The 282,934-nt window shown below is 42.8% G+C and overlaps 21 protein-coding genes and 1 pseudogene across 37 annotated transcripts; 7 read left to right on the top strand and 15 right to left on the bottom strand.

Moving 5' to 3' along the window:
- Positions 1-13,956: 13,956 nt before the first annotated feature.
- plcb2 (phospholipase C, beta 2) lies at positions 13,957-33,530 on the top strand. The gene is made up of 32 exons (XM_034111748.2): positions 13,957-14,040; positions 14,270-14,347; positions 15,028-15,096; positions 16,526-16,666; positions 17,057-17,136; positions 17,250-17,303; positions 17,380-17,455; positions 17,680-17,780; positions 18,191-18,351; positions 18,451-18,597; positions 18,698-18,855; positions 20,422-20,504; positions 20,682-20,766; positions 21,314-21,521; positions 21,609-21,691; positions 21,771-21,867; positions 21,970-22,054; positions 22,204-22,328; positions 22,626-22,777; positions 23,667-23,831; positions 24,761-24,860; positions 25,037-25,141; positions 25,307-25,371; positions 25,537-25,627; positions 25,753-26,187; positions 27,108-27,291; positions 27,791-27,932; positions 29,230-29,294; positions 29,830-29,883; positions 30,060-30,117; positions 31,495-31,578; positions 32,740-33,530. The coding sequence occupies exons 1-32, from the start codon at positions 13,957-13,959 to the stop codon at positions 32,908-32,910; spliced, it is 3,786 nt and encodes a 1,261-aa protein (XP_033967639.1). The 3' UTR covers positions 32,911-33,530.
- Positions 33,531-51,547: 18,017 nt separating this feature from the next.
- Positions 51,548-53,624, top strand: LOC117468047 (uncharacterized). Its single transcript, XM_034112002.1, has one exon. It carries the CDS (start codon positions 51,660-51,662, stop codon positions 53,235-53,237), a length of 1,578 nt encoding a protein of 525 aa, XP_033967893.1. The 5' UTR covers positions 51,548-51,659; the 3' UTR covers positions 53,238-53,624.
- Positions 53,625-53,747: 123 nt separating this feature from the next.
- LOC117467363 (serine/threonine-protein kinase PAK 6) lies at positions 53,748-78,588 on the bottom strand. Of its 2 annotated transcripts, none has more exons than XM_034110934.1 (10): positions 78,445-78,588; positions 75,494-75,813; positions 61,481-61,728; positions 59,465-60,124; positions 58,376-58,909; positions 57,528-57,661; positions 56,417-56,543; positions 56,205-56,330; positions 55,935-56,069; positions 53,748-55,195 (listed from the first exon to the last, which is right to left on the bottom strand). In XM_034110934.1, exons 3-10 carry the CDS (start codon positions 61,682-61,684, stop codon positions 55,028-55,030), a joined length of 2,088 nt encoding a protein of 695 aa, XP_033966825.1. In that variant the 5' UTR covers positions 61,685-61,728; positions 75,494-75,813; positions 78,445-78,588; the 3' UTR covers positions 53,748-55,027. The 2 variants fall into 2 exon arrangements, with proteins under 2 accessions (XP_033966825.1, XP_033966826.1); XM_034110935.1 differs by lacking the exon at positions 78,445-78,588 and adding an exon at positions 76,113-76,174.
- A 506-nt stretch (positions 78,589-79,094) lies between these two features.
- bub1bb (BUB1 mitotic checkpoint serine/threonine kinase Bb) lies at positions 79,095-82,954 on the bottom strand. The gene is made up of 9 exons (XM_034111223.2): positions 82,849-82,954; positions 81,951-82,119; positions 81,795-81,854; positions 81,561-81,705; positions 81,266-81,462; positions 81,027-81,190; positions 80,714-80,904; positions 80,528-80,628; positions 79,095-80,009 (listed from the first exon to the last, which is right to left on the bottom strand). Exons 2-9 carry the CDS (start codon positions 82,091-82,093, stop codon positions 79,730-79,732), a joined length of 1,281 nt encoding a protein of 426 aa, XP_033967114.1. The 5' UTR covers positions 82,094-82,119; positions 82,849-82,954; the 3' UTR covers positions 79,095-79,729.
- Positions 82,955-83,036: 82 nt separating this feature from the next.
- Positions 83,037-87,699, top strand: zfyve19 (zinc finger, FYVE domain containing 19). Its single transcript, XM_034111222.2, has 11 exons — positions 83,037-83,232; positions 83,329-83,450; positions 83,534-83,587; positions 83,671-83,837; positions 83,940-84,082; positions 84,229-84,337; positions 84,481-84,699; positions 84,847-84,923; positions 85,141-85,242; positions 85,542-85,699; positions 85,927-87,699. Exons 1-11 carry the CDS (start codon positions 83,179-83,181, stop codon positions 86,003-86,005), a joined length of 1,284 nt encoding a protein of 427 aa, XP_033967113.1. The 5' UTR covers positions 83,037-83,178; the 3' UTR covers positions 86,006-87,699.
- Positions 87,468-93,385, bottom strand: ppp1r14d (protein phosphatase 1 regulatory inhibitor subunit 14D). 2 transcript variants are annotated; one of them, XM_071207146.1, is made up of 4 exons: positions 93,112-93,385; positions 88,363-88,443; positions 88,020-88,061; positions 87,468-87,896 (listed from the first exon to the last, which is right to left on the bottom strand). In XM_071207146.1, exons 1-4 carry the CDS (start codon positions 93,289-93,291, stop codon positions 87,828-87,830), a joined length of 372 nt encoding a protein of 123 aa, XP_071063247.1. In that variant the 5' UTR covers positions 93,292-93,385; the 3' UTR covers positions 87,468-87,827. The 2 variants fall into 2 exon arrangements, with proteins under 2 accessions (XP_071063247.1, XP_033967115.1); XM_034111224.2 differs by having other exon boundaries at positions 88,029-88,061.
- A 2,635-nt stretch (positions 93,386-96,020) lies between these two features.
- Positions 96,021-104,899, top strand: spint1a (serine peptidase inhibitor, Kunitz type 1 a). Of its 3 annotated transcripts, none has more exons than XM_034112135.2 (10): positions 96,022-96,802; positions 97,371-97,528; positions 97,879-98,020; positions 99,626-99,793; positions 100,436-100,477; positions 100,578-100,712; positions 100,837-100,887; positions 101,033-101,203; positions 103,746-103,805; positions 103,928-104,899. In XM_034112135.2, the coding sequence occupies exons 1-10, from the start codon at positions 96,394-96,396 to the stop codon at positions 104,110-104,112; spliced, it is 1,521 nt and encodes a 506-aa protein (XP_033968026.1). In that variant the 5' UTR covers positions 96,022-96,393; the 3' UTR covers positions 104,113-104,899. The 3 variants fall into 3 exon arrangements, with proteins under 3 accessions (XP_033968027.1, XP_033968026.1, XP_033968024.1); XM_034112133.2 differs by having other exon boundaries at positions 96,024-96,802; positions 100,430-100,477; XM_034112136.2 differs by lacking the exon at positions 100,837-100,887 and having other exon boundaries at positions 96,021-96,802; positions 100,430-100,477.
- A 1,895-nt stretch (positions 104,900-106,794) lies between these two features.
- Positions 106,795-140,605, top strand: LOC117467677 (pleckstrin homology domain-containing family G member 3-like). The gene is given in 24 exon segments (XM_034111481.2): positions 106,795-106,811; positions 112,640-112,707; positions 125,323-125,852; positions 129,187-129,287; positions 131,526-131,595; positions 131,694-131,740; positions 131,832-131,982; positions 132,275-132,406; positions 132,831-133,013; positions 133,149-133,241; positions 133,464-133,550; positions 133,638-133,668; positions 133,839-133,940; positions 134,039-134,071; positions 134,767-134,777; positions 135,115-135,450; positions 136,218-136,334; positions 137,631-138,033; positions 138,036-139,079; positions 139,185-139,272; positions 139,274-139,442; positions 139,444-139,513; positions 139,516-139,710; positions 139,713-140,605. Coding segments are annotated over 23 exon segments (4,158 nt in total). The 5' UTR covers positions 106,795-106,811; positions 112,640-112,658; the 3' UTR covers positions 139,829-140,605.
- An 875-nt stretch (positions 140,606-141,480) lies between these two features.
- xgb (x globin) lies at positions 141,481-157,491 on the top strand. The gene is made up of 5 exons (XM_034112190.2): positions 141,481-141,766; positions 145,419-145,526; positions 147,352-147,472; positions 147,671-147,751; positions 157,340-157,491. The coding sequence occupies exons 1-5, from the start codon at positions 141,603-141,605 to the stop codon at positions 157,457-157,459; spliced, it is 594 nt and encodes a 197-aa protein (XP_033968081.1). The 5' UTR covers positions 141,481-141,602; the 3' UTR covers positions 157,460-157,491.
- Positions 157,492-157,589: 98 nt separating this feature from the next.
- Positions 157,590-160,384, bottom strand: srp14 (signal recognition particle 14). The gene is made up of 5 exons (XM_034112191.1): positions 160,275-160,384; positions 159,350-159,422; positions 159,137-159,249; positions 159,005-159,037; positions 157,590-158,588 (listed from the first exon to the last, which is right to left on the bottom strand). The coding sequence occupies exons 1-5, from the start codon at positions 160,296-160,298 to the stop codon at positions 158,502-158,504; spliced, it is 330 nt and encodes a 109-aa protein (XP_033968082.1). The 5' UTR covers positions 160,299-160,384; the 3' UTR covers positions 157,590-158,501.
- Positions 160,385-161,954: 1,570 nt separating this feature from the next.
- On the bottom strand, positions 161,955-163,848 carry LOC139432921 (uncharacterized). The gene is made up of 3 exons (XM_071201676.1): positions 163,839-163,848; positions 163,096-163,226; positions 161,955-162,900 (listed from the first exon to the last, which is right to left on the bottom strand). The coding sequence occupies exons 1-3, from the start codon at positions 163,846-163,848 to the stop codon at positions 162,100-162,102; spliced, it is 942 nt and encodes a 313-aa protein (XP_071057777.1). The 3' UTR covers positions 161,955-162,099.
- On the bottom strand, positions 163,649-167,461 carry LOC117467781 (5'-3' exonuclease PLD4). Its single transcript, XM_034111633.2, has 11 exons — positions 167,389-167,461; positions 167,223-167,293; positions 166,978-167,138; positions 166,294-166,477; positions 166,067-166,187; positions 165,846-165,973; positions 165,314-165,514; positions 164,631-164,770; positions 164,379-164,544; positions 164,202-164,298; positions 163,649-164,124 (listed from the first exon to the last, which is right to left on the bottom strand). Exons 2-11 carry the CDS (start codon positions 167,271-167,273, stop codon positions 163,919-163,921), a joined length of 1,455 nt encoding a protein of 484 aa, XP_033967524.1. The 5' UTR covers positions 167,274-167,293; positions 167,389-167,461; the 3' UTR covers positions 163,649-163,918.
- A 110-nt stretch (positions 167,462-167,571) lies between these two features.
- cep170ba (centrosomal protein 170Ba) lies at positions 167,572-190,773 on the bottom strand. Of its 5 annotated transcripts, none has more exons than XM_034111362.2 (19): positions 190,598-190,773; positions 189,762-189,899; positions 187,879-187,968; positions 186,983-187,061; positions 186,234-186,292; positions 185,553-185,703; positions 181,713-181,841; positions 180,538-181,023; positions 179,533-180,461; positions 179,257-179,376; positions 178,458-178,596; positions 176,751-178,340; positions 175,714-175,960; positions 175,381-175,513; positions 171,086-171,220; positions 170,918-171,006; positions 170,372-170,465; positions 170,227-170,278; positions 167,572-169,606 (listed from the first exon to the last, which is right to left on the bottom strand). In XM_034111362.2, the coding sequence occupies exons 2-19, from the start codon at positions 189,864-189,866 to the stop codon at positions 169,389-169,391; spliced, it is 4,845 nt and encodes a 1,614-aa protein (XP_033967253.1). In that variant the 5' UTR covers positions 189,867-189,899; positions 190,598-190,773; the 3' UTR covers positions 167,572-169,388. The 5 variants fall into 5 exon arrangements, with proteins under 5 accessions (XP_033967253.1, XP_033967255.1, XP_033967256.1 ...); XM_034111364.2 differs by having other exon boundaries at positions 171,122-171,220; XM_034111365.2 differs by having other exon boundaries at positions 175,714-175,855.
- Positions 190,774-195,697: 4,924 nt separating this feature from the next.
- Positions 195,698-225,580, bottom strand: akt1 (v-akt murine thymoma viral oncogene homolog 1). 3 transcript variants are annotated; one of them, XM_034111220.1, is made up of 14 exons: positions 225,339-225,580; positions 220,426-220,602; positions 207,612-207,740; positions 205,135-205,246; positions 204,714-204,840; positions 204,049-204,180; positions 203,850-203,915; positions 203,232-203,300; positions 202,990-203,115; positions 201,391-201,519; positions 198,212-198,426; positions 197,960-198,047; positions 197,681-197,783; positions 195,698-196,338 (listed from the first exon to the last, which is right to left on the bottom strand). In XM_034111220.1, the coding sequence occupies exons 2-14, from the start codon at positions 220,469-220,471 to the stop codon at positions 196,259-196,261; spliced, it is 1,422 nt and encodes a 473-aa protein (XP_033967111.1). In that variant the 5' UTR covers positions 220,472-220,602; positions 225,339-225,580; the 3' UTR covers positions 195,698-196,258. The 3 variants fall into 3 exon arrangements, with proteins under 3 accessions (XP_033967111.1, XP_033967110.1, XP_033967112.1); XM_034111219.1 differs by having other exon boundaries at positions 225,396-225,580; XM_034111221.1 differs by lacking the exons at positions 195,698-196,338; positions 197,681-197,783; positions 197,960-198,047 and having other exon boundaries at positions 198,208-198,426; positions 225,396-225,580.
- A 6,773-nt stretch (positions 225,581-232,353) lies between these two features.
- Positions 232,354-236,721, top strand: zbtb42 (zinc finger and BTB domain containing 42). Of its 2 annotated transcripts, none has more exons than XM_034112245.2 (2): positions 232,354-232,506; positions 233,714-236,721. In XM_034112245.2, exon 2 carries the CDS (start codon positions 233,728-233,730, stop codon positions 235,321-235,323), a length of 1,596 nt encoding a protein of 531 aa, XP_033968136.1. In that variant the 5' UTR covers positions 232,354-232,506; positions 233,714-233,727; the 3' UTR covers positions 235,324-236,721. The 2 variants fall into 2 exon arrangements, with proteins under 2 accessions (XP_033968136.1, XP_033968135.1); XM_034112244.2 differs by lacking the exon at positions 232,354-232,506 and adding an exon at positions 233,211-233,395.
- Positions 236,722-243,324: 6,603 nt separating this feature from the next.
- On the bottom strand, positions 243,325-246,860 carry siva1 (SIVA1, apoptosis-inducing factor). Its single transcript, XM_034111852.2, has 4 exons — positions 246,647-246,860; positions 246,154-246,342; positions 244,071-244,224; positions 243,325-243,536 (listed from the first exon to the last, which is right to left on the bottom strand). The coding sequence occupies exons 1-4, from the start codon at positions 246,765-246,767 to the stop codon at positions 243,488-243,490; spliced, it is 513 nt and encodes a 170-aa protein (XP_033967743.1). The 5' UTR covers positions 246,768-246,860; the 3' UTR covers positions 243,325-243,487.
- A 539-nt stretch (positions 246,861-247,399) lies between these two features.
- Positions 247,400-251,657, bottom strand: LOC117467920 (adenylosuccinate synthetase isozyme 1 C). Its single transcript, XM_034111850.2, has 13 exons — positions 251,392-251,657; positions 250,338-250,440; positions 250,192-250,254; positions 250,046-250,096; positions 249,882-249,948; positions 249,654-249,761; positions 249,491-249,572; positions 249,274-249,400; positions 249,010-249,164; positions 248,345-248,469; positions 248,069-248,166; positions 247,805-247,954; positions 247,400-247,557 (listed from the first exon to the last, which is right to left on the bottom strand). Exons 1-13 carry the CDS (start codon positions 251,578-251,580, stop codon positions 247,505-247,507), a joined length of 1,371 nt encoding a protein of 456 aa, XP_033967741.1. The 5' UTR covers positions 251,581-251,657; the 3' UTR covers positions 247,400-247,504.
- An 821-nt stretch (positions 251,658-252,478) lies between these two features.
- Positions 252,479-262,919, bottom strand: inf2 (inverted formin 2). Of its 6 annotated transcripts, none has more exons than XM_034111845.2 (22): positions 262,478-262,899; positions 261,823-261,938; positions 261,461-261,620; positions 259,861-259,894; positions 259,506-259,647; positions 259,209-259,341; positions 258,371-258,964; positions 257,582-257,727; positions 257,417-257,478; positions 257,231-257,333; positions 257,050-257,135; positions 256,844-256,944; positions 256,663-256,733; positions 256,469-256,576; positions 256,309-256,379; positions 256,098-256,218; positions 255,838-256,002; positions 255,468-255,570; positions 255,230-255,382; positions 254,113-254,931; positions 253,714-253,795; positions 252,479-253,029 (listed from the first exon to the last, which is right to left on the bottom strand). In XM_034111845.2, exons 1-21 carry the CDS (start codon positions 262,872-262,874, stop codon positions 253,743-253,745), a joined length of 3,738 nt encoding a protein of 1,245 aa, XP_033967736.1. In that variant the 5' UTR covers positions 262,875-262,899; the 3' UTR covers positions 252,479-253,029; positions 253,714-253,742. The 6 variants fall into 6 exon arrangements, with proteins under 6 accessions (XP_033967736.1, XP_033967738.1, XP_033967735.1 ...); XM_034111847.2 differs by having other exon boundaries at positions 253,714-253,745; XM_034111844.2 differs by having other exon boundaries at positions 253,742-253,795; positions 262,478-262,898.
- Positions 262,920-264,089: 1,170 nt separating this feature from the next.
- LOC117468031 (adenylosuccinate synthetase isozyme 1 C-like) lies at positions 264,090-266,728 on the bottom strand. The gene is made up of 9 exons (XM_034111985.2): positions 266,467-266,728; positions 265,415-265,517; positions 265,269-265,331; positions 265,123-265,173; positions 264,959-265,025; positions 264,731-264,838; positions 264,570-264,651; positions 264,353-264,479; positions 264,090-264,244 (listed from the first exon to the last, which is right to left on the bottom strand). Exons 1-9 carry the CDS (start codon positions 266,653-266,655, stop codon positions 264,090-264,092), a joined length of 945 nt encoding a protein of 314 aa, XP_033967876.1. The 5' UTR covers positions 266,656-266,728.
- An 827-nt stretch (positions 266,729-267,555) lies between these two features.
- On the bottom strand, positions 267,556-272,402 carry LOC117468030 (inverted formin-2-like; annotated as a pseudogene).
- Positions 272,403-272,883: 481 nt separating this feature from the next.
- On the bottom strand, positions 272,884-274,663 carry LOC139432920 (inverted formin-2-like). The gene is made up of 3 exons (XM_071201675.1): positions 274,596-274,663; positions 274,277-274,409; positions 272,884-274,033 (listed from the first exon to the last, which is right to left on the bottom strand). Exons 1-3 carry the CDS (start codon positions 274,661-274,663, stop codon positions 273,386-273,388), a joined length of 849 nt encoding a protein of 282 aa, XP_071057776.1. The 3' UTR covers positions 272,884-273,385.
- A 265-nt stretch (positions 274,664-274,928) lies between these two features.
- LOC117467821 (inverted formin-2-like) lies at positions 274,929-282,544 on the bottom strand. The gene is made up of 5 exons (XM_034111686.1): positions 282,323-282,544; positions 277,549-277,950; positions 276,895-277,010; positions 276,533-276,692; positions 274,929-274,966 (listed from the first exon to the last, which is right to left on the bottom strand). Exons 2-5 carry the CDS (start codon positions 277,943-277,945, stop codon positions 274,929-274,931), a joined length of 711 nt encoding a protein of 236 aa, XP_033967577.1. The 5' UTR covers positions 277,946-277,950; positions 282,323-282,544.
- Between the last annotated feature and the right edge of the window lie 390 nt (positions 282,545-282,934).

Below are 282,934 nucleotides of genomic sequence, written 5' to 3'. Positions count from 1 at the left end.
TAAGGTGAAAACCACCCAAGGGCCGGAAGTACAGACCGCCCAGTAACTGAGCTGCTGCTGGGAAAGCAGCCGACGACCGCCCCCGGGATTTCAGGGCCCAGCCCCCCGGCCCCTGGAGCCTCTTGGGGGGCGCCGGTGAGGCTCTGGGGCACGAGGCCGCCTGGAAAGTCATTGGGAGTCGGTTGAGTGGGCCGCTAAGACCTCTGCAGACCACCGCTGTAATCCGGCGGCTGAGTGCGGCTGCTAGAGCGGCCCCTGGGCCTGCTGGGAGTGGGCACAGGTCTGCGAAGACCCGAGAGCTGCTGCCTGGTCTGCCTAGCTTGGGCAGCACGCTCCAGTGCCTCCATGGCAGCTGACCTAAACAGCTCCCATGGCTCAACTGGTACGCTACGGAGGGCTCTCCTACATGCCTCCGTTAGTGGTGACTGGGCCAGCCAAACCTGGCGACGAGTCTGTACCAGTGACAAGGCGTCCTCATACAGAGGTGCGTCAACCGAAGGAGGCGCGTCAGCCGAAGGAGGTGCGCCAACCGAAGGAGGTGCGCCAACCGAAGGAGGTGCGCCAACCGAAGGAGGGGCGTCAACCGAAGGGGGGGGGGGGACAGGCGGCCCGCTAGCAGCCCCTACACCAGGCCCAGGCTGAAGGGCCAAGAGGCGACTTCATCATGCCCCTATCGGCAGCTAGCCGATCCACTTTAGAGGACAGCCTGTTTCTAGTCCTTCTATTGGGGGGAGCACACATAGCCATCGCTCCCTCAAGTCACCGGGAACGGCCGAATTGATCTGGAGGAGGATGTGACAAGGAGAGGTGTCTGTTGGCTGCTGCCAGACGTTCCACTTCAGTGATTCTAGCCACTCTGACCGCCCGAGGCATGCAGCTACAGCTCATGCAGGCGTTTACCGTGAGAACCTCCCTCAGATGCTCGAATTTTGTCCACACTGACCGCCAGAGGCGGCCGAGGCAGGAGGGGCAGCGGTCGTGGCCGTCCTCGGGCTCAAGAGAAGCCATACAGGCGCTACATGAATGAGCCATTCTGTAGGTAGCCAGATGCAGTGTAGCCGGGAGCGAGTGCGGGAACACAGCCATCACCAGCTACCTGCTTAATGGAAAGAGTAGAGCGTTGCTGCTACTCGCCGAACAGAAAGAGGGATGTAATTACACCCATGTTACCGGTAGAGGGAGCGGTAGCGAGAGCACTGCCTTCACCTGGCTGGATTAATAAACACGGCAGTTCAGCGTCTCCAGGAGCGGGGGCGAGAACACTGCCGGCTGAGTTAGAGACGAATGCCAGATGCAGCATAACCGGGAGCGGGTACGGGAACACAGCCTTCACCAGCTACTTGCTTAACGTAAAAACAGGGCAGTTCAGCACCTACCAGGAGCGGGGGCGAGAACACTGCCTTCACTGGTTGAGTTAGAGATGAATGCCAGATGCAGCATAACCGGGAGCGGGTGCGGGAACACAGCCTTCACCAGCTACCTGCTTAACGGAGAAACAAGGCAGTTCCGCGTCTACCAGGAGCGGGGGCGAGAACACTGCCTTCACTGGTTGAGTTAGAGACGAATGCCAGATGCAGCGTAACCGGGAGCGGTTGCGGGAACACAGCCTTCACCAGCTACCTGCTTAACAGAAAAACAAGGCAGTTCAGCGTCTACCAGGAGCGGGGACGAAAACACTGCCTTCACTGGTTGAGTTAGAGACGAATGCCAGATGCAGCATAACCGGGAGCGGGTGCGGGAACACAGCCTTCACTAGCTACCTGCTTAACGGAAAAACTAGGCAGTTTGGCATCTACCAGGAGCGGGGGCGAGAACTGCCTTCACTGGTTGAGTTAGAGGCGAACGCCAGATGCAGCGTAACCGGGAGCGGGAACACAGCCTTCACCGGCTACCTGCTTAACGGAAAGACGAGGCCGTTCAGCGTCTACCAGGAGCGGGGGAGAGAACACTGCCTTCACTGGTTGAGTTAGAGACGAATGCCAGATGCAGCGTAACCGGGAGTGGGAGCGAGAGCACTGCCTTCACCTAGCTGGGTAAAATAAAGAAGCTTAACAGTACACGCAAGACGTTAGCCGAGCGGCTGCTGCTAACGATCAAGCGAGATCAAGTCAAATAACACACATGTTTAAGACCAGATAACTAGCTTCTCAAGAAGAGAACAGCACAGAGCCGTAGTTACAGCAGTAACCATGGCCAGTGCTCACACGGCATATAACCGTAGTTACGGTATTGACTATGGCCAGTACTTGCACGGCTTGGAACCGTAGTTACATTAGTAACTATGGCCAGTACTTACACAGCATAGAGCCATAGTTACGGTATTGACTATGGCCAGTACTTGCACGGCTTGGACCCGTAGTTACAGTAGTAACTATGGCCAGTACTTACATGGCTTAGAACCGTAGTTACAGTAGTAACTATGGCCAGTACTTACACAGCATAGAGCCATAAGCCACTTTCACACCGCAGGACTTGCGGTACTTTAGTGCCGGCACTAAAGTACCGGCACTAAAGTACCACTAAAGTACCACGGCACTAAATCCGCCAGGGGGCTAGTGCCAATCGCATTCACACAGCAGTACTTTCCCTGAGGCACGATTACGCTGACGTCACTTCGTCTTCTTCTTCTCTGGGTTTACTGGCAGGCCGCAAAACCACTTCACGGCGAGTACAAAAAAAAAACAAGAGAAGAAGAACTACACGGGGGATGGGGTATAAAGCTCACCCGCTGTATGAGGCGTTTGTTTACTTTCAGACCTCAGACATGATGGAGTTCAATGAGCTTGTTGTCTTTGTGCTCATGTTATACAGCTTTGTAACTGGGTTATTGCAGCCAACTAGGGATTTGACCCACGCGTCGGATGCTGTAAGTGCAATGCTGGTTCGGAATCGAAGGCGTACCATAACGAGTATTTCAACCGCAAAGGCTGGCACTCGCTCGTCCTGCAGGGTGTTGTGGATGCTAGGGGCCTCTTTTGGAGTGTTTTTGTTGGCTTACCAGGTAGCATGCATGATAGCAGAGTGTTCAGCATGTCCTCACTGGTTAGTTTTGTGGATAGGGGTGGTCTACTTCCTCATGTAACAAGGAATATTGGGGGAAATGATGTGGGTTACTATATCCTTGGGGACTCAGCCTACCCCCTGCAAAGATGGCTGATGAAACCTTTCCAGGACAATGGAAGGCTTTGTACAGTGCATTTGGTTCTCTCTTTTATTTACCACATTCAAGACAGGCACAATTACAATAGTGCAGACACACCTTTGTGCAAAGACAATATGTCAGTATCAAAACAGTGTGGCAATATAATAACAAACTGCCAGGTGTCATATGCACATTAAATAGGCTCAGCAGTTAACACACCTTTATTATATATCCTCCTAAGATGTTCCCTTACTATAATTAATTAAAATATTGAACTCACAACACTGGTAATTACAAACTTAACCATTTCTCTTTCAATAAATAAATAGTGCTTGTGTTGATGGACGCCGTTTTGAAATACAATGAAATTATCTATTTCAAAGCCACATTGTGGGTGGGACACAACTAAAGCTTCGCCAGTTTATAACCGATGAAACATGATGGTATCAGAATAATCACTTAAATGTGATTTATAGGATGCTACACAGGTCACTGTAAAGATAGTGTCAGAGGAGAAATAAGCAAGATACATTATCTGTTAAATCGCCATGGAGGTTATCTTTTATTTATCAGCAGCAGATCAATAAGTGTCAGTATCAAAACATAACACTGGCAAATACAATAGGTAGGCTCAGCAGACAGACCGTAGTGCAAAGTTAAAGTGTCACATGATTATCTACTAAATAGTGAATTCAGCATCAACTTCACCAAGATGAAGTTCAAAACAATGTAACAGACACACCTTAGTGCAAGTTAGGTGTCAGTATTAAAAAACAGTGGCAATATATATATAATAACAATAGAAAATCAACTTCAATCAAATGTACCCAAAACAAATATATAAAAATAGCACTGTAAGAGTTTAACTATGGGCTAAGCCCTAAATGTTTCCATGTCCAGGAAACACCGCTGTGTGTCAATATTTAAAACAATACTACAAGGAGGAAGGCCTGTTTGACTTCACTAGCTCTGAAAGCACTCCCAGAAACCCCTGCTGAAAAGCCTTTTGTTGCTCCATTTGCTGTGCCAAGACTGCGTCCCGTTCATCCTGGCGCTCCATCATCGCAATCACCCTGTCCTCTGTTTCCTGGGCCTTGTGTAAAAGCATCATCTGGTCCTCGTGCATCGCCTTGCTGGCCATGGCACGCCTGTCCTCCATAGTCTCGATGGTGGCAAAGAACTTCTCATCATGTGTGTCCTGTGCGCGCTTTCCTAAGAGGAAACATTATTTAATCACCATGTAGTTTTACAGGCAGAAGGGACACGGTCAGGCTGTTAGGGCTATTCCGACTGATAGGGTTAGGCACACACACACACACACACACACACACACACACACACACACACACACACACACACACACACACACACACACACACACACACACACACACACACACACACACGTTACGTTTTCTTACCGGAAGTCATCTGACCTAGCCCGGATGTTTACAATTTTGTGAGCGTAAAATGGGCGCGAAAAGTGTAAACGCCTGCCTAGGCAAACACGTTTTCCACGGTGTTTCATAATTCATAATTGTACCATGAAGGAAGTAAATGTGATTGTGAAGCTACACTGTGTGTGTGAACGTACTTTTGCGTTTGGTTGATGGAAAGGGAGACGAGCAACGGCTGCTGTTGCGATCGGGAAAGGAAAGTCCACTCGTTTCCAATCCAGCGAGTTGTCCCGCCTCGCCTGAAACAAACAAATGTAGTGCCATGAGTTAGTGAAGCACATTACAGAAAACACTGCCCACTTATTCACAAGACAAAACGTTTTCATGGCGGCCGAGAATAGCTAGTTAGATGTTATGTTATTAGCCAGCTCAGGGCCGGCTAACAGTGTTAGCCAGTTCAGCCTGCTCATGGCTACCTCGATCTACTGAGCAAATAAAAGTACATCTGAGACCAGTAATGTGCATATTAAAAACCCCAGTAGCGTGCCCGAGTCGATGGTCATTTCAAGTAGCTTTTGCGAACATCGCTCAAAACATTTAGAGTTGGGAACTGCTTGTTGTAGAAGCTGCTACATACCTGCATCTGAGTAAATTGACAGAAGCGCCGACACTTCCTCATCATTCCGGTGCTGTACGTGTTGTCATAACTGCTTTCAAGTACAAACAACATACTCGCTCAGGTGTGGATGTGGTTTTGTAGCGAGGGAAAAAATGGCTGCCTAACAAAACAAATTCAGAGTCTAACGGGGCGTGGTTTGCAATTCGCCCAGCCAATAGAAATAGAATAGAAATTGGCACTCTTTTGTCACCAGGTTCGTACCACCTCTCTAGCAGGGACTAAAAAGTACCAAAAGAGTTCCCGGCACTGAGTAGTCCCGGCGGTGTGAACGCGACATTATTGGTACTAACGGAACTAAAGAACTAAAGTACCAGGGAAAGTCCTGCGGTGTGAACGCGGCTATTGTTACGGTATTGACTATGGCCAGTACTTGCACGGCTTGGAACCGTAGTTACAGTAGTAACTATGGCCAGTACTTACATGGCTTAGAACCTTAGTTACAGTAGTAACTATGGCCAGTACTTGCACAGCATAGAGCCGTAGTTACAGTATTGACTATGGCCAGTACTTGCACGGCTTGGAACCGTAGTTACAGTAGTAACTATGGCCAGTACTTACACAGCACAGAGCCGTAGTTACAGTATTGACTAGCCAAACGGCTGCCCACTAGATAATATAATATTGGGAGGATGAAATCGTCCTTATTGGCCACATATGCAGAGCACACATCACACACAGTGAAGATTGTTCTCTGCATATCGTCCTAGTGCTAGGAGTCTAGTACTAGGAGCAGTAAATACAACAATATAGCGCTACTGCAACCATACCCTGCGTTTACCGGGAGCGGGAGCGAGAGCACTGCCCTCACCGGCTGAGTTAAATAATGAAGCTTAACAGTACATGCAAGGTGTTAGCCAAACAGCTGCTGCTAACAATCAAGCAACCAAGTCAGAACACAATGTTAAGACCAGATAATTAGCTTCCCTCTCTTCTCTGTGTTCCTCTGCAGGGCTGGCGTGTGACAGGGAGTTGGCTGGCTCCTCCCAGTAGTAGACGAGGCACACCTGTTTCCACTCACCTCTTCACCTGTAGATATAAAAGCCCGGTCCTCATGCCACTTCCCTGCCAGATAATTCCTCTGTGTTTCGACCCTCCGGTGTGTCTCGCTGCTCTCCTCGTTGTTTGGATTATTGTTTGGATTTTTGCCAGCCAACTTCCTGACTCCACTGCCATATGTTTTGTTTTCTGCTTGAATAAAGCTTTTTGTTTATTGACCATCTCTCTCCAGTCTTTTGCTTTGGGGTCCAAAATTCTATAGGCCGTAACAGATTTAGCGCTACTGCAATCAAACCCTATGTTACCGCGAGCGGGAGCACTGCCCTCACCGGCTGAGTTAATAATTAAGCTTAACAGCAAGGTGTTAGCCAAGCGGCTGCTGCTAACAATCAAGCGACCAAGTCAGAACACAAATGTTAAGACCAGATAATAGCTTCTAAGAAATAGAAAGTACTTACCTTACTCTCTGCATCTAAACGAAAAACGGGTTTAAAATATGACACTGGGCTTTCCATACTAAATTGAATGAAGGACGCAGCCAAAGCTGGGACTCAAATGCTAATGATAGCTCGGGCACAACGCCACAAGAAGAACAAGGGCAACTTTATGGGAGAGGAAGCGGGAACACTGTCGTCACCAGAAAGTCTAAGCCAAACAAAAAATAAGACGGCAATCAGGACAACTTGGCTGGGAGAGGGTGCTGGGACACAGCCATCACCAGCAACAAGCTGACACAAACCTGTCTGTCGAGGCTCTGCACAGCGCACAGCCGGCCACAGCTCCTGGAGGACGCGTTAACGACCCGTAGCTCCGACTGTCAGTCGCGAAGCTGCACGCGGCCAGCTGCTTGCAGAGCAATCCCTCAGATTAAACGTTCAAACCTGAACGCTGTAGGGCCTACAGAGTACCGTGGCTACATTTTTGTAGCCTACAGTGTAGGCTACAAAAATGTAGCCACGGTACTCTCGTGCAGCGAGAAGATGAAAGGAACAGATCCTCTGACGACACCGGCTGATATAGCCGGTGTCACGTGGGTCATAGGTGACTTTGTTGTTATTGGTACTCGAGCTGCATGCGCGCGATGGACATATCCAATGCTTAAAGCACCGCCTCTGGCGGTCAGTAGGGACGAAATAGAACTGCTGTACGCATTGATTCAAACACTCTGTAGTTTATTTATTATTTAACAAGTTGTTATATATTCACCTTGCAGGTACAACTATGTGGCTTGTATCCTGGATTATATGTTTAAGTCATGGATGTTTAAAGTTCATATTTGTCTAATATTAGTTTACTTTTCATTAATGAAGTATGACGCTTGTCCCTGTTTGTGATTGGTCAAATGTAGCTAACCCCGCCCTTTTCACGTGAACGCGCTCTCAGCTGGAGAGAGAAACCCTGGCTTGATTTACTGAGTTGATAACCAGCTTCGTAGGACCGCTTAGCGAGATCTCGTTTGTTAGGGTTAGTTAAGATAACTCAAACATATCCAGGGTCTGTTGAACTGGCTTCGTAGTACAGGGCACAGGTGGCTGCATAGCAGCGCTAATGTCAAAGACACAAACATTATAGGCTACATTATATTTTTTATTTTACCAGGATGCAGTGTCACAAATATTTGGGAAGGCTTAGCCTTCCCTAGCCTACAGTACCTGCCACCCCTGAACATAGACCAGCATGTACTTGGCATAATTGGTTCTTCCAGCAGCTCTGAACCAAGGCATGACTTCACACATGCTATTCAGGTGAAGTTGAAAGTTTGCTTCACGTTCTGAACGAAGGATCCTTAGCAACAGATCAGCACCCTTGAGGAACATTAACCAATATCCAAAAGTTGCTGATTGCTTAGCCCCTTCAACTATGAAAGTCTGGATAATGTTCTGGATCCCAGTAAGTTCCGTCTCCACCTCACCGATAAGCTGTTGAGCAGTGGCCTTGACATTACCATGAAATGCATGCTGTACATCTCGTAGGAGTTGCTCTTGTGCTCCAGTTATTGCACATTTGCCTTTCTTTTCAAGCCATGATTGCATGGCTTTCCAGAAGAGCCTGAACAGAGCCTCAGAGGCTAGCTTTATGCTCCTTATTCCTCTTGCCAGCTGCTTCCCCTGAAGCAACTGTCGGGCTGTGCCCTCTGCATACACGTCTGACTCAGTGAGTATGTCAAACAGTCCGCCATCACCATAGAGCTTTCTAATGCTTGCAAGGTAAGCCATTGTGATATGCATACCTCCTAGTCTCATTGTGATCTGCCCTTTTAAGAGCTCTGGTTTGTTCCACAATATCTGTTGCGCTTTGCTATAAATTGCAAGGTCTGCAGTCACAAGCACATGGTGTTGTCCCAGTTCTTCAGCTAGCTGTACAAGCTGTATCATAGCTGTATAGATGGTGGACAAATCTGAGGGCGATTCTCTTATGAAGGGCATGTATAGTACACTGGCTACTGGACAAGGTGTGTCTGATGTGAAGGTATTGAATGCAGACCACGCAGGAATATGCTGTTGATTCTCACTCTGGTTTCGGGCCAGCTTCCATACCAGGTCTCTGCCTTCTGCTGCTTTGGAGACTGCTGTGTTTATGTGTAGTATCTCAGGTTTGGGAAGTTCGGGCGGTTCTGGTCACTTTGGAGGTTTGATATATCTGTAACCAGAAATAATAAGATAAGCTTGTTATCATATGCATTAAATATCAACTCAGGACACTAAACCTCACCAAGTATTATATTGAACACCCCCACCAATTAATTTGTACTGTGACTATACACATGAAAACGGAATGAATACAAATTCAAATAATCCAAACATACCTGTGAAGTTTCTCTCCATTCAAGTCAGCTGTGTTCAAGGTTGAGAGAGACCTCTCTGGGACTGACATATGCAGGCATGACGTGGCCGGAGGTTTTGCGCGCGTACTGCGAGAGCGACCGGGAGTACCATCACGTTCTTCCCTATCAGGAAGTGGATGAGTATCCTTATGGTCCTCTTGAGAGTAAAATCAAGGTGTTGCAGTTCTTAGTGGATCAGTTTCTGACCACCAACATCGCCCGCGACGAGCTGATGTCCAACTCGTTAGTAGTTCTATTGCATTGTAGGCCTGCATTTTCTCTGCACTAATGTTGAAGTTGCAATATTTTACTTAAAATAACAATTATGGGTTATTATTATTATTATTATTATTATTAACAATTCTCAAGTTGTCATACCTTTTAGGGACTTCTACTCAAGATAATTTGTTAATATTTTCCACCCCTGATAAGTGAAGTCAAAATAAAACTAATTGGTGATACTATAGATTTAATTAGGACTATTTAATATTTTCCCCATTTGGGACACCTTATACGTTTAGTGACATAACTCCATGAGTATGTAAGCTACCTTTACAATTATTATTGCTGGATTCAGTAGAACCACACCTTTCCAACAAGCCCTCATATGTGTTGCTATGGCAATCCATGTCAGAGTCACTACAAAGTAAAGAGAACATTCTACATAGATTTACATTTCCGCCTATTGCAGGTATGTGTTCAAATGACTGTATCTCCAATTTACAGTAAGATATTGACATTCAGTCTTTTCTATAATGCAGAGGGATGGCCTGACCTCAGGTATGCCAAGTTTTAAACCTATCAGACTTTCCATTGTGAATCTACATGAGTTTATATGCCTCAACCCCCAGACGGCCAGGCTTTATTTTTAGTTTGGGGTGTATAACTTTATATATCAATTTCACCACTTTTGCAGTAAATTATTTTTATACAACAATCCATTTCATGCCTTAGAGATGAGGAAAAAGTAAGTTTTGTTTTGTCCTAACTCCGGGAGCGGTATCTCGAAAACTACAGCCCTTTTTGGCTGTTTGTCACAGGCCTATTATCGCTACCCGTAGTTGTAGCGGAGCTCGGTACATTTGCTGATTTTGACTATAAAAAGTGATTGGAATCATACATAAATCACATTTACAACACAGATCAGTGGAGACATTTTATTATTATTACTATTTAGTTTTTCTTTAGTTGTTTTTCCGTTACATTGGAGTATGACAGGTGAGGCTCTGCCTCCCCTGCCTCCCCTGCCTCCCCTGACTGCACGTCGCTGATAGACATGCACCCCTGCGTACATTTAGAGTAAAGGGACGAGACAATCCTTGGTTTTCTTCTGGTTTTCTTCTGAACTGATCTAGTCTCCTGCATGAGAGAAACAAGGCCTGGGCAAAGGCCACATTTTTTACTCACTATATCAACAGCCCCACCAAAAATATTTTCCACCAGCCGCCACTGCTCTACCGTATGGTTGCAACATAAACGGTGACACAATCACACTAGAAATGGAGGAACCAGTATGTATATACTGTACAGTCTAAGGGCAGGCTTTTCTTCAAATAAATTCTGCAAACATAACCTGTTTTGACCTTTTATTTAATTGTTTGCTCAATGTAAATAAATGGCTGCTGTGGAAAGCCCCAGCTTTATAGTATGACAGCAAATCACCTGGATTTTATTTACGTATCAGCTTATTATTTTATCAAATCATACCACCACCAGCTCTACAGGGTCATAACGCAGTGTCATTTATAGCTGGAGGCAGGACTCTGCCTGCTGTTTCAACCATAGACTGTATATATAAAGGTTTCAACAAAGGATTCCTGGTCATTTGGATATCATTCAAATAAACCTCAAGACAGTCCAATATCTAATGCAAATGTTCAGACCGCCAGGGACCAAGGGAGTGTCATTTGATAAAACAAAGCAGACTCAGTTTTTGTCATTTTGTTAAAAAAAAGGCTGATATGCTGACAGCAAATGGCAACTTAAAGTGACTGTGGAAGTGTGAAAATCACTTATTAAAGGGTGGGTTCACCCTAACTACACCAAAAACATTTTCTCACTTATCCCCAGTGGTGCCTAGCCCTACCCATGCTTTTTATTGATATGTCTGCCAGGTTTTAAGACATGTGTGAGAAATCTGCTTCCACCTCAATACAACAGAGGCATCTCTTTCCATAAAAAGTCTCGGTTACTCAAGCCACAGTATAAATGGTAAATGGACTGTACTTATATAGCGCTTTATCCAGTCTTTAAGACCCCTCAAAGCGCTTTACATACTACATGTCATTCACCCATTCACACCCATTCATACAGAGCAGTGTACCTTACTCTAGGACCTAACATTCACATACCGTTGGCCATGCCATCGGGAGCAACTCAGGGTTAAGTACACTGAACAAAAATATAAATGCAACACCTTTGTTTTTGCTCCCATTTTTTATGAGATGAACTCAAAGATCTAAAACATTTTCTATATACACAAAATAACCATTTCTCTCATTTCTTAGGCTGGCCACAATAAAAGGCCACTCTGAAACGTGCAGTTTTGCTTTATTGGGGGGGTCCGAAAACCAGTCAGTATCTGGTGTGACCACCATTTGCCTCACGCAGTGCAACACATCTCCTTCGCATAGAGTTGATCAGGTTGTTGATTGTGGTCTGTGGAATGTTGGTCCACTCCTCTTCAATGGCTGTGCCAAGTTGCTGGATATTGGCAGGAACTGGAACACGCTGTCGTATACGCCAATCCAGAGCATCCCATACATGCTCAATGGGTGACATGTCCGGTGAGTATGCTGGCCATGCAAGAACTGGGATGTTTTCAGCCTCCAGGAATTGTGTACAGATCCTTGCAACATGGGGCCGTGCATTACCATGCTGCAACATGAGGTGATGGTCGTGGATGAATGGCACAACAATGGGCCTCAGGATCTCGTCACGGTATCTCTGATTCACAATGCCATCAATAAAATGCCCCTGTGTTCGTCGTCCATAACATACGCCTGCCCATACCATAACCCCACCACCACCATGGGCCACTCGATTCACAACATTGACATCAGAAAACCGCTCACCCACACGACGCCACACACGCTGTCTGCCATCTGCCCTGAACAGTGAAAACCGGGATTCATCCGTGAAGAGAACACCTCTCCAACGTGCCAGACGCCATCGAATGTGAGCTTTTGCCCACTCAAGTCGGTTACGACGACGAACCGGAGTCAGGTCGAGACCCCGATGAGGACGACGAGCATGCAGATGAGCTTCCCTGAGACAGTTTGTGCAGAAATTCTTTGGTTATGCAAACCGATTGTTGCAGCAGCTGTCCGAGTGGCTGGTCTCAGACGATCTTGGAGGTGAACATGCTGGATGTGGAGGTCCTGGGCTGGTGTGGTTACACGTGGTCTGCGGTTGTGAGGCCGGTTGGATGTACTGGCAAATTCTCTGAAACGCCTTTGGAGACGGCTTATGGTAGAGAAATGAACATTCAATTCACGGGCAACAGCTCTGGTGGACATTCCTGCTGTCAGCATGCCAATTGCACGCTCCCTCAAAACCTGCGACATCTGTGGCATTGTGCTGTGTGATAAAACTGAACATTTTAGAGTGGCCTTTTATTGTGGCCAGCATAAGGCACACATAATAATAATAATAATAATGTCTAATCATGCTGTCTAATCAGCATCTTGATATGCCACACTTGTGAGGTGGGATGGATTATCTCGGCAAAGGAGAAGTGCTCACTATCACAGATTTGTTCAGATTTGTGAACAATATTTGAGAGAAATGGTTATTTTGTGTATATAGAAAATGTTTTAGATCTTTGAGTTCATCTCATGAAAAATGGGAGCAAAAACAAAAGTGTTGCATTTATATTTTTGTTCAGTGTATCTTGCCCAAGGAATCGACATGTTGACTGCCTGGGCTGGGAAGTTGTTGTGGCGATTTAGCACTCACAACAGGAAATAATGAAACAGAGAGGAATCAATAAAACACAAACACAGATATAGCTGATCAGTAATTATTATTTAGTTGTTGCAACAAACCAAACAATAATGAGAAGTACATCACCTGCTGCCACAGCAGCCAATCGCGGAAATGCCCACCAACAGTAGCAACAATCATACAGCATATATAGCCACTGCAATGAACACACACACATTTTCCCTAAGCATGTTTAATGCACACACATTTTATCATGCAGCCTACCACACAAATGTCACATGTTTTTTTCTCTGAAAGCTATATGTTAAAAAGTCATCATCTCATGACATCCTTAGGAGTAGTTAACTAACAAAGGTTAACTGTTTTTATAACCTGAGGCCTTCTCTGAACTTTTTCTGAACTTGGCATCAGCTCAATAACACGCATTATATAGCTTACCATGAGGCATAAGACTGATACAACAAAGTGTATTGACACTTTTTTATGTGAACTATTATGAAATGATGCCTTACCACTTTATAAATGGCTATTTTATCATTTCATCATAACTCTAATAATAACTATGTTTACATATGGCTATAAGCAACACATGCAAAAATACATTCTCCCTTGCCATAGCGAAAAATAGAAATATCAAACAAAATACATACAATGAGATGGTTTCTTTTTGTAATTCAGGTGAATTTACTATTTATGATTAGCTTTTTTTCAAATACTGTCAACAGATACTGCTCAATCTATAGGGTTTGACATTCGGCACTTTCACCTTTAGTTGGGTTACGTGTTTTTTGCAAACCTAATTTGCAATGCATATTTCTCAGGGTGTGCCCCGGGTGCTCTCGGAGGCTGTGCACTAAACTCCACTATAGTTTATCTTTTGAATGCCGACGGAGGGATACGCTAGTCAATGGTTAAGACCATGGTGGATCAGTTGTAGCATTGAGCTGTCATAAGACTCACAGTAGAACGACAAAATGAATAAGAAAAGACACTTTCTGGAGCATCCAGAGGTCAAAAACTACTTGGTGAAAGGAGAGAGATTCACCAAGTGGTCTGAGGTGAGTTAAAATTTCAAAAAAATCTTATAATCTTTGCTGTATAATTTGATACCAGCTAAAAGTATCATGCTAATATGTGCCTTTTTATTTTCCATTACCTATTGAGTGATGTGAGTTTAATTTAAATCCTACAATAACTTTATACACTGATTATGAAAATTGGTTAGTCCTACATCAAATCAATAAATGTCCAAAATGTTGGAACGCTAATGGCCTTGCCTCCATCCAGGACTCCACAAAGACCTTTCCTGTCACCATGAAGATGGATCCGAAAGGTTTTTATGTCTACTGGGTCAACCAAAGCAAGGTAATCAATATCCAGGGTCTACAAAAAAGAACAAAAATGCCCTTGCACAAAATGTCAAAGTGTTGACTCCAATTCCGTGGCTAATATAAATGAATTTATGTGTATCATGCAAACCCAACCTGACAGATTAAAACACGTGATCAATAGAGGTGGTCATGTTTCAAATAATCCACATCTGTGTAATGTGTATTTGATTGCGTCTGCCAAAGCTGTGAGATAGCTAAGAGCTGCAATCAGGTCCAAGCTTCTTGTGGAGATTATTGATCGGTGCTGATGTGGGCTCACCATTCTGCAACTGCACTTTGATGCATTTGATGAAGAGGAAAGCTTCATCTCTCTCCTTGTCTCTATCATTCCTGTCTTTCTTTCTGTCTCTCTCTCATTTAGGCCCCGTCTGGTTTCTACCACATTACTAAACCAGTGAAGCCAATTAAATAAATGTCTCCTGTGTGCCTGTTTGGGCCCAATTGTGTTCTGTTGTTGACTTAAAAGCATTTGTTGGAAATGTGTATGAAAAGGCAGTAACGTATACGTAATGTTTTGACAATGCAGTCTTAATATTCTCCGCACAAAAAAAGCCAATCGCATATTTGTTGCATTTTGACAAAACATGAGTTGTATCTGAATCCATATTTGGACTTGTGTTGAATGAAAATACTTCTTCTTCTTCTTGTTTCTAGGAGACGACGTTCCTGGATGTTGCTACTGTCAGAGATACCAGAACAGGAAAATATGCAAAACTTCCCAAAGTGAGTGCATTATTATTTTTTAATGTAATATCTCTGCTGTGGGCCTTATGTAAGAATCTGTGCAGGCATGTAAATGGTGTCAAGCCCTTAATTTGCCCATTAGTATTAATGGAATATTTGCATTGCAAAAACAGCAATGGACTTCGGCGCCCATGCTTCCCCCCTTCTACAGAAACACACACACATATACAAACAAATAAAGACACACACACACACACACACACACACACACACACACACACACACACACACACACACACACACACACACACACACACACACACACACACACACACACACACACACACACACACACACACACACACACACACACACACACACACACACACACACACACACACACACACACACACACACACACACACACACACACACACACACACACACAGTCATGATCTGAGATTTCTCTGAGTGAGGTTTTTCTTTTTTGGAAATCTAACAGCTGTATTATTTGTTCCGCTCCTCGCTGGTCTCCACAGAGAGTAGCATCATGCAGCCATCGTCATCCCTCACTGAGGGTTCAGAGGTGACATTTGTCAAATGTTCCCCTCAGGGAGAGCACACACAGAACACTGCATCATCCCATTCAGGTTGCTATTGAAAGCACATATTTCCCCCCGGGGCCCCTGAGCAGATGTTTTGGGGACAGCGGCTGCAGCGCTGACGTTAGCTCTGAACTTCTGAAAGTACCAAAGAAGTGTTTGATTGTAAAGTTGCAGAAACAGGAAGGTAGCACCTACAGCAATGCTCTGGTGTTCTTCCTCCTGTTTGTGTTGTACATGAGTGTGTGTCTCTTTGTGTCGTGTGCATATGTTTGCATGTCTTGGCCAGCAAATTTGCCTGCAAACAAACTTACCAGAGAACAAATGCTGCAGACACGATTTTACTTCTTAAAGCAAACAGGGCTTTACAACACAAACATGAGGAATAACCAGATCAAAGTATTTATCACCCACATTATGAGCCTTTTGCATATCAATTGCTCATGAAATGTATGTCATGCCTCCATGAAGTAAAATCCGAGAAGATTATGAATGAATTGAAGTGAATGGAGGTTGCGTTTATCACAGGAAAACGTATTAACAAAATCTTATACAACTCATGCTGTATAATCCAAATGTATTTCCAAACACATACATGTCACTATAACATTTACACACTCATATTGTCCAAGTGTATACAATAGTAGGATGTTAAACATGGCCACCATTTACTTCAATTCTTCAAGAGTATTCTCCCTACACCATGGCATGTGAAATAAAAAAGTGTTCTTAAAACCTTAACAAGGTAAGCAATTGATATGCAAATAATTGTTTGTGGGTGTTGTGTTTCTTTAGGAATTTCACTATGTATTTTGAGCCAATGTGATGTATTGGTTATGATCTTCTCTGTTGTTTGCCTTTCAAAGCACAGCAAGGTTCGCAATGTGTTCAACATGGACTTCCCCGACAGCAACCACCTCGCCAAAACTCTGACCCTGGTCTCTGGTCCTGACACGGTGAATCTGACCTATCATAACTTCTTTGCCTCTAAGGAGAAGGTGACACAGGTAATAAGCCCCTGACAGTGGGTGTGTCCTGTCCATCCTCCAGCTGTTCACAATTCTCTCTTTCTCTGATTGTTCAAACACAGCTACAGGCCATTACTTGTTACACATTGAGCCTTTACTTCCTCCAAATACGGCGCCTTCTGTCTCCCCTTAAGTCTTTATTGGACTTTATGACTCCAATGACCGGATTTCCTCAACTGTAATGAAATAACAATTGAGATTAGATGCATCATGCATCTCTCTCATTTCCTGTGTTGTTATTATATTAATGCCCTCTAGTGGTGATATGTTTGTCCATTTAAAAATCATTTATAATGAAATTTCAAGCACATTTCATCTTGATATCGGATGTAATATGCCTGTTTGTATTTGTAATTAAATGCACATCAGAACTGGGCAAATGAGATACTTGCGATAGCCTACAACGCTGCAAGAAACAATTCCTGCAGACTAGTCTTCCTGGAGAAAATGTAAGTGAACTTCCCAACAGTTCTGCGTGTATAATTTACTGCGAACACAGCATCAATTCATTTCACCATGTATGACAGTCATGTGTTAATGGTATGTCTGTGCTGTATCTTAGATACGTCCGCATTTCCCTTCACACCAACAAGGATGGCAAGATCCCAGTGAAAAAGTAGGTTACAGTTCGACAGACAGAAGTAGTTTGTACTGTAGATTTCCTACTCAATGTTTCACTGTGGTTTTTTCAGTGTATACAAGATGTTCCCTGCAGATAAGAAGAGGGTGGAAAGTGCATTAGCAGCAGCGCACCTCCCTAAGGGAAAGGTTAGAAAATGTTGACATTCTTGTGGGTTAGTTCAGTCTGTGAAGTTTTACTGCACTTTTTGTCACTTCTCCTGATAATGCCTTGTGTTTGTTGTGGATTTGGACTGTTATTTATGTGACAAACTCAGGCTTCTGCATTAGTATTGAAAGTGTGGTTTAGATATTTTGATGAAGAAATTACCATCTTTTGAAATGATGTAGGTAACATGCTTTTTTTATTTCAGTATGACAGCATGAAGCCTGACGTCTTTACTGAGACTACCTTCAGGGCCTTTCTGACAAACCTCTGCCCTCGGCCTGAGATCTATGAGATCTTCACTTGTTAGTGAGTCAACCTCTTCCTTGCTTCGCTGATTATCTGCTGATATTGCTGAATAATCCTCTATTTATCATCATATATCCAAACGTTTTTATTAATACACACCTACTGTAGCTCAAATAATACATATTAATTTTATAATTAGTTAAAAAAGATTTGAGACTTTCGCAAGTTTTCAACAAAACAAATTACTACATTTTGTCATGATTGTCTTTATCATCATCATTTTGCTTTTTTTTGTAAAGCCTTTTGGGTTGCATCTAAATAATCCTATTCGAAAAGGCTCAGTTAGTTATGAAGCCAGATTCTTGCTTTTCTACATATGCTAATATGGCAGCATAAAGCAAAAATAACGGCTTATGTTAAAATGACATGCAGCACTCATGTGATTGTTACACCTTCACTGTGCCCCGCAGCTCCAACAAGCCCATCATGACGAAGGAGAACTTCACCAAGTTCCTCAACGAGAAGCAGAGGGACTCCCGGCTCAACGAGGAGCTGTTTCCACGTCTGAGACCGGACCAGGTCAAGGTTCTGATGGACAAATACGAACCCGTCGCCACTAATTCAAACAGAAGTGAGATTGATTAATGGTATTTTTGATGCATGCAGGCTTGATGAAGCATTTGTCATTTTGTTTTGAATCCTTGAATGCATCTCTCTTGTTTATCTGCAGGTCTGATTACCCCCGAGGGTCTCCTATTCTTCCTGATGGGGCCAGAGACAACTGTCGTCATGCAGGACAAGTTGGCCAAGAATCAGGACATGACCCAACCCATACCGCACTACTTCGTCAAGTCCTCCCACAACACGTACCTCACAGGTCAAATACACCACTTTTGTTCAAGCTAAACACAACATTTTGTGCACCTGAGGATTATTTAGGAGATGTTTCCTAAGACTTCCTGTCCGTCCCCCTGCAGCCGGTCAGTTCTCTGGCCTCTCCTCTCCAGAGATGTACCGTCAGTGTCTGCTGTCCGGCTGCCGCTGTCTGGAGCTGGACTGCTGGAAGGGCAAACCTCCAGATGAAGAGCCCATCATTACTCACGGTTTCACCATGACAACTGAGATCCTCTTCAAGGTGATGACTCATCATTTTGGGGCATCTCCAGTGGGGTCTTTTACAATTCATTCTAATATTTGACATATTGGCAATTTTTTGTCTCCCTTTCAAACATTAGTTTAAACTTTATTTGTATAGCACATTTCATGCAAAGTTGCAGGCCAAAGTGCTTAACAAGGAGAAGATGAAAATAAACAAAAACAATCAAAAGCAATTATATGAGAAAAATAAATACAACTTTATTCCGCAAAAAAAAAGCCTTACAAATTATACTGATAAAACAGGAAAGAAAAAGCCAGATAAAAAAACACATGATAACAACAAGAAGCCTTACCAGATTTCTTGTGGGACTAAATGTATGTTTCTTTTGAACTACCGAAGCCTGGATCTTCTTTTCATTGCATAAACTTAAAGAAATGCAATAAACAAATAATTATTATGACTATAAATGTTTATCATAGACTCGAGTTAAAATGCATCGTTCCATATAGACAACCCTTGCTCTTTAAGTACAAATCATGGAATATTGCCATTTGTATCATAAACAAATTATTTTTAAATAACATTATATATTTTATGGAAAACTTTGATGTACATTGGAGCAGTTTATTTTATTTTTTATTTATCCTTTATTTATCCAGGAATGTCCCATTGAGATACAAGATCTCTTCTTCCAGGGAGTCCTGACAGCAGTGTCTACTTTTGAAACAGAAAATGAAGAACTGTAGACTTTTTCAGGGCAGAAAGCTTTTTGTGTGAGCCCTCCCCACTTCCACTTCCTTTCTGCTATCTATCATACATCTTGGAATTGTTCTCGTAAGTGGCCAACTCCCAGTTTCCTGTGAGCACAATTTGCATTACTCAATATTACATCTCCGTGTAAACACTCATCAGAAGCATGTCTGGACCTAAGTGCAGCAATGTGTCATGGATATCATAAAAGCCTTTAAAGTATCCTTATATTCATGCACATGAAAGAGCAATATAGTTTGAAGGTGCACACACACACACACACACACACACACACACACACACACACACACACACACACACACACACACACACACACACACACACACACACACACACACACACACACACACACACACACACACACACACACACACACACACACACACACACACACACACACACACACACACACACACACACACACACACACACACACACCGTCCTGTCATCCTCTTACTCTCAACACTTCCATTTAAGGGCAGTCCGAGCTCGACATTCCCAGGGGCCGGGACACAACACCTCAGTTTAGTTTACCGTCAGCCTGTAGATGTGAAGGTTTGGAGCTGACTTTAGGGCCTCTTCACAGAAGCGGACGCTCTGCAGTCTGTCATGTCTTCTCTCTTCATGTTTGGGAAGAATAGTCATCATGAGCTCAGTCTGCTTGTCTCACGCTTTTTTCATGATTTGTACCATTCTATAAAGGCTGTTTGCTGCTATGCTTTAGCTTATTTTTGTACGTTTTTTAAAGCTCTTTCCCAGTGTGACTTTAATCATGTTCTAATTGAAATACAATTCAAGTTACATGCATTATAAATATCTCTTTAATGGCAGGATGTGATTGAGGCCATCGCTGAAAGTGCCTTCAAGACCTCACCGTATCCCATAATCCTCTCATTCGAGAACCACGTCGACTCGTAAGACCTGAGTTTTTCTATGAATTCATGCCCTTTAATGTTATTAACTCAATGTAATAGTATTATAATGCCATTATCCCAAATGGAATATTAATGGTGCATATTGAGGATGTACTTGAGCTTTTAGTTCTGGCAGTAGAACAGCAGATCTCACCAAGTGTTGTTACTTTGTTCCAGGGTGAAACAGCAGGAGACGATGGCAGACTATTGCAAAACCATATTTGGTGATGCCCTGCTTACAGATCCGCTGGACAAATACCCCGTGAGTGCACTGCTGACACAGATCTCTGTCAAAATAATACAGCTAGATAACATTTATAAATATAGAGGGGTTTGTTAAACAGAAGAGTTTGGTGATAAATTAGATAAAGTGTTATTCCGGTACACTGAGTGTTTTTGTCATGAAGGCCATAAAGTTCAAGTTTCATGTTTTTCTTCTTTCTTGACTCTGCTAGACATGTCCCCCTCAGGCTCCTGTACTCATCCAGCTGAGTTATTGTACAAGATAATCCATTATTGTGATTTGAATGTTTTTCTGCCTAAAAACAGTTTGATAAGTGTAAAGAAAAGTTGATGTTCTTCATTCGGCACCCTCTTCAAGTAGGCTTTTGAGTGTACAAGATAATAAATCCACATGTTTGTGTGTGATTGTACAATTGTAATGCCTTCCCTGGTCATGAAATAAATAGTTTTTTTCCAAAGAGTGAGAGGTGAATATCGATGTAAGGTCTTTTTCCTGCACACACCCAAACACAGTACCCTGAACCAGCATTTTACCCGCCTTCTTTCTGTTTGTCCGCACTATGCAGCTGATGCCAGGCCAACAGATCCCCAGCCCCTCTGAGCTCATGGGTAAAGTCCTCATCAAGAACAAGAAGGGAAGTCATGAAAAGCCAACGCAGGCTAAGAAACCCAGCACAACAGCTACTGACCAAACTGCAGCTGCACCCACCCAGGACCCAAACACCACTTCCCAGGATCCCACCAACGCAGCACCCACCACCCAGGAGAACCAAGGTTGACCTCAAGCCAAATCAGATAGCCCTAAAAAAAAAAGGCCTGTTTGGTTTTACTCACTGACATTGTGTTTATATGTTTCACCAGAGGGGGACGCAGCTGTGGAGGACGCAGAGGAGCAAGAAGAGACAGAGGAACAGGATGAGGAGAAAATGAAGACATCAGATGAGGTACAGTGTGGTTGCAATGATAGTTTATAGATCTTCCATTAAAAGAAGCTCATAATGACTTTCTGTCCATCCCCCACAGGGCACAGCTGGACAGGAAGTCACAGCATATGAGGCGATGTCATCCATCGTCAACTACATCCAGCCCACCAAATTCATCTCCTTTGACAATGCCAGAAGTACGTCTGTCTTTGGTCTATAAATCTCATCCAAAATAGATTTGACAACACATACTTCACACATCAAAATCAGAGTTATGTAATTATTTTCTCCCTTGGCAGAGAAAAACAAGAGTTACGTCATCTCATCTTTTGTCGAGACCAGAGGGGAGGCGATGATTTCCAAGACTAGTACGGAATTTGTCGAGTATCCTTTAGAGTGCTGTAGATGCTCTAAATTATGACAACCTGTGTTAAAAAAGGCTGAATTATATTCAAATGAACACAAATGTTGACCAAATATGCTATCCTGGTACAAATACACAGACATAAAACTTCCTGAACCATCTTTCGCAGATACAACAAGAGGCAGATGAGCAGGATTTACCCCAAAGGAACGAGAATGGACTCATCCAATTACAGCCCGCAGCCTTTTTGGAATGTAGGCTGCCAGATGGTGGCGCTCAACTACCAGACAATGGGTAGAAATGCACACTTTTGCAATGAAAACCACCAATGACATAAATGTGTTGCCCTACATGAGGGGACTTAACCATTCACAGTCTCTTTAATCCCCACTTCAGTCTGACATGTAAAAAAAACGTTTGTTATATTTCTTTTGAACCTGAGCTTCTGTTTTCCACCACAGCAGGTCAGTGTTGCACCTCTTTGTGCTGCACTAGCCTCAGATCTGCGTTGCATCCCGAATGCTCTCTGCTCCTCCTTGCACTGATGAGAGAGGGCATGAATTGGCTGTTGTGTTTGTGTCTTACTTTCAGATTTCCCAATGCAGCTGAACATGGCTCTGTTTGAATTCAACGGCAGAACAGGCTACCTGCTCAAGCACGATGTTCTTCGTCGCAGTGACAAGAAGTTTGACCCTTTCTGTGACAGAATTGACACGGTTGTGGCGAGCACACTAACCATAAAGGCAGGTTCACAGTACTCACTTTTACAATCCCTGTGCTGTGAATGGCATACCGATCTTAAAGGTCTCCTATTATACTCTTTTTCATATTACAGTTCTCAGATATATATACAAAACATGTCTCTGAAGTGTTTGGCTCGAAATACCAAACAGATCATGCATTGCAACATCCCATAATCGCCTCTGTTTCAGCCCTGTTTCAAAAGTGCTGATTCTCTGTCTGTTACTTTAGATGAAAATAAGGAGCCCCTCCCCACGCCCCTCTGACAGATATGTGGTTTAAAAGAACACAATGGTGCTCTAGGAGGAGATTCAGGTGATAAGGTGGGAGCCAAAAAATCATTATGACATCATAAAGTGGCCACAATCTGATCATCATCAAAAAGTGAGCGAATCTTTGTTCCTGAAACGTTCAGAATCTCTTTTAGTGGACACATGTTTATGTATAAAAGACATGAAAAAGGGGATTTTGCATAATAGGTGACCTTTAATATCTGTGCAAACTATCTGCTACTTTAAAAAAAAAAATCAACATTTTCACACATTTATGCATCATTTGTGGTGCCGTGTTGCATGGAAACTGGTGCGATGTGTGCATAGCTCTGAGCTGTTATTGCACTTCTAAATGGAGCTCTAAATTAGCCTTAATAGCCTTGGGAAGCCTGCGTCTGTTTCTGTGTTTCTGTGTAGATAAATAGTCTGTAATAATACAAGCTTCCTGCTGAGGCTGATATATGGTTCCTGGTATTCAGCAGACTCTGCATGGGTGAAAAAGCTGTGCTATATTTATACCCACAGTGTCCTGAACACGGGTCCACACAACAGGACACATCCACATATATTCTTACATGTCTTTCATCAAATAACTTATTAAACTCACCTGCCTCACTAGATCTACTCGGGCCAGTTTCTGTCTGACAAGAGCGTGAAAACGGGAGTGGAGGTGGAGGTGATCGGGCTGCCCGGAGACCCCAAGAAGAAATATCGCACCAAGTGGACCACCACACCCAACGCCATCAACCCAGTGTGGAATGAGGAGCCTTTTGTTTTTGAGAAGGTGTGTCAAGCATTTTAAAATATGCACCTAACGATGTGCTTTAATGTGTTTATCTAAGCTCAGCTATTATACCATAAAGAAGACGAGGTCACTCTCTGAAATAAATCATTCAATAAAGTTGCTTGATGATCTTTTTGGCAATACACAACATTTTGGATCATCCGGCCATTCATCATTACGCACAGATGATACAAGCTCTTCCTAAGGAGCCTTGAGTCAACAACTCAATGCAATGTGACTTCAACCAGCAGGAAATCACAATGAAACACCTGTCAGACATTGAGAATGATCATTAAACACATCTTAATGTACACCAATGATAGAAACAGCAACATATTCAAACGGGATCAAAAGGAAGGGATCTGTACATCTTAAAAGAGACACCCGTTTGTATTCAAGTCACATGTAATATCCAACGAAATATAGATTTGAAAACATTTTGGTAAATATATCCTAGCATTGACGTAGAAACAGCAAAATTGTAAATGTTTTGTTTTTGGATGTAAGGAATAGTTTATGTTCTGGAGGATATACCATTGACAGAAAAGGGATCGAGCTATTCCCGTGTGAAAAACAGTAGGACAAATATTCATAGATAAAGAAAACACTATGCTATTTCCTTTAGATTAGAAGATTACTCGCTCTGTTGTTGAGCCACTATTTTTTAATTCAATACAATTTACATCCTCAGTTTTGTGTCCATGTTCACAGATATGTCATGATATATCATATTGGACTGTCTAATATTGTGAGGTCATTAATTAATCTTTTTAATTATCGACAAGTTTGATTTGTAGTATTTATTGCATTACAGAATTATATTACATGGGCATTAGCACAGGTATGATTTTGTATCTTCCTCAGCCATTACGTCCCTGTGTTTTTTCAGCTGTTGGTTTTAATATATGTGTTGTTGTTATTATGCACAGATCCTTCTCCCAGAAATGGCCTCTCTAAGAATTGTGGTCCACGAGGAGAACGGTAAATTCTTGGGACACAGGATCATCCCACTGGATGCCATCCAATCAGGTGAGAGAAACTGAGAATAGAAAAACCTCACTTCGTGCTCCCTCTGATCTACATAAGTTAATACTCAAATGAGTCATATGAGCCCTCAGAACACGTTTAGACAGCTTCTGGAACAGAGGAGCTGCGGTTTTTTTCTTGTTGTATAAATTCACAGAGGTTTGTTTTATGACCTGCAGGTTTCCATCACATCTGCCTGCGCAGTGAGAGCAACATGCCGCTCACTCTGCCTGCTCTCTTTGTGTACATTGAGGTCAAAGACTACATCCCTGCTGCCTTCGCAGGTGCTTGGCCTTTTGCTTTGGGCATCTGCAAAAGAAAATCCTACGCTGCTGTTGAATACATGTTGTTAGTGACAAGACTTATTTAGTTTGGTTGTGTGAAGCTTCATAGCATTTAGGTAGTTTTGGTTTAAATGTAAATTATTGACACATCTTATCTTACCTCAGATTTCACAGACGCCTTGTTTAACCCAACAAAGGGAACAGAGAAGACAACTAAGACCCCTAAAGAGGTAACGAAAAAACGAGCTAATGGAAACTTTGAACCATCATTTAGTGAAATATACCTATCAGTAATGTCCCCAGTTCTCCCTTAAATCATTAACATTAATACTCTTCTTGGAAGATGACCAGCCTTGTTACATTTTGATATTCCTGACATGTTCTCGCCCATGCAGTCTTCTTCCACCTTCATTTCTCCCTATGAAATGCCTCTTGCGGTCCAAACCCCCACAGATAAAGCTAAGGAAAATGAGACTCCCGCTGCAGGTAATAACGCTTGTGATTGTGACGCAGCTCAGAGTTTATTTATAAAAACTATACTAAGCTTTAAAAATGATTTCATAGTTGGTCTTCAGTGCTTAATTAAGGAGCTGTACTTGAACGCTTTCCAGAAAAGGCAACGCCCGAACCAACCCCTCCAGTTGAAGCCAATGACGAATCATCTCAGTCCCCCCCGGAGGCAAAGACAGAAGCGGTTTCTAAAGAAGAAGCTGAGATCAAGTCAGAAACTCCACAACCCGAAGCAGAACCTCTTCAAACTCCTGAGACCCCTCCTGCTGAAGCTGCAGCCCCGGACGCGGTGATCCTTCCTGAAGCCGCTCCTTCCCCTGAGGAGGAAGCCGTTCCAGAGCCAGAGGCCTGCCCTGAAACCACAGAGGTGAATGACTCCAGTACGAACCCTGAGCCCGCTTCAGACGATAAAACAGCCACAGAATCAGCCAGTGTTGCTGTCGAGCTGGCTGCTGTGGCCTTGCGCTCTCCAGCCAGTGCATCCCTGGAGTCTGCCGGGTCAGGTGACTCATCTCTGCTCCCGACATGCAGTGAAGGTAACACCAAAGTGCTTAATTGACTGCACTCACCGTAGTTCCCATTGTATGAGTGCACTGTAGATACAGATCCATTAGAGAAGGGGTGTCCAAACTTTTTCACTGAGGGCCACATGCAGAAAAATATACGAAGGGCTGGGCCGCTCACTAGAGGTGAGGTATGTTGCCTCATAAGTTAAGATATAAGTTAGCAAAATCAATCAAATAAATGATGCTTGATACTTGAAAATGCTTTCACAAACACAACAGCCTACATTTCATTTCATTTTTATTTGTCCCGCTCATGGTACGCAAAACTCAATGTACAATAATTGCCAACAAAACATGTCTCTACAAACACACCATTGAGCGAAAAGGAGCAGGGAGAAGACATCTTATATGACCTGCCCCTTTCTAAAAAATAAATAAATAAATAGAAATAGATGGTCTGCCCTTCATAATCATTTTTGTTTACATCACAGCTTACATCAGGGTATCATTTATTTTGTTGGCAGCTCATTGTTTAAAACAGAATCTTCAGATACTTATGAAGAGGAAATATGAAGGGCAGATGTCAAGCTTGTTATGTACTTAAGTTATTGGGCTTTTTTTTACCAACTAAGATTTGTTTGAAATGTTTTCAACTTAAATTGACTGCATTTATTTGAAAAGTGGGCTTATTAACACATGAATATGGTGTTATATATGTTTGTGTTACATATATATTTAAGAAGTACTATATATTACAAGCACAAGTTTCATTTGTGGGCCATATTTCATTATACTTTTTGAATTAGCTGAGGGCCGTAGTTTGGACACCCCTGCATTAGAGGAAGTATTTAGACGTTTTTTGTTTGATAAATCTATTACAAAAATGCATATCCACTGCCGACAGTAGAAGGAGGATTATCACAACAGAGCCCTGTTTGTTTATACTGCAGAGCCGTCGACTGTGACTACTGAGGAACTGACACAACACAAGAACTATCTGAAGGTCGTCAAGCGGCAGGAGAAAGACTTGAAAGATGCAGAAAAGAAATATCAGAAGAAAGGAGATGAACTGATTCAGAAATACTCTGACTCCTTCAAGGCCATCAAGAAGAAGGCCTCAGTGAAGAAGAACGAGTAAGGGGATTCATTCTTTACTGAAATAATGTGTGAGGTAAAAGGTTTGCAAAGAAGATTATAGCGTTGGTTTACGGATCCATGTGTCCAATTGTGGATGTTTACCGAAGACTGTTCTGTTTTTCACAAAGTAGCCGGGCCTTCAACAGCATATTAACAGACTGACCTACTAATGAAGTTGTTGTTGTTTTGGTCAATGATATAAATGAGATTAGATTTAGAAGCACAGAGAATATTCCTCGGCTAATGTGTTTTTTCCAGCTGAAGCAGAATATTAGAGGAGGAAGAGAACGATAAATGAATATGGGCCATAGTGCTTTTTGTGCACCGCCCTACACACTAACCTTTCAAGGCCAAATGTGCTTTGCTGGACAGGATTTGCAGTAACCACTCTTTTGTACATTCAATTTCCGTACTTGGAGGGATAGTGGCTGTTAGCCGATAATCTATTCCCATTCCATATGTGTTGTTATGTTGCATCATGTTGTGTTTCCTCCAGGGGAGGGGGAAACACCTCTGACTCCAGCGTGAAGACGGAGCGCGTGCAGGAGCAGAAGGACAAAATGCAAGTGGAGCTGCAAGCACTGTGGACGGAGCAGAGCGATCAGCTGAAGAAGAAGAAAGAGCAGTATGCTACAGAGGTAAGTAAAACAAGCGGTCAATGTATACTATGAAAGGCCTCACTCATAATAGCAACACATCAGATAATAATAAACTCCTTTTGTTGACTCCGCTGCTCCTCTGTGCTCTACAAAGCGATTTATAATCTTTCAGCTCATTGTTTTGATTTTACGGCCTACTGTTTTGGTTCGGTGTTCAATGAAAAAGCTGTAGAAACAAACAAGCGAACCCCAACAGTTAGCTTCTATTGTGGTGGAGCTCTTAGCAGATGAAAAGCCTGATAGGTTCATCTGTTAATGGTCGACATGTAAATAAGCAAAGTTAGACAAACAACTTTGCCATATCACTTTTAATAGTTAATTACCAAGATAAGAGTTTCCCCTTCAAAAATATATGATGCATATAAAGATTACAATTCCCTACAGTATATCTATTTGTTTTCATGCACAAGCGCCACCTTAGCTAAATGGCTACCAAATACTGTATATAGGCTTGACAGGATTTTGTCTTATGGTTGAACGCATTTAATTTAATTCAAGATAATGATGCAAATCATTTTTATCATCCCTAATAATGTAGAAAAAACCTTCATGTTGGATTCTATTAGGAGAAAACTTTAGCTATTTGTCAAGTTATGTTCACATTTCTTGCAATAATGTATGGCATTTTTTTCACAGTTAGAGAGTAAAACACAATGTGATCTACTATAATCTTGGACAGATCAACAATGTCTTTTGTTTTTTACATTTCATCCATGTATGAAGATTTTTAAATGGGTCCCTGAAAGTCAAGATCTGCTTCCCTTTTCTCATGTGCTCCTTATCCAACCATCCTTATAATCATCTCCTGACTGTCTTTATGATTCATCCCAAAAATAGGATTTATTTACACCACTGAGGAGGATGCATTCCAATCTCTCCCGAAGCACCTCATCTTACCTCTATCTACCTGTTGTGTGCCTGAGATAACGGGCAAGCAGCCAGTACTTCAGATACTCTATTGATTATATACCAGTCCCAGGATCTGCATTAACCAAAGGGTCATTCAGGTGCTTTTCTTAAGGGTCGCCACCTCATTAAACCGAGTGTAGAACGTACTGTAGCGGTGCTGTGAAACAATGTTAGAGTCGCCATCCCGCATACAGGTCACAGCAAAGTGCTCTCATTAAACTTCAAGCCAAAGTTCATCGAAATGAACAGAGGGGGATGAACTTTAGTTCAAACACAGCATGGACGTTGTTATTTAGAGCTACTGAAGCCTCATTTTCTAGCTTTCTCTCGACTGTCATTGTGTCACTTCCTTCTTCTTTTGTGACAGAGACTGGCCAAACTGTTGGAGATGGCCACAGAGAGACACGACATTGAACTGACGACCCTGGAGAGGTGTGAGCACACATACAACACATTTGGGACATGCTGTACACACAGAGAGTGCAGAGGGCTTTGCTGAGTCTGTCCAATCTGTGCCTTGAGATGTTAGTGTGACAGTGTGTGTTTGAGTCATCTGAGGTAAAATATTTGACATTTTGCAAAATAAAAGACCATTGAATAATGAATAGATCACCTCAAGGCGTGGGTCTTCCAAAGTCCTCGGCCGGCTTATTATGTTCTGGGTGTGTGTGTGTTATCCCCAGTCTCCAGCCGGCAGATGGTTATCTCAGGACGCATTATTATTAGAAGCATTGTCCAACAGGTGTTTAAACAGCAGTAGGGAATCTCAGGCAGCCTTCATAATCTACCTGTCAACAAACACTATAACCTTACATTCAAGCCCTCCCCTCACTGTAAGGAAAAGGTCACCTCAGAGACTCACAGCCTGGGAACTTGTGTATGAAGGGAAAAGGTTGTTTAGGGGCACATTCTTTTAGAATTGCAATCAACCAGGAGTTCTCATTTCTCTCTTTGCCTTTTTTTGCAGTGACACCAAAGAGAATAAGAAGAAATCACTCTCCAAATCTCTGTCCAAATCAAAGTGAGTGCAGAGCATGACCTTGCCTTCAGTTACTTTGTGTATTTGCATTAATTGCTATTCCTCTAACCATGTTACCATGTTACTTCTTACCATTCCTCTTGCTACATCTTTTTGTACATACATATTTACAATATGTGCAATAGGTTTAATTGAAATGATTGATTATTTTCCCTAAGGCTGAAAAGGGCAATGAGCGTGGAGGTGTTGGATGAGCCTAGTCCGTCTGATTCTGCAGTAAGTCACCTTTTAAATTGAGTTTAAATGAGCAGATTAAGATGTTTTGAGCATGTATACTTTAATGATTTATTTAAAGTTTAAAAAGACTGGAAACAGAGGAAAACAACTAGCCTTGATCTGTCCAGAGGTACAAAGAAATCTACCTACCAGCTTACCAAGTTACTTACAGGACAGGAGTACTAATGCCAGAGCAAGAAAGGCCCACCTAAGACAATCTAAATCATTTTAAGGATCACTATATTTAGAATAGTTCCCATCAAACAGCCTTCTCTAACAGGACTCTGAAGCTGTTATCTAGGCTCTCTTCAGATCCAGTAAACTCTTCTGTCATTATGTTACCTCAGATGACACCAGAGATGCTAGTCTACTGTCAGTTCATTTGTGTTATTGTATGACTTTGATGAATCCAAACTAACCCTTTAAAAATCCAGTCACAAAATTCAACAAACTAATTAATAAAAGGGGCCTTTCTTTGAGATGGCATTAATATGTTTTGCCGCTGCCTCAGTCCAAAGCAGGTCATTGGCTTGGTGAGCGCCATCTTTTCTAGGTAGGTCATTAACTATGGTTGAGCACCGAAAACAACCCTTTTCTACTATCTATTTAACAGTATAACTATGGTTATAAAGAGACAGAATGCGTCTAACAATACATGGATGTATTGCGCTTTCTCTTCACACATCTTCACATATCACACTTGTGTTTGTTATGCTTGTGAGCAGGCACACCTTTTCACCCACACCGTGACACACAAACACACACTATTGTACACACCGAGTAAAGTGCAGCGGGCCTTTTCCATAGGCCAGGCTTGTCCATTACTCACAAGCTGTTTTCAGGGAGCAGGCTAATCCATGTGTGGTCGATGACTCACTGGGATCTGCTCTTGTTCCTCTGTTGTCTCATCAACATTCAGACTGGCTGTATCTGGGTTAAAGACCTGGCCCTTTCACTCTGGTCTTCTCTGATCGACTCAATCTGGACCTTACCTGCACCTCGGGCAGCTCATTTTGATTAACTTAATCAGCATTAGCCCATTAATTACAGCAACTATTTATTAAACAATCACTTAGTTAACCAACACTGCCTCTGTATTGAGTTGCCCTGCGCAATAATGGCTGTTACCAAACTGGACAAGTCCAACCTCTTGAGATCTAACTGTATTGATTCTGTTGCTCAGGTTGCATCCCATGGGTGCATTCACATCTACATATACACACAGACACACACAAAGGGAAACATGAGCAGAACTGCTTATAGACATGTCTTGATCTCTCCCTCGATGCACACACAGTCACACAGACTCACACGCCACAGATCGATCGTGTTTTTCAGGAGCTTTATGTTGTGTTGTACTTTATTGTATTGTTACAGTCTTCAGATTTCAGCCCGCAACAACTGGCTCTGATGAAGAAACAAGCGGCCACACTGGAGGAGATCAAGACCCCGACTAACCAGGTATAAACATTGCAATATTATGATATAACTTAATTCCTCTCTGTTACTTTTAGATAACGTAAATATCAAATGTGCAAATAAAGACAAGACACAAGAAAAATGCAGACATTATTTTGTGTGTAGCTGTAAAGGTGAACAGCATCACATCACAGTACAGTCGCTTCCTCTGTGGAAATGCTATCATCATACAAGGAATTGAATCATTCGGCACATTGGTTGAATTAATTTGAACATTGAGCAACAGCAGTACCAATTTAAATATAATTAAGGTAACTTATATGCACAGTTCTAGGTATATTTTTTATTTAAAACCCTTTGTGAACAAGTCACAAATCATAAAACATTACAACCTAACCAAGAAATAACCATCACAGTTTATTCGATTTAGTCACTGACTCTTCCATTCAAAAATAATATTTCATTCCTGAGTTTCTGGTGGAATACTCCTTTCAAAGGGGAGGAGTGTCCCCACAATGTTATTAATACAAGCAAAGTAAAAAATATGAAAACAACAAATCCTTTTTTTTCAAATTCATTGTCATCCTTGGCCATCTGTACACTTCGTGATCATTCGTAACGTTTCACCGTGACGCATTCGTTTAAGGCGATTGAGAAAGTGAAGAGTGAGCCACCGCTGTAAATTATGTCAAAGCGCAAAGGGAAATCCTGGCAGTCACTTTTGAGAAAAGAGGTGTTAGATAGTTCAGACATTGACGTGCGTGCACCAGATGGATGCTGTGTTCTTATGTCTCACCAATAGTATTAGCTTACAAATAGAGTTTTTTTATATTGAGAGGAGTAGGAGGAGGAATTAAAAAACGCGTTTCGAGATAAAGGGACTAATGGGGATACCGCTTTTCTTCAACATTTAAGATGATATTTGTATAAGTATCAACATCCTTGATTGTGAGTTTTTCGTAAATGCAATTTCCACAATGCTTCAATATTAGATACCGCAACTATAGCTTATCGTCACTCATTTGTTTTAAATCAATCCACTGGGTTAAATCAAGTTTCTTAGTCCGAGGTTGAGCATTGATCTTTACTCTCACTGGTGCCAACACACAAATCCATACTCTCAGGATTATCATGCGCACCTGTCAGAGAAAAGATACTATGAACCTGTCATCAGTCAAACTAACCTTTGGCCCCTGTGTGCAGCTCAATCAGGAGGCCCTGAAGGAGCACGATCAGAAACTGAGGTCTCTGCCTGCAGAGGTCAAGGAGGCTGTCAATGTCTGCGTGGGGGGCCACTTCCCTGAGCTGGTGGACCAGGATGGAAACAAGAAGGTGGAGGGAGAGGGCTTCTATGGAGACGTTTTCCTGGGTTAGATGTGCCTTTTGATCCCTGACCCTTTAGTGTAACCCTCTCCTCACTGTTATTTTGTACATCTACTTGAAACCTGTTACATAACCTACAGTCTAGAAGATTAAATTAGCTCTGTGTGAACTTTCTATTTAGAGGTACTAATCATAGAGGGCTCTTTTAACAGTCATTTGGCCATAATGATGTTTTTGTGCTTCAATTGGAGAAAAAAACAACTTTCTTCTCAAGCTCTTTATTTGTGTTGCTCTTAACCAATGGAAAATAACCTACTGAAGAGACGGATATCTTCCAGATGAAAGCCCATAAATAAAAGCATTATCTTTGGCTCACATCATCTCCTCAATGTTCTCTAAATTAGTTCAAAAATAGAAATTAATGTAGCGAGAAGTGGGTTATCAAAGTCTGTAGGCTGAATTGAGACAATGAGTCTGTCACGCTTCAGCACATGGTGTGTGATACTTCATGAAGCAACAGCTAAGCAATCATTCTGAGATGTTGGTACATTGCAGTTGTTAAACAGGATTTGCAGAAAAAAGCTACATTTACTTTTTAACTGGGAGACAAAGTGCTGCAGTAGTCATGGAAATTGAAACAGGCAGCATTACATCAATGTTCCCTCTGCACTAAACATTTGAATATTTATTATTTATTGTGATGAATAGTTCTTAATAAACTCTACTTTGCACTGTACAAGTGTGTTTTTCATTTATTTATTTAATTAATTATTATTGGTCATATACATATGATGTTGAAATAAGTTAAAGTATTTCTAGAACTGTTTTTAATGATTTTAACAGCATCCAGGTTTTGTTCATCTGCATTGGAGCATCTCTGTTCACTGCCTGGATACAATTCAATTCCCTTGTTGTTAATAATATTCATATTGTCTTGTTATTGGCAATTCTGTGAATTGAGTTGAAGATGCCGCAGCATTTAATTTGATATCAGAGCACTCCAGCTAGCTATTCAGGTGTCTGAAACAGACATTAGATTTACATGTACAACATTTTAATTATGTATACATCAAGTAATAGGCAGTTTCAGCAATATTTCAGCTCAATCCACTTTCTCTAAATGTTTACACACATGCATGCATTTTATTAATGAGCAGCTTTTATCTGACTCAATGCCCAAAGCATTCTGTCAGGGTGGAGGGTCTGGACAAACCACGTCTGGGAGACACAGCCTGTGCCTGAGAGTCCTGCCACCTCATACACAGCACAGATGAACTGTGAGCTTTAGAGTGTGAAACCAGTCAGTCGTGAATCACCGGGCTGATAATCTTACATAAGACCAAGAACGCTCCGGCAGCTTGGTCTCATACCAGCTGGAGAGGGGTGGCCTGAGCAGGATCTTTGCCACCAGGCAACACTTGGCTGCTCACTGACACTGAACGGAGAGCCACGGAAGTGCTTCTCAATCACACACACTGACCGAAACGCTCATGATAAAACATTTACAGAGGAGCAGATGTTTGGTTGGACAATTTTACATCGGTTACTAAAATTCCCAGAGCATGCGACCGTAGCTCAGTCTGTTGGGACGTGGCTTTTTGAACCATAGGGTTGCAAGTTTAAGCCCCAAATTGGACCAGGTACTGACAGTGGGCTGGTACCTGGAGGGGTGCCAGAGCAGGCACTGGACCCACTCTGTTCCCTTTACGCTGCATAGTAGTTGCCAACTGCTCCTAATACTAGAATGGGTAAATATTAAGTCTCAATTTCACTCTCTGTGCTGTGCATATGTGACTTTAAGAGTTGATTTGATAACTCTATTTCCCTTATTTCTGAAATAAATATGTTCATGTATTTTGGGATGTACACTGAACAAAAATATAAATGCAACACTTTTGTTTTTGCTCCCATTTTTCATGAGATGAACTCAAAGATCTAAAACATTTTCTATATACACAAAATAACCATTTCTCTCAAATATTGTTCACAAATCTGAACAAATCTGTGATAGTGAGCACTTCTCCTTTGCCGAGATAATCCATCCCCCCTCACAGGTGTGGCATATCAAGATGCTGATTAGACAGCAGGATTATTGCACAGGTGTGCCTTAGGCTGGCCACAATAAAAGGCACAAGGAGAGGTTTGTGTGCCCTGATGAACCTGGGGGCTGTGTTGTCTGGAACCTTGTGTTCCTGGTAGGGTCTCCCATGGCAAATTGGTCTCAGGCAAGGGGCCAGACTAAGATTGGTTCAAAAGACCTCATGAAAGACGACACAGGAAGTGAGGATACCCGGCCCGGAGGAAGCCCGGGGTCCCCTTCTGGAGCCAGGCCCAGAAGGAGGACTCGTCGGCGAGCGTCTGGTGGCCGGGCTTGCCACGGAGCCCGGCCGGGCCCAGCCCGAAAAGGCAACGTGGGCAACACCTCCGCTTCTCCGTCCCGCGGGCCCACCACCTACGGGAAACATCGATGGGGTCGGGTGCGCTGCCAGAAGGGTGGCAGTGAAAGCGGAGGGTCTCGACGGACCAGACCCGGGCGGCAGAAGCTGGCTTTGGGGACGTGGAACGTCACCTCTCTGGGGGGGAAGGAGCCGGAGCTTGTGCGGGAGGTGGAGCGGTACCAGTTGGATCTGGTTGGGCTCACCTCTACGCACAGCGTCGGCTCTGGAACCTTACTTCTGGATAGGGGTTGGACTCTATTCTTCTCCGGAGTTGCTCAAGGTGTGAGGCGCCGGGCGGGTGTGGGGATACTCACAAGTCCCCGGTTAGGTGCTTCGTTGTTGGAGTTTACCCCAGTGGACGAGAGGGTCGCCTCCCTACGCCTGCGGGTTATGTTAAAAAACATCAGCAAAGATGTTTTATTGAGAAAAAAAAAATTCAAAACCGTTTATGGTCTCCGGGCGGTACTTCCAGTCCAACGCCTACTGCATGCGCAGCGTTAGAAAATATGGCCTTCAAAATAAAATATTGATTTTTTTCCCAAAAAAAAAAGATAGGCTATATATATTTTCAACTTTTCTTTTTCTTCACTCACACATCTGCGACCCACTCGAAACGGGTCTGCGACCCACAAGTTGATAACCACTGCTCTAAAGTACAAAAAACACTATGTTCTGAAATGCTCTGTTTTTGTATTGCTCCAGTCAGAAATGGAATAGAATGTGGTGCATATTTTGAGTGTTGCTCAAGCTCAAACAAGGGCTTTTTTGGTATTTTACTTAAAGGTCCCATGTCATGCTTTTCCAGTTATGACCCGTCCCCTTGTGTGTTATGTAGATTTTTCTGCATGTAAACGGTCTGAAAAGTCACAAACCCTCAAAGTACACCCTGTAGCCTGTAAAACTCTAACACAGAAAATACCTGTCTATGCTGCCCCAGAACGCCTCGTTGGAGAATTGTCTTTTTCCATTTTTTTCTTCCGGGAACCAAGTGAGGTGGACCCAATGGACCAATTGGTCCAAATGGACCAATACGTGGAGCTCCTCACACACCAGGATCCCTTGGCGCATGGCCGTCGCCTCCCTACAGGCCGATCATGCAGGCTGCATGGGGCCTCACATTGCGCAGGGGGCCTCTTGCACGGGGCCTCTTGCACGGGGCCTCGCGCAGGGGGCCTCGCGCAGGGGGCCTCGCGCAGGGGGCCTCGGCTTATGAGCTCGGCTTGTGCGCAGTTCTCAGCGCAGTTCTCCCTTTGTCTTGACTATATTACAACTATATTATAATAAAATAATATAGTATTTATATTATTGAATTGATTATGATTATTATTATTAGTAGAAGTAGTTTATTTGCATTAATATATTTTAATCTGTTTGAGGCTAGTTTTTTTTGGCAGGAAATGCAGACGTATTCACCTGCCTTGGCGTTACTATCAAACGCAACTATCAGCATAGAGCTTTTCTCAGCCGCAGCTGCGTGGATCTCCAGTCACAGTTCGCCACAGACTCACGTGTGTTTGCTCAGGCTGAGTTCAGGCTGAGTTTCGCCGTGTCTCGCTGTCTCGCAGACCCCACGCAGCAACCAGTAAAGTAACCTCTATTTTATATACTGCTTGAATAAGTGCCTTGATATGATAAACATGTATAAGAAACCACTAGTAAAGCTGGTTTCGGCCCGACATGTCCAATAGTCTGTACATCTGCAGCTTATGAAAGAACGTTGCGCTTCAAGGCCACAGAGCTGATTTGGCAGACTAGGTTGAAACTACTCCTCTTCACACAAAGTTTGAACTTTTTACTTCCATATACCGTTGTACTTTCTACAGCTCAAGGACACAGGAGTCTGATAACAATAACGTTAGGAAAACCTTGAATAACCGTCATATCAGGAACACAGTGTATTCACGAGACGCTCCAGCGCATCTGAAACTACAGCTCCTCTTTGTTGGAAAAGAACACCCTGCAAGAAGGCACAGCAACAGATAACGCACTCTGACTCACTGCCAAGGGCTCGCCCAGGAGTGAAACCGGCCAATGGAGAACTACCAACTCACTGTCTAGGGCCCGCCCAGAAGTGAAATCGCCAATAACAAATAGCTAGGGAAGAGCAACCGGCACAACTCCTCCCACTTGTGTGTATAAATATTGTGATATTCTTATACTCGAGGCCTCTTCTGACTGACCGTCCCTATACGTATATCGCATGGTAGAACTGAGCCCGAAGTACTTCGCCTGAAATTGTATTGTTGCTTTTACCATTAAAACAGATTATTGTTTTATCCTTTATCCCGGTGTTTGAATCCTTCTTCCTTTAACTGACCACTCATCAACGGACGGCGCGGAGCAGAGGTGAACCTTCCACCACCGCTATTGGGTGGCGCTCCAACACCAGGAAACGACACCAGTAATACACACTGTTGGCTCCAGGAGTCTCAAAGGGCGGAGCAGCGAGTCCCGCAACGTCCCGCCAACACGGCACCCAGACCCCACGCAACATTCTTATCTGTTTGTCATTACTGGTGTCCTTTTCTGGTTGCTAACACATTTGAACACATACACACACACATCAGAGCACAGTGGGCTCATAGGGAGGTGGGGGCAGGAGCTCCAACAAGCCGTTTAGGACAGAGAGTGATTACACATAGCCTACTATAAAGAGATGCTGTATGAGGAACCCATGTGATGTTGGAACATTGAACAATGTAAATATATTCTAGTAGACCTCAACAATGGAAATATGATCAATAGAAATTGCCATGACATGGGACCTTTAAATTGGAGTTGAATGAATTTCCCCCGAATTAATGCAATTAGAGAAAAATTAAAATCAGTCATACAAAAATCTTGGCAGTGGCTGAAAACAGAAGCTTTTCTGATTTGCTGTTCTAATCTGTTCCAGATTAAAACAACAGAGCACATAATAAAAATTGAATCAGTACACAGTGAACGGTGAACTATTTTGTTGTCCTCTTTGTTGTTTCCTGAGGAAGCAGGCCTGACCCACAGGAGGCGGAGATTCATGATCTATAGTCCGTCTTGGCTTGAAGTTGATGCCATCCTGGCTGAATATCCCACACCACCCACATACTGCATACACCACCTGCTGAGGCTGCACTGTGACAGGCTTCATGGGTCTGTGTGTGTTGGATAAAGCTGTGGGCTGCATACGGTACAGTACTAAAAGATGTAAAAGCCTTTGCCAGGATAAGAGATTGCGATAAAATATGAATTCCTCTAAACATGATTTGCATGTATGCTTTCGCCAAGATGCAGGAAGTTGTTTTTTTGTTCCAAAATACTTAACACAAATCCCATTCAAATCATGGTTATGGAATGGGATTAGCAGGCTAATGAGTATTCCAGGATGCTCATCTCCCTGCAGTCAGTAAGCCTCTTCTGTGTTTCACATGAGCTTCAAGGGCCTGTGAGAGGCGCCTCCACCTTCTCATTGATGCAAATGTTATAACCTCCTACCGTACGTGTGTTAAGGAGTCGATGCTTGCATTTACACACACTGACACCCACATACCGTAAGCGAGACAGCACACTCATGGCTACTTGAATTCTGATACTCTCAAACTCCCTAGGCCCAAGTCAGGTGATTTATTCTGCTCTTGTTTTGGCTTTTTGCTCCGTTTGGATACCCCGTTGCCTGGTAATATCTCCATTACGGTGACGGTCCCAACCTCTCTGGGATGAGAGCATCTGTCTCACTGTGAGTAAAGAGGACTCATAAGTCATATCAGAAGCCTGGCAGCTGGCTGCACTGTTATGTAAGTGTCAAGAAGCCTGATTTGAACTGCAAATGACTGTAGCCTGCATAATGATACACAGTCCACCTGTTACTGCAATGTTGATCAGTAAAAGTGATGTGATTTAAATCCAGACACAAATAAATCTATAAATGTAATAGTTTAATCTTGTCAAACGTTTTTATTTGGAAGTAGCAGTTGCACAGCCAGCAGCAAGTTAGCTTCGATTAGTACAGACTGGAAACATCTAGCTGGCATGACCCTATTCAAACCAGACACAATTAATCTTCCACTCCAGCACTTTAAGAGATCACTAATGAACATAGTTTTTTTAAATATTGGCATAACACAACTAGAGTTCTAAAATAATGTAGGCCCACGCCAGGCTGATCATTTCCAGCGTTCTTGCTCAGCTAAACTAACAGTATGGATCTAGCTTAATATTGGCCAAATATGAGAACATTTATATTCGAAATTATATAATCTAACATACTTAGTACTGTCGTCCTAAACTGTTTAAGGAGTGTGTTGCCGATGCTTTTGTGTTTTTGATACTAACTTTAAAGCGTACATATATTAACACACTCACTAAAGTTATGCTAGCGGGCTAGCAGTTTGATGGACCTTTTTTTCCTCTTCGACAGTTCCCTACCGTGGTTGGACTATTTCTCAGCGCCCTCGGACTGAGAGAGGGTTTGGTTCTACCTTTCTCACCACTGGGACTGAAAGTGGACATAAAGAGACTGTTGAACTGTTTGTCTTGGGTGAGTAAACCTGTATTATTGCACTACATGTGATGAGAGTCAAGAGGCCATAGATAACGCTTGAGTTACCACTTTCACTGTCTTACAGTATGAACCCAATCTGCACTCAGGCTGATAATATGAGTTTGTTTAATGTGTCTATTGCCGGTTTTGTTTTAAATTGTTATTTGTTCATTTGAAAATATAGTGTCTGATAAGGTTTTTTCCACAAATAGAGGTTCTAGTTAATCATAAAATGATGTTGCTACATTCTAGATTTACAGGAGAGTTTAGGAAATATTTCCCCTTCAAAAGCTGTGAAAACCGTTTTTTTTGTCAAACTGCAATACATAATTTAGCATAGCGAAGGTCAAACATGAAAGTGAAGTACCAATAAGCAAAACACGTTGTTGAGTGCACAGACTTTAATACAAGTCGGAGAGTCAGTTAACTGTGTTTCGTTTCTTGAGCCTATATATGTGGTGACCTTTTAAATCTGTTTGAAGTTGTGCATCGAACACATCATGTCTGTTCAAGCATGTCAAAAATCATCTGTTCATTTGGCCACTTTTTGTATTCGCCTTCTCCTTCATAGAGCAGCATCAGACAGGAATAGTGGGTGAGGGAAATTGCAGTAACACCCACCATGTCATGACAACATGCATTTTATGTTATGCACTTAAGGCAGGTGAGTCACAAAGTGGTGGCTCATTTGATGTGAAACGTATGCTTTACTCAAAGCTACATTTACTGTATACTGCGTGCTGCTAAAGAAGGACACAGCAGCCAGTGTGAGCAGTTTGAAGGTGAACACTGATAAACATGAGCAGCAGAGCATGTGGGGACCAGAAAGGACAGTCGTGGGCTCAGAGGCCATTCTTTTATTTGTAAAGAAATTAAGTTGCTTCAGAGAGCATGGAAGGTCAACATTCACAGAGCTGGTGGGTCTTCAGGTGAAGTCTGACTCATATGGTCTTTCTCTGTTGTTAATGCTGCCATGTGTCACTGTCAGATGTAACTAATTAAAATGTGTATTGAATAAAAGATTGATCACAAAACAAAAAGGATTGGCTTGATTTTAACCCCAAGGCAATAAAGTGATGGATTAAGAGAACTACATAAAAGATTCGGCAGTGGAGACACTGGGTAAAATGATACTTGGCATTTTGTATTTTCTTAAAGCCTCCAGGTGCTTTATTTCCTGTTTCAATTTCTGACCCAGCCAAACCTGCCATTTGCTGCTCCTCTTTGGATGTAACTGTGTGGCAGACCTGTACTCCAGGGGCAGCTAAGTGTTTCCCATCTCTGCACAACGTGGCCATCAAACAAATACATTTGTTATCCGTTTGTACAATTTATTGAGCTGTCAGAGGTGAGCGGGCCCACAAGGCCACAAATAGGGCCTGTCAGGTGGGAGATGGAGAGGGAGCACTCTGGCGCTTCATCTCTTGTGCATCATGGCAGGAAAGGAATTTCCATCAGTCCTGACGGATTAAGGAGGGGGTACAGATGGCTCAAGGGGAAACGGCAACTAAGTGTGGCAAAACGTATTATTGACATTGATTCAATTGCTCTTGGAAAGTTTGATTACTGCGACATCTGAGATAATCTATGTTGTGTTTTTTAGATCAACACCAAGAAGGGAAGCATTGCTGACCAATATGCTTTATCTTTGAATTTGTTACTGCATATAGGTTCAAGGTTGTTTATTTGTCATACGAACATAGCTACAGAGTAGTTATGTCGATGACAATCTTAGGTCACAGGCTTCTCCAACAGTGCAACACAATAATACAGAAAACAGAAACATATAGTGCAAGTAAATATTAAAAAGTAAATACAAAAAGAAAAATAGTTTTAAAAAAGTGAAGTAGGGAAATAAGAGTCTAGCTATTGGAATGATATATTAGATACATAGATAAATAATTACTAAGTAGCAGATGAATGTTATGGATGTTGTTACAACAGTTCAGGTGTTTAACAGTCTTATTGCCTGTGTAGTTAATAAACCTGGTTTTTAATATAAATAGAAACCCCAATATAATACACTTTTAAAAAAAACATTTGATCCAAGCAGGGTTTGTGGCAGTCAGAACATGCGGTAGCTAATGTGCTAAGCAAAAAAGCCAATGTAAGCTTGCTAAGAGGTGCCCAATGAAAGTGATTTTTTACTTTCAGAGTTTAGTCTGACCCCTGCCTACAGATGTTGTGTTAACAGTGGCGTTTCTATATGTACAAAAGTGGTGGGGCACAACAAACTTAGATGTCTATATATAAGCTTCTGCAGAGAGGTTCATGGCTGGCGAGGCACTGACTCTTCAGGTTTACAAATATTATATTTTGACCTAAATCAAAATATAATATTATTTTCAAAAGCCTCTTTAGTCTGATGCTTCAATTAATTTTAAACAGACAGTTCAACAGAAGGATACCCAAAAAATGTAATTTTATCATTTAAATATTGAATTGTTCTCTCTTAGTAAGACCCATTTTCAATAAAATTGTGGTCTTACCTTGACTTGAAGATGAAGTCCATTTGTCTATCCTTCTGGACAAAAATCTCTATTACTTTTTTGTAAAAGTCCTCCTTATCTTCTTGTAGTTTCAAAAGTCTATCATAAATCTAAATGATGGATTTATGATTTGAAAATTATAAAAGTAGGGTAGACATGTGGATATTATCTGGCTGAACAAAACGTACATTTATCTAACAGCTACGTTTCCCACAGACCTTATTTTGAGCTATTTTCTAAAATCCTATGGAGAAATCTCATTGCTTTTTTGTGGAGGGAAGCCATGCACAGCTTACTTCCTGGTTTTAGGACGCGTCTCTCTCCTCCTCTTCACCTGCTCTTCACACACCACACTTTTCGCGGCCCACGTACTTACAGCCAATCAGCTCTGAATGATGTGAGATGACGTATGATGGGGATGGCAGCACTTTGCCCCTATGGTCATTATTTGTTGCCACACACATTAAATAGGAAAATACTCTGAGCATGCGCAGTGTCGTTTTTACAGTCACCGTTCACTTAGACAGTGAGAGGGAGGGGCAGGATCGGGTTTTGTCCCACATGGCTCTAAACAGCTCAATAGGCACACACTGTAGACACTAATTAGAAGAACACATACTAAAACAGCAATTTAAAGACGAATCAGATGATTAAACATGATCTTAAAATATATTTTATATATATTTTAATTTTTTTTTTGCATTTTGTTGTAATCATTATTTTAATACTTTCTGCTGACACTAGGTGGGGCTGTGCAGACATCACAACACGTAACTTTACGGAGCTTCGAGGGAGATCGTCTCACCGTAGCTGTCAATCTGATCAAAAGACGTGTTCAATGGCATTAAAACGAGAAAAAACGCGGCTGAATCGGTTAATCCATAGGTTTTTACGGAGCCCCCTAGGGGACATGGAGAAGAAAAATACAAATAAAATGTTTTGCGAGATCTCGCAAAACCTTTGCGAAATCTCGCAAAACCCCGTTGCAGTTTGTAGACGGTCCCTAAGCACTCCTCTCCCTCCTCCAGCTGCAGATTGTGACCAATTATTGATGTTTAGCTCGGATGACGGCGCGTATCGAACTGTTCTGATAAAAACGACTCTGTAGCTCGTTGTCTACCTTGCTATGATTGTAAAGTCATGTTGTTTGTATTTTTACAACGTTATGTTCATGAGTTATTGATCCGCAAAATTCGAATCTATCAATAACTCAGCTCAGAGGGACGTGCATGTCCCCTCGCTCTGAGTGTTCTCTTGAGGTGTCTTCACTTATGTGAAACCCTTTATATATACGTCTATGTGTGAAACCCGTGCCTATTGCCAAGCACTGATGTTATATCTTTATATTTAAGGCCAAGCTCAAAGTAAAATCGATGAACCACTCCATTGTTGTGGTTTCTGTGTTGCCGTAGCAGCCGAACTGACCAGGAAGTACTAAATGAAAAGTATTGCGAGATCAAAAGTTTTGCGAGATTTCGCAAAACATTTTTTTTTTTTTTTCAAATTATTATTATTTTTCTTCTCCATGTCCCCTAGGGGGCTCCGTAGGTTTTTAACGTCTCTGTATAAAAAAATTATTTCATTTATAATCCATAATTCCATTTTTATGTAAAAATCGCAGAGCAAAAGTTAGCTGCTAATGGTAGCCACCAGAGTGGCTATGCGGCAGTCTGACACACACACATTACCAAATAAGGACTATGTGTGAGTTCCCCTCGATATTGGCTCTGACGGTTAGAAAGATATGTCACATGTCAAAATCCAGCAATGGGGGCCAGAGATATGGAAAATCCACCCAAATGGCCCCAGAAGAGGTTTTTTTTGTGCTAAATCTGTCTAAAAAGGTCAAATATCACTTGTTTTGCATCAAACTTGATACAGGGTACTTATTATATGTTGTACTTTGGATTCCTAAAGCTTTTAGTCTACTAACCCATCATCCAAGGTTAGTTTTCACTATAAGTACAACATATTTTTTGGACGGACACTATAATTTACAGTTTTTTACCATGTTCAATCTGAATTTTCTTTAAAATAAAAAACATCTATATTTATTCTGACTTTTCTACATCCAACTCACAGGTTTATCATTACTTTGAGAAAAAAGATTATTAATTTAACCCTTTTAGAAGGGAAGATATGGTCATTTGTTCTGGGAATGTCATTTTCGAGCCTGAAACCTGAAAAACAGGCTCGGGGTTTAACAGACCAGAGTGGACTGACCCGCCATCCCTAGAGACGTATGCTGCTAGTGACGATTAAAGTTGGAACATCTATAATGCAGTGTGGTGATATAATATATATGATTGCTTTTAAAGTAATTCAAGTCTTGATTTGCACATGCACTTTGCCTCTGCAGTGCTTTTCTTCTTGAGCTGCCCCCCACCATAACCATGGCAAAAAAACAGGGCAGTAAGGCTGTAGGTGCTAATTTTCTGTTGTCCACAATGTCTCTGGCTGAGAACTGGTATTAGAGCCTCTTAAATCGAAAGACTGAGGGAACAGCCTACTGTTACCATCTGGTTGTGGCAGACTGGCATGCCTGAGTCAGGGCGATAATTGATGAGAGCTAAGACAATGAGGGGTCCGCCTCATGGCCAATAACATATCAGTGGCCCCTGTGAGTGGCAGCTCATGGTGGGCTGTCAGGGTCCTCAGCTTCAATCCTGTAACTCTATGTAATTGTCCTCACTCCAACTCTGCCTTGCTATCAGCCCTAAGTTTCAAATAAAACAATTAATAAAGTCTGCCTTTGAGATACGTTTTGTTAAAATGGAAACAAAGTGTATAATTGAAGAAATTATGCTGTTGCTCTTTGTTATCTGTAGACAACAATCCACTGTAGAGATGATACAAGCACACCGTGATCACAGTGACAGCCGGCCAGCTGCTGCCTCTTTCCTGGAATCGAATGCGTGTGAAATCTCCATTCAACCTTAGACTGCTGTGTCCTTGTATCAAATCAAAGGGCATTAGAGGAGCTGGGTGGACACACAGACACATGATTGTTCTTGCTCAATACAAATGCATCAATTTAGTACTTTTTTCCCTGCTGGAGCTCTTGTCCCCTGCTGCTCAAATGACAGAGTTACCTGTAAGATGTTGCATAACTGTTAGGAAACAAAGTCATATTGTGTTTTGTTGTGATTTCATTTGGACATAAAGTACAAAGAAAGTCGCCTGAAAATATGTCTGTTATAATGGTTACATGTTCTTGGAAGGTGACATTTTATCATTTTAGAGAATATAACCTAAGCTGACAGTATTTTTCTCGTAACGAATGTGTGCAAGGCATGGAAAATAAAGGTTACAGTCCTTCTCAGGTGTTCTTAATTGGCTGGCAGAATATAAAGAAGTCCATGGAGGATGAGGGCATGTGAGGGCATGTTGAGAAAACATTTTGCAATGGCCTTGTTGAATCTGCTCGCCGTTGAACTTCATTTCCTACCATCTCCTCATACGCATATTCAGGCCCAGGTGTGGGTAGCTAAGTGGAGTTACCAGGGGGGTTCAGCTCAGTGTTTTGTTTTTAGTGTCTTTAGTTTTCCTCTACAGAACCTGTTGATTTAGTGGCACTGAAGGTGCATTCTCCCAAGCGACTAATTAAGACATTTATTGCTGTGGATAACACCTTAACTTGACACTAGCTTTAATTTCTAATCAAGCATTCAAAGTGGCTTCTGCTTGGGCCAGGCCCGCAATGAATGGGAGATCAGGTATTTACCATGACATCTCTGCCTTATTGCATACATCTGCCCAATTAGCAAGTCTCATGGTACCAACTCATTCACATTCTGAATATTTCATCCACATTTAATTCATTTCCGCTTGGCCCATTTTCTACATTCAGTGAATAGATGGCAGTGTTTAATTTCAAATATATAATTTGACAGTTTTCTGTATACCGATTCAAAACACTGTAAGGCAATAAGGTCATATAAAATATCATGCAATGAGCTATGCATTTGCTCTTTCCGGTACCCTTTGGTGTGCTTCAGTGGACCAAAAATATATACAGTATTTAAAGTGATACATGAAGCTCAGAAGTTTTGACATCTACACCTCAACATTAACTTGGTCTAAGTTTAATTGTATTCATACACATACACACACAAACTCAAGTGTAGCTTTCAGCCTGCCTGAAAGGATTCATGCAGTCCAGGCAGCTCAAATCTGTTGTGGAGGAACTGTCCTCAGAAAAAGTCTCAGAGCGTTCAAACTAAAGCACCCGGGTTTTATCAAGCTCTGTGCAACACACAATGTATGTTGCATCAGTTACATCCTAGAGGTGTCTTCTGCAGGATGCAATTTTGTATCCACAAAGCATGCAAACAAGGCCAGGAGTTGATGATTGCCAATAGTGAGACAGTGACAGTGTATATTATAACACTGTAAACTTGTTTTATCTAGCAGTTTAAAGCACCATGTTAGTGAGTTCAGTTTTCATCTTTTAGTCCAGAAACAGTGCAGTACTTACAATAATCAACTTGGATGAATAACGCAGACCAGCCAATAAGTTGCCTTTACATTTGGAACAGGAGTTAATGTGCCTTTAGCATGCTAACTCACTTAAGGAAAATGGAAAACATGGTCAACAATAAGCCAAGATGTTAGCAATCTCATTGCCTTATGTTAACATTGAGCTCAAAGCAACAATGTCTGTCGACTCAAGTTTGCCATTTTATTAACTGGAAAGAGTCTCAACTGTCCACTTTTCTATGTAAAATACGCTTTAAAGTATCAATACGAAGGCCATAATATCTGGGCATTGTAAAGCTAAATCTTGTGTGGCCTTATAAGTATTTAAACCTATTGAGATGTTGCCATGATATGACTTTCTTCTAAAATGATGTGGCGATGATGTTTGTTCATCATGAAAATATTTCTGTAACGGAATCCTCCATTCACTGAAAGACACCCATGACTGTTGATACATTTCAGCCATGTTTAGATGAGTGAATGACTCAGTGCTTGTTACGTCCCCACTAAGGTCTAGGGGACCTGGAGACAATAACACACAACAACCAATAATTATGAGGGAGTCAGCGTAAAGTTTGACAAAAGGTTTATTCCTTGAACAACCTAACTGAACAGAAGTTTAACAGAAATACTCTTTGTAGGAGGAGGAGGAGGAGTCAAAGGAGATTGTGCCAAACAAAAGAAATAAGCATAACAAAACCAGGCCTATCTCTACATCTATCCTTTGAAACCAAAACTCAAACAAAAACCCTCACTAACTAAACTACCCAAAGCTGAACAAAACAGAATACAGGGGTGGCAACAAACCACTAACCTAGTGTTTATTAACATTTCAATCAGGAGAGACGTGATGTATGAAATACACATAATATGAAGGAATAGTGATTGACGGATTACAACAAGTGAATGGAATGATGTTTGGCGATTAGGCCCCGGTTTGCAGGATGATCATTCAGGAAGGGAAAAAACCGCTCCGATGAACCCCCCGGGGGCTAGACACTGGTGGTGGTGATAAGTAGTTCGGTCCGGTCTGAAGGCAGAATGTTTTACTTGGCCCTGTATTAGGAGACAGGTGGCGAAGGGGTGGAGGAGGGTTGCGCGTTGACTCCTGAAAAGACAACTGACGGAGAGGGAAGAGCAGATTTAAAGGGGTTAGTGGGTGTGATGATTGGCTAGCCGGGGAGTAACGCACCTGATCACTTATGCGGCTTTCACACCAGCGCTTTTCAGTTTCTATCTCCGAGCGGGAGCTTTTCTGGTTCAGCTCCGGTTTCCCTTTTCAGCTCCCGCTCTGTGCACACCGCCCACTGGCGCCCCAGAGCTGCCCTTGCTGCGTCATGACGTCACCGTTTACATCGCTGATTTGCCCCCCAACGGCAGCTCACAACAACAACAACAACAACTGCGTCGGGTCGATGATCGTGTTGCTTTTAATCACACGAAGCCAGAATAAATTGAATAACGACTTCTCCAACCTTATACTTTTCTCCAGAGTGCTGTGGTTCATTGTTTATTAATGTGTTTCTGCAGCATTTACCGACCGCTGCAGTGCTGCTCTTCCACGGGAGTTTATTCTCCCGTTAGCTCCCGGTTAGCTCACACTGCAGCTCTAAAGTATTCACTGTCCGACTCACACAAGCAGCTGATGCATATCCCCAGTTCCCCTTAGCCTAAGTGAATGTGTGTCAGTCTGAATTGACACTGTTTGGTATCACAACGCTGTTATGAAAGTTTCTCTGGTATAAAACGGGTGATGTTAGCATAGCAACCGAAGCTAAACTGACTACTTGCATCCGATAGCTGTAATAATACAAAACAACACGTCTGCCTCTCTCCACAATGATCGATAACAGTGAACAGATGGTCAAAGTAAGGCACAAATAAACAGAATCACACGAAGCCTGGTTAGTGTTGCCTGACTTTATAAAGTGTGTTTATAGGCACTACTGCTTGCAGGCAGGCATAACAGTCGACCCATGGGAGGTGGGTTTAGTTTCCTGCACGCCTCGACGTAAGAGAGACGTAAGCGACGTCACCTCTTAGCTCCAAAGCTCTTGCCTCTGGACCGACAATTTTTTGGAGCTGGAAATGAAGCGGATTCCGGAGCTAAGAGCCGGCGCAGCTCCGGTGTGAACTGGAAAACCCGGCGCTTTTCAGGCTCTAGCTCCGAGCCGGAGCTGAAAAGGCGCTGGTGTGAAAGGGGCATTAGAGAGTGCGGTATAATGAGACAATAACAGGCTACAGATGCGGCGGACACACACACACACATATATTTATATAAATATATACAATTTAGAGAGCACTCTCATAATAACGTAACACAATCAGAGACTGGATAGTTTCCCCCCTCTCTGAAATGGGGAATTGAAATTACGGGCCAAAAGTTGTATTTACAAGTATTAAAAGTAATACTGAGACCCGTCTGCCCGCCGCATCTACGCACTGTACAACACACACCTACACACTGTACCACACACACAGCTCCTAAAGCATAATCAGGCTACAGCCGTTGTGTATTTTATTATGTGAAGCACTAAAGCAGTTTCTAAAATAATATCCAGGGGATGCATGCAGAGCTGTGATTAGCTGAGATAAGTCCGGCCGTGCGTCAAGCCTCCACCGTTCCCGGAAATGCATCCGCGGAGGAGCCGTGGAGGACTCATCAGTAGCCTCATCCCAATACCCTTCCTCGACTCCTCCTTTCCCTCACTCGCGTCCCTTCCTTGCATCTTAGCTCCGCCTCCGTAAGATGCGAGCGAGGGACACGAGGAGGTGACGCGAGGACAGAGGAGTCCTCAGGTATTTATTGGGATGTCCTCGTTCACTCAAACGTCACTCTTAAACGACGTCTGTTAATGATGACATGTGCACAGCTGTATCCCCTCTCATCGGGCTTAACTGAATAACCCTTTAGAACCGGCCCATTTCTGGTTAAATATTTATTTAAATGAATGAATCTTTCTCTTGTTAGTCAAGGAATTCAATGATGGTTGGTCCAGTGTTCCGTTTTGGTGTAACATGTAGCCTACATTTAAATAAAAATATAATTATAGTAATGTGAAAGCCTTTTAGAAATGAATTGCACATAATAATTCCCACGGAGCTGTGAGCACTTATACATTTATGTGACGCTTTTCCACTCATCTTCCAGTTGTCGGTTTTCCTCTGTTGAAATCGACCAGCTGTGAAGGTGGGGGCGGGGCTTTTATACACGAGTAGTGAAAACACTTCCGCATAGTCTGCTCGTGTGTCTTCTCCCTTTCGTCTCCTCCCGCACCCCTCCTCCTTCACCCCTCATCGACTCCTCCGTGTGCATTTCAGCTATTGGGACGTCCTTCAAAATGGCGTGTCTTGATCGATTTCCGGGTCAAGTCCCGGAGGAGGAGAAGAGAGGAGTCGAGGAGGGGTATTGGGATGAGGCTAGTGTCTCCTCGGTTAGAGCTCCTCCAGAGAACCTCCTCGATGCTCGATGCTCGGTCCTCGAAGTGCATTTAGAGAAATGAGATGTCCTTCAACATGGCGCGCTGAAATTCATTTCCGGGTCACTTCCGGAGGACCGAGGAGTCGAGGAGGGAAAATTAGCGTATTGAGAAACCTCTAGGGAGAAGAGAGAAACACAGGTGGGAAAGATGACCACACAAGTACAGCCTGCCTGGCACGTAACAGTGCTGTATAAATAACCCACTGAGGGTTTAATGAAGCCGGATGGGGAACAGTGAAGAAGGTGGAAACTCAGCAATATTTCTCTCACCTCTAGCGTTTTGCACAGCTATGGCCCTGCTGAAATGTATATTAGCAATTAAAATGAAATGTTGATCTTGTGGGTGAGAACAGCTGCTTACAAGGGGTCCATGTCACTTTTCGTATGCAAGCCGTGACAAAAGATGCACGAGACAAATGTTTAAATGTGGTGCTTTTGAAGGTAATAGCACAACAGTCAGTAAGTTTGAAGGCTGTTCTATTATTTAATATATGCAGAAAAGAGCAGCTTGTGTGCTTAAATGACAAATGGTAAACATACTCTTATACCACAACAACCAAAAGGACGTTTGTCATGTTACTTCATCAAAAGCAAAACATACTCATGCTGATGTCCTCCATAACATCCATAAGCCAATAAAAAAGTATTTTCTTGTGGAGTTCTCTGGATTTGCTATTTTCCATGACAAAGAAAAAGACCTCCAGGCAGAGTCATTCATATAAAACCTTGAGACAGGCATAATAGAGTAGAATAATTTGAACTTGCACTATGTTCTGATTTGCGGAGGAAGCACACTACAATCAGAACCACAGGGTGGATTGATAGATGCAGCATTTAAAAGGCATGCTGGAGAAAAAAATCTAAATGTTAATTTTCCCTTCCCTCCCTTTTGAAGGTTTCCTCAAACCATTGGTAAGATTACTTATATAACAGTGTTGCCTTGAATTTAAATGGGACATAACACAATGCCATACAAAAAACGTTATTCTATCAGCACCAGTTATTTGTTGATTAGGTTCATTTATGGTTCGGATAGAAAATAGTGCATTTAAGTTAATTTAACCTCAAATGTAAAACACTGGAATCTTTTTTCTCCAAGAGTAATTATTCTGTTCAAATAGCATATATTTCTCCAGGCAGCGAGGGCTTGGGCTGAATGGATGCTGCCACTGCATAATGGTCCTCAGACATTTGTTTCCTAGGCAACGTGGGGAGAGCATGTGGGGAGGGAGGTATAAAAACACCGGCAGCTCCTCTCTGAGTCTTACTCTGAAGTAAATGCACTTACTGTCAACACAGAGAGCCTCCAAGAACTTGCTACACATTTCCTCTCCTGATTTTTCACCTTTTTGTCTCGGCTCACTTGAAGGCTCGGCTCCACAAGTAGCTGTTCAAGAATGATGCGCCCGAAAGATTTACGCCAGGGCTCTGGCACCAAGACCTTTTTAGATGCTATGCACGGCGGTAAAGTTCACCTCGCACGCTTCATCCTGGACGCCATGGACGGACGCATCATCAATTCTAAGACAGAAAACAGCCGCACCCCGCTCATGTACGCTGTCTGCTTGCAAGACCCCGGGACCAGGGCCAAGTTCACCCGGCTGCTGCTGGATAAAGGGGCCGATGCCAACTGCCAGGATGAGGACGGTCGCACTGCCCTGAGCCATGCCTGTGAGGTGGGTCATCTGGACATTGTCAAGGTTCTTGTGCAGTTCAATGCTGACCCAGAAGTCTTTGACGCCTGGGGTAACAGCGCCCTAATGTATGCTGCCTTTTCTGGGCACAGCCAGGTCCTGGAGTTTCTTGTCCGGGCTTTCAAAAGACTTGGACTGAGACTGGACAGACCCAATAACGCTGGTCATTCCGTCATTGAGGTGGCCAGGTTTTTTGGACACAAACAGTGTTTGCAGATTCTGAACTTTCCTTGCAGGAGAGGCGTCAGCACAGATGATCCACATGCTGATTCAGCAACCATCAGTGAAGGAGAGTGCCCGCTGCCGAAAAGGCTTCCTCGGCATGTTCTGGAGAGGTTCTCCAAGCAGCTGAATAACAACGAAGACAAACTACCCGAAGTATTTCATAGACAGCTGAAGATTGGAGACAGCAATGGGCTGTGGAACCGCTTCAGATGTCCAAGGAGCCAGTCTCAAGACGACAACTATCGCCAAAGCTGGGCTCTGCCTCCACAGATAGAGAAAAGCAAGACTGAGGGGGATCATAAAGTACTCTTCACTACTAAACAACTGCAGAACTGCCAGGTTAAAGAGCTAAGAGCTAAAACACTGAACTCTCTGCCTGAGCCAAGCCAGAAAGACACCGGACTCCAAGAGCCAACCCCAGTAAGTTTTCCTCTCTGGGGAAAAGCAAAGTCATTTAACCTGGACCTTCTGAGCAGCAGAAAGCAGTCTTATCAGGGTGATGTGCACGGCATCAGCCTGTCAGCCAGCAAATTAAAGAGAGCCTCACTACAGGATGAGAGATGCCTGATAGATAAGATTGAATGTCAAGGGAACACCCGGGGCCTGACAAATGATGCTGACAAAACTGTCACCGTGCCAAAACCTTTTTCAAACGGCAAGAGTCAGCCGGGGAGGGCACTCGAGGAGAATGTCAAATCACTGAGAGAAGAAGCTAATGACTTGGCTCCATCAGGCAGAAGAGAGCAGCAGGAGAGGGGGAGCTTGGGCCAGACCGACCGGCACAACAAGCTGCTGTTTGCCAGAGGGGAGATCCGCACCCCGGGGTTCATGGGCCTGGGGACCAAACTGCTGCGTCGATTCACCGCACCAGATTTCATGAGGATGGTGATAGACTGTTCATCTGGCTCCTCAAACGGCCGAGGGAAGATTTCCCGCTCGGAAACCTTCCCCTTCTCGCACACACACCAGCAGGTCAACAGCCAGCCGAGCGTCGACAGCATCAGCGGAGTGAAGTGTGAGTTTGAAAGCTGCTCATCTCAGTCCGCCCTCCATTAGAATTAGCACAGTCATGCAACAAAAATAGCAGGTGGGGACAATTTTACAGCAATGCAATTTGATTGCTTCGTCCTATATTCTATTTATCGAGAGAAATACTAACCTTTTGCTTGTGAGTGCAGTTCATGTGTTTTTTCAATGTGAACTAATACAAATATTTCAAAGTTATCTGTTCAGTTACATAGAGCTGCTTACATGTTTGCTAATATATATTTTAAATAATTTATAAATTAATATTATCAGTCAATGGAAATTTTTTTGTTTTCACACACATAAATAACATTTATATTGTATGGGATTAAATGGATTTGATATTGCTTCTGTGTTTATAAGAAATATTGCATGTATTAAGCTTGAATAAATTCACTGTGCAATGTATGAATCATGCTGAATACCTAATAAATACTTTAAAATACCAGTATTCATGTGTATGTTTGTGTGAGTGAATGAGAGAAATGCTGGATTAAATTAATTCCAATTTCATATGCATCATTTATTGATTTATACAAAATAAAAATGTGTAATTCTCTTTTCACGAATGACCCACACAGAAATAGAAATACATGAAACGTGTCAACATGTATCCGTGTTAGAATACAAAGACGATGTGCAAAGTGTTTCTCAGCAGCAGGTGGACATCCTGCAGCATCACATGCCAGGCCTGTGTGCTTTATCTAGGCAAACAAATGCAAATTACAGTCATACACATCTTCTGGAGGAGCAACACACACATCTTGTGGTTTTTAAAAAGTCTGTCACAATACAAATAGGGCTGTATCAGAAGCAAACACTGAGATGTCACCTCACACACATCCATGTGCCCATGTGCTCACACACACACATGCACACATACACACATACATACAACTATACACTCACATTTCAGTAAAAGTACAATTTAGAATTCATCTCATATAATTTACTGCAGGTACAAGGACCTAATATTCAGCATTATATTTACATTATTAATTTATCTGCTTTTATTTCAAGTTCTTTAAATAATGAAACCTTATTTGCGACTTCACATCATACAAACAATCCACAACACCATTTGGAAATAAAGAATAAATATGAAAAAGAGGAATATAGAACTAGTGATTTCCAATAGTAGCAGCTAGGCTTTCATCTACCCATGTATAATGCTAATAAAGGAGAATTGTCTTTCGAATCCCAGTTTGGTACATATTCAAGCATTCACATTGGGCCAGGTGTGCCTCCATTTGGCCATGCAAAGAGTGTACGGACCAGGTTGTTGTCTAGTTTCCATAACAAAGACTGTGAATGTGCAGAGGTAACTTTATACTTCCTAATGAAGTCTCAATGAGCTACTGTGGTTTGAGCAACAGCTTTATAAGCTTTAAACTGCTGGCTATAACGCCCACTACGAACACTATAAAGGATCTTTAGAGTAGCACATGTTCATTACATATAGTTACGTGACATATTGACTTTTGCTGATATGCACCATGTTGTGAAGTGTTGAATCCCACTGAATGTTACAGGAAGCCAATCAATATTCGGATCAAACCCGATCCCAGAGGTGAGGAATTGCATGCTGCCTTCTACTCGCTCCTAAAGTGCTTCTCTCATGCCTGAGACCATGCGGTGTCCGTCAGCCAAACTTGCCGTCCTGCCACCATCACTATTGCAGCAACATGCTGTCTGGGTCTGCTTCTCTGGAGCTGATCTCCTGTTGGCTAGGGTGCTAGAGGAGTTGGACCTCGATGCTGGTCCGCGCCTGGACAGATCAGACTGAAGTTGAGTGTTCAGGGAGTAGGATCCCCACTTGGTCAGCAACGGGACATGCGCTTGCGGTACTGATCTACCAGCGGGACCAGGCACTGGGGTGACCCGCTCTGCAGCAGGAAAGGGTGCTCCAGCAGGTCAGTGGCACTGGCCCGTTCTAGGGGGTCCCGAGTCAGCATACGGTCCAGGAAGTCTTTTAAAACTGGGGAGATCTGAAGCACAGAGCAATGGATACATTTATTTTAACATCAATATATTGTGGCAGTAGTTGCTACATTTCGTCAATTTTATATATTGACAGCGGAGCTTCGATCTAAATGCTACTGTTGACCTTTAGAAAGGTTATATGTGCTCAACAATGTTTTTCCTGAGGTCAAATGTTCAACATATATATTTCCACGGGTCAATACATTGAAATCTAGCATAGCTTATATCTTACTAATGCCAAAGTCCCCAATTTTTGCAGGGAATATATTTGTCTGTCAATTTACATTTTTAAACATATTTTTAATAGGGAAAATGCATCCATCTCCCTTTTTCTTTTCCCCCATTTGAACTATTTACTTTTGTATCACTTACTGTACATCTTTAGTTTATATCAAGAGAAGCACATGCCCTGGGAACATAGGAGTGTTCCCATCAATATTGTGACATGCTATTGCTACCAATGAAAATACGTGGGTTGTATCAGATATTGTTATATCATGATAATGTTTAGCAGGTATGATGTTACAATGTAAACAAAGCATAGCTTGGCGTATTAGCATGCTAACCTGGCGATAGAGAAATACTCTCAGAGGGTGGCATGAATGTCTACCAAACATGCAATTAATCCATTCAGTAGTTGGTAGGACATGTTAAGCAACACCTCCTCACATTGATATGGAAAGAGGCGAGACTATGTTGGTAAAGAGACTATGTTGTGACCTTAATTTCTGTCTGTTCCCGTACCTGGTTGACATTTCGGACAGTAGGAGCCAACTCATCCCTTAGTCTCTTCATAGCTGCTACAGGCGTCTCACTGAAATACGGTGGCTCTCCATCCACCATCTCCACCACCATGATACCCATTGACCAAATATCCACCTGGTGAAAAATCACACGTTTTAAATAACGTGACAGTGCTTACAGAACAGAGTGCCACTGTTGGCATTTATGTTACATGAGCGAGATCACCACTGCTTTTCAGCCTGGATGCCTTTTGAATGTGTGCCTTCTCACCTCTGTGCCATATGGTGATTTGGAGATGACTTCGGGAGCCATCCAATAGGGTGTCCCCACCAAAGATTTCCTCTTAGGGATGTCCTTGCTGATTTGAGCACAGAAGCCAAAGTCTGAAAGCTTGACCTGTGGGGAAGAAGATAAATGTTTTACTATCAAGAAACTCAAAAACAGAAAGTAAGGAGAAAAGAATGTGTAACAACATGTCATACCCGTCCATCTAAAGTGAGCAGTATAGAGTCGCTCTTGATGTCTCTGTGGATGACTCCCTGCGAATGGAGATAGGCCAGGGCTTGCAGAACAGCTTCACACACAGTGGCAATCTGCTCTTCACTCAGCCTGCGCAATGACACGCATACAAGTTTACACACACATACAGAAACAGATATTACATTAACATTTCACATGTTTCCATTATGAGTTACGACAAATCAACAGCCGAGAAAGTTGAAATCAATGAGTCACAGCACATTAAAAGCAGCGATAACTCCCACACAGCAGAAGACCAACAAAACATTGTCATTACTGTGTTAATGTGACTTTGATATTTGAGGGGGGGAAAGCAACATAAACAGGAGACAAAGGCAATTTCAAACGGCAAGCAAGGTCATTTGCTGACAGAAAGTGGGTTACAAATCAGAGTGCTTTATCCTCCGAAACATGATTATCGTCATATTTAAAAGAAAATGTGAAATAAGCCTCAACAAATATTTCACACCAGACTGAAGCCAAGGAAAACAGAAAAATAAAAGGACCCTAATTATTCATTGTTCTGTCAATATAGTGATGATCTCAGTGTTTGTCAAACAGTGTTTGACTAAACAGTTGGCTCAATGTATATGTCATCTGACTTAAGAGAAATCTGTTCAGCCCTTTGAGTCAAGCGATGTGACCCTGTGTCATCCCATGGCGATCGAGCCAGCCATCTGTTAATAATATAAAATACATTGACAGCTCAAAACAAATTTGCTCTGTTAAAAGTCTACTCCCTTCTGCAGGTCGATGTGTTTTCATTAATGTTGATGTATGCGCTACTGGACAAAGTATCAGGAAATCAAATTCTCATTGAAAACTGACTTTCTACCTGGCATCTAAACATGCACAGATTTTATTATGTAATCAAATCATTTCTTGGAGTGAGAGGGAAGGCTGAATGACAGTCTTTGTGAGTCTTTGTTCTGTTAGTAACCATCACTGTTCCCTAAACAGCCGATACCATGCTACCCCCTTGTGGTAGATTTAGTTATTAAAGATGATATCATAACTCAAACAGAAATGCACCAATGAATCTTAAAATATTCTCCCGGGGGGGGGGGACAATACCTGGTTTCAGATACAATGTTGGTCAGTGCTCCACCCTGTAGATACTCCATGATAACCCACAGCTCCTCCTCCACTAGGGCTGACTTAAACATCTCCACCACATTCCTGTGCTGATAGTCTCTCATGATGACAACCTGCAACACAAGGTTTACGTAAGAATCAAAAACCTTTAGGGACACCACAATGATGGGGCCACTTTTTGTTTCTTCAATGTGAACTGGGTACTCAATAGTGTCTTTCATTAAAGGTCCAGCATAAGCCAAGATATCCCTGATGACATTATCACTTTTTTTTTTAATTAGAATGCTCCCTTCAGAGCCAAAGAAGACAATATACAACAGTTTTTTCAGAGTATTATTCCCAACAAGGAGCAAACTGAATTTCCTGTGTGCAATCATCGGAGTATCTCTTTAACTAACCCTTAAAATGAACATTTTGGTTAAATTAAACATGCCCTATGCCCATTTCAGAGGCTTTTAGGAATCTATGCCAACTTGGCACTTAGCACCTCTGTTGACAAATAATGGATGCTCCAAGCTAAGATAAGCATTGGAAATGTTGAATGTAGAAATCATGCTTAGTTGAAATGCTGTACAAGGCTCTTGCAGCTTCCCCCTGTAAAGGCTGTCTTGTGCAAGTCCTTTCTTGCCCATTCCTCTTCAAAAGTGGAGGGGAATGCAAAGTTAGTACAACCCATGTAGCCACATTCCTGTGAAATTAACTTGAGGTTTAAAAAGAGGAACTGTTCTTTATATGCTGGACCTCAAATCTGTTTCCGTAATCTTAAAGCATTGTGTGTTGGCAATTTGTGTCAAGTTTTTGTGGGAATCACAAAGTGAACATCGTACCTCATTGAAGAGCAACTCTCTCCTTTGCTGCCGCCGCAAGTCCATCATCTTCACGGCCACCTGCCTGCCGCTGTGCTTCTCTGTAGCGATACACACTACCCCCGTCGAGCCCTCCCCAATTTTCACAAAGTTCTCCAGATAAGACCGTGGATCGCCCTTGTCCACCACCATCTGCAGAGCCGCCTTAAACTGTTCATGGGTTACCTTTGGTGGGTCTGGCGGTGGTCTTGGTGAAGGATGTAGTGGGGGCCTGAAAGCAGGGGAGCAAGTGCCTGGAGGACTGGTGGCTAAAGAGCCTGTTGGGGAGGGTCGAGGCTGGGAAGGGCTGTCTTGCCTGGGGTAGGGAAGATTGGGGCATCCGGAGTGTCTGAGGAAGGGGTCTGGCCCATTTGGCCTCAGCCCCATGTTAGGGGACAGGCCAAGTGTGTAGCTAGCCGACGAGCGCACCGTTCGCTGGGGTCTGATGCCGCCCACAAGAGGACTGCTGTTGCCAGTGGGCAAGAAGCCAGAGTGGTACCTTACTGCAGAGTCTGCCTGTATAATAAAAGAGAAAAAGTGGAGAACATTAAGCGAGGGAGCTGAAAGAGAGTTGGCCGGTTGCCTGGAGTTCAAGACCTGCTTTAAAAGTGAAGGTAAATCAAGTCCTTCCAACTTACTCTGCATTCACTTCACCTGATTCGACCCATGTAAAGATGTTGCTATACAGACCCAAGTGTCCCGTGCTGATCTTGCCAAACACACCATCTCTCAACTTTTACAACCCCACTGGCACTTTAAACCCACATTTTATATTTTAACTCTAGAATGAATTTACATAGTCAATCCCAGAGCCGTAATCACCTTTAGTGTGGAGCCAATCAATATGCTGCCTCACTAAAGTTTCCACAACCTAAGCATGAAATGATTTTCTGACCAAAAACTTGTATTTTATGAATTCATAGCTCATGCAAAAACATGTTGAGCATTATTATGATGCACATAACGTTAGCTTAAATAAGCATATATTGTGTATTCTATGAATAATGTATTACCAGTGTACTTAACGGACACAACAATTGTGCAAAGGAACTTCTGCAACGACAGGCTTACTTTCAGGTCATAGGACGAGTACGGCCTCCCGGGGCTGTTCTGGGGGTGCATGTACATCGGTACGTTGGGCCGGAACTCTGCAGTGATAGCAGCCTGATCGCCTTGGGGCTGCTGTACAGTCATAGCTGGGCTGTAAAAACAAGCTATAGGTCTCTGATTGTGTTGCATTCCCCTGGGCAACTGGAAATCTCTCTTCCATATAACTCTCTCATGAGCGCTGCCCACCTCACCGCTCATATAAGCCCCGTGACTTAACACAGGGATGTTCTGGGACTGCAGCGGTTGCGAGGGTCCCTCCAGGGAGCTGACGCTGACTTCATATGTGGACCTGGCTTTTGGCAATATCCCATTGGGCTGCAGAGTGATGCTTTTCTTCATGCCCAAGTAGGGGGTATTGGTCTCACTGTGGATGTTCCTGGCCCTGTCCCTCCAATGACCCACATCCTCGTCGTCGTCGTCATCATCCTGGGTCAGGCCCTCGTACTGGTAAGTGTCTCCTTCGTTCACCTCCCCAAGCCTTCCCAGTGACTGGGCCCTCTTCCTGGCTGAGGGGCTGCTCTTCCTCAAAGAGTTTGAACTGGTCACAGACAGTCGGTTCATATCGTTGATCATGGCTGCGATGTAGTCTCCGTGACCGATCATGCTTCCCCGCACAATAGTCTGAAAGAAGAGAGGTGTTTATCTTAATCACATTGCACTTGCCATGATCACATTATAGAAAGGTTTTGGACTGTAAGGAATAATGAGGGTGACTTAATCATTGCTCAGAGGCGAGTTAAATTTAGACTTGAGAATCTGTAAAGGACATCATTGTCATTTTTCAAAGGCGGCAACTTAAACGAATGTATCAGGAGACACAACACAGTCAGAGTCTCTACAACTGCTCCTACGTTGCAACATTTTTGACATTACAGATAAATCATACTCCAGCCTTTCAGATGGAATGCAAAGAAAGCCAGCAGGCAAATGCAAACCTGTCCAAACAGAAAATGATCGAACAAACTTAAGATCTTTTTCCAGAGAAGTGATACTGTTGCAACTGTAAGAGAGGGTGCTCATTAGTGTCTCTCGGGCTAGAGTCATGTTCAGTTCACTGCCAGTCAACAGCCTCTCCTGTTTCTCTGGTTCGGTGCCATTACATCTGCACAGGGGGTAGAGGTCAGATGACATCTCACCTAGGTAAAGCACATCTCTGAGAAGAGAGAGTGGCAGGTGATAATGGTGATATATCCTATTCATGAACATTATGTAATAGTAGTCAGACATTTTATCAGATTTCACACAGAATTGTTCTCTTTATCAGTGAAATCTGAGTCTGAAGTGCATTATGAGGTTATTGTATAACACCGCAATCTTGATGACGCTATTAAAACCATAAATCTGACCTAAAAGCTGACAATATGCAACTCGTATTGAACAGCACTAATCACTTCATTACGGATCTAATAAGTTGGTGTTTTCTACATTTATTTATTTTGGGGGGGGGGTCACAAACAGAATCGACCTTATGCTACATAGCATAGAAATCCTGAGATTTGCGGGCTTTATCACTAACTGGCATTTCCACTGCTGTACCAGCACTTTTTTTTATCCCTCCTGCTTGACATCTGTGGGAAGGCACCATGGACTGTTATTAATTGCCTGCATGGAGTAATACATCTTGTGGCCCCTCTGAGTATTCAACATTGTACAGTCAGTGTACACAGCATGGTCATTATCCCAGCCCCATGATAGATAAGAAAGCAAAAAGATAAGAAAGGGAGCAGGCCTTCCTTCCAAGTTGTCATCAGAGGATAATGGCATGTTCTGAGACAGCAGGATCACTCTGCAGCACAGAAGGACACTTCTGCATAAATATAAGATATCTTTATGCATTAGTTTCTCTGAGATAATTTTATGTAGACAACTAACGACAAATTAATGAAGTTCCTAGTCAAACTATGTACTATTCATTAATAATCAGTTCAAGGTAAGGTTAGAGGATCAATAAAGAGTTGGTGTGGAGGTGTGGTGTACCTTCTTTGGCCTCAGCTCCACCTCTGTGATCCTCGAAGGGTCCACCATGGGTTTGGGCCTGCGCAGGTTCTCTATCAGGCTCTGCCATTGTGTCGGTAGGCCCACAAAGCAGCCACGCTTGTTGTCAAACGAGGTGTGGACACGGTGCTCAAAGTTCTTAGGCCCTGAAATCTCGGGCCTCTTCTTTTTCTTCTTGCGAAACATCCTCAGGTCCGCAAGGACGACAGCTTGAACGTTTCAAAATGCCCCTGTAAGAGAAAGATTCAGCTTTCAGTAAAAATGTCAGACCAAACATGATCAAGGAATTGTAATTTTGACATTTACATTCAAAGCAAGCCCCGAGTTCAAAACAATCTTGCCCCTGACTTACCATTCCCCTTTATTATCTACGTATCAACATATTGAAATGAAGTATCACAACTGGGAGAAATATTCAGCTCATCTAAGCCGTTCCATTTTTGGGATGTGAATGTCACTGCCTTGCTGGCTGTAACAAGCCTGTGCCTCTGAGAATTGCTCCAAGGAGAGAGGAAGGATTTGACAGCACATGTGTAATGAAGGATATCTGGTCAATCAAGGCTTATTCATTCACTCTGCCATTTTACTGATGAGCATGCGGCCGAGCTGGCCAGGGCCCACAGGCTTTCAGTGCATTAGCAGCACAAGTACAACATGCAGACACAAGCTCATGCAAACACTCACAAATATGCTATAGCAGGCTATCCTTCATAAACCCTTTATTACTCTTTCATATCCCATCCTAATTAGTACCTCGTGTGCCTATATGATTGTGGAGAGCGTAACCACTTAATCCTTGGATGGATGGCCATGGGTTTGGCAAGGCACTAACTGGGGTTTTACAGTATGCTAAGCTTTATTTTCCATTCAAGTGTAGGAAAAAAATTAAATACATTACATCTCATTTCCTCAGCTGCACAGCTGTACCGGGAGATAATCACTCTAATGTAAGTCTCATGATTAGTGTTAATACTGTTTCATGTAGCCTACAGTATGGAGGACGTGCAGGCTAGCTCTGTGGCTCTAGGGATCGCAATGCTGGTCTGTTGGTCAGTCGTAACTAAAATATCTTCACAACTAGTGGATGGATTATCATGAATGTTTGAAACACTCATGGTTTCCAGAGGATGAACTTTGATAACTTTAATCCTTCTAATCTTTCTTGTACCATCCTACGGTGACATTGAAATTTTGTTGAAGATTTTGGTTTGTCACCATATACCAATCAAACCAATTACACATTTTTACTGCAAATTACTGATGAGAATAAAATACAAACATTGCATTTAACTAAAGGAAAAAATGAGAAGCATGGGGTGCGTGTTGTCAAAGTCGGGGAATACCAAATGGGTTTACATAGCAAATCAATTAAATGTTTTCCTTTTTCCTTTCTAAGAGAAAACAGATAATTGGGCTATGTCATATTAAACTGGGATACTTTGAATTTTTTAATAATAATAATAATAATAATAATAATAACTGATATTTCTATAGCGCCTTTCAAGGGACCCAAGGTCGCTTTACAGAAATAGGGCAAGCACAAACAAAACAAAACAAAGGTCAGACAGACAAAACAACAGATCGATTTAAGGGCCGAAAGCCTTGATGAAAAGATGGGACTTGAGGGCCCTTTTGAAGGTGTCCAGTGTGGGGATGTTGCGAATCTCCGCAGGGAGAGCGTTCCAGAGGGTGGGGGCTGCCACACTGAAGGCTCTGTCCCCGAAGGTTCTCAGTTTGGTGCAGGGGGTGGTGAGCAGGCCAGAGTCTGAAGACCGCAGGTTCCGGGGTGGGGCATGTGGGTGGAGGATGTCCGATAGGTACTGGGGGGCAAGGGCATGGAGGGACTTGTAGGTCAGGAGGAGGACTTTATAAGTTATGCGGAACTTGACCGGCAACCAGTGGAGGTGGATGAGGGTGGGAGTGATGTGCTGCCACGGCTTTGTGTGTGTGAGGACCCGAGCTGCACAGTTTTGGACATACTGGAGCCTGTCCAGGGTTTTGTTGGGAACCCCGAATAGGACACCATTGCAGTAGTCCAAGCGGGTGGTGACAAATGTATGCACCAGGGTCTCGGCAACCGACTCCGAGAGTGACGGTCGGAGTCTGGCAATGTTCCGCAGGTGGTAGAAAGCCGATTTGGTCACTGATTTGACATGGGAATGGTAGGAAAGGGTGGAGTCGAGGATCACACCCAGGTTGCGGGCTTCAGGAGATGGGTCACCAACCTTCTGGAGCAGGGCCTTGGGTGCCACAACCATGAGCTCTGTTTTACTGCTGTTCAGCTTCAGATAGTTTGAAGACATCCATGTCTTGATGTCATGCAGGCAGTTGATGAGAGACTGAGGGGGGAGCTGGGAGGATGGAGTGGTGCTGAGATACAGTTGGGTATCATCAGCGTAGCAGTGGAAGTTGAGTCCATGATGTCGGATGATCTGGCCGAGGGGGAGCATGTAAATGGTGAACAGGAGGGGGCCAAGTACAGAGCCCTGGGGTACACCGTGGTGGACTGGGGCCGGGGGTGAGTTTGAGCCACTGATGGAGACAAACTGTTTCCTGTTGTGGAGGTAGGATGTCAACCAGGACAGCGCTGTGCCAGTGACACCCAGGAGGTCTGAGAGGTGGGTGAGGAGGATGTTGTGAGAGATGGTGTGAAACGCTGCAGAGAGGTCCAGGAGGATGAGGATGCTGAGGCGGCCAGAGTCAGCAGCAATGAGGAGGTCGTTGGTGATCTTGATGAGGGCGGTCTCAGTGCTGTGTTGCTGTCTGAAGCCAGATTGGAAGGGCTCATAGAGCTCATGGTTGGACATGTACAGATGGAGTTGTACGGCGACCACTCTTTCCAGAGTTTTGCTGACGAAGGGAAGGTTGGAGATCGGCCGGTGGTTCTGGAGGTCGTCGGGGTCCAGGCCAGGTTTTTTGAGTATGGGGGTGACTGAGGCCATTTTGAAGCTGGTGGGGACTATACCAGAAGCCAGAGAAGCGTTGATGATGACCACCATGTAGGGACAGAGGGTGGGTAGGCAGTCCTTGACCAGGGCTGTGGGCATGGGGTCCAGGGAGCAGGTGGAGGTCTTGGCCGAGCTGACCAGTTTGGCCACTTGGAGAGCATCCACAGGGGAGAAGGAGGAGAGGTTGGAGTGGGAGAGGCGCGGCACTTGAGGTGCGTTACCAGGTGCCTGAGGTGCAGGTAGGGGGGAAGGGCCAGTCACCAGGAGCAGCCGATAGATGTCCTCGACTTTCGCCTGGAAGAAGTCGAGGAATTTGGAGCACAGATCGGGAGCCCCTGAGGGCTGGGGGGCGTCAGGGGGCCGTAGTAGGCGGTTGATGGTGGAGAACAGTCTTCTGGGGTTGCTTTGCTGAGCACCAATGAGACGGGAGTAGTAGTGTGTCTTGGCATGGGAGAGATTCCTTGTATGTTTTTTTTTAAGGAGATTTGTTTATGAAACGTATCCAAAATCAATCTATGTTGGCATGCTCACAGTTTGGTAAAACAGACAGGAGTTACTGTAAGTAAGCTAAGGAATGTGCTGAGGAATGTGTCTAAAATTCAATTTTAGATACCTATAATGGTGAATAGTATGTTAAAAAGATTTTTCACACTTCTACTTGGTTGCCTGACACCCGCCACCTATGATCTTCTTAAAGCCACGAGACACCATTGATTAAAAAAAGTAATTTGACCACGGAGAACACAAGAGTTGCTTTCAACCCCTGCCTTGATTTATTAGTTTGCTTATGGTTTTGTGGGACTTTGGTGTTTTGAAGGGTTGTTTGGAATCACCAGTTACAAACTACACCATACTTTAGTAATGGTACTTCAGTTTCATTGAGTTGTTAATTACCACCAGGTGTATCTGCTTATAGTCAGAGGTGTCCTACTGATGAGCATGTTAGTACCCGGCCTAACACACTAAACTACGTTGGTGAACAATAAATATTCCTGCTTAACATGAACATAGAAGCATTTTCACTCTGAGTATGTAAGGAGGCTGATGTGACCGTTAGGCTCACCGCACATTGTGACCATAGACTTTTGTTTGTCTTGTCTTGTTTATGTGAGCAGAAAGTAGTACTTATGCCCTGATTCAGAGCCTACAAGATGCCCCTAGAACAGTGGTTCTCAAACTTTTTGTCAGGCCCCCCCTTTGGAAAAAAACTAAAGTCGGGCCTCCCCAACACAAATAGTCACGTAATGCATGGGAGCCTGCCTGCAGACCTCCACTCTCAGGACAGTTCCGGTGCAGACCTCCACTCTCAGGACACCTCCACTGTCAGTACAGGAAGTGACGATTCTGACGCGTTTTTTCCCCGCCCACCAAAGGACTCGTTTGATGGAAGTTTTCAAATCACAATGGAGACTCATCACGGAGGTGATGAGTCCGCCCACCGTGCACTTTGGGTCAGCCTTGGTCAAGCCCTTTTGACCCCCCCAGCCTGGTTCTCGTAAAAGTTTTTCGCTCAAATGACACCATGGAGGAATGTAACGGGAGTTGACAGGGGACTCTGCCCTCCTCACGAGTGCCTATTTTCGGACACTTTTTTTCACTTTTCCCCGGTTTTATAATTTTTTTGGCTATTTCACCCGGTTTCTACCGGGGACATTGCCCGGTCTCGGGTGTCCCCCCACGGCCTGTGTCCAGCCCCCCCCCCCCACACTCATCCATATATTAACGGATTTTGACAATTTTTGTTGCATTTTTCTCCTCTCCTCTCACTGATCGAATGGCAAACGCGACCCACTGTCGGAGGGCCTCCGCACCGGCCGATTTGAAGCGTGACCAAGACGCACCGTCCAGGGGTCCCACGGGTCCCGCAGCAGGGTGGAGGTTCCCAGCTGGAACCTCCCCACCTCCGCCGCGGTGCACCCAGCAAACACGGTTGTTTCTCGAACCTTCCACTGTTGTCTAGCGGGTGTAACTAAAATACAAGATGTCGTATTTATATATATATATAAATAAATATATATATCTATATAGATATATATATATAATATATAGATAATAAGTGTCAGTGCTATTTTATGTTGTATTAGCGTGCATTTCCTGTTCGGAAAGTGGTGCTGCGGCTGTACTGATAGTAACTACAATACAAGGTGTCCGTATATATCTATATATATAGATATATACATATGTATATAATAAGTGTCACGATCCGATTTTATTTTGTATTTGCGTGCATTTCCTGTTTGGAAAGTGGCACTGTACTGATAGTGGTGATTTTATTTTGGAATTCTTAGTGTGCACTTCCTGTACTGACAGTGGAGGTGTCCTGAGAGTGGAGGTCTGCAGGCAGACCCCTCTCACGTAATGGGTCAAGTTAACATTTATTAAAATACATCAATATGAACGTGCATTCCTTTAAAAAAAAAAAAATCACTTTGCTAGAACAGTGATAATAAAACAATGCTCCATAAGTCTGTGTGCTCCAAAAAATAAATACAATTGTGCAATCCCTTTGCTAGAACAATAAGTTATAATACTTTGCCTCTGCTGGTCTTCTGACCGTCCCCACCCCACGCCTCGTCACCATGGGTGCTCGGGCTTTTAGCTGCACTGCTCCCAGACTCTGGAACTCCCTCCCCCCGCACATCCGACAGTCAGACACAATCACCATATTCAAATCCCAATTAAAAACCCACCTGTTCAAATCTGCTTACTCACTGTAGTGCTCCCCATTATATGTTTCATTTGTGTCCACTTGACTGTCTCCTCCATGATTTCCTGTTTGTGTTTTTATCATGTTCTGTTGCCTATTAGCGTTTTTGTTGTTGTTTTTTTTAACAAATTGTACGGTGTCCTTGGGTGTCATGAAAGGGGCCTAAAAATAAAATGTATTATTATTATTACTTTGCAATCTGTGCAAGAAAATGCTGATATTTGGCAAAAAAAAGTGTGTCTTATCACAGCATTAGTGGCTGCAATGAGCCTGTTTTGCACTGCACGTTTCTTCAAAACGGGGTTGCAGGCTCAGTGGCGGCGCCAGAGATTTTCTTTTGGGGGTTTATTTATTTATTTAACATTTAGGGTTTCCCATTAATGTACCGGTCGCTACAGTTGAATTTTGTACTGCAACACTCCCCACGCACATACACAGTGTATCCACGACTGTTACAATGAAGGCTCGATAATCAGCTCACGGCATATAGGTGTAAGCAGGGGTAAAGTGCTATTTGTATAAGTGGGCAGTGGACCTAACATCCTCTAGGGGGGTCCGTGGCATGCTCCCCCGGGAGCATCTGTCAATCTGGTGCACTTTGAGAGCAACATTAAGAGATCTATGGATACATCTCTCAACACCCATTTGAAACAGAACTGTAAACAGATTTACTATATTTTTTATGGATATTTTACAAATCACTCTTTAAACTGTATTCTTGTTTTACTGTCATAGTATTTCATACCTGTTTTTCATTTATTCTCCTGTTTTTTAATACCTATAACGATCATATAAACGTGTGCCTCGGAATTAATTGTTTACATTAATCATGACCAAACCGTTTGAGACCCACTGAGATAACTAATCTCAGTGGGTAATCTAAACACTGAGAGTCCTTTACCTCACTGAGCTGGGGTTATCTGAGCCTCTCAGTCTGACAGGAGAGGACTCTCCTCCACCTTGTTGTTGAAAAAGCTCCTTATATCTGTTGGTGTAGCTAGCACCAGATGCTAACAACAACAATCTCCGGTACCAGTGCGAGCTCTCTCTCTCGCTCGCGCACGCACACAAAATGGCTCGTTCCACACACACACACACACACACACACACACACACACACACACACACACACACACACACACACACACACACACACACACACACACACACACACACACACACACACACACACACACACACACACACACACACACACACACACACACACACACACACACACACACACACACACACACACACACACACACACACACACACAGCCGAGCTTGAATGAAACACAGAGACCCAAGCGTACTTGTACTGTACTGTAGCATATTATTTTAGAATCAATAATTTTTCAAATTATGAATTTCGCACATAAAAATAAAAAAGATATACATTTCTTGGGGGTGCTTAGGGGGTGCTATGGCTATCCTAGGCACCCCCTAGCGCCCCCCTGACGCCGCCTATTGACCTTCCATCCTCAACATGTACATTACAAACCTGTGTCCTACAGCGCCCTCATAGGTTTCTAAGGTTTCTAGTGTAACTTCCGCCGGTCATGCCGACGTCATAACAATTGTCATAAACATTTTTGCTGTCATAACCATTTTCCTCCCCCCCCCCCCCCCCTGTCATGCCTCTGTGCCCCCCACTTTGAGAAACACTGCCCTAGAATATCTCCCATCATGCACTGTAAATGGTGGGAGTTGAGGAAATTAGTTTTGCAGTCGTCGAGGGCTCGGCAAGAGATCACGCTTGCAACCTCTCCTCTCTCTGCCGCCCCCAGACCAGCCCTTCTGTAATCAGCATCAACGCTGCCTGTTATGAGCTCTATCGGTGATTACCCCACACCAATTGCCCCAACGCATCACTAGAGGGTAAAAGGAGGTCAGGCCCACTGGTCACATCAGCTAAACCTGCCTCATTATATGAAGGCAGGCCTGGCGGGGTGAGTGTTGAGGGGGGGTGTCACCCTCCAAGGATAATTTAATCCCGAGGCTAATATGCTAAGTGTTGCATAAGCGTATCACTCTGTGCTCTCCCTATGTACATAATGTGTTGCTGGGAAGGACTTTAATTCCATCTGACAGGGACATTATGGTGTGCAGGCTCTCAGGAGGTGGGAGACAAGACTGAGGGCTGAAATTATAGTCAGACCTGCGTGAGACAAGGACCACGCTCAATCCTACAGACATAGAAAGGCTTTTAAGCCCCAATTGTGGCTGCTTTTTGAATAACAAACGCTTGAGAAAACAAGCTGAGAAACAGAAGATTGCCGTCTCTGCTTTTTCCTTCTTTTATTTTTGCTGCGCAAGAGACTATCTGCTTAGATAGCTGTTTAAAAGATGTTGGCATTGACAGAACAAATATTTACACATAGCGCTCATGTATCCTTTTACAAGCAGATCAATCAATATTTACTCATGAGTCAAATGCAAACTGCTACAGTCCTCCACTGCCAGCAATAATGGGGTGATAACAGAGCAAATAGAATGGCTGCAATCTTGATTGTAAAGCATCAAGATGTATCCGTTTAAAGCGGCAGAGAAGAGAACATATCACATTATTCATCCTCATTTTTGTAACCACTGTGATAAAGGGGAAACCAGGAACACACGCACACTTTGTTGATTCATGCTCAGGCAAAAATGAATTAAAAGGTTGATGCAATTATTGATTTACAAGCTTTAATCACAAGCAACTGGCCTTATATTGACCCCTATCACTCTGCCAAGCGTATGAGTGTCTTGATAACAATATGCCATTTATTTCTGCGCCAGTAGTATAAATAAGTATGCACAGAGCTGAACTTGCACAGTGCATGTTCACGCTTTCTGGTCACATCCCTCTAAACTGCAGGGACTTGACCCTATGCCTCTTGACCCTATGCCTCAGTGCATGGCTTGTCTTCTTGATCTATCAAAGTGCTGAGGCAAAACTCAGCAGGCTGCTGTCAGGGAAATGAAAAGCCAAACAGGATGAGGTCACATCAAAATGGTGCTATATTAGGTATTTCTCTTCATACAACTGTGTGCAGGAGCAAAGCAAAAACATTTGAATTCACCAATCAGTGCAAACTACGATCTCACAGATAGAAGATCCCGTGGGTCTAAAGCTGTTCATACCTGCTTGTCTGACTAACCACTAACCACTAAATAAAATAAGATGATGAAGCAGGCAGATTGTGACATCACATTTTCTAATCATAACCGCAACAGCTTTACATCCCTCTTCCCGGCTGAAATTAATCATAGTCTTACCCCAAAACTAAACAGAGTTTCTTCACCTGACGGCGTGGCCGGGCCCCTTCATGCCATGCAGAAATGCAAGCAGGCAATCCATACGTTTCCCACACACAACATGACAGCACAGGAGAGGGCATGTTCACATTCCCCGAGCAGGTTGCGTTGCGGATGAGTGGGAGGGGATCGAGAGATAAGAGAGATATTGGATTTGCTCGATGTTAGTGCTCCAAGCTCTGTTGAATGATTATTTTTTTCCTATTTGCCCTGGTTTCTGCTTCAACCTTTCTGTTGGCATGCATGCAGAAATGTAGCAAGCGTGCAGGTGACTGTGCTCGCAGGAGGATTAGTATGGTGTTCAGTCCTCCACTGATCTAATTTTAGGACACATCATGCAACCCTCTCTCCTCTCTGGCTCCAGACACATGTTTATTTTGTACAGGATTCATGTCAAATAGTGAGGTGAGGGTGGGAGACGATGGAGATAAGGTTATCCCCTTTTTGGGTCTGTCGTTGTGCACATATTTAAGCATAAGACGCTATGCTGAATTACAGGGGGCTTCATCTCTTTTATAGAGGCTTAGATAGCAATCAGCTGCTGTTTTTGGACTCTGCAGTGCAGCGTGAGGGGCTTAGAGATTGCCCTTCTATCAGCTTCATTATGATGACCGTTCTGCCCTTTGAGTGTAATGAGACTGGCTCTCAAGAGGGAGGAAGGGGCTTGGTTGGTCATCTATTCCTTTTCCTTGGGCTTTGTAAAACACACACACATACACGCACCATCTGAGGGCATAAACAAGATAACAGAGCTGGATTTGACCGGACGGTACAATAGCAGTGTTTATGATTTAGGTTGATTTCTGTATTCTCTTTGAAGTCACCTCTGCAGACATGGAAGGATTGTCAATAGGAGACGACTATGGATATAATAAGATGCGTTCGATGACACGGAATAACACGTTACTGTCATGCATCTTTTATGCTATTGGTCTGAAACATCATGCATCGTAAAGTACTTTGAATACAAGGAATGTTTGAGAATGGCACACATCTCCTGCCTCTGCAAAGTTGGTCATTGGGTAAATGTGGCTTGTGAGCACAGTTTGCTTTTTTCTGTAGCCATGCTAGCGGCTAGTGGTGGTAATGTTAGTTGGTTGGTTGGTTTGTCGGTCAAACTCTACTTTGGTGCAGACGGAAATGTTTCAGCAACAACATGATAGATTGTCATGAGGTTTCAGGAGGGTAACTCCTTGTGTCAATAGCAGCTCTGACACATCCTGTAAGGTTCACATTTGTGTGTTCAAGGATAAACTGCTAGAGAAGAAACCATTCTGTTTTCAATGGGGCCCTCAAAAAGACAGAAAATACTTTAAAGTCATGACAAAATAAAAGTATACAAAAGCACCTAACATAATGTACACACACATCTATAGTTCTATAATAGTTTGGGTAATTCCTAGACTTTTTTCTAGGATCCAAATCTATATTTGTCCTAAACTTTGGTCTAACAGATATGCAAAAACAATGGCAGTTGGAGAGCGTAGAGGGCTTACAAAGCCATGTCCTATCTCACAATGTCAATGCTAGGGAAAAACTATTTTTTGTATCCTCCATGTGACCGCTCAAAAACTGTAATAGGTTCTCCTAAAGCCCATGCTTCCACCAAGTGTGATGACAATCGGGGTCAGTATTTTTCCGTAATTGTGCTGACAGACAAACAATCTGTACCAAAAACAAAACATCCTTACCATGGAGGTACTGCACATGACTGTAGCTAGCACTCTCATTGTGAGCATGTTAGCATGCTGACGTTAGCATTTACCTCAAAGCAACACTGTTCATAGTTAAAGCCTCACACGATAACATGACTTGAGTCTATTGGTCTGGGATATGCATGACATTGAAGCAGCTACTTGGAACTACAAAAGGTTTAGCAGAAAAATAGCAACTACAGGTGAGGATGTGTGCCATTTTTGCTAAAGCAGTCAAACAACACCTTTCTCAGTCTTTGAAATAAGTGTATCTCTGATAATTCTCTGCTCAGGGGGAAGGACACTGCTTCATATGGACTAGTTTAAGCTTATATGCAAAGCGAAGCAAAGGAAGTTAAAGTGCAAGCTACGATAAAAAATTGTCAGAGGCAATAATATTCATTGACATTATATTGACATTCTGCATTTATATGTCTGTTTCTTTGAAATTGGATATTAAGCAATGACCTATATTCGCACAGAGAGTTCATTGATAGTGACATATCTTGAGTATTTCAAATGTCACATAACTCGCAGCGATTCGTCATGTGTAGGCTTTCACTCAAACCGCTGTATTAAGAAGTGCAAGTGTTTTTTGAAGTCCTAGAGCACTGCAATTCTGAGAAAGTAAACAATCAAATAGCCTGTCTGTCACTTTCTTGTGCACTGAATGAGTAAGAAAAGGCCTCAGGATTGGGAGTGTATAGAAGAAATCTAATGTCCGTGGCCAACAATGTGAGCTGTCAGTTCTTCAAGAGCAGGGATCTGCGCTGTGAGCATCAGTCTTGTGTTAATATTGACAGGAGGAAAGAAGAAATGAGAGGTCATGACAGGAGGAGAGAGAGTGTGGGAGGAAAGGAGAGCGTGGACACGTTGTGACTAAAAAAGAGCTGGAAGAAATTAAATGAACGAAGATGTTGAATAGGTGTTCATAGATTTAAAGGTCAGAGCCTTTCAAATTAATCTTCACATGTTTCTATGTCTGATTTAAAAATAGCAGGAGTCTTCGTTGTTTAGATGTAACCGTTTTTCTCTGTCATCTTGGGCAGCTTTGTCTGCAGTAAACACGCCACTGAAGGGGATTTGAGGACAGAACACTTGCATCAACAGAGGGCATATATCATTCTGTCACCTGACATATTGGCACTGATTCTCCCAGATGAGATAATGGACAAGCAAACTAGTTTGTTGTGGCCCTCAGCTAAGAGCAGGGACATAAAGCCACAGTAAAAGCTATAATCGCCATCTTCAAACACCTTAACATAATGACATTGTAAAAGCAGCACTTCTAGTGTCCTGGGGCCTTTATGGGATGTTGGATTTATGCTGACACGTCACTAAGAAACACACTCCTAACTCGGGAAGTATGCTTTTCCATGCTGTTAAACAATATGTATGCTAAGATTTATTCAGGAGAGTACAGAAATGCAGCACTGACCAACACTCTGTTTAATTAAAGATCCTCTTGGCTCTCACAAGTGCTTTGAACAATTTGACGCTGTGTTGATAGAGACGTACGATCAGCCCGGACCAATAGTACGAGCCCAACTCTTCTCTCTTGGGTCTAATTTATTGATGCGCCAGGCCTCGGTGCAAGCTTTACTGTACGTGCATGTCCTTATGAAAGCTTTGATTTATATATTTTTAGCCCGGGCCTCAGCGTGTCTCTCCCAGGGACAAAGCACTAATCATTTTTAACATCAGACTCCTTTACAGTATCAACCTGCGCCAACTCTGCTGCCCTCCCATGTCACCCAGCATGGCTGCTGTTTCAGCCCACAGAGGGGAATCATGGCACGCTGCCCTAATTTAGATGCCGTTTTAATCCTTAGTGCTTGGCGTCTCATGGTCATTGGCGACGCTAAGCTGCTAATGCACGCCCTACCCTACATCGGCAGACATGACACAAGCACTGAAAACAATTGTGAAAACAGTAGGGCTTCTGACAATGATGTAACACTGACACCTGCATGCTGTCACGTATCAAGTCCCTCTCACTGCCTGGCCTGTCAGTTTCTCACTACATGGACTAGAGTCTATGCTGAGGGTTTGTGGTTCACCAAGAGCAACATGGTCTAAATGAGATGGCCCCATAACAACTTTGAGACAATTCCTGAGCGGAGCACAAACATCTTACAAAGTGAAGCAGATGTCCAGCTGTGTGTGTCTGTTTCTGTGTGTGTGTTAGGGTGTGCAATGCGTGCACCAAAGACACCTTCTCTGTCACCTCCTCTACCCTTTTTCTCATCCTCTGTCTTCTTGAATATCAATGAGTAACCTGAGACACTAACACATGGTCAGTTACATCATCTGACTGAAGTATTGCACTACTAAAAACACTAATTCCGAGAACCTAGAGCCGTGGATCTTATGTAATTCCTTTGTCTTGATTACTTTTAAGAGTTGTCTGAGTCACAACTCTTAAACAAGTGTGTGAATGTCACACAACTCTGTCAATAAGAATGGTGAAGTATTCGAAGACAACTCAAATCTATACACCTCTTTAAAACACCTTAGCCTCAAATTGATTTTCACTGGGTGGTTCAATGTTGCATCTAATAGAAAGACTAAAAGAGAGACTCTGCAAGTCTGTTTTCAACAGCACGAAGCGGCTTCCTTAATGTCTTAAATTCAAACAGATCACAGTTCAAATATCGCCTCCCACGTTCATGCAAGCTCTAACACAACAGGTTTTCCAATGATTACATTTAAGGATGAAAGTCTATTATGTTAACAAAATACAGTCACATGTCAAAGCACGCATTTACTGTTGAGTGTGTAAATAAACTTCATTCCTAATCCACTGGTAGGACCTGAAATATCACCTTAGCCTTCACACTCACACTTGCACACACACACACAATGGTAAAAACAAGAAGCTCCTTTTTTCTGTTTTTGTAAAGTGAGATCCATTTTCGGGATTGTTGTAACCTTTTCTTTAAAATAGAGGTTGAGGAGAGAAGTGACAGAGGCACGAAGGGAGAGAGGGGATGTGGGGACTTTGAGGAGGAGGGGTGAGCATAAGGTGAAGGCTCTTTTGAGATGCAGTCCATCATTGAATACATCCTCTCTGACTTCCCTTTTTTCTCCCTTTCACCCCGACACCAGCACCTGGCTGCACAGCATTCTGCTCCTCTCTACCTCCTTCTTCTCTTCCTCCACCAGGGCTGATGCCTACCGACTACCCCGCTCCTTATCAATGACGCTAAGCCTCTTTTCCCTTTTTCCTCCCACCCACCTCCCCCTCATTACCCAACTCTCCTCACCGTGGAAGAGGAATCTCTGGAGGGATAAATCATTGTTAGAAGAGGGAACAAATATATAAAATGTGCCATCGCCCTTACCTTGCCGCGTAGTGAAGAAGAGAGCCTCTCTCCACCAGAAGGATTAGAAGCAAGACTGAGCACATACACTATTGTACACTCACATTCACACACTCACACACACTCACACACGGACACACACGCTGCTCTCCTTCTCTCTCATACGACGACGAGGAGCTCTCAAGCCGACGCACACTGCAGGCTGCCGCTTGCCTGGGAAAGCCTGATGCGTTCCTCCCTCCAGGCAGAAGCACATATCTCAAAGGCTCTTTGTTGGGACTGAATCATCCCGGGCTGCGAGGCTGAGTGCTGGTCCATGTGCCGGAGCCTGGACACACAGACTGACCGTACAAAAGGGGGACAAAGCCATGAACAGGAAAGACAGCATCCAGGAGGAGAGAATACCACAGCCCCATACAGCTACTTCCACCCCCCCCCTCTCCCTCTCCTGCTCTGACTCGCTGTCTCTCTCTCACTCTCACACACGCTCTCCCTCCCACCTTCCTCTCTCTCTCTTTATCACTTCCCCTCCGTCCCTGCCTCCTCCCACTCCCTCATTGGGCTGCAAAAGAATTGATAGCGGCGTGTGCATGTGTGCCGGGTTTCCAGTGACTGTAAGGAGAGGAGAGCTTCGACTCACCTCATCACCTGGGATACCTTTCACCCTTCCTCCACCACCCCTCCCTCCCTGCCTTCCATCTCTCTCCCTCTGTCTCCTTTGCACGTAATGTGGGTGACATGCGAACATGAGGGCGCTGCGTTCGCCCCTTGTGCTGCTGTTCAGTCAAATGCATTATCCATGAAATGACAGGGTTAGGGGTGGCAGATGGTGGGAGGGGTTGTTGTAGCTGTAAAGCATTGAAGAGGAGGAAGGGGGGGGGGAGCATAGAGTTGGGCTATTTCTGTAGAGGGTGAAATCCTCGCTCTCCCAATTTTTTCATTTTGACCCAAAAATCTTTGTGGATGAAGAAGTTACAACACTGCCACAGAGTAGCATGCTCATTATTTGACTGAAGCATTCCCCTCACTTTTTTTTACCACAGTCGTTTCCTGAATAATTTATACAGCAGCATAAGAGCAGACACAAAGCAGGAAAATGTATTAGGGTCAAGTCGTGCAGAAATGCCTGGCAGTCTGAGCCAGAATTGGGGCATACATGTTCGACACAGCGTTTGGATATGATGAGACGCTTGCAGAGGCACTATAACAAGCTGTAATGATGATGTTCCTCTACATCAAATAAACTCAAAGAAAGAAGGCTCCACTGAACCAATCTGCATAACAATGACACATTTGCCTGTTGGGGGCATAGCAGACACGACCCCTCCCTCTCTTTGACTCTTGCTCGTGGGCATTATTGTCACAGATATGTATTGGCTTGGCTGTATTTGTACTGCCTCGCATGACTTTCAGAGCTGCGAACAGCATTACAATGGTCTTGTAATGTATGTCTTTGTAGGCAAAAATGGGCGATTATCACAAAAACAGTCCTGTTTGCTGAGGCTGTCTGCCGAGACATTTATGAACCCAACCTCTGCATGGCCAATGTGAAGGGAAACTATAAGCTTTAAAAGATCAATAAATGATAAGCATGCTAAAAATAAATGCATTTGTATTTCTTCTTTTTGACCTAAATACTGTTGAACCATCAAAAATGCTATTAAAACAGTTATTTTAAGAGGAAAGGTGTGTTTATTTTAAGTTTTTTTGTATCTTTCTATTATTATCTATAATTATTTGGTTTCCCTTGTGCTGTTAATGCGAGTTATATGTATCGTTTTAACTCACAGCGTTATTTGATCAATCCTTTTTTAGTACGTGTCCATAGAGAGACATTATAATGTTAACTTTGGATTCAAGGGGTTTATTTAAATGTATTTGTCAGCTTCCCTGTCAGACTCCTGACCTTTCTGATGCATCTCATGAAAACACTTACCACCCCATTTGGATGAATAGTAGAACCCGGCATGTGATGTAAAAAAGGGCTTACAGTGACAAGAGCCGTCTTAAACCACAGTGTCATTACAATGAAAGCCAAGGGGCTGTATAAGTGATACTGCCTTAATTGTTTGCATTTCAATTCATTCTATTGTTTTGGATGAATCTGTAAAGGATTACACCAGGGGTTATCAGGGTTCAGCCTATGTAGCTATAGCAAATGTCATTTCTTGTCATAATCCAGTGACATTTCCAGATGACCTTTAAATCCACTCTAATTCTCTAAGAGTGAGGCAACTACAGCAGAAATTAAAACAAAGCGTTGGCATACAAGGTACTGTAAGTCACAATTATGAGACAAAAGTCACGATTTTGACATACTAAATCAAAAAGTATGAGATAATAGGTCAACATTACGGGATAGTCAGTCAAAAATGATGAGTCATTTTCATCATGACTAACTTCATCTTTTTTTTCTCTGCATGGCTTTAAGGGGATGCTGCACTTTGTGATGCTCTTCTCTCTCCATGCATGGTTGGCCAAGTGCAGTTCACCTTGATGCAAAATGTCTACTGGCTTCAAAGTGAGGTGCTGTAGAGTGCAAACTTTCTGTGAACTGGTGCATGCGAAGACAAATAATACAAAATAGGTTAAGAGCTCTGACTGCAAAAACATGGCCCGTGGAACCTGAGTGTTCTTGTCTATCAAAGTAACAATGCTGGACAAAAGCTCTTCTCTGAGGGCCTATCCAAAGCGCATTAAGCAAAGGTAGCTTGCCCGTACCATCTGTCCACTGCAGTAAGGGAGAGCTATGGATTTTCTGTCTGAGACGCTATCGGAGTCACTGGCTGCTTGCTTTTCACGCGATGAGCTTTTAAAGTCCTGCCAAATAGCGAGCCATAGAGGATGCATTATGATGTAATTATGCTGTGTTATTATGATGGGACTGCATCGTGTTGCCTATCATTTATCACTGAATTTCAGCTGCTCTCGGTGCTAAACCAACATTTGAAGTAGACAGTTTGGGAACTCACCAGTTGAGAGGATCTTGGCTGGCAGTGTCATATTTCCAGAATGAGATTAAAATGTGTTTCCACAGTGCTCCGTGTGCATGTAAAAGCAGCAACACTCTGTGGCACAGCACATCAGTGTAGTGACCTCCCGGGAATAACCGAGGCCCGCTCTGCCCACAACTGCAAAGGCTGGATTTCACTTGCTAATGAGCCAACCACCTATCTTCCAGCCATTCATCAAAGTCTGTGCTGCCTGTGTGTGAAGTGCATCCCATCATCACAGTAGATTAGGTTTACTCCCACCACATTCGTCAGTGGTGACCTCTCCTGGACAATGATTAACATTTGGCCAACCGAATGCATGATATGCTCATAAATGTCTTACACCTAAAAAAAAGCACAAGGATAGGCTACAGTGAGCAAGTTAAATTAAGTCACTTCATTAGAATAAGTAGCAGTCAAGATGACATTTGTGACTGTTTAAATGCATTTGTTTGCCTATACTTATAACCACCAGTGTTGACTCTAGAAACTGCAAAACAGTCAGCATTGAACTTTTCTTGCTCACCATTAATAATTCAAATACCGTTACCAAGAATACAATTCATGCTTTCCCTCGCATGACCCCTGCTGACAGTGCATTACAAAATCTCCCAAGGTCTTAAAAATACACAAAAATAAGTAGTTCACTAGTTTATTGAACACCTGTTACCAAACAAACCTTGAACCCAGTAAAATCACCTCACCAAAACATTGTTACAGCTGTTTTGGAAATGTACCGGAACATTTCCCCAACAAATACTGAAAAAGACAGAGTAACCTAAGAAGGTAGCACATGTAAAACAATACTGTTCTTAAACAATGTACTTAGGATAGGATAAATGGTGTAAGTAGGGAGAGGCTGTGGTGAACAAATGTGTTTAGTATTAACTATAGTATAATCCAGTATGTACTACTCTGAAGCCTGTGTTACTTATTTTGATTGCAAAACATTTTTGTGAATATTTGTTCTTTGCTATAGTACAAAGTGTGGTATTTTGTACTGGATTAAATTGCATTGTATAGGACACCCGTCATTATTATAAATCAAAATATGAAATACTGTGTATTTTTTTTCAAAGAAACGTCGCCCCTTTTGCTCTTCCATTTCTGAGCAGCTGGATATAAAAAAAGAAATATTTACAACAAAATAACAAACAACACACAGCAGTCACTACATGATGTTTTATAGATAACCTTTTGGCTAAATTAAGGTAAAAATGAATATAAAAGAAGGGTGATCAAATTGTCAGTCTTCGAAGACGCATCAGTTTGAAGCACTGGCACTGGCTTCATCCTTTTGACCTCCGACCTCCTGTCTCATCTTTTTGAAGTAGCGTTCTGCACGCAGTTCCTCAAAGCAGAATTCAGTAGCGCCGCTGAGCAGCAGCTCTTTACAGTACATGCTCTGATCCTGGGGTTTTCCCGATACCGCTTCATTATGTTGCTGATGGTGATCCTGTAGTCTCTTCAGAGGAGTTTCCTCTCTGCAGGGCTTACGGGCTGATAAAACCGTGTTCACTGCCGGGTTGATCTTACAAGGAGTCCTGAAGTGGTAGCACAAAGATGCTAAATTAAATCATAGAAATCTTACAAACATAACTGGAGAAGGTTACACTTTTCTGCCCAAGAATGCTTCACTGTGAACAACAAATGCATGTTGAAATATTGAGGAGAGCTTATTAATGTTGGTTGTTAGCAGATAGGAAGCGACATGCTCTTTTAAGTAAGAAGTATTGGCCAAAGGTCGATTTGTTTTACTGTTCAATCGAGAATGGTGGGATTTTACTGGCATTAGTAAAAACAAATCTGCTATCATTCCATTCCAAATAGTCTATTAAAGGCCAATACAAATAATAAGTATGTAATGACCAAAACCCATAATGTGATTTAGAAAAAAGGAACAAACCATCAAAATCGAGATGTTTACTTAATGTTAAAATGGATTCATTTGATTCAGTTTATTATTTAGTACATGGCTTCTTATTATTAGGAACCTGGTGTGTGATGGGATTTAAAGCAACAAATCAAAAACTGTAGATCATGGTTTTCAGTAGTCACTTACATTGTTGGAGGCTGATCCGATTCCTCTACAAATGGTTGGAAAGCAGGTTTTGGAGGCGGTGGGGCCATAAGGGTATGTCCAAATTTGGTCTTCTGGGGTATCTGTGGTACATAAACGTTACATTGACATAACTTGGCCAAACTCTTAACATTGAAATCAACCAAGTCAAGATCTGCATGTCTATACCTTGACGTCACACCATACTCCAGGCTTCTGCTCGTTTTCCTTTGCCTTTGAAGTGGGAGGGGCCTTCCAAGCCTCCAGCTTAGGCTCTGAAGGGCCCGCATGAGACTTGTTCTCATCAAAGACCACCAGCTTACTGTTTGAGGCATTGCCGAGTGCCGGGGCGGCGTGTGACTGCATGCCTGAATGAACACCTGTTCACAAAAAAAAGAAGTAGTATAGTCATTAATAACATATTAATGATTCTGAAATGTAGGTTTGGTAATAACAGCTTAAATACTCTTAACAAATGTAGTCTATATAAAAACGTGCTTACTTCTGATTGCAGACCCTACTCTATTGATAGGGGCGATGGCCTTTTTTTTCCCTCTTGATTTGAGTTCAGCTAGAGAAACTCTCTCGGGTTGTGTATGCTCTTCATCACTATCGTCCTCCTCCACATTCATCATTACCTGTCGGGACACACGTGCCTGCAAAGCCCTACAAATACCAGAACATTTAGATTATGACAATATTTTCAAACATTATCTCAAACTTGGCTGGATAAACCCTTACTTGTGAAACTGCTGGAGCTTATTATGCGGCTCTGCCCCCTTCTTGAAACCTTCTTGGTAGACCAGGTCTGCTTTGCGATAGTTGCCATGATTCTCATATTCTTCAGACCAAGCGATGTAGAGAGATGCCTGTTTCAATCCTATTCCCTGTGCTTGAATGTACCTGTAAATGTCCAAGGGTTCCGGACAGTTCCCTGCCTGATGACGCATAAAAAAAATGTATGACAAAAGTTATTAAAGCTACATTTGTTTCTAAAAGTGGCAAAAATAGTCAGTGTTTAAAATATTACACCTACAAATTTGATCCAGAGTTCAACATAGCGAGGGTCGTCAAAATATGTATTTTCTTCTGTGAATCTGGTCACGGCTCGTTCTAATATTGTGGCGAGGTTGCTCTCCTTTCCTCCCTGAGGGAATGTTTGCTCTGTCCACCGGATATACCTTTAAAGGACAGAACCATGCTTGGTTAGAAATTAAACTCTCAGGCTTAAAAGCAGCAGTTAAGAATACACTTTACATTTGAAACGTACCGGTCCCAAACATTAAGCGGATCATCTCCATCATACATTCGCAGTTCAGACTCAAAGGCCCTGGAGGAACAAAAAGCCACAAAACTTCCATCATCAAGTAAAAAGAGGAAAGGAGTGTTTCAATCTGGGTGTTGTTGTTTAAAATATGTTCCGTACTGCCTCTGCTGGTTGATGGCAGAGCTGTCTCCCTCCTGCTGTTGACTGAGCGCCTGATGTAAGGCTGAAATGGCTCTGCCCCGCCTCAGCGGCTGGATGTTTTCTTTGCTGAGCTCCCAATCCACATCTCCTCCTTCTGCCATTGTGGAAATTAAAAACCAATGGATGCCTAGAGGCCGACAAACACACAGACACACATTATCATATCAGTAACGTCCAGTAGAACATTTGCTCAGAAACCAGTGCTCTTGTTCCTTTAAAAAAAATAAAAATCTCATATTACACCCACTGACACACTTTATATAATATCATATTGGAAATGTTTGACTGTGAGAAATATTATAGCACAATGACTATTCATTTTAATATAGATTATGGATTACTATTGGAAAAAAACTCCAATGTAAATATATAGTATTACTCCCCAAAAAATTATTTTCATTAAGACTTAAATTGGTGCTTGCATAATCATATTACGCTATGAATAAGATTTCATTTTCAAGATGAACGGATATATAACATTTACAATCACAAGTGACATTGTAAAACACTCAAATTAAATAAGGGAACAACTTCATAAAGGTAGGTGTAATAAATTAATCCTACATATTTTGGATAAAAGGATTTGTCATTCCAATTGTATTAAACAAATTACCGAAATAAACTATTAGTACAGACTGTGTTATCTTATGAATCATCTAACACATTTGTAGTATCTATCATCTTGCATGCATGCGTGTTTCCACTATCTACTAACTGACGTGGGGAGCTAACACGCTAGCTAACGTTAGCTTTAGCTTGCATGTTGTTGACGTAACGTTGTTCACATTATGAGCGAAATATACAAGTCACATACAGAAACAAAACTGGTGATCTGCACAATTGTGTGTTTTCATACCGTCTATACGACTCTTCTGTCTTTTGTTCAATGGTTAGAGCTTTGCCGTTGTTACAAGAACTCAGTACAGTGGTCGGCTCTGTGTTTTGAACAAGGACCGCGAGAGAATTTGAAGAGAGGTGATTGGAGGAATCAGCAACAGGAATATGCAGTTTGACGTCACGTCGCATCTTCCGGAATGCTTCCTGTTTTGATTACAGCAGCGTTGAAAGGTTGAAAATGGGTAGCTAGCTGCGAAATAACGGTTCATAGAGTCAGTTTAATTCATATATTTACCCGCTAGAGCCATATTATTAATTGCATGTCTCATGACTCTCTACACGTTTCGGCATGGACAACCGTTGTTATTGTTGTGCATCCAAGTTCAGTCTCTTCAAGAAGGAGGTAAGACCTTGCTGGCTAATATGTATCACATAGCTATACGCATTTACTGTTCTGTGGGAACGTTTTCTCAGTAAATTACGTTGAATATCCTCACAGCTGGGCTGTAAGAGCTGTGGCCGCTCCTTCTGCTCTGGCTGCTTGACTTTCAGTGCTGTGGTGCCTCGCTGTGGCAACACCCAGCAGAAGGTCTGCAAACAGTGCCATGGCAATCTGACAAGGTAAAGGTGCAACACAATATAATGTGATCATTAATTCATCTTAACTAAGCATTGTTGCTCATACCTATTTATTTCCTTTTAAGTGGAGAATCTCCCAACACTTCTGCAAAATGGTCTCCTCCTGAAAATTACAAAAAGTCAGTATATGATTACATTTAGAAAATGGCCCTGTGTCAACACTGCAGTTGCCTGATATATAAAATGCATGTTTCTTCCTTAGACGGGTCGCTGCACTTGAGGCCAAACAGCAGGCACAGTCGACACATGCTCCCACACAAGGTGGCAATAGAAACAATAAAGCAGGCCATCTACCAACCAAAGGCCTGAGTAAAGAAGACCAAGCTATTGCTGAACGGCTTCAAAAGCTGAAAGAGGACACTGTGCCAAGTAATGAAACTAGATAGATCTTCATCAATAAATTAAGAATGATAGAAATAGTATATTTTCTCTTTGGCAAAAGCCATTGTAAGCTTTTTACCTCTTTTTCAGAGTCCATCCCCTCCGAGAAAGAGCTTGAGGCTCGCCTTGCTGCTCTGAAAGCTCCCAGTCGGCCAGTGCCTTCTACCATAGAGATGGAGGACCGCCTGGCAGCTCTACGTGGTCAGACTCCACCATCTCAAGCTCCTCCACCTGTAAGCTGAAACTCTTACCACTCATTTCTAACACATTGGATCTAACAGTATGAGAAGCTGTAGTAGTTCATTTAAAAGGACATGCATTCTAAATTTGCTATAATTGCTCACTAGTAGTATACGTCCTTTTGTGCTGATCTGTACAGGTGCACCGCCCTCCAGATAACAGGACTCAGACTGAGCAAGCCAATGATCTGATTTCTCAGATGTCAGAGGAAGTTGCCATTGACGACCAGCAATCAAATCCTGAATGCAGTAATTATTCCTGTCATTGACCTCTCCAACATATGATTAATATTTAAAGATGCAGTCATAATCACAGTCTTTTGCAGTTTTAACAATTATAACTTCATTCTGACACCAAAAGCTGACTTATAGTCTCATCAATCTCTCTGCAGGTGTAGATGGCCGTATGAACGATCTCAACAAGGGGGAGGCAGGGACATTGGATGAGAATTTGGAGGAGAACCAGGAGTCGGACAAGCAGCTGGAGACGGAGAAGGCCCGTGTCCTGGAGGAGGCCATGGAGGAGCTCAGGAAGGAGCGCCACTCCCAGGATCAGGTCCTCCACATGGCCAAAAGGATGGCACAGCTGAAGGGGCAGGACCCAGACAAAGGTACAAAATCACATATAAAGCTCTTCTATCACTTTCTATACCTTACTGACTATTCGTACTTTCACACCAAAATGTCAGATAATACGAAGAGCTTTCATTTTAAACATTGTGCCGTAAATTGTATTGTATTTGCCATGTCATCTCTAGTTACTATGGAGGACTTTCAGCATCCTGACAGTGAGGATGAGACTGAGGAAGAAGCTGTGAGGAGAGTTTTAAAACAGGTGTGGGACCTTTTTTTAAATAAAGTTCACTGTAATGTGGTTTGCATGACATTAACATGACAAGCCTGTTACTACTGAGTGCTTATTATCACACCCTTAAAGATGAGTGTGAACTGAAGTGGACCAGTTCGCATGGCCACAAGGGGCTGCTATTTTGCTATTTAAATAATTTACAATGACATTTGGACATGTTTTAAATTCCTGTATATTTTCCCAGCTATCTGAAGAGGCTGCATTGGACGAGGCCAGTGGCTACAACATACCTTTTGAACACAGTGGACCAAAGAACACAGAGAAGAAAACTATGGCTAAGAAACTGGTACTACACAACAACTACTAAATACTCAATCTAAAACATTTTTTAAGCTCTTGGATAGAATAACATTTGAAGAGTTCAGAATATGATTTCTTCATTTATTTATTATCTTAAATCATACTTCTTTTGCAGTCAAGTGAATGTCAATAAAGCTAGTATTATTTTCATAAAATATCCTCATTTTAAGTTTGACTATATCTTAATTTCCTCTTATTATTTACTCAATGAATCAACTTACAGTTAGTTTAGGAAAATGAATACTTGATATATATATACCTGATATATCTTTTTTTCACACTCAGACACCAGCACCCAAGAGCAGGATTTCCCCGGCTGCTGTTGCACCTCAGCCATCAGACAGTGACGAAGAGGAGCTGCCATGGTGCTGCATCTGTAACCATGACGCCAGTATTCGCTGTCAAACCTGTGATGGAGACCTATACTGCAACCGCTGCTTTAGGTAACACACCATACTGTACATCCATTACAACGAGCACCACAATAACTATCTTAATCGAGCTTTGCACGGAAATCTTTGCTCTGATGCCCAAGAAAGAAGGCTGTGATTTGGAATGCATACCATGACCCAGATAGATTGTAGCCAGGCTGTTGCCATACTGTTAAGCAGCATGAATATAAAGTATTTATTGTGATGAATAATCAATCCACTCTCCATTATCTCCCCAGGGAAGGCCATGATAAATATGACAGGATGGAGCATCGCACCACTAACTACACCGGGCCAAAGAGGAAGAGGAAGACATGATAGTGAGACTGCGCTGTAGATGTTTGCCCTGTCCGGCTCTGGTCAGTCATTACTGTTAGACTTGTGCTTTAGATTTAAGTGACCTATTATTGTTTGTAAAGCAAAGAAAATGTAAACACTACCTATTAACTAAAAGAAGCCAAAACCCCTTCATTTAACCCTAACTTATCCAATCTGTTTAAAATGGCTGTAAACATGCGTCGGTGTTGACCACGGAAAGAGCAGCATATTCTTTCTGTAACTGCTAGCAGGGATCTAAATCAGCAACACAAAACATATATGGCAAAGCAAAGCCTAGAAATAAGAATAACACGAATATTATACTGTGCGAAATAATATAAAAAACATAGCTCCTATTTTTCTGTAATAGTATTTGAGCAAAGCTGCACAGCCGACTGCACACAAGAAAAGTGAAACATTAAAAAGAAGCTTAGATTTGTTCTTATGTCACTTCCCAGAGGCTCATCTTTAGAAGCACTTCGCACCATTTAAAAAAACAATCAACAGCACAGACAGAAAGCAGTCATATCACGGGTTCAAACGGGATGATGTACACTCCCAGTAACTGTCAGCTGTGGACTGTAGAAATATAGAGGAGTCCGTATAAAGGGATTACTGAGGGCTTTGTTTTATTTTGGCAAGCACTGCAGTCACTCTTGTAATCTATTTTTGGCTGCAAGTGTGAAATGAGCGTTGCCTTCCTTGTCCTTGTGTGTAATTCCATTATAAAGAATGCAGAAGAGAGGTGCTACAGCATGTCACATATTTGTAGTTTTATTTGATAACACTAATATCATCACAAACGTCCCGCTGCCAGGCCTTGTCGGAAGTGTAGTCAGTATGGATGGCCTCTGTGTCAGAGGGTGGAAGTGGGGAGGAAAATGGAGCTGAGAGACCCTGTGTGTATGGCAGAGAGAAGGCCAGAGTGCAGTATCATCAGTGTGCATTACTGTCAAGCTAGAGAAACCATAATTACACTTTTCCTCTGGGGGCCCTGCTCCATTAAGGTTTGCATGGAGGCTGTTACTGTGTTTGCCTCTTCTGGCCATGTCATACACGCACCACAGACAGGAAATGGAGGAGGATAATGGATGCATACTTAATGGTACTTCCCTGCTGCTGATTTCACTGTGTTTACTCCTAGACTTGACATGTCAACGTCTCCTTTGTTTCCATCGATCTGTTGAAAGATTTGTGCCAGAAAACAGAAGCTTGTATACTGTGAACGACCGTCGCGCTGCAGTAACGTCTTATAATTGCCTCTGGACAGTAGGAAATAATTATTTATAGGCAAATTAGTGTTTTTAGAGCAGTATGCATAGTTTTAGTGGTACTTTAACTTGATTGGTGTAATGGACATGTCAATATACATTTTTATGTTTTAATGAATGATAACTGATACTGTTGGGCCGTCACTTTGCTAAAAATCCCATGTAACCCTTTTGATAATTCATCAACAGCCTTGTCTTGAAAATGTTTAATTTTATTTCCACATACAACACTGTTATCAGAACAAAACATATTTATGTACATAAATAGGCAACCGAAAAAATGTACAGTCTTACGCAAAAAACAAAACAAAAGTCAGTACATCTTTGATCACATGTGCATTATTGGTTTGTTTATGGGAGGACAAATGTTATAGCAGTCCATGAATTTAAGTGAAAGAATAAAAAAAAATCCATTGAAAACTCCTCTGGTGTTAAGACTGATGCTGGGGGGGAGGGCAGGAAGAGAGTCCCACTGACATGTTGCGGTTGACACGTGGGAGATGGGAAGATCAGAGGCTCCACATTGTCTCAATTCTTTAGTTGACCTATAATTATTTCTTCAAGGGACCTGACATTTTGCGTAGACCCTTTATCCTGTAGAGCAGCCCATTGATAAAATCCTAAAGGAGGCATGGAGAAAATAGATTTATTTCTGCAAATACCTCCAGCAGACAACACTACACAAGTTATATTGTTTATCTGTTAAATATTGAAATATATATGCTACATGTGGTTTCACATACGTTTCTCACCTCTTTTGGCTTTCCACATTCCTGCAACAGCTCCTAACAAAGAAAGCATACACAAATAGGCTAAGTAACAATAATGGGCATTGCTTTTTCAGTACAAACATTGCAACATTGGATTCTAGCAAGGGTCAAGTGCTTGTTAAGCTATTAACCAGCATTGCACATAGTTAGGTATGTACCTAGGTGTCAAGAGGTTGAACTATTTCTCTCTTTGGTTAAAGTCTTAAAGTCCTGGGTTCCAGTTTCACAAAGCCTCTACTGAATATATAAGAATGAAAGTTCAACAACAATAATGGCTAATCATGTTATTGTTTTTAAGTTTAATTTGCGCACTCACCTGCAGACGGGTTCTCTGCCCCTCGTCCGTCAGCTCCAGGAGCTCATCTATGTCAATCTCTAACTCTGGAATCTCTTCCTCCTGTAAAAGCAAAAAGTAACAGACGTTACCACAATATTCTTCTTTTATATTCCACACACTTGCATTTCTGCAAAGCTCTTGCAGACGCTGTATAATGTGTGCCATCCATTCACTGACAGTGGTTAGACTTTCCACGCGACTGAGCAAAGTCATTGGAAAGGAAGAGAAAGTGTAAGATGGTGATGCGACAGGACAAGGATTTCACTGCAGCACAGTACTATATAAGCTGTTTGATTGTAACGTTAGAAAGAGTTGTCACCATTCTTTTATCCATATGTGATCACCCCAGTAAACAGTCTTTGCGGTATTGTAGTAAAAAGTGTAAACCCTTCTATTCTTCCTTTACAATCTCTCGTAACAATCATGTGATGGAGGAAGTGCTAGACAAATACGTAGGAGCACTGAGGCATGAAGGCAAAAAGGCTCTTGGGGGCCATTCGTGACACCATCAGATTTCATGGATGGTCTAGCATGCAGTTCAGCCATTACTGAGAGATTATTTCCATGTTCTCGAAATAATATATTCATCTCCGCTAGGCTGTCCTACATTGTGAGTTAAGATACAATCCTAAGGGCTGTCCTGTTATAAAAAGCAAATATAGCAAAGAAATAATTTCCTTTTACCACACCTTTTAACTATATACTTCAGAGGGACTGAACAGGGCTCCCTGGAAGAATCCTGATATCGAGACTCAGCAGATGAACTCATTTTTGACAAGTGGGGCTGATTTTTTTTTTAAGAGGATTTTTTTTCCGGTTGGGGAGTTTTCATGGCTGTGAGGATGGGACTCGCGCAGCTTTCTGGATGAGGAGAGAGCCAATCAATGTGGAAGTGCTGAGTGGTGGAATAGATGGGCCCACCTTCAGCGTCCCCTGTGCCCCCCTCTAATTGATACATGCTGCCGGTCTGGACCCTCAGTGATTCTGCTGATGTCTGCAGGACACATGCAGGGAGCGCTTGTTTTATTTCTTTGTTAGTCCACGCTGTACGTTTCTGTTCCAGTTCTACTTTCTAAGGCTGTGGATGCTTGGGTCTGTGTTTTATTATGCCTTTGATTAGACCAAATCCTTTTTTTTTAATTGTTTTTTTATTAGATTATCATCAATTTATAATGATATAAGATAAGATAAGAATCCTTAAAAAGTAAATACAAAGAAGTACTACTAAATAATACAAATATATTAAAGTAAAGCACCATCATGTTAGCTAAAAACTGTGATGTATAGAAAAGTGTAAATATTTATTTGTTCAATCACAGGAACATTGTAGAGCTAGGATGATCCTTTTTAATATATGTTTAGCATATAGTATAAAATATAGTATAGTATATAGTTTAGTAGTATAAAAGGCAGTCGCCCTTTTCAGTTTGTTGAGAGTTGCTTCCATTGTCAGAGGAAAAAGCATTTTTACGAGGCCTCTGGGCAGAAATGTCTCAGCAGCACTTTGTAAAGTTTAAAAGGTCTGGAGCTAAATTGAATGTTGGCACAAATTTAGGAAATCATGAATATGGAAGTGATGCTTGCACCAACACGACTGTCATGATATTGAGTATTGATATTCATGGCCCCAGTGAATAGTTCCTATAATTTTAAAAGCCAGAATGTCCATGTTATCTAGGAATATACTGGATGATGAGTATCCAAAACCAGAAGAATGTGGAGTGCAAAGTTCAGAACAAAAACTGGATTCAAATATTGAATAGGACCTGTAGTGATTGGCCTTCATTATATCCTCTCATGCAGCCCTCAGTTTCCTTGTGGTTAATATCATAAAACTGATAACGGACAGAATGTTTATGGAACAGCTCAGGCTCCATGTACTCATTGTATTACTTTTCCTCTAGCCCCGGTGTGTAAGGCTTGTTTACTATTTAAAGCAAAATTATGAGATGTGGGGATGTATGAACACTTAATATGAAGCTACTCACAACTTAGCTCATGAAGAAAATTATCCAGGCTCACTGTTTCCCTTTTTTTTTTTTATTGCCAAGGTAGTAGCTTCATATTTAACGGACAGAAAAGAGCTGTCAATTTTCTCATCTAACTCTCACCCATATAACTCATTAGTGAATTTTCCAAAATGTGTAACTGTTAATTGTTTTTGTTTACACCTAGAATCCTGTAATCATCTTTATGTAAGTGTTTAATTATAGTTTTCACTGACCTGTGAATAGTACAAGAAAACATTTATGGGTCCATTACACACACCATGTGTTTGTATGATAATGTAGAGGAAGCCATGCCCAGGAAATCTAGCTGTTTGGAGAAGATGCCAGTGTGTGTTTTTACTTATCAGACCCTTCCCATTTCCTTCCGAGAGCACGAGCTGCATAGAGATCAAAATAGTTTTTAACTTTAGCGAGGAGGGACAAATCCTGTTGTTCAGTTACATAAAAGCGTGACCATTTTAAAATAAGAATGAAAACAAGTAAAACATGACGTACTTGCTCCATATCTACAATAGATGCTGTGTTTAAAAATATTTCCGAATGTCCTGCTGTCTTCTTCATAGTTTAGTATCAGTAGGGAAAACACTGACCTGCATTACTACACTCACACACTGGCATTAACATTGCTCTACATTCAACAGTCTGTCCCAGTGCTTTGTCCCCACTTTTTTTCATCATTCTTAGAAAGGTGTGAAGTTTGAAACGGAGGCGGCCCCTCCAGACCAAGGCAGCACTTGTATGAATTAGAGATGATGCTAAATAATTCAGGTGGTGACACAGGGGACTGATGGTAAATGCTTCCACGTGGAAGACTCTGAGAACCAACAGAGTAACCTTCCCCTGAGCCAGTGCACATGGACGAGCCACGGCTGATTCCATACAAATGGCTAATGCAAATATCCGGTCGCTGGAAGGAAGGAAGGAAGGACTAGGAAGCAAAGCATTCACTTTCAAAGCAAGTACTCAGACTTTGGTGAACAAGGGACACTCCTGTTGACTTGAATTTATGACGTCAGACGTGATTGAATCAACTGCATGTCTACTTGTATTGCTATCTCCCATCATCTCAATCATAACGAGATCCAACCATTCAGCTTCAGTTCAAGTAGTGCAAATGATTAAAGTCTGTTTCTGGGACAAGATCAAAGGATACACAGAAAAAAGACTTCAGATCTGTTTCCACATGTCCTGGTTTCCCTGATGTAATGTATTCTGCCCTCAGCTAGCTTTACAAGCATATTATCATATATTACCACAGGAAAGAAGGCTTTGGATGTTAATGGGATAAACTACCGGGATGACGAATATAGTAGCACTGTAGCACTATTCCCAACACTCAGCTGTCACTAAAGTGTTGTGAAATTAGCTCAAGCAGGCTAAACCCATATCATCTACTGGGCTAGTGGTAAACTTTCATGTCAACTAGTCACAGATGGATGTGGAGTGTCCCTGGCAGTGAACGGGGGAAGCCAGACAGAGGGGGGGGGGGGGGGGCTACAGGCCGTCTGCAGCCAAAAGGGTCTCTGTGTGGTTCAAGAATGAAATGAGGAGCAGTTTGTCTCTGTCGTCTCAGGCATGAAACGGAGACGGTGTTGTCATCCGATCTGCACCGTCATTGGGAAGCTCATGCTCCTGAACAGACTCCCCTAATGCCACCGTGCCATGCTGCCTCATGTGGGCGCTCAGACATCTGTTGCCATGGTTTCTCCTCAGAAAACGCCAAGCGAATCAATATGGAGCCTCTGACGTAATTGGATTGTATCCCATCATACAGGAGCCGAGATATGGGGGCTGTGTTGCTGCTTGTGTAAGCTGTCTAGACATTACCCCCTGCACACATTAAACATCACAATCTGTGTACTGAGGCTTTTAATTAGGAACACTATGGGGGAAAAATTGGCAATAAGTTCCACATTACATCTTTTTCTTTTACATAACCTAAGTGTGAAATGTTACAAATTGTACAACTTGAATGGTTGTGGGAAAGAACAACACTTTTGAATTTTTTATTTAAACATGCATGTTTCTCTGATGTCTAATCACTGTTATGATGAATCATCATCCATATAGGAGTGACTATGCAGTTTTGAAATCTTGCAAAGATATTGAGTGACTATGTCCACGAGAATGTGTCTGCAAACACAGAGACGCAGACACTTTAAAGATGACATGATGTCCTGGATGCCAGCATAACAGCAGTGCATTTCAAAATAAAATACCCTCTCTTTCATGGCATTTTTATAACTCTGTCTGGCACTTTTTCACTACTTTATCACAGAGTTACAGGATACTGTTGTTGTGTATTGACTTTACTACTTCCTGATATTTTTATTATCTAATGATACTGATCCTAGAATCTATTCAACCGTACACTTTGAATCACAACCATTTAAGGGTTTTACAGCCTGCTTTCAATTGCTTCCTACTTACTGGAACCAATCATTATATCTTAACGAAATCATCTTATCACTACTGTACCCATCACAGCTGACACTGCAGTCAGGTTGATGACACATAAGCGCTCATGTGCCAACAATTGCAGCCATGAAGTAAAGCTACTTGCCTCCCACTCCTCTTATGTCGCTGTAATCTCTCTTCCCTGATTGATAGTACAGGCGCTTGTGAGCATTTTACCACCTCCCTTGCGCCCTTCCCTCTCCTCATTCTCACCCAGCCCTGTGTGTCGTCTGAGTGTCTGTGTGAGCCAGCCCTGCCCTACCTCGCAGTCAAACAGCAGGTGCAGCTGTCCGTCGATCCACTCCTCGATATCCAGCCTCCTCTGCAGGTCCTTACGGTTGTATTTGACTGTCAGTTTGCCCAGCTTGCGGTGCGCCGGCTCCTCGGTTTTGTCCCCCGCCTGGAACATCACCCTGGACTGGGTGCTAGGCTCTGATGCCATGGCTGCCACGGCCTCAGGAGAACCGTGAAACACACTGAGCTCACACACACACACAGAAGGACAGACACACAGGTTATGTTGTTCTGCAAACGCTGCTCTGTCTCTATTTAGTGTGCTGCTGTTCCTACGCGTATCTCCCGTTGTCTTGTTCGTGCTCTCCTTCTCTATAAGGCTGGTTCCCTGCCTGTCCTCCCTCTCTTCCCCTCTCTCTTGCTCTCCCTCGCTCCTCCTTTTGCAACACCCACTGGCTGCACTATCAGGAGAATGGTAATGAGATATGTGTGTGTGAGTCTGTGAATGCGTTTGTGTGTGGGCACATGCAGCACATAGGTGCTTTTTGCTCTCCCTCTTTCTCTGTTTTATAGCAGGTGGGGGAGCATAGGTCAATTGCAGCTATAAAAGCAGAGAAAGGGTGAGAGCAACTACGATTCAGTAAGAAATAACACTCGCTAAAAGAAAAGGGTGTTATTGGAATAACAAAATATAGAAATGTGTGTGAAAATTAAAACAATGACTGTCCAGTTTACTTTTGATGGAAGTCCTTGGTGTTGTTTTCAAGCACTCATGGCACTCTGTCAATTAAAATTACTTTATTAAGACATAACCAATGCATTAGGACTCAACAAGAGTACAGAACCAAGTTTTTAGAGTACCAACTAAAACCAAGGATTTCTATCAAAAGTAAGCACTCTGTTCATTTAATTTGTGGACATGCCTATAATCAGAAAGCCCATACCAACGCACAGCAGATATGTTCTATTATTCACTTATTGACCCACACAGGCTCGTGTAGGTCAACACTTCCAACAATAGCCGGGTCCCCCTGACAGGTGAGCCAGGGTTCCTCTCGTGTGATAGCTGCCGTGCTCTTTATAACAGGCATTATCAGGTGTACGTTTAATAAGCCTTGAAGTCAAATTGGCATCCTCAGTTACGCACGTTTGAATAATGGACGAACCACAGAGCACTATTTATTATTATTATTTATTTGTTTAGAAGTCAAATGTCAAATAAAAGTCTGGAAACCATCAATATAAAGTCAGACATCAACACTAGCACACAAACCCAAGGTCAAAAATGCACAGTTGTTCCTCGTGGTGCCAAATTATTGCAGTTGAGACAACAGAGACAACGGGCTGCAGAGTTTCCACAGATCCTATTACGATATGAATAATGGGGTTCAGTTTTTTGTTTTGGCAGGGACTATCAATCAGCCATAGCTGCCTGCGCGTGTTCACCCACTGATGCACCGTCTGTTACAAACACTGAATTATTGAGGGCCTTGAGCAGCTCACCTTTCTGCGCAAACAAATTCATTCATCTTGTCTTTTTGCTACTTGGTCCTGCACCACTGGGTTGTTTAAAGAAAAAAAAGGGGGACGTGCAGACCGGTGTAAGGCCTTCCCACCCCGGACCCGGCAAAGCATTCTAGGAAGAAAAGGAGGCGTGGGCAGAAAATGAGCTCGACCTATTCTGTTTTATCTTCACCGCTGGATGAAGTTTTAACATTTAAGAAGGAGGAAACTGGAGATTTTATGGATTCAATTCAAGAAAATGTATTGTCCTCTTGCAGAATCGGCCCTGAAATATGATTCCCACTAAACCTCTAAACAATCTCATCTCCATGTCATAATTTAGGCAACCACTTCCTGGATGACTCCATGTATAAATCATCATTATCACTACATTTGCAAGAACAAGATTGGGGGGTTCTGGGAGATTACCAGATAAGTTGTTGTAATGATTACACTAAATGTGCGATCTGCCTCACATTGTGTTATAGAGTACTTTTAGAGAATATGTATTTTGTTCCACTGCAGTCAGCATGTTGTTGTGTCCCTGGGCAAGACACTTCACCCCAAATTGCTGATGGGGATTGCCCACAGTATTGAGTATGTAAGTCGCTTTGGATAAAAGGTCTAACATGTAATGTAAAAATGTAATGTTCCCTCTCAGTTGCTCATTCAGCTGTAGGTGTGATTGTACTGCCACCTTCTGGATTAAAGCTTGTGAATCTGAAAGAAGTCAAAGTAAATCCAAAACACTTTACCTGACACTTTCTAGTCTTTTTAATTGTGTTCTGTGTATGTGCTTGATTGTTGTTGATTTGTATTTGATTGCTTTTTTTACCTTTTTGTTAGTTTAAAGATTTTATATACTGTTTTAAGCTGTCATATTTTACTCAAAGCATTTTGTGCTTTTTTTAAAAATATTTAAAAATGGGTCATGGTATTAGAACATTTATTCTGTGTCACTAAGAATACTAATGAAGGCTATTCATGTCCTTTATTGTGCCTTTTAAATGTACTATGATTGCAGTGGTTGTATTGCCTAATAGTGAGTACAATGTTACATTGTATTGCTAAGTATTTTTCAAAATCCTATTTCCTTAGAATTTTGAAGACTAAATCACAAATAAGACTCATTGTATAAGATTGTAAATTACCTCAGTTTACCTTTTAGTTTAAGGTGACTCACTTTAAGGGATTCAGAAATACAAAGTTTTCACAAATTAAACCCCCACCTACCAACAAAGAAGACAGGATTAAAAGCAGTGAACCTAAGTGCTCCACTGAAAGGAATGTAAGTTCATACCAGAGAGAAACCATAACAAAAAAAGCATGCATGCTATGGTCCTATAATTATATTCTGAATTATTTTCAGTGAAAAGACAACAAATAAAGTAGGTACCCCATTAACAATGATGCCACATTACCCAAATACACACACAGCTCTGTCCTTGTTGTGTTTGAAGCTCACAGTCAGAAGGGAGTGGCATCTCAGGAGTGGAATTTCACTTCCTGTGTCTCTCAGGTGAGTCACCTGGGCAAATGTCGTCGATCGCTCGGTTTTATGTCGACATCAAACGGGCTGTTCTCTGGTGAGAGTTTCACTGTAGTAAAGATCCGCCTCGAGAGCATTTGGAGAAGTCCTGAACTATTTCTGGGTGCAAAGCAGTAGCTAAAGGTTTATATTAGAAGTGTTTCGCCCCACTGAGGCCTAAACACCTTGAAGGAATCGTCTACTTTAATAATAGGCGGTGTTTTTACTTTCGTATAAACACGAGATCAGTGGATTATTCGTTTGGGTTACAGGACTAAAATGAATTCCCTCCCTAAAGGACACCTGGCAGGGTGTGCGCTCCTGTTGCTGGTGTTTCTCCTGGACTCCACTTTTGGCCAGGCCGGCGAGCAATGTCTAGCCCAATTCAAGAGGGGCAAGGAGGATTTTGTCCTCGATGGCGACGAGTCTGTGAAAGACGGAGCCACGTTCATTTCGTCGCCCCAATTAACTCGATACAGGGACTGCGTGAGCGCGTGCTGCAAAGAGCCGGAGTGCAATGTCGCCTTCATGGAGAGAGGATCCGAGGAAGGCTTGATCAATTCCTGCTTTCTCTTTAACTGTGTGTACAAGAAGAAATACGCCTGCCGCTTTGTCAGGAAGCAAGGATACAGCAGTTACATCCTGGACTCCGTTTATGATAGCTACCTGGAACGGGATGTCCCCACCAGTAAGTCCTAAAACTTATAAAACACATTCTTAAGTAAGGTATAATTGCGTAAATTGGCAGTGTTCTCTAGATCAAAACAGTCCATATAGGGATACATATCACATTTTGTTAAGAGTATCACGAGGGTCTCTTCAAATTTAGGATCCATGTAGTTTTACTTTTGTAATGGTTATGTTATGTTAAAAAATAACCTACATTCTTCCTTTGTGCTCTATATATACAGTCTATGTTTGTGCTCTCATATACCAATATAAATAACTGTAAAGCTCAAGTTGAAAACCAGTGATCTGTGTGACAGTTAAATAAATATATGTCTGGCTGTTACTCTGGGAAAGCAAATCTAATTATTGGGGATTTTTTTCTTAATACTTTGTCAGCAAACACTAGTTTGTAAAAAGATTTGAGGCTACAACAGGTTTAGGGCAGATCCTTACATTTCAGCATGTTCACACACGTTATGACCCCTATTAGAGATTCAGGATTCCTCTGCTGTATCTTCACATGTGACTCCAACTGCATTTGGATCTCTTGTTTCTGCTCATCTATCTATCCCATGGTTTCTCTGCAGATACTGCCGATCAGCCACCGACGGCCAACGGAGGTCAGGACCTGGTGGTCCAGCCTCAGGATACCGTGACACTGAATGGCGTAGAGAGCAAAGACGACCAGGGGATTGTGACCTACCAGTGGCAAATGCTCACCCCATATCCTAATGCTGTCATTGAGGTGAGTAAAGAGAATGCAATGCAAACCTGATGTGTTCTTTCTTGGAATTTAAAATACTCTTGGACTATTTGTAATCCTCGGTCTGTGTGTTTTACATTCAATTCATGTCAAATTAATTTCTATAGCATATTTAAAACAACTTTTGTTGTGCTTTACAAACATAGATAGAATACAGCAGGTCCACAGAGCAGACTACCTAGGCAGAGATAAAGAGAAATACAAAAACCAACCATAAAAAAGGGAACTATTCCTTTAAATGTCTACTGTATTTTATGACCATCACTTAGTTGACAAATATTCTGGCCACTTGTGTGAATGATAAGAAAACACTGTCTTTCTGTGTCTTGTAGAAAACCAACTTTGACGACCAGATTATGGTGTCCAACCTGACATCTGGGGTGTACAAGTTCCAGCTGACCGTCACAGACGCGATCGGCCAATCAGACTCCACCAAGGTCACCGTCCTGGTCCTCACTCCAGAGCAGTCTGAGCGTGAGTTTCTGTTTCAGCATAATCTGAACATATAGATTCATTGTTGACTGTCTCTTTGGATTATACAGAGTCACCTGCCTGTGGTTAATGTTGGGACAACAGAGAATAATGGCCTTCGGGTCTTGTTAACTACTTTACAAAAATCTATAAATCTTTCCCTTTTTAAATGAATCATTTACTAATATGGTGATATTTTTTACCCACTTTATTCTCATAACCTCAAGTTCTGAATAACTTGTGACCAGTGTGGTATTTAATTTCAGTTTATTTTTTCTAACTAACTCATCCATTGTTTCTCACAAGCATGAGCTCTTCTGTGTTAGTTGCTTATCAAACCTGTCATGACATGCTTGCCTAATTCCTGAAGACTGAATGACGAAACAGCAAGAGATAAGAGCTCATGTTTTAATGGGGATTAAATCAGATTTGGCTCTTGTAATGGCAATACTGCTGGTAAAAAAAAAAACAGGAACTAGTTGTCATTGTTTTGAGGCAGCAGTTTGGGGATTGTTATTCCCTTTTTGTCCTGTGGAGTTTCCGTGTCGTTCCCCTTGGAATACCACAAAGCCACAGTCAACCTCTCTTGGCACATTTGTTTCTCCAGAAAACGGAAGTGCAGCGTTTTCCCCAGCACTATCAGTCTCTCTCCACCCCCGACTCGACGAAACCTGTCGATCTGGTTTCAGCTTGGGTTACACAAACAGGGTTTCAGACACCACCGTAATCCTCTCATGTATTGATTAAAAGTTCTATCATTCAAACATACATTAAACCAGTTGCTGGATAAGCAGGTTGTTGGTTGATTGTTGACTGGAGGACAAGAAAATATGTTTAACAGTATTGGCTCAGTTACTGATTAACCGCTTGTGTCCCGGATAGTGAGAGGAATGTGCCTCAGTGGAAAATGCTTGGGCATGGCAGCGACTACATTTCAACGTCGCCACATTTACACAACAATAAATGCATTGAAAATAAACTAACGCCATTGGTGGATGTCAATCAGACTTGTTAAGAGCTTGGTAATGAAAGTATAGCTTACAGTTCTTTGTCAGCATGTAATGTAGTGAAATGACTGTTCATAAGCACTGCCATTTAGAACATGTATCATCGACCACATGCAGACTATCTACCTCACGTTCTCTAACCTCACTGTGGCTGGAAACACATCACCACTTTTGTCCGAGTTGCATTTCCTCATTTTCATGTGTAATTATGTGTCTGTCTACTCACGGCCCAGACACCCAAAGTAGGAAGTTAAAAGAGACTACAAAAACCATCTCACAAAATGTTGACACACAACTTTAATGTTTTGTCCAACTGATTTATGGATTTGAAACTACATTAACAAGTGTTCCATTGTTAAGTGATGCCAGCTTATACACAATCAATCAGTATTCTCCAGTCTTTGGAGTGATGAGTACAACTTTAATCATTGATAACCATATTTTACCAAACCTTAGTGAGAGTGCTTTTTTCAATTCCTTTAACACTATTTGTTGCTACCTAAGAGATGTCACACACTGGAGAAAATGCAAATCATTAACCCGCAACATTATTCATAAGTAAAACAAAATAAAACCTAACCCTAATATTGTTTCCCACCAGACCACTGCATGGCTCCAAAGAAGATAGGGCCGTGTCGTGGGCTCTTCCCTCGCTGGCATTACAACGGTGCCTCAGAACAGTGTGAGGCGTTCAACTTTGGGGGCTGCAAGGAAAATCATAACAACTATCTCTCCAAGGATGAGTGCATGATCGCCTGCGGAAGCTCAGGTATATGTGCTGGGAATTTCTTCACTTCCTATTCTGCACATTTTCAGGTTCATATTGGTATTTTGCGACATGTTTACATGCTTCAATGTCCAAAAAGTGTGCCAGCACCTCTTTTTACCCTCTGTCTGAAACGAGAGCCCATTTTGCTCTGATTGGTTAGCTGGCCGGCTCTGTTGTGATTGGACAATCTCTTAGATATGTCCCTCCCCTTAGCCTATCACGTACAATGTGTTAGTGCTAGCCAATAGACACGCCAGTGTTACATAGTGATTTAACTATGTTACGGAAGTAAACAAAGGAGTCCAATGGAGGCGTTTCAGGGAGTATGTGGGAGAGAAACTCACTCCAAAAGTATAATGGGGCCTCTTTAAATAGTTTTGTATGTATTAGGTCATACAATTATGGTTAATATTTGTGCAGGACTTCATTTGTTTGATATGACTTCTGTGGGTTGCTACTGACTGAACCTTTCAAACTAATGGTGTGATGATATATTGGTTACATTTACTATGATATTTATACATTTCAATATTGCTATCATGTAAATAGTCTTCATTGAATGCCCGGTTAACCTGTCATTATTAGTAAATGCATTCCAGAGTCATTTTAATCCAACCTTTTTTCTTTTTTTGTAAGAAAAAGGTGGTAAATCTGGTAGACTTTTGCCAATTCCCCCAACTCAAGGTAAGTGAATCCTGCTATGCTTTTTTTCATTCCGAAACCATTTCCTCTACTCCGTTAAAGAGTTGATATTTAAAGAGACAATCCCCCTTGTGTGCCGCAGGAGAAAGATGTGGTGATGGTCCGTGTGCAGCAGAGGAGTTCACGTGTGAAAACGGCTGCTGTTTGGATCGGGCTCTGGAGTGTGACTCAACCCCACAATGTTCCGACAACTCGGATGAGAAACACTGCGCAGAATGTGAGCAGTGGCTATGCCAACCACACTTCATTATCATACATGCTCATGGAAATCTAAATACCACTGATACTGATGCTTCCTTGAAAGACTTGCTAACTTGAATTATGTCCTGTGTGCTTATTAGACGACAAAAACTTTCGGATTCTGTTGGAGATCCAAGTGAATGAACAAAAAGGTTTTTTTTAAAAAAAGTTTTATATTTTGTTGGTGCTTTAAAAACCTTTGGTTGTGGTAACTGTAAATGTGGTGTAAATTTGCCATCTAGGAATATTCAATTACCTACAATCTAACCTCACCTGCTCCTTCATTGTTGTTCACAGTGCGCTGCACAGATCTCCCTGACACAGGGAACTGCAGGGACAGTCTCACCAAGTGGTACTACAACCCCCTCCACAAGGACTGCTTCCGCTTCAACTACGGAGGCTGCCCAGGGAATGACAACAGATTTGACTCTAAGGAGACCTGTGCGAGAGTTTGCCATGGAGTAACAGGTGAATTGTTATTTGCCCACTTTACCAAACTACCATGCTATTTAAAAGGTACATAAGATGGTATAATTTCCCCACTCTCATTCTCTATACAAGTCGATTTTCCACATACAGTGGGGCAAAAAAGTATTTAGTCAGCCACCAATTGTGCAAGTTCTCCCACTTAAAAAGATGAGAGGCCTGTAATTTTCATTCTAGGTATACCTCAACTATGAGAGACAAAATGAGAAAAACAAATCCAGAAAATCACATTGTCTGATTTTTAAAGAATTTATTTGCAAATTATGGTGGAAAATAAGTATTTGGTCAATAACAAAAGTTCATCTCAATACTTTGTTATATAACCTTTGTTGGCAATGACAGAGGTCAAACGTTTTCTGTAAGTCTTCATTACAATCTTCACAAGGTTTTCACACGCTGTTGCTGGTATTTTGGCCCATTCCTCCATGCAGATCTCCTCTAGAGCAGTGATGTTTTGGGGCTGTCGCTGGGCAACACAGACTTTCAACTCCCTCCAAAGATTTTCTATGGGGTTGAGATCTGGAGACTGGCTAGGCCACTCCAGGACCTTGAAATGCTTCTTACGAAGCCACTCCTTCGTTGCCCGGGCGGTGTGTTTGGGATCATTGTCATGCTGAAAGACCCAGCCACGTTTCATCTTCAATGCCCTTGCTGATGGAAGGAGGTTGTCACTCAAAATCTCACGATACATGGCCCCATTCATTCTTTCCTTTACACGGATCAGTCGTCCTGGTCCCTTTGCAGAAAAACAGCCCCAAAGCATGATGTTTCCACCCCCATGTTTCACAGTAGGTATGGTGTTCTTTGGATGCAACGCAGCATTCTTTCTCCTCCAAACACGTCTAGTTGAGTTTTTACCAAAAAGTTCTATTTTGGATTCATCTGACCATATGACATTCTCCCAATCCTCTTCTGTATCATCTAAATGCTCTCTAGCAAACTTCAGACGGGCCTGGACATGTACTGGCTTAAGCAGGGGGACACGTCTGGCACTACAGGATTTGAGTCCCTGGCGGCGTAGTGTGTTACTGATGGTAGCCTTTGTTACTTTGGTCCCAGCTCTCTGCAGGTCATTGACTAGGTCCCCCCGTGTGGTTCTGGGATTTCTGCTCACCGTTCTTGTGATCATTTTGACCCCACGGGGTGAGATCTTGCGTGGAGCCCCAGATCGAGGGAGATTATCAGTGGTCTTGTATGTCTTCCATTTTCTAATAATTGCTCCCACAGTTGATTACTTCACACCAAGCTGCCTACCTATTGCAGATGCAGTCTTCCCAGCCTGGTGCAGGTCTACAATTTTGTTTCTGGTATCCTTTGACAGCTCTTTGGTCTTGGCCATAGTGGAGTTTGGAGTGTGACTGTTTGAGGTTGTGGACAGGTGTATTTTATACTGATAAGGAGTTCAAACAGGTGCCATTAATACAGTTAACAAGTGGAGGACAGAGGAGGCTCTTAAAGAAGAAGTTACAGGTCTGTGAGAGCCAGAAATCTTGTTTGTTTGTAGGTGACCAAATACTTATTTTACCGAGGAATTTACCAATTCATTCATTAAAAATCCTACAATGTGATTACCTGGATTCTTTCCCCCCATTCTGTCTCTCATAGTTGAAGTGTACCTAGGATGAAAATTACAGGCCTCTCATCTTTTTAAGTGGGAGAACTTGCGCAATTGGTGGCTGACTAAATACTTTTTTGCCCCACTGTACTGTTGTTTCTACCTCCTCAGGCTGTTTTCTCCAATTTATTTCTAAATAACCCTTATATACAGTGGCCGATAAACAGTTGACGTCCCTTTTTAAGAAAAAAGGAAACAGGCAAAAATATAAATGTGAACTCTGAGGCAAGCATTTTTAGCGATGTGCTGGTTAAACTATTGAAGCGTTTAGCTGCAAAAAACTGCAAAAAACTACTTTATCTCAAAGCTGTCAGCAGTTTTATTGCATTGTGGGCATTAGTCTTGTGAGCAACACTTGCGGTTTGCCATCCCAGAATTCACTTGAAAGGGGAAAACAAATAATAATAATCATACATGTTACATACTACATATTTATATAGCGCTTTTCCTGATGCTCAAAGCGCTTATTCTTAGGTAGCAAGACTTAATTTAGAGTTATTTGGACACAATTACCACTTGTAGTTACGTATTTTGTTGCATTGGAATAGAAAGTGTTGCAGAAAAGGGTTATGCAGATAAGGCATGAATAAGTTATTTACAATGATCCAATATGCTACTTATAAGTATGCTAATAAGCAAAGAGTTAATGGTTAATGTGTCCCTTGATATAAACGAACTGCTTAGGTAGGAAAGGGGCATTATACCCCTCTCCCACCAAACGCTAAATCATTGGAGTTCTCTTGATCAGCTTATTTGTGCCGCCCTCAAGTGGCAAAATAAGTCTTTTGTTGCCAGTTTGATTCCTTTTCATAGCAGTGTGCGGATTCCTGTGGGTTTTCCTTATGTTTTCTACATATCACATTCCGCATAAAAAGTCTAAAACATTTCCTGTCTTTTTCTTTATTTCAGAGAAGGACATTTTTGCAAGAAAGGATGGATTTGAAAGGAGGATTTCTGAAGGCCAAACGGGTATGTTCCAATTATTTTCTCCATCTAGACCACAAAAGGAAGTTAAAATGATACTTATCTTAAAAAATTATCATAATGCTCTTTCAACCACCTTTTAAAGTGTATTTCAATATATTCAACAGGTATTATAGCGATAGCTGCCCTGCTGGGTGTAGCGATCTTTGTTCTTCTATGCGTCCTGCTGTACTGCCTCTGTAGAGGAAAGAAGAAGACGGTACAGCACCACCGGGTGCCCGTCAACACCGTCCCGGTCAGCTTGGAGGACAGGGAGCGTCTCGTCTACAACAGCACCACCAAGCCCATCTGACCCCTCAGTTCTGACCTTTGACCCACCCCTGGTGGTGAATGAAACAGGTTAACAAACCCAGATTGATGAAAGACAATAACCCTTGATTTAGTAAGAATTCTGGAGGTGATCTGTTTATATTTTATCCATATTTGGTTTGTAAGGGTGATACACATGGAAGGAAGGAACGTCTTAAAGAATAAAATGTGATTTTAATTTTAATTTGTAGCTTGTTTTTAATGCAGTGGCATGTTTAAAGGAATTGTTGTATGTCAGTTTGTACTCAGGATAACATAAAAGGATATTTTCTTCTGTTCTATTTGATTCCATTAACAATCTCATAACTCTTAGTGAACAGCTTTTTAAAATAAAGTCAGTTAAGAAAAGGAGGAAACATCACCTGGTCTATTTTGAGCCACTGCTTCAACGTAAGAGTTTCAGATCTTTTTCTTAAAAATTAGCTCTGGACTTTATGATAAATGAAATGTAATCGCTGATCCCTTCAGTGTCCTGCACCTCCAGCTTCCCATTGTTACATCGTATTACACATACTTGCGTAATGTTGTACATAAACAAATCATTTTGAGAATAACATTTGACTGGAAAAAAGGTATTTCTCACTTATGTTTTAGGAATTTTTAGAACAAGCATAATGTATACATTTTTAAATGCTTTATTGATACTTGCTATAAAGTAGCCTTGCTGTTGAATATTCACCATATTGAACTTCAATTGTTTGTACATATGACCTTTCTGTATCTTTAGCAATAACATGATGTTTATACTAAATAAATGTTTTAACTCAAAATGTGGCTGGTGAATATTTTTTGTCTTGACTATCTGGCAACCTCCCTAAGATGCAAATTCCCTTTTTTACAGCAACGCATACTGTCCAAGCTCCTCATACGCCGCCATACGATTACAGGTTGTTGTTTTAACTTTAGGGTATACTCCTGGAATTTCAGGTGTGGCTTTTGTAGTACCCTTTTTCAGACTCCCAATACAAACCAATACTGGTTTGAATAACCAATAAAAAAAGGTCAATATATATTTATCCAATCACCACTTTACGAATTGTTAAAGAATAATGTATTAGTACTACTGGGGCAGTTCATGGGAACAGAATGCATGTTCTATTGTGTTCTATTTGCTCAGGTCTTGTGAGTCTATCTACTTTAATTAATCTACATCAAATGTACATTATTTTTGTCCATACAATACAATGCTGTGTTCAAGGTGCTGCCTTATCAATAATTAACTAAATATAAAAATCAGGTTTGAGTTTTATAGCAAGACTAAATGATAAGCCTATACCTTATATAGATTCCTTATCTCTTAATTAGAAATACAACACTACTTTCTTAAAGTTACCCTCATTTTTCCAAATATGCTTCCTATAAATGCAATTACATTTTCCTCTAGATTTATAATGCAGTGCACATTGGACAGATAAGTTACTATATTTTACCAGAAGATGGCGACATGGTTTAAAATATGTTCAACTCAGCAGCACATTGCAGCCAAATAAAAGATTAATATGGGATAAACAAACTTTATTTTTCAGATTTTATTTTAAACTTGTGGTCATAGTTTGAATCATTAGACCAGTAAACCTGCAAAAATGCACCAAAGCTGCACTTTGTTCTGGAACAGGCTAATTTTCACGTTGAGTTGACTCTTTAAATAAGGGTCGTCCAGCATATTGTTTTCTTCAGTTTATAAGGGGGTAGAGAGGGGGTAGTGCAAAGCAAAAGTGCCCCTCTCTATTTAATCACTATCACATAAATTAGCACTCACCCAATTGATTCACTGAAGCTTGCCTTTGTGAGCCCCCACACCACTGACCTGAGCGCCATAAATGTAATGTGGCAGGGTTACTATTTGTCATGTCTTTTCACAAGCCTGTTTTTGGGTTGGAATCATTTTCTTCTAGGAGTGGCAGTAAAGATACTTTTATAGAAAAAAATACAACCCCCCCCTTTAAACTCTCACACTGAAATAAATTACTAAACTATGCATTCCAGATGTTTAGATGTGGAAACACATCTGACACTCACCCAACAGACACGGGCATGTCAAAAACAGGCGGTCCGTAGTCGTATTCACGGACTATTCGAGTAAGAGATCTTAAACCAGGTGGACTTTCAAATATAGTTTTTTGCTTTTCTCAAAAAACAAACGTTGATAACAATACATAAAAGTCTTACTTTTTGATTTACTGTAAATTGCTTGTTCATGTATTTCTCCTGGGAAGTGACAACTTTAAACTAAACAACACAATTCATCCTGTAGCAATAGCAGTTATTCCGTGACTAATTGTATTAATTAATTTAAAGGGTGAAGCAGTAACATGTGGCAGTTTAATACATATCTTACCATATCCACTCGTTGGGATGAGCTAGAGCCAGATGAGACTAACATTGTTGTTGTGGTATTCATTTGCGTTTACAACCCAATCCGTGGTGGCTATATTTCCCAGGGCTCCTGAACGCAGCGTCAGTTCTTAGCCGTTCTTCAGAGATGCAGCCGTGTGTGTTTGCTAAATTAGTTTGATGCAGCGCGAGCGGCTGACCCGTGCTGCTTGGACGTGTCTGAGGGGCTTTTAACATGTGGAAGAAAAACAAAACACCGGAGTAACTTTAAGGTTTTTATCAAGAAAGCGCAGGGGAAAGTTTTACTGAGGACAGAAGTCGTCGGGAGGAAAGAAGTTGGATAATTCGGTACGTGAACTGCTTTTGACCACTTTGCCAAATCTTAGCTGACGTTAACTCAGTGTAAACTAAGATTCCAGTGAGGCTAGTTCACATGTCAAGAGGATTCTTCTTCTGTGGTTTGTCTGTCGGTACTGACAATGTGTTTTTGCGGGATTTAAAAAAAACAGGACATTTTAGAAGCTTTTCTGGCTTTCTTTATGCTTTTTGTTTTAAATTGATTTGACCTGCTTAACATTGATCAATTTAACCTAAACAAAGTTGGTGTGGAAATTACTAACAAACTGCACGAGTTTATTTGTGCTTATGCATTCAGCCTAGAGACCGTTTTGGAGTTATGTAACTAAAACATTCAACAAATTCCTTTTGATAAACTCCTACGCATTTGTAGTCCATTATTTGCAGATTGCATACAGATTTAGAGGGTTTTTTTTATTCAGAAAATGTCAAAACGTGCATAATATACTGTAAGCTCTGGAGGGGACCATGAGTTTCGGTCAGATAAGTTGTGTTTGTCTTTGGAAAAAAATACTCTCAATTGAGTGACCTTTGATCAGCTGCTGGAGACTATTCTCTTTTTTTGTGTGTGCTTTTTAAAGAGGTTGATATTTTTTCCACTTAGGCATTGATGTCATATTTACAAACTAACATCCACACTGCAGTTGAATCATTTGTCCTTTCCTCTTTCCGTGCATCCCATTCCCCCCCTATGGTGCCCATACTTGGCCCCAGCAATCCTAATTGTCTTTTCTAATGAGCACCCCAGTGAGGTTTCAAATGCAGGCTCTCCATAGGTCAATGACTTTCCTCCCCAGCTGTGAGAGAAGAATGGGACACAATCAATCAGTTACCAGTGAAAAGTTCCATCTTCCACCTCTTTTTGACCTCACTTGACCTTTCAGACAATAACGCCTTATCATTATTTCAGATTAATGTTGCCTCTATGCGATGAACAGTGCTCTCTCCCAGGTGGTCCGAACAGGAAACGGCCCCAGTGTATCTTGGATCTCAGAGTTGGCACATTATTCCTTCTTCCTCGGTATGATGCAGCTGTGATCAAATGACCAGAGCTGCAGAATGTTGGGGTGGTTTCATCTATATCTTATAACTTTAAAAAACCTGCTTGGGAGCTTTTTATACGTCACCTTCTTTTATCCTTTAGTGGATGAGCACTTATTTGATGCTGCTTAGCAAAAACCTTGATCTTAGGAGACCGTAAAGTTCAGGCTATTGCAAGTTAAAGTTAGGATTACTTTGCATGCGTTAAAGCTCGACTTCAAACAAGACTTGACAACTTTGTTTTGGTTTGAAAGTGTGTGCCATAAGTGATTTAGCATTCCAGACACCCCAGGGTGACCGGACACTGCTTTTGTTATTACTGTGTGTGGACAAGTCTGCACAAAGGCACAAGGGAGCTGTTTGCCTGCACATATGGTGTAATGCATCTTTAAATGGGTACACTCCAATTCTATTTGAAGACTTGCCGTCCCATTTTACCCTGCAGTCTCCTAGTCTCCCCTCCTAACACTGCAGGATGCTACTTATCCTTTAGCTGTCCACCATTTCTAACTTTAAAGAACTGGAAGTCTTCACTTGCTGTTTGCCAAATAAGATGGCACTTGCCAGGTATGCATTTAGCGGTAATACGTCACTGATGGGGAGGTGAAAATTGCTCGTACTCCTTTTTCAGCACAGCAGGGAATGATTATTCTCCCATTAAAGGCTATTTTGGCCCGGTTTTACGTGCGCCGTATGAGCAAATCTCCTCACAACTTGTGCCCTGTGGGTGTTCATTTGTATGGATCACTTAGAGGCCCATCTTAGCAGCATGCTCAAAAATGCAGGGCTCTAAAATAGAAGGTCTCACGTGTTGTGTGTCTGTGGGAAGTCACGCGTTAGGGCAGTGCTTGTTTTGTGGAAGCTGTGGATTTGATTGAGGTGAAGAGAGACCGTGAGGGTTTTATTGTTTGCCCCTGTGAATGAAAAGCTGTTAGTCTCTTAAGGCCTGTGTGTCAGGGTGACAAAGTGCAGGACTAATGTGGGAAAGAGGGCACCAACAGAAAGGCTGTTTGTCAGGGGATATTTCTGCCGGGGTAGACGGGGTTAGAGGGTGAGAGAAAGGTCTTGCAAGATAAACATGGCACCAATGCTGAAATAATAAAGGCTCTCTGTCTCAATGAGCCCGTATAGGACCCTGGACCTTGCCTGCCATGCCAGGTTTGAGTTGTATTTGTTCTGAGCATAAACATCCGTCAATGACTGATGGTGACTTAATGAAACCCGCACCACCCTGTCTGTCTGGACACATCCCAGGGGGCTTATGTCATACTTCCAGATTCTCGTGGGCCTAGTTGAGGCAGACGGTGTAACATGATCCAGCAGGTCTCCGACTGGGAGAGAGAAGAGCAGCCGGAATTCTCTGGTGCTATTTTTAGCTTTTCCTCCAAACCATTTGCTCCGCATGAAGAGAAATCAATTTGGGCTGTTAATTGTTGCACAAATGGATGATTAGGCTGTTTTTTTGGATTCAGATGCTGGATACTTTAATTAGTTCTGAGCATTAGTTGGAAAGAGAGCAGCTGGTGTATGTGGGTTTTCTTTGGAGGTTTAAACGGACCAATAATTGGCAGAAATCTTGGCATCTTCTAGTAAAGCTTTCTTTTGGTTAAATAATATGTCACATCCTCACTGACTTGTCTGTGCCCCATCTATTTCTTCCTGTAGAGACAGAGAAAGTGTCAGAAGAGCAGCAGTCTAGTTTCCCATTGGCTTCCTCTGTAGACACATTCAGGGGTTTCACTTCTCTCATGACCTTGACAGGCTGTCAATGGTGAAAAATGCTCCAGATAGTCATCACACCCTGAGGAGGACCCTTTCACTTTAACGTGTCAGGACTAAGGTCTTGGTTCAAGGTGCATGTTTTTGACTATGTATTTCTCTTTATTTGCCTGGGTGCTGAATCTTGGCCAGCATCTGTCGCCCTCAATTATCGGTTTGCTGTGTTTTTAAAGAAAGGAATTCAGGCTTTGAATTCAAGGATCAATGTCAAGCCTGACGATTAAAGGAACAAGCACATCTAAAGAAGTGATCCATTGAAGGTCCTTCTTTTAATAACCATCAGATTGGCTCTTGTAGCATCTGTCTTCAATCAAGGGGCAACTTGCAGATTCCTATGCGGGAGGTTCATGCTGCGGGTAATGCAGACGTCAGCTGTGGGAACCAAATGCTCTCCATTTGGTTGAAATGGCATCTAGTTTAAGCACAGGTGGCCAGCTTGGCATGACTGTTAGCCTGTACGTTGTGTTTTCTTTAGGATTTGAGTTGGACATGCCCCCTCCCTAGGAAAACAAGGATTTGGAAGTGCCATATGTCAGCAAACAGGAGATGAAAGTTAATGAGTTACAATCTTTGAATTCTGTCCAGATGTGTTCAGACTGGCGGTAATATTTCTTGTTAGACATTTTTACTTTCTCCACCCAAACCCTTTTTTACATCTACCAACAGTCTTTGGTAACACGTTAGAAAAATATTTTTAAGACCCAGACTTCTACAGCCTACATTTTGAGCCCTAGTCTAGCCTCTCATTGACCAACATCAGATTAGCATAGTTTTGGTCTGGTCATCAAGCGGGTTGGATCAGCCATAGTAGACAGGATTAACAGGATTGTATTAGTTCACTGTTCACTGAGACAAGTTCAAAGCCTGACCCTCAACATGAATACTACTCCTGCAGGTTACACAAACTAACCCGTGTCTTGAAAATCAATTGGTCAAAGGGTGTTTGAGGAGGCCTCATTCTTGAAGACACGTGAGCTGCCCTGCTTTGAATGAGTGTACATGTGCGTGTTTTACAGCAAGAGTTCCCAACATGTTAGGTCTGAGGGACCCCAAGGCCATACATGACAAAAAAAGAAATCTTATATTCAAGTGGAATTTGCTCATTACATTTTCTTCATTACTTTGAGCTACTTATTTGAATGTTTAATCAGTGATTTTAGCCAGCTATTCCAGATTGTTACTGATGATGGTCAAGTACCAAAACGTGGATCTTGGATAGAGTTTTAATCAAATTCTTTCTTCTTTTCAACTTAGTTGAACTTCTCTACAATCTTTCCACATCCCCAATTCGCAAATGAGGGCCTACTTCGCAAATGAGGGCCTATAGGCCCCTTGTCATGTCTGCCGATATCTGGTTTTCTTATGTATGTTTGTTTTAATCTGTGTCTATGTTGTTATCAGTGACGTATTGTCTTTTAAATGCCTTTGTGATGTGCTGCAACCCATTTTCCCCTTGGGGACAAATGAAACGAATACTATAGATAAGATTATTGACTTCAGTCAGATCCACGCTGAAGGCACAATATATACAATGGTTATGTAGGTGGGATTTGTCAATCTTTTTTCAAAACTGTGGGAGTGGGTTATTATGAAAGCATCAAAATGATGGTCATCCTGTTGGTATGTGCCCACATGCTTGCATTTGTGTTCTCATGTGAGATACAAACAAATGGGGAACCATTGTTACATTCTTCATAGTGCTACTAATGGGAAACAAAAACATTAAAAACAAACCACATTTAATTTAGATGGGGTGGATAAGAGCTTTTTTCATATTAACTTTAGCTTTGCTTTAGGATGAACCAAAAATAATTCAAGTTTTAGACGTTGCTGACTTTCTAGTCCAGTAAACGAGCTCTACAGCTGCAGGAAGCCTACAGTGAAGCAGTGATCTTAATGTGTGGATCCAGCTCTGTGATTTTCCTCCATGCATTCCTGCACATCTTAATTGGCGCAGCTCCTGGCTGTGGTCTCAGTTTGGCCTCGGCTGCCTGGCTGTCAGCTCGGCACAGTGGCCAGCAAACGCACTATGAACAATGCTCATCCTAATCCCTGAAGAATTCCTGCTCCTCTGATCTAGCTGGTCTAAGAATGTGTTTAAAAGGCCGGAGGCTCACCAGGAATCACAGGGAGACGAGTTCTCATGCACAGTCGTCCATGTTAATTTGTTGTAAGGAGCCATAGAGGCAGTGATGTGAGAAACTGGCCGTGCAGTGTTTCTGAGGAGAAACCCCTCATCATCAACAGCACCGCAGCCTCAGCCTGGCATGAGGGATTAGAGAAGTACACGCCACCAGGGTGAACCTGTAATCTCCCTGGACAGGCACATGAATAATGAGAGACCTGTTTTGAAGTAACAAAGCTTCATTTCTAAAACTTGTTTACAAATACTTTAGGTTAAAATATAGAATGAACTTGTTTTTGCTGGGCTGGGACTCCATTTTATACAGCATACATTAATATTTTATATAGTATTACATTTTGTTAATTAATTTTAAATGCTTTTTCTGAGTTAAACCTCAATTAAAGATGCATACGTAATATTAATCATGCTCAAATATCAGTAACAGAGGTACTTTCATGTAAAACATTTACTTTGTAGCTACTACGTCTCTTGAGTTCATGTTAACTTAGGCTGTTGTCTAACCTCCTGGCCCTTCTCGACTGATTAGCATGAGATAATATCAATGTTGCTTGCCTCAGCTGTGCATACCTCAGCCCCAGTTTCACTATATATTAGCAATTGGCTGGCATGAGCCACTGCAGAGCAGGGACCCGGGGAATGGGAAGAATTTCCTTCTTATATAACCCCTGAATTGACTGTAGCTAGTTTGCATTCAGGGACAAAGCATGACTGACTTGACAAAAGAATAAGAAACTTTAACATAAAGTAAAGAAACATTTCCTTTTTTTGTGATAAACATTTCCATGTAAGATGTACTGTAAGCCCTTACATGAAGTGCCTGTTTGGTTTGACCCTTCATGTTTTGTTTTGTCAGCTCCAGAGGCCTGAGTGCCATGCCAGAGGGGTCCCATTCTGTTCTCCACCAGGGCCCAATGGGGGAAGGTAAGATCAATGCAAACGAAATAAGAGTAAGACCAATGCTCTGGTAATTGCTGCCCATGAATCAACCAGCCTTATAGCATGGAGTCTTTATAAGTTGAGTTATTTCTAATGGTGTATCTTGTTACCCAGGACAGTGTACGAACATAACAGAAATACAGCAGAGGTAAACGGGGAAAAAAGGACTGGAAAAGAGGAAATGTATAAGCATAAACTGAGAGCAATGAATCTCCTCCTACAGTAGGGACTGGCAGAGAGGCTCTTTGTTGGCCTGTGGAGCTCGGCCAACCTCTTCCATACAGCTGAAACCCCGAACACTCGCACATCAAACCAGAACGTGTCAGAAACACCGGCAGCCAAGACGGTTGGTCTAGCCAGCGGTGTTGACCTTGTACGCTGGGAACAACTCAAATTACATATTATTTTAGCGTTCTTTATCAGCAGTCACAGAGATCTACGGGATTGACACAGGGCCTCTTTGTATCTGTTTGTCTGCTCTGTCCCTCAACCCCCCCCACGCCTCCGCTCTTTTCTACTGAACACATTTGGCGCTGGGCTTCTACTTTGGCTGAATAATAGCACTGTGTCAATGGTTCCCTTTTTCCTCCGCGCTTGTCCCTTTGGTTCTGCTTTTGCCAGAGAAGGCTTTTGGCTGGTTGAGACGTGTGCCGCCCTCATGAAAATTAGTGTCTGTATTTTCCTAAAAAGGCCACTCTACACCAACTACACGTTCTCACAGCTCATTTTGCAGCTCAGATATCCTGTGCGAAATCATTTTGGCATTACAGAGAACACCCACTTGCAGTCGATACATTTTCAGACTTTGTGCGAGTCAAAGTGTGACTGACCTACCCGCCCCTGCCGTGGATGGATTGATGGTAATTGAGGGGTGAGGCTGCTGGTAATCTGTGTGAGGTGACGAGTGGATGTGGTTAACAGGCAGGAGGAATGCACGAGGTTAAAGGAAGCCCCCCCGTGTCTGGTCAAGGTAAACGATAAAAAGGTTGTGGTGCCTATCCATCTTCAATTCCGCGTACTGGTCAATGAGTTTTGATGATCAAAGAAGCACTTTATCGTTTTCACCACTAGCAGCAGGCTTTGGATAGAGCTATGCAATTTAATAAGAGAAACGACTTCTCCACAGGAACCCACTTTACCACTCTTACTTTCCACCTAGGCTAAACTTTTATTACTTCATGAGAAAAATCTTAGGTTTAAAAGTCTCACCCTGTCAATCTAATGAAAGTTGCTCAGCCAGGCATCAAGAGACCTGAGGCATCAAGAAGCATCCCTTTCAAAGATAAGGGTTCCCTCTGACCTACTTAACCTCTGGGAGGAATGTAGCTGTGTGTGCAGAATGTACTGCTTTAAAGGGATTCTGGGGGACGGGTGGATCCTCTCCATTCACTGCAGCTTTTCCAGACCAATGGGCATAGGGTGGTGGATATAGATGTTTGATGGCAGGGATGGCTGCATCTGAGTGGGATTATCAATGGAGCTCCTGGACTGGAACTCAAGCTCTATTTAACTGCCTGTAGCTTTGATCACAGGCGCGCTCAGGTTAGCCAGCAGCAACTCCTGTTAAGTTTTAAAGTCATGCACTGACACTCGCTCAAACTCCCCCTTATCCTGCACGTCCACAAAAACTCGCTAGTGTTGCTTAAGTTAATCATTATGTCATATAGCTGCCTGTTGTGTGGTAAAGCACACGACAGACAAGGAAGTAACTGCTGGGTCAGTCAAGGTCTAAACTACAGTAGAAACAGCATCACACTCTTTATTACGCTGTGTGTGATAAAACAGCTTGATGGGAAGTAAATTAAGTGTACCTCCGTGACCCCCCCCCCCCCCCCCCCCCCCCCCCAACACACGCACACTTCACACAGATGTCCTGCAAACAGCCCGTGTGGACTCTGCAGAGTGCCGCGGACATGACAGCAGGTTGGTTGTAGACTGTCAAATCGGTGGTAAAGTTTACAAAGGACTTGCACCTCAGGGCCCAGATGGTGTGTGTCGTCCAGATGAGATGCGAGTTTTGAATGGATCCAAAGCTGGCTGTGTCCTAATGCCTGAAGGGCTCTTAAAGGGGGGGCTTGTTGATGGAGGAGTCTCCTAAGTGGATGATCACATGCCTATGCTTTGAGGTTAGCTGGCACAGCTGGATGCTTTAAGAGCCAGCGCAGGCGAGGTTTATAGGATTACATTTGAGCTTTTGTCCTTTTGGTTCTTTAAGAATCCTGCCTCTCTGAAACATGTTGCTCTCTAATGCTGAGGAAGTAAATGTTCCTATTCACACCATCCTGGTTTAGTTTGTTATATGTTATAAGGTTAAATCCACAAACAAATAATGGTTCTTTCATTTAGTATAATATTTTCTGATTATTACGCTAAAGTTGACTTTTAGTAGTCTGATCCAAGAGCACATTCTTACAACACAAGCATTTCAGGTATTAAAGAAAATCTATTGAGCTCAGTACATTAGTGAAATTAGCAGGCTTCAAAAACTCTAGTTAGTTTCACTTTTAAACACCAGAATTCCCCCAAACTTCCCAGCATAAGGTTTCGACCTTGACTGTGTTTCTGGAATGCAGGTTCAGTTTGCATGTGTGTGCTCAGCCTCTGTTGTCCACTGCCCTTTATTTACCTACCTTCAGGCTAATCATTAACTGAGCATTAAAAGCTCCTTGTGAGGTCAAAGGCAGGTGTAAATCAAACCATCATGTTATACATATACGAACACTACAGTGACTCAAATTCTTCCACTCTATGAAGGGATAAGAAATCAGTCCATACCCTCAGTCTTGATGTGTAATCACAAACGTTCTGACTCATGCTGTTTGATAATTGTCTGTGGAGACTCTGGGCCTAATTCTCAGAGGAACCCCACGTGCTTGTGCCTCCTGCCTTCCTGAGGGGCCGCCATTCACCGTTGCCAGGTGGGGAGGAGTTTTTCCCAAGGGGATCAGTAAAGACTACCTCCCCGTCTCCCTACAGCCTCCGCGGAAGTGCCGGAGGATTTGGGAGGGGGGTGTTGAAGAAGGAAGTTCAGAGTGGATCTTGAGGGGCGGAAGTATTTTATTTCGTATTAAGATGTATTGCAACACACGGCCCCCTTTATCCCCCGAGGAGAATCGGGGTCACACACTGTGCACTTGGCTCTGAAAGAGTTTGCAGATTAGCGGTCGCCGCAAGAGCCGTTTTGAAGTTGTTTTTTTTTTTTTTTTTTTGCTTGTTAGTGAACATACTAATCAGCCAATTAGGAACTAGGATTGTCCACCTGGTTACATGCTTTAATGTGAGGATGTGAAATATAATATAAGAAGTTACTCTATGCTAGCACATACAAAATAAAGCAAGTGAAAAGACAGCAGCTTTAAACCATGTTTTTATGCTATGTTGCAAGAAAGGTTGTTGAAAGTATGTGAGGTACATTACCAGCAGTCATAAAAAAACTATTTTGCCTACGGGTATTGAAGTAATGTATGAAGCTGTCAAGGCAGTGCCAGGCACCCAGGAAACAAGGAGTGCTCTTCCTGCATGACTCAATGTGATGAAACTGAACCAATACTTCACAGTTGTATCAGCATGATCATGCAGATGCAGGTACGATCAGGCTAGTGTCTAGAGGAATTATGCAAGAAGTGAATCAATGTCCGCTGGGTTTCAATTCATCACCTATTGATACATGAGTCAATGTGAATCAAGCAGGAGGGGTATTACTCACAGAGGTATTACTCACAGAGCAGGCAGGGGCTTGTTTCTGTCAGTGGGATGTTCTGTCCACAGTGCTCTCACTCTCTTATTGCTACACTCAGGAAAAAACAGCGCAGCTTAACACTGATGCAACTGACGCATGGCTAGTGTTATCTGCCAACAGTTTTCCAGTGGAGAGAGAGAGGGAACGTCCTTCCCTGAAAGTGCTCCTGCAGCTTTAGGATAAGCATTTGCATGCTGATTAGATATAGTCTTTGTTGTTCCTGTTTCTTTGCCTCTGCTTTGGTTAAAAAACAAAATGTCACAAGCCAGACAGAATAGCTTTATTTTTGAGTTTCAAAGGGAAATAATCAAATAAAGTTTTGACTGCTTCCCAGTAAGTTCATCTGAAGTAGTCATAAAGGTGTGTCTTCAATGAGCACCTCTTTCACTGCACACTCATCGTTCATCATATTTTGAGTCTGGTCACAGGAGTGTGAGGGATTGAAGAAGGCGATTTAGAAATCTTCCAGGACTTTGACACCTTGTTCCTTCAGGTTTCCCTCCTTGGTGAGTGAATATCAGCAATCATAAACTTCAAGGAAGAATAATGAGTGTTTTATTTATAGATTTGTTTTTAGAAATATCTTCGACACATAATAATTCAACTTGAAAGGAATTCCTATTATCTGTTGTCGAAGTCTTCCATTTCCCATTGTGCACTATAATTTTTACACAGAACTTGTTATTAACTTGTTTGTCTAGTTTGTTTCCTAATACCTTGAACCAAGGTACTGTACTGTACAGTCATCCTGTTGTGAGCGCTGAAGAGAAGGCGAATAACCAAACTAAAATGGCAGTTTTAGACTTTGGAGGAAACAAACTTTCCCGGGCTAGAATTTGCATTGGGCTGGTTTGCATGGACTTTTGAAACGCAAGTCACATCATCACATGATTTAGTAAACAACCACTAACGTCATTGCTGCATGCCGTGGCTTATCAAGTTCCTAGAGGAGGTAACATTCATCTGGAAAACGTGTTTACGTAGGAGACCCTTTTCTTAGATATGTCTGCCATTATCCAAACATGCTTAGATTGTTTCTAGAGAAGCCAGAAAGCTTTTGCTATGAAGGAATGCTTTGTGTCCCATACACCAACATTTTTAGACTGATACAGATCATCTCTGTCGTACATGTTGCCTTTTAGAAATGTTAACGACCAGGTGCGGGGGGTTTAATTCAGTGTTTCCATTCACCTTCTTCACCACCTTATTAGGCTCTGCATGTCATTCATTTAACCATGATGTCAGAGGCGGACACGTTTATGAACCGTCTGCTTTGTTTGCTGCATGATAAGCTCAGACTGAAATGTAGACTTTGCATTATTAGTTCTAGACTGCTTAGTCATTGAGCCCCTCAGTGAGTGAATGTCTGCTTGTAGCAATGAAACGGAAGCATTTCCTCTAAATCACCTGTCCCATCCCTTACATCCATTTCTTTATCATTTACACCCCTCGCACTCAATGATTTTATCCTCAACCAAAGGGTACCTGAACTGGTAAGCTGTTTTATTTCACCTTTTTTTAACACTCAGAAACATTCACCACTACTTTTAAGGTTACATGTTGTATTAGCGTACGCCAGCACTGCATTAAAACGAACCACTGTCCAGGGGATTTGGATTGAGGGAAGCAACAATAGAGAAGGCAAGGTCATGCTTGTAGCACCAACACACCTTTTGTCTGTAGATGTTAGCCTCGGCTTAACAGACAGGAAACTGGAATTCAAAGAATTACAATGAGGGGTTTGGGAGGGTTTTTTATCTGGAATTCCAACCATTCTTCCTTTTAGCGATGTTCACACACGGGCAGCTGATAACGTAACCCATTAAGGATACAATTCTCAAAACACTTAGTTAACGGTCTTGCTGGGAGTTTGTTGAGAATAACTGGACGTTCAAAAAGTGCTGTGAGTCTGCCTGAAATGTAACTCAAATACTACACTATCTCTCTAGCCTTGACTTGGTTAATGGTTAGATCTCTGCAAGTGTTGAGGCAGCACTGAAACAAAGGAGAGTGTTGTGTTTCGTTGAAGTGGTGTACTTTGTGAAATTGTGGTGTGTGAATGTGAAATATATGGCTGGACTGAAATGGAAATGTCGTGCTGGGCCATTTACTTAACTATGCAACCATTATGTGCATCTAGACCGGGTGACGACAATACCTATTGACGCAGCAACCACTGTAAGTTATATTCTTGTTTAATTAGACTTCTCTGTTTCATTTATTCTACTCTGTATAATTGTTCTGTAGTTATTGTAGCTAAAACTGCGCTTTTGAGAGATTTTAAATCTCAGATCTGATCACGTGAACCTGTTACACAGGTCTCAGTAGGCACTCAAGCCTGCATTACAATAGGCAGGGCCTCGCTGCTGTCGCCCATCAGCTGTAGAGAGTTAACTAATTAGAGAGGCGTGGCCCCACAGCTGTGAGAACTCAGCAATCAGGCGTCCATTTTAGGTAGCTCTTTCCTGGAGCGTCAGACAGCCGAAGACATTGGAGTCACAAGGGTGGCAAAGAGGAGGCAAATCCTACTCTGATTGAGCTAATTACCGCATGGTGTCTTATTTTATTTTATTTAGCTTTCTAGCCCCTCATGCTATAATCATGTGTATTTTCTCCATTCCTGTTCATGTGTCTTCTCGCAATTATCACTGGCCCCGTGTATCTCCTAATCGCTATAACCGGCCTGCTCTCGTCTATCCCACGTGCTCCACTGAGATCCAACATCTAGTTTCTGGCGGCCTGTGGAAATGCCAGTCAGCTGTTCCTAAGGCTGACTTCATCTCTGGATACGCCTCCCTGCAGACCCTGGATTTCCTTGCTCTCACTGAGACCTGGATTACTCCATTCAACACATCCACCCCAGCAGCTCTCTCCACAGCATATTCCTTCTCCCATACACCCAGACCCACTGGCAGAGGAAGTGGCACTGGTCTCCTGCTCTCTCCCAAATGGAGCTTTTCCCTCTTCAAGCTACCTAACTGCACTCCTTCCACCTTTGAATTCCATGCCGTCACAGTAACCCATCCTATACAATTAAACATTGTTGTTCTCTACCGTCCACCAGGCGCCTTGGGGGACTTCTTGGAGGAATTAGATAATCTCCTCTCACACATCCCTGAAACTGGCCCTCCTGCTGTACTTCTCGGAGACTTCAACCTCCAGACTGAGAAGATAGACAAACTAACATCTCTGTTAACCGCCTTTGCTTTCTCACTGTCTCCATCCCCACCAACTCATAAAGCTGGCAATGTCCTTGATCTCATATTCTCAAGGAACTGCACTACTTCTAACCTCTCTGTAAACCCGCTCCACACATATGATCACTTCTTCATTTCATTCTCTCTACCCCTTTCCAAACATAACAAACTAATCTCTTCTCATCCTGCACCTGTCCGCCGTAACCTCCGTTCCCTCTCCCCCTCTACCTTTGCCTCATCGGTGCTCTCAGCCCTCCCTTCCTCTGACTCGTTCCAACTCCTGCCTCCAAACTCCGCTGCGGAAACTCTCCTCTCTACTCTCTCATCCTCTCTGGACTCTCTCTGTCCTCTCACATCTCGGCAGGCTCGTCAGTCCCCTCCTGCTCCCTGGCTAAATGACGCACTGCGTGCTAATAGAACCGTCCTTAGGGCACCAGAGCGGAAACGGTGAAAATCCAAACACCGCAACGACCTCCTAACCTATCAGGCTCTCCTCTCCTCTTTCTCTGCTTCGATCTCTCAGGCAAAAAGCACTTTCTTTCAAGATAAGATCCAATCTTCCTATTCCAATCCCAAAAAACTATTTTCCATCTTCTCCACCCTCTTGGACCCTCCCAAAGCCCCTCCCCCCTCCTCACTTCTGTCAAGCGACTTTGTTAACCACTTTGAAAAAAAGGTTGATATTCGCTCTTCTTTTTCTGACTCATCTTTACTCACCGCTGGGTCACCAGACCCTCCTTCCACCCGCACACTAACCTCCTTTTCCCCTCTCTCGCCAAGTGAGGTTCTTACCCTCATTACCTCTGCCCGCCCTACCACCTGTCCTCTGGACCCTATCCCTTCAAACCTCCTTCAGACTATCGCTCCTGATATTCTACCGTTTCTCACCCATTTCATCAACACTTCTCTAACTTCTGGTCACTTTCCAAACAGTCTCAAGGAGGCAAGAGTAAACCCTCTCCTAAAGAAACCCACTCTCAACCCGCCTGACGTTATAAACTACAGGCCTGTCTCTCTCCTCCCGTTCCTGTCTAAAACACTTGAACGCGCTGTCTTTAGACAACTCTCCTGTTATCTCCATCAGAACAACCTTCTGGATCCGCACCAGTCTGGTTTTAAGGCAGGTCACTCCACAGAAACTGCTCTCATTGCTGTCACTGAGGAACTGCACACTGCCAAAGCAGCATCCCTCTTCTCTGTCATGATCCTTTTGGACCTGTCTGCTGCATTCGACACGGTGAACCATCAGATCCTCCTTCGCACTCTCCAAGAACTTGGAGTTTCAGGCTCTGCACTTTCCCTCCTCACCTCATACCTCAAAGACCGCACCTACAGGGTAACTTGGAGAGGGTCCGAGTCCGACCCGTGTCAATTAACTACAGGGGTCCCTCAGGGCTCTGTTCTTGGTCCCCTCCTCTTCTCCCTGGACACAAACTCGCTCGGATCTGTCATTATCCCGCATGGTTCATACCACTACTACGCTGACGACACCCAATTCATTCTGTCCTTTCCCCGCTCAGAGACCCAGGTCGTCGCACGCATCTCTGCTTGTCTAGCTGACATCTCTCAGTGGATGTCCGCTCATCACCTCAAGCTCAACCTTGACAAGACTGAACTGCTTTTCCTTCCGGGAAAAAATTGTCCCACTCTTGACCTGACTATCAACATCGGCACCTCTGTTGTTTCCCCGACCCAGACTGCAAGGAATCTGGGTGTGATCCTAGATAACAACCTGTCCTTCACTGCAAACATCGCTGCTACAACCCGTTGCTGCAGATACACGCTTTACAACATCAGGAAGATGCTGACCCAGAAAGCGACGCAGCTTCTGGTCCAGGCTCTCGTCATCTCACTCCTAGACTACTGCAACTCCCTCCTGGCTGGTCTACCTGCATGTGCCATCCGATGTCTGCAGCTCATCCAGAATGCAGCGGCTCGTCTGGTCTTCAACCTTCCTACATTTTCCCACACCACTCCGCTCCTCCGCTCCCTTCATTGGCTTCCGGTAACTGCTAGAATTCACTTCAAGACACTGGTACTTGCATACCATGCTGCGAATGGATCTGGCCCTTCCTACATCCAGGACATGGTTAAACCGTACACCCCAGCGCGTGCACTACGCTCTGCATCAGCCAAACGACTCGCTGCACCCTCGCTGCGAGGGGGACCCAAGTTCCCATCAGCAAAAACACGTGGGTTTGCTATCCTGGCTCCAAAATGGTGGAATGAGCTCCCCATTGACATCAGGACAGCAGAAAGCCTGCACATCTTCCGGCGCAGACTGAAAACTCATCTCTTTCGACTCCACCTCGAGCGATATAATTACTAACAAATAACTGCTAACAGAGTACTTATATACTAATAAAGGACTGGCTTATCTATAGCCAGTTGAGTAGCACTTGAAATGCTTGGCTCTATGAAACCTGATGTACTTATATGATTCTGTTTTCTTCAAGGTTGTGTCTTCCTGGTCGAATGTACTTATTGTAAGTCGCTTTGGATAAAAGCGTCAGCTAAATGCAATGTAAAGTAACAATTTAAAGGTCTGTCCACTGAGCTGTTACATCTCTATACAAATTCCCTGTGTAATGATTTTTAGCTGCTGTCGTTGCTATGATCCAGATAATTAAACACTGACAGGTGAATAGTAAGAATGTGCTCAAATATGTATGTTTGTGTGCAGATGTTAGTTGTTACTGCCATAGCCAATTGGTAGTAAAAACTGTTTTTGTTGAAGCAGTGTGTTCTGATAGCTGGCATTGTTAGGGTGGTTACTTTGTATAGACCTTTCCCTACAGTTATTGCCAAAACATCATTGGCATTTGGGATTTTAAGGAGGCATTCCAATAACTATTTTTCCTACCTTTAAAGTTAATGTTAACAAATGGGGTCCTAAATCAGTCAGAGCTGTGCTTATCTTCAATCACTCTCAGTTGCTGATAGGGAAACTAGCCTAAATGTGACGTTTAGTTCAGTAAGTACAGTTTATCAATGTTAACCATGGTTTTCCATCAAGGCAATGTTCAGGCATCCATAATTGTTTAGTCAAAAAAATGCGAACACATTTTTAATGACAAAACTGGCACACAGAACACACACTATAGTAATACATACAAACTATTTAACAAAAGTAACATGTTAGAAAAACCGCCTGATCATGCTTTCTTTTTTTTTCTTTCTTTTTTTTTTTTTGATATAAAGCCTTTTATTAATTTGAAAACAAAAACACTAAAGAAAGTTCATTGTACTGATCATGCTTTCTTTAGATAAAAACTTACTAAAAGCTAAATGTGATACAAAACAGTTACAATTCCTCCACATCTGACAACAGAGTGGCACAATGTGGAAATAAGTGATAAACGTTTACAGATGCTGAAGAGACTCAAGAAGCTTTTACATTGTCTACTCTATAGATTAATAGTTGCTTATTATTACGTGTTTGGGTAGAAACTGTATCATAACTGGGGGACTGGCACGGGAACTCGCGCTCCACTTATCATAAACCTGTATGTTGTCCAGATCATTTGCATTCTTCCACCGCTCCTGTTTCCCCCAGAAACCTGTGGCTTGTGGTATCAGCCAAATAGATCATTCCTATCTGTAGATTTAGTATCTGAAGCTGAGCTGGTGCTGAAGTCAAGTGTTGAAGCTTTAGATGCACATACCACCGTCTAGTTTTTACAGTTCAGTGAGACGTCTTGTTTTGGCACTTATTATATAATTAGCTAGAATCGTGTTGATTTTTGCAAGTCCTTTTTTTGCTGGCATTATTTGAGGAGGTGATTTGGTGTGTTGAAAAGAAGTAAGGCCGAAGTGAGTTTCACACACCAGACACTGCAAAGCTCAAACTAAATGTAAAAAGGCAGAGGCTGCAAAGGAAGCAGATGCCTTACTCTAATTCGTAGTGGCTTAGTGAGTGTAATGGCTCACCACTTCTACACTCCCTTTGCACCATCAACCCTGTGATTTGTCACGGAGCGTAAACAGATTTTCTCTAGTGGTCGGCTACTGCTTGCCAGCTCATCCTTTTCTCCCAGTGAGGTTGTACATGGGAACTGTGTTGTCGAGAGGGCTTGGTGGGGAGCAAGTTGTACAGCGTGAACAAGACTCTCATGAGCTCAGGACTGACTCAAGGAAAGTGCCAGAAGGTGTGTGTGTTTGTGTGTGTGAATGAACTGAAATGCTGTTTAATTCCTCATGCGGAGCCCTTCATCCGGCTGCATATCAGATATTTTTTTCAAGACTTCCTAAATCACTTACTTTGAGCACTTTCAGTTCCCATGCTCTCAATATTTGTCTTGTTTAAAATAATCCATTCCATAGAGAGCTCTACAACATTGTAGTTCCTCTCTTTAAACTGCACATAGGAGATCATTCAAGTTAGCATGCTTGTAAATTGTGAATCAGTTTGCTTGCAGCTTCTTACACATTGATGAAATACAGTTCTGTTGACACATCAGGTTTGTGTCATCATCTGTGGGCCAGGTCCAATGATGAACATATTCATGTTACAAGCTTGTCAACACTGGTGAATGAGTGTATTTCAGGCTCTTGACATCTGTGGACTATTAAAACCAAACAACGCTCTCCATCCCCACTCGGCATTACCTGTTAATGTTAATGATTGTGCCTCATAGATTTCCATTTATTAGCCTGAAGTCAAATGATGCGACAAAGCTTTATTTCTTTAGCTTGGCCAAAAGGTTCTGACCCCTTTGCACTGCAAATATTTCAGGAAATGGAGCTCTTTGCCACGGTGGCCACTCAATGCTCCATTCTCACACCATGACTTCATATATATAGGAAACGCTGTGAGGAAAATTCCCAACTCAGCCAGGAAGGATGCGAAATACAATATGGATTCCATTTCTCTTAAGCCTAGGGCAATAAGGACACATAAACAAAGCTGCTGGTACCCTTCCCCTTTTTTTTCTTCCCGTTAGTTTTCCCTCGCTCTGTTTTTCCAAGGTTCAGCAGTCGAGTGAAAAAGAGGAAATGGCTTGGTTTTCCATAAAATAGGCAGTGTTTAAGTTAGAACATGTCAGTAATGATTTGAGCAAGTCCTTTTACTGTAAACCAGTCCTCTGTGTGAGAGTGAGAACACAGAGCTCTGAGCTGTCTTTTATTGATTTGTAGTTAGTAGTCTGCTCAATGTAACTAGAATACTATTTATCTAAAGTTGTTTCCAGACAGTGCTTTAATGCAGTCGTAGCCTTGCTGTTATTCGTCATCATTAAGACCATTATTATATTTTCTATCCATAGAACTATACTACCAAAGATGGGATACATTGTGTTTTTTATAAGAAACTAAATGAGCAATATAAATATCTATCTGCATGGTTTACTAATGGCCTTGTCATCTTGGTTCTTCAAGTCAAGTCAAACCCTTAGTGCAGCTGCACAGAAGGTTAGTTACAGGGCTGCTGCGGCATGCACAGGTGGACATTTGATTAATTACATTGCTGCAAACAAGCAGGCTACGTGAGTTTCCTACCATAAATTACAACTGAAATAAACCAATAAAACAGCAGGTGTTCTTACGTGCTACTCAAACCAAAATGTGTGTAACTAAGACCCTCAGCATTTTAAGGTGGCCTCGCCAAGATCTGCCTCTCAAACCCTGACACCTTCCTTCTGTCTGTGTTCCTCTCACCTCTCCCAGAATCTCCTCAGTTGTCATCGCCCCTCTCCACCGGTGAACATGTCCAGGCAAACGTTGACTTGGGCCCAGACTGCTACAGCCGACTATGTGTGGAGCCACTGGACGGAGAGGGTGACCGTCCAGTGAGCCTTGTGTCCACCCTGTCCTCTGGGTCGTCCCGAGACAGCCGCAGCACTTTCGGAAGCACCGTAGCTCTTCCTTCGTCCACCACCCCACCTATACAAAGCGAGGAGGACATAGACTTGGAGCTGAGCCCAGCGGACAGCACCGGAGAGCGGAGTCCAACCCTCAGCTGCTCTAGGGGCCGCTGGCAGGAGCGGCTGGAGCCCCGGGTGATCAGCCACCAGTGGAACAACAACAACGCCACCTCCAACAGGAAGGCCAGCGACAAAGTACCTCATATCCACCACTCGCCTGTCGTCACGCACGCCATGGCGCCCAACCCAAAGCTGACCTATGTGGATCGTGTTGTCATGGAGATCATTGAGACAGAGCGCATGTACGTCCAGGACCTGCGCAGCATCGTGGAGGTGAGTGGATGTTAGGCTTATGCTGACTACTGTATTTAAATGTTCCGTCTCAGTTGGTGTTGTCAGCCAAGTATTCAGCTTTAGCCAACCATCTGATATTGTTTGTTTGTTTGTAGCCTTTATTTAACCAGGTGAAAGCCCTTGAGATCAAAAGATCTCTTTTTCAAGGGTGACCTGCATATTAGTGAGAGCAGTGGCGAACCGTGTCTATCACAACTGGACCTTCTGTAGACACACACACACACCCCCCCCCCCCGCCACCTTGGTTGAAGGATATTCTACCCAGAGACCCAGAACAAGATCTGATTGGTTGTTTTCTTTTCTAACACAAAACCACTGAAATGCGTAGTGCATGGTCCGAGAAGGACAAACAAATCAACGTAACACTGTAATATTACAGATCAACAACATGGATATGATTCTCATTTATTCATTTTATATATGTTTTATTACATTTTATTATAATTAAATCGATTTTTTTGTTTGTTTTATCTGAGTGTTCCAGGGTATTCTCTGAATACCTTGAAGGCCCTGACGGTTCGCCACTGAGTGAGAGTAAATCAAATCACGAGTGTTCTGTGTATTTAAAGCACATGCTTGAATTTGGATTAATGTGCTGCTATGACTTCATGTCTGCAGCACATTTTGGAGCTGATTTACTACATGTTGCCAGCTAGCAGCTAAAGTCGGGGAAAGGCCGCTCAATGGCTGTTGAGAACAAATAATGTCTGCTGTGTTCCAAGCAGCGGTTTGTGGCCCCAAATGAGTAAAATCACCCAGTGGATTTTTATATTTTATTTTCATTACCATTATCCCTTCTGATTTCCTCTGCTTTCTAAACAAATCACTCGGTTGAGAAAAATGCATGCCTGACACATCTGGCAATTGTGTTCTTTGTTTATATATTTCTACTTCATGTAGATGAAGGCTTTGGGGCACTTTATGATCTGTTCATAGTGTTGTATATAAACAGTTCTGTATATTTACAGTGCAGGGAAAGTTTACAGCCTGTAGCCTGGGATTATGGAGTGTGCTCATATCTGGAGTTCAATCACAAAGTCAAAACTGGGACACAGTGCAGGTCTGTCATGACAGAAATCATGGGCTTTGTGATCCTAGCCAAAGATAGCAGAAACTTCCCCTCAGAAATGTGAAGCATGATAATGTGCCAGGGATGATTCCCCCACTCAACAGAACACTTACATCTTATCACATCTTCAACGTGTTGTAATCTGGAAACAACTTCCAGAGCGAGAGGCTCTCAATCGTTCCTGCATAGAAACAGGAGCGCCCTGCTGTTAAACAATCTCCTCTGCACTATGGGTAATGTCTTTAACATGTGAGGTATTTCTGAGTCTGACTGGCAGTAAGCCAACAAGCACCTCTCCTCACTTTGTCCGCGCTGGCGTCTGGCAGTTGCCGTGGGAGGGATGGCTGCCACCGTAACAGCTTGAGTAACGACTTGCTCCTGACAAACACTTCCAGGACTTCTAAGTATTTCAGTTGACAGGAGCAGCAGCCCATCAAGCAGCCGGCGCTGGCCCCGGTCACTCGGGCCCCGGCCTGCACAGAGCTTCAGACTGAGCTCCCCAACCCTCCAAGCCAACACAAACACCTCCATCTTTACGCCAACTGGAGAAATAGTTGTTTTTTCTATAGGCTACAGTGTGGGAGCACAGTCTAGTACAGTTGTATCCTTTATCCTTTTATGATTACAGTATGGCTTCAATCAAAATGATCCCCTGCAGCTCAATTTAATTTCACACCGAGCCTTGAATCTGACGGTGACATGTGAAACTCTTCCCTCATTTTGGCATTGTCCCTTTAGCAAACTAATCAAAAGCTTCCACTTGATATTGACACTGAGCTCTCTGGCAGCTGTTGTCCTCTTTCCCTTTAGATCTTGTCCCTAATCCTCAAATCATCTGTCTATCCATGAAATCAAGTTTTAAGAACAGCTGTTTATCCCAGCTGGTCTTGCATGTCCAAAGACATCCCAACACACCCAGAGAAATCATAGTTGATCAAGAATGTAGTCAGTGCTTTTTTTATTTGACCTATAACGGCATTAAAAAGGACAAAATAGCCTTTCATATTCTTTAAACAGCTCGGCATGCAGCACTGTAAGCTACATGCATAGTTTAGACTACAAACATAGCATCAAACCTCTGACGCTAAGCTAAAGGTCACATGTTTATGGTATGAACACTGGCGGCGAGTTTTCTATAGGAGACTATGAGACGCCCTGCCGACTGCAAGTCAGCATTGCTCTCACTGCACTGGAATTCTCCATCCATGACTGACAGCAGTTCGTGTGTGTGTGTGTGTGTGTGTGTGTGTGTGTGTGTGTGTGTGTGTGTGTGTGTGTGTGTGTGTGTGTGTGTGTGTGTGTGTGTGTGTGTGTGTGTGTGTGTGTGTGTGTGTGTGTGTGTGTGGTGTGTGTGTGTGTGTGTGTGTGTGTGTGTGTGTGTGTGTGTGTGTGTGTGTGTGTGTGTGTGTGTGTGTGTGTGTGTGTGTGTGTGTGTGTGTGTGTGTGTGTGTGTGTGTGTGTGTGTGTGTGTGTGTGTGTGTGTGTGTGTGTGTGTGTGTGTGTGTGTGTGTGTGTGTGTGTGTGTGTGTGTGTGTGTGTGTGTGTGTGTGTGTGTGTGTGTGTGTGTGTGTGTGTGTGTGTGTGTGTGTGTGTGTGTGGGGCTGTTTACTGGTATGCTCTTTATATAGTCGCTGCGTGTGTGCCTCTCGTCAACTTACTTGTTTGGAGATGTTAGTTTGCCACATGAGCGTGTAATTGACCCACAAGGGAGGATAATCATCCAGATGCCGGCACATTTATTCCCCGTGTTTTTTTTGTTGATATTTGTATCTACTACTGAATACTCTTGGGATCCTGGGGGGAGGGGGGGGGGGGGGGTCTGATACGGGGAAGGGAACAGGCTGTTTTGATGTTTACGGTCTGGGTACCACAGAGCCTCTTCCAGACGGTAACACTGGCTTCAAGTCAACGGAACAAATCCTTAAAAGGATCCTTTTAAAAATCACATCAATTGTATGTGAAAAACTGTTTTTATTAAACCGAAATAATAAGTAAGCCTTGAAATCATGATGTTATCCTTCTTTATATAGGTTACATTAGATCACATGTCATTCAGCCCCACACTGTAGGAGTCACTTGATCAGACCAAATGTCATAGGGAAACATCATGAGGATGTAACAGGAACACAAGGAGGGTGCTGTTGTTCAACATACATGCTCCCTCTACTGGTAAGAATTCTGAATTCCTGCATGACTCAATATGTCAACAGATCATATATAACTTCATTTCTGCTGTGTTTCCAGGACTACTTGGCTTACATTATCGATATGAATAACCTTCCTATACGGCCAGAGCAAGTGTGTGGCCTGTTTGGGAACATAGAGGACATCTATGAGTTCAACAGGTGAGTCACACGCACACAATACTAACACAAAGAGCATTCTAACCATACTACATCTCATGTGTTCTATTGTAAGATAATAAAAGAATGTTAAGAATGCATGCTGTTATTTCACTTGTCACTGCTATTTCTTACTCTGACACGGAACGGATGGAAGGAACGACAGACTTAACACCACACACACTCCTGTAGACTTTACACCACACACACTTCTGTAGACTTTACACCACACACACTCCTGCAGACTTTACACCACACACACTCCTGCAGACTTTACACCACACACACTCCTGCAGATATCACAGAATCGGGAAATGCTTGCTTCGCATTTATGTCAGCAAGTACTCATTGCTGACCACACTGCTTGCCAAAACACACATTAACATTCCTCTCTCCTCTCACAGCAAGGAGCCTCCCCGGTAATACCAAGGCTATCGTACAGCTCTGAACCACAAACGGGATGATTTGATTCCTTATTACTTTCTAATGAAATTCTAACCAGCTGTACAAGACAGATTCTGACAGATTTAGGATCTAAAGGGACATATATTTCTTGTCAAACTGCACTGGGAAGCTGTGATTTCCAAAAGTTAGCACTGAAGATAGTTAAACAGCCGATTCGAACCATTTGGAGAAAAAAAATATTTAACTTGCGATTATTTTTGAGATATTATGCATATAATATGATTGGAGGGAGGGAATTCATTTTTTTCATTGTCATTGAAAAAAATGTTAAACGTGATTCATTTTTTGCAGAGATCTGTACTAATTAAGAGGTTTTTTTCACTCTGAAATATATTTATAATATTATGATTTGTATGCCGGATCTTTTCCTGCGATTTTTTTATATTGCACCAGTCCATTTAACAAACATTCCAATTTTTAAAGGGGACCTATCATGCAAAATGCACTTTTTGATGTCTTTTATACATAAAGATGTGTCGGGGAACTCACGCAGCGTCAGAAAATAAAACCCTCTCTCTTTTCCTCCGTACCCAAATCTCTAAAAACGGGGGTACAACAGAGCTGATCCAGATTTGTGTCCGATATGACGTAATATCGGAGATGTGGACCCACAGCACTATCAGAAAGTTTCTATCAGAAACAATGCCCGACTGTTTTGGACGTAATATGGTCGGTGTTCACATTAGCATCGCTAACACTCAGAGCTAACCTGTACTGGAGAGCACGTGTGTGAAGAAGCAGGAAATACAAAGGAACTCACCTTGTGGTATAACCGGCAAGAGAGAAAGCCTTTGAGCTCCATACTGTTTCAGAAATAATCCATGATACGGCGTTTCATCACGGCAGTATTTAGTTTAGACAGTAGCTGCCGGGTCACGCATGAGCTCAGCCCCCCTCCTTTTTTAAAGCTTTATACCCAAAATCAGCACTTTTGAAACAGGAAGAGAAACAGAGGGATATGAGGCATGGCTAGAATTGGTGATCTGTTTGGTATTTTGAGCAAAACACTTCATAGACATGTTTTTTATATATTTGTATATATCTGAGACCTATGCTATTGCCTAAAAATAGCATGTTAGGTGCACTTTAAGTCTCATCCCTACATTAAACCCTTTTTCCACCTCCAAATATTGACAAAGTAATCATGCGATATGAACAAATATTGACATGGTGTCCGAGACACATCTCAGCACCAAGATTTTCCTCATTGTACCGTGAACATGTTGACATTATTCAGTTTCGGTAGAGCCACGCAGTCTTTGATCTGAGCGCTGTGTGATGAATTGTGTTTGATTCACATATTTTCATGTGTTTTGTTAACTGAGCAGGTTTCGTGCAAAGCTGTTCATTGGTCATGTTCAGGTTTTCTGTGCGGCTGGTTTTTTCCACACTGACCCTCCCCTCATGTAGCCTCCTTCAGTCATGCAAATGTTATTATTGAAGTGATGTCACACCCTCTCAAGCATTTAGATGCTGTACAACTCTCATGTTGTGCTTTCCCTAGCTCTGGATAAAGCTTGTTTTTCATGCGCCTGCTGAAGGCATGGAGAATTCCAAGTCAAATGCTTTATCTTATCAGTCTGATCATGCAACAAAGTTAATGTTTAACAGTGAACGCCGCCATCTAGTGGACATTTTCAACAAAGGTCATATCTCTGAGAATTAGTATGCGTTTACTTTGACACTCATCATGTCCTTCCCTTCTTTTTTTGTATCCCTTCTAGAAATAGAAATTTGGTTAGCAACAGTAACACTCAACTTTCTTTCTGTTTTCAGTGAACTGCTGCAGTCCTTAGACATGTGTGAGAACGACCCTGTGGCTATCGCCCGCTGCTTTGTAGATAAGGTTAGAGGAACTAAAACGTCTTGCTCATGCTGATTTACATTCATATCTTCAAGGAAATAAACTCTAGATGTCTAATTGTCGCACTTGTGTTTCCTCAGAGTGAACACTTTGAAATATACACTCAGTATTGCACCAACTATCCCAAGTAAGTAGCTAGAGAACATTTCTTTTAATTCAACTTTTGCTGAAGTATTTTCTTTGATTGTAGTGAAATGTAATTCTCTGCTGTCCCTCAGCTCAGTGGCAGCACTGACCGACTGCATGGGGAGTAAAACTTTGGCCAAGTTCTTCAGGGAGCGACAGGCTGATCTGAGGCGCTCCCTCCCTCTGGGCTCCTACCTGCTGAAGCCGGTCCAGAGGATCCTGAAGTACCACCTGCTGCTCCAGGTACACAATGTCCACAGTGGTCCATATGCTGACTGCAGACTGCAAGCTTTGCTACATCGAATAGCCTGTGACTGGTTACCAGTTCAAAGAGTGACATTTTTTCTATTCCGGTTCTTTGATTTGCCTAGATATTAAAGGCATTTAGTATTATATAAGGTAAAAACAACAGCCGCCAAATCTCCACAATTATTTATCTGGATACACATCTCTCTTTGTTTAGGGAAAGATTTTCCTAGTTCCCTGTTGGACTATCTTGTGAGAGGTGGTAACTGTCCCTGCTCTCTGTTAAAAGGAAATAGCGAGGCACTTTGACCCGGACGAGGAGGGCCATGAGGTTATTCAGGAGGCCATAGACACCATGACCGGAGTGGCCTGGTACATCAACGACATGAAGAGGAAACACGAACATGCTGTCAGAGTGCAGGTCAGACCAAAACGCCACGCATGCATGCCAACATCCTCTGGAAATGTGCATTTACAGGCAGCTCTGTCACACCCTGCTGTCTTTTTCACACTGGACCTTCTGATGTTGTCATGTTCGTCCGTTATCTAGTACTTCTGTCGCTTTCGTGTCTTGCGGTTGATTTCACCTTCTTATCTTTCATCTCCTGCATTAAGGTGTGGTTTTAACCTCCAAATCATCAAGTATTGCTTAACAGATGTTGTCCAAAGCTAATCCATAACCCTTCACAGTTTGTTGTTGACCTTGACACATTTCTCAAGTCTAGCAGCATGTTAAAGTGAGTGCAACTGCGTCATCTTCTTCCTTGCTTTCTAAGGCTGGCAAGCGTTTCCTTTCATGCTGGAGGAACAGTGCTGACAGTGGGGGTGTGTGCTTTCATGTGCAGGAGATACAGTCTCTTCTGATAAACTGGAAGGGTCCTGACCTGACCACCTACGGAGAGCTGGTGCTGGAGGGAACCTTTCATGTCCTGCGGGCGAAGAACACCCGTACGCTCTTCCTCTTCGAAAGGATGCTCCTCATTACCAAGAAAAGAGGAGAACACTACATCTACAAGATCCACATCTCAGTAGGCCTTTTCACATTGTTTTCATTGATTTAACAGATGTAGGAGAAAGGTCCTATTTTCTGTTGGGTAGAACATTCTGACCGACTCATTTTGATCAAGCCTCAGCTAAATCGCTACATTACATTATGGTTGCAGTGCGCCACCCTGATGCTACTCGACGGTGCAAAGGATCCCCTGCTCTTCAGTGTCATCCATTTCAAGCATCCCAAGCAACCCCATACTGTGCAGGTAACTGTGAACACCAGCCTGTTTCCTTCTGCAGCACTATTCCAATAACAGTTTAAATACTTGAACATATATAATATTAACATCTGTGTTGACCAACGCTTTGTCTGAGCGCCAGTGATTTCACACTGCAGTATATCTCTGTTCAGTATGCATGCATGTATCTGGTTTAGCTTCATTCATGTTGTTGACTCTTTTCTAAATGATAAGTGCTTGTTGTTACAGGCCAAGTCAGTAGAAGAGAAGCGTCTCTGGGCCCATCACATTAAGAGGCTCATTCTCGAGAACCACAACACCATCATCCCACAGAAGGTAAACAACAACACCACGAGCCGTTTTATTCTCCTTAGCTTCTGAAGGGACACCTCGTATTTAAACACGCTGTCTTTTTCTTTAAAGGCAAAAGAAGCCATCCTGGACAACTCTAACTGTAAGGGTCACAACTTGTGATACGACAATTCAACTGTTTCCATAGCAACCAAAGATGCTTCTCACCAAAGAACAGGGTGTTTTATTATCAGTGGAAAATGTGCTGCTGAATCTGAACAGGAAGGCGTGTCCCATAAACAATCTATCGTTAATCTATCCCCCGCTGCTTAGATCCGGGGAAGTACCACTATAGTCCTGAGAGGCTGAAGAAAACAGAGTCCTGCAATTCTGACGACTTCCACGATGCAGGGAGAAATGGGAGAAGGAGATCAGGTATAAAAACACTTATTCATCTTTTTGTTGCTTTATAAAAATAGAATTGATTTGCTGATCTTTAATCGTCCTTAACACAACATTTTCTCTCTTGTTAGAGCCTGCAAAACAAATCACGAGGACCACAAAAGGTTTGTACCTGTGTTTTTGTTTGCTCATAGCACCGGATGTTAAGTTTGGGAGCCTTAGTGCAGCTTCATTAACAGTGGGTCAGTTTGATCCACATTCTAGATGTTATTTGTGTGTTTAATAGGAATTGCCCATATCCCTTTTTGCTTTGTTCTCCCTCAAAGACACCTGGGAAACAGATCTAAAGACACACTCCCACTCCACCGGCCTCTCCCATAATGAAGTCAATTATATGCCACATTGGGGGAAGGCTTTGTCATACACAAGCACTTTTCAATAGTCAATCTTAGCCTTCATCTCCCATATCGCATCTATTCTAATTGGCCGTTATGGAAGAGGAAACCTCTGTGTTCTTGTCCTCAGCTCTCCTTTTGCTCACAGTCCACATCCAGTTTTTGAACCAATGTAATGAAGAAGCAATTTTCATGTCAACCCCCCTCATCCTAGTGAGGGAGTAAGTCATCACTTCCTGGCTAATTGAATCATGTCCAGTTTGAGCCTCTGAGAGGAAGACGTTTCTAATTAGTATTTATCTAATCACACGGTCTGGGCCTCGCTCCGGCTCTGCTAACTATAATTGTGAAAGATTCATGTGATGCTCGGGTTATTTTATTACGTTATATTCCCCTTGAGATTGTTATTCCAAAGTTATTGACCATTCTCTAACGTTTATCTCTTATTTTTCTCTGTTCTGCAGCCGTTTTAAAGGTAAGTGCTGAAATCCAAACGGATACCCTTTTTTCATTCTGTCCTCTTTAAATGTCAGTGTGTCAGTGAGATATGGTGAGATATGGTTTATCCAGTATTACTCTGCAGTCCAACTTTTCTTTCCCAATTGCTAAATAACTCAAAACTAAAAATGAGAAGGTACAAACCTTATCTTCACCAAACATACTTGGACTTGCCCTGGATTACAAAAATCATACCTCACCTATTCTTTAAGCGTCTTTGTGAGGATTCCATCCCATTTAGTCTTTGCAATCCCACCACGACTTAGCACTGGCCTTCCAATAACAAACCACATTTCTATGACTTCACGCTACAGCACGCAGACAGTGAGGGTGCACTGCTGGGGGAGAGGTGCTCCCTTCAGCCGGACACTAGTGTCAGTGCGCTGGCCTCCAGTGTAGGCGAGGAGAGGTCATGTGTGGAGAGTCTAATTCCCAGAAGGCACTCTCTGGAGCCCCTAAGTCCTACTAACAGTGACCTGAAACTGGTCTCTCTGGAGCTGGAGAAGGCAGAAGAGGAAGAGGAGGAGAGTTACACGGAGGATATACTGATGGGAGACGACCAGGTAGCCGACTTTGCCAGCTCAGTGCTGGCGGCCATCTCCTGCTGGCACTATAGAGCCAGGGCTTTGCTTTCTACTCACTTCACAACGGTGAGGGTTTCTGACACCCACGGGTTTCCTATTTCCTGCTCCCTTCCACTGGCTTACCAATACTCACCGCCACTCTTTCTCCCACGCTTGCTCTCTTCTTCTTTTTTCCCTGCTTCATAAATAGAAACAACTAACACCTGCTACCATTTGCACTGTGCTCATCGAATGCCTCAGGTTAAAGTCCTCCTATTGAAGTGCATGGACTGAAGTTCTCCCAAAACCGCCGAGTGTGAACTCTGAAACATATGGGGAACATATGGGGGTGAAACTTTAAAGTCGGACTTGGTGCATGCCTTTTGAATGTATTGCTTTTTTATGGAGGTGGAGGTCATCCCACTGTGCATGCACGGTTCTCCTCTGTGTTGTGTTCTCATGCGTATAGTTCCAATGTGCTGTGCTTCATGATTGATGTTGAAGCTAATGCTATTGCCTGCATTTCCATTCAATCCAGTGGATTAATGCAAGCTGTTAAATGTTGTTTGACTTCAAAGGTTATTGTAGTAATCTAATTGAATCATCATTATAAAAGCAAAGGCTTTGCTCTTTGGTATTTCATAATTGCATTTCCCCTCTGAATATTCATAGTCATAGTTGGAAAGTCTTTGTGAGGGTTCATTTGTATACCAGTATTGTTTTGAACATGAAAACAATACTCGTCTTTTGAAGACTCGTATCATAGGCTATCAAGGCTGACCTTAAGACACATGAACCTCAGGATGTTTTAGTATACAAACTGGCAGTTTAATGTCCTGTATTTTGCTCTTCAGGATGATCAGAATAAAGATACGGCTGAACTGAAAACTACACGGACGGAGGAGGTAGAAACTCACAGCCAGGAGGAACAACATGTGGATGTGGCTGCCAAAGAAACTCCTGCCACACAGGTACTTAACAAATCATTTATAGATTTGTAAAGCCATTCATTTCCACAGGTGTCTCAGGCCACGTGTGACATTCACAGTTTTCCTATCTATCCTCATGTCCTTGGTATTGCCTGAAGTGTTATTAAGCGTGTTTGTAAGCCTTTGCATATTTTAAATTGACACACTTTTGATCAATTTTCTGCTGTTATACAGCCTATATGATGATGCACTAGACCAGGGGTGTCAAACTCAAGGCCCGCGGGCCAAATCCGGCCCGCAACTTCATTTTATGTGGCCCCGCAAGAGCTTGCAAAGAATATAATATGTTTATTATACAGTTACATGCTGTTTTACAGAAGCACATTGCCAATAAACATGTCCCACAATGCATCTCATTTTGTGACATGCGCACTGAAGAGACTTGTAATTATTTGCCCTAGACTTCTGCATTCAGACGTAGTTTAATTATGAAGTTATTACCCTATCCGATAATAATCCAATGCAGAGGCAATAATGTAATATAATACATTATTTTATATATTTATATTGTCTTAAAGTTACAACCGGCCCTTTGAGTGCAACCATAATGCTAATATGACACCCCTGCACTAGACATTTCCATAGGTTTCCTACCTTATCATTTCCAATAGGGCATTTCTCTCAGGCCTATTTGAAAACTTTCCTGGAGCTATACTAGTGCTGATGTTTACTTGAAGTCTGCACATTTAAAATGCTTCACACACACACACACACACACACACATTGATATTCTGTGATCAGAGCTCCCACTGAGAAAGGCAACCTTGTAGTTTGGAGCCGTTACCGCCTGATTTTCAAGATAACTTTGCTAAACGGCCCCTGTGTCTGAGAAAAGTGTTCCTCATTACCCTTCCTAACCTTATCTCCACCACACAGCTCCTAGCTGCACTTTCTTGCAATTGCCCACACTCCAAAAGAGGAACACAACACCTGCAAACTAATTTAGATAAATGGCCGACTGAGGCGACATCACCAATATAAACACGGTTAAAGCCGCAGACACAGAAATATTCCCCACTAAACTCGCAACAGGAAACAGAAATGGTCCAACAAAAGGTCATTACTACCCAAGCTGTAAATACATTCCCAATGTCACCTTAATTTCTAGCCACAGTTTCATATTGTACATAAAAACATTGTTATTAAGCTCAAGTTGGACTCAAAAGATAAAAGACACGCATCATAAATTGTGGATGCTTTAGATTCAATTGCCTCGGTCCATTAATGGCCAACATAATGTCTCATTCCCCCATTGTAAACACTCCTATCATGTTTCAGGCCAATGTGGAGGAGCTGTGCCCTCCAGATCGTGTCCCTCAAGTGAAGAAGAGTGATCCTCAAGAGGTGCATCACCCCCAGCGCCCAGAATCCCCCGTCTCCCCTCTCCAACAAGATGACGACACCCAAGAACCTCTAGATACCTCGAGAGAAACTGTGGAAGAAGGAGAGAGTGACTCCTCCGTTCTCCAAGTGGATGAAACGAGCGTACTGACGAACGGGGGAGCTTCAGAGGAGGAAGAGGAGGAGGGTCTCTCAGACGATAAAAGCATCCTACCTTCCTCTGTGTTGGACCAGGCCAGCGTGATAGCAGAGCGCTTCATCAGCAGCCTGTCCAGGAGGAGCAGCCTGGTCTCAGAGGACTTGGGGTCCCTCGCCTGCCCCTCGCCCTCAGTAGAAAATGAAATCTTAAAAAGCCCTCAGCTTGCATGGACTTGGAGCAACACGCCCGGATGTTGGCTCAGTCGTCTCCAGAGCATCAGGTGACCTCAGAGACTGATCTGTCAACGCCTACAAACGATCCTGAACTGCACGCTCTGATTGAAGGGGAACTCGGGTCCACTCTCTCCAAACAAGACCGCCTCCTCATCCGCAAGATCAGAAGATACTACGAGCACGCCGAGCACCAAGACGCTAACTTCAGCATCAAGCGCAGAGAGAGCCTCTCCTACATACCAGCAGGTCTGGTCCAGCATCTGAGCCGACAGCTCAACAGTGTTCCTCAGGAAGAAGGTACCCCGGTTAGCAGGAAAGGCCTCTCTCGCAACCGGCCCACTTCCTGGTCAGTGTTTGACCTTCCTGGCTTGGAAAAGAATCGGAGCGCTGGCACTCCTCAAAAGACTGAACCACAGAGGGCAGTGGGAGCCAAGGCTAGGTCTCAGAGCATTTCTGAGGCCTCAGCCAGCACAGAAGAAGAGTTCCGACCTTCATCAGAAATGCACAAGGTTTGGCAAGAAATGGAGATGGCGGAGGAGAACGAGCACGTCCTGCAGAGTGCAAAGGAGACTCTTAGCGACTCGAACTTAGATGTGGCGCAGGATACCAGCGCAGACCTTTCAGACGTTAAAACCAATAGGCAATCATCTCTGATTTTAGAAGAGTCTGAAATAAGCTCCGCCTCAGATCTCTCCCCCATCTCATCTCCTACAACAACCTTTCCAGCCCTGGAGGGTGGATCCAGTCAGGACTCTACGTCTCAAGACAAGAGCCATGCCGACCAGGCCCAACTACCCAGGATCACAAGCTTACGGGCAAGTCTGGACGAGGACCAGATCCTGCAGGACATGGGGAAGATGAAAAACAAGGTGTTCCAGCTCGCACGTCAGTACAGTCAGCGCATCAAAAACAACAGACCATTGGTCTGGCAGAGGAACCGAGAAAAAGCGAACCAACAAGCCTTCAAGAGTTTGCCTGCAGTTCAAGAAGAGAAAGTGCAATTGAGGAAAAAGGGTAAATTAGATGCAAATGATTGCCATGTTGCTCTCTTTTGCAGTGACCTACTTCTTTAGCTCATGTAGAAAACTGAACAGCGTTTTGTGTCTGTTTTTTGTGCAGGTAACCCCAACCTGAGATTGCCCTTGAACATTTGCGATCAAGCGGTCATCCATGAGGAGCGTTCTCCAAGTCCGGAGAAGACCCCAGCTCTGCAGCCAGCCCACAGAGCCCGCCCCGGAGACCGAGGCCTTCCATTGGCCTCACGTACAGGAGCTGCGCACCAAATACACAGACCCCTCCCACTCCTCCAGAGTAACCCGTAGCTGCACGGCCCCAAACGGGCTGCTGGAGTGCAGCACAGAGCGGTGCAATGGCTGCCTCACACAAGTACAGCAGCTCCTCTGACCTCCACGGCGCTCCGACTGACTCCCCCAGCCCACAGTCTGAATCGGGGAAACAAAGAAAGTTGTGCTGTGGAGGATTGGGACCCAGCCCCTGCTGTGCAGGTGGAGCTCCTTAGACCACATGTTAGGGTCTCTTCCACTCAATGAAGTACAGAACCTTAAGGACCCTGTGAGGACCTGCCTGTCAGTCAGTCAGGTGTCTCTGACAAAAAGAGAAACAGGCAAAGATGGGGACAGCGTTCTCCACGAGGAGCTGACTGTACCAATAAGTCTGCTGCGCCGGGTTCAGGGAAAATTACAGAAAGTAATCTGGTGAGAAGCTTACGAGAGAAGTTCCAGAGCTTGAACACCAGCTCATGAGATACGATTTCTGAACATTTTTATTATCAGGGACTATCATGTGAAAACATCGTCTGCCTGACACTTCCTGCCCTGTTTCTTTTTTACCCCCAAAAGAATGCAACTTGTCTGCACATTGTTTTCACAATAGGTCATGGTGATGATGTTTGCACCAGTGAAACTCAAAGGGATATAATTGGTCTTTGGTGAGGCCAATAAGTTGCATGCAAATTGTCTTTAAATAGGAGTTTTGCAATATTTGTACATTGGATATTTGTTTGCACTGTACAACAGAAGTTTATGTAAAATGTGTATATAGTCCCTAGTATCAAATTGAAGATTAGGTTCTACTTTATTCTTATGATATGCATCCATTTGGTTTCCTCCCACTGTTGGTGATTGTTGCTATAAGCACCATGGCACTATTTTCATTTAAGATGTCGACTGCCAGCTGGAGTTTGAGGGGAAGCAAAAAGGTTTGAGCACAAAACCAAAGAGGTTTTTTTTTTTACATTTCACTTTAATGCATGTCACAGCAGTAACTTGCTTCTACGTTAACTGTAGCTGCTTCTTAACCCCTTCTCACTTAATGTGTCACTGGAGCTTTTATTTTTCTCAATAAGTTGTATATTTCCTCTTTAATATTATTTATGAAACTGTACATTTTTGAGAGATTAGCCTTATGTAAATACTGACCCGTAGCAAGCCTTTTTACTTTTCCATTCCAGAACATATATTGTTTCATACTTGAAGTTTCCCATATTTTCAATAAAAACAGAAATGGTAAGTGTCCACAAATGTCTCCTTTTACTCTGTCATGCATTTGAAAACCATTGCCGAGCCTTGTTAGATCTACAACATCCGTGGTCCACTGGTTAAAAGAAATGAAGAGTGCTTTCATATTCAGACTCACGACAGCACTACTTTTTGCAGGATTCAAAGAGAGTCAAGACCATTGTACAAGTAATGTGTTTTATTGCATGATTTTGTATTCTGAATTACATCTCAAGCCGCAAAACTAAACTGAACTGACTTCAAGGTTTAAATAAAATGTGCTCTCAGCAGTAAATCTTGCATTTGTGACAAACATTTTTTTATTTAATTAATGATTGGAGTCTCTGGGTCCTAAAAAAAAAAAAGTAACATTGTCTTTATCTGCTTTTAAATATGATTTTTAACTTGATGTCTCTTACTATAATCATTATAATCTAACTCTATGGCACCTACAAATGAAGAGGTGATGCCAATGTAAAAGACATGGGTCAATTACTTATTAAAACGACAGATTTAAGGCTGGTAGTACGATAAAGAGGGCACATGTGATGTACAGTTTGTCTTTATTAATTTATCTTATGTGTTTTTAATATATAATGACTGCACACAGCCCAGCCTTTGTGCCTCAGGTTATGGAGGAACAGGCTCTCAGTTGAATTATCTGTGCGTTCAACAGTTGCGTCAAGCCCGCCATTAACAGACGGACTCTCACCGGAAGTTAACACCGCCATCCTTCAAAATAAAAGCACAAGTACTGCTCAGCACTCACAGCAATGTGTTCCCATTAACGGGTGTTTTATTTTTGCACTATTCAGCAGAACGTGCACTTTCTCTTGTCTGTTTACTGACTTGATACTCATCCGCGATACCGACAAGAGGCGTGTAGTTCAACAAGCGTCTTGAGTTGCGCATATAAACCCGTCGTGCCATCATCAGACTTCCTCTTGCACAAAATCAATTCACTTTAGATTTTTCGTTACTGGTTGGCACAAAATCATTAAACGTCAATTTCGTATGAAGTATGGGCTGCGCAATATCGGGTCTGGAAGCTAAAGGAGAGTTTGGAGAGAGGACCACAGAGGATGCTGCTGCGACTCCCAGCGAGCCTCAGATTCATATGATCAAGGAGTCCTGGAAAGTTATCCGGGACGATATAGCCAAAGTTGGAATTATCATGTTCGTCAGGTAGGATGCTTAAACTTTGTTTGTACTTTTCCCATGTCAAATGGTTTTTAAAAAATTATGGTTTCATTTAATTGTATTTAAGAACAATCATAAGACACAATGGAGACATGTTATTAATACATCTAAAATTGAGAGAGTTCATGTATTATACAGAAACATTACAACCCCGAAACATACCCCACACTAACCAAAAACCCTGAAAACTAAATAACTAACCCTAACTACTTAATGGTCTAAACATTTAAAAATAAAACAGTAAGAAAATAAACACAGACCCATTATATAGGAAGATTACGGTACATATAAATGCATTTCAGAGGAAAGTAAAGGTGCCATTCAGTATCAGTAGATCAGTAGCCTTTGTTATAATGCGGTTAATATCCTTTATTTTTCACTTGAAAATGGGAATATTATAGTTTGTTAAATGTAATGGGTAAATTATGGATTTTCCAAAGAAAAACAACTTTTAAAAAAAATGACATTTCCATATTATGTGTGTTTAAATAATCAGAATAGCCATTGACTATTATTAGACAGCTCAGTGAAACCCCTAACTGTGTTCTGACCTAAGAGATGAGGAGGTGTGCAGAGGGTCTACTGATCCGCTGTGAGGATGACACGATGCCTGACCTTTTCATACGAGCTGTAAAGTGAACATCCAACATCCCTCCCCTCTGCCCTCTGACCCACACAGCTTTCATTTAGAGCTCAGAGCAGAATCCCCCTCCTCCTCCAACCCTTATCACCTCCTATCACATCTTAATAACATTACATAATAACACCCGCCAACGGCCTGCAATAGTGCTATACAATTAAAGGTATTAGCCATCAGGAAAATGCATTTGATCAATTAGGATGATGACTAGCGTCCGGGAAAAACATATTTGGCCTTTGGCAGGGATGCAAACCAAATGAAAGTGTATGGTGATAAGAGTGCCGGACATTCAGGCTGCAGCATCTACAGTAAAAAGACTGGAGGGCACATGGCTAGAAGCCCAGTAAATGACCCTGTGTCCCCCGAGTGACCTCAACTGTTGAAGAGCTTGATCTCAGCATGAAAAGCCGGGAAAATCAGGGGCCTCTTAGGGGTCTCAGGGTTGTCAGGGCTTGTATAATGACTGATCAGTAATTATTACATTGAAAAAATAAATAGGAAAAACCTGTTTTCATTCTGCTCTTGCTGGCATGTATCTGATTTGGCAAGTGGAAGTCCAATTTAAACAAAATAAGATACTCCAAAGGCCTGGATCTATTCAAGAATGCCACAGTAGTTATACAACCTCTAAACAGTGCCAATTAAAATTCCACTTGAGCTGTATGGCTACATTGTCTGCATGGTCACTGCATGCAACAAGACAAACACATTTCTGGCAGTGAAAATTAAGAAGAGCCCATTTTTACTCTAATACGTAAAGCTTGGACAGGAACATTTGCAAAGCGTCTTATACCAGAGTGCAAACATTGTACACATTTATTCCATCAAATGTGTATTCTCAATACATACAGCTCTGGGAGAAATGAAGAGACTACTGCGGAAATGTTCAATTTATCTGGTTTTGCCATTTACATGTGTGTTATTGATTATAATAAACGTTTTGCTTTATTTTATGCCGACAACATGTCTTCCAAATTGAAAGTAGTTCATTTATTTAGAGCAATCATTGGCGGCAAATCACAACTGAGCGAAATAACCAAAAAAATACGCAGTGTTTTCAAACCTTAAATTTCATTTTAAAACCCAATATAAATGTTTTAACTTATTGAACATCTTTTTACTTAGCGTGATCTAAATTAATTTGGTGTATTGGTAAACATGTCAGTAGTTTGTAGAAAAGATATATCTAAACCAGAGCTGTAGTTGCATTATTATTTAAAAACACTTTAAACTATGGGATGACACATCATTAAAACAGGCAGACATGAGAATATGGTAGCGCATAATAAAACGTAAAGATGTCAAGATGGCCTGAACAATCCCTCACGTCTTATCTTGTCAATGTATTGCATTTCAACAGAGCTGTCTGTATTCTAATCTGCTCGTCAACGTGTGCAGATCTCGTGTTTTCCTCAGCAACCATTAGAGAGACCGTCCCCTTTCAACCCATCTCTCTCTATTCATCAATCAATATATCAAAGGGGGGGGGGGGGACATGATTTAGACATCTAATGTATTTATTCATGAGGACTTTGTTCTGTGTGCCAGGTTTAGAAACATGTTGTTTTTCCTTTTTAGTAGTGCAGCAGCACGCCTCAGGTAGTCGGCCACAGAATAAGCTTCTGTCTGAGTTTTAGGATATAGGCATCCAAGTCTTTTTTTTATTCATCCATTCCACTGTTTGATAAATACGCATTTTATTTTCGATACCTTCATGCTAACGTATACATATTAATGAAAGCTGTATATACATGTATGTAACATATAACAAATGTATCTTACGTGGCATATTGATTACTGATGTGTCATGAATGGATTTGTACTTCTTTTCAGTTTTCCCTAGCTTCCATTTCCTATGACTCAGTGACTCCAAATCAATACAGCATTGTATAACTGTGGTAGATTTCAGGTCTTCTTATACTCATACGAATATCTTGATGAAAAAAAGTCAACATTTATTCAATTGAAAACCCTTGAAATTAATCAATAGCTTTTTATATGATATGACCTTATGACTCTGCTGGACCAGTACACTCGTTGTATGTATTTTATATGAATATTGGCACGAAAATCAGCAGTTTCTTTATTGAAAAGTCTCATTTATTTTTGAATATGCTTCTAAGTCATGTGACCTAATGAGTCCACTCCAATGAAGCATTGTTTCGACAAAGAAAGTAGACTAAAGAACAAACACAACATTCTATAAAACATTCCGTTTCCTGCTTTTCTAGTGTAGTTTACAATGTTGTATTGATTTGGTGTGACTTGGTAACTTGACATAATGGCTATAAAAAAACCAAGATTTGTTAATTAAATACAGGCACATTTCTATAAAAGAATATTCATTAAAAACAAAAGATGTGTACTATATTCCAATAGAAAGAAGGTTTTCTATTCTGTATTCTTTGCACCATTGTCATACTGAAAGAGAACTTACATATAACCCTTGGTTCTCACTGCAAGCACAACACCACCTTACAGCGAGACGAGGAGCTGTGTATCCTGGCAGCGTGAGTGATGGCAGGTCGCTCAGCTGGAGACTGGGAGTCGCTCTGATTGGAGGCAGCGTGATTAAACTGTCTGGTTAAAGAAAAGGATTGAGGGGTAATCAGAAGAGCACAACTCTATCAGCATCAGTGTCTTCATTTAACCGGAACCCCGCCCCGGCTCTGAAGGGGCGGGGGGACTCATCACTGAGCTTCATGTATACATTACCTGGTTTAAAGACCCACCATGGCCTGTCACTGATTGCAGTTGCTGGGTGTGACTGAAGTGTAGGACAGAGTGAGAACAGAAAGACAGTCAGACATGAATCCACAGTGACAGAACGGCTGCAGGGGGGGGGGGGGGGGCACCTCCAGTCGTTGATGAGCTGGACTTCACAGTTGTTAGACTCTTGGGGTCATGTCAGATTAGCTGGGAAACACAACGGTGGTGTAGTGTTTTCATTTTGGGAATGATTATGACAGGCTTGCACTGTGGTTGTCTTGGCAACAGGTTGTTTGAGACCCATCCCGAATGCAAGGACGTCTTCTTCCTGTTCCGAGACGTGGAGGACCTGGAGAGGCTGCGGACCAGCCGGGAGCTGAGGGCGCACGGCCTGAGGTCAGTGACCAGCTCTGAATCACAGAACACTCCAGCCAATCAGAGGACAGCACAGGGTCAGGGTAATATGACCCACATCTGCTAGGGCTTTTCATATCTGAATAACAATAATGATCAGGATACAGCATGTTTTCTGGTTGTAATGTAAAGACTAAACTGCAATCTTTAAAGGATATTCCCTGACAAATATTTCAAACAGATTTTGAGTAAGCGTTTTCTGGTGATTTTCAATTAAGATATCTTGATTAATGAATTCATCACAAATGATTCCATTTAAGTCTGTAAATGATCATATTCATCGTCCTTTAGCATAGCATGCCATACTATAGTAATAATACAGTTCTACAGGAGTATGGCTAACACATTTAAAAGACAAATAATTGTATAGATTTTGCCATAAAAATGTAAAATAAGGTGTCATGTTAAACATTATTATATACTATGAATGCTGAATGCCATAATAACATTGTATTACAGTATGTCATTAGAAAAAGAAAATAAATGTTAGAATCAACCCGTCATAAAAATGTCAAGGTAAAAGGTCAAGCATGTCAAATTATAGTCTACTAATTGTATTTTCCTCCTAATTACAAGTACATGGATACTTTTCTCCCAGACACATAGAGCAGTGTATGTGCCACTGACCAAAATGTAAAACTGCAGCGGCAATATAAGTGTTATTGGAAGAACGTACCCCAGCAGTGTGGCTCATGGATGTTTCTGATAGTGATTGGACAACAACGCGGGTACATCACACCAAGGGCTTTGACTGCAGGCTCTACTGGAACACACGGTCAATGTGTTGGTATTTTATGGGAAAAACATAGAATATCACAATACTGTTCCTTTTAACAATACATGATAATAATACCATGTTGCACACGGCACAGTGCCGTAATATAAAGCAGCACGCCTCAGGTAGTCGTATATAATGATATAACAGCTTTCCTCTGCTCAGACACAGCTTGTAGCCACTCTCCCAGGGTGCACCAGGGCTCTCTGCCTTTCTTTATACACGAGGTCAAAGCAGCCAATTACCGCCTGAGGACCTGAAGGTACAGAGGCGAGCGTGGCAGTATAGCACAACGCATCCCAGTGTGAACCGGCTGCTCTCAAATTCAGGGATAAGGCCAAATGGCCCTTCAACGGCACACAGGGACATTAGAACAAATTAGAGAGGAATACAGACGGCAATACAAATACGGAGGGAAGAGAGAGCGGACCCTACTCTAAGCCTTTGTTCCATTCATCACCAAAACTGTCACACACACAGGCTGCAGTGATGGCACACACACCTGCCAGAGCAACAAAGAGAATCCATCTTGTAGGGTTTTGTGCAGGGGGAGAATTATTGTCTTCTTCTGGGGGGAAAAATATTGTGTAATGTAATGCTGCATCATTAAGATACAAATTCAATTGTGTTACCAGTAAATGTCACCATGCAGCTTTTTAAGGCAGAAGAGTGTGACACTTATCCTCAGTGCTCTTTAATGGTCACACATGCAGAGCACACAGTGAAATGTGTACCCATCCTAGAACCAGGAGTCTAGTACCAGGAGCAGTGGGCAGCTATTGTCAACGCCCGGGGAGCAATGGGAGTGGGGGGTTGTCCGGTGCCTTGCTCAAGGGCACCACGGCAGGGCAGGAGGTGAACTGGGACCTCTCCAAGTAGCAGTCCACACTCCATATTTTAGGTCTGGTCGGGGACTTGAACCGGCAACCCTACGGCTCACAGTCCAGGCTCCTACTGACTGAGCCACTGCCGGTGGAGAAGTACCCGGTGATAGCCTCTAATTCCCCTCTTTTCTTTCTCCATCTCTTTCAGGGTGATGTCTTTTATCGAGAAAAGTGTGGCGAGACTGGACCAGCTGGAGAGACTGGAAGCTCTGGCTCTGGAGCTGGGGAAAAGCCATTATCACTACAACGCCCCTCCCAAGTACTACAGTGTAAGAGATCCCAAACAGTGATTACTTAACAGTTTTGCTGCTTTTTTTAAGATGACTTCAGATATTTTAATTTCCACTGATACTGTAGATGTTAATCACAACTGCTTAATGGAAACACTCTTGGAGTGACACACTTAATGGATATTGTTACTATGCCCTAAGCACATCAGTAAGTATCTGTCATAATTATTTTTCCAGTACGTCGGAGCTGAATTCATCTGCGCAGTGCGGCCCATCCTGAAGGAGAAGTGTACGTCTGAGCTGGAGGAGGCCTGGAAGGTGAGGAGTGTGTCTCTGTGTAGTTTTAATCAGAGACTCCTTCTGGGTAAACGCCTGGTGAAATAGGCTGAATGTGTGCAATCAGCATGTCAGCTTCAGGTTTGTCTTTAATACTCCATGTAACATGTCAAGATGGAACCCAGTGCAACACCAGCCTAATGAGGACTTACATGTCACTGAACCATACATGAGCATATTGAGAAAATGGGACATGGCCCTGTCACATCATGGTATGTCACTTCAAGAGCCCTAGTGTAATTAATACAGAGATGTTGCTGTGCTAGATGCATCTGTCTTTACTGCAGAGCGATCTGCACGCATACTGTAGGCTTGGATACATTAAATATGTTTAAGAAATGTTTCCTTATATAACACATATCCATAAAAACAATTTTGAATGTGCAATTTGGTGACATTTTATTAAAAACAGTCTGTTTGAAGCTTAAAGTTATATTTCAAAATAAAATTTAACAACATTTAATTTAATCCTTCTCTTGTCATACCATGCTATTTTCGGTCAAAATTGACCGGTGTGTTTTGCACAGTGATATCTCTGGAACCCCTTATCCAATTTTGATGGTTGACATCTCATTTGAACAGTCAAAGCAAGTAGAATCAAGGGATGACAGACAGAATGACACCAGGGGTGAATTTCATATTATTTTTTGCAGTAAGTTCAAAGATAGTGCTTATTTCACATTACTATATATTATAAAAATGCTTGCCATCTATGCTGTGTTTACTGGAGATGGAAATGCTTTAGTTAGAGTTGGGAACACGGCGTGCAAAAGTATACAGGTCGTGCTGCAGCTAGATGTTCCTGTCCTCTGTCAGAAGGTGTTGGCATGCAAGGAAGAATGGGTTTCCACAGGCTGTTCCAGTTCAACTACTTTATTGATTTCCAGGGTAGTACATTTTACATGCAATAGTAGTTGGATGGGTGTGTGAATGGGTGTGGTATCTGTAAAATAAAGATAAACCGGTATGAACAAACATGTAATACAGAGGGACAATGACTAGTGACACCGTTACACAGCAAACCAGGCAGACAAATAAATGGCACAATTAGCAGGCCTATGCTGCCCTCTATTGGCCAAAGGCCGCAACAGAATGGCGATTGAAGTGACACGTTATTACATAAAGTAATGAACTATTACAAACAATCACGCATGAACAACATACAGGAATGCACACAATGAAGATGTCATATAGAGATGTCTCTATAATGACTACAATATAAAGAACACTGCATACATTGGCCCCTGCATCAACTTGGCGTTCATTATGCAATGTGAGGGAGCGTGTCTGGTGCGGCCGCACCTCGTGCTGTCCCATAGTCAGCATGACAAAGTTAGCGGCTACTGCTAACTGCCGTCTATTGCAGAGTAAGCTCTGTATATGAACATTAAACCACCAATAACAAAAACTAGGCAAGAATATATGCACTTACATTTTCATGCACGCACACGAATTGTAGGAGCAAACACAGTAGTGGTGGCTTAAAGCCCACCTCTGCTCCGCGCCGTCCGTTAGATGAGCCTGGTCAGATTAATAAGAGAAGGAGTTCAAAACACCGGCATAAAAATTATAAAAATAATCTGATTTTAATGGTAAAAAGACACAATACGAAATACAGAGTGCCCTGTAACAGAGCACTCCGGGCTCCCTGCTCTACTGCCGTGCGATACAGATATCGGGACCAGCCAGTCAGAAACAGGGGGCATTTTTGCATGAATAAACAACAGTATATATGGACATATTTGGGGTGAAGAGTCACTTCTTATCTTCCACCGGACTCCACTCCTTTAATTTCCCAAGGAAGGTTTCACACAAACTATTCTTTCCCAAACAATCAAACATTGTACACAGATATATTGGTATCAAACATTGTACACAGATATATTGGTGCTTAAGATTATATTGGCCCCAGAAATAACCTAGAAAAGAACCTGTGTGTGTGCTGATATCTGGGTCAGTGAGTGTATGTGTGTGTGCTGGTGAGAGGAAGTGTATGTGTGTGTGTGCTGATGAGAGGAGGTGTATGTGTGTGTGGCAGGGTATCTGGGTCATGAGTGTAGTAACAAGGTTTATATATATATATATAGGATTACTTTAAAACAGTCCCAAATAATACATGTTCACTTCAATACAGTTCAAGATAATACCTGTTTACTTTAATACAGTTTAGAACAATATCTGTTTGCTTTAATGTCCACAACACACAAATTGAACAACACTCCCGATTGTCCGATCGCTACTGGTGTCCTGGCGATCTCGTTATGACAACAAGTGCACGTTAGTGCTGCAATGTGGTTGAAACCATTCGGGCTTATGCAAGGGGGTGCAAAGAATAGTCCAAGTAATGGGGGAGTTTTATACAGCCGCCCCCTAATGTGTGCAGCACATTAAAAATCCCTGTGACTACGATGTATTATCCTCAGCAGGCATCTCCAGCAGTATGATGAGCTTAGCGACCGAACGACGATAGGTGTGCTTTCCTATAGACACGTCTGCCACCCTGATCCTTCCATCAGGGTTCGGCATCACCTGTTTAACCCTGCCTACAGGCCAAAGAGCATGTGGAAGTTGTGCATCTACAACCATTACCACTTGTCCCACAGATAAATCTGGAGCGGACTGCTGCCATTTCTGACGCTGCTGCAGGCTTGGGAGGTAACGCTGTGTGAACTGAGTCCAAAACTGATCTGCGATGACTTGGCTGTGTCTCCATTTACGTTGGCCGAGGAGCTCTCCTGGGCCATATGTTGCCTGAGGGAGAGAGGCATCTCGCCGCCCCATGAGCAGCAGATTTGGAGTAATGGGATCCTCGTCTGCGATGTCAGATGTTACGTAGCCGAGTGCCTTTGAATTAAAGATTCCCTCCACCTTGATGAGGACGGTGAGGAGCACTTCCTCTGACACGATCTGACCCTTTAGGATCACCTGGAGTGCAGCTTTGACGGATCGAATCTCACGCTCCCAGGTGCCACCGAAGTGTGGAGATAGTGGGGGATTGAAGCGGAAAGTGATACTTCACTCAGTTGTTCTTGCAGAGACGGTTCCAGAGCAGCAAAAGCCTCTTGCAGCTCCCGGTTTCCACCTCTGAAGTTTGTACCTTGGTCACTTATTATTTCAATGGGCTTTCCTCGTCGTGAAATGAAGCGACGCAGGGCCATAAGGAAAGAGTCTGTGTCCATGCTGGCCAGCAGGTCCAGGTGAACACATCTGGTAGTGAGGCATTTGAGGATAATGCCCCAGCGTTTTTCCTGTCGTCTGCCTATTTTGATGCTAAAAGGCCCGAAACAGTCAACACCCGTAGGCCAGAATAGCGGCTGGTGCAGACGCAGCCTGGCGGCTGGAAGGTCAGCCATTTTAGGGACGACAGGGTTTCCACGCCATTTTCTGCATTCCAGGCAGTGATGTTGATGTTTACGAACAGCCTGTCTGCCTTTCAGTATCCGGTACATCCGTTGCAGCTCTGCAAAGACGCGCTCTGGGCCCGGATGCAGTAGGCGGTGGTCATAATCCTTTATGATGAGCTGGGTGGTAGGATGATCAGGTGACAGCAAGATGGGGTGGAGAGTGTCAGCTGCTAGATTTTCTGCCCTGCGAAGACGTCCGCCTACTCTGATGAGACTCAGACCGGCGTCATATTCTGGTGACAGGTTACTCAGCTTGCTGCTTGTCCTCACTTCCTTCCCGGTTTGTAGATAATTTACCTCTTCCGGAAAGCTGTCAAGCTGTGCTTGTCTCAGGAGTTGAACTTCGGTGTCTAAGCGCTGTGAGGCTGACATGGATGGGCCATTGGCTCCGTGTTCAGACTGGTATGTGGTCTGCCCCAATTCTGCCCACGTCTGGGGTAGTGCAGTGATTGGCAGAGGGGAAATGTTGACGGCAACGTGAGCACAGAATGCAGACTTCTTTAACTCACTTTCATCACTTGTTCTCTGTGAAGGCTGAATAGGCCAACATTCCGGTGCCTGTTTGAGGAAGTCAGGGCCTTGGTTCCACTGACTCGGTGCAGAGAGTGTCTTTCCCCGGGTCAGATCATCTGCAGGATTATGTTTTGTGGGCACATATCTCCATTTCTCTGCCTGTGTCAGCTCCTTAGATCGAGTGACTTCTCTTTCAGGCCCAAATGGCAGTACATCTAGCTGCCATGGTCTTTCAACGCTGTGTCGCAGGTCTTGAGAAGGAAGAGGGAATGATGAGGTGTGAAGACAGGTGGCTTCAGCGGGCTGATGGAGGAAAGTAGCTGGTCCCTGTATAGCCCAACCAAGCTTTGTTTTTACAGCGACAGGGCTGCCTAGGGGCCCCATCCTGATAGGCGATGTTGGAGTGATAAGCTGTGGGTTGTCTGAGCCTATCAGAAGCATAGGTTGTACACCTTTGAATGCTTTAACTGTAATATTTCCAAGGTGGGCATACTTCTGCTATAGAAGATCCATTGGGCAGGTTTGCTTAACAAGGTCTAGCTCTTTAGCAGTGAAGGCATGGCTGATGTAATGTCTCACCTGAGGGCATCCTGGTGCTGAGACATCAAAGGACACAGAGGCTCCCTGCAGCTCAGACACTTCCTGCCTGATAGTGTGAAGTTTGAGGGACTCTTCTGCCCCGTCCAGTTGCAGGTAGTGCACTGCAGATTGGAGAATGATGGTTCTTTCGGACCCATCATTCAGGATAGCATGTGTGGATAGTGTTTTGCCTTTACTGTGGAGTTTCACTGGCACCACCTTTAACATCACTCGGCCAGAGTGTGTGACTTGATCCAAGTGAATGGCGCTGGATACTGTACTCACTGCAAGGACACTTTTATTTGTGCTGGATATAGACTCGTGCAGAATCTGCAAATGCTGATCACCAGGAGTGGAGTGCACCAGATGGGCGTAAAAAAGTAGGGCTTAACTCTAACGTCGGGCTTAGCTACGTCCGACGTAGTGATTCGAATTTACACCGAGTGCACCAAGCCTGACTAGTCTCGGGCGTAGCTGCGCCTGGTCTTAAGATGCGTGTCCACGTGAATACACGCGAAACAGTAATTGTTGCCAAGCAACGCCATTTTACAGACTCAGAGGACCGCAGAGAAGAGGGAATTCCCACACCCACAGCGTCAGCGATGACTCAAGGGGAATCCCAAATGGCCACACCCCGAAAGAGAAAGAGGGATTTGTCAGAGCTACAGCGGGAACTGACGGAGAAAGAAATCGGTGCTGGAGGGCCAATGAAACTTCTCTTATAGCTCGACATGCAGTTGTGCGATGAACATTAATCATGTCTCCCACAGTATTTTTGAAAGGCCCCGTTCGCGTAGAATCTGAGCGCAATCAGCACCTGCAAGGTTGGGGAGAGCGCAGCGTTTCGATCTGATCCGTGCTGGAGTTGAGGGGAGATCTCCTCGATTAAATCAAGAAGGGCTTGTCTGCCGAAACGAAACCTCTCTATCAGTTCACTGTCTGAATAGATGTCCAGTGGGTTTGTTCGATCACGGACAACTCTTTCTCTTCTTAATGCCCTTTCATTGTTAAACATGTAAACAAGACGCCCTGCCATCGTTAATATACTTCTTGCCTGTTTTACGTTACTATGGATACTAGTCTGTCTTTCCGATTTACGCCTGCTCCATACTAGGCGTAAAAGTTACACCCGGGCCCAACGCATACAGGGCTTAAGTCTAAGTGGTGCACTAGTCATAACTTTAGTTTGGTCTTAACCTTCGGTTCTACGTCGGACGTAGAGTTACGCCCAGCTTATGCCCAGCTGGTGCACTCCACACCAGAGGTGGCACAAGGTTTCTTCAGAGTGCAGTTGTCAGGTTGATGCCCCCTGCCACACTTCCAGCATATTTTATTGTCTTTTATCCATGCTGTTATTTGTGTGGTTGTCAGCTTGCTGAAGTCCGGGCATGAGCTCAGATAGTGCTCTGTACTACTGCAGAAGGGACAAAAGGGATTGAAACTTTCCCCTTTCTTGCCTTTAGTTGTCTCTTTCTTCCCAGAAGAAGATGTGTTAGAGTCAGTAAAGCGCTTATCTGGGACTCGATCAGTGCCATAATAAACTGAAGATTGAGGTTTTGAGGGCTTGAACGGTTTCTGCTCCTTGTGCTCTGAATGTGGCGTGTCCGCCGTGTAGCTCTCGGTGGCTCGCCTGGATATCTGGATTGCTTGTGATTTCCTCTCTAACCACACAGCAAGATCAGGGAGTGTGTAGGTGTTAGTAGTGCCACTCTGCAGAATGCCTTTTGTTAAACAATACTCTGCAAAGCTGTCCCTGTATGAGGATGGGAGTTTAGCAAGCAGTCTATCCACATGAGAGCCACACAAGAGTTCACTTTTAACTGCTCCATCCAGGCTGTTAAGCAGACCAACAAGGCTATTTACTGACAGAGCAAAGTCCTCAAAGCTCCCTGCATCTCCATATTTCACAGCAGGCGCATTAAGGATGGTGTTTATTTCACCTTGCACTAATTGTCTGGGCTGTCCATAGCGCTGCTGCAGCGCCTGCATGGCCTTGGTGTATGGCATGGGGTCATGGACATACCTCTTGGCTATTTGGAAAGCGCTGGGGAATTTGAGATGATCGAACAGCACTTGTAATTTATAGTCTTCAGACAGGTGATAGTGTGGACCTAATACCCCATCTAGCCCTTTCTTCAGCAGCAGGAAATCACTCTCTTTCCCAGTCGTGAAACTGATTAGCTTGGGCCGCGGAATACCATATGAGGAAGATATGGCCATCTCCATCAAGTTTGGCATATGTGACGCAGGCTGGGACTGAGTGTGCATATGCACATTATTATGAACTGGCTGGAGAAAAGAGTTTGGATAGCTAATAGAGTCAGGCAGATGCGTATGGAGAGCTGAGTGTGGAAACGCATACTGTTGGCCAGCCGCCTGAGTGGGATGCTGTGATTGGAGAACAGGAGGCTGCCCCAAAGGAAGTGAGTTTATGCTGGGAATCATGGCAGGCCCGCGCTGTGGGTCCTGTATAGGATTTGGATGTGCCTGAGTAGGAGCAGGTTGCCAAACAACAGGAGACGTAGGTGATGGCCATGCAGTTGAATGTGCTGGAGGCTGCTGCTCCCTGTACTGCTGTTGCTGTAGAAAAGGTGGATATGATAGGCCAGCTGGAGCAGATCCAGGCCGTGGCACCAGAGGGGGATGCATAGCTGAGACATGCATTTGAGGAGAGGGGACTTGATGTCCTGGGGAAACAAACCCAGGAGGCAGTTGGACTGGAGCTTGTGATAGACTGAGGAGGGATGCTTGTTGCTGACGAGGTGGCTGGAAAGAGAAGGGCTGTACATTTGGAGGCAATGTGTGGAACACAGCAGGTAATGACTGCATCGAGGTAGGTGATGTAGGTGGAGGCATATCCATACGGCCTTCATCAATGTTGTTTGCAGGTCGTTTGGTGTCTGAATAGAGGGGAGGCGAACCAACAGCACGTCCAGGCGTAAGCTGGTGAACATGTGGCGTACCCCTACCGGGCTCCAACGACATCTGTAGTGTGCTCTGTAACATCCTGACCTGCTGCTGTACATCCCATACACACCGTTCCATTCGGCGTAATCTGTCCGTTTCATGGTCTTCTCTCATTTCAATCCAGCGTCGTTCTGGTGAGGATGTTTGATAGTTCAACCCTGGTTGATAGTCAACGTAGCTACTTTGTATGTACTCTGACGTAGGGGGAACAAGCCGTCGGGGTGGATGAGACAGAACATAGTCCTCTAGATGTCCCGGGATCCTGGGTGTCAGTCTAGGACGAGCACCTCGCTCCTCTTCCTCATCATGATGTCGTGATGTCGCCATTAGGAAAAGTTGTCAACACAATCCGGCTCGAAGGACCATTTGTTGGGAACACGGCGTGCAAAAGTATACAGGTCGTGCTGCAGCTAGATTTTCCTGTCCTCTGTCACAAGGTGTTGGCGACGAACGTGCAAGGAAGAATGGGTTTCCACAGGCTGTTCCAGTGTAACTACTTTATTGATTTCCAGGGTAGTACATTTTACATGCAATGGTAGTTGGATGGGTGTGTGAATGGGTGTGGTATCTGTAAAATAAAGATAAACAGGTATGAACAAACATGTAATACAGAGGGACAATGACTAGTGACACCGTTACACAGCAAACCAGGCAGACAAAGAAATGGCACAATTAGCAGGCCTATGCTGCCCTCTATTGGCCAAAGGCCGCAACAGAATGGCGATTGAAGTGACACATTACATAAAGTAAACTATTACAAACAATCACGCATGAACAACATACAGGAATGCACACAATGAAGATGTCATATATAGATGTCTCTTAATGACTACAATATAAAGAACACTGCATACATTGGCCCCTGCATCAACTTGGCGTTCATTATGCAATATGAGGGAGCGTGCCTGGTGCGGCCGCACCTCGTGCTGTCCCATAGTCAGCATGACAAAGTTAGCGGCTATTGCTAACTGCCGTCTATTGCAGAGTAAGCTCTGTATATGAACATTAAACCACCAATAACAAAAACTAGGCAAGAATATATGCACTTACATTTTCATGCACGCACACATGTCCACAACACACAAATTGAACAACACTCCCGATTGTCCGATCGCTTCTGGTGACACCGGCGATCCCAATGGTAAAAAAAGATCTTCCGGACCCCCTAGAGGAGGCGAGGACCTAGAGGAGGCGAGAACCCTCCTAGAGGAGGTGAGAACCCTCCTAGAGGAGGTGAGGACCCACCTAGAGGGTGTTAGGTCCACTCCCCACTTATAAAAATAGCACTTTACCACTGCACCCTCTCTAATCTCAGATGCACCCGGAGTCATTTTGTTCTGGAACCGGGCCTGAATAAATCGCTCAAAATTCAATGCAAGTGGTGATCATCAAGTGTGATTCAGAGGCCTAGTGTGGAGGATAACATAAGGTATTGAGGCAATTGGATGAAAAACACAATATTTATGATTAAAAGAAAAGTCATCCGGTCACTTTTGACCCGAAACGCAAGAGAAGGGTACATTCTGTAAATCGTTCTGCTTTAATTAATGGCTTCTAGTGCCCTCTAGAGGTTGAAGTTGGTTATGGTAATTACATTTAATATTTGGCTTTTTTTTGGCTGGATGGATTTGTCTTTTCCCACTTAGGACGAAATACCAATATTTAGCAAATATTGAACAAATGTATTTCATATGCAAATCATCAATTACAGCATTATGTTTGGTTCCATATACGTTAAAATAACATACTGTAGTGACAATATCTAAAACTTCCTCATGCTTTAAGTTTATCCTAGTAGTTTTCCCCCTCCTCTTCCATGCTTTGTTTAAGAAAAAGCCTAACTTAAACATTTTGCATGTTAACAGCCAACATCTTATGATAAATAAAGAATGATTACATAACTGAGCTACATATATCTTCAAGCAAACCTCATCCTCCACTCCAGCAGTATCTTACAGCACTGTTTCAACACAGAGAAAATGGGTTTTGATGGCTGAAAATAAATACATATACAGCATTGTGATGAACAGTAGTTATCTGCATTCAAAAATGTGAATGTCCCCCATGTACCCAAGGGGACCCTGACCCAGTTCAATGTGTTCTCCAGACCCTGTTCCAGTTTGTGACGGGCCTCATGAAGCGGGGGTACGAGGAGGAGGGTGACCGGCAGCGGGAGCTCGCAGCCTCCCCGAAGGAGCGACCGGACAAGAGGAACACAGCGATATGAAACTGGGACTCTTTAAACCAGCAGTGTTCATGTATATAATGTATTTACTGTGTCTTTTCTACAACGCTTAATGTTAACCGTGATCATTGTTTGCCATCTTCTCACTATGGACACACAAAAGAACTTGCAGTGGCTTTCAACAACGCACTTTATTTCTGAACTTAGATTCTGCTGCTGTCCTCTTTAATGAGGACCTGGAGCACAGAGACAATTCACATGACTGAGAAAATATACCGGCCATAGTTTAAACCTGCCTTGTAATTAACAGAAATGACATTATTAAAATAACCAGCCAATACTTTGTCTCTGTATTCATAACTCAAAACATGCCTTTCAGTCAAATATAACTTTAAAACATGTTTTCCGTCATCATTCAGAAATCCGATTCACTTTTCAAATCCCTACATTAACTTAAGCTACACATTTCATTGGTGTTTAACAATTTAAGACGGCCAGTTTGGCAGCTTGGTATGAAATCGTGGCCTGAAACAAAAAAACTGCCTTTGTACTTCATGTGAAATAAAAAAAGTACTTTTCAAGTCCAATATTAAACTATGAAATATATCTGATCTGGTTGACTTCTGTGTTTCAAAGTAATGTTGCAGTAAATTCATTGCTCATTTCATTATTTAGAAAAAAGATTCTTCTTAAGATGCAATCAAATTGAAACATGGCAGCAGAGCGCACAGGTCAGCTGAAAATAGGACATAAATATGGACTCTAAAAATTCAATTAGTATGGAAGGCAGGCAAGTGGTGGGCTCCATGGATGTGGCTCCAGATGTGACGCAGATGTTGATGATGACCTGGTTCTGGAGCAGTAATGGTGGAGATTGAAAAAGGTTGACGTCCTGCATGAGTTAGAGGAATCCTCAGGGTGTCTGTCCTGAGACATGCACACAATGGCATGATATCAGAGCGGTCACTTGGTGGATGAACAGTGATTCTGAGGCCTCGGTGAATTGAGGGGAGGGGGGGGGGCTCTCCCGTCCCCTCAGGTCCAACAGGCCAGTTTATGGTTATGTTTAAGAGTCAGTTGCTCATTAGGTGGCTTTAGTCTTCTTGCTTTTGCTTTTCTTATCTTTCTTCTTAAGTCCATCCATGTGAGCTCTTAGGAGGTTGGAGTACGCCTGTAAAGAATAAAAAACATCTGATTATTTTCTTTTAAATTCACGTCTGTGAAGTCTCCATCAACTGATGAGTGTCGTCATATTCTGCAGCCCTTCTCAGCGAGGGATGAAACTACTTCAAATGTTGATCTGCATAACGTCAGATCCCAGTTTCTCACAGACCGGCGGAAAAAGGCACATTTTTACCTACAAACATTTCAAGTATGTATGTACTGCTTCCACCATATTATGGGACGCATAATATTAAAACCAAGCTCCTGTTACCACCAGAACATAAGGATTGCCGCATAGCAAATTCTCATGTCTAATTGATCAAAGATAGACCACTATGAAACAGAAGATAATTGTAACAACATCAAGAAGATCAAACCGCTTCAAAACAACACAGAAATGAATAAATGATCAACTCAACATACCATTTGAAACTTGATTACTTCTTTGGTGTTGACCTGAAACAGCAAGGAATAAGAACCGAGCATTAACAGCCTGTAGAAACCATTAACAGTAATACAAGAAGAGATCAAGCACAGGAAACACCGGTCACTCACCACTGTGCTAATTTTCTTCTTGCCCTCTGATGCTCTGATGAGACATTTGTTGTCTGATGGTTCAAATGTGTCAGGGTTGCCTTTTCTGGGCGTTGGCTTGGTCCTCCCATCATCTGTAAACAAATCATCCATTTGAAATGCTTGGATGTTGAAATGGGAAATGCACAGTTTGACTTCCTGATCAAATGTAAAGATCAGGAGGGATCTGCTTACATTTCTTTAGCGTGATGACAACACTGCCAGATGATCTGCACTTCTGGAACAGTCGTGTAAGCTCTGTGAGAAACTGGACAGTGAGGCAAAAACAAATATGATTAACATTCATTTCAGATAAGAAGAGTTCATCAGAGCAAGAGGACTGGACACATCAACCATGCTTTCCACCGATATGAGCTGATGGTACACCTTGGTCAGCTTAGCAGACTCCATGTAGGTTAATGAGCATTGCTTTATTATACCTTTCGTTTTCAGGTTAGTTGAAACATTTAACTACTTTACTCATTATGTTAACACCGTTTCTGCAAGAAGTTTTTGAAAGTTAAAAAACGTTTGTGCTGGTCTTAAATGATATTGCATCACACTGAAGGGTTTTACTAACGTTTGCCTACTTTCATTCGGCCCATTTGATTAAACTGCATTCGTTTTAGCTTGCTACATGTACGTTAACACCGCCTAATAATCTGGCAGTTGAGTATTGGTTGCCAAAAAGTACCTGGCTGTTAAAAGTATACATTGTGGCTAGCTTAACAAGTTTAGCAATTAGGAAAAATGATTGTTGTTTGCCGATACTGTCTAGAGATGATTCGTTACTACTGAGTGTTAACTTACAGCACCCTGTTAGACGATATGGGTGTCTTTGTATGAAATGATAACCAGTTATACAGAACTGTAACAAAAGCCAGTTTATGACGATTAATATATATGTTTGAAAGTACATTCGCTGATAAACACATTTACCATGTTAACGTATAACCATGTTAGCTTCAACCAATGGTTAGCATGTTGGCTAACGAGTCAGTTTGATGACTAGCCTAACGTTTTGCATCTGTAAGACAGCTAGAGCAAACAGGGTGTATTTCTAGTTTATCATCAAAAACGTCGAGGGATGAAATTATCACGAAATGATTTGTGTTCTTACCGAATCATTCTCCAGCAGCACCATGACTCTGACTTCAGCTTTAGCGTCGGCTTACTGAAGCTAGCTGCTGTGAGTGAAGCACACGTACTACAGCCGGAGCCCCGCCCCGCAAGCCTCTGCGGGGGATAAGCACCTAATGAGGGCGCCACCTGCTGGCAGGGAGGGGAACAACACTCACTTCCCTTCATCCGAGATGGGTCTGTCTGCAGACCGCAGCAAGGAGGCGTTTCCTATAGGGGCGTTTCCTAACTTTTTTTATCCAGCTGCTTTTATAAATCCTCGCAGAAGAAGTCATTGTTCTAGTGATGGGAATTCCGGCTCTTCTTGCTGAGCCGGATCATTTGGCTCACCAAGAAGAGCCGGCTCTTTCGGCTCCCAAAGGGCTCTTCAGTTTACCACATATTATACCTTTTAATTAAATCAAATGTAGCCCTGTTTTGACTAATGATTTATATGTGTACACATATATCACTTAAATTATTCAAGACATCCTTTGTACTAAAGTATTCAAAAGTAAAAATTACATGTTTAATATAAATTATTTGCTGTGGCCAATTGTTTTCATTGCATTTACAGACCCGTGTAACTCTCTGATACCACCCAATTAATGCATTGACTTGCTTGTAGAACCACGCTACACAAAACAGATGGCAACACCTATAAAAACTATTTAAAAAAAGGGGCTACTGTATCAACCTATATAAAGTATATAAATATAGTTTTTCTCCCTGCAGGAGAGGGGAGCGTGCTTTGAGATCAACTCAGCGGTCCAGACATAGACATCATAGCTACGGCGACATATATTCAGTTGCCAGTTACTTTTGGCATTAGGGCAGGGATATCTTTCAAGGTTTGACATAATGAATTGTGCTACTTTTAAAGCAAGCAACGATGTTTTTTTCGATCTGTAATCAAAAAGCTCCTCAAAAACACTATAGAAGCAGTTTCTGCCGTTGTTACGTTAGTTCAAACAGTAACAACGGACTACTTTTCTTAGCGGATGCATGTCAATTTAAATCAATACAAAAAACTATTTTTTAAATCAATAAAATCTTTTTCTAAATCCATAAAAGCATTTCAATTATTATTGGGAGTCATGTCGTTACTTTGTTGAGAATGTGGCCATGTGTAATAAGCGGGATAATGTCCACATTGCACATTGCATAATGTGCCTTCATGCCGATCTAGATCCCTCCGCCAAAACAAAACAAAAAACGTCTCGTTCGCGGGCGAGAGCCGGCTCCCGTCGTTCACTATAGGAAACGCCCCTATAGGAAACGCCCCTATAGGAAACGCCTCCTTGCTGCGGTCTGCAGACAGACTCTATTGCTTCATCCGGTCATACTGGGTCAAACCTATGGGTCAAACATACACACCTAACATTTTGTTTGTAGGCCACAACGGAGTTTCCCAACGATTTGGTTATAAATAAAATGTGTGTCGGACGGATGTGGTTGTGTAGGAGGGATATGTTGGTGTTTTTTATTAAAACAGACAACAATCTACAACCTCAATTTTTATTAAAACAATCCAATATGCACGGTTCTCCGGCTGGACAATTTTCTATCTGCAGCTGGAGCAGCTGGACCGTCTCCAAAGTGCAACGCTTTAAAGACATTACATTGCATTTAGCTGACGCTTTTATCCAAAGCGACTTACAATAAGTACATTCGACCAGGAAGACACAACCTTGAAGAAAACAGAATCATATAAGAACATCAGGTTTCAAAGAGCCAATCGTTTCAAGTGCTACTCAACTGGCTTTAGATAAGCCAGTCCTTTATTAGTATATAAGTGCTCTGTTAGCAGTTCTTTGTTAGTCATTCTATCGCTCGAAGTGGAGTCGAAAGAGATGAGTTTTCAGTCTGCGCCGGAAGATGTGTAAGCTTTCTGCGGTCCTGATTTCAATGGGGAGCTCATTCCACCATTTTGGAGCGAGGATAGCAAATCCACGTGTTTTTGCTGATGGGAACTTGGGTCCCCCTCGCAGCGAGGGTGCAGCAAGTCGTTTGGCTGATGCAGAGCGAAGTGCACGTGCTGGGGTATACGGTTTAACCATGTCCTGGATGTAGGAAGGGCCAGATCCATTCGCAGCATGGTACGCAAGTACCAGTGTCTTGAAGTGGATTCTAGCAGTTACCGGAAGCCAGTGAAGGGAGCGGAGGAGCGGCGTGGTGTGGGAGAATTTTGGAAGGTTGAAGACCAGACGAGCCGCTGCATTCTGGATGAGCTGCAGAGGTCGGATGGCACATGCAGGTAGACCAGCCAGGAGGGAGTTGCAGTAGTCTAGGCGTGAGGTGACGAGAGCCTGGACCAGAACCTGCGTGGCTTTCTGGGTCAGCTGGGGACGTATCTTCCTGATGTTGTAAAGCGTGTATCTGCAGCAGCGGGTTGTAGCAGCGATATTTGCAGTGAAGGACAGGTTGTTATCCAGGATCACACCCAGATTCCTTGCAGTCTGAGTCGGGGAAACAACAGAGGTGCCGATGTTAATAGTCAGGTCAAGAGAGGGACAATCTTTTCCCGGAAGGAAAAGCACTTCAGTTTTGTCAAGGTTGAGCTTGAGATGATGAGCGGACATCCACTGAGAGATGTCAGCTAAACAAGCAGAGATGCGTGCGACGACCTGGGTCTCTGAGCGGGGAAAGGACAAAATTAGTTGGGTGTCGTCAGCGTAGCAGTGGTATGAAAAACCATGCGGGCTAATGACAGATCCGAGCGAGTTTGTGTACAGGGAGAAGAGGAGGGGACCAAGAACAGAGCCCTGAGGGACCCCTGTAGTTAATTGACAAGGGTCGGATTCGGACCCTCTCCAGGTTACCCTGTAGGTGCGGTCTTTGAGGTATGAGGTGAGGAGGGAAAGTGCAGAGCCTGAGACTCCAAGTTCTTGGAGAGTGCGAAGGAGGATCTGATGATTCACCGTGTCGAATGCAGCAGACAGGTCCAACAGGATGAGGACAGAGGAGAGGGAGGCTGCTTTAGCAGTGTGCAGTTCCTCAGAGACAGCAATGAGGGCAGTTTCTGTGGAGTGACCTGCCTTGAAACCAGACTGGTTATAATCCTAAAAAAATATTCAATCACTTCCCTGTCATAAAGAAAGGTTTTACCAAAATCACTTCACACATTAATGCTCTCCTATTGGTGACAATGTTACATATATTTTCAATACATCCTTATAAATGCTCATAATTTGGATGATTTTTCTTTTTGGAAATATTCAATAACTCCAGGGTTATATAGTCAAGTTCTACCAAAATACTTAATAAATTAATCATCTCTTGTTGGTTATACGATACAGTAGGCCTACAACATACAGTTTTTACAGTACTTCTCTCATTATTATGTAGAGGCTTTTACTCTGGACACAGAAATAATTTTGGCTCATTGATGTTCACATATATTTAATCTTTATAAAGTATGTTAACAATTTATATGTAATCATTATACATCATATTAATTAATCATACATTCAACAATCAGGTTAAAACAAAACATATAAATGATAGCTCTATAAATGTTATCAGGGTGCATGTGCATTTCATTGCATTACATTATGTTACTTACAAGCTTGCATATGGATGTCAGGGCTCTATTTACAAAGACGCTTAATGAAAAAGATTTGTGTGCAACTTGTATGAAGGGGATTATGGTCTTGATAGTGCACACTCTGACTGGTTGCCCAGGTCTGCGAGGTGCACAGCAAACTCGGAGTGCCAGTCTCTTTCAAAGACCGACTTCAGCTGGAACTGCAGGGCCTTGGTCTTCCATACATGGTGAGGAGCATGCTGGGAAATCACCAGACCCACTCCAGCTGTGGTCATATAGTAGTCCCCTGACCAATTGGAGGTGCCTGAGGAACAACAGCATTATCAGGTAAATTATTAACCAATTCACAACAAATAGACTTCTTAAGGCACAATAACTCACCAATATAGGCTACTTTATCAGTCACCATGTATTTATTGTGGTTGACTCGGGTGTATGGAATATCAGACTGGTTTCCCACGGGCACAATGTACAGTTTCTGAAAAAAAGAGAAGATAATTCAGAGGCTAAGATCTGGCAACTCCTAGCCTATCATTTATTTCAGGAGGAATAACTGACCAATTGGAGGCTAATATTGTGGTGAGGGCTGTCCATGGAGGCCAGAGACTGGAGGAATGGCAGCATGGCTGGGTCAGAGTCCCGCCCACAGCTGATCAGCATCCGGATCTTAACCCTCCTCTCAAATGCAGCCGTTCTGATGGCATCATCAATGATAGGCCAGTATCTGTCAAACATAAAGAATACTTTGTTAGGAAATTAATAAAAAGGTGTATCGATTGACGGAAACAGATGGTTTCTTTTGTGGGTCACCTCTGAGGCCTTTCAAATCGTGTGGTGGGGAAATACTCCATGACGGCTACGTCCACATAGTGTTGGGCCTCGGAGATGATGGAGAGAATAGCCTCCAGGTCCTGAGTCCTCGAAGGAGGGCAGAAGGATGGTGGAGAGCCCTTGGGTGAAACACAAATATTGAATAATTACACCAACAAAAGCTACAAAAACAATTGATTCATCAAATCTGATCTAAGTGGTAACAGATGTTAATTCCCGAGCTGTGGGTAGACCGCTTTACACTGTCCAGTAGAACAAAGGAAACTGTATAGTGAGGAAGAAAGTATCTGAGTTTGTTAATATTTGGGAAATCTTTTTGTTAAAACATGTTTTTAGTGAATTTTGAAGTCAAAGGCTAAGTTGAAGGACATCAATTAATTTAATTGAAATGAATGTGTCCTGTATGTGTATCACCCTATTTTGTATTGTATTTTTTCCTCATTCTTTCTTTTCCTGTCTAATTTTTAACTGCAGTTTTTCTTCTTTATTCCTTTTTCTTTGACTTATTTTCATGTTAATCAGGGATGGTTCTTATAAGTATACATTACGTGTTGCATGTTTAAAATCAACAAAAAATAAAGAAAACTCACACACAGTCGGCTCTTTGTCCAACAGAATAACATTATCCTGTAAAAAGGAAGTGAAAGCCAAGGGGAACTCACTGTGAGGTACAGCCTGCTGGAGATATTATCACCTTTCACCAGTAGGGGGTGCTGTTTGTTGAAGGCAGTGTCATACTCTGCAGGCCAGGGCTGTGGCACAAAGCTGTGGGACTGTCCCATCTCCCAGTAGGACTTGAAGATTTTATGGAGGTCGTTTGCTAGACTGGAGCAGTTATAGACGACCACCCCCAGTTCCTTCACCTACAGACAGAAGAGAGTCATGAACTAAGCATGTGTAGTGCACACAATGTAAACAATACCTTGTGTTTCATTAGAATACTGTCAGCACTGCACATCCCTCTGAATTCTGCACATTGTATTGCACTTATTTTATCCATTTTTTTTTTATTTCTACGGCTACTATAATTCAACCATATTGGATGTAAAAATTACTATATTTTGAATGTAGTTATAGTTTTCTTAAATAGTTTTTTTTATGTATGCAGCATAACACCAAGAACAATTCCTCGTATGTGTTAACCACAATACACCTGTTTCTGTTTCTGATTCTGATTGCAGATGTTGGTGTTACCTGTGTGAGGGCCCTCCAGTCCATGTTGGCACTTCCAATAAACACGTGTTTTCTGTCAACAATCCAGAGCTTGCTGTGGAGGACGCCCCCCGTGAGGCGCCCAAAGTTCACCCTCCTCACCCGAACTCCTACAGACAACAGAAGGGGAGACTGCGGTTAGGCTCACATAATGAGGAACAAATCCCACCACAGTGACGGTAACAGAGGGGCCTTTTCCTTACCTCTCTGTTTCAAGATCTCTAAATCTGTGGAGTTTGTTCTAACAGTGGGAACACTGGTCAGCACTCGGACAGATACGTTCCTGGAGGGCAACTCTTCCAGTGCTTTCAGGATGTCTCTTCCCTGCAGAGGACAAACTCACCGTAGTTAAGACCTTTCCCACCTACAGATTTAACACAGATTTAATATGCAGGCTTGGTGTTTCTTTCTGTTTTAGTTGATAACTCACAGCTGTGTCAGAGGAAGAGTTCACGTTAATGTCTTCCCCAGTTAGAGTCCAGTAGAAAGAGGATATGTCCACTTGGGCCGTTGCCATGGAGATAAGATCTTTCCATACTTTTTCCAGAGGGATGCCAAGCGTAGCATTGGCTTTGTACTTCATGTGCTGAGGGATGCTCTCCACCAGGGCCATGCTAAGAGATACACAGAGACATCTGCTGAAGGACTTGAATAGAAACAGAACTGGAGAAAATTATAATTCAGAGAAAGACTAATAATTAGGTCAATAGATGTAGATAAAGTCATAAAGAGAAACAACATAGGTAATTTCCTACATTAAAACACAGAATACACTGTATTTAGCATTAAAAACAGACATTTAGGAGGGATCTATTTTGTAATATGACATACAATAGGTCTAGAAAAGTGATAAAGTCAGTGTTTAGTTAAGTTTCGAATGTCTTGCAGATAAAACTATAACATGGAAGCATATGGTGCTAAATAAAAGCAAGCATTGGAAAAGTCAACAAGCATTCATATAAAAATAACAATAAAAATATGTACAATATATCTGATTTAAAATGAAAAAGCTGTACAGTACACATGTTGAATATTGAAGGTTGCGCATAAGCATCTGTTGAGTCAACTGAGTAGATGATAAACTATATAAATCTATCTTCCATGGGATTATTACCTGCACTGGTCTGTAGATAAAACGCTACCACCAGCTCCCTGAGGAAGTGTCTCATGGTCTTTGGGGGGGTTTGGTCTTTCCAGCACAGCGATGGCCAGCAGGACCCCCAAGACGGTCAGACAGCCCAGAATCACAGCTAATGCCACACAGCTGGTCGACCTCTAACATGTTGGATAGAAAATCAATACAAATACAAATATGAGTCATAATCAAACGGCGTTAAAGAATATTTAATGTTGTCCTACCATTTTGTTGGGAACATAGCTGTCATGAAGGCTGCTGTACAAAGAGGTCATTTTCTTTTAGTGCTCCTCGTCTGTTCAAAGGAAGACATTAATAAACATACTAGAAATCCGACCAGTGTAATGACCGAAAGATGAACTATAGGTATTGAAAGCAACAGTAACTTACACAAAGCTGATGTAGTAAATGTCAGAGGCAACTTGCTTCTTCCCCTCCAGCTTCACTAGAAATTAATCTGAAGTGATATCTGTTTTACTGAATACACCGCAGTTCCTCTTTTCACTTTCATTTCAGCTTTCGCTAAGTAACAACATCACAATAAAATCAGTGAAAAAAGTCAAGACAAATAACTTTACTGATCATATTTATTTGAAAAACCTGCAATCATTCTCTAACAAATTACACAACACATGAATACCAGCTTACAAGACAGCACGATTACAACAAAAATCATTCTGGGTAAAACGAGGAGAAACTGATTGAATATCAAAAAAGGAGTCACAAATTTGACAAACAAGAATGACATTTCAGCTCTCAAACCTGCTCTAGACTAAGATGGAGTAAAGCGAAGGAGATTTTCTATCCCATGGACAACGAATAGCAGCAACACTTTGAGCAAGTGAGGTCAAAGGACAAACATTCAACTTTAGCTTGAGTTTGTAAACAACCACTGTCCCACACAGCTCTGTGGCACTTAAGGTCCTTCCCAATTACAATCACATGTACAATCTGGACTGGGGGGACGACTCTGGCTGGTGCACTGGCTCACCTTCTTTACCCGATTCGACCTCCACAGCATCAACTGTTTACAATCATTCACAGGGCAGAGGTGGCTTCCAGTTTCCAGCATGATAAAGTCGAGGGGGATAATGTGCAAAAGACACGATTGAGAGGTAATTTCTATGACGTACAAATATCTTTACTTATTTACATATAGAACACAATGTCACAAACTAATCATTAGATTTATACTTTCAGATTCAAGCTGACTTTGTCACTTAAATGCTACATTTACATTACTCCTGTCATGTGAGGACCCATCAGAAAAGGAAGAGGACTCGAGAGGAAACATCAGATCTAACCACAGAGCTCTGATATTTACTGTAGGTGTGATGTGATTAGTGTAAACACATTAAGTCGTTTTAGGATTGTCTTTGGCCAAACTTCAGAGCCGACTGTGGCATGGAAAACTACAACTAGATGTAAGCCCCCAACTGTGTTCAACACACATAAAAAAAACCCTCTCTTATAAGGTAAAGAGGCCAGGAATGTGTGGAAACCCTGGTTTTATAGCCGTGTGAGTGTGTGGTTGCCAGGTGACTAGACTGAGTCCCTCCTACCAGCCGGACCACACATTCCTTATCATTCCCAGCTGAACAAAATAGTGTCCGTCCACTGAGGAGGGCTGCACAGAGTCGCTACACTGGGAAATGTTAACAGAATAAATACTAGCAACTGTGTGATATCACATAAATTGTCCTGGTACTAATTCTCATGTTGTCTCGGTTACAATGTCTCACAAAAGAGCTCCCTAATACAAAATACTTTTGACATCTGTTGATAAATCTGGTCCACTAAGAGAAAAGATGCAACAAGAAGACAACAACATTGGAAGGAAACAAAAAGGGAAATCAATGGGTTGAACAGGAGTACACAGTACACTACATTCTGCTGCTGTTCCTGCAGTGCTTTCTACCCGAAAGAAATATCCATATTTCCTCAGAAATATAAACATAGACATTTTATATACTCATAGATTTCCCTGAGAAGATTATGCTCAGGACGATAAATAGAAAAACTTTAAAATCAGCTATGTTTCTCATATCATTGGCAAATAAAGAAGTGGACCTTTAAAACAGAGAATCAAGTATAGTTTAGAGGCCTTGTCGAGGTGTGGTTTATGAAAATATTTTGGTACTTCCTCAAATCTTCACCTCATATGTAGGCCTTGTGTACTCTAAGGGTGTTTAGGTCACTGTAAATGACACCTCTGTGTGGGTGTGTAGTGCTTATAGTGCAGTAGTGTTTGTTTGGAGGTAAAGGAGGCTGCACTTCTGTGTTTACACGCTCACTTCCCCCCTCTTGGTTTCATATTGCGTATAACGGTCCGACACCTGTGTGTGGGGTCACAGCAGCAGATCAGCGCCGGTGGGAACTGCGTGTTGGTCTCACACCAGATACCCCGCTCTGACATCGTCTGGTGTCACAGCGGCTCTCCTCACACTCTCGCTGGGCCGGGGGCCGCCGCCACGTCTGGAGGCAGAGTGGACCGTCCTCCAGTCCCGTGAGGCGGGGGGTCTGGAGGGCTGGACTCCGGAAGAAGAAGAAGAGGCTGAGGCCCTGGATGCTTCAAGCTGCCCACTGGGCTCCATCACTGTGTTTATGACTAGGGGAAAAGAAAACATGTAGTTTGTAGCTGGATATTTAGCTTCACATAATCAGTAGAAGTACAGATACTCGTGTTTAAAAATACTCTGGTAAAAGTAGAATTACTGACCATACTTCTCTACTCAAGTAAAAGTAAAGATGTATGGGCATCGAAGTAAAAAGTTCCCATAACTACCAACTTTTTTAAAGACTAACTGACCTCACTTTATATGAATAGAACAATAATGTCATTGTTAGCTAATGAATGTTTCGATGCTGAACAACAGCAACATGACAACCTTTTCATTGGTCCCTCTTCTTTAGAGAAGACCAGGAAATGATGGATACACGGATCGTGGCACGCAATGACTCTAAATAATAATGATCAAGCCACCAGACACACATTCAAACTAAAGTAACGAACCTGTTTTGAAAATGTAAGAAGTAGAAAGTACAGGTGTTTGTGTTAAAAATGTAAGAAGTCAAAGTAAAAAGTTGTCAGAAACATAAGTAGTGGAGTAAAGTACTGATACTAGAAACATGTACTTAAGTACAGTAAAAAAGTATTTGCACTCCACTACTCCCCACCTCTGCACATAATTATTAAAATGATAGTTTGTATTAATGTTGTTGACTCACCCTCAAGTTGACGCTGAACTCTCCTGAGCTCTTTCAAGATGGATGTGATTTCCTGCAGGACAAATGTCCAATTCAGCGATCCAATACGATAAGCAATAATTGGCACACATTTCAATTTGATTGTTGACAAACACGAGTCCCTTACCTTGTTGGCGCTTTTGACAACAGGAACATCATTGTCAGAGTTAGCCTTTGCATCAATCTCTTCCCAGATATCCACCCTGTCCTGGAACAGTAACCTGTGTGCACAATGACAGATTCAGAAAGTGAACTTATCACTGCGTTCTTTAAGAAGGGACAATCCTAATTTGTGTCCAATATATTATTGATCTTGTTAATTTGTCACTTATAGCTTACCAATTCTGGAGACTAAGTATAACTAAATCCAATCAGGGAAAAATACTAAAATACACGTTTTCTTTTTTGATATACTATAGGTTTCCAATTCAATAACAATTGTAAAAAAAATCACCAAATTGTGGCTACATGTCTCAGGGGGTAACATTTAAACAGTAACAGTTTTATCTGCATCTAATCTGTTGAGCAGATTACACCCCAGTCCTCTCAGCCCCATATTGTCTGTTAGGCTATACATCCTCGTGCTGACTGACTCCGTTACACCCCTTTAATAAGATTATTGGCTCAGTGCAGTCTGAGCACGGCAATAAAGGATGTACGAGTAACATCTTACTTAATTTTGTCAGCGAGTTGCTCAGTGTTTTCTCTGATAGCCATGGTGATCTGAGACACTGGGTTCAGCATCAGGTTGTCCACAGTGACCTGGGGAAAAACAAAACAATGATCCCCATGTTTTTACATCAGAGGTTTGCTCAAAGTGACGTAGCACATTAGCTCTGACCTCGTCTCTGCTCCTCGCTCGCGGCCTGGAGCTCACCTCAGGGTCACTGCAGCTCTGCTCCGGTTCCCTTGGAGGGGCAGGATTTGGTGGCACTCTCTGGTGGTTTAGTCCAGCCTCAGGGATACGATGAACCAGCTGCAACACAATCTTACTTGAATTCCATCCACTTGCAGCTTAACGCACCTGCCCCCCCTGCTCCTCACACAGCTGCACGCTCCTCAGACTGCCACCTCTCTGCCTTCTCCCCTGTGGATGCTGTCCAGGTCGCTAAGCTGGTCTCTAAGGCAAGCCCTCCACCTGCTCTCTGGACCCCATGCCCACTGTCCTGGTAAAGGCAACACTACACACTGTTCTGCCCACCATCATTAACTCCTCCCTGTTAACTGGCATCTATCCAACATCCTTCAAAACCGCCTCAGTCACCCCCATTCTGAAGAAACCCGGACTTGACCCAACTGACCTCAATAATTACCGGCCAATCTCCAACCTTCCCTTCCTTAGTAAAATCTTGGAAAGAGCAGTCGCCGACCAACTCCACCATCACATGTCCAACCATGAGCTCTATGAACCCTTTCAATCTGCCTACCGGACCCACCACAGCACCGACACCGCCCTGATCAAAATCACCAATGACCTCCTCATCGCAGCTGACTCAGGCTCCATCACTACACTAATTCTCCTAGACCTCTCTGCAGCCTTTGACACCATCTCCCATAATATCCTCCTCACCAGCCTGTCTGAACTCCTTGGCCTCACTGACTCCACCCTCCCCTTCTTCCACTCATACCTCTCTGACCGGAGAGTTTGTCACACACGCTGGCTGCAGCTCCCCCTGTGCTTCTGTCAATCATGGAGTCCCCCAAGGCTCGGCCCCCTTCTATTTACAATATAAATCCTTCCGATTGGTCATATCATCCGCAGCCATGGTCTCCGTTTCCACTCCTACGCCGACGACACCCACATCACGTACATCAGCACAAAACCCTCTGCCCATCTCCCCCCTCAGTCGCTAATCAACTGCCTCCACGAAATTAAAACCTGGATGACCACCAACCTACTCAAACTTAACAGTAATACAACTGAGCTCATGGTTGTGGCCCCCAAGGCACTGCTCGGGAAGGTTGGAGATCTGCTCCTCAACATCGACGGTTCCATAATCTCACAATCCCCTCAGGACCGCAACCTTGGCGTTGTATTGGATTCAACCCTTTCATTTCAGAACCACATCAGTCAGTTTCAAAATCAGCCTTCTTCCACCTCAGAAACATATCCAGACTCCGGCCATCACTCTCCGACTCTGTTGCAGAGAAGCTCATTCACTGTTTCATTATCTCCCGCCTGGACCATTGCAACGGACTCCTGTCCGGGGTTCCCAGCTAAATCCTGGACAGTACATCCAGAACTCAGCTGCCAGGGTTCTCACACGCACCAAGCACTGGCAGCACATCACCCCCACTCTCTTCAACCTCCACTGGCTCCCGCTCAAGTCCCGCATCACCTACAAACTCCTCCTCGTCACCTACGAGTCCCTCCATGCCCTCTCCCCTCAGTACCTCACAGATCTCCTCCACCCATACATCCTGTCCCACACCCTTCGATCCTCAAACTCCGGCCTGCTCTCCATTCCACCTTCACGCCTCCGCACCTTCGGGGACCGTGCCTTCAGTGTCGCTGCCCCCACCCTCTGGAACTCCCTCCCTGCTGAACTCCGTAACGCCCCTTCTCTGAACATCTTCAAATCAACCCTGAAAACTCATCTGTTCAACAAAGCCTTCTAACATTAACTCACTCACACACCCTTTCAATGTATTATACCGTAAAATATTATTTCACATAACTGTAAAATATCTAGAAAAATGTACTATATGAGAACCTGCAAGTGTAGTTTGTGATAAAGAGGACAACACATATAGAATGGTCATCCTTCGTTTTAGTCACTTGATCAAATTGAGTCTTAGGCCCCGGCCACACGAGGACGAAAACGGTCGTTTGCGTTACTGTTTAGTGTCATATAGACCGTTCGGCCACACGAGGACGACCGAATATAATACGGCACTAAACGACTGAGGAAACGATAACGGGTCCCAAGGTGGATCGAACGGCATACGCAACGCTCTGGGGGGTCCAACGGCTCCGTGTGTATGCCCTATATCAGGGGTGGCCAACCCGCGGCTCTCGAGCCGCATGCGGCTCTTTGCCTAGTTTCATGCGGCTCTTCAGTTCATATTGAATTTTATATGTGTGAGTTTGGGGGAGAGACACTGGCTCCTGACTAGTGTTGCACGGTGTACCGATACTTGAAAGGTATACCGCGCTACCCTCCCGTTAAAAACGTTACGATTCCTCCGTTTCATTAGTATCGGTACTTTAAGAATGATGGGGGGGGGGGGGGAAGTACTCCGGTGAGAAAGCACCGTTTTAATAAGAGCCGTGTGTGTTCAGCGCTCTGCTACCACTCCCTGCACTGCAGCCGTGCCTGCAGTCCTTCCCCTCTCAAGCACGCTCTAAGTGCCTCCCATCTCTCGTGCACGCGCTAGCTGCCAGAGCATGTGAGAAAACGAGAAGCATGGCTGCAAGTGGGAGTGCAACTGCCGCTGCGCCTCGGCTTGTTGACAAAAAAGACGCCAGAAGCGAAATGTGGAAGTATTTGAGCTATATCTCTGACAGTGAGGGCAAGCCTACGGACACCACGAGGCCTGTCTGTGAGAAATGTATTAATTTTATTTAATACGAATTATTGTCATTTATTTTATTCATTGTTCTCGTTTAAAAGTTTGTGTTATGATTCTGGTGTGAAATAAAGCACAATAATTACATTTAAGACTGTTTCCCTTTTTTTAAGAAAAGTATCGAAAAGGAATCGCAATTCTTGACTTTGTATCGAAACCAAAATGCTGGTATCGTGACAACACTACTCCTGACAGTTAAACCTGATATTTAGTAGTTCTGTTAAGTACTGAATGCTGATAATTCTGACGTAATTTGTGGCCCAAGAGCCAATCACAATAATACCTGCGATGCAGTGAACCAATCACCTTTGAGGGGGGGGAAACCTATCGTTGATTAAACACTATCCAGTGTTTCCCCTACCATTGTCTTGGAGGGGCGCTGCGCCCCGCCAACGGAGCCCCGCGCCCCCCCTGAAATTCAAGGTGTTTACAAAATATATATATATTTTTTTTTAAATATATATATATAGCACCAAATTGCAAATAATCTATAACTACCGTCACTTTTCACATTGAACATGTGCTCTTTTATTAAATAAACTAAACGCTTTCATTTGAAGTTGTGAGTTTAGTGTTTTTGACCCTAAGAAACACTGATGCATTAATCAATAACAATAATCCACAGCTCCTCTCAGAGGATTTAAAGAATATAAAATCCCAATGCCACACAAATGCATCAGTGATGTGGTTGAAATCTTGTCTCCAGAAAACTGAAACAAGCAGTATCAGTGACTGTGTTTGATGTGGCTCTTTGCAGTAACATAGAACAAATGTGGCTCTTAACCTCTGACTGGTTGGCCACCCCTGCCCTATATGATCATTTTCTGATAATGATGAGGCAATAGCCCCGCCTCTCCCCACCTCTGCTGCTCACCCCGCGTCAAAGTAAACTACACTGAATTCAGATTATTTATCTTTCTCTCGATAAATAAACGCGAGTGAAGTCTAATCTGACAGGACGGAGACACCTCTCAAACTCCCTAAACTAGTTATAAATATGTTTATTTTTACAGTCGGCCGGGTCACTCATTACTGGATCAGCTGCTGCATGAGACAGACACTGACGCTGTCCGAAGAGAGGCTCCGTGTATTTTATTATTATATTATATACATTCGTTATTCATTTGTTTTAAATCTCAATAAATAACAAAGAAGACCTTTGACCGGCACTTTTATAATTTTGTGCGGAAGATTTAAACTTTAATACACGTTGACTGGCGAAAAACTCTGCCCGGTTCCCTCGGCCCCCACCGCGGAGAATAAACAGAAGGGCAACCATGACAACCATGCTTCTTCGCTGCTTTTGTGGAGGAAGTTACAGCGCCACGTACAGGCTCGACATATGTACTGCAGCTTCTCCAGCGGTTGGAGCTAAACGGAGCGGTCTCGTGTGGACAGACACTATCCGGTGAATATTGCGTGTGGACGGAAGCTTTTTTGCGATTGCGTTTGCGTTAATCCTATGCGTTTAGCCGTTTTCGTTTTCGTCCTCGTGTGGCCGGGGCCTTAATGCTTTATTGTGTTAGATTAAGAGGCAACAGCCTGAAGAAAGAAAAAGTGATTTACCTGTTCATGAGCTGTTACCGTGGAGACAGGCACACTGATCTGTTCTGCTGGGTTTGTGGGGTCACCATCACCTGCCACGTCATGAATCTCTCTCGCCAAGATAGCTAGGTCTTTAGCCAGGTCTTGACTCAACCTAGCAGGCGAGGAATATGTGTTAGAAAGATGACAGAAATAAGAAGTGTCTTTATAATTCAAATGTTTCTACTGTATTTCAAAAGGTTGATTTGTTTAGACCCGAGAATGGAAAATGCAGTACATTTATTTATCCTTTATTTATCCAGAATTAAATAAATGCTGAAGTTTGGCTATAGTCAGGCTTTCTTTAAACCTTACCTTGCAATCTCAGAACTGTGATTGGTCCAATTATTATAGGCCTCTCCTTCGTTGTTCTCGTCCTCAGAGTCTCTGCTGCGGGGTTTGGGGCGCAGCACGACCACGGGCTGAGGCCGAGCCTGATGACGAGGGCTGTGGGAAGCTGAGGAAGGTTGGGAGCGTTTGTGTTTAGGAGTGCTCTGGTTTGAGTCGTACTCCTCATCTGAGGTAGAGGCGTAGTCAGAGCCTTTCTGACGTCTCCTGGAGCCTTGGGGTCGTGAATTGGTTTGAGTAACAGAGGGAGAGGATAGAGGAAGTTGGGAAAACGGGAGAGAAGGAGAGATACCATCAAAGAATATGGGAAAGAAAAACACCACCACGCATATTAGACCAAATCCTCCCAGAACCAGAGACAGAGAAGTTGCTGTGGAAGTGCTCATTTCTACACGGAAAATCTATCTGAAATGTCCCAGTTTTTTTCCCCCAGTTAAAACATTATTTACAAACTGAAATGAGTACTTCATTCCACAGAACAGCATCTGAGTACCAGCAGAGTACCACATACTTCAGTAGAGAGTGCTCTGGAGAATAAAGCATTTTGAACATGGCTAACTTTATAATATTCACCAGGTCCCATAATCCAAAGTGAACAATGCGCAGGGCACTTTTTATGTTCCCGTTTGCCCCTTGACTCCCACCTGTGTGAAGGCACCAAAATACCATGAAGACCAGCAAACTGAATGTCAAGGTCAGGAAAATACCAAACAGTCAGAGCGCTACTTGCCCTGGTCAAAACAATGTAATGTTAGTTTGATTCATTACCCGCTTTTATGAGAAACGTATAGAACCCCGGTGTTATTTCCTGAAGGACACTCTATAAACAGAGGACTCTGAATGTATCAAACCAACTCACCACTTTAGTTGATCATGAAATATTTTGAATTCAGATTGTTATCAACAATACTAGATTTGACTAAGACAGCAGTAAGTGGTTACACCAGTCATAATATTTAAAACCCAATGAAACAGGTTCATGGGAATCTCTGTATTATACTCACTTGTGGTGCTGCCGGTATACTTGGCACTGCTTGAGCGTCCCCTTGTGAGAGGGACCTTGTTGGGCGGGGCTTTCTGCTGCTTCTCTGCAGGCTTCAGCCCCGAAGTGGAGGCCCTCTGAGCCGAGCTGTCTCTTGACTCCGTGCTGCGGTTGGAGAATCCCGAGCGGATTGGGGCTGAAGAGGACTCCGTGTCGCTGGGAGTGTTGAACGAGCCCGCACGCTTACGAGGCATCGCCAGCAGGTCCAGCCTGGAGAGTTTCTTGGTGTCCTGGTGTTGCTTAGCCGGGGCGTTGCCGACCTCCTGGGACATCCTGTCCGTCTCCGTGCCCTCGTTGTCTGAAGCTTCTCCCAGGCGAGCACGGCGGAGCATGGACGCTCTGGTGGGTCTCGGGGCTGTCAAGCTGTTGGCCCGACTCAAGGCCATGGACGTTCTTGTTGTCTTGGAGTCCTCTTTCTGAAGGGGCACAGTGTATTTTTTGCGTGTTTGGTAGCTGTTGGACTCCTGATCAGAGTAAGGTAAGCTCTGCGGGTCGTCACTGAGGTCTGTGGATCCGTGTTTCACGACACTACGCCTGAGTCCGACCGGCCTCCTGAAAAACCCGGTCTGATTGTTGCCATCTGCTTCCAGAGAACGCATCTTTTCCGATGTGGTGGACTGGTAACTTGAGTCCTGACTAGCTATACTGCCTGAAGACCTCTCCCTATGGAGGCCACTAGCAGAGGCTTTACTTGTCAGTATATTTGACCTGGTGTTATTGCTATGTTGGCTCACAGTGCTGGATGTATCCACATCAGACTCTGTAGACACACAGTCCATTACAGGAGACAGGTTTTTCTCTGATTGTCCTGCTCGGAGTTTGGCCTCCAGGGCAGCCAGGACGTCCTCTGTGTCCTTGAGGTAAGAATGTGTGTCCTGATTGACGGCACCCTGGAATGATTCAGTCTCTCTCTGAAGAGACAGGATAGAGATGTTGGGTAATCTGGCATTGCTAGGCCGCTCCTTAGTGTAGCTCTCTTGTCTGATTAATGGAGAGACACTACCCTCTGAGTCTGAACTCTGATTTAGGACAGGAGCCGACAAAGTGGGCTTGATTTTTCCTGAGTCCGGGCTACCTTTGGGTTTGGTTAGAGTGGCTGTTGAGAACATTTTGGTTCCATTTCTTTTTTCAGTGCTTGAGTTTGAGCTCCCACGATGCGGTTGTGACTCCTCGGACCCGATGTAGAATGACGTAGACTTTGTTGAGAGTTTGTTCTCTTTTGTCTTCTCTTCTGTGTCCGACGGCTGTCTCCTCTTTTGCTCCACGATGGAACCGTCGTCTGACCTGCTGGCATCGCTCAGGCTGTCGGGCTCTACGTCGTCCTGCACCGATAACCTGTGAAGGCCCTCCTGAAACCTGGGGGTCGCTAAGCCCCTCTCCCCTACAATAAATGTCGAATGCGGGTCATAATGAACATGAATGCTGGGAGTTGGAATGTCACTCTTCTCCCCCTGCGGCACCTGGGGCAGGATGCGGCGAGCTCTTGAACCGTTGCTGTCGGCGCTGTCGTTGTGTAGGGTGAGCGTGGCATTGTTGGTGATTGATCCTCGTGCTGAAGTGAAACAGTTTGAATGCATATTAACGACACGTACTAAAACGGAATCATTCATATTCATCAGGGCGTCTCATTATCATTTCAAATAGTCTGGTGTCTCGTCAGGTGGCTTACCCCCTGCTGACAGCTCCATCTGGGAGGAGATGTCAAAGAGGCCAGACGAAGGGCCAGATTCTGTGTAGCTGTCTGCCAGGCTGGCCCAGCAAGACATCCACTTAGGAGCCCCCTGCAACACTGCACCTGCTGCCTGGACCTGCACCAGATAACAGACAACTTAATCAATATAAGAAAGATAGTAGAATAAACACTTAAAAGAAAGCAGTTTATATGATTTCCTTAGAAAACAAAGTTAATATGACAGACAATTCCATACGTCATCTGTTTCATGAGTAAGATTTAGGAATGCACCGATATGACTTCTTCAGGCCTGACCTGATACCTAGACTTTGTGTGTATATCAAGTAATAATTCCAATAAAATAAAATGAAAATCGCAAAAGTTAAAAAGGAATTTAATTCAAGCATTAACCTTTTAATTGCAGCAACAAATCGCTCATTAAATCCCAGTATATGATATTTGGTAATTGAATAGGATGGCCCCGTAACCACTAACCGATCCAGCTATTTCCATGTCAGTATCGGCCAGATGTTCGCTATTGGTGCATCCCTAAGATTATCTTGTGTCTGGTTAGAAAGCAAAGAAATACCAAGAACCTGTGAAGAAAGATGAAGCAAATCTAGAAATCACTGGAGAGAGAGATACACCAAAAACACAGATGAAACACCGAGAAGGCACATACAGACAACATTGGATTAGCGATAACATCTAGATTATTCCACTCCAACATTGATCACACCCTGAGCAGAAGGTTTACCTCCACCAGACTCTGTCCCTGTTCTGGAGCTGGCCTCACCTCCCCACAGCTACTCTGCCTATGCTGCTCCCTGCTCTCAACTAGAACAGGACTAAACTCTGAGGAAGAATCTGCTGCAGTCTGGTTGGTTGGCTCTGGGCTCTGTAAAACACCAAACACCTGTCAGGAACAAAGCAGTGCAGGTTGATAAGTCGGACAAAGTACACGGCTCCTTCGGAGTGGAACTTTCTCCCTAGAGACAGAGGACACTGGTGAAAATGCAAAGATGATTTCCTTCAAGCACATTCATTCAAATCAAGCGCAAAATAAACTTGCCTGGTCAATCTTGGTCCGTGCCTCCTCTAGCTCTTTATCTTGAATATCGGCTTCAATGGTGTAGGTTCCTGCGTCACTCAAACTGTCCTCCTCCTCGTGTTTGGGACCAACAGTGGGGCTTGTGACCTCCACACTCTGAGTTACCGGGGCCATCACAGGGGCTTTGAGGGCAACAGGCTGGTGGATAGGAGAGGAAGTCTGTGGCTGGTATGGAGCTTTAGATGGAGCGGGGCTACTCTGCGATATGGCCACTGTCTCTGTTTTAGCTGCTGTGGGGGGACTCGATGCATTTTCCTCCCAGCTGGCAGACGAGGCCTGCTTTGCTTGTTTGAGAGATTCCGCATTAAATTCCTGGGCGAGTTTAGACCTCCGGCCCACACTGCTAAAGGGCCTTGCAGACACGGAGGAAGAAGAGCGGGTGGAATAGCTGGTGCTCATCCGGTCCTCTGTCTTCTCCCTGCGTAGAGAGCCAGCTCTCTGGAAGCCTGTGGAAGCAGGGCCCTTGAGAGGGACAGTGTATCGTTTGGTTGGGGTGGTGGTAGAGGCTGGAGGTGGGCCTCGTCTCTCCACCGCTGGGCTTGAGCTTTTCTTCACCTTATCCAAAGGGACCCTGAGGCATGAGGACTCGGGTGGAGATGGGTTATTGGTGAAGGACTGGGAGCGCTTTTTTCGTGGGCCTTCATTAAAGAATTCAATGACAAAGGTTTGGTGAGGCTCAGCCTTGCCAAGACTGGACAGGGACTGAGGCTCTGGTGGAGAGCGGGACAACGCCTCCTCAGAGTCAGGGGAGGCGAGGCGTTGTGGTGGGGAGGCTCTCAGGGGTTGTGGGGACACATGGGACACACTCAGAGGATCTGATTGGAGGAAATCTCCCCCATTTATTGCAGGATCTCTTGATTCAACATGAGTATCATCTTCACTGTGGTTAGCTAATGATGGAAAGACAAAAGTTAGCACACCATTTTAATTAAAGTCAGTATAGGTCAAAGAAAATGTGGGACTTACCCTTGGTGATCCTCAGAGGCGATGAGTAACCGTTTGTGCCATACAGTTCTTCAGCTATGGACTTTCGCCTCATGCTATCATTGCTTTGGACCAGCCAATCAGCAACTTTGCTTTCTGCTGAAATCACCTCAGTGGGTGCGGTGACGTGCTCTGTGGAAGGTAACTTGTGCTGCTGGCGGAAAGAAAACTTTGTCACGTGGTCCTTGATCTTCATTTTCCCTGGCGTGCATTCGTCAAATTCGATGGTGAAGGAGGCGTGGCTTTGTACCACGGGGGGCGTAGAGGAGACGATGTCAGTGGGATTTGGAGTGTCTTTGGTGGGCACCTCGTGGACCTGCGACTCGGGTTTCTTGGCAGCTCGTTGATGTAATTCTTTTGTTGGGATCTCAAAGTAGCTGGGCTCCCGGCGGTATGATAGAATGGACTTGGCCTGACTCTCGGGCAGAGAACCGTTGACCTCATATCTGGACACGTCTTTAGCAGGCTCTGTGTGGGAGGAGAAACACATAGAGATTGTTGGCATTACAAATAGAAACATTTGTATGTGTTTTGCTTCAATTTCCTCTTTCAGCTCACAATGAAAGTCAATCAAATGTCAGATGTACACAAAGCAACACATTGAGATGACGGGATGATAGAATGTCACAAAATCCCTGAAAGTGGGAGCCACAAATAACAAATCCTCCAGCAGTTAGACTGAGAAAACAAATCTGCCAGTGTGTGTTTGGGTGCCAGTTAGATGTGGCCAAATATCACTTTAGGAGCTCAGAGTCCAGCGGAGGGTAGCTGAGCAGGAATAATCTGTTTCAGCCTGGGCACCATGAGGCAAACAATTACCCCTCCTCCCCCCTCCAGAGGCTTAGAGGGTCATAATCCATCACGAGGCTGACAGACACTGCCCACTGGCCTGGCACGGTGCAGCCTGGCTAACACTCCACAACTGGCACCCAGGGACCTGCTCTGTGCTTCTTACCATCCATCTCTCACTGACCCACAAAGGGCGTTAGATAGCAGAGCCATAGAAAACATGTCATTACAAATCAGCATCTGACTGACAGATGTGGGAAGATCCAATGCAATTGTAGTACTGACTAGTATAAAATGATATTCTGCTGTAATGATACTTATGTATAAATATGTGTTTGTGCACATTAGTACCATTTTAAGACACTAACCTGGAGACTCCTGTTCTGGTGATTTTCCACCTCTGTTCTTGGATTTGCTGGCTGCTTCCTCATCCTCGCCCCACCAGGATGGTTGGCCATAGAGAGGAGTGGGCTTGGATATGGGAGACTCTGTGGAAGCTAACACACAAACGGACACTATGAGGCCCGTGGATCAATTCAGGCAGGAGCCGAACACAGAGCTGACTTTACATAAACATTGCATTGAGAGGGCAATCTGTTAGTTAAATGAAAAAACAATGTTGTGCCTAAGTTTGGTCCTGTGACACATTGGAGCTCAGCAGGACATTAAACACGGCAGCTTTTGGGCTTTCTAAACCCCCCCCCCATTGCCCGTACACAGAGAGAATAGTGGGGGTCCAGCTGGGATGCATACACTATCACACAAACCACCAAAACATAATCCTTCTGGTGAAAATCAGGGACAAAGCTAATCCTAATCTATAAAGAAAGAAACAATATAAAACATGGCATAACAACTGCATGTAACGTGAGGCTGGTTGTAGACGGCGACACACTGGTTGCACTTTGTTGACCTTGGATACCATGCAGGTATTTTCCCTGATGCTGTTTGGTAACTGGAGTTTAGCCGCTGGCTTGACAGTGTTCACACATGCCGGCGAGCCTATACGGCACTAATCAGATCATCTAGAAGCTGCTTGTTGGCCTGATACACAGGCTAAGCACGCTCTCTGGATTCTGATGTGGAGGCTTCACAACTCTAAGCATCAACAGCACTTTGCCACTGTTGCCTTGGACACTCACAATAAGACATCAACACAGCGACGAGAGATGCAGAGGTGCTTGTTACTAATTCCTTTCCCCTTATCCAAGACTCCCCTTTTAGCCAAGGCAAGCATGAGTGGGTGTCACAACTCAAATGGACTGAGCTATGCTCAGCTTTTATGGACATTTTGAGCAAGATTTAAAAGCAGGCCAAGATTTACATAAAAAGATAAGAGTGAAGGAAATTTGCCAAAAATCCTTTTCAATGTTTGTCCTGAATATGTGGCTTCACAAAAAGCTTTAATTCTCATACTTTTCCAGCCCAATACTTTCATGTTAGTCACATTAGATTTAGGATTTGGCAGGATGGATAATGTTTTGGGTCATCTTAGTATGAAAACATGATCAAATGGTAAATGACTACATGATCAATCTGTTAAAAAAGGGTTTAAGCATTCAGGCTGTTTAAATCATGAAGTGCTGAGGTGTGCAGTATCAGGGAAGACGTCAAATATCCATTTTGTGCCCCTTCAGTAAATACTAAGTAGCCTCAGGACCTGGCAGAGTGAAGTAGGCCTGAGGCACACACTGTACAAGTGTAGCATCCTGCCCTGAAGACAGCTCAAGGATTGGACACACTCCACATCCTGCCCAGCTGCAGGGGAACACAACTAAGAGCACAGAGAAAAAGAGAAACACGGCTCTCGCAGCACTTTATGCTGTAAGCGACTGAATTTGACAACAAAATAAATTGTAACCACCAGAATACAATATGTTATAAAGGTCTCCAGTCGAACAAGCCCAGCCAAAGCCAATCCATTTGCCTGAAGCCAACAGATATATATATATATGTAAGGGATAATGATAAGTCGCTGCACATTATCCCGCTTATTACATGGCCACATTCTCAACAAAGTAACGACATGACTCCCAATATTAATTGAAATGCTTTTATGGATTTAGAAAATTATTTTATTGATCTAAAAAATAGTTTTATTGATTTAAATTGACATGCATCCACTAAGAAAAGTAGTCCGTTGTTACTGTTTGAACTAACGTAGCAACGGCAGGAACTGCTTCGATAGCGTTTTTGAGGAGCTTTTTGATTACAGATTTGAAAACATCGCTGCTTGCTTGAAAAGTAGCACAATTCATGATGTCAAACCTTGGGAAGTATCTAGATATCCCTGCCCTAATGCCAAAGTAACTGCACACTGAATATGTGTCGCCGTTTGATGTCTATGTCTGGACGGCTGCGTAAAAAGGAGGGTTTCTGCCCGTTACTTCTTCGCTGTTTTCTTGTCCCTCTTGTCTTTTTCTTTTCTTCACTGGGGACTCATCAGCCACTAACCATTCCTCCAAATTACTGTGCTCTCCAAATATATTAAAATCAATGTTAAAATCCTCCATGTTGCTATCACACGACAGCGGAAAACTAAAGACAATCAGACAGTTTGCTTGCTTTTCAAACTGTTACATTTGAAAAACAGTGAGAGCGTCTCTTGTCAGTTTGAAAAGCCAACGGTAGGAACTGCTTGTGTTTTTGAGGAGCTTTTTGATTACAGATTTGAAAACATCGCTGCTTGCTTTAAAAGTAGCACAATTCATTATGTCCAACCTTGGAAAGTATCTATATATCCCCGCCCTAATGACAAAGTAACTGGCAACTGAATATGTGTCGCCGTTTCATGTCTATGTCTGGACCGCTGCGTAAAAAGGAGGGTTTCTGCCCCGTTACTTCTGCGCTGTTTTTCATGTCCCAGTTCGAAAAGCAAACTGCATGCAGTTTGCTTTTCGGCCCAACTGTATACAGTTAAATCGACCGGACTTCTTTCTGAAGATGTGAGCGTCCTTAACAACGGTCAATAAGTCCTTGACAGCGGTCTGTCTGTTCGGTATTAACAACGTGTCGCGTGTTCTGAATTGACCAATCAGAATCGAGTATTCAACTAAGCCATGTAATAAATATATATACGTTCACTCTGGTGTGGCAGACTTTTCATTTATAACAGTGATGGAAATAGAATGCGTTTACACAAGTGCAGCTTTGTTTTCTGTAGCATACTATGAAATGCATTCTTTATCTTCTTGTGACTGTATATCGAGCGAGACAGAGGAGGCTAGTGTGTTATCTCTGTAGACTAGCTCACAACAACACAGGGAGAGGCTGCTATCACACTGCAGGGTGAGTGCAGGGCCCCTGGTAAACACGGCACGTTCAACAAAGAGTCTGCAGTCACAGGTTTACAGGGTCACTGTGGTTAGCTTTAGCTGCACGAGATACAACCGCTCTCCCATCTTACTAAATGTTTTCCAAAGTTCAAAGGGTTATTTGTACTGCACTCTGGGAGTCTAATGTTGGAAAAGTCCTATTTTAAGCAACAGTTGTACTCTTCGCTCTGAGCTCACAGGGGCGATTAGGAGCAGAAAGCGCGAGAATTACAAAATCAACAGCAGCTGGAATAGGTTTTGTCCCTATGAATGAACTTCATTCACAAAGTGCTTCGCTTGAACTAACAATTCTTCGACTGTTAAACTGTTACCTGTACAGCAGGATTTACTCAGTACGGCTCAGGGCAGAAGGCCATAGCAGCCACTGGTAGGACAAGCAGCAACAAACCCACCACCAGATCAATTGATATAACCGTTACACCTTTCTAATTCTTGCTCGCGTTGAACCATCAGCACCATGGTTGCCGCCCCTCGTCAGCAGTCGGGGATGAATGACGTAGATAAGACCGTTTGTCCTTAACTCCTTACCCCAGGGCTAGTCTGGAAAGCTCTCATTCTGCCAACTCTGGGATGTCAAGATCTATTTCTCCACTGACACCAGAGGATTGCAGCCTCGCCACTCACATGGCAGCCTAATCTCACACCAGGGAAGCTGTTAATAAAAGACGCCACAGCCGCCTCATGGAGTGATCTCCCGTCAAAGCCCTGTAGCACATGGAGGCACAGACACTTCTCTTCCTTGCGTGGACATGGTATTCAAATCCACTTAAGTTGGAACATTTTCCCCGCAGGCAACAATAATGTTTACCCTGCTTCTGTATCCGTAAAAGCTGCCGACTTCCTGCTCATATCTGTTATATGAGGTTTGTGTACCTGTAAGAGACTGGGCTTTTCGCTCGACCTTGTCTTGAAGTTTGGACACAGAGCTTTTGCTCTTCTCCGAGCTCTGGAGCTGCTGTTTTTCCTTTGCCTTGGCCTGCAGGGCTTTAATACCAAGCTGCAACTGGCTGGTGTACTTCTCGTGCTGCACAAAGAGACAGGAGAGGAAACAGGATGTTAGAAACCTTCTGCCAACAATCAGTACAGATGTTCCTGTCCTCAGACACACAGGGTATCAGGCAGAGTCTCTCCTGCTCATATTTCCATTTGTTGACAATGAATACTACAGTTTCAAATGTTGAAGTATTGGCATTTTGAACTGGTAAACATTTGTGTTCTTTCTTTTCATTTGGAATTTAACTAAGTCTTTTCAAACACTCCAACACCAGTTAGCCAATTTGTTTCGGACCACAGAGCTTATCAAGGAGGCTGACGACTGTTGGCACGGGAACCTGACAAACTAAGGTCACAGACACATTACATTCACACCTCCAATGGAAAAGCTGCATATTGTGTAATAGGTTTAGTCTATTCATTTGTAATCATTGTCAAATTTGAAAAAGACAGAATCATTTATACTAGAAAAAAGGGGCGCTTCACTCTATTAATATCAAGGATTCATGGCAAGTAATCACTGCTCGCTCCAAAAGGGCACATGCTGTTGCTTTTACTTACTTTGAGAGCTTCCTCTGGGACCTTGTGTTGACTCCTCTCCAGGATATATACATGAGCATGTGCACGGAGAGTTAAAGAATACATACCTACCATTTTGTAAAACAATGTGAGGATATGTCTGCTAAGAATATATATGCACAGTTCGGAGTCTGACCAGTAAGTAACCCTGTTTGTTGGAAAAGGGACTTGAAAGAAATACAGATCTGTTACCTAAAGTATGGTACATGAGCAGTTACTTTAATACATTTATACTGAATATAATATCATGCTTGGTTTTAACCCCTAAAGAGGTCAAAAGTACTTTCTTCTACTGCTTCCAAGAAGTAGAAAAACAGATAAGAAGTACAGGCCTGTTGCAATTTAAATAATGAAATACCAGACGGGTTAAACATTGCTCGATGTCTCTATTCCCTTAACAACTCCCCCCCAGTGATATTTAAGATTCAACATTTGTGAGTGTTATGCCCTGAGGTCAAAGGGGGCAGGAGATTTTCTGTGCACAGTTGACCATAATCTAAACCCCCTGACTGAAAAAGCGCAGGGGATTAACATGCCAATGTAGCGAAAGACCACAGAGGGAAAATCGAATGTAAAAAATGTGTGCCTCAAACAGCTGCCAGACATTGGCTTATTTCAGCGTGGGCTGCTAATCACCAACTGAAACTGCTCAAACTCGGGGTTACATCAAATCACACAGTTACGCTGAACATTTCTCTATAATTATAATGAATAATACAGAAAAAGGATATCATAGCCAAAACGGATGACATCAGAGAGCTTGAGCGTGATGTACGTCTGGTCTGGGATTCTCAGGTCATTCACAAATGTCTGCAAAAGAAAGACAAGAAAACATCAAGCTCAACTACCGTCCGCTGGTCCCTAATGAAGTCAATGTGTTGAGTCACAGGTCATTCCTACTGGCATGCACCCAGATACTGTAAGGTGCTTTGCAATCGGCTATTTTTTCCATTGAAAGCTAATCCCCAGGCACATAAAAACTCTGAAGAGATTATGCTGTTATGCAACGACTGTCTCTGCTTTTGTACGATGCTTAATGGCCATGTGGAGGTGAATAAATGCAACTGTGCTTGAATGTGTTGATCCATCATGCTAACGTGTGCCTAAACAGGTGAGACAGGGATTCCCGAAATTATCATCAGAAGATTGGCTGAGCAAATCTTATCCTATACTGACTAGACTAAGATAACTGGAGGAAAACGCAGCAATGCTGGATTTCAGTTTCAGCCCCTTGTGCTGTTCTGCTCTGATTCGTTTGGCTGCAGTTACCCAGGCCAAAAGAAAAAGAAACAAAAAGAAACACTCTGAGAACAATGAAGGGTTTCTCCCACTGCTCGACTCTGGATTTCAGAGGGATAATGGTGCAGTGAAGTGGCAACAGATCGCTGAAGGGAGAAAGGTGGGGGTTAGCGAGTGAGATAGAAAGAATGGGAGAAAAGAAAAAAAGGGTTCCAGGCCAGCAGGAAAAGCCAGTCTCCTGATTACCACCACCAACCGTCGGTGGCACACACAGAGAGGCAGTCTGTGCTCTGGGATATGGATGTGGACGTGATTAGGAGTCTCCTGGGGGCCCAGGGGCTGGCTCCTCTATCGCAGGTATTCTGACACTAAAGATGGACTCACTCACCCCGTTCAGGCTGCCCAGGTCCTTCACCATGTGCTCATCCGTGTTCTGGTCGTAATTGATGACAGCATGCTGTTTATCCACACTGCGGGACTGGAACGACAGTAAAGGGAAAAGGTCATTAGAGATTCAACCATTGGTGGATCAATGTTTCATCATTTGTCCTTTTTCAAGCAACCTCTGTTTCTCCAACGTAATAAGTCACCCGCCGACTAATTACATAACTAGGCATCTGAAGGCATCAGCTTGAGTTCCTGGAAACTGTATGAGCATGTTTTCTACTTTCCATGAATTTATCATGTCATTGTTACGGACGTTCATCGTTAAATAAAGTCAACGCTGTTCATCATTATCATCACTTCTTTATGATCCACATTTAAGACTTGAGAGGGCATGAAAATGAGCATTTAGGCAGACTCAGACCCTGTCCATACACCACAAACAATCCTTTAAACATTGCTGTAGATTACACTGTAGATGGCCCTCGTCTACCAAACTCTGCCAGCGTAGCTCTGACCTGTTGCCCACAGTCCAACTGCGATTCACCAGAGTGGAAATGTGCTTATTTCAACTTCCCATCAATTATGCGCAAACTGTGCACGTGACTCAGCCTGACTCATGCTCTCCTCTCTGCTCATTATGCACTCTGAGCCTCCTCGTCACAAAAACCACAAAGACTGAGATGACTGCAAAATTACTACCGTGATTCAATTGTACATTTGTAGCATTGGAGAAACTCCCACACGCCTACTAACTGGGATAAACAGGGAACACAGGCTGTATATAATGTCTGTGTTTGCCTTTTCACTAAGAGGACTTCCAAATAGCTTTAGTACTGCACTGCCTATAAAGTATGGCTTATTGTTTAGCTACTTGATTAGGTTAACTGTGCAACAGAACTAAGAATTCATTCCTAATTTAGTGACCCTTAACTTAATTCTGCCCTACTAGAAAATGTGTGCACGGCCGCTAGGAAACAATAAGTATACCACACATTTGAGGAGGCTTAGGGTCTGATTACTGGTTATGGAGATAGAGACGCTGATCGGACACCAGTTGTCATGGGAAGTCCAAACATTCAAGTCGAGGCCCTCGGCTATTCTAAGCGCGAGGACTTTGACTCAATCTCTGCTTTTCAAGCCAAACAGGATTCTCATGTTACAGATATTCAACAGTTGTTTGAAAAGGAAAAATGCAATAAGCCACGGAAAGAAAAAGATTAAAGGGTTAAAAGAAGACACTGCCTGTGAGCCAGGTCAGGAAGGAGTGCTAAGCAACCAAATGGAGCTACAGAAAAGTCTGCATCATTTCAGACTGGGAGAAGCTGAGGTTTCTTCTTGGATCCAGCCACGCCTAAATGTGGACATGAGCAACTTCTCAATACGACCAACATCTGTGGTCGGGAGGCTTTTTTCTGAGCATAAAGCACTTACTAAGTAAAGTATAAACAACTGTTTCTGAGGCAACATTCCTCTTTCGCGGGGCTAAATGCAGAGAGTGGAGAAAATGAGAGGGAGAGTATTATACAAAACCCACAAAAGAAATTGTGTTTATAACGGACGGTGCATGGAAAAACAACACAGTGGAATGCTTTAGCTGCGTTTTAAGTCATTGTTTGAAGGACCGTCAGGGGCAACTCAGTGTTGAGGCTGTGTCACATGCACACACACAAACGAAGCATGTAGGGAGCCTCCCGCTGGTGTTTCACACGGTTCTGTGACTAGCTGTCCTGTCAGACACCATTTTTGACAGGCTACAGTGAAGACCAGTTATAGTTTATATGACACTCTGTTGGTGTTTGCCATATAAACACTAACTTCTCTACAATGTCATCACCAAGGCGAATGCACACACGATACCTTTCTTAAACATACAAATTCACCCACCTGCAGCATTAGCTCGCAGTCATCCCTGCCAACGAAGATCATCTCCCGTGGCAACCGGTGGCGTGTGCCAGAGCTGCTGACCAGGAACCATGATGTCACACTCATGTTGGGGCCACGCGTCAAGACCCTCTTAGCATCCTGGGAAAAGAAAACAATACAAATAGTTTAAAGAAACCCGAGGACTGAAGGAGTGACATTCAGAAAGCAATGATCCAAACTCAATACCTGTGTCCCTGAACAATGTCCTACTAAACAAGCTGGTGCTTTATTGTAGAGATTACTGAGGGGAAGTTACCACCTCACTTGAGTAAGACCTGTTTATCCATTGAATTCCAGTCTGGCAGTTATACTATTGAAACAATGCAATTAAATAACAACTCTGAACATATGTTGTATGTTGGTGAATCATGTTAAAGAGAGGCAAGTCTCAATGGGACGATGAATGGTATTCAGTATGTTAACACAACTCACACATGCAGTAAATAAAAGGACAGCAGACATTATAAACTCCTGTTGTCTGTCTCATGAAGCATGCTGGGAAACCTGTTGCAAAGTAGCGCCAGTGGGAAAGGTAGCTAACTTAACAGTGTTAAGGTTTTTACTTCCTGTAACCTTGGCTGACTAAACATTACGGCATGGCAAATATTGGCCAACACGGTATTTATATTTGATTTTACAAGCTATGTATTGTCTCGTAATGTCAGTGCTATTTTCTTAAAAATTACACCGCGGATTGTTTGACGCTGTCGGTGACAGTGAGGCGGTTTAGCTAACGTTAGTAAGTCTCCGCTACACCGAAACAAGCGTTTTCCAATGATTATTTTCAAACAACGTACCTTTAATGCCTTCTCCGTTTTACTCTTAAGTGAAGCCAGTGTTTAAAGTCGTACAGCAGAGAAAACTCGACGACCAACATATACAGCAAGAGCACCAGGTAAGTCTAGACAGGTAAATGTCGATCACACCCTCTTCTTCCTCTGGGAATGACAACCGGGCGAAACTCTCCAACGCCTCTTCTGCCCAGAGGGTGACGTCACGTGACAAATCCATCAAACGCTTTATCAGTTTGAGTTGAGAGGTGAGGGAGGGAAGAGCTCTCACTCTGATGGTTTCCAGGTGCAGACAAAATGTAGAAACTATGAAAACACAAAAACGTGTTCGTTAGCATAGTTAAAACATTAGTATCATTATAGAATTCCATATTAGTTTTGTTTGGAACAAATCAAAAGTAATATTATTGAATTTAGTGTAATTAAAACAAAATAATAATCTATCTATATAGGCCTATGTTATGAATTGTTGTTTGACAATGGAACAACATTTTTTTAATTGAATTGTTTTGGTAATTTGTGGTGTATGTGTTTGGACAGATTTGGAATAAGCATATTATATCCTTGACCTTTGCAGAAGTTAAAGCAGCAAAACCCCACTATTATACATTAAAGTACTATGTTACAACAAGTAAGTCCTGTATTCAAAACGCTTATTTTGGTTTTTATAAAAAAAACAAGGCCTATCAAAAAAATTAACTTAACTGATTAATCATTATAACATTATAACTGCTGACAATTTTAATTGCAACTAATGACAACAGCCTTACTAGGCAAAAAGGTTTGCAGTAATATTTTAAAAATCGTTCCAATTAAAGTAGCTTTCTGTTGGCTTTAGTGGAAATGTATGCAATAACTTACGTAGTACCTTGGGATTGCTTTTAGTAATGAAAGGTGCTTTACAAATCAAATGTATTATTATTATTATTAATATTATTAACTTAGAAAAATAAAATTGCAGGTGAAGAACGCATGTGGACGGATTAAGCACCATTATTGCTGGCTAGAATTTGTAACCATCGAGTCATCTTGTATATACGATCTTTGTCTCTGTGCACGGCCACAGGACTTTGTTTATCTTGTGTGTCACTCTGGCTCATCAACAGGACGGTTAATATACCAGCTAAAATATACAGAAATGTAATGTTTTTATGTAGCAACAAACTAATATAGGAGTCTCTAATGCGTCATCAGGGAAAAGACTGGATTAATAGTCAAACAGAGGTTAATTATTGTTGTTGAAAGGTGTGTAAGAGCCTAGCGCACGAGTAATTAGGCATAGGTTAAATTAAAGGTATATTCAAATTTCAAACGCAAAATTGAATTGAACATGCATTACGCAGTCTATATAATAATTTCCTTCAAATCCAAACCAAACAAAACATCTAGTGATCGTGTGTGTGGATATGGAACATTAGTCAACCTGAAATGATTTTTACATGAGACCAGTAGCCGCTAGATGGCGTTATAGTTCCATCTTTAACGTAGCGATCTCGAGCAAAACTTCCACTATTGTCAGGAGATTGTTTCAGGATGTTAGAGGGAATTTCACTGGGGCCATAACGTCTTAATGTTTTGCTGTGTTGATGTAATTTAGAAACCATCATTAAATTGCTACCAGTGCGTTAGTAGTAGGCCTATGTAAAAAGGGGGAATTGCAACATCACGTTATCCATGTGAGGAGGAAGACATCTCTACTTTGTGGTAAAATAATCTTTCTACATATAACAAGGACTCAATAGACTTGGAGTTCATTGACCTGCAGTATAGATATTCTAAAAAAGGTCAGTTTACTTCGTCTGGGTGTGTTTTCCCCTCCACTTCACCCCTGCTCTTTGAGTTTTGAAGGGGCTTGAAGTCAACCAGTTGAACCGGTTTCTGAAGGCCCTGACCTCTGTCACACATTTGAAAAGCCCCTGAAATTCCTCTCTTCCACCAAGCCCCATGAAACAGCAAAAACACTTTTATTTTCACCTTAAACACATTGACATGCCACTGTATGGAAAAGCAAATCAAAAGGATACAATTAATGATGGCTGAATGATAACTTTGCACATTCACATATTTCACAAATAAAGGTTAACGGGTTTCCTTATGCAAATTGAGGGTCAAATGATAGAGGGTGTACTATGTAGAACAGATTCTAAAGCCCCTTAAGGCACATTTGTGACTTGTGATCCTGGGCTATATAAACAAATGTCCTAGTGCTCCTGCTTTCACGTTCTCCTTCAGTGTCTTTTTGTTTGTAAAAGCATATTGCAGTCAGTAAGGAGAATTACATTTGAATCCTGCCTCTACAGCTGATCTTGCGCTCACGACAGGCGAGAAAGAAGATTTTTATATAAATTATAAAATGGTTTCCAAGTGAAATATGCAGTAATTGGCTCATTTCTTTAGAATATTTTATCATAAGTATAAATGACATCCTCTTGATTTTTAGTGGCAACTGCATTTAAATCTGTCATGTAGGCCTATCTCAAAGCTTCCAAATCCTCACCTTCACCTGCCTCGGTACGACTTTTTATTTATCATACATTTGAAGGCAAAATCATTATTGGATAAAGTATTTTACCTTTCATGTTGAAATAAGGAATCCCATTTTCAAGATATATTGTATATAAATGCCAGCCTCCACCTCCTCTATATTTGGACATATAAGAGGACATGTTGTGTCTGGTTCACAAAGAGAGCATCACGTCCATGATGTGTGAGTGACACTTCCCTCACCCAGCACAACACTACCTCACCCAGGGGAGGCCTGTGGAGCCGCGGCCTCAGCTCTGCTCTGTGTTTCTGGGCAGTGCAGCTCGACTCAGGTGAGGGATGGTTCGGTTGTCAGGTGAGCGCCACACTGGGCCAAGCCTCGGTCTCACTGTGTGGCGCTGTGCGTTGCAGCTGGCCAGAAGACAGACTGTGAGCTCTGGCTGTCAACATCTGCTCCAGAGACTGTAGCCATCTGCCCCGGGCCCCGCGGGGAGCCTCTCTCCCGTCTCAGACCAGCTGCAGAGCCCCAGACGTGGACCTGAGCAGTCCTGCAGAGCACTGAACACGGCCAAGACACAGTCAGAGCCGACGTGTGCCGCTGGAACATTTGTCTCAAACACTTAGCTGCGTTTTATCTGTAGGGTGCCATCATAGCGAGGTTTAGATAAACACGAATCCGGCTCCTGTTGAGCAAGCTTTCACTAGAGGAGAGAGTAAAGGTACACCTTAAAAGGCATGAAAGGGCGGATTATGAGATAGTAGGCCCCCTGGCCAAATGCAAAGAGCCCCACCACCTCCAAACAGTGACTTTGTATTTGGTTAGCCTTTTTGTTGTTGTTGTTGTTGTTGTTGTTGTTGTTTAGTGTGTCTTTGTAGTCATGCTCTCTTTTATGTGTGCTTGTGGTTGTTGTGTGTCCCTTTGTGCTCCTTTTACATTTCTTTGTGGTTATTTTGATTCCTATTCGGTACTCATCTCTTTGAGTAATATTTTGTAGGTGGAGGCCAAGGGGGCCACTGATATGTTCGGGCCCATAGGCCTTTGCCCTGCAGGCTGGTTCAGTAATCCATCCATAATCATGGTTAGCCAAAACAACCAAATTGATGAGGTAGATTTTCATGTAGTTTAAATAACTTTGTATGAAAATGTATGATCAAGGAGAAAAACGAGGAACTAAGGTGGGAATAGGAAGTCTAAGACATTTGTGTGAAAAAAGTATACTTAAGAGCATTAGAAAAGAATGGATTTCCTTCTTTACAACTCCTTTCAAAGTTTTAATTACTGTACTTTCACAGTGGGAATGTCTAGACACAGACAGTAATCAATATTTCACAACATGGTTTATTCAGATGTGAGACTTTTAGAGGTTTCTAGTGCTGGTCTCAACTCAATTGTTTTTCTTTAATGTAAGATCTCATAAAAGTCTGACTCTACACAGTGTTTTTGTTAAGACCTTTTATTTCATCAATTTGAGTAAAAACAGTGTACAAAGTTTATATTATTTGTTTACTAAAGCTGGTGTCCTCGGTCTCAGGAATATGGGAGGGCAGGTACAAAAAAGTTGAAATAAAAAGTATAAAATGTATTTCCCTATTTTCAGAAGGTGACAGCAGAAGGGTGAGCGTGCATAGGAGTAAGTAACAATCAAAAACTGAACAAAGGGCTTGCAAACGATTGAAGTGAAAACAATATCATAAAAACCATTACATTCAATAACGTATGATGCACTTTTTGAAAAATGATTATCTGTCATAAAAAAAAAAGAAATACTGAAGCGCTTTTGGAAACTTCTTAGTACACTTTCAAATAGGAGTTTCAGTGAAGCCTCAGTTGTCTGTAAAGGGGGGGGGGGGATCATTCAACAAGAAACTCTTGTTTTATTTGTATCAACAATATTAGAATTGACATTATAAAATAAGATAATTCAGTATTTTCCAACCAAAAAACTACAAATACAAAGCCAAATACAATCATTTTGGGGCAGCAAAGTGCATATCATTGGCACAAGAAAACTCATTTTAGTCAATGCTGGTCTCATATAAATAACTCAGAAGCTTGTGAAGGGATAGAAGTCCCCTAAAGTAACAAATCAAAGATAACTCTTTGTGTGTGTTTCCCCTGAAGCCCAGTTTGTCTGCAAAGTATTCCTAAAGAAGTGTATTATGTGTAATGACCTCATTGAGGCTGCAGTGAATGCACTGGGTGGAAAACACCCAATACTGAACTGTACATGGAGGAAAAACCCAGAGGAGAGAAGAGTTTCTGATTGGTCAGCAGTGAGTGACCCTGATCAGAGGAAACCAGGAGGTCTGCAGCTCAGCATCGAGACAGCAAGGCATCAGGAACTAAAAGCACCTACTTCAGGAGGGGTGGAGGAGCTCGTTATTATCCTGAACAGGAAACTGTGGGGCCTCTCAGTGACTTTGCAAACAGTCAAGAGGAATGCATTACCTGAATGATTAACCACTCTGACTCCTCACATTAGACCCGTTGTGGTGTAGTATGATAATACAACACACTGATTGGTGTCAGTTTTGCATCAGGGTAAGTAGAAAAGTGATACAATAAAAATCCCCCCCCCGAAGATTTCAGTCTTAGGAGAATCAGCCATGTGTTACAAGACGTAAGAATGCAGAAATGTTGACTTTATTTGATACGGTACATTCACTAAAAAAATTCTAGGAATTGTTCAGAAGTCTTAAGAGAGGAAAACATGGATTGTTTACCCACTCGATAAACAACACACTCTGCTCACGTGATCTTTTTTGGTCCGCAGTATGCCTGTGTTCTATTTTAAATGGTTGATTCATATTCAGTTGTATATTTTTATTACAAAAACTCACATCAGTGGCCTAATTTGTGCATAACATGACTGCACTTCCCTATTCATTATGGTGTATGGATGCCTGCTCAGTATACAACATAACAACTAGGAGATGCAGGGTAGTGTTGAACTCTCTCGTGGTCAGTCTTCAAAGGCCTCAGAACAACCACAGCGATCTTTGTTTTGTCTTGAATTTCCTCCTTCCTGGAAAACACAACTTGCAGATTTGAAATGTTACATCCACCGACGGCATCTTGCAGACAATGCAGGGAGGATGGGGCTGTGGCCCCGGTCTTTAGAGAGTGCAGTCGGGCGGGGGTGGGGGGAGGCGGTGGGACCAGGTGAACGGATGATAGTCGCTTTAGGCCGTCCCACTGGCAGAGTAGGAGAACTGGGGGAAGTGGGGTCTCCGCTCGCTGTCAAACGACTCCATACTGTCTTCTGAGGATGAAGGGCAACACAAAACTTATTTATTTGAGAACGATATGAAATATACACCGTGAGAATGTGTTCACTGTCAGAGATCTTGCCACATTCGTTCTTCGTTATACTCTCCCCCTTTAATATATCTGGATGTACAAGAACAAGTGGAAGTATTGAAGTAAAAGTAGTAATCTCATTATTTGTAGAAGTTAAAAAAAATTTAAATAAATAAAAGTAAAAAAGGAATGGCATCTAATTAAACAAAGTACCAAAACTAAAAGTACTCATTAGGCATAATGTCCCATTTTAGACAAATATTTACATCACAAAGGTATAAATAGTGATCCATTAGTGTATGTCCTTTTAATGTTGCTGCTGGTTAAGGTTCAGCTAACATTAGTGACTTAATAAAACATCATAATTCATTAGTTGATTTATATTTTTCTTTATAATTTGAACCTGCAAAGTCACGTCTGTAGTCAAATACATACACTATTCCAGTATATGACAGTAGATAGTAGACAGAATATTCAACCTTTGCTTTTAATGTAGGAAGTGCATATAAATGATTCACCTGCATGGCCATTATATTCACATTGCTCATCATTTATACGCATGGGTTTGTTCAGCAGCAACGATTCATCAACATATTCATTAAAAAATACATTACTTTCTTTTTTTTCATATAGTACCATATATATATATATATATATATATATATATATATATATATATATATATATATATATATATATATATTCTATATAGTGTTAATGTATTATCTTTTCCTTATACTGAGTCATCTCTGAATTCACACCCTGGCTAATGCACATGCACTAGATGACCTTTCTGAAGCATGACACTGTGTTAATGGCACTGGCTCTCCAGGAGAGGGGAGACTCCTCTCAGGGGAGCTCTGTACTCCCACAGGAAGGTTTTATGAACTCCCCAAAACTAAATCAAGCCTCACACCGAGGCTCAAAATGAACCTGACAGCTTACATTTTGTAATACCATTTCAAATGAAAGTGACAATCTTTTGAGGATTTCACATGAAAACACATTTAGTGACCCTGACTTAGTAACCATATATAATCAAGAAGAAACTCTCATCTTAAATAAATTGTAAATGTAATTCCTCATTCCTAATAACATCCGACAGGAGATCGATGGACATTTATTATAAAGTGAGGTTGCAAGTCATCTTCCCTCCCTGAGTCCACAGCTCCACCCTCCTAACGGTCACATTCAAACCTTACCGCTCCACAATAAGGAACAGTCTAATGATGTGAAGGTGTGTTGAATGCATTTAAGTCATATTAAGTGTGCTTGATGTTTGGGTGTGTATGCTTTGGCGGTACCTTGTCCGGGTGGCGTAATAGTGATGGTCTGTGCTGTGAACTCCTCGTCAAAATATCGTGTGTCCGTCTCTGAGGTAACTTGGGGCTTGAACGGCGGGACCAGCTGTTTGGAGAGGAGAAGAGACACAAACATATCAGCACATCAGCGCCATCACTCAGTTTAGTAACAGTAACTTCACCTCTAGGGGAGTGACCTTTTTATTTTCTTCCGTCTTTCAGTGTTTACCATAACAACAAAACAAGGGAAAATAAAGCAACATGAACATTTTAGAAACTGACCTTCTTCTCATAAACGTCTTGCCATTCAATTGATGCAAAAAACTTGTGTTGCATTATTTCCTTGGCATCTTCAGATCCGCCACCTAACCTGGAAGACAAATACAAAATCGATAAATATCCACTATTAATATTATTTCTAAAATAATGATTTCTACTTTCTTTTTATTGTAGCCTAACAAAAGCTCATAAACTGACATCAGAAGCACAACTCCCACTTTGAGCTTCCCTACTGCAGAGGGTACCCTGCCTCACCTCTGCGTTGGCTCTTTCTTTAGGAGGCCAGAGAGCAGCGAGCGGGCCTCGATGCCGAGTGTCCGAGGGAAGCGAATGTCTTCCATGAGGATGAGCTCGAACAGCTTCTCGTGGTCCTGGTTGTAGAAAGGCAGTCTGCCGCACATCATCTCGTACATCACCACCCCTAGACCCCACCAGTCCACTGCCCGGCCGTAGTCATTGTCTTCCAGCACCTTGAGGATGAGGGTAAAACGTTTGTTAAATACAGCTGTTAAGATGCTCATGAGCCATTGTTAGTACATGGTCAGGAGGTATAGTGTGTAGGAATTATATCCTTTTATTAAACAATACTATTGTTTTTTAATATAGTAAAAATATATATTATATCTGCTCTTTTTCAAAGAATATTTGCACAACAAGCTAAAGAAAATAGTTAGGTTGCCATGGTTTTGTGGTTGCGTTTGACAATCAGCTCTTTAGGCTAAAGCAACTGTCCCCCCATCACCCCACCAAAATCACCTGCTCCCCCCCAGTCTGGTCTTTTGAGGCAGCCCCAGCCAGCACTGACTCACATCACACATTAGGAGAAAGGATAGAGTTTCCCCTGCAACACACACACACACACACACACACACACACACACACACACACACACACACACACACACACACACACACACACACACACACACACACACACACACACACACACACACACACACACACACACACACACACACACACACACACACACACACACACACACACACACACACACACACACACACACACACACACACACACACACACACACACACACACACACACACACACACACACACACACACACACACACACACACACACACACACAGTCTTATAATTTCCATAGGATGCCTTTCCTCTCCAGCGTTCTTAATGAGACAACTCCTCCAGTGTTGTGCTCCGTGAACAGCAACCTGTTGCATGACTAATGTGCTGCTGCGCAGAGTTGTTCCAAGGTCTCAGGGGACATGTACTGGATTCTACCTCGCCAGGCGGATGTTGAAGGTGAAATCAAGACGAGGAGAACAGTCTGTTCTCTTAAACCTCTTGCAGCATGATGCTAGGCAATTCAGACCTAAGAATAGAAACTTCAGTAAAAGATGTGGGCGGATTAATAGAATTAGATATGGACACAACTGTGCACAAGACGAGAGAGAGAGGGTCTCTGAAAACAGATGGGCCGACGTGTCCGTAAAAGGAACACAACTACTGTGTGTTGTGTGTGTGTGCACGCATGTGTGTGGGGGCACTCCGCCTGGCGCTGCGGTGAGTGGTGAGCATCGAGGAGGAGGATTGGGAGGGCAGGGGGAGTAACGTGAAGCCGGTGTGGGGCTAGGATTACTGGGCCGTCTCTATTTCCAGCGCCGCTGTCGTGTGATTCACACCGTGCGACAGCTGGGCCCGCAGCTGCCCCATATATGTAGAAGAGCGCCACAGCTGTGAAGCTGCCAGGAGCGCAGGAGCCAAGCTCATCCCTCATATACGTAACCAGGACTGCTGCCTGGGCCTCAACCCCAAACTAATACTGTTACACTGCCCCAAAGGAGCACCGACAGGGGGAGGAGAGAGAGGGAGGAGAGAGAGGGAGGAAGGAGCAGATAAAAGCACAAACACTTGCTGCTGGAGCTCCACACAGTGCAGAACCTTGTGAGCAAAACAGTGCAGAACACAGAGAGCATTGGTCTGTGACTCCAGATCAGTTTCAGTGGCTAGATAAAGCCTGTCCACATTTCTCTGTAGATGTTCCCTAAAAGCCTATCCCCTCAGCCAATAACGGTTTTGTTCTTGTAACTTCTTAATGAAAGTGACAAAGTGAATTTGTCCTGCTCCTGACTCCAGAGACAAACTGGTCAGGCAGATTGGGTCTCTCCTCCCTCCCTCCCTCGCCCTCCCCCTGCTCTGGGTGGAATATTCCCAGACGTTACAGCATTCCTGTGCAGCACACACAACAAGGTCATTGTTTACTGCAGAACAACCTGTAACACTGCCTGGCCCGCACTCCATAGAGACACTTGCCAGCGACCCTGTTGCCACGGTAACGCCCCCTGATGTCTCCCTGCTCTCCGCTGCCGAGGCAGGAGCTGTCACAGACTGTGCTCCTCTGTGGAGCCAGACAGAGTTCAGCACGGACAGGTGGGGCCTCAATAAAAAGGTTTATGGAAGTATAGAAAAACAAACATTTTCTTTCATGTTTGTCCAGGTGTGAGGGAGTAAATATATCACACGCTAGCTATGACGGCCTGGTGCTGATGGTCAGAGGCAGGTTTGGTCTGACTGATGAAAACACGACCGGTATATGTTCCTGTGAGGCAGCCTGAAGCATTGTGGGATAGCGTGCTCATGACAGCTCTGGCTCTGCGCGGGTCAGGCGAGGCATCCAGGGCAGCAGCCGGGCTGTGGCCCCCCTGGTGCCCCACAACAGCTGTAGCCAATGTGCTCCTTTTCTTTTTTCTTCAGGGGTGGAAGCTCACGTTTCCTGAGGCGCTGCCAGCCTATCACTCCACCTCCTCACCCCAACCAGAAAATTCCAAATGGAGGCTAAAAACAACGATACGGCAACTGTGTCAACATGGACACCCTTCTCCCAGAAAACATTTTCACGGCAACAGGCGAGGGGCTAGCGCAAACACTGATGTACTTACTCACCCACACACACACACTCACACGGCCAACCCCTCACAATGCAATATCAGGTTACACAGCCCGCTGCAACACTTGTCATACCTGCACACAATAGGGAGAAGCCACACCCCCCCACACAGCAAATATGAGCAGGCTGCCCTGCCACGACACACTCATTAACTGGAAGACTTCAGCTGGAGATTAGAAAGGCATTTTGGGACAGCTGCTTTTTCCACATGCTTCTCATACACTGATGTCCAACAACACATGTGTGTGTGGAATTTCAAAATGATCTCACTTTGTTTTTGTTTATTTAGTAACACTGTAGCCAGGTAAAATATTGAATGTGAAGTATTTCCCTCCATCGGGTTTCAGTCTTTGAAGCTGTTAAGTCTTAAGTGACCTAAAAGGTTACCTTGTTTGTTTTTCCTTTCATTTACCACCCATCTGTACGTGCCTACACTCGGTTGACTTTGTTGCAGGTAAGGGGGAAGTCAATATTTCAGGTGGACTGAATCAGTGCAGTGGTTACCTCGGGTGCCAGGTATTCTGGCGTCCCACAGAACGTTTTCATGGTGGCGCCATCTGTGATCCCCTCCTTACACAGGCCGAAATCTGTGATCTTTATGTGTCCGTCTTTGTCCAGCATAAGGTTTTCCAGCTGAGGGGGGGGACAGAAAAAAGACAGATGTTAGCATCACTGTAAAATTAGTCACTGTTAAGGACAGTATAAAGCAAATCATTCAGGGAGGTGATGGGAATATTATTTATTGAATGTATAATAATTCAGGCATCTGTGTTTGTGATGTTTCTGTCATATAATTGTATTTTGTGAAATCCTGAACATTTGGAAAAAGTTCAATCTAAAATAAATGAATGAACTACGAGCGACATTTATACAAGATGACAAACAAATTAGCACCAGCAGCTTTGATGACATGTTGTTGCTGCCTACCACCAAAGTACATAATTAGCTTTTTCTCTCTTTTTTAAAAATAATAATTAATTAATTACCAAATTCTTGTGTACAATGTAGTGTTCATATCTTTTGCTTATTTTAATTATTTGTATCCCTCGTTTTAAAAAAGGCATTCTAGCTAAGCGAGCATGTCACAAATGTATTTTCAAAAAACTATAGAAACTAAATAATATAATTGTTTATTTAATGAATCTATCTATTTTTTAACATGCCTACACAAACACTTATTTAAAAAGAATTCCCTCAAACACAGGTGTATGGAAATGTAGCCAGTATGTAGAGGTAGATTAACCTTAAGGCTGTAAGGTTGTGCATCATGCAGTGTCATGACATGAGGCTGCATGGCCTTTTAATATCAGTGTGTCCTCCCTCTGTCTCCCTTCCTTCTCCCTCTCTCTCTCAGTTAAAGTCACCTGGCAGCTGTAGCTCACACGTGGCCAGCAGCGCCTGGCCAGAGTCAGCACATCCTCCAATCCTGCTACCCTGGCATTTTCAGGAGAACCCTAGCAGGCTGGGAGCCTGCCTCATAAACCCAAGGGAGAGGGGAGAGGGGAGAGGGGAGAGGGGGGGAGGGAGAGAGTGCTGTGCTGTGCTGACCTGGCTGGTATAGTTTTATCAGCTGGAAGTAGCATGGCTACAAATGCACACTGCAACACCGATAACCCCCCACAGCACATCTAAACCCAAACATGTCCCATCAGTCTGCAGCATCCACTTCTGATCCCATCTGAGGGGTGTTCTGCAGCTTTTCAATGCAGAGAATAAAAATGCGTCCTTTTAAAATAATGTTCTCTCATTTACCTAAACCTGCCAGTGTACAAAATGACATTAATCAGGCACACAAATCACCCACTGAGAGCGCTGTGTGCATGCTATAACGGGATGCGGTGTGTGCAGAGAGGACTGGTGGTTATTTCTGTCTAGCTGCAGTAAGCGTATGGACCGAGCCTCCCTCCAGCTGCAGTGAGGTCTGTAGACTGATCCGGGGGAGGCAGATCAATAAGCCCTGTCCACTGCCACTGCTCTCTTTGGAGGCAAACACTATTTATATCCTGCCAGGGGAGAAATGAAGGGAAGGAGGGGAGAAAGAGGAAGACAGAAGAGAGGCGGACAGCGAGGATGAGAGACAGTGAGGATGTGTCTCACACCTACCTTAAGATCTCGATACACCACGTTTCTCTCAGCATGCAGGTAGTCCAGCGCCGACACAATCTCTGCACCGTAGAAACGCGCCCGCTCCTCTGAGAATACACGATCCCTTGACAGGTGGAAGAAAAGCTGATTGACAGAAGAGAAGACAAGAGAAAGATGGTTAGTCCAGGAAAAATAGGAACAGTAAAATGTATTCGGATTAAACTACCGGTGCAGATTTACGGATAGCTCCAATGGTTTACCTCGCCGCCGTTTGCATACTCCATTACGAAGCACAAGCGGTCATGTGTCTGGAAGGAGTATTTCAGTCCCTGCAGACAGAGAACGAAAACGCTTAAAGCAGAACTTGGTGATGTTTCCAGCAAAGTCAAGAGGAAGCTGGCATTTGAACAGCTGATTGTAACATCCAACATAAATACACACGTTGCAGCTTTGAACCTTTCATTCACATGTGTTTTAACTCAAATGTCTAACAGGATGAGAAAAACTACAGCATCGTGCATTTAGTGCGTCAAACCTTTCCAACAACTGTTGTGTGGCAAACATTGATCCCATTCATTGCATGAGCACATCACATTATATGTTGCCTCCGACCGACACTTAAACCAAATTGGAGGAGCTTTCACTACAGCCCACCTTACAGAAAAGGGTTGACTGATAACAACAACAAAAGGAACGTTCAGTGTTGGTATAAAAGGCCTGGCTCGTCTGCAGCCTTTGTAAGAAAACTCTTCCAACACATTCCTGTTGAAACTGCCCCTTTATCTGAAAGGGTGCTGCTGGGTTGGATTGAAGAGGCTCCCGAGGATCTCTGCGAGTTCAAATAAGGTTTGGTTTAGGTATATGGAGGGGCTCCTTACTGTCAAGAACGGATGCTTTGAATTCTGGAGGACTCTGTTCTCTGTGAGTGTGTGCGCCACTTCATCCTGAAAAAAAAAGCAACAAAGACTGTTTGTGCAACTCTCACAATGGCTTACCATTTAGGTATCAGTCATTGCTCCACTGCTCTCCCCCCAGTGTATGTCCTCCCCTTTTACTTTCTCATTGGCATCCACTCACTTTTGCTACGATCACCTCCTTCTTCAGGATCTTCATGGCGTAGTAGCGTCCTGTGGCCTTCTCCTTTACCAGGATAACTTTGCCAAAAGTGCCTTTTCCCAGGAGTTTGAGGTATTCAAAGTCGTGCATAGTCTGGAGAGCCAAAGGAGAGAAGGTGGAGTTTGGTTACGAACAGAGGCATTAACAAACTCGTGCTCTAACTATCCAGGGCACACAGTCCCACTGACAGCAACACGGAAGCATTTCAGGCATGATTTCACCCACTGTGCAATTTCCCCTTCTCTAATGGTTTGGCCTATATGTGGTTGTGTCTGAGTTAACCTCTGACCTTGGCCCTAAGGAGAATGTTGAAAATTGTTGTGTGGGGGACATACAATCCGGTGGCCTCGGACCTTTATGTCATGACACACGTGGGGGTTGTGAAACCTGGTGGACATACTATCTGGTGCGAAGCCACCCATGCCTGATGTTAGGAAAGTAAAAAAGAAGCTGGGGAGACGCGGAGGAAAGTGGGCTGAAGTACAAATAAGGCAGAGTCCGTGGAAGAGTAACGGTCATCTTGGGATACCAGCGGGGTGGGGAGACTTAATGTTAATGTTAATAGAAAATGATGTGTTTCTATGTGGGGAAAGCAGAGCTACACAGCAGGGTCAAACGGGCCGTACCACTTTCTGTCTGGGTTTGGTCAGGTAGACCTCCATGTCCATGGGGTCCGGAGAGAGGTCTATCATCTCCTCCTCTTGTTTCTGGAGGCCTTCAGCCACTGCTTGGATGGCTTTAGTCCATTCTTCCCTGAGGGAGAAACAGGCAGCAGAAAGATAACATCAGCCCATTTACCATCATGCAAGCCAAGCAGCCCAATCATGTAATTGTCTTCTTATCAACAGGAAGGTAACTGTGAGTCCTGCCAATAGCCAGGGAACCTTGTGAGAGAGCATAATAATGATTACATGTGTAGGTTTGCTTCTAGATGTTTGAAAAACAAAGCCGTTAAACAGTTTTCTAGCAACAGGGGCCAGTTCTCTGCATGTCAATGATTTGTGTTTTACTGCTTGGTGAGCGGAGAGGTGTGTGCTTCTCGCTTGCCTCTCCTCGGGGGTCTCCACGTGGAAGGTGCGCTCGATGACAGTGGTCCACTGCAGGCAGCGGATGATGAATGTGTTGGGCTTGGGCCGTTCCGTCTTCATCAGCTGGCACTCTGACCGCAGACAGGGAGGGAGGGAGCCGGGGAGGAGGGCCGGTGTGGAGGGGAGCAGAGGAGAGACAGACCCACAGTTATAGCCATTTATCTTTATCGCCACCCTAACACACACTGTCGCTCAATTTGGAGAAGAACAGGTGCACTTTGGTGGAGGGAAACAACTTCGATCCTCAACTTGTCAGCCCCTTTAAAACAAAACGTTTGCCAATACGGCTGGGCATAACATCGATGCTTGGTAAAAATCATTAAACAAGACCAGATATCATTTTAGATTTTGTAATCATTGCATTGGTGTGGTCTTTCCCTGGTGATAAACGCTGCATTACAGTAAAGTGATGTCATTTTCTAAACTTACTAGACACTCTCCGTTATATGCATTAGCTAGTCATTCAATTAATATAACTGAAGTTACCAAAAATCACATTGTGTAAATATTTTGGAAATGTACTAATATGTAACCCTTTCATATTTTATACTGTTATAGATCCAAAATAATTTGTTGATTTTCTCCATATCGCCCAGCCTTTTTTGCTAGTTTAGGCTTTGATGGAGTAAACCCAGAATGAATACATTAAAGTTCTAGAACAATTCTGCAATAGTACACATATGTTTTTCAATTATTCTGCGTTTTTTGTTTGGATTATATAAGTTTATATACAACTATTTTCATTATTGATTCATCTGCCATTTATTTTCCTGTTTAATTGATGGTTTGTTTGTCTATATTATAGAAACCCCTGAAAATGGTGACTTCTTCTTGCGTTCAAGTTCTTGTGCTCTCCAAACATTGCAGAACCAAGGAATATCATTCTAACCTGAACAAAATAAAAAGAGAAGCTGAAATCAGAAACTGATGTCATGTTTGAACAGACAAATCTTTCATAACTTGCCAACGATTTCTTAAAAAAGCAGCTCAACACATACTTTCCCTCCGTTTCGCTCAATTGTCTCACTTTTTAGGCAAATTATTGTCTTGTAAGCGGTTTGCAAAACAATTACTCACAACAATCTAATAACTGAATTCTAAGATTTCCATCTGCACCTCCTTCACATTAACATCTGTTCCCAAATGAAACATGTCAGCAAATATGTCAAAACGTGACACAAAATGGCCTCTGTCTGATAGATGGAGGACAGGGGAGTGGACCACCACTGAGATCCAACATGGCTCCATCAGGCTGAGTATGTAATCCAGCTGCAGCAGCGCCGCACCATGTGTCCTCTGTGGCTGGGTCGCCGTGGTGACAAAAACCAAAGCTACCGCTGATGGAGACAGAGCCTCAGAGCGCCGCGCAGATAAATACTCAAAATCAGGCGGCTAATAGCCATGATAACTCAAGAGTGTCGGCGAGGAAACATTTAGTTAAACAAACAGTATGCTGTCTAATTGCGGTGTTCAGTCATCTGCTCAGCTTATCACAGCAACTTTCTCCGATGTGAAGATGGAGAGGGCTCGGCTGCTCTGGGCATTTTTTGTCGCCGTTTTTATAAAAACTAAGGGTTTGTGAGAGACACACACAGAGAGGAGGAATGGCATCTGATGTATTAACGTCAGGAGTCAGACATCTTGCACACACGCTCGCTTGGTTTGCCCTGGAGCGACGCCCCAATTGAAAGAAACTTGCAGTGAAGCCGTTAACATCATACAGCCTAACGTGCTAATGTCTCTGTTGACAACCAAGGAGTGGTGTAATGTATTGAAGTACTATACTTCAGTGTGATTTTGAGGTACTTCTTTTTATTCCATTTTATGCTACTTTATAATTCTACTCCACTACATTTTAGAGAATAATATTTTACTTTTGACTTTACTGCATTTATTTGACAAGATGAGTTACTTAACAGATTTAGACACAAATATAATTAAACTAATACATAAACTATGATACATAATTATAGTTTAAGATATCAAGAAGCAGTATATAAAGTTATTAAATTAACTGCACCTTTACCAGCTGTGATGAACATATTAATGCCTCAATAATAATAATAATCCAGTAATCTCATATGTTTCTGAAATTACATTAAACCAAATAGGTACTTTTAGTTTTTGTATTACTATGTTATGCCAATACTTTTGTACTTTTACTAAAGTAAGATTTTGAATGCAGGACTTTTACTTGTAAACACGTATTTTTCCTTCTCACTTTCATTTTACATAACAGGCACTTGGGCACAATTTATTTGGGGTGTTTTGTTCTGTTAATAATGACTTTTCAGAGTTGGATAGAGAAGCATGCAAACATATTTGTTACAAAAATGCAAGTAAAAACAAGAACGCAGTAAACAAAAGGAGGGTAAAACCCAGCTGCCAAGAAACGGAGGGGAAAAATGCAGTGGTTTCTCTGAAGCAGATACTCACGTGCGACAGAGAAGTTATTTAAGGGGGTTTCCAGCTGGTCAACATCTTGCGGTCGCTCTTTGTAGCCAATGAATGTACCATCACTCTTCAGGAGAAAATACCTCGGCCTCCAGGTCTTGATGTATTCTCCTGATATGAAAAAATAGATTGAAATTGTTATAAGAGACGAGATCAAATCCAAGTGTGACAAAGCAATAGTGTTTTTCAGAAACATCACATTATTTCACATTAATAAAATGCTAATAAATGCAAAACTATTTTGTTAACATTGTGGTTTCATGATTAATGACAGCACAGGGATGTCCTTTCTTTTTCTGTTTTAAATCAAAGAGGTGCAACCCGTTTCCTGGAAGTAATTACTATGCTGTTCACTAGTGTCACCTGAAAAAATTACCACCTTGTCACCGTTTTTCTTTGAGTGTAGGTCAGCTGCAGGACAAATGGCGGTTTTAGTAGGAGTCAGGACCCTTTCCTCAGCCCTGTCTGTCCCCTTTTCAACGATAACTTGCATTCAAAACGGTCCAAAAACTTGCTCTATCCTCCGATCATTTCCTTTAACTGGCAGTGGCACGGTAAAATATGGGTGTTTTGACTTGTTAAAAAAGTCTACTTAGTCTACCTGAGACAAAAGAAAAACCTCCCAGTTATTGTCTTGTACCCTTAGGAGTGCTCCACTGATTTAGCACTGTACTCCCAGAACACTGTTGGCCTTTAGATGGCAAGTTTAAAACAAGGAGGAAAGTTTGAAACAAGTATCAAAATCAAAAAGGGACAACTTTTTATTCCACACATTGTTCTTTATTGTCAAAACTTTGGACCTAATTTACCCAAAATGAAAGTTTCAACAGATCAGTTGGAAATGTGGGTGTTTTACTTGTAGCCCTCACAAACACCGCCTCAAAATGACTTTTGACACGGTCCCAAAGTCTTTACAGAACTATTTCCATCTAATATCAAGCAGTAGCAGTAGTAGTAGTCTGTGAAATTCCCCTTTGCGTTTATAATCTTTTAGAGAAGTATTTTAGTTAATCGTTATAGACCACATCCACTCTCAACCACTGTCTCTTCCCTATCAATCATTTTGTAACACAAGCATCATGTTTGCCAAAGCCTCCATTTCATTTTCAAATAAAACTTTCCACAATTTAAATTTTTTGGATAACACCCATAACCTCAAGCCATGCATGTGCATCCCATTCACTTAGACACACTAACATCACACAAATGAATCTCTGGTAGGCAGACAAAACTCCATTTATTCCGGTGATGCTTCAGGAAAATGTCGTGCCAGATGTTGTGCAGACGGGGAAAGAAAATAGCTTACATACTATAACAAGGCAGTGGCACAAAGTGGAGAGGGAGTTGAATATTTATACAGGAAAAGTGTAATTTATTTTTAATTACGGAGCCGCATATTAACCCCATGCAGAGCCGTAGCAAGCTGTCCTTAATTGCCCCATTTCCTCTAACACAGAAGTGTGTGTGTCTGTAAGGGAGAGGTAGGAGATCTGTCAATATGAGCTTCTGTTACCCTCCTTCAAAGCCACACATGATGACAGATCATGTGTGAGACGGTACAGATCAAACAGCAGCCCAAGTGTCTCCTCTGATTAGTGTACATCCTTAGAAAATATCGAAAAAAAGGAAAAGACAACAAGTCACAAGACCGGCTGAACATCACTTTCAAGAGTTGCCACTTTTGACACCTCAAAATGATGGACTATCTCTTAAATAAAGTAGAAAGTGATGACATGAGCGGCAAACTCTAATAGGACTAGGGTTGCAGAATTCTGCAAATATTCAAGATGGAACCTTCCACGGGGATCGATGGTGAATTTATGGGGAATAACGGGAGTAAAATAGAAATACGGGGATTATTCGCTCAGGGCTGTATGCAGATAGAAACACACCTCTTACCATATCATAGGAAGACAACATTAATTGAATCTGCCAAATAAACACATGAATATAATCAATCAGTCCTTCAGCTCAGACAGTCCAGTACTATGAGATGCACATGTGATGGAAGGATGTGCTTTCAGAGGGTAGTCATTATACGGAAACACCATTTAATTGGATTCTGGCAAATGATCGGCTGAATGCAGTATAGGTTACAAATCAATGACAAGCAGTTCCAAGTGGATATACTGTTCACTTAAACAGGTATCGTGTATTTCACTCGGAATAAAACAAAAATACATTCACTTTAATAGTAAAATCTACATTTTAATATTAAAAATGTTCTTAAATTCAAGAAGCTGAACTCCCCTTAGAATTTCACCGTACTCTTTAGGACCCCTTGCAACCATTAATTGGACATTTTCCAAATGGCTTTTCTCTGTCAGCGTAAAAGGTGTAGAGGAAAGAGAAAGCACGCTTTAGAAGAGCAGTCATTCTAGTCGACCACATACAGCAGGAGGAAGCCTTGTAACGCAGGCAACTTCCAGCAGAGCATCACACCATCAACCCCAAAACAAACATCCATGTGTAAAAACACCTGATTTACTGCCGCTGGAAAGTTGGTGACAGAAAGCACAGCACAGCCGAGGAAAACATCTGCCCCAGAGCACAGCGTAGTTTAAGTGTTAAATCCACAGCAGATGTCCAATATGTTATTACATTTTTCATCATGGCATCGGAGAAGTTTTTTCATCGGGTTTTCTGCAGAGTAGGTGTTTTCACGGCAAACACAGCTCATTTAGAAATTAGCTTTACTTCAGGTTGCCATTCTTGCCGCCTCCCAATAACGCCACTCTTACTACATGTATCGTCCTAATTAGAATACACGGCGGCAAAAGTCTGTTTGGTGGTGGATTTCACTCGTGTCCGTTTGAATGCGACACAATTACAGGGTCGTTTGTCTGTTTTAAACTGCAGGCCTCGCCAATCAACTTCCACATCAGTCACCCACGCATGCACGCAGGTCTCCAGAGAATCCTCCTGCAGAGTGTTATCTATCACAGTCCTTCAGGAGAAACAGACTACCTTACTTCAGCATAAAATCTAAATATTCAAAGCGCAGAAGAGGTGCAATTTAAGATTGCACGTAGCCATGTTAGTATCATCTGCGAGGTAAACCAATAGCCTCGCAGATGGCGATCAACATAGAAATAATTTGTGGCCAGAAAGTCCCCTGAGCCTTCAGCGCCGATCCATGTTTGCCTCAGATGGGCCCCAGCTGGCGCCCTGTTCTGTGGTCAGTTTTGGCTGACCCATATCCCCCAGCCATAGCCCATGCCAGACCACAGTGAGGACAGCATGTGCACAATGCAGAGGCAGCATACTGATCCCCCTACCTGACACCCTGACACCAGACGAAGGTGCATCTCAATGTTGGGACTTTTAGTTTAGAAGTTTTGCTTTGGCAGCAGGAATGCAGCGCACCACTTCCAGCTGAGCGATGACCTTATAGCATTTGGATCCTGATGGGCAGAGACAGGTGTTTATGTGTACGCCTCCATGTGCTTGTGTGCAAATAAATGTGTCTGTGTACACCGCTCCGTGAGTGAGCAGCGAAAGGTATTTGTATTTAACAGATTACAACAACATCCAGTTTGGAAGGCTCTGAGCTTCTCCAGCCAGCTTCAGTGACGCACAGCACCCACCAGAAGTAGCATGGGTGGTCATACGTGACGCAGCAGCGCATGGCACGGTGTGTGTCAGCTCCACATTCTCCCACACTGAGGTGGCCTCGGTCACATGGGTGTCGGGAAAGATGACAATGTCAGCTTACCATTCTCAGTCACTAGAGTCTCTAAACAACTTACTGCAATATTTAGGACATTATGACAAGTCTGCTTGGTCACTGGGGAAAGGCAACACAAAACAAAGAAAAGATCATCAAGCCTGTGGTGCAAGGAATGTAAAACTCCAGATCATATCCCTTCGTGGGATTAAGAAAACAGCCACTATGATAATGCAAATCACACTTTTCTCAGGTGGATGTAAATAAATGACTTGTGAGACTTTTGTTATCTTTTTCTACACATGTTTCAAAGATGGTCACAGAGATGGGAAGTAACTCCACATCTGCATTGCACACCCTTACTTAGCACAGGCTCTTTCTAGACAGGAGGACACGGCGACTTCCTCGTCTGTGACCACAAACTGTGTCACATGACAACAGTGGAAACGGCTACATCCGGCTGTTTGTGTGTGTCTGTGTGTGTGTGTGACTCCACCACTCTGCAGCGCAACACCCCCCGCACACAGTCTGCCCTCAGAGCATAAACAACAAAGATGACCCTTGTCAGCTTCCTATTTACACCCATTTCCCCTTCTACTTTAATTCAGTTCTACTTTCCACACTGTGGCCTTTCTTCAGTGCCGACATGACGAGAAAGTGAAACTGACAGCTGTTGGGAGAGTGAACGTGGAAACTTCTGTAATACACACCAACATATTAATTAAAGACCAATCTGCTGTCAATGCTCAAAATGACTTGACCTCAATGCTCTGCAGATGACATCCTGTGTGCAGTGAGAGACACGGCGCAGACAGAAGACAATGGCCCTCGTAACCACACAGGAGAGCCTTCTGCTTTTAAGTCAGCTCTTCATCACCGATGTAAACTAAACCCTTTTGATGTCAACATGTTCTCCAAAGCAGGAAACTGGCCAACAGACAAGACTGACCACAACCTAGATAAGATCAACCTTCTTCATGTGCAAGGTCTCACTGTAACGGAGAGGAAATCCACTAAATGAAGTGCTAATAAAAGTCAAGTGTGACAGCAGACATGTGGCTGAACTCCGCCAAATTAGGGGAAGGGTTTTGACACCAGATGAAAGATGAGAGAACTAGAGGGGATGAGAAAGCTACGCAGTGTGCAAAGAGTTGTGCTGAGCGGAGTGGTAGTGAGACAGATCACTACATATGTTCCCCACATATGTAGGACTGTGAGTGAGGCGGGTGAGCTCAAGTGAAGTGTGTATGAGCCATGCGTACGTGTGTGTGTGCATGGGAGGAGCTGTCAGGGCCTGATAGAGTGTCTTTACATGACAAGCAGCTGCTGAGGTCTGGGATGCGCGCTGGGCAAAGTGGAAAATAATGAACGGAGAACCGCTGCCAAACACAACAGAATTCATCTTTATTTGCCAACTGCTGCATGGCCTCGTGTGTGGACAGCTCCAGCCTGCCACCGCCACACCCTCTATACACCACACAGCAAGGTAGGGCCACAGCTGTACACGGTGGAGCATCGCATTCGAGGCTTATGCATGCGTCTATGCATTTTAGTTTGTGAGCTGAAAAATGACCCCTACATAGTTTACCTTGAAAGCAAGGACATCTCATAAACATCTTTTACAATCTAACCATAGTGAATCATTATATTCCAGATGTTGAAATAATCACAAGATTGGTTGCAACTTAACACATTGAAAAGAGTTTCCCCTGATTCGAGGATCTGCAAGGAAAACGCACTCACTGGGATTATAATTCATGGTTTCTTGCAGCTCCGTAGACATGTGCAAGTCGACTTTGCTTGAGAGGCCTCAACAGTAAGGGATGGCCAGGCAGGCTCGTTCAGGGGTCAATAAATAAAAGGACAACATGTGGAAGGCTTTAGACAGAAGGGGGAGCGAATGAGTGACAGGGGTTAGTGGCTGTTTCCGAGGAGCGTCCTGGTCTGCCGTCTCTAAGTGACACTGACAGGAATGTTGAAGTCCCAGCTGCTGTGGCTCGTTGGCTTTTAATAAGACACATCATGCAGCATTCATCGTGCGGCCCCCAAAAGGAGAGGCCGCCGTGTTCTAATGTGTCCAAACTAACAGCTCTGTTGCACGTCATCCCCTGCTCCCTATTACTTTGGTTTACACACACACACACACACACACACACACACACACACACACACACACACACACACACACACACACACACACACACACACACACACACACACACACACACACACACACACACACACACACACACACACACACACACACACACACACACACACACACACACACACACACACACACACACACACACACACACACACACACACACACACACACACACACACACACACACACACACACACACACACACACACACACACACACACACACACACACACACACACACACACACACACACACACACACACACACACACACACACACACACACACACACAGGTTGGACTTCCTGAGGGGGCTGCTGTTGGGTTTTGTCCCCGTCTGGCCATTCATGGCTTGGGGATGGGAGGAAGAGAGCCAGTGGTAACTGCATGAACTGTGAATGTGGATGTGTTTGAGTGGTGAGAATCGGATGAGAAGTGGGGGTAGGCGGAGGTTGAGGATTAGGGAATTAGAACTCCAAAGCAAGGGAGGAGGGGGGAAGCGGGCTGCGCCTTTTGTTGGTTTTTCCTCAGCCGCCCCCGCCATCCCTTCGGCCCTTTTCTGCCGGGTTGTGCCTGTAGGCTGCAGCTGCGGCCTGCCACCCTGTGCCCTGCATCTCAATGAGCCACGGGCCGCCTGCTCCAGAGGAGAGGGGGCTCCCTGATGCAGGGGTCACCACTGAGCCCCGGCAACCAGAAAACGTCGCCCCACACCATCCGCAGAGCTCCGAGCTGGTCTCCTCGTGCAGCCTGGACACCCATTTGCCCCTCTTGCTATGACCATATAAGGCAGCACTAGGCTCACATGCCATCCCAAACTGTCCAGGAGTTTGGCCTCCCACATCTTCCCCCCCTTCTCTTTATGTCTTCCTGACATCCCCCTCCTCTCGAAACCTCTTTTGTTGGCCCCTCACTCTCCCATGCAGCTGGATGGGGGACTCCATTGCCAGGGCTTTGGCAGCAGCATCAACAGGTTGCGGGGAAGGGCCACCCTGGCCTCCAATGTGGCCCTCTCTGTCTCTTCCCCTTATCCCTCTCTCTTTCTCTCTGTCACCGCGGTTGCCGCTGCTACCCCAACAGGAAAAAAAAGCATGAAGGATGGGGGTGGGGGGTGCGATGGAGGCTGCCCCTCTTTCTCACGCTCGTAAGAAAGCCCTCACTTCTTCTCCGTGGTGAGTGACACCTGCTGATTACCATAGAGACACTGTGGGAAGTTCCCCCCCTGCCACACTGGGGCTGAGATGTGCCCCCTCTCCCTGGGTAAACAAGCAGTCCATGGATTAGTTAACTGGGTTACTGCACGGCAAACAAATAGACACACATCATTTAGAGCAAATTACTGCCAATGACCTCTCAATGACCAGTGGAAGATCAAACACCCCCCGGATAACCAGGGATACTCCAGAGGGTCCAGGTAGTATCCAGCTGTGAACAACTGTCAGCTTCCTTCTAAAAGAATGATAAACCTTTTTTGATGGCCTCTGAATAACTATTGTATTCTCTAAGTATCACAATCAGCTGATGTGGAGGATATAGGGGCATATCTGAGCATACAGTCAAGCCTCAGTGTGGAGACAGCTGAGCATCCCCTTTATCTCCGCGTCTCCCCTACCCTCCCCAAACTGGAGAGAGGTGCCAGTGGTGTGATTGATGTCAGAGACTGGGAGCTTTTTCACTGGTCCATAGCCGCTTCCGCCATGGGTCTGAGTTGTCAGCAGGGTCATTATCCTAGCAACAGGATGGTGGGGCTGTGGGTGAGGAGTGTGCGCTGGAAGTAGGGGAGGACCAAGAAGGGGGTGAGCCGGTTGGGGGGTTAGAGAGGGGCAGAGAGAAAAGAGGGGAGTTAAAAGAGACAAGGAGAAGAGGAAGAATGTGGGTGTAAGAAAGGAAGAGAACAAGAGGAAGGACAGAGGGGAGGAAAGGACAGAGACAAAAAGGGGAAGAGGGTAATGAGATGGAGTGCGCTGCCGAGCACCACAGTTGTGGCGCGCAGGCGGACTCTGCACAGCAAAGTAAGCACACAGCGGGTTTGGAGGTCCCCCCCCCCCCCCAGCCTCCTGGTCCCCCCCACCATGCCAGACAGCCTGTGTGCCGACAGCTGCACCCTAGTAATTTACTTCTCTCCACCACATTTAGCAGGAAGACTGCTTCCCATTAGCCAGAGCGCTGACGGCCAGACACCCGGCCAGCGCGCCGGCTCCCCGGTGTGAGACCCTCTGCCGCTGGACCCCGCCCACAGGGTATCCACTCCGACACCGGCCTGGCACTTCATCCTCCACTGCTGGTGATCAACCGTCTGAGTATTTAACGACCAAAGTTGGAGATATCGGTTGTTAAGTTTATTTATTTTAAAGTTATGATTTCTAAATAAGTAAAACCATGAAATGACATGTCGTCACATAATTATATCCCTCAGTTTACTCAGTTTTACCCCTGAAAGAAATCCCTACACACATTGCCCTTTCATGAGTGTTTATTTAATATTTATTTTAAGAGGCAAGTGCAATGATACAAAAAACCTTAGGGAATAACCAAGCATGTTAAAGAAAAAGACTTAAATCTGTACCATCATGCCTTTATCTGAACTCTTTTAAATGATCTTAAAGCAGTTTAGATGTTAAATTGTTAAATATTGGTCACTATATATCTAGATGCAAAGAGAGAATTAAAAAAGTTCTTCTTTTTCAGTTGTATATCTTATAATAAAAACTTTTGAAGTGTTAAAATGAGAATAATAAATAAACGTGTGCTCTGATGAAACGTCGGCTAAATGGAGTTTAGTAACTTAAGTAGGTTGAAGCTTTCTGTAGATACTTAATCAGTTATCTAATGTTTAGTGGTTGTCCATCAGTGACAGTGTTCAGAAGCCTTTCTCTATTTGTACTTACAACAGAAGATATACAAAAGTTTAATCATGAGTAAAACTTTTTTAACTATAATGCAATCGCATTGCTAAAATTGAGTAGTAAAGCACTACATCATTGTGTATTTGATAAAAGTAGCATCGATGCATATTATCAAAAATCTGCAATATGACAAACCTTTTTGGACCACTTAGAGAGGACTTGAAACTTGTTGCTGTGTTTCAAAGCCCCACGAATAGGTGAAGATATTTGAAAATTGGATAAGCTTGAGTTCTGCCGTACGTAATGTGTGTGCGTGTGCGTGTGCGTGTGCGTGTGTGTGTGTGTGATGCAGCAGTGTGTGGCCCATGACAGCCATAATGAGGGGATGTGTAGGAGCCAGGGTGAGCCCAGCAGCAGAGCTGGCAGCCGGTCAAAGTCCTGAGTCCGTCAGCATTGCAGCATCATGAGACGTCCTTAATCAGGTGGGGCTGCTCCTTTGAAGAGCATGTCACTGCGCAGGAAACACCACATTCCCTCACTGAAATGTCCCACGCCTGCTCTCCAGATGCACAACGCACAGATATCAAAGATGTGTTCATCTACACAGACTACTGTGTCTGGTGTTTCACAAAACTCATGCATGCTTTCCACCTCTCTTCCCCCCCCCCCCCCCCTCTCCTCTCTCAGTCCCACTCTGTGTCTCACGCACTTTGCTGGACCACCAACAAGGTCTCGCTTGGAGGAGCAGCTCATGGGTGTCCTCCAGCCGCATGACCAGCATAGGAGCCAATCAGCTGATGAGCTCCGAACTGAGCGGCGAGAGGGTCTCTGTGGCATGTCACACACAACATCCATCGCTCCCCTGAGGCCGCCCGGGTCACTGAGCAATGCTCTGGGAACATCACAGAGATGCTGCTCAACTTCTGTCTGTCTCTCCCTTTATGTTTCCCCCGCTATCTCTACTGGTGTGCCCTCTGCCTCCCCTCCCTCCCCTGAGCCGGAGCCAGCTGAGCGTACTACCCAAATCCAACAGTTGTTGTGGCCTTCGTTAGCCTAACGAAGGGGCCGGCTCTTTATACTTGTCAGAGAGCAAATGAGTCAAACAAACAAGGGCCAGGGAAGAGAGGAGGACAAGCGAGCGCTGTTCTGTTGGGCTTCACTGGGTTCTTGGCCGCAGCACTTCCCTGGAAACTAGGGAACCCACAATCTGCCTCTTTGATGTCTGATGATGCTCTGCTTTGATGGAAACTTTGGAAAAACACACTTGCAAAAAGAAATAACATGCTGCTTGGTCTCTGTGGCCACTAGAGGCCGTAGGCACATTCAAAGTGTGTGGGTGCACTCTGTGAAGAACCTAAAAGAGAAATACCATTCGGGGACGCATAACAACTGGTTATGATAGTAACAACAAAGTTACAGTGTTTTCGAAAGCCTGTACTTGGGATGCGGTCGGAGCGTAAGGGCACCGGGGTAACATCCTGCTTGCAGTATACCTTCTGAATAAATATGCTTCGCACTGTCCATATATTCATTTGCATATGCATGTCCAGACATAAGTACACACTCCTCCCATCCTACAGCTGCTTTGTCTTGTATTCCAAATGCGTCCTAAAACAGACAACCAGGACAGTCACAACAACACATCCTGCACAGCGTCCACAATCGCAGCACAAGGCTTAAGGAGAAAGTATGAAGGTGTGTCCTTCAGAATGAGATCATTTCACTGAGCGAGCGCAGAGCACTCCAAGGCTGAGATTCTGCAGCTCTCATAGAGATTAGCTCTACCGGGGGGGTTAACCCTACGGCACAATGCTCGCTCTGCTCCCAATCAGGAGCCTCCACACGGTTAACACACACACACACACACACACGCTGACCACGACTAATCAGACAGGACCCAAAGAGAGAGACTGAGTGACATGTTCAGCTGACGTGCTCTGTGCATGTGACTGGCCCAGTATGCAATCCATTGATCGTGTACTCGCTTCATTTAATAGGAATTACTATAAGAAAACACGTTAACTGCATCTCCTCTTACACCAATGTGGTTTGAGCGTGTCTGTGGAACACACACAACATGCTGCGGGAAATACGGAGGGCTATCTTTTGTAAAACATTAAATTGATGTTTTGAGTGCACACATGGGAGTAATGAGCATGCTGAACACACTTGGAAGCGGTGTAAGCCGTTTATTATTACGCCCACATGGAGTTCTGAGTCACTTGGGTGGCGCCACCGCACAAAAAAGCTCCACTCAAGGTGCACACTGGGTTGATAGTGGCTGGGTGGGGGTTGAGGTGATGGACAGAGAGACAGGGGGCTACTGCAGGTTCACCTTCTGTGCCGTGGCTCTGGGGCAAAGACTACGTGACAGTGACGCGACACTAAAAGCCTTCCTGTCAAGGAGGCAGGTGGACGCCCTCCAATCAAAACACAGAGGCTCTGGGTGACATTTCACAGGACACAGCTGCTGGGCTGCGACAGCATGCCAACTGACTATTCCTGAAGGGTTGTTTGTTTAGTGTGTTCATGTGTGTGTAACTACTCGAAGGGTGTCACGGCTACAACTCTGTGTGTGTGTGTGTGTGTGTGTGTGTGTGTGTGTGTGTGTGTGTGTGTGTGTGTGTGTGTGTGTGTGTGTGTGTGTGTGTGTGTGTGTGTGTGTGTGTGTGTGTGTGTGTGTGTGTGTGTCTCTACTACCAACTAACCTGATTATTTTTCTACCTGTAACTTTTTGACTACTCTTGTGTTTATATTTTAAACTAGCTCCTCATTTCACATCTCCCATTCTTATCAGCACAGATGAATGTTTGGAAAGATTTATCCGTGCCACTTTTTTGTTGCACAAATAATAATAATATGAAGAAAAAGGAACTAAAACCCGGAAAGAGTATACAGATGTACAAAATGAATGACACCACACCTTTAGCGGTCATGCCTAACTAAAGTAAATGTACATGTTCCCTTCCAAAGAAGGAACTTTCTTGTTGTTGTTTATTCCTACAGATACTCAAAAACACAACCTGCACCGAAAGCATCGAGACACAAAATATGAGTTACAATAGATTGTGGTTTGGATTTAAAAAATCTAACTTGAAGAACTATATTTTGTAAACATTGATACTCTAACAGAAACACTAAAAGAGCCCAACGTTTCCCTCCCTGGACGCACCAGGGTGTGTATGACTGAGACCAACTGAGCCGAACCAGGCTGACCCTTTCCTAAAACAGCAGCCTGTTCTGCTCTTAGCCCAAGCCTTGAGGAGGGGGAGTGTGGGCTAAATCACCACAGCAGCACACTGTTCCCCCCCACCCAAGAGTCCCAGGAACTCTCAGAGTGACCTGCCACCATCGCCCTATCCCCTGAGTCAGAGTCTTGGTTTCCCCTTTTCCAGTAAAAGCCTGGTTCTTTGGCACTGGGCCCAGGAGCCTTCAGTGGTTTTGGAGAAGTTCCTTAATCTATTTTGCCCCCCCGTGGTGGTGGTGGAGCAGGCTCCGTGAGGCGGCCGCAGTTTGAAGGCAGATAGAGTATGCACACATAAAGCTGCTCAAAGCCAGCAGATATGTGAGGAATGCCTCTTCGTCCAAACAACAGGGCTCACGACCGACACAGAGCCGTGCCACACCACACAGCACTGTCAGAGTAAAGGGGGTCCCGCCGGGGCCTCAGCCACTGGATGGCTCTGTGCAGTAGATCTGGATTACAGCCTGTTTAAATAAAGTCACCCAGTGACCAATGTCATTGGTTCAGCACTGAAGAACTCAGATAATGCATCTGCGAATAGTGTGATAGTAGTATAGTGTGTTTTAAACTCTTAAAGTTTTAATGCATTAACATGTATCAACAAGCGATTTTTTTTTAAATGTGCATATCTAACATATGTTATGGTCTTTGCATAGTTTGTGTTCTTTGCCGGCTTGGTGAAGCTGCAAGGTTGCACAGTTGGTTTTGTACATGAGGTGATGGTGACTATACAATATCTTTTTGGACTGAAAAGAAACCACAGCCCATAGATAATTAGGTAAATGATCTTATTTCATTCTGGTAACAAACACATTTGAGGTGCCATACAAAGTGATATTAAATGAAAGTCAAAGAATAGATGTATCTGTGCATGTACCTCTTTTATGCAGCCACCCCTCCTTGACAATCACCACATTGGTCATGTTGGTGGGCAGGGTGGAGGATCCAGGTTTCCCACAGGGAGAGACACAGCTTTGTTTCCTTCACAGGGCTCTTTGCTGGAGCCTGGAGACGAGGTCCTGGGGTTTACAGCCGCCTTCTCAATGGTGGATACCTATTAGTCAAAAAAAGAGTAAAAATTAGCCGCATTTCAAGGTGAATGTTTTTTTTCTGTCGTCTGAATATTAACCCTCAGGTCAACATAGTACAAGAGAGGCAGAGTTTGAGAGGATCCTTGTGTTTTATGACCCAGTTAGGGGAGATATGCTAAAAACACAGCACAGTCCCTTTCTCACGTGGAACCTGCAACATTGCAAGGCTCAAATATCTGTGTATGGTTTTTGGCATTCACAATGAAGTCTCCCCTCTACTGGAAAATTCCATGCTGTTCTCACACAAATATTCCTTCTTTTTTTATAACAGTGAGTCAGAAAATAATAGCATGAAACAATTCTGAACCCAGGCTGACTGAATGAAGGGTTCTCAAACTTATTTTGAAGTTGCGTAAACAGTTGACCTTGATGGTTTAGCCCATGGTATACCAAAATGATTGTCCAAATGATCTAAAGGCTCTCTTGTTAAACAGTTTGATGAGTATTGTGATTTAGCTTTTGCCGAGCATACTGTAGGATGTGAATTTCTGAGGGGGATAGCAGGGATTATTATCCCACTTGCAGATTAGCATTTTGGCTAAAAAACATACAACAGTGCAATCCCTGTGCTCCGTTGCCTACCACAAAAAAGTCAGCGTGAATATGGAAGGGGTCTTATGAACGTTTCTTTAATAAACACTTTCGTTCACTTTGAATAGTTATCACCGAATAAAACAGAAACAACCAGAGAAATTAAAGTAAACAACGACAGTCAATAAATATTAAAAACAAATACATTTTCTTCACATCTTCCATTACTTGTTATGTACTAATTTCAATTATTTTGTAACTGAAGTAATCTAGATATAGATACTGTGAAATAAATGTTAAATGTTTCTTATTATTATTACAATTATTTGTTTAATCTTAAGTGTATCAGTATCCCTTGTTGTGAAGCACTTCGAGATTTGTCTTGGCAGATGAGAAGCGCTATATAAATTAAATATATTATTATTAAATCAATTATAGATTTGATGTCTTTCAGTAGAGTACTAAATCAGAAAACTGCTTGTGTGACATTATCCAACCTGATGTGTGTGTTTAAAGCCCGACAACACACTTACGATTCAAATGTCATATCACATGCTGAAGGATGTGATGCAACATATATGATCCACAACAGCTACTAATTCTACTTTGAAGTGAGATGGTTTTGTTTACTGTAAGATGACCTCAAACTTTTTTTTCAAGTCAACACGACAGATCAAAAATATTCAGTGGCTATTGAATGAAGAACATAGCTATGTTGTGAGATAAAGGTTCAATGAATCTATGAGTGTTGTTTAGTTGTTTTGCACCTGACCTGTGGTTGAAGCGGTACACAAATGTAAATGAGTCAGATAGGATCAACTGCCAGGCTGATGTTTACAACGCGGGGCAACTATTCACACAGAAATCTGACATGAGTACAAACATGCAGACACTTTTACAGTTAAATGTGTGAAACGGGTCTGAATGTAGCTAAAAGATCAAGCCACAACAATAATCTCACCATGTATAATAAGACAGGATAAGACGACACTGACAGATAAACCAAATACCATCACAGCCTTATCGGTTATTCATAATCAGCACATACTGAAAAAACCTGGAGGCTATCATAACCAAAACACTTGACCTTTTGATTCATTCAGTGCTTTTTATTATTATATAAAGATAGCTTTGAACGCGGGGAAGAAGCCAAAGAATGATCAATTGCCATGCTTGTTCACACAAATGTCACATACTGCACCAGGCAATCTCTGACCATCAAGTGAAATCAATTTGCTGCTGCTGCTCCGTCGGCAAGGCCATCAAAAGAGAGCTCTGTTTGAGTGGCCTCATCCAGCTCACTCGTGGGGACATCAACAGGAAGTGGATGTGACTATTGACAGACTACGAGTCATATCAGTAGCGCCCCAGGCTCAAACACATCTGTCAGTGAATGTGCGATCGACACGCCTTTTACTGCCATTCTGCCCGCTTCCATCAATGAGCAGAAGTGAGTTTATTTTTGCTCAGTGTTTCTGTTTATTGCACTTGGGGTTTCGGTGCTTGTGACACACAGTGGATGCTGGGAGGATCCTGGAGAGGACTTTGAAAAAGCACAGTGAGTGCTATTCAAACGAGGGATCACACAAACCATTGGATCTCTCCGGCATCTTAGTGTGTACTCTGTGACACAGGCATGCACACATTGGGATACATCACACAAACAAACTTGAACGCACACACACACCGCAGCCAAAAAAGCAACACATGCACAAGACCGGCTCTGGAGCCACAACAGAGCGCTGCTGTTTTAATGGGAGCGGACCTGTTGCTACTGCGGCCTATGTGGAAAAGCTGGGCTGCTGCCAGCGCTGCAGCCAGCAGCCACTGAATGAACCCAGTACCCTGACAGCGGGTCACATGGTCCTCAGGCCTCTGGGCCACAGCGTGCCTGCCTGCCTACGCTGCTGTCAGGGCAGCTTTCAATCATTCATCTTTCTGGCTCTGGCACCAGGGGCCATCCCATTCAATGCAAATCAGTCTCCTGCTGCAGAGACGCCACACACTGAGCCCGTCACTGAGCCACAGAGGACAGTCCCATGTGTTTATGGCAGGAAGCAGAAAATCAGGCCGACATCACCACACTACATCCTTCATCACAGATCGATGGATACAAGTCTGTTTTTGCTCCTTTGTCTACCGCCGCTTGGGTATACAAGAGTCTTTACAAAGATAAAATATTGAAACAACAACATGAGAATATGCTCACCTGCTGCTGGAAAACAGTCCCCGAAGCTACACTTCGTTTGTGTTCAAATGTCACAATAGGACCGGTACTACTGTGCACAGTTCCTCTATCAAGTTCCCTTAAAACATATCACTAGCGATAAGAATATTGTGGGTAGGTATAGCCGACGACAAAACCACAGCTACTGTAATCATGAAAGCTGAATAGACCCACTGTTTTAATCCTGTGATGACGTGAGAAGGAACCCCCTTACAGTACGAATCATGTTCTTTGTGCTGTTCAGACAAGCTGTGAAATGAATCAATGATACATCACAATGCTAGATTTATTCAAATATATACCAAGCGTAACATAACACTCAGGATAAGTCCAGGTGTCTTTGGTTTGTCTCAAATCAAATCTCTTTTTTTTTTTTTTTTTTTAAATGTGAGTAACTATTATTAACAAGATGAATAAAGCTAAAAGTATGTTAGGCTGCAGGGTTCTGACACAGAGTACCGTCATGTGATGCTGATGGTGGGCTACCATCATTAGAAGCATATCTTCTCAGTGACATTACATTTAGACTCCTGTGGTGAAGGCAGGGGGACGGGCACAATACGTTTGCCTGTGTACAGGGGGAACATTTCAAACAACATTCCTCAGATTCTGCATGCAACTGGTGGCACATTTGCGTCAAAAGGGCTGTCAGGGGATTGGGTGGGAGGTGACTGGTATTTTCTAAATAGAACAAGGAGAGCCAAGGAGTCACTGGATGCATCATTACGCCAGCTTGTTGCGTCTTCACCGGTCACATGCCAAGTCCCCCTGCGTACTCACACTGGACAGACATGGTCTCATGACTAGTACAAACATTGACACTTAAAGGCATTTCGGGTACAACATGCCCGGGGACAATGTTCTGTTTCCAGACTGTGCATGTATGAGTATCCTCTGGGAGCCAAACAGACATTAACATCAGCGAAGGAAGTTCAAGGGTTCAAGTTGGACATTAAAGTTGTACAGGTTGCATGTCACTTACTTCTGATACTCAGATGAAACATTTTCATTATGACTCCAATAACATCAGTAGGCTTCACATACATTTGAGAAAAAAAGAATATTGAAGAATGATCCTGTATTTTTAAATACAGGATCATTCTTCAATATTCTTTTTTGAAGAATATTGAAGTATGGAAAGTATGGTTTAGTAAAGAAAGGCATTACTCTCATCAATGTAGGTGGGATGATAACCGTGAGAACAGTATAACCTATCACCAAAACAGCTACCCACATGCAGTTAGCAATTGCACTGATTACAAGGGAGGGAAGTAGAAATATACCTCTATTATACCTTTACTTTATGACTTCCCTGCTGTAAAAACTGTGGAACTAAAAAGGTCCTTGGGCTCCATTTTGAGAACCACTAAAAGGTGGCATCTAGTCACAACAAAGATGTACCACTTTGTATCACTGAACGTGAATGCAACAATGTTACAACAGAAACAGCAACAAGCTAGCAAAGCTAACGACTCACTGGAATTACTGCCTGGCCATAAATTCCCCACTCAAACACGTAAACAAACGCGGTGGTAGTTCATAACAATGAATGAGCAGCTCTCTTGTTGAGCTCATTTGTTTTCATTTGCCTCCTGGGCCATAAAGTACAAGCGAAAACAACTTTCTAGCAGAGCTGAAGCGTTTAAAGTAACATAACAGTAGATATTCTTGGCCTGAGGGCTGTGTCTCAAAAGTGGTCATTGTCAAAAAAATGAATGGTTAACTGCACATAGACTCGCGGTTGTTTGTTGAAAAATAACAACGCATTATTTACAACAGGACGTGTATAAGACCTTGACTTTACAGCTACATAACTTGTACGGCGAAGTCAGGAAAGTACCTAATTTCAGGTTTGCATTTAGCGATAGAAAGGATATGGGGCCTAGCAGGGCAGCTTGGGTGAGAATAACCGCATCCCATGTAAGTACAATGGGGACCTACCCTGTCTAGCTGTCGACCTCTTGTAGTTAACCATGCGAAGGAAACGCGGACATTTACCTGGACAGGAATTCAACAATGTGTCCGTCTCATTATAGTGAGCTGTTTCGGCGGTGTATTAAGTTGATAAGTCCTTCAACAATCTGGACAAAGTGGTCTCATTTACTCCGTTTCTTTGCCTTTCTTCCACTACACCTCCCAAACGCGCTGTCTGCAATGCCTCTGTGGCAGCTCGTCTCCCGGGTCCTAGAGCCTACCCTTTATGTGTCCCACTCACAGGAGGGGTGGTGGGCTGTCAGCCGTCCCATTGAAAAAACCTTGCAGTGTTTCTGTAGGGGGCTTATTAGGGGCTGCATGGCCCTGCTGAACTCTCCGTTGTTTTATCTGGGCCAGTGGTTTCCAAAATAGGGTCCGGGGATCTACAGAAGCCCCTGGCCATGTTTCCAGAGGATCCTCAGTACAATGAGGGATGTCTGTTTTTACTTCCTGAAACAATCCATGAGGTGATGTCAAAGATGGATTGTTTTTGTTAGTAGATTTTTTACAGAAAGATAAAAGATTGTTTAAATTAATTTCAAATCTGCTATCTGATTACTTCCTTAAATTAATATGTAACATTCCAATATATTGGTAATTGAAAAAATCATCAATTTCCCAAGGCCCAAGATGACAAAGTCTTTTTATAATATTCATTATTATAAAACCCAAAAATATAGACTTTACAAACATAAAAAGGGAGCTTTCTAGGAGCTTATTTTGGCTTCAAGATGAAGGCTATATTGTTTAAAACCCCTTAATGTTATATTTCTTTTGTTTGGTGTTGTCCAACTTATTTAATCATGTAAAATGTAATTCAATCATGTAAAATGTGCAATGTAAAAATATTCCAAGCAAGCAGCCTTAAAAAAAACGTAAACATGCAGTGATTAAATAAATTACTCTTCATTAAAAAAAAAATCAAACAGTATGGGGAATTGCAAAAAGATAAATAAATATATATCAGCAAATGAAAATTGTGCGCTAAGAAACCAAGGATTAGATTCAGTACTCTTTAACTAGCAACAAACAAGGGAAGAGTAGCGCTCCCCTGCTTGAAGGACTATATATCAGCCCAATTAAGAAGCTTGTTCTGCTGGGGCAAGCCAGACTACAGAGCTAAATGGAAAGAAATTTAGAATAATGTATCAGGAGGAGTACCACAAGGTTAGGGGATAAAAGACAAAAACGTAATGGAAAAAGATAACCGCTGGATAAACCTCTCCTTAAAATTATGGTTAAGGGTCCTGCCCAGGAGTGACTTGCTAGAGGAAATGAAGATATTAAGATGATGCTCACATGATCTTGATTTCACCCCGAGCAAGCTAGATACAAAATGTAAAGGTTGGGCCAAACATGGCCTTACTTCATATTGCACATTTTTCAGCAAAGGAACCATGTTTGATTTTCAAACACTAAAAAAACTATATGGATTGAATAACGGCGATTTTTTTTATTTCTACAGGTACGCCATTACTTAAATAGTTCCATGTCAGACAGCCAGAAGGCCCTTGAAAACCCTTTATTAATAGTTTTCACCAGTGCATACACATCAGACACAGGGATGAAAGTAATCTCAAAACTTTACCTTGCTCTTCAAGATATTAAAAAGGAAAATACTTTCTATATAAAACACAAATGGGAAAACGAAACAAAAAAAACCATCCCTGACGAAGTCTGGACAAATTACTGTACTTTTCAATGGAAGATCTCTAGCTCAGGCACCTACAGAATGTTTAGTTGGAAGATGCTGAGCAGGTAATTTTTCAGCCCTGCTCAGTCATCACATCATCTAGGGCCCCCCAGCTGCTGGAGGAAATGTGGTTCTCAGTTAGCACATCACTACCATTTGTTTTGGGCTTGCCCTTTAATAGTAACTTTTTGGCGAAAGATCCATATCGAAATTGAAATAGTACTACAGGAAAAAATCCCTTTAAACTGGGACAAATTTCTATTTGGGCTTGTACATTCAATCCACACAAACTCCAAAACAATTATTTGGAATTCTTACTGTTGCCGCAAAAAAAGCAATAACTAGAAAATGGCTTAAAGCGGATATCCCTTCTCTTGACAACTGGTACAAAAAAATCCATGAAATCTATGTTATGGAAAGAATCACCTTCTCAATGAGGCTTCAGGAAAACACATTTGAAGAAACATGGAAAAAGTGGAGAATTTACATATCCCAAAGACGACCATCCCTTGTTTGACTGTGTTTCTATACACCGATTGAATGTATATGTATAGATGTGTGTGTATGGTCACATGTATGTGTGTATGTGTATATATATATATGTATGTTGATATGTATGCATATGTACAGACATTTGCTATTTTAAACAACCCCCGTGTACTTTTTCGTTTTTATTTTATTTTGACTAATATTGTTTGCTATTTCATTTGTCACTTTCGGGTCTCTACAAATATATGATTTGAAAAACTGTACTTGTATTATAATGTGACCCCAAATAAATAAAGAATTAAAAATAAATAAAGCTAGGCTAAAATAGGTTACTTCTTTACCCGGTAATGGCCAGGAGCAAAAGGTTTTTGTCCAGCAGTTCGGAGGCACTCACGATGCTGTTCCCCGAGGATCTGACTTGGGTGCTTAAAAGTATTTCAGACATTGTAGCCCTGAATACTTTGAGAGCAGGTACCCATTGTGAGCGGCGTAGTCATGGCTGTGATGCTTCTGTCCTCCTGTTACTTGTTGCACTCAAGCAACAGGCAACTGGTTGTTGATTTATGGATTATTTTTGGAGACACCTGATTGGACACATTACAGCAGTCCTGCTAAAAAATACATTCTTTAACTGTGAGTTGCTGTCAGGAGGAAAGGGCCATTGACATTTCACATAAATGGCACATAAGCCATGAAGTAAAGTTCAGATCAAACGTAACCTTTAGTTTTCTTACTCTGTGACGAGGGCAAATCCTACTGAATGCACTTTTACAACCATTATTTCTTATTTGGCGCCTCAGCACATCACTTATTTCCTGATTGAGATGTGAACACGTTTTTTATGGAGCTTTCACACAGACTCCATGGGTGGATGGAGTACCACTACGGTGAGCTTGCTAGCAAGAGGACAATAAATTGACACTGTCAATGTATTTTTCCAGGGTCAGGGCTACTCTCTAGGTTAATATATAAAAAGGGCATCAGTTGTGTCAACAGGAAATGCAGCAACATCAAGTTACACAAAGTCAGGAAAGAAAAGAAAGAATGATGAAACTGCAGAAGGAAAAAACTAAAGCATAAAGTTAAAATTGGGAGTTTATATCAGAATATAATTCTTATTATACCACATTGTTATTGTATAAACACTCATGTCCATACACAAAAAAACTGCCTGTCGGAGAGGCAGGAGTTAAACCAGTTTGCAACAGGTACAGACATGTTAAGTCAGCCAGACTCAAGAGAAGTCAGGGATCCTCTGTAACAAATGAAGAACCCATATGACTTCATTCATTTTTGTTTCACATTACATTTTTAGAAAACCTCTCTCCATACCATTCCAATAATATTCCTATAACCTTGCTGTATAAGCAGGTACATTTGTGATCTTTCGACGCTTCATTTTCTTTGAAGCCGACCACAATATCTTCTTTATCAACTCCTTTTATCTGTGTATGATATAAAAATGCAAGACAATGCTTTTGAAAGGTTGTGCAATAACTAATGAATATATACTGTCACAAGAACAGGAAAGCTGCCAATGTTCCCTCTGTGATGAAAAACGTAGTGGCCTCTGCCCTCTGTCTCTCAGCCTCCTCTGTAGTCGTTTCCCCTCTTTGTCACTTACACTGTAATGTGTTTCTCCCTGCTACCATGTGTCAGCCTCGCCAAGCTGTTCCTGTCATAAGAACTGAGCTGAGTGAGGGTATCCCATATTTCAGCAGTGACTCCTCTCCTCCTCATCCTCCTCTGGTCCGGTGTGGGGAAGCCAACTCTGTTGTTTTTCAGGTTCAAAGCTAAAGAAGCAGGATCATAGAGTCAAAGGGAGTTTATAATGTCTTTCCTGCAAAGACTCATCTGATCTCTTCTCTTGTCTGCCTGCAGTATCTGTTCAGAGAATAACAAACAGGACAGAACAGAACTTAATGGGCTGTTGAAGGAGAATAGATAACATACAGCAGCAACAATTACACACTGAAGGGCAGAAGGGCCATAATAGGGAGGAAGTGGTGGGGGTCCGACCAATACGGCTTCTCCCGGCAACTGCAGTGCAATGTTGCTTCAACTGTCACATTATTTTCCAGGATGTATTATCCACCTGTTGTGCAGCTTCGCCTCCAGTCACTACAGGATTCAACGCTTTAAAGGGTAGGCAGTTTGTTGCATTGTATAAGAAATCACACAGCTGGCTGTTCTTTATGTTTTCCAACCAAGACCATAACCTCATCTCGATATAAGCTGGTTTTATTTGGTCACCCCAAATGTATAACAAACTGAACATCATATGCCATCGTGTAGCCTTTTAAATCCTAAATGAAGATCAGTATATATTTTTAAATACTAAAAGAAAAATGTACTCTTTTTTTTTTTTTTTAAATGTGTAGTTTTATTTTAACTCCATAGTCTAAAGGATGAATGGAGTGATCAATAGTAGTTCATAAAAGTACAAGTATATCTGTAAAAAGAATACTTTCAAATACAAAACCAGCAAATATAATTGAATGTGTCACTCATTTGACTTGGTCCCTCCTTACAACCAGATGCAGCCACATTGTTCCAAACTCACAACATTTTATTCTAAATTATTTTAAAGGTTGCTAATTTATACCCCTGTAATTATGTTGTATGATGTCCTTTTTGTTTTCTGTTGTGTGTAACCAACGTGCTGCAGGTCTCCCCTGAAAAAGAGATTGTTGATCTCAATGGGATTTTCACAAATAAAGGCTACAAACAAAGACCCTGAGCTATGTACAGATACCATATTGTTAGGCTTCACTTTGTGTAAATGTGTAAAAACTATATTGTGTTTTTTAAAGATGGAGCAGGCCAGACAGTGTGTAATGTTTGGTTTAATCCTGATTGCAATGGGAGAGCTTAATGTTTAGGGGTTTAAAAGTGATCTTCAATGCATAACGAGGCCTTATAAGCATCCTCCACTCATGCACCCCTATGGTGAGACTTTGGTCCAGCGGGGAGAGGGATGTGGTGCGACTGTGGCTGGATGGCTGTCTGGTCAGGCTACACTGGAATGCAGGGTCTTTTGTTTGCCTGAGAGAGGAGTGGGTCAGGGGGAGAATGCCATTGATGATTGGAGAGAGGAAGAATGAACCTCCAGGAAGTGTTCTCTCTCTCTCCCCGCTCCCCCACTCTCCCACTCTCATTCTCTCTCCCTCTCTGCCTCTCTTTCTCTATCGTTTTTTTTTTTTCTGTGTGTGAGAACCTTCACCGTGCCGAGCCTCTCTCTCTGAGGCCACGGTCCCCAGGCACAACCACTGCTTTGTCTTGCCTTGTGAACACACACCCCTCCTCTACTGGGCGCCTACGTTTGCCAGGGAAACACAGGGCCACTGCTCCTATTCTTATCCACATTGCTGCTCTTGCATTGATGGTGTGTGTGTGTGTGTGTGTGTGTGTGTGTGTGTGTGTGTGTGTGTGTGTGTGTGTGTGTGTGTGTGTGTGTGTGTGTGTGTGTGTGTGTGTGTGTGTGTGTGTGTGTGTTTGTGTTTGTGTTTGTGTTTGTGTGTGTGTGAGTGCTCAATGGTAAATTGTATTTCCTATGGCATCTGATGCTTCAGTATAACCATTTCTTTTGCTGGTGTTTTGTCAAAAATGTGAAGTTATTCATCATCGTTGTTTCCTTTGCTACCCTAATTAAGCTTTCAGACCAAAATAAAGAGAGTTTTTATTTAGAGACATGACCAGAGTGCAATATATCCACCCTCTGTAACAGCCAGACTAAAAATGGAATAAAGCAGTAAGTGGATAAGAATCTAGCCGGTGGCCCCTTCCGACCAGTGGCTGCCGCCTCCCGTCACATTGCTCATTCCCCTCTGTGTCAGAAGGCTGAGAGGAGCTGCAAATGGCCCTTTCAAAACACACGGCAGCTGGAACACAGGGCAAAGGTGACTGAAGCAGTTGGGGGAGCACAGGGAGGGACAGGAGGGGGCACAAGATGAGCAGCTGCAACCTCGAGCCCCTGTTTCTGCACTGTGCCACCATCTCTAGCTTTAACAATTAAAGACCAGAGACTGATGTTTTTTTCTGGTAGTGCCTGATAGTCCACAACAACTTTTTTCTAATGTAGTCCACACAAATCAGCATCATTCCTGTCTTCAGACAATTTAGGCTAAACAAGTCACAGCCAGGGACGTGGTGTGGTCTAAAGAAACAAAGGCGCTGGGTGGTGCGGTGCCAGGGAATTCCACATCCCAAAGCAGGATTAGAGAGAACAGCCCTTAAAAAGTTCCCTATTGTCCACTGACCCTCCAAATTAACAAAGCATGATTTTATAATTCTCTGTATCAGTTTGGATACTTTCAAAGATACAAATTATTTGTGACAGAAAGTGTTTCTTTCATCAAATGCAGACTCAAAACCACATCCAACGTTTCTGGGAAACTTGCAAATTCAATTTGCCTTCTGGATTTGAACTATTGGAATCCTATTATCTTCAAACAGATCTGGATAGAACAGGAAACATGATACTTTGCAACATATAATACATTTCAACATCCAGCTGTATAGTGACAAGTCTGTCTAGTCAAAAAAAAGTTTTTTGTTCAATGTCTAGACTCTTTGTATTGTCATCAATTGCTCTATTTGTCCTTTCCTCAACTTTGCCATACTTCCGGATTTGTCCCACTGAAAGCCCCCCTCCCCCGTCCGTGGGGCAGGTGTTTTAATAAGGCAGCCAATTGATGTTCCCAGTGTACTCTGCTACTTGCTGCCGCTGTGTGAATTCTCGGAGTAGTACAGAACTTATTGTGGACGCGCGATATCGCGAGACTTGTGCCATTATCAACCTGCTTGACACACAGCAGCGCTGAGTGCAGCCTGCCTTGCCAGGGTCGGACTGAAGCTCAAGAAACGACAAGGAGAAGCGAACATCTGGCCGCACATCATGAAAGGACGTCCGGGCTTCTAGGAAAGAACACGACGAACCGGGCGGAAATAAATGTAAGTGCAGTGTTTTTGTGCTTTGAAACGGAGGAAGCGAAAGTTAAAAGAGTGTCCCCTCGCCGCTTCGTTCAGCGCAGTTACTGCGAGTTCCTGTGCTGTTTAAAAGGCTCCTAGCAATGCGTTTCCCAACACGGACATAGAGCTCGGTTTACTGCGCCCTTGGCTCTGCTGTGTCTTACACTTGTATCTCTCATTAACATGTTAATACCGGGCGCAAAATTACACTTATGCATTTTCCTTTACGGTGAATGAAACTTTAATATCCAATTCACCGAAGTTTTTTTTTTAATCTGCCTGTTTAGAGTTTTGAGTTGACCCTTTTAAACAAATATTTCACAGTTGTGCGCGTGTGTCTGATAAGTGCCCCGAAGCGTTTTTATTCCCCTCCGCGGTTATCGGCTGCAGTTTTCCTTGGTGATAAATTACACGATTAAAAAAAAGTAAAGTTAGAAATTCCGTGCAATCTTGTGATACTTATGAATCCACTATTTTTAGTTTGAAACAAGTTGAGTGTGTGTAGTTTGGACTGCGTATAGCCCAGAGTTAACATATGGCATAAAGGGGAGCACAGCTGGAGGTAGCGTTTCCATTGCGGTGATGTCAGAGCAGCTGACTCCACAGCTTGCAGTGTAATTAGCAAACAGAGCACCAGTTTACTCACTCTGCACTGCTCTTATTTTTCACGTTTGCCTCCTCCCACCCCCCTGATGGACTGCTATAATTCCCACTCTCGGGAGTTTATTCCGTAAACCTCCGCTATTTCTTGTGCGATCGCCGGTGCGCCACTTTTTGCCAATTTTGGAAGCTCAATAAGTAGGCTGACTACCAGAAACCGGAATACTTGGGATAATTTGGAGAGTGGATCCCTTTACACCGTGATACATGGGTGGGTGAGCGCAGCGTAACGTGTCCTGCACCACTGGAAAGAATGAAGGATGTATGGTTGGATAAAGTTATTGCTGATGAATTTAATGTATCTGAATAAAGTTGTGTAACAGGGAAGGATTTTATGGACTTGTGTGATTAAAACACGGGCATGCTTGTGCATTGTTTGTTTGCTCAGACTTTTAAATTATTTGCGTTAAGTTATCCTAACATTTCCTCTGGTTTAGCCGTGGTGTCTGCCTCTGCCGGCTGCACCGCTCTGCCCTCTAAATGGCTTCAATTCGTTTATCCAGTATCCTGTTTTTCCTGTTTTTCTCAGGTTATGAAGGAAGAATGGAGTTCCCAGACCATAGCCGCCAGTTGCTGCAGTGTCTGAGTCAGCAGCGTCACCAAGGTTTCCTCTGTGACTGCACTGTTCTTGTCGGGGAGGCTCGATTCAAAGCGCACAGAGCCGTGCTGGCCTCCTGCAGCATGTACTTCCATCTCTTCTACAGGGACCAGCTGGACAAAAGGGACGTTGTGCATCTCAACAGTGACATTGTGACAGCCCCGGCTTTCAGTCTGCTCCTTGAATTTATGTATGAGGGGAAGTTGGATTTCAGCTCTCTCCCGGTGGAGGATGTCCTGGCAGCAGCCAGTTACCTCCACATGTATGATATAGTGAAAGTGTGTAAAAACAAGCTTAAAGATAAAGAACTCTCCTCTCTGGATGAAAAGATGACTGAGGGCTTGGGGCTCGGCTGTGTGGACAGAGCAAAATATTTGGAAAGCCAGCTGCACAGTAAGCAGCTCATCCGGCGACAGCCCCAGACACAGTCTCAGGGGCTCCTCAGGGCCCCCCTGAAACAAGAGTTTGACATGGACAACAGCGAAGTCAGGCTGGCTGTCACAGATTGTGATAGGTCTGTGCGGAGCAGGCAGAAGGCGAACGGTCACTCTGGCAGGTCCCCGGACCTTGTAGGTGTCAATTATTTGTCAGCAGAGGCCGAGCCCTGTGTCCAAACAGCTGGAAAAACAAAAGCTGATGTCAGTAGTTCCACCGTATCGCTGTCCCAGAGGTCCCGGGCTTCAGATGACATGGACTGTGCGCTGGATTTGTCTTTCAAGCCTCTGTCTAGCAGAGATCCCTTACACCCCTCCTACGTCTCGGGACAGCTGGCCCTCGACAGCCAGCAGCAGGGCACTGAGCCACTTGTTAAAGACGAACACGACTTGCTGTCAGAGCAGGAGGACAGTGAGCCGATGAGCCCTGAGAGCCAGCGCTTTGGGAATAGTGCCAGGAGCTCAGTGGTGACAGGGTTCGCTGCCCTCTTCCCAGGCAACAACGGATCCACAGCCGCCCTGCTCTCCCAGGAGGAGGACCTGATGGACGAGGAGGGGGAGGCCTGCAGGGGGAGGGAGGGCGCCCCGGGCCGGGAGGTAGAGGAGAGGAGGGGGAGGCTACTGGGGGACAGCGAGGAGGAGGAGGAGGACGACCTGGCCTCTTCAGACATCTCCACCTCCAGCGGGGTGCTCCTGCCCCCGGGGCAACAGGTGTGTGTGTGCCCCCTCTGCAGCAAAGTCTTCCCCAGCCCCCATGTGCTGCAGCTGCACCTCAGCTCGCACTTCAGAGAGAAGGACGTGGCTCGCTCCAAGCTGTCCCCTGATGGCTCGGTCCCCACCTGCATGCAGTGCAACAAGACCTTCTCCTGCATGTACACCCTGAAGCGCCACGAGCGCACACACTCGGGCGAGAAGCCGTACACCTGTGGCCAGTGTGGCAAGAGCTTCCAGTACTCCCATAACTTGAGTCGGCATGCTGTGGTTCACACGCGGGAGAAGCCGCACGCCTGTAAGTGGTGCGAGCGGCGTTTCACCCAGTCTGGGGACCTCTACCGCCACATCAGGAAGTTTCACTGTGGCCTTGTCAAGACTCTCGCCATTGGATAAAACCCCTCTCACCAGTGCCATGACACGAGACAGAATGTCTTTTCATACACTGAATAATACTACTGAACACTTTCCCCATTAGTACACACACATGTTGGCAGTTTATTTTGGAGACTTCTCTTTTTGGATTCTACCCCATTTGGCATTTCTCAAGTTAAAGATGTATCAAAGTGCTTCCTGTGCTGGACTGTGACACAGGCCTTCATGAGGGTCAGAAGCAGGCTGTTAGGATACACATGGGTGCTGTGAAACCCAAGCTGGATCTGTGTTGATGAAGGTGAACAAATGTAGAGGATGCACTTGTTTGTTTCTGTCTTGTTTGTGTCAATCTGTTGACTTTATTTTTGAGGAGTATATTCGCTGAGAGAAAAAGCGTCCCATGTTCGAGCCTATGGGCAAATGGGTGATAGCTAATGCTAACATATGTTAATACAATCGTCAGAGTGAGTGAGACTTTTATTTGTGCACATGGGAGATCAGAACCGTCCGTAAGTAGCAATATATGATTTTTTTAAAACTCCTACATTATTAATATTATTATTATTATTTATTTTATGGGGATTTATTTAGTCTTTAACAAGTATCATAAGGCACCAAAACTAATGAAGATTAACTACTGGAAGTATAACTATTTTTCATGAAAGTAGAATTTTTATTTGGTTGAAATGAAGTTGGAGACAGTTTTATGTTGTTTATAACAAGAGGCAAGCAGAACATCATATCCCCATATTTGTAATTCTTTCTGCCTTGAGGAGAGACAGCTCGTCTTTAGTTGCTAATGTGAGTGAGCTCATATCAATGGGATGGCTTTCTAATTTGCTCCTTAAAAAGAAGTTGTATAATCAGAGGAAGGAAGTTAAAAGCTAATGCTCGTAACACTGGTGCCTACTGAAATTCTTAACACTTCACCTGATGTACTTACTTAAACGAGAATGAGCTGTATCACTATGCCTTCTTGTCAAATTCAGTGAGTTTTCAGGCATTTTTTAAATAATCTGGATTACACTCCACATACCAGGTGGTAACAAAGATTATTGTCCACTCTGGAATGCCTTTTTATCCACGAGCATCCTTAACTGAATAATTAACAGGAATGTACTAAAAGAACCTAAAGCAAGCTCAAATACATTTTGTATTGTTTGGGTTAAAGGCTACTAGTTTCCAGTGAATTACCTTGTTATTTCCTGGTATGACATAAAGGGCAAACCCTCAGCAGGCAGGAAGGGAGACAGGTGGATACTCAACGCTTTGTTGTTCATCAAAGCTGAGCTCCAGGTGCCATTCAGCTCAATCTACTGACTTCTTTATTTCTTTGAATTAACCTTTTCACATTATCATATCTTCTTACTGTGTGTGTGTGTGTGTGTGTGTGTGTGTGTGTGTGTGTGTGTGTGTGTGTGTGTGTGTGTGTGTGTGTGTGTGTGTGTGTGTGTGTGTGTGTGTGTGTGTGTGTGTGTGTGTGTGTGTGTGTGTGTGTGTGTGTGTGTGTGTGTGTGTGTGTGTGTGTGTGTGTGTGTGTGTGTGTGTGTGTGTGTGTGTGTGTGTGTGTGTGTGTGTGTGTGTGTGTGTGTGTGTGTGTGTGTGTGTGTGTGTGTGTGTCTACTGATGAAGCTGGAGCCTTTAGTGATGCTGTCCTTTTCAAAAAAGAATCTTTCAAGTCTGTTAACATAGATGCTTTCTGGATTCTTAGGGGGCGTAGCACTAAAAGTTCATGATATATTGTCTAATCTGTCCTGAGAAGACTTGATCAGAATTTATTTATTAGTTTGGTTCAGGGTTTACTGTAGGTGTATTTCTTATTTTCTATAAGCTTGAAAAGACACCGCGTCTTGCCTAGCGATCTTGGTACTCATTAACTGGTATTGGGGCTGTCTGTTCATTTTTTTTTCTCCGTGCAAATCAAATTACTGTAATTGTATTTTAATATACCGTGTAGAAAGCTTAAGATTTGTCACATGGAACATAGAGAAGCACTTGCTTTTAAGCATGCATATAGTGTCAACACTATTGTCTAGGCTGCTATTTCTTACTATATGTATATTTAATGTAAATATATATTCTATTTATCAAACTGTTTTTTTCCCCGTGTTACAACACAGAGTCAGATGTCTTATTAAGACTGCAGTCTCTTAAAGTGTCACGTCTTCCCCAGGGGAGTTAGGTTCCTTTTCCATATTTCAGAGCAGTTAATACTGCTCTGACTGCTGTTCTGCCACAGGAAACAGTTGTTCACAAGCGCGGCCACACCGATACGGCATTAGTTACCTATAGAAACCAGACAATACAGGCATTGTCCCCCCCCCCCACCACCACACCACCAAATCCCAGGTAGTTCTCAAGGGATCATTGTGTATTTCTCCGCTGGCTGTGGGCAGAAAAGGCAAACGCAAGTCTCTCTTTGCACTTTTCTGTATTGAATGGAGCCCTTGGAATGTGAGAAATGTATTTAGCAAAGGGAGACCAAGGACACTGTAAACAGGTGTATTGTTTGGAGGCATCAAAGAACAGTCCCCCCCCCCTCCCCACCTTATCCCAGCATGCAGTAGATAAATGCCTCATTGTTCCTTTACATTGAGGAGATACCACGGTGATTTGATTGCACATCCATGAAGAGAATATCAAAATTATCATAGTATTGTTTTCTAAGTGCTCGATTTAGAAAAATTGTAGGGTCTGAAAATAATGTCTGGCAATTGTGACGACACAGGTCAAACGTAGGCGCTGACGAGCTATCCATTTCAGCATAGCGCACCCTTAAGGTGTCTTTATGTTTTTATGTTAATCACCAAGACTTCTTTCAGGACACAGAAAATGAATTCACATGTGATTTCTCAGCATTCGCAAGACAATGTGTTTCAGATAAATAGCTGTTGTAGTGTTAAGGTTCAATGAGAACACAGGACTGTAGTTTTGTCTTTTTCAAGAAACATTTCTTATGTGATGCAAATTAAATTGCTTGATTCTCTGATGTACAAGTGTACAAAGGTAGAAAAACTAACAATATGTGAAGATTTCTTTGTATTGTTTGCAGTCTTTATTTATACCTCCAGGATGTTCACCACTTGTGCCTTGTAGACACACGAATAGGTGTTGCATCTGGAGAAGCCCTTTTTCTATGTTGTCCATCTTTTGCCCTTCAGTGCGGCATTCACGTCACAGCGACAGAAGCCCACTGATTCACAACTGTTGTTCCTGTCTTTCTATCATGTCAAAAATCAGACAAACTAAAAGTTACAAGTCCATTTATTTTTGCTGCTTTTGCGAGAGATTACATTTAACCTTTATTTGACCGTTTTTGTCTATGTGAAGAAATCTGTTTTGGACGTGTTAACTGAGGACAAGCATTTTGTTTTGTGACTTTCTAGAAGTCATTACTACTGGGAACGAACAGTCGGTTCCTTTAATTATTGTCACTGTTGAATGTGAAACACTGAGATTTTGATTGTTGACTTCTATGGAAACTTGTTTGAGGGCTATGTTTGCCTAACTCATGCGTATGATGTTTTAAGTCTAAAAAAAATGACTTTACCAATACTGGAATTTTTTCCTCAGCAGGTTACAACTGTGAAATTGTGTATAATCATGAGAAATATTTATTACTGCATTTGCTTCTTGTTCAACATTTGACTGTCTCAGTTTTAATTGGTTAAAAAAAGCTTCTAAATATCGAACGGAAATCTTTTTAATAGAATTTGTAGTAAGTGCCATTAGAATTTAATATAATTTTTTTTTAATAAGAAAGGTATATTTTATAGTAATCAATTGCTTCAGTGTTAGTGGTGTAGAGATTAGAGGACAATCTTTATGCAGAGTTGACATTGCTTAGATATTGATCTTACTTACTTTTGATCTGTAACTGTATGTGCATTTTCTTTGTTTGCGCTTTTGGAGTGTGTGCGTGTGCGTGTGCTGTGGAAATGTGACAATCTTGATTGTAGGTCTTTCTTAAGATTATGCATAGAATTAAATGGAACAACTTTCTCTCATTGTGTGGCGTTTATTCATTTTACCAATCTTCCTTTTTTGTTTGCATTCAATCTAGTTTTAACACCAGCCAATGTACCCATTTCTGACAACCCATGTTTTCCAATTTTTTGTCGAAGTAGACTCTGATACACTGTCAACCGAAGAACATTGTTTAAGAGCCCTCGTCTGACACGGAGCAGCAACAATCAGCCTGTGTGTGCGCGTGCGTGCGTAGCATTGCAATGTGTACAGAGACAACAGAAAGTGATCATACTGCAGGCCGTAAATCATAAACTTAGCTCAAGGACGGAGCCATTTTCAAGATGGTTTCCCATTGTTCCTGACCTGTTGCCAATACTCACCAAAATAGATAAACCTTGGATAACAAAGCCAGTTGACATTCTTCTGTAATTATTACTAAAACTCAGCTTGATTATATCTGCTTTGAAACACACGCACACGCACGCACACACACAATTTGTAAGTAAATATATGTCTCCTTCAGGGGCTTAATGCCAATTCACTGGACATTTTCAATGGCGAGTACTTTTAATTATTTCCCCTCTGCACCATGAAAGAAATCCAGCTGCTCTGCGACGTGATCCCAATGGGGATGTGCTCGAGTTCCCACCACCCTCCCCCCAAATCCCAGCTCACCCGTTCTGGGAAACACCATATAGACAAGGGCCGCATCCAAACTACCCCTGCCCCCAATCTCTCCTACCTCCACCCCCACAGCCCCCCAAAACCACGGCCCCCAAACCTCGGCCTCATCCCTCCACTCTATTGTGTGCATGGGTAGTAGCTCAGCCAGGCCATTGTCTGGCGCGGCTCCCCGGAACGTACTTTATGCACAAACAGACGACACAGCGGCGCTAACCCAGGCAGCTCCTACATAAAGAAAACAATGTCCTCCCAAGATCATTCATAAACACCCCGAGCAGCCCAGCCAGCTCCCAGTAAAGAAGGGCCCTAAGCAAGGCTGTGGCCACCTAAACATCCACAGCAGCAGGCCTCAGAGCGCTCGCTGGCACCAACACCTCACATCTGCCTGACGGGATCCAGGGCTTAGACTGCCTGGTGCTTTTCTTATAGACCCAAACCCTCACATGGAAGGCGGGGGGCCATGTGATAGAGCTTAGCTACAGGGCGACGAGCTGGGATATGTGCAACGTAACTCGATGGTGTAATAAAACATTCCTCTCCGAGGCTCAAAGCCCGGCTCATTTGGCTGTGTGTGTGTGTGTGTGTGTGTGTGTGTGTGTGTGTGTGTGTGTGTGTGTGTGTGTGTGTGTGTGTGTGTGTGTGTGTGTGTGTGTGTGTGTGTGTGTGTGTGTGTGTGTGTGTGTGTGTGTGTGTGTGTGTGTGTGTGTGTGTGTGTGTGTGTGTGTGTGTGTGTGTGTGTGTGTGTGTGTGTGTGTGTGTGTTTAGAGGTGCTTGAGAGAAGTTAAGAGGAAAGTTGTAAGTGTCCACCAGCTCAACAAGGCCAGCGGTGGGAGCCCTTGACCTCTGAGGGGACGGACTGCCAGGGACAGCTGGTGTGGCCTGTGTTTATTTATTTATTTCTTAACAAAAGACAGGTGGTCACACTTGAAAAGGGCACACAAACACAGACACACATGCGCCTGTGTGCAGACAATATACACACACACACACACACACACACACACACACACACACACACACACACACACACACACACACACACACACACACACACACACACACATAAACACGGGTGGTTTTCTTTTTCTCTCTCCGTATCAACACGCATGCATATGGTTATCATCCACTTAATTTTGAGAGGAGCAATTCTTTTGACTTTCAGAAAATACAACCCCCCCCCCCCCCCATAGGAATATCGAAGAAGAAATCTCAATTGATAACATAATAGTCTGGTGTCATCTCCATTTGAAGCAGCTTTTAAACGTTATCACCATCTAAAGCTGCAATCTGAGCTGTGTATAGCACACATCAATTGCTACAAGTGCATAAATACATATCAACTAGTGCTCTCACACTGGGTTTGCCTTTTTTGGAGTGGCTCGCCCTGACAGTGCCAAGACAGTGTGTCCTTGGTCCACTGTACAGCTGTCACTTACTCACACTCGTTGACGCATATTTATAGCAGCAGCATCACACTCAGACCACAGCTGGTCCCCAGAAGAATGGGTGAAAGACAAAGCCACGTGCTCCCGCTGGCCGACTGCAGTTGGTCCTGTCTGGAGCGCCGTGGGTGACTATGTGGCCCCCCCATCCACACAGACATCCCAGGCCCATAGATGTACCAGGGCGAAGATGAGGACCCCTTCGTGTGGGGGAGCACACGGGACAATTTTCTTTGAATGTCACGGATGGGGATGTGCTGAAAACCTTGACAGCTGCACTGTGTTGTTTTGAAGGTGCATAAACACATCATTATGGGGTTAACAGAGAGCAGGGAGTGGAGGGGAGCATCAGCATCCCACCCTTTAATAAGTCCACAATGATTGTTGTGGAGGACAGACAAGACATTAAAGAAGGGATTTCAGTCCATGTGAACTCTTCTTACTTATTAATGTTTCATAATTTTAGGATATATAAGACAAGGCAGACCTACAGTATCACCATTTATTTTGTTCTATGAGCACGAGGCCAACACTTAGATTAAACGGTGAAGAACAGAGTACAAAGAATACACTAATGATTGGTTCTCTTTTTTCTCTCATTAGACAAAGTGGGGTTTGATGGAATGACAGACCATATAAGTGATAAGGACAGTCCATTTTAGAGGACATAACAGGACTTTGGATATTTAAGAGTCAGTGATGTTGGTAAATGATCAAAACAAATGAAAAAGGAAGAAGTGGGATGCTCGCTTTGACATTGTAGGAGAGAAAATAGATGAATATATTTTTTCTTTTGCAACCATAATAATGTCTTAGCACTACAGTACGTCATCGAAAGTTATGAGGCTGAGCATCTTTAAAATCTGGATTTAGTCAGACAAATTATTCGATTTTTTAAACTTCACTTGTAATTTCACAATAAGTAAACACACTTTGTTGGAAAGTTTCAGACCGGACCCAAATCAAATATTAATATGTACTGGTGGAAACACATCTCCAGAGCTATGGACATCTATGTTGGTTCAATGAGTCAGATTGTTTTATCTTAAATTAAAATAAACTTAAATATTAATAATCGAGTTCCTTAAAGCCTTATCAAGAAATGCTCAGACGACTTGACGCCCTGCCTGCCAGCAGCTGTCAGTTCATTGTGCCAGAAATCAGGCAGTGTCCTCCAACACCAACTGCAGCTCCCCAGAGAGCGGAGCCACAACTGGCCCGCTGAGCCGGGGGATGTGACTCAACGCTCACAGGCACACTCGCAGTAAGCTCCAGGAAGTGCACTCATCCACGCCAATATCTATAACGCCATACCATGTGATTGATTTTCTATTAAAGCAGTGTTCAGGACTTCTGCCACCAAGAACAATTACTCACTATGTAACAATACCCGTCGACATCAGTGACGAGCCCCCGCCAAATGAGAGTGATGAGTGAAGCCCAAGGTCACGTCCAGAAGGGGAAACCGCTGCCAAAGTGTGTGTTCAACCTCTGGGTCTTATTGTTTTAATAAACACATTTGATAGCAGATTCTCAAGGTCAGTGTGCACAGACTGGACCGGAATTTTATTATCATTGCTAAGGCAAAACGTTCATTCTTCAAATAAAAGGTTGCAAGTGCTTCTTAAAATATAGTGTGCTCATCCAATAGGATAGCAGGGTTTGTGTTTCCCTGAATATGGCTCAGTCTGAGAGGAAGTCATCCCTCAGCTGAGTCCTTGAAGTGTGCTGCCACCTGCTGATGCATCTAAACACATGAAGGCAGGCGGCTAACCTTAAAGCTAATTGGCTGATTTTTGCTCAGACATCCATTTTTGATGCCTGCATTATTCAACAATTACCTGACAGTGCCCTTTTTAAAATGTATCAAAATACATAATGTGACTGTATTAATGATGCGCTGAACAGATCACAACATTAAACTGTATCGAAAATAGTTTCAAGTTTATTTCGCTTACTTTTGGAATACAATACATATATACAAGTAAAGATTTGGATCACAAATAAAAATCACAGGTTTAAAATGCAGTCTTAGTAATATCATGAGGCAACTTAATATGTTCAAGAAAAAACTTCCGACCCCTCGTCCATTACGTCGAGCAACTGCAGCAAAGTACTTCATCGTATTGGCCGCTGTAACTGTGGGACAAAAAGAAAATAATTAGAATTATTGCACAAAAATGCGTCAAAAACACATTGTCCATTAAGTCTGGTTTGAGTGTGTTTAAGGCACAAGGTGGACTTAATAGAACTCTGAATAAAAGAGGTTTTACCAACTCGGCTATATACCCAAAATATGATGTACAAGTCAAACAAAGACAAACATGTTGAAAACTGCGTTCAATTCAATGGTGAAAAGTCTTACATTTTAACTGCTGACGATGAGTTAGTAAGACATTAGTAACTGAATAGAAACTATTCTATAAAACAGCTTTTTTTGCCAAGAAAAAAAAAAAAACTTTCCTGATACAAAACTGATATTTAACAGACTGATTCTCTCATACATCTGTTGGAACTTTATTGGTCCAGTGACGTTGATGTCCACAATTTACAGTCTGCAGCTTAGACAATACTCCATAGTACGACCCGCAAACACCTCTTAGAAATGTATATTTTGCATCAAAGCCTTTTCAGAATCTGAGTGAAAAGAACATTTGTGAAGTTTGGACTTACTCTATGATGGTGCAGACGGAGCAGCAGAGGCTGGAGCAGCTGGAGCACTGTCGGGTACAGGAGGAGCAGGAGAGACGCTCACACTGGGAGCACGGGGTCCGGGACCCCTGGCTCTTCTGGCACACACAGCAGCCGGTGGGAGCCACTGGGCCGTCTAGACAAAAAGAACACAGTGGATAAGAAATGAGCATTTAGTAGCAAAACTGAGAATCAAAACCTGTGACAACCATGCCATCTGCTGGTGGAAGCTTGAACTGAACTAACCTCAGCTTTTCACCTTGAGTCACTTGATTTCTTGTACTGTGGCCCATTTTAAAAAGCGCATCTCTTTGAAATCAAATAATGATTCTTCTTGGTTGAAGCTTAAAGGTGGGGTAGGTAAGTTTCAGAAACCGGCTCGAGCTACACTTTGTTATATTCCATGGAATGCTCTTAACATCCCGATAGCAATGAATATCTTAAGTGCTTTGACAAAAAAAATCCATAAGAAAATATCATCTGTGGAAGCCGTAATACTGTAAAAAGTACAACTTGCCGCCCTGTCTGTCAGCCTTCCATCTCGTGCACGCACAAATGTATCTCGTGCCTTCATTGGGCGTGCATTGCAGCAGTACTTCAATGACTCGCCAGCAACAGGCGGCCACTTTCACCAGTCTGCTGACGTCATGTGTCATGTGTTCATGTGTGTTGGAGGAGGTGCTCTGTAAGGAAGTCTGAAGGAAGGGGCAAATTCTTTTCGGCTGTGTACATTCACATTTTAGTGCACTCGAGCCGGTTTCTGAAACTTACCTACCCCACCTTTAATAATAATATAAAACAACATTAAAAATGATGTGCTTTGCTGCCCTCAAATGTATTGTGCTTTTCATATTTATTACCCAATAAATTAACATGTTGCCACACATCTCGCATTAGTTGGTTGGTCTTTAAAGGAAGGACTGAAAAGTGTGAACCAATCTTTAAAACAATACTACCACACCTTTATGCCCCAATGAAAAATTAATCTTACCTTCTGCTCATACTTGCCGGGATGAAATTATAATCTAGTTTCTTCTAAAATCACAGCCTTTTAAGTATGTAATGCCCTTTATTTTTGCTTCCCCAGACAGTGTTTCTGCTCAGGTGTAATGATATTTGTCCTCTATCCACCTCTGGGATTTCCACTTTGCAAGCCGTTTGAGTTTACATAGTTGATCATTTCAACAAGGGTATAACTTTATGAGGACAGCAAAAATGCAGTTGTGGACTTTGTGAGGTCTTGTTTGAAGGAAGAACAAAATCAGTGAGTGCTTCAGAGACTCCAAAGGATTCACTTTATTTTATTTTTGGCAGCATGCTTTGGAGGACCAGGCTACCTCTGTGTACATCAGGAGATGTCACTGTTCTCACACATTTGGATTTGACCTACTATTTTAGTTTGAATCCCACCTTGGTCCTCCTTTTCAGTGACTACCGTCTGCCCTGTCATATGTGTTGTGTTCTGGGGGTTAGAGGGGCTTTGTAAATAACCATACCAGTCTCTTTTGCACTACCCTCATTCCCACTATTTGTTTGATACATTAAACATTTTTAAGAAGCAATGCTTGTAATACTTGTATGTAGGCAAATTAATGGATAGTCATCATGTTTTGTTCTTAATGCTGTTCTGATGATAATGATCATTCATTAATGCAGTGCTGCTGAGCCTGTGTAACTGACTATTGTTATTTCAGGTTTGTTTCCTGTTGAACCGAAAAATGCAAAACCAATTGCCCTTCAATTACAAATGATGTTGTATAAATAGTGTGTGTGTGTGTGTGTGTGTGTGGCATGGAGGAGGCTATAACTACATGTCATTATAGAATCAAGTATTGAGTAAAGACAATATAAAAAAAAAAGAAAAGATGGCTACATTTCTGGGCTGGCTACTGCCCGTTGACAAGGGGACACACATGACAAATGTTTTTATAAACACTATCAGATCCTGTTGACAGAGAAGACACGTCATGTTGTCTTTCACCATTTCTTGTTCTGACATACATATTTTGCTCAAAAAGTACCTAATGTGTATCCATCCTCCTACCTGCCTGTGAGATCAGCTCACCTTGTGCAGAGTTGACTCTGGTGAGTCTCCCATCTTGTCCAATCAGAGTCTGTCCTCTCAGCAGTGTCTGGCTGCATGCAGGTGTCTCAGCCTGTCCATTAGGCTGTGGGTTGGTGCTGCTCTCCTCTCCAGTCCAGATGTTGCCCATCACAGCCTTGGCACCGTTGAAGAGCAAGTTCTTTGTCTTTGCTATGAGTAAAAACAGACCATTAACTCCAAAAAGAACTCCTCTGACAGCCCCAGGGCACCGGAAGCTGATGTTTATGGCACAAGTGATTCAGTCGGACAGCAATGTTATGAGTTCAGGGTCTACTAAACCATGAATATCATGTTCTAAAGTCTAAATGCGTTGTTTAATCGCTATAGTAAGTTTCACAAATGCACAAAAGGTGAATAACTTGAATTTGATTGTATCCAAACACAGCAAACTTACACAAGCCAATAAGCGCAACGAGTGAGCTAGCATGAGCTAACAACACAGGGATGTACTTACAGTAGATTTCCTGTCTGTATTTGTTGCCAAACACGCTATAATTATTCAGCTCCTGCTGTCCGACGTGTATTTTGTATTGGGATGAGAAGGTTTCCGGGAAAGGACAAACTCGTTTTGTCATTTTGTCAGCGAAAAAGTCCCACCGTGGTACTACAGACTGCAAAATGTTTGTTGCGGGAAAATTGCAACTGAGATGTCAACATGCCAATCACGCCCACCCTTTATTGTCACGTGAAAGGTCAGAGCCAATCACAATATGGTTCTGGTGTCACGTGGTAATCCACAATGTGCTGCCTTTACGGCTTGAGGATAATGTTGGATTTTCTATACTTTTCTTAACTAAACTTCAAAAATGAAGAAATGGACATTGGTAGAACACTTGGGTTTAAAAGCGCTGCCATTTACAGTGTGTCAACTGAAGACAAGATGAATAACTTTTTAAGGAAAATAAGTGTGAAAAATGTATATACTTCCATCAAGTAATGGCTTAAATTAGTGTATGATAATATCATACACTAATTTAAATTAATGAAATATTATTTCATTAATTTAATTAACCAACTTAATCATCAACACTATCATAATACATACAACTCTTACAGTGTATGGTTTATGGACTTTTGCATCGAGTTATCATGTTTATTATATTCCAATGATTCAAAAAACATTTGTACTTATTCAATTGCCAGTACAGCAATACATTGACACATACATTATAAATAAATGCAATTGTAATATTTGAAGAAGAAACAGTTTAAACAATCTTTTTTTATTTAATAATGAGGAGAAAATCAGTTTAGTTGATGAAAAGATGCCACATCTTCTTTGCTTCCATCAAGGGGGATTAAGGTTTCCACTTCAGAACATCTGGATCATGCACTCCCTGGACTTTCCAACACCAACCCACTTGACTAAAGAGAGAAAAAGAAATAGAAAGAAAGAGGAGAAATTATAAAAGCCAATAATATCCATGTTGGGAATGTCCAACAGTGCCACCTAACAGATATTATGCAGTTTCTGCATTAGTATTTATTTAATCTGGGGGCCTTCGGTGGTTGTGTTGCCAATACTTTTCTGCATTCTTTATAATATTGATGTGTGTGCTCTGCAAAGAAAAAAAAGAAGATATGCAAGTTTGTTAATTTGTGTGAAACATACTGGGAACTCCAATGTGGTTTTCAATGAAGCGGATGTAGTTCTGTGCCTTGGCCGGGAGGTCGTTCCACTTCCTGGCTGCAGACGTGTCCGTCTTCCACCCAGGGAAAGTCTCATACTCAACCTCCACTTTTTGCAAAACGTCCATGTTCGCTATGATTAAAAGAGATCAATTACTATTAATATTTACATACATGATTCATATCATTAACAAAGCAGATTGGTCTCTGGTTCTTATTCTATAAATGGTTTATTTTGATAAATTACCTGGGAAATGCGGAATTCTTTTTCCATTGAGTTTGTAGGCGACTCCCACTTTAATTTCATCCAGCACGTCCAGAATGTCAAGTTTTGTCAAAGCAATGCTGTTGGACAAGTGACAAGAAATAGGATTTTTTTTTTTAAATGTGCCGTTTATTATTACTAGGATATGATTTATGCAGGAGTAATCAAAATGTGCTCAGATATGGTAAATCTGCTTCAATATTTGAATACAACAGCCAAAAAACCTGCTGATTTGGCTCAACTTTTCTAGCCACTCACGCGCTGAAGCCATTGATCATGTGAGCGTATCTGACGATCACAAGATCCAACCAGCCGCATCGCCGCTTCCTTCCTGTGGTCACACCCACCTCGTGCCCCCTCGTCTGCAGGAGTTCTCCTTCTGCCTACAGTACGACGAACAGGAAAAATAAACATGACTTTAATAATAATGAACTGAAACCATGTCAGGCATGTAATAATTTTACAAAAACATAAATATATGCAATCTTTACACAAGTTACAAACACAGCTAAGTACAATAAAACTTCACACAGGCTGGGGAGAGTAAATGTAATCTTCTTGACCTATGTCTGTACGGTCAGCTCCCGTGACAAGTAATATTATCCGAGCTCAAACAGTAAATATATCTTTGGCCCTAAATTTATCCCTATGAACATTTGACCTGCATGAGAAGTAAAGAGCGTTTGAGCCCGTCTCTCACTAAATTTGACAGCTGCACTCTGCCAGTGCGGGCCCTTCCACCAGCCCTGCTGCAATCTGTGTGTCAGCCACACACAAACTGTAAATGTCAAGCTCAATATCAGGGAGTTACATAACATGCCATGTGTCTATTCATACAATATGAAGGCCAAGAAAGCACAGACATGTGAGAACATCTAACCCAGTAGTTCTACAGACTTCCCTGTGCAACATGGAGCTCTTACGTTGAGTTGTTCGGTGGGGAATGCTCCGATTCCCACTCTAGTGGTGTAGGCCTTTGATACACCGTACACATCCCCAATATTCAGCGGAGGGATGCCAAGACCAGTGCAAGCCCCGCCCACAGTGCAGTTTGATGATGTCACAAAAGGATATGTGCCTAAGAGAAAAAATTCTCTATTTCACTAACTCAGATCCACTGGAAAAACACATTTCAAAAAGCTACAAATAACATAAACTACAATCTATATTATATCTTCTGACCCTACCAAAGTCAATGTCGAGGAGCGCAGCGTTCGCCCCTTCAACCAAAATCTTCTTTGGGGATCCGTGAAGAGCTTCATACATGTAATAGACCCCGTCTCTCACCATCGGCCGCAATCTCTCACCGTATTCCTACAGTAAAGAAGGAAACATAAACGTTTTCGTTAATGGAAGGAATGACGATGACTTATCTCTTTTGCAGTATTTAGCTTCAATGTCTACCTTGAGTTGTTTCAGTTGGTCCTCAACGTCAACTTTCAAGGATGGATACATGGATTGATGCTGGTGGACGAGGTTCTTAAATCTGAAAGGAAACAAAATCGTCAAACATGTCACAATTACAGTATTGGTCTTGGTGTTTTTGGAAGTTTCCCTTGTAACATACCTCATGGAGAAGTCCTTAAAGTCTCCCAGGAGGTCACATACGCGCAGGCCGGTGCGAGATGCTTTGCTGGAGTATGCAGGTCCAATGCCCTTCTTGGTTGTTCCAATGCTGTTATTATGGAACAGGAAGTTGTGTAGAAATGAATGAAATTAATATTGCTTATTCTGATTGTGGTGTACTATGGCAGATTATCTTTGCCCAAAATGTCAGCAGTTCTCCTATCCTTACTTCTTTCCTTCTGTTGCTTGTCTTTCAGTTTCCTGTATGCCATCAACAACCTGGTGGAAATCAAACACTGGGGAGGGACAGCAGACAAGTCATTAAAAAGTCCCAATGAAATATGATTCATGCTTATTTGAATAATGTAAACCTCCATGACATACTGAACCTACCAATGTGAGCTCTGTCTGAGACAATAAGTCTCTTCTCCCAGCCTTTCAGACCTGGTAAGAGAATAGAAGTGACGTCTATGTGAGTATACACTAGTCTGAATTTACACTAGTGCATTAAGTGTGAATTGCATTTCCTTTTAAAATACCTTTCTTGTCATTTTTATCGCCTTCCTCAAACAGGCCGGGTAGATGAATGACCACTCCATTGCCTAAAAGAAGAGGACAGGAATATGAAGACAATAATATTCTTAACAATGCTGTCTCAAAAGAGCTGAATATATAAAGCCATTACCGATGAGTGATATGCTTTTGGTGTTGATAATTCCACTGGGGAGAAGGTGGAAGTCGTACTCCTTGCCGTCCACCACCACAGTGTGTCCTGCATTGTTGCCACCCTATAAATAAATGCAGGGTACACACTGTATCATGGTGTAATACTGAATACTGTCAATGTTAAGGAGAGGATGTAATCAAATACAGTATGGCGTTAACACCCAGGACCCCACAGAAAATCAAGCCACATACACATGTCTCATCTTATTTTCTTGAGACGGTGATAAGCCACCCTCTTGCCAGTTCTCTTTCCCAGCACCTATTTTAACAGACATGGCTGTTGTTGGTGGATCCAACTGCTCTAAGTTCCCCCTGGCTAAATCCTGGCCTTCTCACATATCAAGCCACCCTGAGAATGTGACCTCTCTCTCGCCCATTGGGTGGGGCGATCAAGCCTCCAGAACACAGGGTGCTGTTCCTATCAGTGGAGAAAGTACAACACAGCAACTGTTGGCAGATTTCCCCTTGTTTTACAATGCACGAGTGATCTTTGCTTTCTGTTTACAGGGTTATGATGACTATGTGACAGAAACTGACCTGGTGAAGTTATTTTTATTAGGACATGATGGCATCTCAAATTCAATCTCTTTGTGATCAAGTGAATGGGACAGTCAGAGCAACTGTACACAAGGTGGAGTGAATTCAACTTGATAGATATTTACATGTGCTAAAAATGATAATTAGCTGAGTTTTGGCATTTGTAAAATACTTTGAAATCTACGTTTTATGACCACAGACAGTTCCCTAGTTCTTACGTCACTGAGTGCAATTATGAAACCACAGCACAGTCTCAATATGGTTTATTGTAATAGTCAATAAGGTTACCTGCTATGGCTTCAATTATTCTCTAAAACGTTTCCCATATCACAGAGGAACAAGTGTTTTTGCACCTGTTGCGCTTTAACAGGCTGCAAGTTAGTGACAGCATGTCATTTTAAATGAAAAATGTCTTACAGTGATAATACATTGACACGCCCCTGCTAAGGCTTATCACGAATCAAAGAGGCATTTACCTGACATCTGCAGACGAGGTCAGCTTCAGTCGCCAGCAAATCGACCACCTTCCCTTTGCCCTCGTCTCCCCACTGCGCACCGAGCACCACCGTCGCTTTGTTCCCCGTGTCGTTGCGCGAACGCTTGTGTCCGGTCGCTGCGGCTTGACTCATGTTTTTGTGGTCTTTCGCCGACCAGGTTAGCGACATGACGGCGGTAGCGAGGGCCAGCCGGTCTCAAGAAGACTAAGCTGTCTCCAAGAGTGGCATTCCCATATGTGTAACTTCATAGCCGGTGATGTCAGAGGCAGACGCAGTGCGTGGCAGCGCGCGAGCGACTTGTCTCCAGGGCTGCAACGACAAAATAGCCTCAACACAGCACAGGGGATGAATGGAAGTGGACTCACCTATTAAAACACATTTATAACATGTTTTTATGCAGCCTGCACACGAGGGATTTCTTATTGATTATATTTGTGTCAACTTTGAGAATGGGTTAGAAGAAATTAGTTTATTCCGTTTGATACTTTAATGGATATTCACTACATAGCTTCAATTCAGCCTACTGTATGCAGTCAGTGAATGGTTAGTACAATACAAATAGGACACACCTCTTTATTTTACTGTAGGGCTTCTTCTATAGCATCTGTATAGAAATGGGCAATTTAGTCAAATACAATCGAAAGAAAACTATAACTCTGTAAAGAGTTGTGATCTTGTCATGTGTAGAACAACCATTTTGCATGTATTTGTAGTCATAATTTGACAGGAAATGGAAGCAATTGAAATTAAGCTTTTCGATTGGAAACCGAGTTTCATAAAGTTCATATAAAACAGAAAAAGCATCCAAATACTATAGGACGTGTCCTACTTGTCGATTGCAGTCAAACAGTACAGTTCTGCATTGATTTTGAGTCATAAGGTAATATGATATGCAAAATATTGAAAGGAAATGACACTGCTACATTTTCATAAAGATATAAAATACAAGCATTAAAATCCTCCCAACAAGTGTCCTACATTTCCAGTGTACTAATAGAACAAGAAGTAACTGCTGAATCATTAAATGTCTTGTCCAGTGTATTAGACTATATTCAATACAAACAGATAAACAGTAAATTCACTTTTATTAAAATATATTTAACAATACAATTCACAATCCATTAAATATCCTTATATTTTCCTGTTAGAGATCATCTGGATAATATACATAGAAATTAAGACATTCAAGAAGTTTTGTTTTGATTAGTTACATATCTTTTGTGTTGTTGCACCAACAACACTGCATCTTTCTTTCTAAGGTGCTGAAAAGGTAATAGAGCGTAATGCAAAAACACATTCACTTCATATTACAACAATTGTACAAAACATATAAAGCCACTTTTTTTTCAATAGATCAGAATCAAAAACACAAATTCCACAACTAATAAAAGAGACATTTGGAGATCCATGTTTTCGGAAATCCCAGCCTTAAGACGTGTTTACTCTTCTTGGTCATGGAAAACAAATTATTGCAAAAGGAAGACTTCTGCATCCTCTTCAAGGAGTCAATGCTCATGTAGTCTCACAAACTAATAGTATTGTAGTCCTTCCAGTTCACAACTCCTGTGCGATATTAACATTTTCTCTTTCCTCTCGATTTTCTTTTTCTGGAGTAACCTATGGAAACAAAGACTAAAATGAATAAATGGAATCAAAATATATCCAATTAAAAGGATTTAATAAAATGTTTATATGTACAAAGGGGGATACAAATATTGCTTTAAAAACACACCTGGCAAAAAAAATAAGCCTATTGCTTTAAAAATGTTAAATATTTCTTCTTCTTCTTTTAAAGTGGCAAAAACATTTTTTATGCATTTACATACAGCAACCATCATAAAAAGCCAATTCACAAAGCACACGTTACAGGAAGCACACCAGAACACGTTAGTATGCTGAACAATCTCAGTTGCAGATTTGAGGAATGGACAAGAAAATATGGAAGGATAGACACAAAAATGGCAGCTTTCATGAAGTAACTCAGTCCACTATGACTTCACACACTGCAAGGCGGTTTGAAATCAGAAAACTGATGCTAAAATTCAATAATAAAGAGGATTACTTTCTATACAAAATGGAACTTTTTGGTTTAGTTTGTTGTTTGTGAGTTATGATTGTTAGAATTACCCACATGATTCTTGCTTTTACTGAATTGTAAAAATGTTAAAGAGAGAGCCGGTGTTAAAAGCTGAACAACAGAGAAAAATGAAATCCAGATTCCAGTTAGACCAACAAATGACGTGTTATTTGGGACAACGTTTCGACGGCGAGTGTTTTCATTATGATGATGTTTCTGCTTACAGTTTGCCATCCCATCGATTTGACCTACCTCACTGCAACACACAGCCTTTTTTATGTTTAGTGTGTCCTTTCGCCCTGTTACCTTAAGATAAGATAAGATAAGATGGTACTTTATTGATCCCAATTTGGGAAATGTTTGTGTTAATACAAAGACTACAAAAATAAATACATTTGTGTTGCAGAATGGAAAACAGAGCATTACAAAAAAAATCTGCAACATTTCCTGCACACTGCATAGTCTTTAATAAAATGCTTATGAATACACAGTAACATAGCAGATACATACAATATAAAATGTTAAATGCAATAAAAACACAACAAATGTGAATTTCCCTTTAATAGGCATCAAGAGACTAGCGTTCCCAACATGCGCTTTATTAAATGTAATGGAGAGATTACCTGGATTCTTTTTGTTTGGTTTATAGAAGCTCCTCTTTCTCTTTGGTTCGGGCTTAGGGGATGGACGCAGTGCTTCAGACACTGACGGCAGATCTGGTGACACCAGTCCGTCGGGAACATCAAAGCCCTCGATGCCCTCACTGAGTGTAGTCCCGGACGTTTTCACAATAATGCACTTCCTCTCTTCTCGCCCCTTCTCTTGTCCTACAGTCTCTGCTAAATGGCTTATTTTATTACTAATTTCTCCTTCTTCATCTCCCGTTGTGTTTCTCTCACTACTCGGCACATTGTTAGCATTCGGTAAAGGACCTTCCTTCATATGAATATCTACTTGAACATCCACTGGCTCTTTGGGAATCATCTTCACAGACGCCAGGCTGGACGTGCCATCCAACACAGCTTCTAGAAGGTCAGAATCGGAGAGGGAAGTCGGGCTGAGGACGCTAGCCTCGGAGGAATCCGGTGAGAAGCCATTTGTGGGGAAACATGGTTGATGTTCCGCTTCAACCTGAGGCTGAGGTTGCATCGTATCTGGTGAAGACACTGCGGGTCCCTGTGGGTGTAGCCCCCCCTGCAGCGACGCAGGTCTTACCGGGGGTGCCTGCTTCATCATGGCTGGTTCTCCTGGGGGTGCCTTGGGAGGTGCAGCTGGTCCGTCTTGAACTGCACCCTGAGGTGCTGGAGGAGGCTCTTCTGACGGCCTGAGGAAGCCGTTCACTCCGCCTGTCTCGGCCCGTGGACCCTCTGACGGAGTTTTGGAGGGAGCGAAGGTGAAGGCTAGCTCTGCGGCTTTTTCTTCGACAGGCTTCACACTTGACCCTGAGAGGGAGAAGTAAGCAGTATTTGATGGTGAAGCTTAAAACCAATATTATCTTATAAATGTGGTGATGTCTTAATATGTGCAAACGCTGCATGAAAATAAAATGCTCTCCATGCAAACAACCGCTAATATAGCTCGACAAAGCAACTAATCGAAGGAGCTATAGCTTGACAAGGTGGCAGAAAGCGCAAATAACAAGCAAAGGTAAAGCGGCAAGGCTGTGTTGTGGCTCGCAGTAAAGTGGCTCGGGAGCGGAGCTAGGAACTGCGGATGGAGGCCACAGTCTCTTGTCCTTACCAGATGGGAGGGTATCCCTACGAATTTCACTAGAAGGGAGGCTTTCCGAATCGCACCTTGGCCTGGTCTTTCTGAGGCTGAAACCTTTTCTGATATCCGCCAGGAGGTGATCGATGATGCAGTCGTCGTCCTGCGGCACAAAGCCTTTCTTGACTGGTAACAGAGAGGTAAAAAGAGGGATTTACTTAAGGTATTTTGTAGTACACAGTGAAAGAAACCAGGCCTCTTCACAACTTACTGATTTTTCCATTCTCTCCCTTCTGTCTCTTGGACTCTTCATCTGCCAGCTGCTTCTTCCTCTTCTCAGCCTTGGCTGCCAGCTCTCGTCTGGATTTGTTTTCCTGTTATCATGAAAGTGAGGATTTGTCACTTAGCGATTTGTCTTTGTATAATTTTAACAGAGTAATATGAACATTTTCAAATGTATTCCCCCAGTATGTTGATACCCTCATTCCAAAGAAAACACTCTCCACTTATCCAAGAGGAAGGCTTGACTGGGAACTGGTTTTAAAACTGCACAACGAAAACATTCAGTGTTTAAACGACTATAAGGGTTTACTCACAGAGAGTTATATCATGAACAACATCTACAAAGTATCTTCTCTGACCTTAAGTGCCTTGAGGAAAAGTCCTCGGAAAGTTTTGATGGTTCCGAAGAGTTCCTCAAGCGACAGCTGGTTGACATCTTCACATAAGTAGACAGCCAGCTCACTCTTTGTCTTTTCAGTCTCCGTTAATGTTTCGGTCAAGTCCTGACATGCCTCCAGACTTTCCTGCAGCAGAGGAAATGGATAGAGTTATATGAACAGCTTCCACAAGTTATCACATTTGGCTCCATTTGTAGGCAAAGAAAAAATAATGATCATACCTGAAGAATGTTTCCGTATTGCTCCTTCACCTCTTCGTCAGAGGTGGAGACCTTCTTAGCCGTCTCGTTCAGTCGTTTTAGTAAGGCACTGGCTTCTGACTGAACAGATTCCAGACTAATTCTGTGGATAAAGTATCAAATCCACTTAGGACCAATTTAAAAGAAAAAAGGGAAAAACCTCAGCGAAAGTAGATGTGAACGGTTTACATACCCTGCTGCTTTTTCACAGATCTCTATATCATCTGGCAGCGCCAACAGCTCTGGGTGGTTCACCTCTACTTCCTTTGCCAAAAAAACCAAACATGAAGTAAGCAATCAAACAAGATCCCAACGGAGATAAAGAAATGTTAGCTGTGAGCTACTTTGTGTACCTCCAGGATGTGGTGAAGCAGCGTAATGCGGCTCTTGTTGGCCTTGGTCTCAGTGAGTTTGAGCAGAGAGCTGATCTTGAACCCTGCAGCGTTCCCTGTGTGACTTCCCTGAAAGTAGAAGGATGAATGAAAAAATGAAAGCTCCGTCTAAATATAAGCTTAAATCAAATGTATTCAAAAAAAGAGCTTCTTACATAATTGAGAAAATTCCCAACGTCCAGGATGAGCTTGCAGAAACTGGGCATGAGCGTGCTAGTTCTGAGGGCTAAGATATTGGTTACGTGGTGTTAATTTGAAAATAGGGAAATGACATCTTGAAATAGAATGACCACTACATGCATGTTACAAGCTGTGAAGGGCCTTGGGTTTACTTACACTGGCAGGCTTCCGCCACCAGCTTGGCTCTAGGTTTGAGCATATCCAACACTGATGAAATCTCCTCACACAACAACATGCACTCAATCCTCAACTGATAACTGGGGAAAGAGCCAGAAAGCAAAGCAAACAAGGAGCCAAGTTATGAAATATCAAGCATGCACTTTATCAACAGTGAAATCAGAACCGGCGTGACAAATAATTACCAGGGAACAGTGAGAAGGGAGGTGTAGAACCGGTCAACATTTGCCAACTTTTCTTTGTCTCCTTGAAAGGACTTCAAATTTGCAATCTGCGTGAAAGATCAAGACAGTGATTCAGACAGGTTTGCAAAAACAAGTGCAAACAAGTCTCTAGGTAAGGATGGAGAATAGATGGAGTACAAACCTCATGGCTCTCTGGTAGGAGCTTCACAAGCTGTTTCAGCACCTCTACGTCAAACTTAGTACGGTCTCCATTCTGAATCATGGCTACAAAGTCCTCATTTTTGCTGGACAAAGAAGATTACAAATAATGTATTTTATATGAAATATTATGCATTTAAAAAAACCTGCAAAACATGTCAAATCTTACCATTTGAACTGCTTTAGGAATATGTTCAAATTCAAGTTTTTCTTTGGATCAATGAATGTGATCTGATGGGAAAGAAAAGACAAGTTAAAAAGGAATATTGATTATTCAGCTTTGATAATCTGGCATTTGTTGTTTCGAGCCGTGTCGAGTGTTGACCAAGCACACCTCTTTAGGCTCCTTCTTGACAGGAGCAGCTGCCCCCTTGTCTTTGTTCTCGGTCACCGGGAAACTGAACAGCTGCTCGATACTGCTGTAGTTCGGCTCCCGAGAAGACGGCTCACCCTGAACCGTGGCCCACATGGAGTGACCATCTGTGTGTGTGTGTGTGTGTGTGTGTGTGTGTGTGTGTGTGTGTGTGTGTGTGTGTGTGTGTGTGTGTGTGTGCAGGAAGAGAGGAAGCTGTAATGAGCTCATGTGGTTCCATTTTGTATCAACATCCTACCATGGCTGATCTAAAAGTAACGGGCCATCTCTCAAAAACACCCACATTTTTGTCTATCCAACATATTCAGTCAGTAGTGATGTCTTTATATGTCAGCTCTAAAACTTAAAATATAGTAATTTTTCTGTCATTTTGCAAGGAAAATTACTACTAATAAATCAGTAATCACAATAGATAACCATTATTTTCGTTCAATCGACTAATCATTGCAGCTACATTATGTTAAAATCAATGCTCCATCCCCATCACCTATTCTGGACTCATATGCGTTCTATCAAAAGCTTCACACACATTTCCCATAATGCTGTTGGTTTTAAAAAAAAACAATTTTTTTTTCTAAAAGTTGTGATAATATATCAGATCTTGACATATTGAGGAAAAAATGGAAGCTAAAAGAGATGTAGGATATGTAAGTGGCACCACATTCTTTAAATCAGATTGAGCGAGGGTCTGCTGCCCTCATGACCTCAAAAGACTAATTACAGAAGCATCGGAAAGTTTTATCCACTCACCCGTAACCGCACGCAGTTTCTGCCAGTTGAGCTTTTTCATCCTCAGGGTGGGGCATCGGCGTGCCTTGGTGGGGGCAGCGGACCCCAGAGACTGACTACCCTGAGCCACTATCATGCCGGGGGGAGGCGGAGGAGGTGGCATACCAGGTAATGGAGGTGGTGGTGGTGGGCCGCCACCCATACCAGGTAATGGAGGTGGTGGTGGTGGGCCGCCACCCATGCCAGGTAATGGAGGTGGCGGAGGAGGCATACCCAGACCACCAGGCAGTGGCGGTGGTGGTGGAATTCCAGGCAAAGGCGGAGGTGGTGGGGGTCCACCAAACCCCCCAGGTAGTGGTGGAGGAGGAGGTGGGCACTGGTTAGAAGGCTGGAGCATACTTGGGGTTAGAGGAGGAGGAGGAGCAGAGGCACACAGTGGTTTCTGAGAGGATGTTAAGCTTTTCTCTGACTTCTCTTCATCCCCACTATCTGCGTCAGTCTGGACCCCCTTATCCACCCTCCCCAGCTGCCCGTCCAGCTCGTGCTGACCCCTGCAGCTCTTTCCCTTGGAGAACAGCAGCCGCTGCATGATCTTCTCCGAGGACTCCATATGAGCTGCGGCACAAATCCAAACACACACAGAGGAACCCAATGTCAGTACTTCTCTATAAAACAAAACGCTTTTAGTCATCCAGTCAACATCTGCATGCATTTCATTGCTATGATCCATTTCCTGGGTAATCACTCCCCTTCACACATGAACAGCTGAGGAGGTCATTAGCTAGCTATTAGCTAGCCATTAGCCTCTCCAGAGATCTGACCTGAAAGTGAATGTATTGCTGCTTTAGTGCTGACTCACAGTCCTGGGCCAGCAGTATGGCTCTGTTAGTGATGGACTCCAGAGCCTGCCAGATGTCAGAGTGGTCCGGCCCGAGCAACAGCAGCGTCTGCAGGATGGACAGCAGCTGCATGGAGGCTGGGGTGCTGCTAACCTGCACACATGCATACAAACAAATTAAGACAGCATGTCCTGTTTACACATTTAAGTCTAACAATGTGTGCCAGCGCCACAAAGACCTGATGAAACCGTTTATTCAGACATTAGATCCTTTTTGCAACAACTATAACAAGTAGCAGAGAGACAGTCTGCTCTTACCTTGTTAAAGAGAGTAGTGAACACCTCCAGGTGATCACTCATGTCAATACCCCCATAGACCTGGAGTAGCTCCTCTTCATCTTCAGACATTGCCTCTTCAAAAGCTTCCCATTGAATAATTACCTCTTCATCCTCCTCCTCCCTGCACACAACACACACACACATCACTGCAGGAGACCACTTCAGCACAAGGGTCACTAATGGACACATCAGTTATAAAAGCACCATTTAACACTCAATGGTAATGGACTTTTAAAAAAGACCTTTAAAGCTCAGAATTAATTTGTTGCATAAATCAGCATTAAAGACTAAACATGACAAAAACTACATGGGAACAAAAAGATGGAAGACTCACCTTAACTTTGGCAGAACATCAAGTAACTGAAGTCCTGTAACACAACATGAAACACAGTTCTGAGTACCACAACACTCAATCATCATGTTTTTTTTAAGGAGGCTTATCTCCACAGTGTCTCACATAGCATTCCACATATGCTGGTTTTGGGGAAATTGGCAGGAAGTCACAGGTGAGCAATCACACAAGAGGAGTGGCCCAACAACGTGCTGATTGGTCAAAGGTGCTAGGTTGCATTGTATTGCATTTAGGAGGGTTTATATAACTGAAAGTAAGAAATATTGGTCAAGCTATCTTGGCAGTTAAGTACCTTATTGTATTGATAGAAAAAAAGTTTGTGACCAGTACATGCTTGGAATAGACTCAAAAGGCAATAAGAAAGAATAATCCACAATTAAAAAAGCATGGACTGGTAGGGAGTTTCATTCAAAAGTTATCATCAAATATCACATTATCTCTGTATGATTTGATCAATGTAATAGGTGTACAATTTTCTTGAAATAGCACTTTTGATAGCCAGTATTATTGGTGTGAAATGCATGAATGCACAATGATTTTTGACACTTAGGTTTGCTTGGTTCTCAGACGTTTTTCTCCAAATGAGAATGAGGCCATTAGGCCTATTCTTAGGCCGTCCCAGTGACAGAGATATTTGTAATAGAGATCCTGCTGATGGCCCGCTTGCCCATCTGCATTCACTCTGCACCGAGGGGAGACACTGTTGCAGTTCACCACAGTGAGCATTACTCATGGTGGGACCTCAAGGTAATGTTAGGGAGACAGGTGAATAGGGTGACATTTTAAACATCAGGTTCACCATGGAACTTCCAAACATGATTTCATTCACTATGAATGTTCTTTTTATATTACAAGTGTTCTAAAAAGTTATGTTTAAATATGCAAATGAGGCATTTTCCTATTAAATATGTGCTTGTTTGCATACACTATCAGAAAAGTAAACATTGGATAAAGCCACTTTCAAGATTCTTGTTTTATTTGTTGCGATTTTAGAGCCAAATGTTTTTTTAACAGAGGGAATTATTTTAATCTCACTGGCCCAGTAAGAATTATCAGGCCCGGAATGACATATGAACCAACCCCTCCGTAGAGAAAACATCAAAATAAACTAGTCTGGTATATGTTAGTGTTAATGAAGTGGAGATGTATGGCTCAGAGTCTAAACATTTTTTTTAAATAGAGATAACAGCCTTTAAAGACATTATAAAATTAGAAGGATTATAAAATCCCATGCATTTTCCAAGACACTACAAGTCAAAAGGGTAAACAATGTAGATATCACAATGAAACTTCCCCCATTTGATTACTTACGGGGTACAAATGTTTTGTATTACAAGTCTTCTGAAATGTTATGTTTGTTTATGCAAACTAGGCATTATCTTATGCTATATTTTGGTGAATTTGGAGAAATCTACAGACGTAAATAAAGTGTACTAACCTCAACATCATAATATGTATTTTGGGTGCTTTCACTGGTCTGCATAAAACATTCTATGGAAGCAAAATAGCCCCAAAATGTATCTGGCCCGATTGTCTGTCTAGAGGTATATCGGCTTAAATAGCAGCTGAATGGAGAACCTACCAATGAACTGCTTTCTCATCTTATCCCTCTGCCTGAGGTCATCTGTGCCGAAGATGAGGGCGTTGATGACACTGAGGAGCGTTACCATGTAAGGTACGTTATCTGTGGCCTGCAGCTCGTTCATGATCACACTGAAGCGATACTGCTGCGTCTTCACGACCTGAAGGGAGAAATCAATCATCCACTTCAGTGAGGAACAATGTGATTCCACAGGATTATAATGCCTGTGCATCCAACCCACCACTAGAGGGCACTGTTTAGGTATTTATCATTCAGAGTGGTGATGTGGTATCATGTGAGGTAAATACAAATAATTTAAGAAAGTTGATGGTAGTAGGACTTTTTCATGTTCATTCACTTACCTTGTAGTGATCCAGGGCATCCAGAGCCAGGCGATGGCCGTCTGCAGAGAACACGCTCAGGGCAGCAAGAAGATCAAACACCTGCTTCTTCACCATGGTGTTGGAAGTGTCCAAAGCTGTGGAGCAGCATGATCACACACATCAATACAGTTCAAGCGCTTGTATTTTTCATCAGTTTGTCTATGAGAAAGCCCCTATCTCCCCTCTTGTAGTGTAGTCCCGAGCAGGATGCTTTGTTTCACAGATCTTTAGGCAACTATAGTTGAACTTTGCCCTCTGGGGATGTTGCGTTACAGTAGATACACATGTGTTTTTCCGTGTAAGTGTCTGAGCCCCCCTCAGACAAATCCAATATTCATGACTCACTGTGATATTACATTTTTAGGGATTTCTTAAGCAACACTTGATGATTCATCTCTGTGCATAAAGAGGAATTGACTGGAAAATTGGAAAAAGCTCAGCACAGTGACTTATGACCCATTTAACGAATATTTCTAATGTCACATAATATTTCAAAACGAATGCAGCATCCCAAAAATTAATATCTTTTGAAAATATTTTTGACTAAATTGTAAGTATACTTTAAAATATTTTGGGCCACTCTTGGAGTACGGTAGATGATATTTTTTTTAACAAAATAAGGTGTATGGTCAACCTTGGGAGAGCTTCCGGATGTATCCCTCGTTGTCTATGATGAAGTGGATCCCTGCAGAGGAGTTCATGACAGCCCGGACGCAGTTGACACAGGTGAGCTGCAGAAGGGCATCGGCAATGCGAGAACACCCCCGCCCCGAGAGCCGATCCAGGGCCTCCAGGAGGAGATCCAGCCCGCTGAGCTCCAGGAACTGGACCATCCATGTCTGGTCGCTGCCCTCCAGGCGCCTCCTCAGCCCTGAGTAGTTGACCACGGTGGGGACTTGCAGCAAGCGGATGCACAGCTCTGGGTCAGCGCTCTCCAGGTTGGCCTCCTGCTGGGTATCTGAGTCCTGCGAGGATCCCAGGCGACCCCTGACAGCCTCCCACTTCATCTTCCCATCTGACTTCCCCGACATGATGGCTGTGGAGGACAGAAGGGAATGTTCACCGTTTTTGTTCAACGTGTGCAGATGACAAGAGACCATTTTTTATTATTTCTTAAAAGGTTTTGGAATGCAGATGGCATGTATTTGCAACCCATATCCAAGGGATTTGGTCCAGTTTTACAGTGTCATCGTTGTTATCCAGACAAGAGGAAGCAGGCCAATACAAGGCGTTATCAGAAGGAATGCAGAATAGGAAATGATAGCTCATTTTTGTAGATGAGTAAAAGATATGTCAGCAGTCCAGTCACCACTAGCTCTGCCAAACATTCCTATTTAATCCTGTTAGAAAGAGCCTGGCTCATCATTGTCTGGTCAGTGCCTATTGCAATTTACTGTATAAATACATGTATTTTCAAGCTCCCTGCTGGAGTATAAACATTGGAAAACATGCACAAGGTAAAGAACTGTGCAGGAGAAACCCTTCACAACATCACATCAACATGAATGACATTGACATGAATGCCCACATTGATCAGACATCAGACAAGGGCCCTTTACTGGCATAACCTCAGAGCACAGCCTCCTCCTTTACCAAGCGTCTAAATACTTTCTACACCAAAAGCATTGTACTAGGATAAACACGTTCCCACACTCTTATGAAATCAACAGCCTGAGGATTCCGGCCAAATAAGCAGGAACACTTTCTCCAAAAGTCTAAAAAGACTTTCTCTCTGTGCTGGAGTTGTGATATTAGGTGGTCAAGAATAAAAGAACAAACAGGAGTTGTTTCTTCTGTCCCCTGTTGTTGATTTCACACTTAGCAAACATAATAATACAGAGGAGGCATGGAGTGAGGAGCGTTAACAAACACATTGCTCGGTTCACTGAGCGAGTCTGGAAGGAATTATTAGTCGTCCTCTATTTTAACATCTAGCATTTAACATTACATTAACATTTAACAAGTAGAGACAATGTAAAGCCCTACTCAGGAAGCTTTTTTGCACAGTAAACTAAACACAGTAGAAATCCGATTGGCATTTCTCTCTAGAGAATTTCCTTTCATTTCAAACCTTTATTTAACCAGATTGGTCCCATTGAGAACATAGATCTCGTTTTCAAGGGAGACCTGCAGCATGTAGGTTCCATATGAAACGTAAAACCATAAAGGACATCATACATTATATTTCACGGGTACATTTACATACTTACAGACATGTCCAAGTGCCCTTAGTATCAACGAGCATTTCATTTAGCCTCGGTGGGGAATGCTCCGATTCCCACTCTAGTGGTGTAGGCCTTTGATACACCGTACACATCCCCAATATTCAGCGGAGGGATGCCAAGACCAGTGCAAGCCCCGCCCACAGTGCAGTTTGATGATGTCACAAAAGGATATGTGCCTAAGAGAAAAAATTCTCTATTTCACTAACTCAGATCCACTGGAAAAACACATTTCAAAAGCTACAAATAACATAAACTACAATCTATATTATATCTTCTGACCCTACCAAAGTCAATGTCGAGGAGCGCAGCGTTCGCCCCTTCAACCAAAATCTTCTTTGGGGATCCGTGAAGAGCTTCATACATGTAATAGACCCCGTCTCTCACCATCGGCCGCAATCTCTCACCGTATTCCTACAGTAAAGAAGGAAACATAAACGTTTTCGTTAATGGAAGGAATGACGATGACTTATCTCTTTTGCAGTATTTAGCTTCAATGTCTACCTTGAGTTGTTTCAGTTGGTCCTCAACGTCAACTTTCAAGGATGGATACATGGATTGATGCTGGTGGACGAGGTTCTTAAATCTGAAAGGAAACAAAATCGTCAAACATGTCACAATTACAGTATTTCTTGGTGTTTTTGGAAGTTTCCCTTGTAACATACCTCATGGAGAAGTCCTTAAAGTCTCCCAGGAGGTCACATACGCGCAGGCCGGTGCGAGATGCTTTGCTGGAGTATGCAGGTCCAATGCCCTTCTTGGTTGTTCCAATGCTGTTATTATGGAACAGGAAGTTGTGTAGAAATGAATGAAATTAATATTGCTTATTCTGATTGTGGTGTACTATGGCAGATTATCTTTGCCCAAAATGTCAGCAGTTCTCCTATCCTTACTTCTTTCCTTCTGTTGCTTGTCTTTCAGTTTCCTGTATGCCATCAACAACCTGGTGGAAATCAAACACTGGGGAGGGACAGCAGACAAGTCATTAAAAAGTCCCAATGAAATATGATTCATGCTTATTTGAATAATGTAAACCTCCATGACATACTGAACCTACCAATGTGAGCTCTGTCTGAGACAATAAGTCTCTTCTCCCAGCCTTTCAGACCTGGTAAGAGAATAGAAGTGACGTCTATGTGAGTATACACTAGTCTGAATTTACACTAGTGCATTAAGTGTGAATTGCATTTCCTTTTAAAATACCTTTCTTGTCATTTTTATCGCCTTCCTCAAACAGGCCGGGTAGATGAATGACCACTCCATTGCCTAAAAGAAGAGGACAGGAATATGAAGACAATAATATTCTTAACAATGCTGTCTCAAAAGAGCTGAATATATAAAGCCATTACCGATGAGTGATATGCTTTTGGTGTTGATAATTCCACTGGGGAGAAGGTGGAAGTCGTACTCCTTGCCGTCCACCACCACAGTGTGTCCTGCATTGTTGCCACCCTATAAATAAATGCAGGGTACACACTGTATCATGGTGTAATACTGAATACTGTCAATGTTAAGGAGAGGATGTAATCAAATACAGTATGGCGTTAACACCCAGGACCCCACAGAAAATCAAGCCACATACACATGTCTCATCTTATTTTCTTGAGACGGTGATAAGCCACCCTCTTGCCAGTTCTCTTTCCCAGCACCTATTTTAACAGACATGGCTGTTGTTGGTGGATCCAACTGCTCTAAGTTCCCCCTGGCTAAATCCTGGCCTTCTCACATCAAGCCACCCTGAGAATGTGACCTCTCTCTCGCCCATTGGGTGGGGCGATCAAGCCTCCAGAACACAGGGTGCTGTTCCTATCAGTGGAGAAAGTACAACACAGCAACTGTTGGCAGATTTCCCCTTGTTTTACAATGCACGAGTGATCTTTGCTTTCTGTTTACAGGGTTATGATGACTATGTGACAGAAACTGACCTGGTGAAGTTATTTTTATTAGGACATGATGGCATCTCAAATTCAATCTCTTTGTGATCAAGTGAATGGGACAGTCAGAGCAACTGTACACAAGGTGGAGTGAATTCAACTTGATAGATATTTACATGTGCTAAAAATGATAATTAGCTGAGTTTTGGCATTTGTAAAATACTTTGAAATCTACGTTTTATGACCACAGACAGTTCCCTAGTTCTTACGTCACTGAGTGCAATTATGAAACCACAGCACAGTCTCAATATGGTTTATTGTAATAGTCAATAAGGTTACCTGCTATGGCTTCAATTATTCTCTAAAACGTTTCCCATATCACAGAGGAACAAGTGTTTTTGCACCTGTTGCGCTTTAACAGGCTGCAAGTTAGTGACAGCATGTCATTTTAAATGAAAAATGTCTTACAGTGATAATACATTGACACGCCCCTGCTAAGGCTTATCACGAATCAAAGAGGCATTTACCTGACATCTGCAGACGAGGTCAGCTTCAGTCGCCAGCAAATCGACCACCTTCCCTTTGCCCTCGTCTCCCCACTGCGCACCGAGCACCACCGTCGCTTTGTTCCCCGTGTCGTTGCGCGAACGCTTGTGTCCGGTCGCTGCGGCTTGACTCATGTTTTTGTGGTCTTTCGCCGACCAGGTTAGCGACATGACGGCGGTAGCGAGGGCCAGCCGGTCTCAAGAAGACTAAGCTGTCTCCAAGAGTGGCATTCCCATATGTGTAACTTCATAGCCGGTGATGTCAGAGGCAGACGCAGTGCGTGGCAGCGCGCGAGCGACTTGTCTCCAGGGCTGCAACGACAAAATAGCCTCAACACAGCACAGGGGATGAATGGAAGTGGACTCACCTATTAAAACACATTTATAACATGTTTTTATGCAGCCTGCACACGAGGGATTTCTTATTGATTATATTTGTGTCAACTTTGAGAATGTTGGTTAGAAGAAATTAGTTTATTCCGTTTGATACTTTAATGGATATTCACTACATAGCTTCAATTCAGCCTACTGTATGCAGTCAGTGAATGGTTAGTACAATACAAATAGGACACACCTCTTTATTTTACTGTAGGGCTTCTTCTATAGCATCTGTATAGAAATGGGCAATTTAGTCAAATACAATCGAAAGAAAACTATAACTCTGTAAAGAGTTGTGATCTTGTCATGTGTAGAACAACCATTTTGCATGTATTTGTAGTCATAATTTGACAGGAAATGGAAGCAATTGAAATTAAGCTTTTCGATTGGAAACCGAGTTTCATAAAGTTCATATAAAACAGAAAAAGCATCCAAATACTATAGGACGTGTCCTACTTGTCGATTGCAGTCAAACAGTACAGTTCTGCATTGATTTTGAGTCATAAGGTAATATGATATGCAAAATATTGAAAGGAAATGACACTGCTACATTTTCATAAAGATATAAAATACAAGCATTAAAATCCTCCCAACAAGTGTCCTACATTTCCAGTGTACTAATAGAACAAGAAGTAACTGCTGAATCATTAAATGTCTTGTCCAGTGTATTAGACTATATTCAATACAAACAGATAAACAGTAAATTCACTTTTATTAAAATATATTTAACAATACAATTCACAATCCATTAAATATCCTTATATTTTCCTGTTAGAGATCATCTGGATAATATACATAGAAATTAAGACATTCAAGAAGTTTTGTTTTGATTAGTTACATATCTTTTGTGTTGTTGCACCAACAACACTGCATCTTTCTTTCTAAGGTGCTGAAAAGGTAATAGAGCGTAATGCAAAAACACATTCACTTCATATTACAACAATTGTACAAAACATATAAAGCCACTTTTTTTTCAATAGATCAGAATCAAAAACACAAATTCCACAACTAATAAAAGAGACATTTGGAGATCCATGTTTTCGGAAATCCCAGCCTTAAGACGTGTTTACTCTTCTTGGTCATGGAAAACAAATTATTGCAAAAGGAAGACTTCTGCATCCTCTTCAAGGAGTCAATGCTCATGTAGTCTCACAAACTAATAGTATTGTAGTCCTTCCAGTTCACAACTCCTGTGCGATATTAACATTTTCTCTTTCCTCTCGATTTTCTTTTTCTGGAGTAACCTATGGAAACAAAGACTAAAATGAATAAATGGAATCAAAATATATCCAATTAAAAGGATTTAATAAAATGTTTATATGTACAAAGGGGGATACAAATATTGCTTTAAAAACACACCTGGCAAAAAAAATAAGCCTATTGCTTTAAAAATGTTAAATATTTCTTCTTCTTCTTTTAAAGTGGCAAAAACATTTTTTATGCATTTACATACAGCAACCATCATAAAAGCCAATTCACAAAGCACACGTTACAGGAAGCACACCAGAACACGTTAGTATGCTGAACAATCTCAGTTGCAGTTTGAGGAATGGACAAGAAAATATGGAAGGATAGACACAAAAATGGCAGCTTTCATGAAGTAACTCAGTCCACTATGACTTCACACACTGCAAGGCGGTTTGAAATCAGAAAACTGATGCTAAAATTCAATAATAAAGAGGATTACTTTCTATACAAAATGGAACTTTTTGGTTTAGTTTGTTGTTTGTGAGTTATGATTGTTAGAATTACCCACATGATTCTTGCTTTTACTGAATTGTAAAAATGTTAAAGAGAGAGCCGGTGTTAAAAGCTGAACAACAGAGAAAAATGAAATCCAGATTCCAGTTAGACCAACAAATGACGTGTTATTTGGGACAACGTTTCGACGGCGAGTGTTTTCATTATGATGATGTTTCTGCTTACAGTTTGCCATCCCATCGATTTGACCTACCTCACTGCAACACACAGCATTTTTTATGTTTAGTGTGTCCTTTCGCCCTGTTACCTTAAGATAAGATAAGATAAGATGGTACTTTATTGATCCCAATTTGGGAAATGTTTGTGTTAATACAAAGACTACAAAAATAAATACATTTGTGTTGCAGAATGGAAAACAGAGCATTACAAAAAAAATCTGCAACATTTCCTGCACACTGCATAGTCTTTAATAAAATGCTTATGAATACACAGTAACATAGCAGATACATACAATATAAAATGTTAAATGCAATAAAAACACAACAAATGTGAATTTCCCTTTAATAGGCATCAAGAGACTAGCGTTCCCAACATGCGCTTTATTAAATGTAATGGAGAGATTACCTGGATTCTTTTTGTTTGGTTTATAGAAGCTCCTCTTTCTCTTTGGTTCGGGCTTAGGGGATGGACGCAGTGCTTCAGACACTGACGGCAGATCTGGTGACACCAGTCCGTCGGGAACATCAAAGCCCTCGATGCCCTCACTGAGTGTAGTCCCGGACGTTTTCACAATAATGCAACTTCTCTCTCTTCTCGCACCCGTCTCTTGTCCTACAGTCCTCTGCTAAATGGCTTATTTTATTACTAATTTCTCCTTCTTCATCTCCCTGTTGTGTTTCTCTCACTACTCGGCACATTGTTAGCATTCGGTAAAGGACCTTCCTTCATATGAATATCTACTTGAACACATCCACTGGCTCTTTGGGAACATCTCACAGACGCCAGGCTGGACGTGCCATCCAACACAGCTTCTAGAAGGTCAGAATCGGAGAGGGAAGTCCGGGGCCTGAGGACGCTAGCCTCGGAGGAATCCGGTGAGAAGCCATTTGTGGGGAAACATGGTTGATGGTTCCGCTTCAACCTGAGGCTGGAGGTTGCATCGTATCTGGTGAAGACACTGCGGGTCCCTGTGGGTGTAGCCCCCCCTGCAGCGACGCAGGTCTTACCGGTGGGTGGCCTGCTTCATCATGGCTGGTTCTCCTGGGGGTTGCACTTGGGAGGTGCAGCTGGTCCGTCTTGAACTGCACCCTGAGGTGCTGGAGGAGGCTCTTCTGACGGCCTGAGGAAGCCGTTCACTCCGCCTGTCTCGGCCCGTGGACCCTCTGACGGAGTTTTGGAGGGAGCGAAGGTGAAGGCTAGCTCTGCGGCTTTTTCTTCGACAGGCTTCACACTTGACCCTGAGAGGGAGAGTAAGCAGTATTTGATGGTGAAGCTTAAAACCAATATTATCTTATAAATGTGGTGATGTCTTAATATGTGCAAACGCTGCATGAAAATAAAATGCTCTCCATGCAAACAACCGCTAATATAGCTCGACCAAAGCAACTAATCGAAGGAGCTATAGCTTGACAAGGTGGCAGAAAGCGCAAATAACAAGCAAAGGTAAAGCGGCAAGGCTGTGTTGTGGCTCGGCAGTAAAGTGGCTCGGGAGCGGAGCTAGGAACTGCGGATGGAGGCCACAGTCTCTTGTCCTTACCAGATGGGAGGGTATCCCTACGAATTCACTAGAAGGGAGGCTTTCCGAATCGCACCTTGGCCTGGTCTTTCTGAGGCTGAAACCTTTTCTGATATCCGCCAGGAGGTGATCGATGATGCAGTCGTCGTCCTGCGGCACAAAGCCTTTCTTGACTGGTAACAGAGGGTAAAAAGAGGGATTTACTTAAGGTATTTGTAGTACACAGTGAAAGAAACCAGGCCTCTTCACAACTTACTGATTTTTCCATTCTCTCCCTTCTGTCTCTTGGACTCTTCATCTGCCAGCTGCTTCTTCCTCTTCTCAGCCTTGGCTGCCAGCTCTCGTCTGGATTTGTTTTCCTGTTATCATGAAAGTGAGGATTTGTCCACTTAGCGATTTGTCTTTGTATAATTTTAACAGAGTAATATGAACATTTTCAAATGTATTCCCCAGTATGTTGATACCCTCATTCCAAAGAAAACACTCTCCACTTATCCAAGAGGAAGGCTTGACTGGGAACTGGTTTTAAAACTGCACAACGAAAACATTCAGTGTTTAAACGACTATAAGGGTTTACTCACAGAGAGTTATATCATGAACAACATCTACAAAGTATCTTCTCTGACCTTAAGTGCCTTGAGGAAAAGTCCTCGGAAAGTTTTGATGGTTCCGAAGAGTTCCTCAAGCGACAGCTGGTTGACATCTTCACATAAGTAGACAGCCAGCTCACTCTTTGTCTTTTCAGTCTCCGTTAATGTTTCGGTCAAGTCCTGACATGCCTCCAGACTTTCCTGCAGCAGAGGAAATGGATAGAGTTATATGAACAGCTTCCACAAGTTATCACATTTGGCTCCATTTGTAGGCAAAGAAAAAATAATGATCATACCTGAAGAATGTTTCCGTATTGCTCCTTCACCTCTTCGTCAGAGGTGGAGACCTTCTTAGCCGTCTCGTTCAGTTCGTTTTAGTAAGGCACTGGCTTCTGACTGAACAGATTCCAGACTAATTCTGTGGATAAAGTATCAAATCCACTTAGGACCAATTTAAAAGAAAAAAGGGAAAAACCTCAGCGAAAGTAGATGTGAACGGTTTACATACCCTGCTGCTTTTTCACAGATCTCTATATCATCTGGCAGCGCCAACAGCTCTGGGTGGTTCACCCTCTACTTCCTTTGCCAAAAAAACCAAACATGAAGTAAGCAATCAAACAAGATCCCAACGGAGATAAAGAAATGTTAGCTGTGAGCTACTTTGTGTACCTCCAGGATGTGGTGAAGCAGCGTAATGCGGCTCTTGTTTGGCCTTGGTCTCAGTGAGTTTGAGCAGAGAGCTGATCTTGAACCCTGCAGCGTTCCCTGTGTGACTTCCCTGAAAGTAGAAGGATGAATGAAAAAATGAAAGCTCCGTCTAAATATAAGCTTAAATCAAATGTATTCAAAAAAAGAGCTTCTTACATAATTGAGAAAATTCCCAACGTCCAGGATGAGCTTGCAGAAACTGGGCATGAGCGTGCTAGTTCTGAGGGCTAAGATATTGGTTACGTGGTGTTAATTTGAAAATAGGGAAATGACATCTTGAAATAGAATGACCACTACATGCATGTTACAAGCTGTGAAGGGCCTTGGGTTTACTTACACTGGCAGGCTTCCGGCCACCAGCTTGGCTCTAGGTTTGAGCATATCCAACACTGATGAAATCTCCTCACACAACAAACATGCACTCAATCCTCAACTGATAACTGGGGAAAGAGCCAGAAAGCAAAGCAAACAAGGAGCCAAGTTATGAAATATCAAGCATGCACTTTATCAACAGTGAAATCAGAACCGGCGTGACAAATAATTACCAGGGAACAGTGAGAAGGGAGGTGTAGAACCGGTCAACATTTGCCAACTTTTCTTTGTCTCCTTGAAAGGACTTCAAATTTGCAATCTGCGTGAAAGATCAAGACAGTGATTCAGACAGGTTTGCAAAAACAAGTGCAAACAAGTCTCTAGGTAAGGATGGAGAATAGATAGAGTACAAACTCATGGCTCTCTGGTAGGAGCTTCACAAGCTGTTTCAGCACCTCTACGTCAAACTTAGTACGGTCTCCATTCTGAATCATGGCTTACAAAGTCCTCATTTTTGCTGGACAAAGAAGATTACAAATATGTATTTTATATGAAATATTATGCATTTAAAAAAACCTGCAAAACATGTCAAATCTTACCATTTGAACTGCTTAGGAATATGTTCAAATTCAAGTTTTTTCTTTGATCAATGAATGTGATCTGATGGGAAAGAACAGACAAGTTAAAAAGGAATATTGATTATTCAGCTTTGTGATAATCTGGCATTTGTTGTTTCGAGCCGTGTCGAGTGTTGACCAAGCACACCTCTTTAGGCGCCTTCTTGACAGGAGCAGCTGCCCCCTTGTCTTTGTCTCGGTCACCGGGAAACTGAACAGCTGCTCGATACTGCTGTTAGTTCGGCTCCCGAGAAGACGGCTCACCCTGAACCGGTGGCCCACATGGAGTGACCATCTGTGTGTGTGTGTGTGTGTGTGTGTGTGTGGTGGGTGTGTGTGTGTGCAGGAAGAGAGGAAGCTGTAATGAGCTCATGTGGTTCCATTTTGTATCAACATCCTACCATGGCTGATCTAAAAGTAACGGGCCATCTCTCAAAAACACCCACATTTTTGTCTATCCAACATATTCAGTCAGTAGTGATGTCTTTATATGTCAGCTCTAAAACTTAAAATATAGTAATTTTTCTGTCATTTTGCAAGGAAAATTACTACTAATAAATCAGTAATCACAATAGATAACCATTATTTTCGTTCAATCGACTAATCATTGCAGCTACATTATGTTAAAATCAATGCTCCATCCCCATCAACTATTCTGGACTCATATGCGTTCTATCAAAAGCTTCACACACATTTCCCATAATGCTGTTGGTTTTAAAAAAAAACAATTTTTTTTTCTAAAAGTTGTGATAATATATCAGATCTTGACATATTGAGGAAAAAATGGAAGCTAAAAGAGATGTAGGATATGTAAGTGGCACCACATTCTTTAAATCAGATTGAGCGAGGGTCTGCTGCCCTCATGACCTCAAAAGACTAATTACAGAAGCATCGGAAAGTTTTATCCACTCACCCGTAACCGCACGCAGTTTCTGCCAGTTGAGCTTTTTCATCCTCAGGGTGGGGCATCGGCGTGCCTTGGTGGGGGCAGCGGACCCCAGAGACTGACTACCCTGAGCCACTATCATGCCGGGGGGAGGCGGAGGAGGTGGCATACCAGGTAATGGAGGTGGTGGTGGTGGGCCGCCACCCATACCAGGTAATGGAGGTGGTGGTGGTGGGCCGCCACCCATGCCAGGTAATGGAGGTGGCGGAGGAGGCATACCCAGACCACCAGGCAGTGGCGGTGGTGGTGGAATTCCAGGCAAAGGCGGAGGTGGTGGGGGTCCACCAAACCCCCCAGGTAGTGGTGGAGGAGGAGGTGGGCACTGGTTAGAAGGCTGGAGCATACTTGGGGTTAGAGGAGGAGGAGGAGCAGAGGCACACAGTGGTTTCTGAGAGGATGTTAAGCTTTTCTCTGACTTCTCTTCATCCCCACTATCTGCGTCAGTCTGGACCCCCCTTATCCACCCTCCCCAGCTGCCCGTCCAGCTCGTGCTGACCCCTGCAGCTCTTTCCCTTGGAGAACAGCAGCCGCTGCATGATCTTCTCCGAGGACTCCATATGAGCTGCGGCACAAATCCAAACACACACAGAGGAACCCAATGTCAGTACTTCTCTATAAAACAAACGCTTTTAGTCATCCAGTCAACATCTGCATGCATTTCATTGCTATGATCCATTTCCTGGGTAATCACTCCCCTTCACACATGAACAGCTGAGGAGGTCATTAGCTAGCTATTAGCTAGCCATTAGCCTCTCCAGAGATCTGACCTGAAAGTGAATGTATTGCTGCTTTAGTGCTGACTCACAGTCCTGGGCCAGCAGTATGGCTCTGTTAGTGATGGACTCCAGAGCCTGCCAGATGTCAGAGTGGTCCGGCCCGAGCAACAGCAGCGTCTGCAGGATGGACAGCAGCTGCATGGAGGCTGGGGTGCTGCTAACCTGCACACATGCATACAAACAAATTAAGACAGCATGTCCTGTTTACACATTTAAGTCTAACAATGTGTGCCAGCGCCACAAAGACCTGATGAAACCGTTTATTCAGACATTAGATCCTTTTTGCAACAACTATAACAAGTAGCAGAGAGACAGTCTGCTCTTACCTTGTTAAAGAGAGTAGTGAACACCTCCAGGTGATCACTCATGTCAATACCCCCATAGACCTGGAGTAGCTCCTCTTCATCTTCAGACATTGCCTCTTCAAAAGCTTCCCATTGAATAATTACCTCTTCATCCTCCTCCTCCCTGCACACAACACACACACACACACATCACTGCAGGAGACCACTTCAGCACAAGGGTCACTAATGGACACATCAGTTATAAAAGCACCATTTAACACTCAATGGTAATGGACTTTTAAAAAAGACCTTTAAAGCTCAGAATTAATTTGTTGCATAAATCAGCATTAAAGACTAAACATGACAAAAACTACATGGGAACAAAAAGATGGAAGACTCACCTTAACTTTGGCAGAACATCAAGTAACTGAAGTCCTGTAACACAACATGAAACACAGTTCTGAGTACCACAACACTCAATCATCATGTTTTTTTTAAGGAGGCTTATCTCCACAGTGTCTCACATAGCATTCCACATATGCTGGTTTTGGGGAAATTGGCAGGAAGTCACAGGTGAGCAATCACACAAGAGGAGTGGCCCAACAACGTGCTGATTGGTCAAAGGTGCTAGGTTGCATTGTATTGCATTTAGGAGGGTTTATATAACTGAAAGTAAGAAATATTGGTCAAGCTATCTTGGCAGTTAAGTACCTTATTGTATTGATAGAAAAAAAGTTTCTGACCAGTACATGCTTGGAATAGACTCAAAAGGCAATAAGAAAGAATAATCCACAATTAAAAATGCATGGACTGGTAGGGAGTTTCATTCAAAAGTTATCATCAAATATCACATTATCTCTGTATGATTTGATCAATGTAATAGGTGTACAATTTTCTTGAAATAGCACTTTTGATAGCCAGTATTATTGGTGTGAAATGCATGAATGCACAATGATTTTTGACACTTAGGTTTGCTTGGTTCTCAGACGTTTTTCTCCAAATGAGAATGAGGCCATTAGGCCTATTCTTAGGCCGTCCCAGTGACAGAGATATTTGTAACAGAGATCCTGCTGATGGCCCGCTTGCCCATCTGCATTCACTCTGCACCGAGGCGAGACACTGTTGCAGTTCACCACAGTGAGCATTACTCATGGTGGGACCTCAAGGTAATGTTAGGGAGACAGGTGAATAGGGTGACATTTTAAACATCAGGTTCACCATGGAACTTCCAAACATGATTTCATTCACTATGAATGTTCTTTTTATATTACAAGTGTTCTAAAAAGTTATGTTTAAATATGCAAATGAGGCATTTTCCTATTAAATATGTGCTTGTTTGCATACACTATCAGAAAAGTAAACATTGGATAAAGCCACTTTCAAGATTCTTGTTTTATTTGTTGCGATTTTAGAGCCAAATGTTTTTTTAACAGAGGGAATTATTTTAATCTCACTGGCCCAGTAAGAATTATCAGGCCCGGAATGACATATGAACCAACCCCTCCGTAGAGAAAACATCAAAATAAACTAGTCTGGTATATGTTAGTGTTAATGAAGTGGAGATGTATGGCTCAGAGTCTAAACATTTTTTTTAAATAGAGATAACAGCCTTTAAAGACATTATAAAATTAGAAGGATTATAAAATCCCATGCATTTTCCAAGACACTACAAGTCAAAAGGGTAAACAATGTAGATATCACAATGAAACTTCCCCCATTTGATTACTTACGGGGTACAAATGTTTTGTATTACAAGTCTTCTGAAATGTTATGTTTGTTTATGCAAACTAGGCATTATCTTATGCTATATTTTGGTGAATTTGGAGAAATCTACAGACGTAAATAAAGTGTACTAACCTCAACATCATAATATGTATTTTGGGTGCTTTCACTGGTCTGCATAAAACATTCTATGGAAGCAAAATAGCCCCAAAATGTATCTGGCCCGATTGTCTGTCTAGAGGTATATCGGCTTAAATAGCAGCTGAATGGAGAACCTACCAATGAACTGCTTTCTCATCTTATCCCTCTGCCTGAGGTCATCTGTGCCGAAGATGAGGGCGTTGATGACACTGAGGAGCGTTACCATGTAAGGTACGTTATCTGTGGCCTGCAGCTCGTTCATGATCACACTGAAGCGATACTGCTGCGTCTTCACGACCTGAAGGGAGAAATCAATCATCCACTTCAGTGAGGAACAATGTGATTCCACAGGATTATAATGCCTGTGCATCCAACCCACCACTAGAGGGCACTGTTTAGGTATTTATCATTCAGAGTGGTGATGTGGTATCATGTGAGGTAAATACAAATAATTTAAGAAAGTTGATGGTAGTAGGACTTTTTCATGTTCATTCACTTACCTTGTAGTGATCCAGGGCATCCAGAGCCAGGCGATGGCCGTCTGCAGAGAACACGCTCAGGGCAGCAAGAAGATCAAACACCTGCTTCTTCACCATGGTGTTGGAAGTGTCCAAAGCTGTGGAGCAGCATGATCACACACATCAATACAGTTCAAGCGCTTGTATTTTTCATCAGTTTGTCTATGAGAAAGCCCCTATCTCCCCTCTTGTAGTGTAGTCCCGAGCAGGATGCTTTGTTTCACAGATCTTTAGGCAACTATAGTTGAACTTTGCCCTCTGGGGATGTTGCGTTACAGTAGATACACATGTGTTTTTCCGTGTAAGTGTCTGAGCCCCCCTCAGACAAATCCAATATTCATGACTCACTGTGATATTACATTTTAGGGATTTCTTAAGCAACACTTGATGATTCATCTCTGTGCATAAAGAGGAATTGACTGGAAAATTGGAAAAAGCTCAGCACAGTGACTTATGACCCATTTAACGAATATTTCTAATGTCACATAATATTTCAAAACGAATGCAGCATCCCAAAAATTAATATCTTTTGAAAATATTTTTGACTAAATTGTAAGTATACTTTAAAATATTTTGGGCCACTCTTGGAGTACGGTAGATGATAATTTTTTTAACAAAATAAGGTGTATGGTCAACCTTGGGAGAGCTTCCGGATGTATCCCTCGTTGTCTATGATGAAGTGGATCCCTGCAGAGGAGTTCATGACAGCCCGGACGCAGTTGACACAGGTGAGCTGCAGAAGGGCATCGGCAATGCGAGAACACCCCCGCCCCGAGAGCCGATCCAGGGCCTCCAGGAGGAGATCCAGCCCGCTGAGCTCCAGGAACTGGACCATCCATGTCTGGTCGCTGCCCTCCAGGCGCCTCCTCAGCCCTGAGTAGTTGACCACGGTGGGGACTTGCAGCAAGCGGATGCACAGCTCTGGGTCAGCGCTCTCCAGGTTGGCCTCCTGCTGGGTATCTGAGTCCTGCGAGGATCCCAGGCGACCCCTGACAGCCTCCCACTTCATCTTCCCATCTGACTTCCCCGACATGATGGCTGTGGAGGACAGAAGGGAATGTTCACCGTTTTTGTTCAACGTGTGCAGATGACAAGAGACCATTTTTTATTATTTCTTAAAAGGTTTTGGAATGCAGATGGCATGTATTTGCAACCCATATCCAAGGGATTTGGTCCAGTTTTACAGTGTCATCGTTGTTATCCAGACAAGAGGAAGCAGGCCAATACAAGGCGTTATCAGAAGGAATGCAGAATAGGAAATGATAGCTCATTTTTGTAGATGAGTAAAAGATATGTCAGCAGTCCAGTCACCACTAGCTCTGCCAAACATTCCTATTTAATCCTGTTAGAAAGAGCCTGGCTCATCATTGTCTGGTCAGTGCCTATTGCAATTTACTGTATAAATACATGTATTTTCAAGCTCCCTGCTGGAGTATAAACATTGGAAAACATGCACAAGGTAAAGAACTGTGCAGGAGAAACCCTTCACAACATCACATCAACATGAATGACATTGACATGAATGCCCACATTGATCAGACATCAGACAAGGGCCCTTTACTGGCATAACCTCAGAGCACAGCCTCCTCCTTTACCAAGCGTCTAAATACTTTCTACACCAAAAGCATTGTACTAGGATAAACACGTTCCCACACTCTTATGAAATCAACAGCCTGAGGATTCCGGCCAAATAAGCAGGAACACTTTCTCCAAAAGTCTAAAAAGACTTTCTCTCTGTGCTGGAGTTGTGATATTAGGTGGTCAAGAATAAAAGAACAAACAGGAGTGTTTCTTCTGTCCCCTGTTGTTGATTTCACACTTAGCAAACATAATATATACAGAGGAGGCATGGAGTGAGGAGCGTTAACAAACACATTGCTCTGTTCACTGAGCGAGTCTGGAAGGAATTATTAGTCGTCCTCTATTTTAACATCTAGCATTTAACATTACATTTTAACATTTAACAAGTAGAGACAATGTAAAGCCCTACTCAGGAAGCTTTTTTGCACAGTAAACTAAACACAGTAGAAATCCGATTGGCATTTCTCTCTAGAGAATTTCCTTTCATTTCAAACCTTTATTTAACCAGATTGGTCCCATTGAGATCATAGACCTCTTTTTCAAGGGAGACCTGCAGCATATAGGTTCCACATGAAACATAAAACAATAAAGGACATCATACATTATATTTACAGGATACATTTACATAGTTATAGACATTTACAAGTGCCCATAGTATCAACGAGCATTTCATTTAGCCTCGCTTTAAAAACATGCAGAGGAATGAGATTGCTCAGTTTCAATTCTTGCTGAAGATTGTTCCAAGCAAGTGGAGCTGCGCACATAAAAGCTGTCTTACCTGAGACAGTCCTTGCTCTTGGCACATCTAACAAGACTACATCATGCGATCTCAGACAATAGCTGCTTGCAACTCTCTGTGTTATCAGTGAACAGATATAATACGGGAGTTTACCCAACATGGCTTTATATAAATAAACGTGTACCAATGACTGAGCCTCTTTACAGTAAGTGATGGCAAACCTGCCTTGGTATACAGTCAGTGTACAGTGATGTTTAAGTGCTTTACAATTTGTGACAAATCTCAGTGCGCTGTGATAGGCGGCATCGAACTTGTTCGGGCAATAGGCAGGTGCATTCATATACAACAAATCACCATAGTCCAGCACAGGTCAAAAGGTCACAGTGACTAGCCTTGTCCTGGCTTCAAAAGAGAAACAGGACTTGTTTCTGAAAAAGAAACCTAGTCCAACCCTCAGCTTTTAAAGCAGGTTATTGACCTGAAGTTTAAAAGTGAGACCATCATCAAGCCAGATACCTCGGTATTTGTAAATCGCAGCCATTCTACCTCTGAGCCTGATTTCCTAGCCTTTGCCCAGGCCTTGTTTCTCTCATGTAGGAGACTAGACGTCCCTTCACTCTAAATGTACGCAGGGGTGCATGTCTATCAATAATTTCCATAAAACCAAGATAAAAATAAGACCATGCAGTTTCTACATCAGCACACAGATCGATTTTACCCCAATCAAAACCAAACAGATCATGTACAAAACCCTGCTCCACAAAATGTTTTGTGTCTCTCTTTATGACAATGTGAGGTTTACCCTTTTGGACTTTAGTGTCCCTAATTGTGGCTACAACACAGTGGTCACTCAAATCATTAGCAAATACTCCCACAGATTAGTATTTATACTTGTAATTTAACAAAGTAATGACTCGTGAAAAATCCGACAGAGTCAAGGTACAATGAGGCTTTTTTTCATTGCACACATATTTTGGCATGGCATTTGTCAGCTCTCTGACTGCAGCATTTTCAGTCCTGCTGCCAGTGTGAGTGTTACCGTGGCAGCAAGCAGGCGGACAATGGTGTTTTACAACAGGCCTTCACAATACTCTTCAAAGAGCCAGTGTTCATTGTCCACAAAATGGATGGACGGCTCCCTGCCCCGTTTCAAGCTAATAAGGGTTATGCCCAGAAAACAAGTTAAACACTTTCCGATTTGTTACATGTGGCTCTCATTCTCAGTGTGCAGGAAGCAAAAGTTACAAGTTGATGCTTGCAATCTGGAGAATTTAACTACTGAGAGTTTTTGTGAAATCGACTCACGCCTTGCAGATTCAGAAGTGTGAGTAAAAAGTCACTTCCACTGAAACAGTGTGCGTATGAACTGTACTCCCCCGTATGGCACAGGGACTTTTCATGAGGAAGGAAAGGACTTTCCTAGGACAGGAAACTTGGCTTGAGATAAACATGGGGGGCGGGGGGGGGGGGGGGGGGGGGGGGGTGACAGCTCCTGTTCCTTTTTTGAAATGTCCGTTTCATTCCTAGAATGATGATTTGTTTCTAATTAGAAGGATATTTTTCAGAGATCTGGGCTTCATGTCAAGCTGTGTCAAAGCTCAACTATAATGAAAAAAAACCCACATTCTTTTGAGCACTCCCAACATATCCACAACTTTCAATCGCCGACCTCGTCTGCCAGCTCTCCCACATGAAGCACTAATAGCAGGCTGATTCATCGCATTCAGGAAGAACCATACTCATCTGTCCTTCGGTTAAACCGCCCACACACACAGCCCACTGCCACTGTACAGCATCAACCGTCTGAAAAATATATCCACTGATTTATTTCCTCAGACATATGCACACTTGCAGACATGGTTCATTTTTCCTGCAAATGTTCTGAGCAACTCGGCAAAAATAAATGTGTGAATTTACTAATCGAGTGTGGATTACTAAAATATCATGGACCAGTTAAGAAATTATCTCATTATGTTCTCTTCCACTAAAATACACATAGATTAGAGATAATTGATGGGTACATATTATATTATAAGATGTAGATTGCACCTTTGAGCCCTGAAATAATAATGTTAGATTGCATGGAACAATATGTGTTAATAGTATATACATGTCAAAAATGTCACGCCCCACTGCGTCAGGCCATAGTGTCCTTGGGCAAGACACTTCACCCGAATTTGCTCCTGTGGGTATTGTCCACAGTAGATGACCATTACATGTATGATCTGTATGTGTAATGTGTATTTGAGTCTTTGATAAAGCCCTATAATAAATAAGGATTATTATTATTATTATTATAAATATGTGGCTTAGTTTTGCATAATAATAGATAATTATTCCCCATTCATTCATGCCATAAAGTCTGATACAGTATTGACAGAAGGATTATAACAACATCAAGTAGTAATTTAACAAATATCCTGATCCTCCTCTCTTCCACTCTTTGCTATTTAAGGGAGTGACTGAAATGCCTGCAAAGTCTACAAGCACATTTTGGAGTTAAATGTATCTTTTAGTTTTAGTTTCCTTTATTCCCAGACTTTCTGTAGACACCTTAAATGGGACCTATCATGCTATATTTGAATAATATATTGTAGCAATTGTATGATTGATTTAACCTGTTTAAAAAAAACGTGGACATTGACAGCTCATATACACAGCTTTAAAACTGGCATTCTTAGTTCATGTGGATTTTGGCAAGACAGGTTTTTTCCTCACTGCCGTCTTCCTCTTTATTCTGTCCGAGGCAAGGAGGTTCAGAGGGAACAGTCGATCACCACCTCCAGGATGGATCAACAAGACTGACACACACCAGAAAACAATTGCCAGTGTGTCAATCTGTATTGATCCTTTTCTTAGTATAATAAACAAACGGTCCTTAAATAGCGACATTAACGGTGCAACATCATTACTTTGCGCTGCGATTTCCCCCCACATACCATGGGGCATATCGGGACCAGTCACATTACAGTGGCGAGTACAATTCACCAGAAAAACACAATAATAGCGGTTATTACTTCAACACATGACACATCCTTATTCCTTATTGAATCGTTATAGATAACCTATAAACTGACAATGACACCTTACCTGGTTTTATTCCATAAATATGAAGACACTTGAAGAATTGCGTCCTCTGGTGTGTTTCAGATGGGGAAGCGCTTTGCAGTCATCCGGAAAACCTTTTATTTTCTGCCAAAAAATGAAACATGGACCCATGAAAAATGAGGCACTGTGTGGCAGATCCTACCCCGTGTTGTTTTGCAGATGGCACCGTTTTTTCAAATCCTAATACAGCCCTTGCGCTTCATTCACTTGAGTGAGAGTCTGACGGTGTCACAAAAACAGCAACATTACCGAGGATGACATCCGATCAAAACTTTCAGAATAAAAAGCCAGAGCGGCTGAAGTGGGTATTGTGAATACAAACTGTATAATAAGTGTGGTTACAATAAAACGCCCCAAAAATACATGTTAGTTATTGTTTGACAACCTTTTTAATATATTTTCAAGAACTGGCCTAACCGTCAGTTTATGTAGTCCTACAGATCTCAATAAAATACAAAATAAAAGTAATAACTAAGTTAAAGTGAACTCATGAACAGCTATTATCAATAACATTGTTATCAATAAAGTTAGAGTCAACAAAATGTAACCACATAAAACCAGAACTAGCCTAATAGACGTGACAGACTTAGCAAC

This window comes from Pseudochaenichthys georgianus, chromosome 22 (genome assembly GCF_902827115.2).
Source record: "Pseudochaenichthys georgianus chromosome 22, fPseGeo1.2, whole genome shotgun sequence".
NCBI lineage: Eukaryota > Metazoa > Chordata > Actinopteri > Perciformes > Channichthyidae > Pseudochaenichthys > Pseudochaenichthys georgianus.
This window is presented reverse-complemented; position numbering and strand designations above follow the sequence as displayed.

Excerpts from the sequence above, each read along its gene's own strand:
- plcb2 (XM_034111748.2), top strand. The coding sequence starts at position 13,957 with ATGAATAAGAAAAGACACTTTCTGGAGCATCCAGAGGTCAAAAACTAC. Across the intron at positions 17,304-17,379 it reads GGCAAGATCCCAGTGAAAAA|TGTATACAAGATGTTCCCTG; the intron begins GTAGGTTACAGT and ends TGGTTTTTTCAG. Across the intron at positions 20,767-21,313 it reads ATCCGCTGGACAAATACCCC|CTGATGCCAGGCCAACAGAT; the intron begins GTGAGTGCACTG and ends CGCACTATGCAG.
- LOC117468047 (XM_034112002.1), top strand. The coding sequence starts at position 51,660 with ATGATGCGCCCGAAAGATTTACGCCAGGGCTCTGGCACCAAGACCTTT.
- LOC117467363 (XM_034110934.1), bottom strand. The coding sequence starts at position 61,684 with ATGTTTCGCAAGAAGAAAAAGAAGAGGCCCGAGATTTCAGGGCCTAAG. Across the intron at positions 56,544-57,527 it reads AACATTGTATCTGAAACCAG|GCTGAGTGAAGAGCAGATTG; the intron begins GTATTGTCCCCC and ends GTCATTGCGCAG. Across the intron at positions 56,331-56,416 it reads TGCTCACTTTAGATGGACGG|GTCAAGCTTTCAGACTTTGG; the intron begins GTATGACATGTT and ends TCTTCCCCACAG.
- bub1bb (XM_034111223.2), bottom strand. The coding sequence starts at position 82,093 with ATGGCAGAAGGAGGAGATGTGGATTGGGAGCTCAGCAAAGAAAACATC. Across the intron at positions 81,191-81,265 it reads AAGCTCCAGCAGTTTCACAA|GGCTTTGCAGGCACGTGTGT; the intron begins GTAAGGGTTTAT and ends TGGTATTTGTAG. Across the intron at positions 80,010-80,527 it reads TCGGATCAGCCTCCAACAAT|GACTCCTTGTAAGATCAACC; the intron begins GTAAGTGACTAC and ends CTACCACTTCAG.
- zfyve19 (XM_034111222.2), top strand. The coding sequence starts at position 83,179 with ATGGACAACCGTTGTTATTGTTGTGCATCCAAGTTCAGTCTCTTCAAG. Across the intron at positions 83,838-83,939 it reads GAAAGAGGACACTGTGCCAA|AGTCCATCCCCTCCGAGAAA; the intron begins GTAATGAAACTA and ends CCTCTTTTTCAG. Across the intron at positions 84,338-84,480 it reads GCAATCAAATCCTGAATGCA|GTGTAGATGGCCGTATGAAC; the intron begins GTAATTATTCCT and ends ATCTCTCTGCAG.
- ppp1r14d (XM_071207146.1), bottom strand. The coding sequence starts at position 93,291 with ATGGCATCAGAGCCTAGCACCCAGTCCAGGGTGATGTTCCAGGCGGGG. Across the intron at positions 88,444-93,111 it reads ACCTGCTGTTTGACTGCGAG|GAGGAAGAGATTCCAGAGTT; the intron begins GTAGGGCAGGGC and ends TTGCTTTTACAG. Across the intron at positions 87,897-88,019 it reads AGCCAAAAGAGGTGAGAAAC|GATTTTATCAATGGGCTGCT; the intron begins GTATGTGAAACC and ends TGCCTCCTTTAG.
- spint1a (XM_034112133.2), top strand. The coding sequence starts at position 96,394 with ATGAATTCCCTCCCTAAAGGACACCTGGCAGGGTGTGCGCTCCTGTTG. Across the intron at positions 96,803-97,370 it reads GGAACGGGATGTCCCCACCA|ATACTGCCGATCAGCCACCG; the intron begins GTAAGTCCTAAA and ends GTTTCTCTGCAG. Across the intron at positions 100,888-101,032 it reads CCAAGTGAATGAACAAAAAG|TGCGCTGCACAGATCTCCCT; the intron begins GTTTTTTTTAAA and ends TGTTGTTCACAG.
- xgb (XM_034112190.2), top strand. The coding sequence starts at position 141,603 with ATGGGCTGCGCAATATCGGGTCTGGAAGCTAAAGGAGAGTTTGGAGAG. Across the intron at positions 141,767-145,418 it reads GGAATTATCATGTTCGTCAG|GTTGTTTGAGACCCATCCCG; the intron begins GTAGGATGCTTA and ends TCTTGGCAACAG. Across the intron at positions 147,752-157,339 it reads AGCTGGAGGAGGCCTGGAAG|ACCCTGTTCCAGTTTGTGAC; the intron begins GTGAGGAGTGTG and ends TGTGTTCTCCAG.
- srp14 (XM_034112191.1), bottom strand. The coding sequence starts at position 160,298 with ATGGTGCTGCTGGAGAATGATTCG. Across the intron at positions 159,423-160,274 it reads TGCTGCTGGAGAATGATTCG|TTTCTCACAGAGCTTACACG; the intron begins GTAAGAACACAA and ends CTCACTGTCCAG. Across the intron at positions 159,038-159,136 it reads AGAAGAAAATTAGCACAGTG|GTCAACACCAAAGAAGTAAT; the intron begins GTGAGTGACCGG and ends TTGCTGTTTCAG.
- LOC139432921 (XM_071201676.1), bottom strand. Across the intron at positions 162,901-163,095 it reads TCAAAGACCGCACCTACAGG|GTCGTCGCACGCATCTCTGC; the intron begins GTAACCTGGAGA and ends TCAGAGACCCAG.
- LOC117467781 (XM_034111633.2), bottom strand. The coding sequence starts at position 167,273 with ATGACCTCTTTGTACAGCAGCCTTCATGACAGCTATGTTCCCAACAAA. Across the intron at positions 166,188-166,293 it reads ACTCTTCCTCTGACACAGCT|GGAAGAGACATCCTGAAAGC; the intron begins GTGAGTTATCAA and ends TGTCCTCTGCAG. Across the intron at positions 164,125-164,201 it reads TGATAAAGTAGCCTATATTG|GCACCTCCAATTGGTCAGGG; the intron begins GTGAGTTATTGT and ends GTTGTTCCTCAG.
- cep170ba (XM_034111362.2), bottom strand. The coding sequence starts at position 189,866 with ATGAGTGTGACATCATGGTTCCTGGTCAGCAGCTCTGGCACACGCCAC. Across the intron at positions 181,024-181,712 it reads ACCAGAACAGGAGTCTCCAG|AGCCTGCTAAAGACGTGTCC; the intron begins GTTAGTGTCTTA and ends CCTCCCACACAG. Across the intron at positions 178,341-178,457 it reads GATGGAGCTGTCAGCAGGGG|CACGAGGATCAATCACCAAC; the intron begins GTAAGCCACCTG and ends GTTTCACTTCAG.
- akt1 (XM_034111220.1), bottom strand. The coding sequence starts at position 220,471 with ATGACCAATGTGGTGATTGTCAAGGAGGGGTGGCTGCATAAAAGAG. Across the intron at positions 207,741-220,425 it reads GGGGTGGCTGCATAAAAGAG|GAGAATACATCAAGACCTGG; the intron begins GTACATGCACAG and ends TTTTCATATCAG. Across the intron at positions 201,520-202,989 it reads TGGTGTATCGAGATCTTAAG|CTGGAAAACCTTATGCTGGA; the intron begins GTAGGTGTGAGA and ends CCCCCCCCTCAG.
- siva1 (XM_034111852.2), bottom strand. The coding sequence starts at position 246,767 with ATGACAAAACGAGTTTGTCCTTTCCCGGAAACCTTCTCATCCCAATAC. Across the intron at positions 246,343-246,646 it reads ATACAGACAGGAAATCTACT|CAAAGACAAAGAACTTGCTC; the intron begins GTAAGTACATCC and ends TTTTACTCATAG. Across the intron at positions 243,537-244,070 it reads TCCGTCTGCACCATCATAGA|TTACAGCGGCCAATACGATG; the intron begins GTAAGTCCAAAC and ends TTTGTCCCACAG.
- LOC117467920 (XM_034111850.2), bottom strand. The coding sequence starts at position 251,580 with ATGTCGCTAACCTGGTCGGCGAAAGACCACAAAAACATGAGTCAAGCC. Across the intron at positions 250,441-251,391 it reads ACCTCGTCTGCAGATGTCAG|GGTGGCAACAATGCAGGACA; the intron begins GTAAATGCCTCT and ends ATTTATTTATAG. Across the intron at positions 250,097-250,191 it reads CGATAAAAATGACAAGAAAG|GTCTGAAAGGCTGGGAGAAG; the intron begins GTATTTTAAAAG and ends TTCTCTTACCAG.
- inf2 (XM_034111845.2), bottom strand. The coding sequence starts at position 262,874 with ATGTCGGGGAAGTCAGATGGGAAGATGAAGTGGGAGGCTGTCAGGGGT. Across the intron at positions 257,728-258,370 it reads GAAACTGCGTGCGGTTACGG|ATGGTCACTCCATGTGGGCC; the intron begins GTGAGTGGATAA and ends ACACACACACAG. Across the intron at positions 253,796-254,112 it reads ACCAAACAAAAAGAATCCAG|GTAACAGGGCGAAAGGACAC; the intron begins GTAATCTCTCCA and ends TCTTATCTTAAG.
- LOC117468031 (XM_034111985.2), bottom strand. The coding sequence starts at position 266,655 with ATGTCGCTAACCTGGTCGGCGAAAGACCACAAAAACATGAGTCAAGCC. Across the intron at positions 264,839-264,958 it reads CAAGCAACAGAAGGAAAGAA|CATTGGAACAACCAAGAAGG; the intron begins GTAAGGATAGGA and ends CCATAATAACAG. Across the intron at positions 264,245-264,352 it reads GCTCCTCGACATTGACTTTG|GCACATATCCTTTTGTGACA; the intron begins GTAGGGTCAGAA and ends TTTTTCTCTTAG.
- LOC139432920 (XM_071201675.1), bottom strand. The coding sequence starts at position 274,663 with ATGTCTGAAGATGAAGAGGAGCTACTCCAGGTCTATGGGGGTATTGAC. Across the intron at positions 274,410-274,595 it reads ATGAGTGATCACCTGGAGGT|GTTAGCAGCACCCCAGCCTC; the intron begins GTTCACTACTCT and ends GCATGTGTGCAG. Across the intron at positions 274,034-274,276 it reads CATACTGCTGGCCCAGGACT|CTCATATGGAGTCCTCGGAG; the intron begins GTGAGTCAGCAC and ends TTTGTGCCGCAG.
- LOC117467821 (XM_034111686.1), bottom strand. The coding sequence starts at position 277,945 with ATGTCGGGGAAGTCAGATGGGAAGATGAAGTGGGAGGCTGTCAGGGGT. Across the intron at positions 276,693-276,894 it reads ATGCCCTGGATCACTACAAG|GTCGTGAAGACGCAGCAGTA; the intron begins GTAAGTGAATGA and ends TTCTCCCTTCAG. Across the intron at positions 274,967-276,532 it reads GATGAGAAAGCAGTTCATTG|GACTTCAGTTACTTGATGTT; the intron begins GTAGGTTCTCCA and ends GTTGTGTTACAG.